The 253,200-nt window shown below is 38.4% G+C and overlaps 1 protein-coding gene across 2 annotated transcripts; it reads right to left on the bottom strand.

The window, feature by feature from the left end:
- Nucleotides 1–9,857: 9,857 nt before the first annotated feature.
- On the bottom strand, nt 9,858–138,494 carry TRIM24 (tripartite motif containing 24). Of its 2 annotated transcripts, none has more exons than XM_019452889.2 (19): nt 137,829–138,494; nt 72,195–72,313; nt 64,022–64,169; nt 60,912–61,044; nt 54,637–54,753; nt 51,530–51,644; nt 49,206–49,352; nt 40,986–41,103; nt 38,167–38,333; nt 32,885–33,058; nt 23,320–23,493; nt 20,753–20,888; nt 18,905–18,977; nt 17,651–17,819; nt 15,034–15,362; nt 13,582–13,714; nt 12,271–12,345; nt 11,475–11,624; nt 9,858–10,988 (listed from the first exon to the last, which is right to left on the bottom strand). In XM_019452889.2, the coding sequence occupies exons 1-19, from the start codon at nt 138,190–138,192 to the stop codon at nt 10,779–10,781; spliced, it is 3,051 nt and encodes a 1,016-aa protein (XP_019308434.2). In that variant the 5' UTR covers nt 138,193–138,494; the 3' UTR covers nt 9,858–10,778. The 2 variants fall into 2 exon arrangements, with proteins under 2 accessions (XP_019308434.2, XP_019308433.2); XM_019452888.2 differs by having other exon boundaries at nt 38,065–38,333; nt 137,829–138,492.
- Between the last annotated feature and the right edge of the window lie 114,706 nt (nt 138,495–253,200).

The following is a 253,200-nucleotide window of genomic DNA, read 5'->3' as shown; positions in this document are numbered from 1 at the left end:
CAGAGGGCAGTGCCAAAATTAATTTGCAAAGAGCTTTAAGTTGCTTAAAAACAAGTGTTTATATAAATCAAATATACTCTCTGAAATACAGAAACTAACCCAAATGTTTTTCAAGTTCAAGCGAACTAGGATAATCTTTTTTTTTTTTAAAAAGCTAATTTCGTTGTCTTAATTAAAACAGACAAGTCTTTAGAGTTACCAGTATTAAATATAATATAGACATAGGACTTGTATTCTATCTAGTTTACTCAAAGTCAAATAAGCTCATGTTTTCTGTTAGAGAATTTGTCAGCAAGAAAGATAAGGTGATGGTTAGCTGTTCAATGTCTCATGAGTAATCTAAAGAACAAGTACATCAACTGATGAGGGAGCATAAGGCAAGCTGAGAGCAAAGCAGAAGCTGGAATATCCCCACCTCCCACCCTGCCCTGGTGGGATATGTGTGATAATCCTCAGGCACTCCTGGCTGTCCAGGGAAAGGGGAAGCAAACACACAGGACAGGAGTCTCCATCAGTTTACAAATGGCTTAGTAAATTACAAGAAAAAAGGCAATCTTATCAATAGCCTGATCTCCAGAAACCTATGGACTCAGTTTCCTAGAGCCCTAATATCACTTTCCCCTCCATAGTGATGTGGGGAACAAAGGCAAGAAGAAAATGGAAGGTAAAATTTCTTTGTAACTTGCAACCCAGTGACAAATATTTGAGGCAGGCTGAGAAGAACATTTCTCTGGCAACTCCCTACTGTCTTAATGTTAGTGCTTTGCTAGGGAGAAAAACCACCTTAGCTTGAAAATAGCTAAGCCTCAGTTATCCTGTAAGGCTTCTTTAGCATATGAAAATCCCTTTGGAAACTTCCCCTTGGCTTATGCTCCCTCATCATTAACTAGATAGAAAAGTTTACAAATAAACTTTTCAACAATAATTATGGTTTATGGTATGTCTCCTTAAGCATTGTTTCCAGGGGCACCTGAGTGGCTCAGTTGGTTAAGTATCTGACTTTGGCTCAGGTCATGATCTCAGGGTTCATGGGCTTGAATGTGTCAGGCTCTGTGCTGACAGCTCAGAGCCTGGAGCCTGCTTTGGCTTCTATGACTCCCTCTCTCCCTGCCCCTCCCCAACTCTCTCAAAAATAAACATTAAAAAATTTAAAAAAAAAATTGTTTCCAAAATTTTTCTGTGACAGGAAACTTTAAAGTTATACTGAGGTAAATTAAATGGTGGATATTCACTGAATATCTAGATCATTTACAAGTAAGATAAAATACTGAGACCTTAACTACCGAACAGAGGTTTATCCACATATGGCTTCCTTTTACAAGCGAAATAAAACTATTTGGGTCTGTTAAACATGTTTTGTGCCACACTGAAAAATTTTCTGTGAGGAATATACTTCTAGAGATTATAGAATGTATCTACACATTTGACAATCCACAAAGTGCTAGCATAAGAGTCCACAAATGCTTACTGTTGAACAATTAATGACTCTGAGGGTGTTAATAATTCTAAACCATATATATGAATAAAGGAAACATCTCTGCATAAGAGTAAGATGTATTTGGGGTAAGAAAAGGCATCAGATATGAAGATGTGTTTTCACTAAAGGAAAAAGTATAACAATTTGTTCAAAGGGAAACAATGGATTGTGCCAGAATGAGAGGAAAAAAAGGGCAAAATCTGAATGAATGTTTAAAAAGTTTTTGAAGGGTTGTGGAAAAGGAAGTTTCTGTGTGGTTAAGCTAAGACTGGAATGGATTTCTTTGAAAAATGAGTTTTAATATAAAAAATACACTGGTACAAAATTAGAATTTGGTTTTCCGTTAAAAAGAGTTTTCTTAGATTGTGGGTCTGCTCTTAGTGTAAATAAAATATTTGCTTTCTAGGTATGTGGTAGAGTCTCCTCCCTAAAGAAAAAGACCTCAGGATAAGGGAAGCCACCTGGCTAGTGTGCATCCATGACTTCCCTCACAAGCCTGTAACATGAGGCCACCCAACCAAACTGTATGCTTATACATTACCCATACATGGGAGACAAAGAAGTAGAAAAATGTGTAAAAGCCTACGCCACGTGACATTCCAGGCTGTTTTTCGGGTACAAACCCAACTGAGCACGTGTGGGCACACATAAAGTGGCTTCCCGGAAAGAAAAGCCTCGGTGTCACTACTCTTTGTGTGAGAAACCTGCTCCAGGTGGATTACTTACCAGAATTTGTATCTTACCAAAATAACTTACTGTGCTTCATGTTGTCTTTAGCAGGTCTTCAATTATTTAACCCAGTCTTCTCAATACCAAAAGAGCTAAGGTTTTTAAAGTTTTTTCCTTTAGAGAGAGCACATACACACATGTGAGCCGGGGTTGGGAGGCAGAGGGAGAGGGAGAGAGAATCTCAAGCAGGCTCCAGGCTCAGCCTGGAGCCTGACATGGGGCTGGATCCCACAACCCTGGGATCACAACCTGAGCTGAAATCAAGAGTTGGGTGCTCAACCAACTGAGGCACCCGGGTGCGCCTAAAAGAGCTCAGGTTTTTAAAAAAGAACTATGCAAATTTCTGTATTTGCCTTTGAAGTCACTTTGGTTAATGGTTATCTTTGACAAAATTCCCTCAAATTCTAAACAAAGTCTTTTTGACTTTGAACTGATACCTTCTAAAGAAACATGTTAAATTACAGAGAAAGCACTGTCAAGTCATGTTTAAACTTCTTAGGCTCTCTCTGTATATGTTGTCAATGTAAATGTTCCAGAAATTACATTAAATTCCTGAAAATCTGATATGTACCGGTATGTTATTAGTCACAATTCCAGTTATTATCTTAAACTCTTCTATCACAGAAATACCATTTGCTGATCAATTCCATTATAATGAATAATCATTACATCTTTAACCATGGGCATTTTCAAGTCTTCCATCATTAACAGAGTGTTATGGTTTCACTCTGGTATTTTTGCAAAAGTGAGATTCACAGAAAGGGCCCTACCAAGTACTCTTGACCACAGACACTGCAACCAAATTTTAAGGTGTTAAACCCTGGGTACATATCTGTTCCCAAATATGGAAGGTTCCATCTGGCATCTGGCCCTATGTAAACACTGGAGACTCAAAATCAAATTGACTAGGAAGAGAAGCAGACAGTGAGATCAGGTATTTCCTCCCATGACAACACAGCAAGAATGATTCCTCCTTCCCTCTCTCCATCATTGTCCTAACTGTTAAACCATGAAGGGCTTTGATTCTTTTGTTCACCTTATGCTTTGCCCTGGCCTGCAAAGAAGATACTATTACACACATATCTCAGGTCATTACAAAGGATGATAATCAAACCTCCTATCAACTTGACTACTGGATCTCCTATGCTGCTGGATATTCTGTAGTTTTTTATACTTGTCACAAACTTCTCCCTGATGTCCAATGCCCCAGTTTCTCTGAATAAAGTGTACTGGATAAACACTTCTGGAGAAACAGACAAACAATTACGTGAACTACATAAGCAGGCCAACTGGCTTAAAGAAATATCCCTCTCTGAGAATTTCTTTTTCATATATATTTTTTAATTTTGAGAGAGAGCATGCATGCAAGCAGGGATGGGGCAGAGAGAAGAGAAAGAATCCCAAGCAAGCTGTGCGCCGTGAGCAGAGCCCAATGTGGGGTTCAATCACGACTTGAGCAGAAAGCATTTTTTTAAAATTTTAATTTATTTTTTAGAGAGAGGGAGACAAAATGTGAGCAGGGGAGGAACAGAGAGAGAGAGGGCACAGAATCCAAAGCAGGCTCCAGGCTCTGAGCCGTCAGCACAGAGCCCGACATGGGGCTCGAACTCATGAACCATGAGATCATGACCTCAGCCGAAGTCGGACGCTCAACTGACTGAGCCACCCAGGCACCCCAGAAAGCATTTTTTTGATTTCTATTTGGGTTGAGACATAGTGATGAGGGATAGAAGCAGAAGAATGTTCACCATTAGTGCAGAAGACGGACTGATAGCCTGCTGCATGGTTTTGAGAAAGATCAAATATGTACTGGTTGCTACCTTCTTAAAGGGTCTTATGTCTGCCTGCACATCTCACCCATAGTTAATACTGAGCGGGATGATAAACACCAGAAAAATCTTGTGAAAGCGGTTTTACAAGTAGAAAATCAGAGACATTTATGATGTAATACTCCCTGCATGTCCCCTCCCCCTTGAGCACAAAGCATATAACCCCAGCTTCATACAGCAAAAGAGCAGCCTTTTGTGCCCATGTGTCCTGTCCCTGTGCCATAACAAAGCACCTTTTTTTCACCAAAAACGTCTCAAGAATTCTTTCTGGACCGTTTGCTCACCACCCCACATCAATAGGAACCCTGACCCAGGAGCATTCTCCAAACCACAGGCATTATTTTGATGCTAAGAATGTGTCTCCCTAATATGCTGCATTCTCTCAGAAGTTTTAAATGCATGTGGGCAACCACTGACTAGCTAGCAGATCATCTGTCCAACTGGAAAACAAAAGAGAATGGAAGTACATAACCAGCCCCAAGAAGATGTGCCAGACATCTTTTGTGAATACTACACTGAGAGCTCAAGAGCCAATGATAACTGAGTCACATTATTTTTGATCAAATATTTTTCATCAAACTTCTTGGTCAAGAGGATGATCAAAAGGAGGACTACTGAAAGAAATTTCTAGGTCCAAGATGGAACCACTCTGCCCAGGGTGCCGCAGCAGCAAACCAAAACTTAAATAACTTCCATGTCCCTGTAAATGTCCCACTTGGCCAGAAACACAATATACTCAGTCAACCAATCCCCAAATGCCAAGCCAATTCTAGACTCTACACTTACCTTCCTTGTCCCTTATTCTTTATCCTATGAAAGCTTCTGCCTTCCACCTCATTTTGTAGTTCTCTTGACCCTTGAGAATGGAGACTGCCCACTTCATAAAGTGTTTGTTTGAACCACCTAAATTGCTTTCTTTAATCATTTTTAAAAGTTTGCAAGCCCACCTTCGTCTAGTTATCAAAAATTTTAGGCCCAAATATTTTTGATGTAAAGACATCTAGGCTACACGTGTAAGGTTAGCTCAAAAACCTACCACCAATCACAACTGAAAGTCCTGAAGCTGATGTTAGCAGCAATTTATAATTAACACCAAAGGACAGTAGTGGTTCACAACCACAGTCAACTATGACACAGCTGATGATCAAGCACCTTCCCTAGAATTTCAGGAACTCTCAGTACCCCTGGAGGTATCAAAGCTTCAGGAACATTACAATGCTGCCCACACTGTCTAGTACCCAGGCTTCCTAGAAGACACTAAATTAGTCAACAGCAAATTTTATTAACATGATTTTAATTGAATACAAAATTTGAGAAATCCTTCATAAACTCATGTGTACTGCTTACCCTCCTTACTAGTATTAGTCATTAGTAGAAATGGAAGTCAACAAGTATCAAGTCACTTACCTGTAACGAGTTTTTTGGTTTCACAACTCGCTAAAAGGTAATCAGTCACGTAACTGCAATCTCTGTACAAAGAATATTTTACTTGATGCGATACGATAGGGGTTGAATTTGTTTGAACCTAATAGTTGTTGTTGTTGTTGTTTTTTAAAGATTTTAAGTAATCTCAACACCCAACATGGGGCTCAAACTCACAGCCTCGAGATCAAGAGTCTGCTGCATGCTCCACGGACTAAGCCAGCCAGGTGCCTGAACCTAATAGTTTTACATATAGAAGAGAATGTGATTTGAGTCTCTTTAAGCATAGTCTACAATGGCAAAAAATCATTCCGTAACATGAATGCCAAAACCTTTAGACTTTCTGTACGTTGGGCTTTCTTAACATACACCCTCCTCATCAATAAACCCCTAAAATCAATTGGATTAGAGAACCAGCATTATTGTCAAAACATGGTGCCGCTTCTTGTTGCCATTCTTCCTCTTTGCTCTTTAAGAACACTTGATTTTCTTTGGAAAAATGCCACTTCTCAGGTCCACACATTCCCATTCCGAGGGTGAGAAGCGCTTAACCCTGATTGATCTGTATATTCTATTCCCTCCCCGTAAACAATAGCTGTGCTTTAATCATCAATAATGGAAAGATTCCTGGGGCACCTGGGTGACTTGGTTGAGCGTCCGAATTCACCTCAGGTCATGGTCTCACGGTGAGTTCGAGCCCCACATTGGGCTCTGTGCTGACAGCTCAGGGCCTGGAGCCTACTTCGGATTCTGTGTCTCCCTCTCTCTCTCTGCTCCTCCCCTGCTCACACTCTGTCTCTCTCTCAAAAATAAAGATTAAAAAAAATAAATAAATAATGGAAAGATTCCTGACTGGATTTTCTGGCTCACTTGTCTTAGGTTTAAATAAAAGGCACTAGAGAGCATGGGTAAGGAATTCACTCCAGTATCCTGATAAATGGCAGAGTACATTAAAGTTGCCTGTTTTCCACATCACATTTGAAAATATGGGAAAGACAATTTTACAGAATGTTTAACTTGTAATTTTTAGGTAAGGGCTTTTTTTTTAGGACTCAAATTAGGACTTAATTATTCTACTTAAAAACTCAAGAATCAGATAGAAGTTTATTCCTCTACCCCTACCAAAAAGTAAGTTCTATTTAATATCCAATAGTGAGTTTTAAAAACAGTTGTAATTTTAGAGACTCAAAACTTGTTTACAGGTGAAATTAACCTAGGTAAACTTTCAAAGTGACCCATCAAAGTCCCCACTCTGTCTTCCCTTCCTCTTCCAACAGGCTTTAGATAAGAATTTTTCATGGCATCTTTGGTTTTCCTACTTTGAGGGGAGTGACAATCAGTGATTAAAGTTCCCATACCCTTCCTGTTTGTAAAATTACTTTTTGCTTATTTTTTAAGGCTGGTGAAATGCATGTGTCAGAATTTTTTAAAAAGTTGTCCTATTATTTATAGACTAGTGGCTCATCCCTATATGTATCAGTTTTTTTTTTTAAATTTTTTTTTTTAACGTTTATTTATTTTTGAGACAGAGAGAGACAGAGCATGAACAGGGGAGGGGCAGAGAGAGAGGGAGACACAGAATCTGAAACAGGCTCCAGGCTCTGAGCTGTCAGCACAGAGCCCGACACGGGGCTCGAACTCACGGACCTTGAGATCATGACCTGAGCCAAAGTCGGACGCTTAACCGACCAAGCCACCCAGGCGCCCCTACATGTATCAGTTTTATAGAGGAACACACAAAGGTAGTAATGAAGCGAGACTCAAACTAGGTAAAATTCTACTGAATGACATAGTAATTTTTCTATTAAAATTCCTTGTGGTAAAACATTCACAGTAAAAATCCATCGAAGCTAATTTTTATTAAAAAATCAAAGCACCAGATGCCTCCCGCCCCAAATTAAAAAAAAAAACGAAGACCAAACAACAACAAAGACTATTGCCTCAGATGTGCTTCACAAAAAGCAAATCTTTGTGAGGAAAGAAATCAGTGGTCTGATTGGCTAGCATTTTTCTCACTCAAGAACATGAACTACCACCATGTGAATTATGACTTACTAAATACACACCCAAGAGGAAAGGGAAATATATGTAAAAAGATATCAATTGTTAATTTACATGAGGTTATAAAATATTTTAAAAACTATGTACATGTTATTTAAAAGGAGGACCTCTGTAAGAAACTAGATGGTTGAACTCATTGTCATGTCCATAATAATACCAATCAGATCACTCAATTTCTCTCATTCATAACAGAAAATAAGCACATCTTCTATTTACATCTAAAAACATTTTGCTCATAGGTAGCAACTTTAGGGATTCACGTTAATTTATGGATCAGGTTTCACCAAAGGAGGAATTCTTCCTTTCAGTGTCTAACTAGTCTGTCCATGGAACCCAAATTTACAAGTTAAGCACTGTCACAACATAGGAATTTGAAATGCAAATTCATAAGTGGAGCAATCAGCTGAACTCACCCTTTTGATTGTGGAGCGAATCTTCCTGAAAGCATTGCTAAATTATACTGCATTTATATTATGGTGTAGGTGTAAAACATGGTGCCTATTCTTTAGCTTGGAAAAGCAAGTGAAACTACCAAGGGAAGAGGACATTTTCCTTTTAGCACATCCAGCATCCTACCCCTCCATCCAGAAAGGACAAGTGAGGCCTGTTAATTCAAAGGGCAAAATAACTGCATTGCCTGATGCTCATGTACAAATGTATTCTATATATGTTAGAATTGCCTTATGCCAAAAAGATCAGATGCTTGATGCATGGGAAAGCTCTTGATGAGCCGGACTTCGGTAAATCCCAGCTCCCACAAGATTTGTTCATTCACAAGCCTTGGCCAAAGGTGTGGTCATGTGATCACATTAGAGGGTCTTGTAGCTAAGACACTGGGCACTGGTTCTAAATTCAGAGGGAAATCACCTGGAGTTTTTGATCAGAGGTAAACACTGTAGTGTTTTAAGTTTAGGTCAAGGCTGCTTGAATCACACTGAACTTTTGGGAGATGGCTCTCTAAATGAGCACAGTTATTTAGGCTCACCTTATACCTTACTTCTATTAGAATTTCAGGACTATTTTGCTGGGATCCACCTGGGCACACAGGCACTTGTTAATTTAAGGTCACAGAACTTTAATCGTAAAGAGCATTACAAAAAGGCTGTTTGGAGAGACAAACACCTAGTTTTAATGTAATTTATATTATGTATGACTACAGGAAAGATGGTTCTTAATTGCCTTTCAATCAGCAAAAAAAATGGTAAAGGTGAATACTGTTTTTAAAAGATTAATATGACTGAATGTAACAGTGCAAGTTTTGGGCACATTAGTAGAAATTCTAGCTCAGATGCTAGAATTTAAGAAATTATATATATTTTTTCCCTTAAGAGCTACTTCTCTTTGTGATCCTCCTCAAAATTTGTCTGTATTGCTCTGTTTTACCTCAGGAAACAAGTATGGAAGAACAAACAGTCAAGAACAGTATTCTAAGTGCCAACAATAAACTTATTTGCAAAACCTCCGGAGTTGCTGTGCTAAAAATGCTGGAGAAAGAAAAACAAAACAAAACAAAACAAAAAAACACAGCAAAAAACCAGACAATTAAAAGGTATATGCACTGTTATCAAAATTTGTTCAGCCTTTAGAGAATAAATGTCAAATGCATTTTCACAACAATACAACAACTATTCTGAAACACACATTTGGAGAAGTGATTAAGACTTTTTAAGTGACATATTATGGACAAGACCTATCTTGAGAAGCTAATGTAACTAAATTATTTTCTCATATTTTATCTTTAGCAACACGTGAAAACCCAATGAATTAGCCACAGAATATTTTCAAATTGTCCATTTTAAGAAGTATTGCCTTGTGGAAAAAGCAAGTCCTCTAGGTCCAATCCGTGGGAGATGATACCATTCACAGCCTAAGATTCTTTCAGTTCAGCTATATTTTTATTCTGTCAGCCCAAAGAGAAAGATTTCCTCAATTAATGTTTTATAAAGGTTACTTTGAAAAAATTCATGTGTAAATATTTTGTCAAAGGTTAGAAGAGAAATACTGTGCCATTTGCCAGTCTATCTTAACTTAGCTTCCTTCTTTGACGCTGAACAAGCAAAAGGAATAAATGGATTATCAGTTCAACTAGTCAGGTCTGGCCCATTAGGAATATGCTTGCTCTCAGAAGATTAGACTTCTGAATCTCTATCAGGAGAATGAAAATGAAATTCAGAATGAAGTCAGACATAAGATTCAATTTCAGGTTCTTTTTAAAAATAGGAAATATAAGCTTCAGAAAACATTACATTTTCCTTATAGTTCCCTCGAACTGCCCGCTCCTAAATTCCACAACACATTTTATTCCAAATTATAAAGATGAAAACCACCAAACTAGTCCCTTTCGGCGGAACTTCTATTTAATGCTCAATAGGGTATACGTTGAAAAAGCCTCACATCAAATATGGCGCACACTGCGGTATTTCATGTCCAGGGTAGTTCCACTAACAGCCGTACTGCTAACAACGAGTCTTGTTATAAAAGGATCACCTGCACAGTTAAAAAGCAAACAACAAACTACACAGAGACACACAGCAAACCAAACATGTGTACACTTACTTCCTCAGTGGAAGAAGTTATATTTAGAAATGTACGAAAAATGGCTTTGAACACCTGCTATACCAAACACTTCTACAGACAAGAAAAAAAAACAAAACAAAAATCAAACATTTGTTTTCCTGCTTTTTCTTTAATACAGTTGCCATCTTACATTATATACTGTTAGGTGCCTTCTTAATAGCATCTAATCTACTTTTTCGTTGCACCAGTCAGCATCCTAGGATAGAACTCTTATTACCACTCATGTTCACGGAGTACTGTTCGTAAGTACTAATTCATGGTTGGGCCATAATTAATGGATAGTGGTATTTTCTAAAAATGGATTAACGCACACATCCAAACCACATTAAATTTCCACTTAAGAGTTCATACATAGTCTATTTCCTTTCTATAGTTGCTATCACTCCAAATTATAGTTTTGAAATCCAAGAAGTGGGAAGAACGTCTTTTTGTTGTTGATGCTTCTTTCTTCTTTCCTTCCTTGCTCCCTCACTTTCATTCCTTTCCTTCTTTTTCTTTCTTTCTTAATAAGAAGATTAAAAGAAATGGTTTATTAGGGAAATCAAAATCTAGTAAACATCAAAAACTTACAGATCAGAGTGGTCACAAACTCATTTTGTAATGATGTTAAAATTACTGACAAAATGTTTTTTAAAAACAAAAACAAAAAAATCTAAAAACCAGCACACGCCAATGGTGTTGCTTTATTTAAGCAACTGGCGTTCCTCTATGCTTTTGAGGCGTTTCTTCCGGGGCTGTACAAAGTCATCATCTGAGTCATCACTAAATTTATTATCTTCTGATTCATTCCTGAATTCTAGTTTAGGAAACTTTTTTTCTGGATAAAGGTTCTTTAGAAGTTCTTCAAAATAGCTTTCAAGTTTTATACCAGCATTGGCTACTTCTGAATCAGGCTGTTGGATAAAAATAAAAACATGAATTAAAAACAAACATCAATATTTTAACAGTCAACAGTCAATAAAATAAGTAAATTTCTCACATTTTTGTTCCCTTTTAACTCAAGTTTTGGAAAAGTATTTATGCATCATCAATGATGTAAAGTAAAATAATAGCCTGGGGCTAGACAAAGTCTAGAGAAGGTCAGATAAGAAGTAAATAAAAGGCTTAGACTCATCTGGATTATTCTATAAGGGAGTGGTAACTACTTATTTTCTAAATTGTTTTCAAGTTGTCAGCTATAATTTGCATTTCCACTTACCATATAATAAACCTTGGATAGTAATGTGGATAAAGTTTTCCTAATTACCTTTCATTCTCTGACAAACTTGAACTTTCAGAAATTTATACTATCATTGGTAGATACTCATCTCTTTTGTTGATGAAGTGTTTGATTTAATATTACTTTCGCATTGCTATTGTTTTTTGTTTTTTCCTCTTACCTCATTGAATTCGGCACAGTTTTGAAAGATCAATCTAAAATCAGCTACAAAATCTTCTGGCTTTGTATACATGGAATAATCTTCTTGTAGTCTCTTCTTGATGGTTGACAAGTCCATTGGATTTTTAATTATTCTATAATAATCAGGCACCTTTCAAAATAAATGAGATGCTGTAATAAAAATGACTAAATTCTACCTGTCCTAAATTAATTCTACAAGCAGGAACCTTTTACAAGCAATAGTACACACACCCACACCCACGCATGCACATATCCCTTCCTGTCTTGTTAAAGTCTACTTAGTACTTGCAATCTGGGTCTGTATAAATCAAAATATGTACAAAGAATTTTGGGGGTCTTTATCTCAAATGAACAGTTTTTTCCCAACAGCTTAGGATATAGGACTAAGCCTCTTGAGAAACAACAGAAATCAGTCCGGAGGGGTGCCTGGCTGGGTCAGTTGGGAGAACATGCAACTCTTGATCTCAGGGTGATAAGTTCGAGCCCCATGTTGGGTGTAGAGATTACTTTAAAAAAATAAAATCTTAAAAAAAAAAATCATTCCAGAGAATAGTAGGTAAGATGTATGAGACGAGAATATATGAGAAATGAATACAAGTTTTGGACCAGTGTGTGAACATTAAAGTGTATTCAAGATCAAAGCATTCTGTTTGTATTAATAAAACTATAAGATATGCATCAGATATAGGAAACGGACTATACATTCTCATAAATCAAGTTTCAAAAAAAAAATCACCCTACTGTGTAAAAATGCACAAAATGATATTAATACTTACAGTTAGAGGAACTGGATCTTGAAAAGCCAGGCTCATTTCATGGCAATAAAGAAATAAAAGTAGGCGTTCACACTTCTAAGCAAAAAAATAAAATTAAAAAATGTAATAAAATAATGAAATCACAACTTATTTTTAACAACGTCATGGGTTTCAAAATACTAGAATAAAAATTAAAGCCAGATAAATACAGGAAAAACATTGATAGAATTTTCATCTCTTCAGTCATTTACTGAACTATATACTGTTTAATAGTTTGGGGTGTATGTGATATAGGAGAGTCATTCTTACAATTATAGGAACAACAAGTGTCATGAGCAACCTATTTGAACCTCTTTAAAAATAAGTTTCCACTTAACTCTCCAAATTGTCTATTGGATTATTATAATTATTTTACATTTTATTTTATATTATTTATTTACTTATTTTTTTTAATACAATTTGTTGTCAAATTGGCTAACATACAGTGTGTATGGTATGTTCTTGGTTTTGGGGGTAGATTCCCATGATTCATTGCTTACATACAACACTGTATATTGGATTATAATTAATAATCAACAAGAAGAGCATATGTATGTAATAGATCCAGAGGTGGAACCTTTCCTATGGTGTGTCCAGTCCCAAGGCTGCCTGTCTGAATGCAGAAGGTCCCATCGGCTAGTTTTCCCTGCGTAGGGGTTTATCCCAGTAAACACAGTGTCGTGCTGGTAGTGTGTGTTTGGGCCCCTTCTTGCACAGTAACTTTCATATTGATTGTTTTACTTAATAATTTAGCAAAGGAACTTCTTTAGCACTAAAGAAGTGTTGATGTAGTAGCTTTTAATGTTAATTACAGTTAACTATATTAGGTGGCTTTGAGTTATAAACCCAGTACCACTGGGTAAAAGAATGGAATTATTTCCAGAAAGAATACGAAAACCCGTCTGTGGTGCCAATTCTCAACACATTAGGAAGAAAACTTATCTATAGTAAAAATAAAACAAAACAAATTTACTGAAGGTACACTAAATTTAAAACTCTGGACCACATAGAGAATACATGTTTTACCTTGTTCAAGTACAGTCTTTTAAGCTTCTAAAAAAATGTATAGACAGTACTGTGATTTTTTTTTTTTCATTTTAACCAGGAAAAGTCATAGGTTGTATCACTTAAGATTCTTATGCTCTTGTGAAAAAACTAAAGAAAAAAGAGGTCAGCATAAAATTTTGAATATACACTTCTTTGACGAAAGGCACACCTGCATTACAATAAGCCATCTAAACAAAAAAACTGTTTAGCTAACAGTCTAGGTTAGAAATGTTTTAAAAAACTTACCCTTTTATCTATTGGTGTTAATTTAACAAGGACTTCACTTTTCTTTTTCTCTGAGTTGTGACTGGGAGCATCACAATCATATTCAACTTCTGGTTTAGATAAGTCCCGGCAGAAAGTACAAATCCACTCTCCACTGTTGGGGGATAGAGTATTTCTGAATTCCTTTTCTTTTTTTTTTAAAGTTTACTTTTATTTATTTTGAGAGAGATATAGAGAGCAAGCAGGGGAGGGACAGAGAGAGAGGGAGAAAATACCAAGCAAGCTTTGTGCTATCAATGCAGAGCCTGATGCAGGGCTTGAACTCAGGAACTATGAGGTCATGACCTGAGCCAAAATCAAGAGTCAGATGCTTAACTGACTGAGCCACCCGGGAGCCCCAGGAATTTCTGAATTCCTAATGCATCATTTCTCCCATCACCATCTCACTTTCCCACATCCTCCATACCATCTATGATACAGATTTATTTATTTGGCATGAATTTTTATCACTGAGAATTTACTGCATATCTACTATGTACACAGCACCATGCTGAGAGAGCTTAAGAGCAGAAATATAATACAAGGGCCTAAGTGGTAAATGTTAGGCAAGGAGGCATGAAACACTTACATGAAAGAAACACTTAAAAAAATAAACACACACATTAATTTATGGCTGATGTGAGGCACAACTGTTATTTTCCCCAAAATGATTCATGGAAAAGAAATGTTCTTGGTACTATTCTTGCAACTTTATTATTTAAAAAAATTTTTTTAATGTTTACTTTTGAGAGAGAGAGACAGAGACAACGAGAGAGCAAGCGAGAGCGAAAGAGAGCAAGAGAGAGTGAGTGACCAGGGGAGGAGCAGAGAGAGAGGGAGACACAGACTCTGAAGCAGGCTCCAGGCTCTGAGCTGTCAGCACAGAGCCCAACGAGGGACTCGAACCCACGAACTGTGAGATCATGCATGACCTGAGCCGAAGTGGGATGCTTAACCGACTGAGCCACGCAGGCGCCCCCATTCTTTCAACTTTAAATGTGGAATTAAATTTTAAAAAGTACAGTGTTCCAAGAACTAAAGAGATCAACGCAGTGGCCACTCTTCCCCATCATCATCAGCAGGAGCAGCATCTCAGAGTTGGTTGGAAAAGGTACTTGAGATATTTATAAATGATACAGCTCAATGCTTGGCAAAAACATGCAGTAACTGTGGCCATTGCTATGCGTAAGGATCACCGTTTTCTAGGGTAACCATCTGTAGTAATTCAAAGGACCGTTTTTTTTCCCTTCTTCTTTACAGAGTAGATTTTTGAGAGAAGCGCACGAAATGGGAAGCAGAGTATCAAAGCCCCTATGCTGAAGAATCCATTTGTGTGAAGTGGGTTTTCACTGAAGTTTTTTACAAAGTTACAACGAGCATCAATTATTATTTCTAGTGAAAGAATGTGGGAAAGGGAAGTAAGTACCATCTTACCTTGGAAAATTTGCCAAGGTGGGCACATGACAAGAAAGATGAAACACTTTGGGACACTTCTCACAGCACAGGAGCTCCCCTCCATTCTGACAAACTGCACACCAGTCCTCATTGGGGTCGTCCTCTTTCCTGGTCTCTCCGACATGAACAGGTGACTTCTGGGAGGCATCCGGCCACTCCGACTTTCCATTGGAGGAATTTTCCTGGTGAAGTCCAGGTTGATCTCCTGTGCTATCAGGAGCATCTGACCTTAGCACAGACTCCTCAGAGGTAGAGCTCTGACTACTATTTAAGAGCAGGGAGGTGAGTATGCTCCTTGGATAGTTGGTCTGCAATGGAAAGAAGTTAAGAGTATGTGTTTATTTCTCAAAATTGGCATTCTTCATTAGCACTGCTGCAATTCGGGACAGTAGACTGCTCTCTCATAGGCACCTGGTTACTTCAAAAGAGCCTGTGAATATGTATGAGAACAGAAGAGGTTTACTCTAATAGAGTCCCCAAAGGTAAAGAGGACCTGAATCTCTACCAAAAACTATCATCAAAATAGAAGATCAGCAGGGGTGCCTGAGCAGCTCGGTTGGTTAAGTGTCAGACTCAAGGTTTAGTTCATGAGATCAAGCCCCACGTTGGGCTCTGGGCTAACAGTGCAGATCCTGCTTGGGATTTTCTCTCTCCCTCTCTTTCTGCCCCTCCCCTGCTCTTTCTCTCTCTCTCAAAATAAATAAATATTAAAAAAATTATATCCAGACTCAAAATATGTCTACTGTTGGTTTTTCATTCATAGAAAAGTATTGTGCTTGAATTCTTATAATTAATTTCACTTCTGCAAGAGCTATTAATAACTTTAAGATGAATCTAAATTTTATGTTGGGGCCTGGGATGGTAAAATTTTTAATAACAAAATCTATGATTTCCTTTAAACTTTTAATATTTAAAGTAATAAATGCAAATTTAGTTAAAAGCATCATTACATAATCTCATTCCTCAGAGGCAATTATTTTTAAATTATTTAGCTTTTCTTTTGCTATTTATTTTTAAATAATTTGCTTGTATTGTAATTTCTCAGATTTTCAATTTTAAACATATTTTCAGTCTTAAACGTGGGTATGTATATTCTTTATGATGGAAGATTAGATTTTTCCTTCCTGCCTCTCTACCCACTCCTTACACACATACACACCACTCATGCCACTTTCTTAACGCTTTATGAAGTAAGTATGTATGTATGTATTTATTTGGTACCAGTATAACTTTATGGCCAACATCTATTCCAATTGGTCAGTATCATTGCTGCACTGGGTAAGTGTCCTGAAAAATCAATTTCTGGTTAAATTCATGTTCAGGTTATATCCTGATTATATCTAGTTTTTAGTTAAATTTGTATAATACAGGTGTTTGTTTATACCACTGTAAGTATAAATATTGTTCATCACATAACCACAGAATGTACTATGACTACACTTCCTTTTTTTGTCTTTTTGTTTTTACTGTGATTCAATTCTTCCTTCCTTCCTTCCTTCGTTCCTCTCTCTCCCTCTCCCACCCTTTTCTTTCATCTGCTTACTTTTCTAAATACTATATCTCTAAGTCATTCTCACAGCCTCCAGTAGGGTTATAAAATGCTTCCCAATACTGCCGAACATTTTTTTTTTTGCTCTTACATATATCCCTACGGAGTCTCCCATCCTCCCTGCTACAGGATGCACCAGGGGAGCTGTTGTACTGGGAAGTACTCTTTGTCTCTCTTCTGGGATCTTATGCCTCCTTTCTTGGTTCATTCCATTTTTGATGAAGCATACTTTCAATTATCTTCTGGAGAATGAGTACATGAGAATTAAAATTTCTCAAACCTTGCATTTATGTCTAAAAATCTTTAATCTTTATGCATGATTGAGAATCTGCCTGGGTGTAGAGTTCTGGCTATGAAATACTTTTGCTCACAATTTTGGTATTTCTCTTTTGTTTCAGATTCAAACATCCATTTTGAGGACTCACTGCCATTATGTCTGATCCTTTGCATAAGGTGTTTTTTCCATCTAGAAGCTTCTAGAATCCTGGTATCCTGAAATTGATGATAATATGAGTCCTGGTTTCATTTAATGTTCTGTTATTTGGGCCCTTTCAATTCAGATGTGCATGCTTTTCAGTTACAGTAAATTTCCTTGTTTTTTTTTTTTTTTTTTTTTGCCAATTACCTTCCATGTGTTTTACTCAAATGCCCAACCCCAAATGCCCCTGATTTTTCGAACTCTTCTCCCTATTTTCCATCCACCTTTTTCTTTTAATTTACTGAGAGAGGTCCTCAAACTTTTCAACCTTTAAGTTGACTATTTCCCTGTTTTTAAACATAACATTTTTTTAAAGTTGATTTATTTATTTTGAGAGAGCATGAGTAGGGGAGGGGCAGAGACAGAGAATCCCAACCAGTCGCCAGGCTCAGCACAGAGCCCAACATGGGGCTCAATCCCACGAACCATGAGATTATGAGTGAGCCAAAACCAAGGGTCAGACGCTTAAGTGACTGAACCACCCAGGCGCCCCTCAACATAACATTTTTAACCTCCTATCTGCTAGTTACAAGTTTCTTTCATCCTATCCCCCAAATTGATATAATTACATTTTGAGGCCTAGATTCTTCATCGGATTCTTGTTTCACTATGACCACAGGAAAATCATAATTTTCAGGCGGTCCACTGTTTTCCTGTTTTATTCGGATTGGCTCCAACATGACCACCGGGACTTTGTGTGTGGAATCAGCTCCTGCTGGTTTGCTGGAAGAGCCAGAGCTGTAAGAGAGAGAGAGAGAGAAAACAAAAACATCAAAGAATGCTACCTGAAGTGTCTCAAAACAAAGCATAGCGATAGCTTTTAGAAGTAATTCCGTATAACTTCACAGCAACGGTCACTATGTTCCATTATCACAATCCATGATAAATGACAGTGAGATGCAACCGCTGCCTGCACACAGATGCCTGCACACAGCTTCCTGTATAAAAAACCTTTTACATACTAACCTATGTCATTAGTCGCACTATACTTCTGGAAAGATATCTGAAAAGATTTAAATAAAACCCGACTCATAAGAAAACAGACTTGAATACTCTGAGGCTCTTCAATTGGGCAGTCAGATTTTAATATCTTAGAACTATCTTTCCCACTTCCTTCTCTAGTCAGTGACAAAGAGCACTCTGGGCCCACATTAACGATTTACTGTCACAAAGTGTGAAGACAATTAACTAGAGATATAAACTGTTGGTGTTTGGCTATTTTAAAAAATGTACTGGGACAAAAACCCTTTACGGATACCCACAATGTTCTCATGGGATTAAAGGCAACATTTTTCTCTTGAGAGAATGTATCTTCCATATGATTAGCAAATAAGAACTGGGTTCACTAGGAGAAATCTGTAAGCATAAATAGATGAGCAAAGCAGTAAGCTGGGAGAGAATTTCAACAACTATGAATTTATTTATTTTAAAGCAGACCTAATGTTTGGGCATTAAAAAAGTCAGAGAACATTGAAGTTAGTATAAAGTTATTGTTTCTCTTCCCCCTAAGTTTGTATTTGTACATATCCTATATAGTGCAGTCTGTTATACCTACTTCGTTTCAATTTCTTCCTTGCTATTAGGCTCAAGACAAACATATCATCCCCCCCAATTTTTGTATCTCTAAAGACACAATTATACTTTATTTACTTAACCCATTAATTAGTTTGTTAAATTATAACAATCATTGAAATTTTAATTTAAAAGTTAAAAATAAAGGAAGTCGTTCAAGATGTATTGAGTACCAAGAGCATGTTGAGCCCTGGCAAGATAAATCTAATCAGAGATTTTATACACTAGAGGATAAGGTTAAGTCAGTTTACCTTCCTCGGCTCCCAACACTGGAGGCACTAGGTGAACGTATTGGTGGGTGAACACTAGTCATAGTAACAGGTCCTGGAGAAGAGGAAATCATTCACGTTCATAACATGAGTTAATGATTATGTGTGTCATTTCCTACTGAATATGCTCACTTAGCACTGGAACAAAATGGAATTATATAAAACAATAACCAGTTGTTGGACTCCCAGCCAAGTCTAACCCGGTTAGACTAGCGGAATTAAACCTCAGTACTCCTGGCATTTTGGGCCAGATAATTCTTTGTAGGGGATCTCCGAGCACTGTGGATATTTAGCAGTATCTCTGGCCTCTACTAGTTATTAGATGCCAGTAGTATCTCTCCACATTTCCTACCCAGGGGTGTGACGATCAAAAATGTCTCCAGGGCCGCCTGGGTGGCTCAGGTGGTTAAGCATCTGACTTTGGCTCAGGTCATGATCTCATGGTTCATGAGTTGGAGCCCCACATAGGATTTTCTACTGTCAGCACGGAGCCCACTTTGGATCCTCTGTCCCCCTCTCTGCCCCTCCTCCACTTGTTCTCTCTCTCTCCCCCCTCTCTCAAAAACAAAAAACAAAAAACAAAAACAAACAAAACAAACCTTAAAAAAAAAAAAAAAGTCTCCAAACAGAGTCAAATGTAAAGCAGGGCAAAATCTCAGTGAGGACGCTAGTACTAGTGAAAGCTACAGACGACAACGAAAAGCAGTAGGTGCTGATGTAAAAGCAGTCCAAGACAGAAAGCCACACAGAGACCAATCAATGGAGACACCGAAACAACTATTCTACTAGGCAACGCATTAAGATACTTTGTCCAATGCCTAGCATACATTCAGTTATGCGTAAATGTTAGTCTTAGTAATATTGCCAAAATGGTATCCAGAAATGTTCTGTCAAGTTATACTCCCGCCAGCTATGTATCAGAGTACTTCTCTTATCACATTCTTAGCAATGAGTATTTTCACTATTTAAGTCTTTGCTAATTTAACAGTTAGAAATTATATCTTATTTTGATATTTATAATGACTACTAGTGACATTGAAACCCCCCAAGTTACTGGCTATTTGTATTTCCTCTTTAGGGAATTATCTAGTCAAGTCCTTTGGCAATTCTGAGTATTTTCCTTAATCATTTATACAAACTTGTTATATAATTAAACAGTTTCTATGCCATATTTGTCAACAGTGTTCTTCCATTTTGTTTGTATGTGTTTTAAATAAGCATCTCCTTTTAAACTGTGTAACTGTCTTATGTTTGTGTGACTGGTGAACCTTCAGAAATTCTCCTCTCTCCATATTTTGTTCTAAGGCACCTATTTTGCCAACCTCTGTGAGTAGTATTAGGTAGTATTAGGTAAACAGGATTAGGGAGAGTGCTTCTCTCTTAAAGGAAATGAGTAGGTATGTTAAAAATTCTTAAACATCAATTACACGCACACACACACACACACACACACACACACACACACACCCCACCAAAGAAGAGACTGACACTGATAAATTTTGACCCTAGGCAACTTACATCCAAAAAGATACCATGTCACAGGAAAACTTATCAAAAAGAGTAAGTATAATACTAATTTCCTCCTAGGAATGCTCTAATGCCTATAAGTTTTGTTGAAATTAAAAAGGTACAGAGGTTTAAACTTTGCTTCCCACCTTGAAAGTAGACTAAATTTAAACAGTGCCCAAAACTCAGACTCATTTTAATCATCCGAGAAAAGGGTGGAGGGCAGAGGTGAGGGATGAGGGTAATTACTAGTAAAAAAAAAAAAAAAAAAAAAAAAAAAAAAAAAAGGGAAAACACCCCAAAGTCAAAGGAAGCTCACTTTACCTGCAAGGCCTGGAGATGGCACGGATGAGTTTGGTGACTGGACGGTTCTGTTTGAGGGCGGTCTTGGCTGGCCATGATCTATACTGGTATCTTTCCTCACAATATTGTCCAGCATAATAGTACTTGAACAGTCAATCTTATAAGAAACGAAATTATTTCACCAAATCCCGACTTTGCAAGTTAAAAGCTACTTTAAATTTAAAAGAAAACTTTAATAGTTTAATTCCTATCAAGTAATGAAGTATATAAATATCATATTTAAGAAGTTCTGATGTATATTTTCCCTATAAACAATCTTGAAAAAAGCTTTTATTCATCTTAATGGTCCATCTTAGTAAATATACTGAAGACATACTATTTCAGAAGCTATGAGGAAAGAGAAAGGAGTATCATGTATCATTCACACCCTTAAAAACTCAAACAAAAAAATATATAACTTATTTAAAAATAACAAAAAGTACCCCCCCCCCCAAAAAAATAGCGCAGTTTTACATTTTTGCAAGTTTCTTTAGTGTCTGGCTTAATTAAGAGCCAAAAGGATTCTTTTATGTGCATAAGAACATAAGCACATTGTGATGTGTGGTTCTGAAGAATATGAAGAAAATCTGGCCTTACACAGGAAGGACCTTGTGTAGTATCCTCTGAAAGGGTGGTCACTGATTCACACTGCTGAGAACTCGTCTCTGGTATGCACTACGTAGATGAAATAAGCCCACACATAGCATATTTCTAGAACACTAATCTCACCTAAGTACATTACTATTATTTCATAGGGGAAAATGGGTCCTTTAAAGATTCTTGCTTTAATGTAACAGGTATACAGGTAACACTTCTTTTCCAACTGATCACTCAGCTAAAATAATGCTACACTTCTACTAAATAAGACTTTAATTCTTTATTTTATTTTTAATGTAATTTATTGTCAAATTGGCTTATATACAACACCCAGTGCTCATCCCAACCAGTGCTCTCCTCAATGCCCATCACCCATTTTCCCTCCCATGCCGTAACCCCTGTCCACCCTCAGTTTGTTCTCTGTATTTAAGAGTCTCTTGTGGTTTGCCTCCATCCCCCTCTGTTTCTATTTTCTCCCTCCCTTCTCCCATGGTCTTCTGTTAAGTGCCAAGTAGTATTCCATGGTATATATAAACCACATCTTCTTTATGGAAAGACTTTAATTCTTTAGATGCAAATACTTTTCATGCTTAAATAGACCATTTATTTCTCGAAAATGTCTTTGTGATTAAAATCAAGTTCAATTCTCTAACATAGTTCCAGCCTTTCTGAACTAGGATTCTATAAGAGACTTAATTCCTACTGTCCTAGGGCACAGATTGTTTATGATGAATCTACTTTTCCTTCTCCATCTAGAATGGTGCTACTTATGAACCATCTTTGGGGGGACTGAGAAAACGGTCACTCAAATCAGCTTCTTTATTCTATGGTTCAGCTGAAGAATTTCAGTTGAGCAAGGCTGGTAGACAAAGGTTCACCTGTATCTGAGGACTGCAGAGAAAAGGCCAGAAGGACGATTTGTGCTTTCTGTGGGTCCTCTTCAGGGGAGGGGTACACAGGGTCATTTATGTTTAATAACCTTTTGGCAATACCTTGGCCAATACTTTTCAGAGTGTAAAATGTACTGGAATGTGAGTGGATCTATTGAATCTTAACGTAAGGAAAGTTATTTACACTGTGAGTTAATCCTAAAAGCTAAAGTAAAATTATAGGAATGAGACAAAATTAGTTTTCCCATATATTACCTACGAATGAAAAATACATGTCCTTTACCCATTTAAAGTATATGCAATTATTTAAAAAAATGAAATAACTCTGGTAAGGTTAATGATGCAACTAAATAATTGATCTCAGTAACCTGAAAAACCAACTAAATAATGAAAATAAAAAATTTATTTTACCATCTGACCAGATGTTTCTTAAAAGTTTTAATGTTTGTGTCACAATTCTATAACCTTGTAGGATAAGGAAAGGTAAAACAAATATCAACTTATATGGAGATCTATCTATAGGATATTTTACTTTCTGCCTTTGGAAAAGATTTTTTAGAAAGTCATATTGGTAAAGTTAGTGAGTAAATGTATTTAATTTAAATATAAAATAAACCAGAGCTAATCTTGCACTGGCCAGTATAATCTGGGAGAAAATGTTTTCATTTCCATTGTTAAACTTGTCTCTATCTCTTCTGATGTTTTAAATCCCAGCCTCCCCAGCCCGCCGTATCCTTATTCTAATACAGCACATTCCAACATTCACCTTTCCAGTACCTCTTTCCCAGGTCCTTACTTCCCAGCTTTCCCAGCTTAGATTCCAGAGTCCATCACTATAATCATTAATTTATAACATGTTTAACATCAGTGCCATGAAAGATGTCCTCTATATACGTTTAAGGGCTTATCTTTTTATTTTTCCTGCTGTTTTATTTCTAAAGAAGAAAAATAATTTCTAAAACCCAACACACAACCTATCATCTGACTAACTCAAGCCTTTTACCAGGTAAATTCACTTGAAATTTTCGAAACATTCTTAGTATAAATGTTATGTATACTTACATCTGGAAGAGAAGGAAGATTATAAGAGCCTCCCACTGGTGAGCTCAAATCAATCATAGGTGAGCCGAAAGCCTTTGCATCATATCCTGCTGCACTCGTAATGGTAGGACTAGAAGGAGTAGAGGATGTGCTGCTGGCGGTTGATGGGGCAGCCTGCCCGCTGCTGATCTGCCACTGTAGTAGCAACAAAGGAGGAAGGGGGTCTATTAGCAGGCCAAAGCATAACATGTCCTACTAATCTCTGTTCCTTTGTTACAAAACAAAGTAGAAGACACATTCTGCTATCTGAATTCAACTATAATTTGAATGGAAAGCAAGGAGGGACAGGTATGTATAATTTTCATTAATCCTGTCCAAAAATAAAAAATAAAAAGCAGATATATATCTATATATCTATATCTATATCTATATCTATATATCTATATCTATATCTATATCTATATCTATATCTATATCTATATCTATATCTATCTAACCAGAAAACAGTTGGCATGTATCAGAAAACCACAACATCCAATCCTGAAAAGCTAACACATAGGGGGTGGGCGGGAACATAAGCACATAGCAACTTCAAGGTAAAGATGGAGGGCTAAAAAGATATATTTTCTTCTGTCCCCACCTGAGACACTTGAAACTAAATAACAGTTTGCACATATTGCAGAACCCCTAAGAGCTTGGAAATTAAAAGCATGAGAGGTAAAGCTGGGGCTGAAAACAGGATGATCTGCTGAGAGTTTGTTTGAAAAGCACCGAGGCTCATGTTCCTTTCCCACTTTACTGTAGTTACCCCAAGATAATACAGACTTCCTGCATTTCCACAGATGAAGGCTGGGAGTTTATTCCCTAAAATAGAGAAAACTGTGTTTTTGGATTGAAGGGCACCAGGTTCACCTGAAGGCAGAGACGTACTGCCCTGAAAATGAAGATTATGAAGCCACACTGACACTGAATGCTGAGCTTCCCTCCCCCACCCCCAACTCTGCCACTGGCCCCCACCAATCTGCTTACCCAAGCTGGCTTCAAGGTGCAGCCAGGCCCTGAATTTTAGGCAGACGACAGAAAGATGCTTTGGGAACTGGACCAGTCTAAGAAGTACAACTTAAAGATTGTGATACTAAGAATTCTCCCAATAAATCTACCTCGTAGCCTTAAAACTAGAGTGAAACCTCAAACATCAAACATTAGCTCTAGACCCAGGCTTGCGGGATTTTTTTTTAACACTCATTTCTTATATACGAATAGGTAATTAAACATAAACAACTGAGGAAACTCTTATCATTTATGTTAAAGGCTGAGATAAACACACTAAGATAATACCAAAATACTAGGAATGAGAAGAGATGAACCATGCTGCTCTCCACAATTTACTTCAAAGCCTATGAAAAAATAAGACTTGACTGATATATGGAAGAATAAATGGCTATATGATTAGTAAGTGAGAAGGCAAATGGAACAATTAGTCCCCAACACAACTCTTGAAGCTGTTGTGTTTGAAAATTTTTGTAATAAAATATAGGGGAAAAGGAAAGCAACTGAGGTATCTCAGGACTATACAAGGGAGAAAATATCCCCAAATACAACAATATATGGACTACATTATACAGAGTGATAGTGTGACAGGCATTCCAATTTTGAAAAATCTAATTTGTATTCCTCACTGAAAACACTGTATAAAGAAACCTGTGAATGTCATCTTTACCACCTACCTACCCCTCACGTCCATCCATCTCTCCCTGTGCCCTCTGCCAACTTCCCTCCTCCAGAATAATCATAGTTATGGACGATGTATATCTTTCCAGGGTTTATTTTTTTTAAAAAACCCCTCCCCACCCCCCACCCCCCACACAACCAGAAAAATGAGATAATACCCTACAAAAATTCTATGTTTTTTTTTCCATATAACATCATCTATAGATTACTGCATTTTCTCAATTGCGGAACATATTCCCCTGTGCAAGTGTACTATAATTTGTTAATTTAATCTGTTGATTAAATTTATTATCTATATTATCTCCTAGTTTATTCATTTATTCATTCATGTTTAGATTTTTGACCAGGAAACATTTTAAATATATATATTTTTAATGTTTATTTTTGAGACAGAGACAGAGTGTGAGCGGGGTAGGGGCAGAGAGACACACACAGAATTTGAAGCAGGCTCCAGGCTCTGAGCTGTCAGTACAGAGCCCTATGTGGGGCTCAAACTCACAAGCAAGGAGATCATGCCCCCGAGGCGAAGTCAGAAGCTCAACCAATTGAGACACCCAGGCGCCTGGGACCAGGAAACATTTTTTTTTTTCCAATATATGAAATTTATTGTCAAATTGGTTTCCACACAACACCCAGTGCTCATCCTAAAAGGTGCCCTCCTCAATACCCATCACCCACCCTCTCCTCCCTCCCACCGCCCATCAACCCTCAGTTTGTTCTCAGTTTTTAAGAGTCTCTTATGCCTTTGGCTCCCTCCCTCTCTAACCTCTTTTTTTTTTTCCTTCCCCTCCCCCATGGGTTTCTGTTAAGTTTCTCAGGATCCACATAAGAGTGAAAACATATGGTATCTGTCTTTCTCTGTATGGCTTATTTCACATAGCATAACACTCTCCAGTTCCATCCACGTTGCTACAAAGAGCCATATTTCATTCTTTCTCATTGCCACATAGTATTCCATTGTGTATATAAACCACATCTTCTTTATCCATTCGTCAGTTGATGGACATTTAGGCTCTTTCCATAATTTGGCTATTGTTGAGAGTGCTGCTATAAACATTGGGGTACAAGTGCCCCTATGCATCAGTATTCCTGTATCCCTTGGGTAAATTCCTAGCAGTGCTCCTGCTGGGTCATAGGGTAGGTCTATTTTTAATTTTTTGAGGAACCTCCACACTGTTTTCCAGAGCAGCTGCACCAGTTTGCATTCCCACCAGCAGTGCAAGAGGGTTCCTGTTTCTCCACATCCTCTCCAGCATCTATAGTCTCCTGATTTGTTCATTTTGGCCACTCTGACTGGCGTGAGATCTGAGTGTGGTTTTGATTTGTATTTCCCTGATGAGGAGCGACGTTGAGCATCTTTTCATGTGCCTGTTGGCCATCCGGATGTCTTCTTTAGAGAAGTGTCTATTCATGTTTTCTGCCCATTTCTTCATGGATTGTTTTTCGGGTGTGGAGTTTGGCGAGCTCTTTATAGATTTTGGATACTAGCCCTTTGTATGATATGTCATTTGCAAATACCTTTTCCCATTCTGTTGGTTGCCTTTTAGTTTTGGTGACTGTTTCCTTTGCTGTGCAGAAGCTTTTTATCTTCATAAGGTCCCAGTGGTTCATTTTTGCTTTTAATTCCCTTGCCTTTGGGGATGTGTCAAGTAAGAAATTGCTACGGCTGAGGTCAAAGAGGTCTTTTCCTGCTTTCTCCTCTAGGGTTTTGATGGTTTCCTGTCTCACATTCAGGTCCTTTATCCATTTTGAGTTTATTTTTGTGAATGGTGTGAGAAAGTGGTCTAGTTTCAACCTTCTGCATGTTGCTGTCCAGTTCTCCCAGCACCATTTGTTAAAGAGACTGTCTTTTTTCCATTGGATGTTCTTTCCTGCTTTGTCAAAGATTAGTTGGCCACACGTTTGTGGCTCTAGTTCTGGGGTTTCTATTCTATTCCATTGGTCTATGTGTCTGTTTTTGTGCCAATACCATGCTGTCTTGATGATGACAGCTTTGTAGTAGAGGCTAAAGTCTGGGATTGTGATGCCTCCTGCTTTGGTCTTCTTCAAAATTACTTTGGCTATTCGGGGCCTTTTGTGTTCCACATGCATTTTAGGATTGCTTGTTCTAGCTTTGAGAAGAATGCTGGTGCAATTTTGATTGATATTGCATTGAATATGTAGATAGCTTTGGGTAGTATTGACATTTTGACAATATTTATTCTTCCAACCCATGAGCATGGAATGTTTTTCCATTTCTTTATGTCTTCTTCAACTTCCTTCATAAGCTTTCTATAGTTTTCAGCATACAGATCTTTTACATCTTTGGTTAGATTTATTCCTAGGTATTTTATGCTTCTTGGTGCAATTGTGAATGGGATCAGTTTCTTTATTTGTCTTTCTGTTGCTTCATTATTAGTGTATAAGAATGCAACTGATTTCTGTACATTGATTTTGTATCCTGCGACTTTGCTGAATTCATGTTTCAGTTCTAGCAGACTTTTGGTGGAGTCTATCGGGTTTTCCATGTATAATATCATGTCATCTTCAAAAAGTGAAAGCTTGACTTCCTCTTTGCCAATTTTGATGCCTTTGATTTCCTTTTGTTGTCTGATTGCTGATGCTAGAACTTCCAACACTATGTTAAACAACAGCGGTGAGAGTGGACATCCCTGTCGTGTTCCTGATCTTAGGGAAAAAGCTCTCAGTTTTTCCCCATTGAGGATGATGTTAGCTGTGGGCTTTTCATAAATGGCTTTTATGATGTTTAAGTATGTTCCTTCTATCCCGACTTTCTCAAGGGTTTTTATTAAAAAGGATGCTGAATTTTGTCAAAGGCCTTTTCTGCATCGATTGACAGGATCATACGGTTCTTTTCTTTTCTTTTCTTTTATTAATGTGATGTATCATGTTGATTGATTTGTGAATGTTGAACCAGCCCTGCATCCCAGGGATGAATCCCGCTTGATCATGGTGAATAATTTTTTTTATATGCTGTTGAATTTGATTTGCTAGTATCTTGTTGAGAATTTTTGCATCCATATTCATCAGGGATATTGGCCTGTAGTTCTCTTTTTTTACTGGGTCTCTGTCTGGTTTAGGAATCAAAGTAATACTGGCTTCATTGAATGAGTCTGGAAGTTTTCCTTCCCTTTCTATTTTTTGGAATGGCTTGAGAAGGATAGGTATTATCTCTGCTTTAAACGTCTGGTAGAACTCCCCTGGGAAGCCATCTGGTCCTGGACTCTTATTTGTTGGGAGATTTTTGATAACTGATTCAATTTCCTCGCTGCTTATAGGTCTGTTCAAGCTTTCTATTTCCTCTTGATTGAGTTTTGGAAGTGTGTGGTTGTTTAGGAATTTGTCCATTTCTTCCAAGTTTTCCAGTTTGTTGGCATATAATTTATCATAGTATTCCCTGATAATTGCTTGTATTTCTGAGGGATTGGTTGTAATAATTCCATTTTCATTCATGATTTTATCTATTTGGGTCATCTCTCTTTTGTTTTTGAGAAGCCTGGCTAGGGGTTTATCAATTTTGTTTGTATTTTCAAAAAACCAACTCTTGGTTTCATTGATCTGCTCTAATGTTTTTTTTTTTTTTTTTTTTTTTTTTTTTTTTTAGATCCTATATTGTTTATTTCTGCTCTGATCTTTATTATTTCTCTTCTTCTGCTGGGTTTAGGCTGTCTTTGCTGTTCTGCTTCTATTTCCTTTAGGTGTGCTGTTAGAGTTTGTATTTGGGATTTTTCTTGTTTCTTGAGATAGGCCTGGATTGCAATGTATTTTCCTCTCAGAACTGCCTTCGCTGCATCCCAAAGCGTTTGGATTGTTGTATTTTCATTTTCGTTTGTTTCTACATATTTTTTAATTTCTTCCCTAATTGCCTGGTTGACCCATTCATTCTTTAGTAGGGTGTTCTTTAACCTCCATGCCTTTGGAGGTTTTCCAGACTTTTTCCTGTGGTTGATTTCAAGCTTCATAGCATTGTGGTCTGAAAGTATGCATGGTATGATCTCAATTCTTGTATACTTATGACGGGCTGTTTTGTGACCTAGTATGTGATCTATCTTGGAGAATGTTCCATGTGTACTCAAGAAGAAAGTATATTCTGTTGCTTTGGGATGCAGAGTTCTAAATATATCTGTCAAGTCCATCTGATCCAACGTATCATTCAGGGCCCTTGTTTCTTATTGACCGTGTGTCTAGATGATCTATCCATTGTTCTAAGTGGGGTATTAAAGTCCCCTGCAATTACCACATTCTTATCAATAAGGTTGCTTATGTTTGTGAGTAATTGTTTTATATATTTGGGGGCTTCTGTATTCGATGCATAGACATTTATTATTGTTAGCTCTTCCTGATGGATAGACCCTGTAATTATTATATAATGCCCTTCTTCATCTCTTGTTACAGCCTTTAATTTAACGTCTAGTTTGTCTGATATAAGTATGGCTACTCCAGCTCTCTTTTGACTTCCAGTAGCATGATAAATAGTTCTCCATCCCCTCACTTTCAATCTGAAGGTGTCCTCAGATCTAAAATGAGTCTCTTGTAGTCAGCAAATAGATGGGTCTTGTTTTTTTTTTATCCATTCTGATACCTATGTCTTTTTGTTGGCGCATTTAGTCCGTTTATGTTCAGTGTTATTATAGAAAGATATGGGTTTAGAGTCATTGTCATGTCTGTAGGTTTCATGCTTGTAGCGGTGTCTCTGGTACTTTGTCTCACAGGATCCCCCTGAGGATCTCTTGTAGGCCTGGTTTAGTGGTGATGAATTCCTTCAGTTTTTGTTTGTTTGGGAAGACCTTTATCTCTCCTTCTATTCTAAATGACAGATTTGCTGGATAAAGGACTCTCGGCTGCCTATTTTTTTTTCTGTTCATCACATTGAAGATTTCTTGCCATTCCTTTCCAGCCTGCCAAGTTTCAGTAGAGAGATCAGTCACGAGTCTTATAGGTCTCCCTTTATATGTGAGGGCACGTTTATCTCTAGCTGCTTTCAGAATTTTCTCTCTATCCTTGTATTTTGCCAGTTTCACTATGATAACGTTGTGCAGAAGATCGATTCAAGTTATGTCTGAAGGGAGTTCTCTGTGCCTCTTGGATTTCAATGCCTTTTTCCTTCCCCAGATCAGGGAAGTTCTCAGCTATTATTTCTTCAAGTACACCTTCAGCACCTTTCCCTCTCTCTTCCTCCTCTGGAATACCAATTATGCATATATTATTTCTCTTTAGTGCATCACTTAGTTCTCTAATTTTCCCCTCATACTCCTGGATTTTTTTATCTCTCTTTTTCACAGCTTCTTCTTTTTCCATAATTTTATCTCCTAGTTCACCGATTCTCTCCTCTGCCTCTTCAATCCGAGCTGTGGTCGTCTCCATTTTATTTTGCAGCTCATTTATAGCATTTTTTAGCTCCTCCAGGCTGTTCCTTAGTCCCTTGATCTCTGTAGCAATAGAGTCTCTGCTGTCCTCTATACTGTTTTCAAGCCCAGCGATTAATTTTACGACTATTATTCTAAATTCACTTTCCGTTATATTGTTTAAATCGTTTTTGATCAGTTCGTTAGCTGTTGCTATTTCCTGGAGATTCTTTTTGAGGGGAATTCTTCCATTTTGTCATTTTGGATAGTCCCTGGAATGGTGCGGGACTGCAGGGCACTTCCCCTGTGCTGTCTTGAATAACATGCGTTGGTGGGTGGGGCCACAGTCAGACCTGATGTCTGCCCCCAGCCCACCGCTGGGGCCACAGTCAGACTGGTGTGTACCTCCTCTTCCCCTCTCCTAGGGGCAGGATTCACTATGGGGTGGCGTGGCCCATCTGGGCTACTTGCACACTGCCAGGCTTGTGGTGCTGGGGGTCTGGCGTATTAGCTGGGGTGGGTAGGCAAGGTGCACAGGGCGGGAGGGGCAGGCTCAGTTTGCTTTTCCTTTGGTGATCCGATTCAGGAGGGGCCCTGCAGCATCGGGAGTGAGTCAGACCCGCTGCTGGAGGGACGGATCCACAGAAGCACAGCCTTGGGTGTTTGCGCAGTGCAAGCAAGTTCCCTGACAGGAACTGCTTCCCTTTGGGATTTTGGCTGGGGGATGGGCAAGGGAGATGGCGTTGGCGAGCGCCTTTGTTCCCCGCCAAGCTGAGCTCTGTCATCTGGGGTTCAACAACTCTCCCTCCTGTTGTCCTCCAGCCCTCCTGCTCTCCGAGCAGAGCTGTTAGCTTATAACCTTCCAGATGTTAAGTCCCGCTTGCTGTCAGAACACACTCCGTCCGGCCCCTCTGCTTTTGCAAGCCAGACTTGGGGGCTCTGCTTTGCCGGCGGGCTGCCCCTGGCTCCCTCCCGCTGGTCCGTGTAGCACACACTGCCTCTCCACCTTTCCTACCCTCTTCCGTGGGCCTCTTGTCTGCACTTGGCTCCAGAGAATCCGTTCTGCTAGTCTTCTGGTGGTTTCCTGGGTTATTCAGGCAGGTGTAGGTGGAATCTAAGTGATCAGCAGGAGGTGGTGAGCCCAGCGTCCTCCTACAGCATCATCTTCCCTAACCTCTTCTCCAGGAAACATTTTAAAAACATCCTTAGAGTGTATATCTACACATTAAAAATGACAACTGGAGAAGAGGGGCAGGGCGCCTGGTAGCTCAGTTGGTTAAGCGTCCGACTTCGGCTCAGGTCATGATCTCATGGTTCGTGGGTCAAGCCCCACATCAGGGTCTGTGCTGACAGCTCAGAGCCTGGAGCCTGCTTCAGATTCTGTGTCTCCCTCTCTCTCTGCCCCTCCCCTCCTTGCTCTCTGTCCATCTCTCTTTCAAGAATAAAAAAACATTAAAAAAAAAAAAAAAACAAACAACTGGGGAAGAGGGAAGGTACACGTTTGTGCACACAGAATGTGCTAGGTGCTTCTGTACACATTAGCAGTCTCAGCACAACTCTGCAAGGGATTCAATATATAGCTGGGGCAAATGACATTTAAAAGATTAAACTTGCACAAGGTCACAAAACTCTTAGGAAAGTAAACAGGACTTAAGGCTACAATGCAGCTTGGGTCCTTTTCACCTCTCTCTACCAATGAAGCAGAGAAAGAAATGACTTATTTAAAAGCGTTTTTATTAAAATATTATGAAAATTCTGTGCTATTAAAGCAAAGCTAAACTAATTATAACCACACACAAACACACAGCACATGTACTTTTTGAATAGAATTTTCACATCATTTGATTAAACGAATGTCAGAGAATTATAGAAACCACATCATATTCCTTATTTTGGTCTTGGCAAAAATATGAAACTGAAATCAGCCTACAAGTATTAAGCTGGAAACAGTGTTGACACAAGTGCTTGAAGACAGAGAACTTTGATAAATATAACAAAAGAGTGTCTTATCTAGAAAATATTTTAACCTGAAGACCTTAAGAATATAAATATTAAATCCTATTGGATTTAATATAGAACCTTAAAACATTCAATTTCATCAGATGTATAGGTACTCCATATTAAAACTATCAGTTTCTTTCTAAGTCTCCTTCAAACAATTTAAAGATTTCTCTTTTGCAGAATATAACCTGTATTTGTTAGAATTCTTCTGTCTTAGTAAATGTAATGAACTCAGCTAAAAGCTGCACCTATGAGTATTGCCAAAAGTCATACCTACGACTCACTGATTATTCTGGGCCTTTAATCCAACTTAAGTGGATTTCTCTTGTTAATTATAAATCAGGACCCATTCTCTTAGCTTTGTCTCTATGTCTGTAATAAACTTGGTAACTCACATTTATTAAAAACAAAAAAACTTGCTCTTCATAACCATTGCTTTATTTATAAATTCAACATGATCTGAAAGCAGAGAAGCAGAACAAGAAGCTGAAGAGAGTAAATATATATACCTGTTTTATAGCTTGTTGAGCCAAAAAAGCCATCTGTAGCGGGTTGGGCTTTATTGCTTGTCGCGGCATGTTCTGGTTCGGTGGGTATCTCAGCTGTTGAGGATGTGGAGGAAGAACTGGTCCATTGGGTTTGGGGCTGTGATTTTGGAAATTTATCAAACGTGGAGGGGGTTGCTGGAAAAAAGAAATTAAACCATTTTAGTGACGGTCATCTCCTGAAAGACAAATTACAGAGAAGTCTGTAACTTTCAAAGAAAGACAGCAACTCTGTCACAGACGAACAACTTATTAATACTACAACAAGGGTGTGGGGGAAGGAGGCAGCCTTCCAGAATGTGTAAAGCTATGTGAAAAGGGGTTTCATTAGGAAAGAGCCGTGGGACAGGGGTTTCCAACTTTAAGTAGGTTATAATAGGACTGGATGTAGGCCATGTTAGGAAGTAGGGAAAATTTGTGTTAAGTATCCTTCTAAGTCCCTGATTTGCCCTCTTCAGACATCCTAAAATAATATGGTGGTTGAATACTAATCGCTAACATTTACTGAGCAGTCGTTACATGCCAGGCACTGCTTTCAGAGATTTCTGTGAGAGAACTCATTTAATCTTCACAACACTCTTATGAGGTAGGGACTCTTTATTTTACAGAAAAGGAAATCAGGGTATAGAGAATTTAAATAACCTATCCAAGATTAACAAAGTTAGTAAAAGATGAAGCTGGAACTTGAACTTAAGCACTCTAGCTCCAAACTCTTAACTGACAAATCATGAATAGTGAAAACTGTTAATATTTGAAAACTGGGACACCTGGGTGGCTCAGTCAGTTAAGGGTCCAACTTTGGCTCAGGTCATGATCTCACGTTTTGTGGGTGCGAGCCCCGTGTCGGGCTCTGTGCTGACCGCTCAGAGCCTAGAGCCTGCTTCAGATTCTATGTCTCTCTCTCTCTCTCTCTCTCTCTCTCTCACTCTCTCTCTCTCTGTCTCCCTGCCCCTCCCTTGCTCACACTCTGTCTCTCTCTAAAATAAACATTAAAAAAAAAAAAAAAAAGGAATTAGTGAGTTTTAGATCTGAGGTCAAACCATATGCCATGCATTGTGATTACCATTTTACATGTGTTACTTCATTATGTCATTTGTAAAATGAGGACACCGAACATTAGAAAGCTTACGTAGCTTGAAAAAGGTCACATGGCTAGTGAAAGGTGGTGCTAGAGCTTTGATCCAAATCTAGTCTGCCTCATCATTACCAAAATGCGTTCTGGTATTTAGCTGGGGGTTGATTAAGGTACAGATGAGAGGATGAAATTTCCCTAAAAGAAAATAGATTTCAAGTGGAAACCCTCCAAGGACAACACTAGTTGGTTACAGGACAGGGCAAGGGCTGGGAAGACAAGCCTACTTTGTGCATAAATGCTAGCCTTGGAAATTGAGATCTGTGTTCTAGAAAAAGGTAACCTTATATGCCAGTCTTTGTTTCATCATGAACCAATCCTACAGTTGGCAACTTATTGCGAAGCAAATACTTATTTTTTAGGCGCTCTAAACTGTGAAGGAAGACAGCTATAAAGTGTAGCCCTGCCTTCTTTTTTAGCTTTTACTCTCTCATTTTTTTGAATTTACTCTCCTTGTATGGGTAAACTGCTTCTCTCTCCCCTGTCTTACAAATTAGTTGGCACTGGGTTCACCCTCAGTAACTCTCAAGAGTAGCCAGCAATTACACACCCAAGAAAAACAGATTTAGATACTGTTTCAACACCAAGGGAAATTCTGTGGGTGAAGAAGAGAAAAATATTAGAGAAAATATCAGAACTGTACAGAAGCATACGCCTGAAGCCATAGCAATTCTTTCTAATTCTTAAAGTTTTGTAGGGGCGCCTGGGTGGCTCAGTCGGTTAAGCGGCCGACTTCGGCTCAGGTCATGATCTCGTGGTCCGTGAGTTTGAGCCCCGTGTCGGGCTCTGGGCTGGCAGCTCAGAGCCTGGAGCCTGTTTCAGATTCTGTGTCTCCCTCTCTCTCTGCCCCTCCCCTGTTCATGCTCTGTCTCTCTCTGTCTCAAAAATAAATAAACGTTAAAAAAAAATTAAAAAAAAAAAAATGTTTTGTGACTTGAAGGGTTTTATCTCAGAGAATCGCAAACAGAAAACAGTTGGGCGATTACAGTGGAAATAGTACAAAACTTCTAAATTTAACTAAGAGATAATTTTTTATAAAGTGGAAAAGCACCTAAAATGGTCCTTAAGGAGAATAAAGGTAATCCTCGAAGTCCTTTGCTGCCCTACTCTCACAGTCCCAGCAAGAATGAGGTTTATATATTGATACAGTCAAGAAATGACACTTGATGTCAGAGTAATGTACCCTGTGAGAAATCAGTGTGGGAATGGATGTCGACCGTACCATCAAGGAGCTCACAGTTTGGTAAGACGTGAGGGGTTTTTCCCCCCTCTCCTAAACAGTTACAGTTGACTGCATTAGACAGGGAAGGCAACTTCGAAGAATAAGATTAGGAACTAGTTCTGAGCATAAAAGAAAAAGCAAAACCAGTGGTACTTTAATTAAATGGGATCACCTAATTTGCAAGAAAGATACAGAAGGAAAAAACAGAACAGAGAAATAATTGAGCACTTTAGCAAACTAACGTATAATCATCGTTAGCCTCATCTGCACTCTAAGTACCTTCATTATTATAGGGTTTGACTGTATTCTAGGTCAGTAGTTCCCAACTGTGCATAACCATGAAGGATAGCAGATGTCCTTCTAACTCTTCAGGAAAATGAATGTTTACATATGAATGAGAGCATCTCCACAGCAATAAATCTGACTCAGGAGTAAGAGCCATTGCTGTGAATTATGTATTCAATAACATACGTGACCATACTCAACAAACTGTGATCTGTCCACTGGAGTATAAAAAGATATACTGTATATTGCTAAATAAACAGAGATACACAGTCTATCAAGTTTGTACCACTTGGTCATAGAAGTGTGTATCCTATGTCTGTATCACCCAACTCTTTAACCACACAGATTATGTGGTTAATATTCAGAGGAAGAAGAAATAAGGAACTCTCATGCAAGCAATTTTTTAGAAGTAGTCCTTCAAATTTACCTGGGTCCTACAGACAGATGCAGAGTACGATCTGAACATGTCCACAAAGCCAGAGGCACACACGCACCTCCTCTTAGGCAGACATTTCCCTACGCTTTACATGTAAATAAACTGGTAGAAAACGAAGTCTACAGCTGAGCAGGGCAAGCTTATGGAGGAGGAGAAACTGATGACTGAAAAATATATGAGTATTTGACAGAGAACACATAAAAATGAGGGGTGAGAAGACAGAAAAACAACAGTGTGTGAGGTAATGACCAAAAGATACGAAGGTTATCTTATTTCTAAGTGGGAAAATTAGGTCACATAATAGAGATTGTGCATTATATAGATTATACAGCAGTAAATCCTAGAGAGGAAAAATAAGATCAAATGCAAATTTGAGATACGTAGGCTAAATAAAGGCTCAGAGGTCACTTCTGTTTTGTCGCTGCTTAAATAATGAGTGACCAAGTCACACAGTATCTACTAACTGCTCAGTTCCTCACTTCTTAGTGAAAAGATAATTAACACAAATAATGGATTTATCCTTTTTTTTTTCCTTTAATAAACTATTAAATAAAAATCACTTTTCTATCTCCCACTTAAGATAAATATTAATCATGCAAATGCTTAGCACTAAGCGCTCAACCCTCTTCTCTTCACATTTATCTTTAGAAATATTTTGGTACTCTTTGAAGTCTACCTGCAATATGTCGCTCTGCAGAGATAATGACAAAATTACTCCGTTTTCTTAAAATTCCAACTCTACCAGTTGAAACTCTTGGTATCTACAGTGCACAACTCTCTTCTCACAGAGCACTCACCAAAGACTTCTTAAATTCTTTGTTAATTACTTCTGTGAACATGTGGGTTAAAGTAAAGTTCTAGAGGAATAATCAATTTGGCATATTAAGTTAGGCATTTTAATATACCCCTGGATTTGACAAGCCTTCTTAATCAAATTATTAGAAAGCCATAAACCTCAAATAAATCAACTCAGGCCTTCACAGAAGCAATTTAACAAAATCACGATCTACATATGCCTACAACTTTCTTCAGGGTTGAAATAAGAGCCCTATGAAGACCAATTTTATGTTTTGCAAAATTGCTACAAAAAAATTATCATGCCATTTAAAATTGCCTTTTCATGAAGAACCACATTATATATTCCTCTTAGTGCTTGTAAAATACTAGTAAAAAGTTTTTTCTCTGATTAACTGGCATTTTTCCTTTTTACCAAATAATATAGATATTATGCCTGTTTCTCATTTTCTTGGGTTGAGAAAAAATTCTGAGCTAAGTCTTGTTCTCAAGTAGTTCTTCACACTTTGATACTTATTAAACCATGTTCTACTTCATTTGTGTCATTACTGTTTCATTACTTCAAATGCTTCTCAGAAATAGGAAGAGTACATATTAATAAATGTAACTGTCAATAACAATTTGTATGATTTGATTAGACCTTATATTCCTTAGTAAACTTATTACGTATGCCCAGATCTAACTTGAGCAGGACGGTTACACTACTTAACAGAGTGCATAAACTTCTTATCTTGAAAAACTGACTTAAAAGTAAATGGAATACTTCATATCTAGTAAGAATAAGAATGGTTCATGGAGTATCTGCTCAGAAATAAAGTTTGAAAAAGGTAGTTTTCTAAGGAACCATTCCACCCCAGTTTTCTATTTGACCCTAGTTTCTAGGATGCAGTGTGGTTTTTCTAAAACACTGCATCCCCACAAAGAACAGAAAACTGAAGTATTAGTCATTCTGAAGCACTAATACAGGAATTATGAGTTACAGATTTATAAATTTCCTCATCAGTCATAGGCATGGGTTATTTAGGAATGCAATCATTTATCCTGTTATAATTTGAAGAGTAGATGAAAACAGATGTACCAGCTAAATAAACCATTAATTCCTTTTTGAGAAGGACTAAAAACTAGAAGCTAAATCAAGGATACTTAATGTGATAAATTTTTAACAATTCATATATGTAAATCACAAATGACAGATGTCTTGGTTATTTTAAGAGATGTTGAATACAATTGTACTATCATTATCTAAGTTAGGACAGGCCTGCTTCCAAATTTACCTGATGAGAGATGGAAGGTTGCTGGATGGGCCCCTGCATTCTAGGGTTTGGTAAACCCACAGGTGCTGGCCTCCGTTGCACCTGTTGCCTCTGAGCCATTACCTGTTGCTGCATATGCTGGAGTCGTAATTGAGCTAGGCTGATCTGTGTTGGAAACTTGGATAACTGGTTTGAAGATAAACCACCTGGTGGCTGTGAATTCTGTTCCACGACAGGATTCTGCTTAGGCATTTGTGGCTGACTCTCTTTATCTTCAATTACTAAAGAACCTAATTAAAGAGAAAAAGTTAAGTTCTAAAGTTTTTCTGAAAGTGAAATAGCATATTTCATAAGGCTCTTTTTGCTGAACTTCAAATTGCCAAGAAACTTTTTCATCTCAGGAACGCTTTACACTCTTAGAAATCAAAGGTCACAAAGAGCTTTTGTTTACGTAAGTTCTATCTATCAAATTTTCACATTTTAGAAACTATTAAAAACATTTTTTAGTTATTAACTCATTTAAAAATAACAAGCCCACAGTAACACATTTTTATGAAAAAATAACTTCACAAAAATTAATGAAGATTTACATTGTTTTAAGTTTTAAAAATCTTCACGTCTGGCCTAAGAGCTGAACTCTCCAATTTGTTTCTGTATTGTCTGTCATTATATGTTGTTTGGGTTGAAATTTATGAAGAAAATCCAGCCACACATAGACATGTAGTTGGGAAAAGTCCCATAAAGGAGTCTCATACAATATTTTGAGAACTGCTCTTGTATATCAAAATAAAACAAGTCAATCTGACGTTGGTTCTAAAAATCCCACAATGTATTTGATTCTTTAGAATGAACAATTTGTAATCTCTCAAGTTCCTTATACCTTCACGGCTCATACTACGTCAGCTCTCTGACAGAGAATACTGTGGCTCACAACTACACTTTTAGAATTTAAAGGTGCCTCTAGTAGGTCTGATTACAGCATAAGGCAAAGCTTGACTTCTTCAACAGACTCAATTTCTGATTTATTAAGCATAAACATCCTAAAAAAATATGGTCATCATTCATTAAATACTCACTGCATGTTAGGTAATGTGATAGTAGGTCTATGTATATTCTTGATGAAGTCCTTTTTATAGATAAGGGATCTAAGGCTCAGAGAGATTGAGTAAATTACCCAAACTCACCGAGACATTAATTGAATGTTGACATAGATCAATATTTTCCCTATGTACTCTTCTAGAAGACATTTCTCAGAAGCCACGGATAACACCAAGTCTGGGAAACTTGAATCCTTCTTAGAATATTTAAAATGTAAATCTCATTGTAAATGGTAATTTACACAGCTGTAAGTGATGGCTCTGACAAGTCTTACCGTAAAGGATATTGTTTAACCTTATTATAGGAATTTCACAAATAGGAGATGCTGTTTTTATTTTGTTTTTGCTGATGCAGACATACCTAAAACTATATACATTTATGTATATAGTTACACATTTTACTTATGTCTACATCACGAGGTTTATGCTGTAAGTTATATGCTTGTAATTACATGTATTTCTATACTTGTGTAGATATATAACTTGTGATTCATAACTTCTGTATAGCTGAATCTGTGGTGGTTTGGTGAGGTAGGTAAGAGATAGTTACTTAGAAACACACTTTGTATTAAGATGCTTTTTAGTAAGACAGGTCAGAGTGTGTGTGATTCCAGCTGCCTGCTACCTATCAATAAATACATTGCTGCATGCACTTCAAAACTGAGCTACAGGGGTTAACTTATCACTATCCTTTTTGTTCTTTTGTATGGATGCGATCTGTGTAAGCTTATTGCTTCCTTTCTTGATGTGTTAAGAGAGCACTGGCTCTCTCCAGCCATTTCTTCCTTTCCTACCTAGAATCGAGCTGAGGGTATGAGAGACCAAACATCTTTGACGATTTTGAAACATAGTCTGTGAGCCCAAAAAACTGTCATCAAAGGGAATATACTGATGGCTGATAAAGAATGTACAGGGAATTCTTAAATTTCTGTTTCTATAGTTTCCATGTGAGAAATTAAGAAGAAAGGCAAAAAGTGAAGACTTTTTCTACTATTTGAGTTCCTAATCTTACCAAAATGACAGTCTCCCTCTGTGATAATTTGGTGGGCTCTAATACTAAAAACTGGGGCACTTTTCTGTGTGCATGTTACGTTTCAATTAGGAAGTTTAAAAATACAGTTATTGCAGGGCGCCTGGGTGGCTCAGTGAGTTGAGCGACTGACTTCGGTTCAGGTCATGATCTCACAGCTCATGAGTTCGAGCCCCGTGTCGGGCTCTGTGCTGACAGCTCGGAGCCTGGAGCCTGCTTCGGCTTCTGTGTCTCCCTCTCTCTCTCTGCCCCTCCCCCCCTCGCGTTCTGTCTCTGTCTCTCTCAAAAATAAATAAACATTAAAAAACAACGTAAAAAAAATATACAGTTATTATATAAAAGGTGGAATAAAAGATGAGAAGTCTTCCCTAGCAAGATCAAGCAAATGAACCTTTAGGTGCTCCATGACTGGGTATAAGAAGTAAACCAATATGAGAAATACTATTTTAACAGAACACATTCCACATAACAAAAATCCTGTATCAATGGCAGTTATGAGTCAAAAGTTTTATTACCCCATTGTGATAAATCTATAGTTAACAGTAAAAGCAATATTCTATGGAAAAAAGAACTTCTAAATTCCCAAGTCTAGACATCCTGTGAGTCAATATTAAGGATGTTTCATATTATCCATTTATTTACATATGTGTATTTATACTCAGGCATGTGTTACACAGATACACACGTTAATAAAATACTGGCAAAAATTCCATGTCTTTAAAATAAGGTAATAAAAACACTTTGATAGCATTATCATAATCATTAAGAGCTCCAGAAACAAATGGCACTTTGAGGAAACGGACATAATGGCCTACCTAAATTGATAATATTTTGAGCCCAGAAACTAGGATCACAGTGAAACTGGATGGTATTGTTGGTCACTGGGGAAGCATCACACCTTGCTCGAAGGAGGTGCCGTAACCGGTATGTAATCTAGGAGAAAGGAGAGACAACTAAACATCAGTATCTTTCATCAGGCAAATAATTTATTAAGTTCCCAGGGAATACACAAAAAAAGTCATTTCTGGTATGTATGCTGATACAAAACAGCTAATCATACAGAAGCTATAAAATATGGATACACAACATGGTTTTCTTTTTAAAACGTTAAGTTTTGAGGTATAATTTAGTTACCTATACTGTTGAATACAAAACTGAAAAGTATCTTCAAGTGATACGTTAAAGTGAGTTTTTTCGAATTAATAAAAGGTTAGAGAAGCACCAACTAAATATCTGTAAAATAAACCTTAACATATTTTGCTCTTTTATTATACTTATGCTTTTAAAGAAAGTTTCAGGATTTGGATTAAGGGGCTAATGAGTTATGGAAAATACAGATTAATCTCTGCTCAGGAGATGTAAGTACAGCTCACATCTAGGCTGCTAGTGGGATGGCTCCCCTTGCTCCTATGTTTTGAATCTCATGTCATTACACCACACCACCCACCTCCTTCCACCCTGTAGTCCTCCGTGAACACTTGGACCTTCTCTCTCAGCCCTTGAAGAATTTAGCTCCTGGCTCACTATTACCATCTCCAACATTACTCATCATAATTCTTAATGATTTTAATATCCAACCAGCTGATCCTTCTTTCTAGCTCACTTCCTCTGGTGCCCAGGTACCCATTATCCTATAAACCTTAAAGGCCCTATAAGCCTTTGCTCTTATAATTTTTCCATGTCCTTCAATCTCACATTACCATTATCCTTACCCAGCTTAAACCCCAGGGTCAAGCACCATAATCATCTCCTTGCATATACCCTCAATACCTGTTTTTCTCACATACTCCATCAAATATACTCCCATCTCTCTCCTCAACCTTTGTCACCAAACAAAACAAAACAAGCAACCCTGGTTAAGTCCAGCTTTTGCCTAAATATAGCTGGACTAATAAAGGGAATGATCACTTCAAACACATGACAATTTACTTCCGGTTATGCCCCTAAGGGTGACTGGCTAGCATGTGACATTCTTCTGGTACTTTACTTCCCTACTCTCCTAAGTAACTGTTCAACTTTTCTTCTCAAATCTCTAGCACCCTTCCTCCCCCATTGTCAATCTCAGCTGATGATTTTGCTTACAATTTTACTGAGAAAGCAGGAACAATCAGGGACCTTCTACAAATTCCCACCACTTGTGAGTATTAGTGCTCCCTCCAGTTGCAATGCTTCTAGAGCAGTCCTTCCACTTGTGCAACAGCACCCAACCCTTCTTGCCTACTCACAGACACTGCTCAGCAACTTTCTTCCCTCTCCTGTATCACCTAGGCTTCCCTTTTACTGGATCACTCCCATCGACAGAGAAATGTTTTAACTTTTCCCAGCTAAAAACAAAACTCTTGGCTCTTTTTCTCTTGCCATCACTGCCCCGTTTTCCTGCTTTTTACAGCACACTCTTAAAAAACTCATCTATTTTTACTGTGCCCTGTTCCTCTCCTCCCATTCTTTTCTGAAACCACTCCTTCACTTGGCTTTCAGCATACTATACCCTCATGGTTTTATCTTTATTTTACCAGCTGCTACTTTTGGGGGCCACTGAGAACAGGTTTGGGCTCCAACGCACCATCGAAGCCTCTACTGTTGGTTCTTTCAACTGAGCCCCAGGGCTCAGTCTTTCAACTGTTCTCATTTCTCCTCTACCCACAGTTTCAGTGATCTCATATGGTTTCATAGTTTAAATGACTTCTTAATTTATATCTCAAGTCTAGATCTCTCTTTTGAACTTGCATTTCCAACTAGTTACTCAACATCTCCACCTGGTTGTCTAATAGGCACCTCAAATTTAATCTGCTTAAAAGGGAATTTGTGATCTTTCTACACAAGTCTACTTGTCCTATAATCTTAGCCTTGTCCATTACTGTCAACACTATTTTTCCTACAGCTTAGTCCTTGGTTCCTTTCTTTTTCTCATGCCCTACATTCAACCTGTTAGCAAAATCCTACTGGTTCTAGCCTTAAGATATGGATAACCCTACCCATTTTCCCATCAACTCTATTATTTATTATTATTATTATTATTATTATTATTATTTTAGTTTATTTATTTTGAGAGGGAGAGACAAGAGGAGAGGCGAGGCAGAAAGAAAGAGAGAGAGAGAGAGACAGAGAGAATATGAATCCTAAGCAGACTCCACACTGTCAGTGCAGAACCGGATGCGGGGCTCAAACCCAAGAACCGTGAGATAATGACCTGAGCTGAAATCAAGAGTCGGATGCTTAAGTGACTGAGCCACCCAGGCACCCCTCTCATCACCTCTATTAATTCTCCTGCTATCACTTTGCAAAAGTTATCTTACTGCAGTAAGTAAGGCTCTAACTGGTCTCCCTTATATCTCCCTTGCCCTCAACTACCTATAGTCTGCTCTCAATAGCTACAGTGATTGTTAAAATATAAATCATATTCTGTCTTCCTTCTCAAGTCCCTCTCTCCAGCAGTTCCTCATCTGAGATTAAAAACCAAAGTCCTCATAATGAACTACAAGGCTTGTGCTATCTGACTGCACTGCTTCTCTGACCTTACTCATACTACTTTCTGATCCTTCACTCTGTTCCAGCCCCTCACGCCTCTTTGTGTCCATATCACAAAAACCACCACCTCCATCTTTGTATCTGCTGTGTGCTTCGCCAGAACAGACTTCCCCCAAATATCTGCAGGAATTGCTTCTTCGCTTTTCTTTAGTATTTGCTCAAATATCACCCTCTTTAAATAGACCAACTTATCTTACACTACCACCTGCACTCCAGTGTTCCCAGACTCCCTTCCTTAATTTAATATTCTCTAGAGCACTTAATATATACCAGGTAATAGTTATATATTTTACTTATGTTGGTGCTGTCTCTCTCCACTAAATGTGACTCTTAAAGGGCAAAGATTTTATTTTGTTCTCTGTTCTGCTGCCTGATATATATAGCAGGTATTCAGTAAATAATTGTTGAATACATAATTTGCTTTAGTTGCTAAATTATTTTCAATAGCTCTAATAAATTGTGAGTAAAAAACCATCAAACTATTTTGGGACTAAGTAGAATACATGGCACAGTGTGTAGCTAACAGCACTCAACACAATGCTCTTCTCCCTAAGTTTTTGTCTTAATTTTTTGTGTCCTCTAACAGTTCTCACCGTAAAAGATGTTCCTACAAAGCCGACCAAAACAATCATTCCAAGAACTTTCCTTTGTAAATATACTCCTATTTTATCATTTCCAAAAATTTGTTCATTTTGAAATAATTTTTAAATTGTAGAAAAGTGAAAAGAACCCTTCACCCAGATTTCCCAACGGCTGCTGTATTAACACACTTCTTCCAGTGCCTCCCCAACTGCTTTTGCACATACACTATTGCTACTAGTCTTTTTCTGAACCTTTGACAGCAAGTTGCAGACATGAGGTTCTGTCTACCCTAAACACTCTGGCGAGTGCACCTTAAAACAAAGATTGTCTAACATAAAGAGCAAATTCCAAATTCCGAAACCAAGTCTGACAACACTGCCATCCAATCCAAAGACCTCATTCAAATGTCAACTCTGCCCACAGTGTCGCTTGCTAGGATACTGTCAAGGAATGCAGGTTGCATTTGGATGCCATGTCCCTTCAGTTCCTTAGGCTTTCCCTGTCATTTATGTCCTTGATGGCTTTCAAGAGTTCAAGAACTTATATTCTAGAAGAGCGCCTTCAACCTGGGTCTGAGTGCAGTTCCTCTTGATCAGACTTAGTAAAAGCATCCTTGTCAGGAATCCCACACTAATGATAATATAATGTGCACTTCTTAGCACATGAGATCAGGAAGCTCAGGATGGCAGCCTGTCCCACCACAAGTGCTGATATGAATCTTCGTCGCCTGACAATTTTGCTCCCCAGTTTCCCCACCTTGAATTCACTCGATTTCCCCCTTTGTAAACACTTAGTATTTTGCAAAGAGGTATTGTAGCATTACACTGAAATCCTGTTCTATCAATTCTCTACCCAGCAGATTAGCATACACTGATGACTCCTTCTTAATTACCACTACGACAGTGACCATATGTACTATCCTTTCTACGTTTATTGATTTACACTGTGACATAAAATTTTCTTTATCATTTAGATAAAATGGTTAAATCAGAAATGCGAACACTTTCTTAAAAGAAAATCAGCTCTAATAAAAGGGAACTGTGAGGTCAATACTTGGATATACTTTTTTCTCCCCTTGAGATACTATGCTGTAGATGAGAAGCCAGAAGACGCAATTTATTTACAACTCAGATAGCTAGTATCTATTTACTATTAATTTGTACCAAGGTCTAAAAGTAGTATCAAACTTGGCCAAACTCTGTTCCTTAAGTAACATTTTTTCCTGATGTATTTTACTGTCATTCAATGTAAAATACAAGAGCTCTTTCACTGTCAAATTATTTTATTACCCATCTAAAATGTAAACCTTGTCAAAACTCCTGACGCATGTTTTAGTTATTTCTGAGAAGTGATAAGGCATGACTGGTATAGAGGGTAATGGTTCATTAAATATACACACTTGTTAATCTCTTCAGATGTATCTGAACTTAAATGAACTCAGGTTTTACACTGAAACCTTAGCTACTGTTCAAAAAGCAACAGACAAAACATTTTTTTTAAATATGAAAGGTATCAAAACAGCTTTCAAGATAGCAATACTATATACTGTCTCCTTTCTAATGAAGTTAAAATAAACTTAAAGAAGAAATTTAGTATTTGATTTTCCAATCCTATAAAAATGAACAGGCGGTTTTGTCTATACTTAGAGCTTCTGAAAGAAGACATTATCTTGTACCTGATTTTTTTTACCATCAATCTTTCGTTGAATTCCTATGCATCAAGCACTGAGTAACACAAAATTCCTACTTTAAGAAGTGTAGAGTCTAATGAGATTCATAGAAACATATGCAAATATAATAGCAGATAAAAATCAGTAATAGTATGATGGACATATGCACAAAGGGTGTGTAAACACAAGAAAGAGAAACCCAATCCAGTCTTGGTCATGAAAGGCTGACAAGTGGAAAGGAAGACCAATCTAATCTGAAGTAGGTAGTCTTTAAAAAGATGGACATTATTCAGGAGCAAGAAGAGGCAGGAAAGGGTACCAGTACTCAGGCAAGAAAGAATCATATCCTGTGAGCACCAAAGATTAGAAATAAGGAGATGGCAATGAGGCATTCAGGAATACACAAAGAAGGTCACTGAAGATTAATTAGATGGGAGAAGGGAAAAAAGGAGAAAAGAATTCCTTTTTACTACTTATAACTTAATAGTTTCCTAATTGCTAGTATTATAGAAATATTTACGGAGAGTAAAAAGAATGATCGTGTTTTACTCTCCTGGCCTTTCTTCTGTCAACGTTGCTTGCCTTCCTTCTAAATAATAAAGGATAAATTCAGTGTTAGCAGGTTGACAGAAGAGTTCTGAGGAAATACTGTGAAACTGTTTCAAAATATGTTTAATACTAGACTTCTGGAAAGATTTTGCTCTTCCATTGATTTTTGTCTTTTCTTGACCACAGTTCCTATAGCAAAAAGTGAACTAAGAATTGCAAGCCAAGCTTGAAATTTCAGGCCTGCAAGGCATTTCTTCTTATTTTTTTAAGCACATGAAAGCCATCATTTAAAGGATAACTTGAGTAAACACGGCTACATGTACCATGCAGAAAAACTATGAGGAACGGAGTTATAGTATATAGTAATTTTCAAATTTTTTGAGGTTGGAGATCCTTATAAGTGTTTACAAATAAGTATAAGCCTCAGCTCAGTGTGCATTGCAGGCCAATTATTTTATTAGCTACATACATTTGCGACTCAAGGGCCACTTGGGTTCCACAGACTTTTAAAAATCAGAAAAGAAATGATTTGGCAAATCTAGTAATACTGGTTCCTTGTAATTTGCTGTACCCATTTTCTCCTATATAATGTCAACAACATTCTTCCTTTCTCCTATGTCACGAGATCATTGTGCTGAGTAAGTAATCCCATCTGTTTTTATTGTTTTCTCTTATTATAATTGCAAATAAAATCATAAAATAAAATCAGAGAAATTTTTAGACAGAGATTTACTAAGTATCTGACTGTATGAATAATATGCTTTCTTACACAATACCGTAATATTCAATATCCATAACTTTTCACTCATAATTGAAAAAAGAATTGTCTCATTTTCTATTTTTATTCTCTTTCTGTTGGACATTCAGAAGAATATCCAGGAAAACAGAAAAGATACGTACTATCTAGAAGCTATTTTTCAAAAGACCAATAAAGCAATTGGAAGAAAGAAAGAAAAAAAGAAAGAAGTCAAGAAAAAATGTATCATTGAAATATTAAGAAAGAAAAAAAGTCCAAGAGTTGAATACAATTCATGATTAGGAATAGTTTTAGAAATAGTTATAAATCAATTTTTTTTAACAAGTCTTCAACTCAATATTTGAACCTAGTTTATAAAAGTTTATCCAGAAGTACATTTCCTTATTTCAAAACGGTCAGAGAAAAATTTTGCTACTTGACTCTAAGAACAGGTGAACAGAAAACTGATTTGGATGTCCTAATTTGATTTCAAAGGGTAACTCTCTGAGTAATCTTTTTGTTTAAAAAAAAAAAAATTTTTTTATGTTTATTCATTTCCTGTGAGAGATAGAGTGCAAGCGGGGGAGGGGCACAGAGACAGGCTCTAGGCTCCGAGCTGTTGGCACAAAGCCCCACATGGGGCTCGAACTCACCAAAATGGGAGATCGTGACTTGAGCTGAAGTTGGACGCTTAACTGACTGCACCACCCAGGTGCCCCGAATATATTTTTTAAGTGTCTTTTTAATTTTTTTTATGTTTTATTTTTTCTTATTTTTGAGAGAGAGAGAGACAGAGTACGAGTGGGGGAGAGAGAGTTAGAGACAGAGGGAGACAAACAATCTGAGGCAGGCTCCAGGCTCTGAGCTGTCAGCACAGAGCCTGACGGGGGCCTTGAACCCACAAACTGTGAGACGGCGACTTGAGCTCAAGTTGTAGATGTTTAATTCACTGAGCCACCCAGGCGCCCCATTTTTTTTAATGTTTATTTATTTTTGAGAGAGAGAAACAGAGAGTGCGTGCACAGGGGAGAGACAGAGGGAGGGGGAGAGAGGATCCAAAGTGGGCTCTGTGCTGATGGCAACAAGTCCAATGCAAGGCTTGAACTCATGAACCTCAAGATTATGACCTGAGCCCAAGTCAGATGCTCAACCTACTGAGCCACCCATGCGCCCCATTGTGAAATCTTTAATAAAATGAAGGTAAGGCAGCAATTTTTAAGAATGCAGACCAGTGGCACCAGCATCTCCTGGGAGCTTGTAAGAAATACAGAATCTAGCTCTACTCCACAACCATTAATCCAGAATCCTCAGGTGATTACTAGTGTGCAGTGATGAAATATTTTCAGTAGCAAGGTTCTAGACTACTACCACAATTGTTCATCATGACACAGCCACTTTCTTTACCAAATGGGGTTGAGATATCCAGCACCATTTATGGCCGCCAGAGTGATCAACGTGCTGCCGACGAGAGGAACACAGCTTCTAAGCTCAGTGTCCAAGACGGAATTCTGGTTGATACCTCTGTGTGACCTTACAAATGTCACTTAACTTTGTGCCTTCATCATCCATACAAAAAAGATGGATAGGTATACCTATCTTATAAAAATGATGCCTAAGCTTAAGTGAACTATTACATAGAAAATTCTTAGAATTAGCGCCTGGCACACTATAGGTGAGCAGGAAATATTTATTATTATCATTACTGTTAGTGTTAAGTTCGACTGCCACTGAGAGAAAACCTGGCAAAGAACCAGACAGGAAGGACAGTGGTGGATTAGAATACACCTAAACCATGGCAGTTAAATATACTTTTCAAAACCAAAATATTCTGATCACTTAAAATTAGAGATAGGTAAGGGCACTTAAGTACAAATAGACTAATGAACATTTCTGAATTTTAAGTATTCCAGTGACGCCCATCATTTCTCTGCTTTTTGATGGTATGTTCCATGCCATACTTAGCTATCTTACCAGTCGCTTGCTATAAAGTAATGCTGTGCTGCTGCCACTGGAAACTGCCCATTTAGAAAAATGCATGACATGTTCCAATTGTTTAGAAAGTCCGGCCACTTCCTGTTGTTGTTGCATAAGTTTCATGCGATGGTCCTTTGCAAGGCTCTGAAAAGAAGAAAATTCAAAATTAGTCCCGCATATAACATATTTTAATGGTCATTTTCAGATTACCAAATTAGAATAACTGTCACCTCTGAGAAGCCAAGTGATAGAAACTTGAATTTTCATAAGAAATATTCTTAGTGTTTTTCCTCTTAATATAAAAGGATCAGTCTCGCTGCCACAAAAACTGTGCCCCCAACAACGCAGCTTCTGCTGTTGCCACCACCGTCTCTGCACCCTCTACCCTCCACACCAGGCCCTTGGTCTAGTTTTACATACTCTGGAATTTAGGTTGGTGTTCATGCATCTTCCAATATTCAAAAAGGGGTGAAAACCATGGATTGGCTATGATACAGTCAGTCAATGCCTATTAAATTCAACACTCATAAATAAAATTCAATACTTATAAATAAAATTCAATACCCAAAATTAAAACTCAATACCCACAAATACAATACAATAAAAATAAAAAACAATCTAATAAAGTTATCAGATCACATGTTGTGCAATCACATGATTTCACGTTTTAGGCATTCTAGTGCTGATTGCAACCAGTTTTGTGCCCAGTCACACCATGTGGTAGACAACACTTAAACTTTTTGTGTGTGTTGTTTTTTGAGAGAGAGACAGAGGTGGGCAGGGGGAGAGGGGGAGAGAGAGGGAGAGAGGGACGAAGGGTGCACACACACAAGGGAGGGGCAGAGAGACAGAAAGAATCCCAAGCAGACTCCATGTGCAGCACAGAGCTGATGTAGGGCTCGATCTCACAAACCGGGACATCATGACCTGAGTGGAAATCAAGAGGTGGACCCTTAACTGACTGAGCCACCCAGGCACTACTTTATCTTCATTTTTTGAAAAACTCTCCAAGAGATTCTGATTTACAGCGGAGTCTGGCAAGAGCCACAGCCATGCACGCACTAGTAATTTCTGAGAAAGCCAATCTAAGTGATGCTTGATTTTAAACAGAGCTTGGAAAATGTTTTAAATTCTTTAAGTGTTTCTATTAAAAAAAAAAAAAAAAAAAAAAAAAAGAGGGGTGCCTGGGTGGTTCAGTCAGTTGAGCATCTGACTTCAGCTCCCGTCATGATCTCACGGTTCCTGAGTTTGAGCCCTGCAAGGGGCTCTAGGCTGACAGCTCGGAGCCTGGGCTGTGTCTCCTCTCCGCCCCTCCCTCGCTCACACTCTGTCTCTTTCTCTCAAAAATAAACAAACATTAAAAAATTAAAAAAAAAAAAAAAAAGAAATCACAGAATCTTGAAAAAATACTATAAATGAGGTCTCCTGGACAGAATACTTCTTCACTAAATAAGACAAGTCTTTAGTCTTTGTTTCCTGTATGGTTGATGAACCATGGGAATGACCATGCTTTCCCAGGAGGGCAGGACTCTCTGAGAAAGACCTTACAATTTTGTCAACTACAAAATAAAGAGGTTAAACCAAATTATTCTAGGAGTTTTTATTTTTTTTAAATCCTTAAACATCAGAATTCTTGCATTCTCTTCTCATTCTAAATTGCTTCTTTACTGTGAATTCTTTTTGCACCATTAAAAGAATACTAAAATACCATGCAATTAATATTATGTTACTATACCATGGAGAAGTTGTAATCTATTATTATCTGGAGGCAAACACTGACTTTGGATCTAGACCTTCATGAGTATAAAAAAACTCAGAAAGAGCCCAATATTTTTCTCACCGTGGTGAGAAACAACTATCCTAAGTGCCCTGGGTATCCCTCCCTACATACTACTTTTACAGAGGATTAAGACTAAAATGTTGAGAGTGGAAGGCATATCCTTTTACTTAATTTCTCATAGGGTTAAACCTTTATGTTTGAAAACAAAATATAGCTTAGTTATCTTTCTAAATCTTTTTTGCTCGAGTGCACCCCTTTGGTGGCCCCAAGTTGTCACTTGAATGAATCTAAAATGGTTAATCTCTTCAACATTTACAGAGCTCCTTCAAGCAAGGCACTGTGCTTTGTGCTATCGAGGAAACACTAAGCCATAAACTGTCAGCTACAATGTAGAATATGGTAAAAGAAAACTTAGGAATGGAGACGCAATATTATTCAATCATAAATGGATGAAAAAGTCTGTGATTTCAAAGTCACAAATACATGAGAAACTACTATATTAAATCGCTACAAACATACTGTCCCATCAACAGTAACTTACCTCAAGCTGATGCAGTAGGGCTTTTCCTTTTTTATTTATTTCTACCATCAATGTAAATATAGCAACTTTAATATCCTGCTCCACCTGCTTTTGATTTTGATTTACTTCAATTATCCTGAAAATTAAATGAAAGGGGGAAAAATCTAAACTCTAAGGCAGAAGATTTGTTTTATAATATTTAAAATTGATTTTCTAATGTCTAAATTAGGCCAAAATGTTTTCAACTCTTAAAAGCTCAGCTGTTTCTAAGGGTCCTTCAGTGTAAATTGACTTTCTCGAAGATGACATAGCAGAAATGTAATTCTTCTGAAAAACACAGTCACTTAATTCAATCTTAAAATCAAAATGTATAAAATTGCAAGAGAACGAACACATTTTAAGAAAATATGACTTGGAAAGATCATGATGAAAATCATTCAAGAAAATCAATACTTGATCTAAAAGGGTAGACCAAAAAAAGGTTTATGAGCAAGAAAACCAGGACTCCAAACATGTTCGATTGTATCCACTCTAACTACCAAGTAGGAAAGTGTAAGCATGTCATTCTTAGTGATCTGAACTGCTGCAGTATTCATTATGCCCGCACAGAAGCAAAGAGAACAACAGTAGAGAGCTACTGTAAGAACACATCTGTCTTCAAATAAGCAGCTCAATACCACTTTATGTTTCATCAGCTATCATGTACAGTTTTTCCCTTCGTTAGAGAAGACGGGAAGGCCATTGTCATGGAGATCGAGATAGACAGATAAGAAATACACAGCATCATACCAGAATATCTTACAAAAGCAGAAGAGAATAACGGGACACCCACTAAACATTTTGAGAGAAATTGGAAGTTTGATTTCTCCAGTCTGCTTCTCCAATAGTTACCCTCCAAGACTTAAAACCAATAGGGCAGAGATTTTATTTTCCGTTGCAACTTAAGATAATCACTTGACACCAATATTGGCTATGAAAATCAAGAAACCCAGATAGATATGGGAAGAAAACAACCCTCTGAAACAAAACAAAACAAAAACTAATTTAGAATTCACATCTTCATGATGGTTAAACAGGATGAAAAAAGGACAGGCCGTGCCATTGTCTGCACACACGTGAAAACGAATTAAAACCAAAGTAAGTCCGTGCTGTAAATGTAATCCTTTCATGACAGTCTATTCAGATATGAGCAATTAGCACCTAATCCAAAGATTCTTTAATTCTTACAATTCAAAACCCCAAATCCTTTCATGCGATAATGTATGACGTTGTAAAAACAGCATAAGGAAGCCGCTAACAGAAAGGTAAAAGAACAAATTTGGAGAATTCACACTATCTGGTTTGAAGACTAACTATAAAAAGCTACAGTCATGAAGAAAGTGGGGTACTGTCAAAAAAGAAAAATACAATGGAACAGAATACAGAGTTTAGAAAGAACCTTACACATACATGGTCAACCGATTCCCTACAAAGGTGACAAGGCAATTAAATAACAATAATTTAGTCTTTTAAACAAATGGTGTTGGAACAAATGGACATCCATAGGTTACAAAAAAGTGAACTTTGATCCACAGCTCATACCATATACATAATGAAAGAGTAAGAAGAAAGACTAAATTTCATCAAGGGTGGAGCTTTCACATAAAATTAGTTACTTTACAATTGCTACCATTTGCCACTTACACAGTAGAATCACCTGTAACTATCTCCATCATTCTGTGAATATCCCTTACAAATTTTCAACTACTCAGATAAACTTTTAAGCCCACCACTTTATTTGGCAAAAATAGTATGGTTAGAATATGGTAAATGAAACAGTATTTGGTTAATATAGTTGTTATGTAAAAGAGAAAGGTAAAATGCAATGAGAGCTGATTAAGGAAGACTAACAAAAACAAAAGACACACGATAGAACTGTTATTATCACAAAGAATAAAAATGGTCATAGGGGCGCCTGGGTGGCTCCGTCGGTTGAGCGTCTGGCTTCAGCTCAGGTCATGATCTCGCGGTTCGTGGGTTCGAGCCCCGCGTGGGGCTCTGTGCTGACAGCTCAGAGCCTGGAGCCTGCTTTTGATTCTGTGTCTCCCTCTCTCTCTGCCCCTCCCCACTCATGCTCTTTCTCAGCCTCTCAAAAATAAAGAAACGTAAAAAAAAAAAAAAAATTAAAAAAAAATGGTCATAGTAATTACTGAAAAAGGTTAATGACAAAAATTACACATTATAATGATTGGTCTTAAGGAAGATAAACCACAAGACTTTCTCTTAATGAATCCCCTGTGAGGCCTCTCTTACTCAGGCTCTTTTTAAAAAGGATTTCTTGATTTATCTGGACAGTGATATGTTACTTTTGTATGCAAAACAACAAAAGAAGGGAAAATGGGATTTCATAGCTGTTGTAAAGGTTGTACTATGTCAGTGCGGGTTCCAAACAGGATGAAAAAAGGGGGGTAAGCTAAACAAACTCACTCTTCCATGTGGAGGTGAGTGGTTTGCTCTCCTAATCACTGACTTGTGAGATGTGAGACTTTGGACAGTTGAGGATTCCTCCTTCGGAAAACAAAAAGCGTAACAGGTAATATATAGAAACCGTGCAAGTATTGTTATCTGATAAGAAATTAAAGGTGCGTGAAACCGTTTAACAATCCCTGCCTCCTGGTGTCCTAAGACCTCCACCCTATTGTAGTTAAAAGGTGACAGCCCAGAGAAGGCATCTCAAAGTTGACCAATGCTTAAAAAAGCAGTTATATATGTATAATAAAGTGTTAAAATATTTTATAATAGTGGCAAAAAGTAGTTGATTTTGTTTTTAAATCCTGGCATTTCTTTAAAATTTGAAACATCAGATAATTATAAATTATCAATACCTGCCAGATAAATGATCCATTACTCAGTGCAATTTATTACCATAACAGTTTTGAAATTTCATGGCTGAAAAGAATGCTTTCCAGTTCAGTTTCCAGAAACCCAAAGTTTCTAGAAAAGTCTTACAAACTACGTTATTAGAGGCATCTGACAGCTTACTTAGATCTACTTCACCATGAGCTAAGTAAAATACCTGTTCTAAAAGAGAGTATTCTTAATATGTTATATAAATATGATTTATCATAACACCACAAATGTAAATTTACCTGTTTTGGATCTGATTTCCTGTGAATTTTATATATTTTGTTTTTTCCATCAGTTTTGTGATTAGTGTATCTATGATCACTTTCTGATTCTGAAAAGCTTCTTCTATAAATTGGTATCTGAAAAGACAAGTAAACAAGCCAATTATTTCATGCTAATAAAAAATGAGGAAAAGCATCCCCCCAAAAGCTAAGATAAAGAGAGTTTAAAAGATATAAATAATACTAAATATATCCCTGGAAGGCAGGTTTTCTGCACTCTCCAAAGTGTCTCTAAGAAAAGGAGGAATCTTTACAGATATTACTCATGGATACTCTAAATTATTTTGGAAATTTGGGGAAGATACATATCTATCACTCATAGTTTAAGAGGCTTAAAGAACTCACCTGGCAGACCTGGCAAAAAGTAACCACAGATATTTAAGTAGATTTCCTTACTACTTTGTAATTTCCTAATTGTTAAAGTTTGATGCTGTAAATATTTTGATGATCACTTTTTTTTAACGTTTGAGAGCACATGCGCACGTGTGCACGCGCGCGCTGCGCGCGCACGCACACACACACACACACACACACACACACACACACACACACACACACAGAGAAAGAGAGAGGAAGAGAAAGGATCCCAAGCAGACTCCATACTGTCAGTGCAGAGCCCGACACAAAGCTCGATCTCATGAACTGTGAGATCATGACCTGAGCCAAAATCAAGAGTTGGATGGTTAACCGACTGAGCCACCAGGCACCGCTTGAAGATTACTTTTGAACATTAGGTAGTTGTGTCATAAAGGTCACAAATATATGCCTTTGGGGAAAATGGTGGGATGAGGAAAAACTCTTGATGCTATGCCTTGCATGTAACAAAGCTTCAAGCAACATAAAATACAGCACTTTAAAAACGTTAACTTGTAAATGGACATGATAATCTCTGACAAAGTACGTATGATGACTCAAGAGTAGCTCCAGGGACACAGTAATATAGAAGACAACCAGTTTTATTAATTTTTCGTAAAATGCATAAAACACAGTATTTTACATAATGTGATTTAAAAGTGCAAAATACTTAAATCAGTATTATAGTGTTGCCAGCATTAGAAAAAAAGGGGAACATAGTTAATATTAATTCTGTTGGATTTTCTCTGTATAGAATGCGGTCTTTGAGACCCTAGTAATGTGTAATGTTAGATGAAATGGTCAAAATGTTTGTTATCTGGTTCTTAAACTCAATTTTAAAACTTTCAATATTCTGTTATGATGTTTTCTGGTTCATTTTACAGAAAACCTTTCTCAGGTTTAGGAAATTTCCTTTTATTCTTAGTTTGCGAAGTCTTTATATCATAGGTGCATATTTTTGACAGAATGTTTCTCCTGTCTCTATTGAAATGATTATGTAATTTTTCCTTTATTCTTTTAATATGAATTACATAACTGATTTTCAAATGTTACATGAACTCTGTATGCCTAAAACAAGGCCAACTTGGTTGTAATTATATTGTCCAAAAATCACATTACTACTGGATTTGGTTTCCTATTTCTTAGAATTTTCACATTCATTTCATGGGTGAGACTAGTCCGTGATTTTCTATTTTTATTCCTCATAAAACAAGTTGGAGAGAATTCATCCTTTTATTGTCCTCTGGATGAGATTGTGTGTATTTAAAAGGTGTTATTTTTATCTATTTTGTTGATTCATCAATGAAGTCATCTGGGCCTGTAGTTTCCCTTGTGAGAAAGTTAAAAATTATGGATATAAATCTAAGGGCTATTCTGATTTTCTATCTTACCTTGTGCTAGCTTTGGTAAGCTGTATTTTCTTTTCTTTTTTTATTTATTTTTTGAGATAGAGTGAGTGAGCAGGGGAGGGGCAGACAGAAAGAGAGACAGAGAATCCCAAGCAGGCCCAGCGCAGTCTCACAAACTGTGAGATCATGACCGAGGCTGAAATCAAGTTGGATGCTTAACTGAGCCACCCAGGCGCCCCTGGGAAGCTGTATTTTCTAAGAATTATCCTATTTCATGCAAAAATTTCCAAACCCATTGACAGATAATCATCTCATAATTTTGAATGCCTTTAGAAAATGTTGTGATGCCCCCTTTTCACTCCTGGCATTGGTTTTTTGGGCCTGCTCTCTAAATCACTCATTAAAGGAATTTGTCAATTTACTAATATTTTGAAAGATTTGATATTTGGCTTTACTTACTTCATTAATGTCTGTACTTATCCTCATCGTGTCCTTTTCCTCACTTAGTTTAGGCTTAATTTACTAATTTTCTGAACTTGAGATGTTTAGTGTATTTTTTTATCTACCTAATATATACATTTAATGATATCTATTTCCCTTTTATCATGGCCTTAACAGTGTATTTCAAGGATATTATTTCCACGATCATTCAGATAAAAATATTTTCCTATATCCATTGGGATTTCTTCTTTGATGTTTTATTTAAATTTAGTTCGAACTGTTTATTTTGAAACAATTTCAGTTAAATCTGCAATGGTACAGAGACCTCCTATACCTTTACACGGCTTAGTTTTTCAAGTATTAATTCATCATAGCTCTTTAATGCCTTAATAATCAGAATGCATTTCTTAGGAGTAAGGATATTGCTATGTAACCAGAGTGTGATGATTAAATATAAAACTGACACTGGGGTGCCTGGGTGGCTCAGTGGGTTAAGCATCCAACCTCGACTCAGGTCGTGATCTCATCGTTTTTGGGTTCGAGCTCCGCATCGGGTTCTGTGCTGACAGCTTGGAGCCTGGAGCCTGCTTCCAATACTGTGTCTCTGTCTCTCTCTGTCCCATCCCACTTACGCTGTCTCTCAAAAATAGGGAGTGAAAAAAAAAAATTAAAAAAAAAAAAAAAAAGAAAACTGACTTTAAGGTAATACTCTTATCTAAACTACAGACCATATTCCAATAATGCCATTTGTTTCAATAATGTCCTCTAAGGGGGGCCTGGTGGCTCAGTAGGTTAAGCGTATCATGATCAGCTCAAGTCATGATCTCACAGTTTGTGGGCTAGAGCTCCACATGGAGCTGGGTGTTGGCAGAGCCTGCTTGGGATTCTCTCTCCCTCTCTCTCTGCCCTCCCCCTACTCACAGTCTCTCTTTCTCTCTCAAAATAAGTTAAAAATAATGTCCTCTAAATAATTTTTCCCCTTCTAGTCCAGGATACAGCACAGGATCATGCATCACTGCATTTCATTTTCATATGAATTTCATTTCTTCATTTTCAAATATATGGAGATTTTTATCATCTATCATTATTTTCTACATTAACAGCATTGAGTTTTTACACAAAAACTTTTTATGATTTTAACCCTCTGAAATTTAAGATTGCCCTGACATATGGTCAATTAAATGTTTTCTTTTTATGTTTATAAAGAATGTGTATTATTGGGTGCAGTGTTTCTTAATGTCCACAAGGTCATTTGCTATTTAGGTTATTTGAATCTTACAAAAATATACTGTTCTAATTTGCTTGTCAATTATTGAGAAAAGTATGTTGAAATTTCCCACTCTAGATATGTCTATATGTTCTGTCATTTTTTGTTATGCATTTTAAAGCTATGGGCATATAGATTTAGAACTGCTACATCTTTTAAATAAAGAGAGCCTTTTATCGTATAAAGTTTCCCTCTGTATCTCAAACAATACACTTTCACATAACAGCATGCCTTTGGTTAATGTTTGTATAACGCATCTTTTCCCATCATTCTTTCTATATACTTAGGCTTTAGTTGCTTCTTGTCTAAAAAGCAAATAGCAGATTTTCAATTTTTTTATTAAGCTTGCAATCTTTTAATTTGGGACATTTTATCCATTTACATTTATTATAATTACAAATCTATTTATAGATTTACACTTACCAAGTCCTTATTAAATCCCCTCTGTTCTTTGTTTTTCTTCTTTGGCCTGTCTTTAGCCTAATTATTCCATTTCCCCTCTATGTTACTTTGATAATCAGATACACTTCTATATTCTTTTAGTGATTACTCTAGACATTTCAAAATGCAGATCTGGAGTTATCTAATACTGATTTATATTTTTTTACCGTCTTCCTAAACTGTACATAAGCCTTAGAACACAGACTCCATATCCCCCTGTCTGTTGTGTACTATACAGAACACACATGACATATACCAGTAAGACATTTTTATTGTTTCATAAATTGATATTTATTTAGATTTACTCGTACTTCCAATTTTAAATGATTTTCACTCTGTCATGCATTGACCACCATTTCTCTTTTGCCTAAGGTATACTTTAGTGAGGGTTTACTGGGGATATATTATCCCAGTTTATTTGGTCTGAAATGTCTTTCATTAATCTTCATTTTAAAGAATATGTTCACTGGCTATATAATTTTAGCTCTGTAATTATTTTCTTTTTGTACTTAAAAACATACTGCCTTTTTTTTTTTTTTTTTAAGCAGCCTCCTGGGCATTTATAGGGCTTCCTAAATATGGGCTAGATATCTTTCTTCAGTATTACCACATTCCAAACCATTATATTCTGTCCTTACATGTTGTTTCCTTCTCATTCCTCTCTCTTCTCTCCTTATGGGACCCCAGTTGCACCCTGTATTACTTCTTCTCTACTTTCCATCCTGGGTATTTTCTTACTTTTCTTCTAGTTCATCAATTCTCATTTCCTGCTATGTCAAATCTGTTATAGCCTCTAAGAGTTAATTTCAGTTATGGTAATTTTTAGTTCTGGATTTCCTATCTCATTCTTTTTTATAGTTTTCAGTTCTCTACTCAAAATTTCCATTTTGTCCCCGATCTTCAATATGGTAAGATATAGCCTTAAGGGTCTTTTTATCTTATTTGTTGTATCTGGTAGGTTTTGTTCACATTGTCTCATCACCTAGCATACGTGATTACTTCTAATTATGTGTTGGACCATTTTGCAAAATTCATTACTGCATCAACTTGAGGCATAGGATGATGTTTTCTCTCTTCAGGGAGCATTTACATTTGAATCTACCAGGCACCCTGGGGCACCAGCAATAGGATTTCAATTTATTCCAACTTTGGGTAATGAAAAAATTTGATGCTGAGGCTTCAGTCCCAGTCAGGAACTATTTACTAGCTAGTTCATCTTTACTATGATAGCATAGACTTTCAGGGTTCCAAATTAAGGCAAGGAGAAACCTTCAAGCCCTGTAACCCCTGAACTCCAATTGCTGTCCTTCCAGCCCTGTGGCCTATTAAAAGTGCTCCTTGATTTCCTGGTAAAATGCCATGAAGGGTAAAAACGCTCCTCTCATTCCCTGTTCCCCTCCAACCTGGTCCAGTAAATCTTTACTACTAAGACTTTTTATCAATGACTTCTGTATTTTACCCAGGTTTTCTAGTTATCCTCCCTGGTATGGTTTGGTCCAAATTGCCTAGCCTGCCATTATTGGGAGCCTAGACATTTTTTTTTTCTTTTCTTTTCCTTGTTATTGTTTTATTTAAATTCCAGTTAGATAACAATACAGTATAATATTAGTTTCAGGTGTATAATTTAAGGATTCAACACTTACACACAATATTTGAAGCTCATAAGTGCTCTCCTCAATCCCTATCACCTTTTCAACCCCACCCCACCTCCCCTCTGGTAACCACCAGTTTTTGAGCCTTGACCATTTTAACCAATTTTATTTGTACTAATCAGAATCTTACTATTTAAATAAATTAGTGGTTGCTAACTGAAATGCCTATGGACATCAGATTTAGAAATAATCTTCAGTAGGAACTATGATGAATTGTTAAAGGCGTGCCTCATTCTACACAACACTAAAGTGAATTCCATCCAAATGCTAATCAAAGTGTACGAGGCCCATGCTATAACAGGTTCTGTTCTCTCAAAAACCCAAAGATGTAGATTTTTTTTTTTAAAATGTAAAATCTCATTTTACAACACTGGAAATTAATTCCATTTAGTTTTAAATAGTGTGTAAGCCAGTGGTTCTCAACTCAGGGTGATTTTGTTCTGTAGAGCATTTGGCAACATCTGGAGACATTTCTGGTCCTCACAACCAGAAGGATGCCACTGGCATCTATTGAATACAGGTCAAAGATGCCGCTGAACACCATACAATGAACCAGACAGGACCCCCACAAGTATCTGTAGTGACCAAGTTGAAAAATCCTGGAACAGGCCAACATACTGTTGGCTGAACAAAACTTCATTTGCCGACTGCCATCTGGCTGGGGTGCCAGCAGCCCTCCACTCCTCATAAAGCTTACCATACATGTGTGCACATAATTAAAGATGACAGTACCTATGCTCTTTATGTTCTAATAACTGGCAGTCCCGGCATGTCAGTTTGTCACATGTTTCACAGTAAAGCTTCAGCTGCTCCTTCTTATGAAAAGGACAAAACACTGGCCGCTGACTGGTCACACCTACTGCCTCTGTACAAACAACAGGAGGCAAAAAGAAGAAAATTAACATAAGTGAATACTACATAATTATTAGATTGTTCATTTACATTTCAATCCGTTGAAATATAAAAGAGCTATAAGCAGTTTCACTGACACCATCACTACTACTAGGTTTGTGGTACAGGGACACATGGTAGTGTGGTGAGCACAGCATAATGCGCAGACTTGTCCACTCACTATGTTGTACACCTGAAATTAACTTGACGTTGTGTGTCAACTAGACTTCAATTAACATCAAGAAAAAAGACACAGAATGTTAGGTATTCTCAGCATTTTAGAAGGAAAAGATAAATAAGCTTTTCATTCCAGAACTTCAAACTAACTCAGGAGAAAAATAAAGTATGTAGCTTAAAATGTGCTTTATGGAATTAAAAAGTCTTAAGAAAATAAGCAGATAAGTGACTGTGACCCAACTCGATGTTTTCCACTCCAATATGGCAGAAGACTGTTTTAAATGGAATTCAGAAAATCTAATAAAAATGTATAAAGAACATGATTAAAAAAGTTATTTACCCACTTTTGCAAAAATCCTTAGAGGGTACCCACTAACACAGAAATAATCATAACGTTTTCACTATATACTGTAGTCCTCCATGTAACTTAATAGTTATCCAGAGTGAGGATAATATTGAGCCATGCTTATGTATAATGTTAAATTTAAAAAAAATCAGAATACAAATAAGTATAATAATTGACTCAACAGTAAGCAGTTATTTCACTAATAATTAAGGGTAAAATCCAAACATTTCAGAAATAATCCCACTTCTAGAAATAACCACTATTAATAACCTAGTATGTGTTCTTATGGTTGTTTTTCTTTGTATATAACTACATACACTAGCAGGTATTTTGTTTTACAATATTGTCTACAGTAAGTACAGAGCTTCTGACTTAGATAATTAGAACATGTCATTCATTTATAGATTTCCTTTACTTATTGGAGAATTTAGATCCTGACTCAGTCATCTTCCTAGTCCTCAGTGTCACCATCACTCTGGATGAGTTAGAAGTTTACACAGATTGCCACATAAAAACAAGGCTCTCAGACTTTCTCATCTCCAGAGACCTGTACTCCATTTTAGCTCCTTACATCATGGTCCCACCCTAAACTTTGGATTGTGCTTAATTGGTTCATTTCTCTAATCACAGATTCAAACATCCACTCTAATAACGTCTACTTTTTAACCTTCCGGTTTTTAGTTAACCGCTCTCACTGTGCCTCCGTGATCTCTAGTTTCAACAATTTCTTTCATCGTATCAACTGACAGTACTATCAACTTCATCTCCTTTATAGAGTTAAAAAAAAAAAATCCTTCATTTCAATAAATGCCATTATTTGAACCCCTTCCTCTACTGAACTTCCAGAACACCTGTCCAGCTAAACCCCAATCCTAGAGAAGTTCAATTCTTCTCTATCTATACCAATCCCCACACTGCTGAAGCCTGATGGAGGAAGTTTTAAGGCCTATACATCAAATGTAACCTCAATGCTACCAAACAATCTCTGTTTCTGAAGTTGGAGCTCTCTTCCAACTAGAGTTCTTTCAAATATCCCTCACATTCCTTACCTTTAAATCCTATTTCCTCTCCTTTGTTTTTCAGTAGATGGCTGAATTCACAGAAAAAGAAGTCTGTCTAGCAGTAATCTGTTCAACGTGTCTGAACCTGTACCTGGCCTCTTTTGCCTTTTCCTCATCAGTACCTTCGGAAATCATACTCCCTTTTCCTGTGTCACCAGAATCCTAGCTTCATCTCGTTCTTCCTCCTCTTCTTGCATCTTACTCTCCAGGTACATCCAACAGTCTCCCTCTGTAAATGTGCACCTGTACTTCAGTTTTCCCCACCCTCCTCCTTCTATTCGTTTGTCAAGCCCTAGATGTGGCCTCCAACCTAAATCTCCAAATCTGAGTCTGATGCTCCTTTGATGTGCTCCCGTGGAACTTATGAGACCAAACTATGATTGCTAATTTGTTCTAGTCTTCATCATACTAATAACTCTTGTGGAGGTAAAAGTGTCTGTTTTATTTACTTTTTCATCTCTAATACCCAGCAAAATTCCTGGAATATAGAATAGACATATGAACACTGGTTGACTTGAATTAAAAGCAATAAACTAATTTTTAAACAAAAATATATTAATGAGCCATAAAAATTAATGAAGTTCTGATAAATGCCACAACATGGATAAACCCTGAAAATATTGTGGCGAGTGAAATAAGCCAGACACCAAAGGACAACTACTGTATGATCTTACTTGCAGAAATAAGCAAATTTGTAGAGGCAGATAGTAGATTAGGGGTTAGCAAGGGCGGAGGTAAGAGGAGAATGAGCATTATTACTTATTGGGCACCGTTTCTTTCTGGGATGATGAAAAAACTGTGGAAACAGACAGTGGTGATGGTTGCCTAACACTGTAAATGCAATTAATGCGACTGAATTGTACTTGTAAAAGTGGTTTGAATGGCAAGTTTTAAGTTACATATATTTTAGTACAATAAAATATTAGTAATCTTTATAAGCGATACAATAAAAACTGAGAAGCCATAAATTACATAAAAAGCAGAGCTTCTTCAGTTATCTACATATCAAATATCACAAAACTGGTTTACCACAACAATATCAGAGGGAAAAGAGTTGTAAAACTTTTGTTAAGCCCACCTCTTGTCACACCTTAGAAATAAGTGATGAGAGAAGTTTAAAAAGCAACTTTTTTTTCATTTGCTGTACATTCGCACCAAATTAAGCCATTTATAGGAAGAGGAGGGTTTATATTTGTCATTTATATATGTCTTCAAATTTCAATTACAATATACACCTCCTTTTTTTAAACAAAAAAAAAGAAAAAAACAGGAGTCTATTACAAGTGTATGAAAACAAAGTCAGTACAGGAAGGAAGATAAGAGTGGGAAGGATAGAGAAAAAGAGGTTAAAAGAACTAATTCATTACCTGGAGATACTTCCTCCTTCTGTCTCACAGTATGGTCTTTTGTGAACTTCACTCTTTGATGAGCTCTGATGCATGTCTTGCAGAGCCACTCAACACACTCTACACAAAACCCATTAGCTTCTGCATTGTCCTCACAGCTTGTACACACCTAGTAAGAGAAATATGTCATGTCAATTTTTAAGAAAAATGAAAAGGTGGTCAAACAACTCGTCATATAAAAATGATATACCAACCATACTTGGTCTCTATCGGTTATCTTAAGAGTGCTTATAAATTTAAATTTATAAACTTATGAAGCGGATATATAATACTGTCCTTCATTCAATATACAAATATTCCAGGCACTGTGCTAAGTGCTGAGGATAGAACAATGCGGAAAAGCAAACATGGTTCCTGCCCTATGATCCTGAGTGTCCTAGATGAGAGTGTGGGTTCATATCCCAGTTCCCCACTCGTCAGCTGAGTAGTCTTGGGCAGGTTACTTAGAATGCTCTCTAAAATGAAGTTAATAACAGATTTTATTGAGTCGTGGTGAAGACTAAATGTGAAGCACACAAACATTACTGTAAGGCTCACACCAATACACAATTACACACTGAGAAGTGCCATAAAGTATGAGGAGTTATAAGAGCATTATGATAGGGGAAACGATCTCATTTTAGTGGGGCTGGGGTACTGCAGAAAGTGAGAGATTACCCAGGCAAGGCTTTCTCTAAGGAGATCATATTAACATTAAGGTATGGAAGTTGAGTCATCAGTTATTAATGAAAAACCTTCTAGGCAGAGAGAAGAGCATGTACAATAGCCTCCAGGCAAAAGGAGCACAGCAGGTTCAAAGAACTGGCACAAAGTAGGATCAAGGGGAAAGACTGGCAAGAGAAGAAGTGAGGGGCAAGGCAGGCAGGGGTCAGATCAAGGAGGATCATATGACAATTTTGGTCCTTGTCTGATGAAGTCTCCTAAAAGCTTTTAAGTAAGTGACATGGCCAGATTTGCAATTTTAAAAATCACTGTCACTGCAATATAGAGAATAGATTAGAAAAGGGGGAAGTGTTTCCTGCAGAGACAAGTAAGAGGGTTTTTTCAATGTTTTAGGTGAGAGTGGGTGGAAGTGGGAATAAATGAGGGAGATTGGGAGTGAAACTGACTGGTTCAGAAGATGCACTGGATACGGGAGGTGAAGAAGGGAAAGCTTTGTTTCCAGCTTGTGTAACTGTACATGGTGTCACTATTCTCTGGGAACAGTTATTAAAGTTATAGAGAAGCAGTCCTTATGTTATCTTCTGTGATGGGGAAAAGAAATTCCGCCCCCTTCCCCCTCAGTTAGTGCTTTACCTTAGCTAAATTCCAAATACGTGGATAACATTTTCATTCATCGAACCTGTCTTTTCTTCAGCTCTTATCTTTAACCTTTCTAACATCATTAAAGCCCCTGGCTCCTACTTCCTAGAAACCATTTGGATTCCTTGGTATCTCCAGATCCTCTTATCTCCCTGATGCCCTCTGGATATAACCCTCCACTCTTCCTCCTCCCTCTGTAGATTTTTGTTAGAATCGGGAATTGTCTCATCCTTACTGCCTTAGCTTCAATTTTGACGTCTTTAAAGATATAACCTAAAATTTAACCTCTAGGCTGCACTATGCTACAAAAAAGAATGAGGACAGGGCCGCCTGGGTGGCTCAGTCGGTTAACCGTCCAACTTCAGCTCAGGTCCTAATCTCACAGTTCGTGGGTTCGAGCCCTGCGTCGGGCTCTGTGCTGATAGCTCAAAGCCTGGAGTCTGCTTCAGATTCTGTCTCCCCTTCTCTCTCTGCCCCTCCCATGTTCATGCTCTGTCTCTCTCTCAATAATAAATAAAGGTTAAAAAAAAAAAAAAAGAATGAGAGATCTCAGTATATGAAGTAAAATAAAAAAGCAAAGTAGAAAAGTAAATCATGCTAGTGCTTATCTAAGAAAGATGGGGATGGGTGAAATGACATTTGCTAATATTTTTTAAACATAAAATTACTTAAAATTACATATGAAATAATATTTTAAACAGAAGAATAAAGGAAATTAAATGGCTACCTATAGGGTAGATTAAACAGTGAGAGTCTAAATTTCTCTCAATATACTGTATTTAATAAGTTAAATTAAATACATTAAATGCCTGGGGCACCTGGGTGGCTCAGTTGGTTGAGAGTCCAACTTCGGCTCAGGTCATGATCTTGCAGTTCATGAGTTTGAGCCCCACCATCAGGCTTTGTGCTGACAGCTTGGAGCCTGGAGCCTCCTTCAGATTTTGGGTCTCCCTCTCTCTACGCCCCTTCCCCAATCATGCTCTGTCACTCTCTCCCTCTCTCTCTCTCTCAAAAATAAATAAATGTTAAAAAAAATTAAATGCCTAAAAATCAAAAGCAAATTAAACTATCAAGTGGGTGGCTTAACCACACAAAGAATTACTGATTTCAAGTAAACTTTAAAATATTACACTGTATGGTAACTCATGTTTAAATAAAAACTTAAAAGAAAGTATGATTTGATTGACCATCGCCAGTGCATGCATGTAGTAATTGCTGTGTTCCTTGCTTTCTATTTTGACGGAAACAACTCTATAATTTCTACTTTCAGCACCATCTCTATTCTTCTATACTCTTACTCTGCAAACTGTATTTATGCTTTATGAGCTGGGTCCACATTGGATTCTAACGAGATGGTGCTGGAGGGAGACTGCAGTGCCAGAGGAAGAAGTACTTGATCATCTTAGCTGTCTTTTTATTTGCTTGCATTCTCCGTGAACATCAGACCCATCAATACTGCCTCACCCTGGCAGCAGCCGTTCCCTCCCCCAGCAGCCCTTAGCACCAGACTACAGTTTTTCCAGTCCTCATGGAACCAGCTTTGGAGATACTGACACCGTAGGCCGACGCCTGCTCCTCTGAGGTCTGCAATCCCAAGGCTGAGACGCCAACATGAAACATCGCCTCTTCAGAGGTCTGAACTGACGTTCCACAAGACCCTTCCTCTAATTTTGACTAGTTTCTCCTTTTTCCCTCAGCCGCTTCCTTATGGTTGCTATCTCTAGGATACTTTAAGTATTTCTTATTTACCTTTCAGTAAACAAGTTTATATCTAGTTAATTTTCAGGATTAAGATGGTTTCTGATTTTACCAAAACTGATACAGTATACCCTATAATATAATGTATAACATATATATTTGGAGAAAATAAATGATTTTGTCACTGTAATTAAGAACCAAGATTTCCAATACTGGATAAATGAGATAAATGTAAAATCAAAAAAGTAAAACCTACAAATCTAAATTGGACTTACAAATATCAATATATACTTGTGGTGTATATTGATGTGGTGTATATACACCACAAGTATATATTGATATTTGTAAGTCCAATTTAGATTTGTAGGTTTTACTTTTTTGATTTTACATTTATCTCATCTTTTTTTTTTTCCTAGACAGTTGCTCCTTGTATATTTTCAAATACTAGGCACCCATTACCTCATAAGGAAGCACACTTTATTTTTGGAGAGTGCACTACTGAGCCAGATGAAATGCCTCCTCTTCTTAAGGTCTTCCAGATACAAGAATCTCAGAGATAGACGTTATGTCCTCCCTCAGTAACTTCTCATGAGCCTCAAATCAGGCTGTTTGCTTAGCAGTGGAATACATTCATATTTGGTAATCACAGACTTTACTCCCTCCGCTGAATGTGAATTTTCAGCAGATCCACGACTCTCCTGATAAATAAGCAGTCTTCTTGGTGCTGTTCACATGACCCTTCCATGGCAGTGAGGGTAGGGAAGGGAAACAGGGAGCCTTCTGTGACCCTCAACAGGGTCAAAGTAGAACCTCAAAGAATGGCTGCACTAGAGATGATCCTGACTCTGGTTATCCTAAGGGACAGCCCAGAAGCCAAGGCTACAACCATTATTTCTCATATACTCTGCATGACACCAGGTTAAACTACTAGCCAGCTCTGCAGAAAACTAACAGCAACAAAAACGTCACAGTTGGACATTTGGTATCATAAAGAACAAATACTTGTACACCAAATTTTTATATTATTATCTACCGGTTTGGGTATCAAGGGGATGAAGATTTAGTTTTTTTGATGTAGAGAACAGACACTTGCTGTTTGAACTCTTGAAGTTATTTCTCACATTTTTGCTCCAGAAATTTGTTCGTTTGGTAAGTATATTCTGACCACTAGGCTAAGCTTTTCTGTTAAAAAATTTGCACCTATGACTTTTCTAAAATCTCAGCCTTCTTAAAAATGCTAGTTTCCTTACTAAGGTTTACAGTTTTCTATCATCTAATACTCACTTTGTATTCTGTTTATCCTTTTCCCTGTCACTTAATAAACATTTCAGAAACTCTAACACGGTTCTTTCCAAAATTCCATGTGTTTGAAGATCCTCTGACTGTGCCCCAGGAGATACTATGTGGCCTAAATTCAAAACCAAGCCAGATGGACTTGTTTATTCTTTTTTACTGACATATAATTAACACAGTTATATTAGCTTCAGGTGTACAATTTTAGGATTCAATAATTCTATATATCCCTCAGTGCTCAACACTGTAAGTGTAGTCACTTCTCTTTTTTAAAGTGAATACCCCTAGCACCCATACTGTGGTCTCCAGATACCACGTGTGACTAAAAGAAACCAAAGATCCTAACAAAATCTCGTCAAAACACAAAGTAGGGAAGACAGCAAGGACTACTGCGATTCTATCAGAATGACTCAGGAATCAATGTGAGGCTCCTATTGGCAAGATGGCACAATTTGATCATCAATTAAGAACAACTAACTACTACAACACCTTTTATATTAAAAATCCATGAGTTCATAAAGATACAAACACACCACTCATTAGTTATCTCTGAAGAACGCTAAGAAACTAAGTCACTATTCTAAAAATTAGCAACTAAAGGAAATGAACCAAGTACTTAACCTACCTTTGCTATGTATGTAACCAAAGAATAAATGAAGGAAGGCTTCTGTTTCTCTTCCAGATAAGAAATATAGGGGAATGACAGAATGAGAATGTCACAATTTTTCAAAGCCCTAATTTAATATGAAATCATGGCTGTGATCATTAATGGTCACTGACGTTAGAAAAAAGACAGATAAAACTCACATGCCTCCTGATTGAAGTACACACAGACATATGGATGAAAGTATTCTTATGCCCCCTAACCCAAAAGGACCTGAAATGAAATTAGCTTCTACCTATTTACTGTCAGTATACACAAAATACAGGAAACAGAGAAGCATGTTAAATGACTTTATGAAGATGGTCAGCAAAATGTAGAATAAGGCTAACTCCACAGGACTAACACCCAGTTTATCTAACAAATATGTTTAAAGGGAGGAAAAAGAAAACTAGTGAAGTAAAGGGGTATTTTGAGATTAATTAAAAGACAGATTTGAGACAAATCAACCAAATGCACTGTGTAGGCCTTAATGGATCCTTATAGAAACAAACCACTGTTTAAAAAAAGAAACCATAAGAATTAGAGACACATATCACTGGATGTTTGATGATATTAAGGTTTAACTGTAAAATTTTTTACATGTGAAATTAATATGCTGGTTAGGTTTATAAAAAATTATTTTTCCAAAGAAGTACTGAAAGATTTATGGATTAGATGATATAATGCCTGGGATTACCCTCAACATAATATAGTATGTGGAAGGGTGTCAGGATAAACATAAAACAAGAGTTGATGGCTACTAAGCTAGGTATGTGTACATGGGAGTTTGTTATGTGAAACTGTCCCTTCTCTTGGTAATGCTTAAAATTATCTGTAACAAACATTTTTTAAGCTTTATCTTTGTTCAGCTATGAACTATCCTCAGAGCTCCAGTTTGACCACAGATGACATCACCTTAGTCTCAGAGGCAAACTCAATCACATTCAAAACCAATCCTCTATCTACTTCCCTTACCTCTTAATCTCTGTGAAAAGCACCACCATCTTGGCAGTGAGGTCCCTCTCACCTCCACATCCAATCAGGTACATCAAACCTTGTGTGAGCTGTAACTTATCCCCTTCCTTCTCGTATTGCCACTAGGCTAGCTCAGCTCTCAATACCTTTTGCCTAGGCCTTTCTACCTCCAATTCATCCCACATTATTACCTCTCTAGTCTTCATTCCCAAAATATCCCTAACAAGTACCCTATTCCTGAACCAGGTTTAACACTCTCCTAGCCTCACTTACCTACACTGAAGAGGTCAATTTGAACTCTATTTCTAGTTTAACTGATTATAACTTCTTCCTATTATGTTTCTGTGACCAAAATAGGGTCAATAAACTTACTAAAAACTAATTGATATACAGAGGAAAAAAGCAGCCTCTTAGATTTGTCCTTTAGATTAGAATCCCTTCAGTTCTCATCTCTTATCATTGTCAATTCATATCAGATCATTACTCCATCCTGTTGATTATTTATGCTGCTTTGCTTTTGAATTTTCTGGATTGAGCATGCACATGTACTACTAGAGTTCAAGTGATATGACTAACAAAGTTTATGTAGTATAAATATAATCATATATGAAAGTGAATGACACTCTAGAAGACAAAAAAATCAGTAGTATTCACAGGGAAACTTTCAGAAGAGCTAAGTAATTGACACTGTAGTTCACATAAATAACTACATTTCTATTTTTTAAAACCGGTTTCACAACAATTGGCAAATTTATTCTCTGCATTAAGCCCTGGTTTGGCCTTTGATGAACTGTGGATACTTTATTATTATTATTTTTTACTTTTTTTTTTTTTAACATTTATTTATTTTTGAGAGAGATAGAGACTGAGCGTGAGCTAGAGAGGGGCAGAGAGAGGGGGAGACACAGAATCTGGAGCAGGCTCCAGGCTCCACAGAGCCCGCTGTGGGGCTCGAATTCACGAACTATGAGATCATGACCTGAGTTGAAGTCAGACGCCACCCAGGTGCCCCTGAACTGTGGACACTTTTGAAACAAAAGGGGTATTTTTGTTAGTAACAGATGTATTTAAGATGAGCCCTAAATTCCCACAGTTCCCCCAAGAAACCAACGAGAAAAGCTGAAAGTGAAAAGTACAGAAACTTAGCTATGTGATTAGTAAAGTATCTTAAAGATAACTTTTTAGATTTTTACATTTTAGATTAATAATCATTTTCTTCTCATAGATTCAGTTCCTTCACAGATCTAGTGCTCTAAATTAAAGGAACTGCCTAGAGAAATCATCAATCAATCCTAATTCAAAAGTAGACTAATATGCTACGCTTAGTGTACACTACAGAATCAATCCCAGCTCACCTCCACTAGAGCCACTACAGTTCATCTTCCAGGGACTGGACATCTAGATAGATCTAAGGGGCCAATAGAAATGTTCTACATGTGGGATATGGAAGTGGGGAAAAGAGAAAAACACCAGTGGGCCTCTAAGTGCAATACCCGGACACTGTTACCAAATGAGGCTTTCAAAGAAATACCATGCAGAAAAGAAAGTTTTCTTAAAATGTGAAACCATACTAATCAAAGACATGCAATTTTTCATATGTATCATTATAGAGTTCATCATTAAAACAGAAAAAAATGAAAAAACGGGTCTTAAAATTTAGAAAATCTGTCAATATATAGTAAAATTGCAAAAAAAAATGAAATACATAGAGTAAAATTACAAAAAAATGAAATACTATCAAATACAGAATAATGGTTTCCTCTGAAGGGAAAGGGAAGGTGGGGGTACAAGCAAGGCTTCTGTATTGGCACTGTTTTAATCCTTAAGATGAATTACTCATTATTCTTTATATTCCTTTTAAAATATTACATAATTTGATAGACATAATGGTCAAAAGGGGGTCAGACACCTTTTATTTTAGCGTCCTTCAGTAACTTAGGCTGCTTCATTAAGAGAAGGCAATATAGGGGCGTCTGGGTGGCTCAGTCAGCTAGGCGTCCGAATTCAGCTCAGGTCATGATCTCGCAGTTCATTCGTTCAAGCCCCGCGCTGGGCCCTGTGCTGACAGCTTGGAGCCTGGAGCCTGCTTTGATTTTGTGTCTCCCTCTCTCTCTGCCCCTAACCACTTGCATTCTGTCTCTCTCTCAAAAAATAAACAAACATTAAAAAAAAAAAAAAAAAAAAAAAGAGGAGGCAAAACATTTTAAGGCTTAATACACTTACCTGATTAGACTTTTCTACTGTACTGCTGGGAACCTCAGTAGTGTCCTTCACAAAAAAATTATCTATGATGTGTCTCTCTGCACATTCTTGGCTGCAAACTGGACATCGAATGACTCCAACTGGGAAAGACAAAATTGCGTTCTAAGTTTTTTTGGTTTGTACAGCATAATGATTTGACTGTTTGTATTTAAATGCAAAATGATCACTGCGATAAGTTCAGTTAACATCTGTCACCATGCAGAGTTACAAAAGTTTTTGTGAGAAGAATTTTCAAAACACTCTCCAAGCTACTTTCACATACGCAATACAGTACTGTTAACTACAGTCACCATGCTATATATTACATCCCTATGACTTATTCCTTTTATGAATGGGAACTTGTACCTTTTGACCCCTTTCATTCATTCCACCCACCCATGATCCCCTACATCTCAGGCAACCACCAATCTGCTCTCTATATCCATGAGCTCTCATTCTAAGTTTTAATACAAAGCACTTAAATGAGCACATCTCACTTAAACTGTAACTGGTTTCTTTTACAATGTCCACTCTCTTCAAACTCATACCTGTCACTACTTAACACAAAGCAATTCAGTTTATATACATATATGGATTATAAGTATGCGTGTGTGCACCATAAATAAAGTAGGTGTGGGATATACCTAATAATGACTAAAACTTCATTATTCTAAATGAGATCCCACCCGCCCCCCCCCCCCCCCCAATAAGCATCCCTATGGGCTGCTCTTTTTATCGTTTAGCAACTTCTCCTAGCAGTGGTTTTCAAATATACATGTGTAGAACCACAGGGGAGATGTTTAAAAGAAAAGAGTTCTAGGGGAAACTGAGTGGCTCTGTCAGTTGAGTGCCAGACTCTTAATTTTGGCTGAGGTCATGATCTCACAATTTGTGGGACTGAGCCCCGAGTGGGGCTCATGCTGAGAGCACAGAGTCTGCTTGGTATTCTCTCTCTGCCCCTCCCTCGTTCACAATCTCTCTCCCTGAATGAATGAATGAATGAATGAATGAATGAATACAGAGTTCTGATTTTCTCTGGACCTATTGAACCAGGATTTCTGAAAGGGGAGCACAAAGATACTTGTTTTGCTTAAAATCTCCATGGGAAATTATTAAGAAACACTAGTTTCCTTTAACAAGTGCAAACAGTGTTCCTTTGGGGGAGGAGAGAAATCATCTTCCATAGTACTTGGTAAATCAATAAATAATTATGAATTGATTAAGAGCTAAATTTTTGACTAAAATTTTAAAAATCTAACATTCATTTGATGCTGTAATTTGTACCAAGGAGACTGCAATAATGTTCCCGGGTACATTTTTTTGGAAAATGAAATGCATATGAATGAATACAAAGCAACCCAAAGGCCATTTTCATTTGTATACACAAGCACTATTTTTTTTAATTAAAAAGAACCTATTTTACTTTACAATAGCAACAAAAATATACTAACTACTCAGAAATAATTGTTTTAAATATATAAGGTCATTGTGGAGAAAAATGGTAAGCTAAATTTAGAAACCTTTAAAAATACCTAAGAAAAATCATGTTCGTGATGGTAAAGATACTAATTCTCTCCAAACATCTATACATTCAATGCAGTTTTAATAATCCCAATAGGAATTTCAATAGAATTTTGATAAGCTGGGAGACATTGTCTACCAAATAACAAGACTTACTCTAAAGCTATAGTAAATAAAATGGTGTGAAATTTATGTAAGGATAAAAAAATGGAAAAGAATACACATAAAAGGGTCACATATAAGTACATTTTATACATGACAGATGTGGCACTAGAAATCAATGGGAAAAGGGATGAACTTTTCATGGTGCTATAGTTCTCTAACATGGGAGGGGGATGAATTAGATCACTACTCAGTTAAAAACAATAATTCTTTTAAAAGATTAAGAACTTTAAAACTTTCGCAAGGAAATGTAAGAAAACATCTCTGTAACCTTAGGGCAGGAATAAAATTCTCAATCAAGAAACAAAAAGCAAGAGATTAAGGGAAATATTAATGAATTCAATTTCACTCAAGAACTACAGCTAGTCTAAAGATACACCGAACACGTGCTGACAAAGAATAATAAAAATCCACAAATTAGGTGACCGTGCATTTCAAAAAAGAGAAAGACTGAGTAAACATATTTTTCCTTATTCCTCCAGATAAGTACAGCTAAAAACTCTAGGCCTTCTATATGAAACAATCGTAAGAACACTGAAAGGTAGAGAGAAGGCGGCAGACTAGCTACAGATCTCAGAACCCAAGGAACGACAGAGATAAGTTCACTGAATTTTCTTTTAGCCCCATGTATTCCAAAGTGGATGTTCATGAAGTCACCATCCTAGGAACATCAACAGGTGTAAACAAAAAACTATCCCACAGTACCCTTCTGTGGAAGGACGGTCCAGGAAAGGGGGAGCCTACCAAGACCCAACTTTTAGACAATAACTGCTCTACTCCAGCCAAACACCACAGATAAAACTGTGCTCCCTTTCCCACCAGCGCAGGTCCAGTGGGAAGCCTAGACTTTGACTAGCAGAAATCAAGTACCCCTACTACGCACTGCTGTGTGTGTCAGAGAAGCCTGGTGGGGACCTGGGGCTTTCATCCTTACTGGGCACTAATGGAGCTTTCATCCTGCAGTGTCAGTGGAGACCACATGAAGAGCCTGATTTTACACTTCCAGGACATAATGAGGTACTCCTCTATCTCTACGCTGGGATGGAGTTAGAAAAGGCCTATTGGGGGGGCGCCTGGGTGGCTCAGTTGGTTGGGCGACCAACTTCGGCTCAGGTCATGATCTCACAGTTTGTGAGTTCGAGCCCTGCATCGGGCTCTGTGCTGACAGCTCAGAGCCTGGAGCCTATTTCAGATTCTGTTGTCTCCCCTTCTCTCTGCCCCTCCCCTGCTCACGCTCTGTGTCTCTCTCTCAATAATAAATAAACGTTAAAAAAAAATTAAAAAGAAAAGAAAAAAGAAAAGGCCTATTGGACATTCAGAACTTTTACCACTGCCTACCAGTAACCTCCTGTCCCTCTGTCCCCACTCCTTAGATGTGTCAATAAAGAACACATGAGCAGCAGTTAATAGACATCCATTTGCCCTAACAACCAGGGAGGTATCAAGAAGTACCAAGAGACTTCCACATCATCTACTGGTAAGGAGGAGGCCCTCCTCTTCCAGATGTCAAGGGAGGCAGAGTAAGGAACACAGACTTCAATTTCTACCTCATAAGAGGCAGAAAATAATAAATATAAGGGCAGAGACCAATGGAATTGAAAACTGAAAAGTCATTGAAAGAAAAAGCTGGTTATTTGAAAAGGCCAATAAAATTAACAAACTTTCACCAAGACTGAAGATGACAAAGGAGAAGATATAATTTAGCAAACATAAAGAATGAAAAAGGGGTTCCGGAAGATGGCGGCGTAGGAGGACGCGGGGCTCACAGCGCGTCCTGCCGATCACTTAGATTCCACCTACACCTGCCTAAAGAACCCAGAAAACCGCCAGAGGATTAGCAGAAGGGAGTCTCCGGAGTCAAGCGCAGACTAGAGGCCCACGGAAGAGGGTAGGAAGGGCGGCGAGGCGGTGCGCGCTCCACGGACTGGCGGGAGGGAGCCGGGGCGGAGGGGCGGCTCGCCGGCCAAGCAGAGCCCCCGAGTCTGGCTGGCAAAAGCGGAGGGGCCGGACAGACTGTGTTCCGACAGCAAGCGCGACTTAGCGTCTGGGAGGTCATAAGTTAACAGCTCTGCTCGGAAAGCGGGAAGGCTGGAGGACAAAGGGAGGGAGAGCTGCTGAGCCCCCGGACGGCAGAGCTCAGCTTGGCGGGGAACAAAGGCGCCAGCGCCATCTCCCCCGCCCATCCCCCAGCCAAAATCCCAAAGGGAACCAGTTCCTGCCAGGGAACTTGCTCGCTCCGCGCAAACACCCAACTCTGTGCTTCTGCGGAGCCAAACCTCCGGCAGCGGATCTGACTCCCTCCCGCTGCCACAGGGCTCCTCCTGAAGTGGATCACCTAAGGAGAAGCGAGCTAAGCCTGCCCCTCCAGCCCCCGTGCACCTTGCCCACCCACCCCAGCTAATACGCCAGATCCCCAGCAACACAAGCCTGGCAGTGTGCAAGTAGCCCAGACGGGACACGCCACCCCACAGTGAATCCCGCCCCTAGGAGAGGGGAAGAGAAGGCACACACCAGTCTGACTGTGGCCCCAGCAGTGGGCTGGGGGCAGACATCGGGTCGGACTGCGGCCCCGCCCACTAACTCCAGTTATACACCACAGCACAGGGGAAGTGCACTGCAGGTCCTCACCACGCCAGGGACTCTCCAAAATGACCAAACGGAAGAATTCCCCTCAGAAGAATCTCCAGGAAATAACAACAGCTAATGAACTGATCAAAAAGGATTTAAATAATATAACAGAAAGTGAATTTAGAATAATAGTCATAAAATTAATCGCTGGGCTTGAAAACAGTATACAGGACAGCAGAGAATCTCTTGCCACAAAGATCGAGGGACTAAGGAACAGTCACGAGGAGTTGAAAAACGCTTTAAACGAATTGCAAAACAAAATGGAATCCACGATGGCTCGGCTTGAAGAGGCAGAGGAGAGAATAGGTGAACTAGAAGATAAAGTTATGGAGAAAGAGGAAGCTGAAAGAAAGAGAGATAAAAAAATCCAGGAGTATGAGGGGAAAATTAGAGAACTAAGTGATACACTAAAAAAAAATAATATACGCATAATTGGTATCCCAGAGGAGGAAGAGAGAGGGAAGGGTGCTGAAGGGGTACTTGAACAAATTATAGCTGAGAACTTCCCTGAACTGGGGAAGGAAAAAGGCATTGAAATCCAAGAGGCACAGAGAACTCCCTTCAGACGTAACTTGAATCGATCTTCTGCACGACATATCATAGTGAAACTGGCAAAATACAAGGATAAAGAGAAAATTCTGAAAGCAGCAAGGGATAAACGTGCCCTCACATATAAAGGGAGACCTATAAGACTCGTGACTGATCTCTCCTTTGAAACTTGGCAGGCCAGAAAGGCTTGGCACGATATCTACAGTGTGCTAAACAGAAAAAATATGCAGCCGAGAATCCTTTATCCAGCAAGTCTGTCATTTAGAATAGAAGGAGAGATAAAGGTCTTCCCAAACAAACAAAAACTGAAGGAATTTGTCACCACGAAACCAGCCCTACAAGAGATCCTAAGGGGGATCCTGTGAGACAAAGTACCAGAGACATCACAACAAGCATAAAACATACAGACATCACAATGACTCTAAACCCATATCTTTCTATAATAACACTGAATGTAAATGGATTAAATGCGCCAACTAAAAGACATAGGGTATCAGAATGGATAAAAAAACAAGACCCATCTATTTGCTGTCTACAAGAGACTCATTTTAGATCTGAGGACACCTTTAGATTGAGAGTGAGGGGATGGAGAACTATTTATCATGCTCCTGGAAGCCAAAAGAAAGCTGGAGTAGCCATACTTCTATCAGACAAACTAGACTTTAAATTAAAGGCTGTAACAAGAGATGAAGAAGGGCATTATATAATAATCACAGGGTCTACCCACCAGGAAGAGCTAACTATTATAAATGTCTATGCGCCAAATACCCGAGCCCCCAGATATATAAAACAATTACTCATAAACATAAGCAACCTTATTGATAAGAATGTGGTCATTGCAGGGGACTTTAACACCCCACTTACAGAAATGGATAGATCATCTAGACACACAGTCAATAAAGAAACAAGGGCCCTGAATGATACATTGGATCAGATGGACTTGACAGATATATTTAGAACTCTGCATCCCAAAGCAACAGAATATACTTTCTTCTCGAGTGCACATGGAACATTCTCCAAGATAGATCATATACTGGGTCACAAAACAGCCCTTCATAAGTTTACAAGAATTGAAATTATACCATGCATACTTTCAGACCACAATGCTATGAAGCTTGAAATCAACCACAGGAAAAAGTCTGGAAAACCTCCAAAAGCATGGAGGTTAAAGAACACCCTACTAACGAATGAGTGGGTCAACCAGGCAATTAGAGAAGAAATTAAAACATATATGGAAACAAACAAAAATGAAAATACAACAATCCAGACGCTTTGGGATGCAGCGAAGGCAGTCCTGAGAGGAAAATACATTGCAATCCAGGCCTATCTCAAGAAACAAGAAAAATCCCAAATACAAAATCTAACAGCACACCTAAAGGAAATAGAAGCAGAACAGCAAAGGCAGCCTAAACCCAGCAGAAGAAGAGAAATAATAAAGATCAGAGCAGAAATAAACAATATAGAATCTAAAAAAACTGTAGAGCAGATCAACGAAACCAAGAGTTGGTTTTTTGAAAAAAAAAACAAAATTGACATAAACCTCTAGCCAGGCTTCTCAAAAAGAAAAGGGAGATGACCCAAATAGATAAAATCATGAATGAAAATGGAATGATTACAACCAATCCCTCAGAGATACAAACAATTATCAGGGAATACTATGAAAAATTATATGCCAGCAAATTGGACAACCTGGAAGAAATGGACAAATTTCTAAACACCCACACTCTTCCAAAACTCGATCAGGAGGAAATAGAAAGCTTGAACAGACCCATAACCAGCGAAGAAATTGAATCGGTTATCAAAAATCTCCCAACAAATAAGAGTCCAGGACCAGATGGCTTCCCAGGGGAGTTCTACCAGACATTTAAAGCAGAGATAATACCTATCCTTCTCAAGCTATTCCAAGAAATAGAAAGGGAAGGAAAACTTCCAGACTCATTCTATGAAGCCAGTATTACTTTGATTCCTAAACCAGACAGAGACCCAGTAAAAAAAGAGAACTACAGGCCAATATCCCTGATGAATATGGATGCAAAAATTCTTAATAAGATACTAGCAAATCGAATTCAACAGCATATAAAAAGAATTATTCACCATGATCAAGTGGGATTCATTCCTGGGATGCAGGGCTGGTTCAACATTCGCAAATCGATCAACGTGATACATCACATTAACAAAAAAAAAAAAAGAACCATATGATCCTGTCAATCGATGCAGAAAAGGCCTTTGACAAAATCCAGCACCCTTTCTTAATAAACACCCTTGAGAAAGTCGGGATAGAAGGAACATACTTAAAGATCATAAAGGCCATTTATGAAAAGCCCACAGCTAACATCATCCTCAACGGGGAAAAACTGAGAGCTTTTTCCCTGAGATCAGGAACACGACAGGGATGCCCACTGTCACCGCTGCTGTTTAATATAGTGCTGGAAGTTCTAGCATCAGCAATCAGACAACAAAAGGAAATCAAAGGCATCAAAATTGGCAAAGATGAAGTCAAGCTTTCGCTTTTTGCAGATGACATGATATTATACATGGAAAATCCGATAGACTCCACCAAAAGTCTGCTAGAACTGATACATGAATTCAGCAAAGTTGCAGGATACAAAATCAATGTGCAGAAATCAGTTGCATTCTTATACACTAACAATGAAGCAACAGAAAGACAAATGAAGAAACTGATCCCATTCACAATTGCACCAAGAAGCATAAAATACCTAGGAATAATTCTAACCAAAGATGTAAAAGATCTGTATGCTGAAAACTATAGAAAGCTTATGAAGGAAGTTGAAGAAGATATAAAGAAATGGAAAGACATTCCCTGCTCATGGATTGGAAGAATAAATATTGTCAAAATGTCAATACTACCCAAAGCTATCTACACATTCAATGCAATCCCAATCAAAATTGCACCAGCATTCTTCTCGAAACTAGAACAAGCAATCCTAAAATGCATATGGAACCACAAAAGGCCCCGAATAGCCAAAGTAATTTTGAAGAAGAAGACCAAAGCAGGAGGCATCACAATCCCAGACTTTAGCCTCTACTACAAAGCTGTCATCATCAAGACAGCATGGTATTGGCATAAAAACAGACACATAGACCAATGGAATAGAATAGAAACCCCAGAACTAGACCCACAAACGTATGGCCAACTCATCTTTGACAAAGCAGGAAAGAACATCCAATGGAAAAAAGACAGTCTCTTTAACAAATGGTGCTGGGAGAACTGGACAGCAACATGCAGAAGGTTGAAACTAGACCACTTTCTCACACCATTCACAAAAATAAACTCAAAATGGATAAAGGACCTGAATGTGAGACAGGAAACCATCAAAACCTTAGAGGAGAAAGCAGGAAAAGACCTCTCTGACCTCAGCCGTAGCAATCTCTTACTCGGCACATCCCCAAAGGCAAGGGAATTAAAAGCAAAAGTGAATTACTGGGACCTTATGAAGATAAAAAGCTTCTGCACAGCAAAGGAAACAACCAACAAAACTAAAAGGCAACCAACGGAATGGGAAAAGATATTTGCAAATGACACATCGGACAAAGGGCTAGTATCCAAAATCTATAAAGAGCTCATCAAACTCCACACCCGAAAAACAAATAACCCAGTGAAGAAATGGGCAGAAAACATGAATAGACACTTCTCTAAAGAAGACATCCGGATGGCCAACAGGCACATGAAAAGATGTTCAACGTCGCTCCTTATCAGGGAAATACAAATCAAAACCACACTCAGATACCACCTCACGCCAGTCAGAGTGGCCAAAATGAAGAAATCAGGAGACTATAGATGCTGGAGAGGATGTGGAGAAACGGGAACCCTCTTGCACTGTTGGTGGGAATGCAAATTGGTGCAGCCGCTCTGGAAAGCAGTGTGGAGGTTCCTCAGAAAATTAAAAATAGACCTACCCTATGACCCAGCAATAGCACTGCTAGGAATTTATCCAAGGGATACAGGAGTACTGATGCATAGGGGCACCTGTACCCCAATGTTTATAGCGGCACTCTCAACAATAGCCAAATTATGGAAAGAGCCTAAATGTCCATCAACTGATGAATGGATAAAGAAATTGTGGTTTATATACACAATGGAATACTACGTGGCAATGAGAAAAAATGAAATATGGCCTTTTGTAGCAACATGGATGGAACTGGAGAGTGTGATGCTAAGTGAAATAAGCCATACAGAGAAAGACAGATACCATATGGTTTCACTCTTATGTGGATCCTGAGAAACATAACAGAAACCCATGGGGGAGGGGAAGGAAAAAAAAAAAAAAAAAAAAGAGGTTAGAGTGGGAGAGAGCCAAAGCATTAGAGACTGTTAAAAACTGAGAACAAACTGAGGGTTGATGGGGGGGGGAGGGAGGGCAGGGGGGGAGGGAGGGCAGGGGGGGTGATGGGTATTGAGGAGGGCACCTTTTGGGATGAGCACTGGGTGTTGTATGGAAACCAATTTGACAGTAAATTTCATATATTAAAAAAAAAAAAAAAAAAAAAAGAATGAAAAAGGGAGTATCACTACAGACCACATGGACATCTAAAAGGTAACAGAGGAATACTAACACTAGTCAGAGAAATTTAATGATGTAAGTGAAACAAACTCCTCAAAGAGTGCAACCTACTATAACTTACCCAATATGAAATAATTTCAATAGCACCCTAACTATTTGGAAATTGGCTCTAAACAAACGAAAGTACTTAGGTGTAAACCAAACAAAACATGTATTGGACTTATATGCTGAAAACTACAAAACTCTAAGGAGAGAAATCAAAGAAGATCCAGATAAATGGAGAGACATAAAGTGTTCATGGACAGGGATAATCAGTGTAATAAAGATGTCAATTCTTTTTAATGTGAGCTGTGGGTTTAACACAATTCCTAATATGCTGGCAACATTTTATTTGTAGATGCAGACAAGATTAGTTTAAAATTTATATAGAAAGGCAAATGTACAATAATAGCTAAATCAATATTGGAAACAAGAATAGAGGAACTGTTCTATCCAATTTCAAGACTGTAATCAAGAATGTCTGTTACTGACTAAAGGATAGACACCGATGAATAAAACAGAACAGAGAACTGAAATAGATCCACACCAGTAGGGTCAACTCATTTTTGACAAATGCGTAAAAGCATCTTAATGCTGAAGGTACAAAATGCTGATGAGAGATATACTGTGTTCACAGATTGGAGGACTCATTTCAGTAAAGATGTTGATTCTCCCCAAATTGATCTACAGATCAATATACTATCAAAATCCTAAGCAAGATTTTTTTAGAAGTATAGACAAGGTTAATCCAAGATTTATGTGGATAAGGAAAAGAACTAAAATAGCTAAAGCAGTTTTGAAAAAAAGAAAGTGAGAGGAACCACTAACCAATTTTAAGACTTATATAGATAGAGTAGTTGAGACAGGGTGGTATTGGCAGGATAGACACATAGATGAAAGGAACAGAATAGAGCATCCAGAAATACACCCACACAAGCCCAACTGATTTTTGACAAAAGTGTGAAAATAATTCAGTGGAAGGAAATACTTTTCAACAAATTACACTGGAGTAACTGGGTATTCATAGGCAAGAAATTGAGCCTCAACCTAAACTTTACATTTTATATAAGATTAACTCAAAGTGGATCAGATTTTAATACCAAACATAAATCTATAAAAACTTTAGAAGTGAACAGGAGAAAATCTTAAGGGCGTAGCACTTGAAGAGTTCTTAGACATATCAACAACACAACCCATCACTAAAGAACATGGATGAATTTGATTTCATCAAAATTAAAAACTTCGCTCTGCGAAATACTTGTGAAGATGGAAAAAAAAAACACTACACAATGGGCGAAAATATTTGCAAACCAGAGGTCTGACAAAGGATACATATCTATAATATATAAACAACTCTCAAAACTCAATAAAGGAACAAACATCCCAATTAGAAAATAAGCTAAACACATGAAGAGATATTTCACCAGTGGGGATATATACATGTCAAATAAGCACACGATAGGATGTTTCACGTCACCAGCCATCAGGTAAATACAAATTAAGATTATGACAAGATACTAATACATAGGTATTATCGCTATTTTTTATTTTGGATCTCTCATACATTCCCAGCGGGAATGTATAATGGTACAGTCACTCTGTAAAATAGTTTGGCAGTTTCTTAAAAATTAGGCATAACATTAATCATATGAATTGACAATCTCACTCCTGGACATTTATTTGGTGTTCTCCTTGTATGTACTGCTTTATATTCCTAAAGATGAATAAACAGAGATCAGTAAATCTTGTTAACCTGATCAAGGTCACAGAGCAGTGGAGCTATGATCTAAATTCATTGCTGACTGACCCAAGCCCAGGCTCTGTACTACTACACTTTACAAAAATATTTTAGAAAACATGGGTTAATAGATCACATCATTTTGACAGATAAGATATTAGTCCATGAATTAAGAATCCTATTTGGCTCTCTTTTCCTCCCTGGCTGCTTGAAGCTCAGCTGCCATCATGAACAACATAGTAACTATCCAGACCAGGAAGTTCATGACCAACTCGTTACGTCAGCAGAAACACATGGTCACTGATTTTCTTCACCTCAGAAACCCAACAGTACCTAAGCCAGAAATTCGGAGAAAACTAGCCAAAGTGTACAAGACCAAGGAGATGTCTTCTTTGTATTTAGATTCAGAATCCACTTGCTGGTGGCAAGACAATTGGCTTTGGTATGATTTGTGATTCCTTGGATTATGCAAAGGAAAATGAATCCAAACATAGATGTGCAAGGCATGTCCTAAACGAGAAGAAAAAGATGTCAAGAACACTGCGAAAAAACTCAAGAACAGAAAGAAGAAAGTCAAGGGGACTGCAAAAGCCAATGTTGGTGCTGACAAAAAGAAGGGGTAAAGATCCTGCAGTGACTTGATCTGTGGTGATCATGCAGATTTTTCATGAGAGGATTAATAAACTAAAAACTTAAAAAAAATAATCTCATTTGTGTAAGGTGCTGAATTTGACCTAAATCAATTTAAAATCCAAATAAATGCTAACTTAACAGTATCTTTTTAACCATAGAGTTAATGGGGAAATTTAATTTAAAAAAAATTTTTTAATGTTTATTTTTGAGAGAGACAGAGTGCAAGTTGGGGAGGGGCAGAGAGAGGGAGACACAGAATCCAAAGCAGTCTCCAGGCTCTGAGCTATCAGCACAGAGCCCGACATGGGGCTCGGACCCACAAACGGTGAGATCATGACCTGAACCTAAGTCGGATGCTTACCCAACTGAACCACCCAGGAGCCCCTAATTTTTGTTAAGATTTTATTTTATTTTTTTAAAGTAATCTGTACATCCAATGTGGGGCTCAAACTCACAACCCCAAGATCAAGAGTCCCATGCTCTACCAACTGAGCCAGCCAGGTGTCCCAGAAAATGTAATTTCTATTTGACCAAGTGTGAGTACATTTATAGTTCCTCTGCATATATTGGTAGAGATTAGCATCCAGAATATATCCTTCCAGAAACTGGAGGGATTAAAATCTGATTAACTAAAGAAAAATAATTCTCTAAGAAGTGTTGAGATTTTTACTTTTATCACTCATCACTAGGAGTGTTTAATGGCCATGGTTGTTTCTTTTTGTTATTTAATTAGGTTGAAAAAACATTTTTTTTTCTTTTTTTTTTTTTGAAAAAACATTTTTTAATGTTTATTTACTTTTCAGAGAGAGACAGAGAGAGCGAGTGAGCAAGCAGGGGAAGGGCAGAGAGAGAAAGACACAGAATCTGAAGCAGGCTCCAGGCTCTGAGCTGTCAGTCCAGAGCCCAATGCAGGGCTTGAACTCAAGAACTGTGAGATCATGACCTGAGCCAAAACTGGACACTTAACCGACTGAGCCACCCAGGCGCCCCTAGGTTAAAAATCTTTTAAGTGGTATGTACCTTCCATTAAGTCTGTTTTCTAACGTTACCTTTGATGACGCCTGCAACCCCACCTACCTTCCTGTACAAATAATCCCATCTTGTTCTAATTCTTCCCCCCTCCCCCACATTTATCCTTTTATTTATTTATGTTTATTGTCTAGCAATCCCAAATAGAACATAAATCCCACGAGGGCAGATTTTAGTCTGTTTAGTTCACTGGTATTCCAAGACAATTAAAAATGTACCTGGCACAGCGCTCAATAAATATTTGGTGAATGATGAATAAACTCCCTTAGTAATATATATACCTTATGATTCACAATTCCAACATTGAGAAACTCTTATACTGTAGCATCAGGAGACATGCTCAAGAATGTTCATCACAGCATTTTTCATAAAAAGCCATAACTAGAAACAATCCAAATGTCCATCAACAGTAGAAATAAAATCCTAAGGTATATTTAATAAACTACTTCATAGCAATGAAATCAATGTACTTGTGTTATCAACATGACTAAATCCCCAAAATTATTTTGAGTAAAGAAAGGAAGTCCTAGCAGAATATATACACCATTTAAGTTCAAAAACCCAAATAAAATATTTTATGTAAAGTATACCTAGCTGATGAACTATAAAGAAAAGCATTTATTTAAATATGTTAATTCACTCACTAGAGCTGCGTTGCTCTGAGGGTTATTAGTCCCCTAGTGACTAGTCTAGAGTTAGAAGAGAGCTCTGACAAAAGCCAGCAGATCTCTGACTGGGTCTGAGGTCTCATTTGCACCATCCATCTCCTTGACTTGGGTGCTAATGATTAGCACACAAGTCTGGACAATGGCTAGGCCTAGCAAAGAGGAAAGAAGCAGCACTTCCTCTCTAGTACTAACTTCAACCCATCTACTGTTCCTGAACTAGACTCCTTCCTAGGCCTAGGAAGATGGATGGATGGTGCAAATGAGACCTCAGACCCAGTCAGAGATCTGCTGGCATTTGTCAGAGCTCTCTTCTAGGCTAGTCAGTAGGGGACTAATAACCCTCAGAGCAGCCCAGCTCTAGTGAGTGAATTAATTAAGTATAATCCCCATTTTGCAGATCAAAAAACTCATCACCATCACTTGTCCATGGTCATACTACTACTAAGCAGCAAATCTGGGATTTCAATCCTGCCTAATGACACATCTTCTATACATTCTACATGGAACATATTTAAATAAAAAAGATAAAATATGAACCTTAAAACCATATACACCTAGGTTATTCCTTTTCATTGATTTCTCTATAACCCCTAAATCTTTCGAGCCTGTATTTCCTCTTCTGTAAAACAACAGTAAATGATCATCATGCTAATGGTTACCATATTGAGAGCTTACTGTGTGCCAGTTATCATGCTAAATGTTTCACATTCGTTAGAACAAATTTGAGGCAGGATTTTTATAAGGATTATACGAATAAATGTATAAAAAAAGCCTAACAATGTCAGGCTAGTACCTGGTAAACCTGTGCATTATGAACTTTGTGCCTTCCAATTAAAATTAGGCTAACGGTTGACTCCTGAAAGGACCAGCATGAACTTATCTACCTGATTCCCTCAAAGTATGATCTACTAACATTACAAATGAATTTGGAGTCACAGATGCACTTCTACCTAGATGTAACAAAATGTTGGTGTATCTTAAATTTGTGTCTCTTCTCAAACTTCATTCCAAGTCTAAGATTTGTCAACATAAGAAAAATCAGACACTGCAGTTAATACACTAAATAACTGAATGTTTGTATGAAGAAAGTGATTTTTTTGACACACTATCCTGGGAAGGCCGAGAATACTCTGGAGACATAACTCTCATTTTTGAAAAGGGAAAAGCTGAAGTACAAAAGGAAAGTAGGGAGTCAACTTTAATTAAAGAGAAACAGTAAAGCAAATGGATCTCACAAATGCTATAAACTGCTTCTGTTAGCTGATAGCAAAGGTAAGAAGACTACAGAGTATGTGGTGGGAAGTAGCTAAACAAGGAAACCACTATTTATTGAAACAAGTAACACTTCAGTATTATATTTTTCTGCATGTTATTTTTATTTTATGTTTGTTTATTTTTGAGAGAGAGAGACAGAGTGAGAGTCGGGGTGGGAGACAGGGTGGGCAGGGCGACAGAGAGAGGGAGACACAGAATCAGAAGCAGGCTCCAGGCTCTGAGCTGTCAGCACAGAGCCTGACATGGGGCTGGAACACACAAACCATAAGATCATGACCTGAGCCAAAGTCAGATGTCTAAATGACTGAGCCACCCGGGTGCCCCTATTTTTCTGCATTTTATTTTATATTTTAAAAAAATTTTTTAATGTTTAGTTTGAGAGAGAGAGAGAGAGAGAGAGAGAGAGAGAGAGAGAAAGAGAGGGAGAGGGAGAGGGAGAGGGAGACAGAGTGTGAGCAGGGGAGGGGCAGAGAGAGAGAGAGAGGGAGACGCAGAATCCGAAGCAGGCTCTAGTCTCTGAGCTGTGAGCACAGAGCCCGATGCAGGGCTTGACCTCACAAGCAGTGAGATCATGACCTGAGCCGCAGTCAGACGCTTAACTCACTGAGGCACCCAGGCAGCCCTATTTTCTGCATTTTAAAGGAAAAGGACTTATGGAGTTATAAATTCATTACCCATCTAAATGTAAGTTTCTGTGTTGGTGAAGTGAAATCATGAAACATGTTTAGACAACTGTAAGGTCACATGACTGATGTAGGAAATTAATGACACATTATAAATTATACACTTATAAAAGCAAATGGACTTAAAATGAACTTACTAGGATTTGGTTTTACTCTTTTTTCTACAAATTAAATGTTTACAGCTTTTTGTGAAGTCTTAGTTTCTAAACCTAAGCATAATGCACGGCTTATGCTTTGACATTAAGTGCCAGGAATGACTGGCAACTCTTTGACTACTCATCTCCACAAGAAAGACATATGTGGATTTAAAGCCTCTTATTAAATGCTGTGGATCACAGACCCAAGTGAGTTCAATGATAGGACCATGAGATGGATCACAACCAGTCAGGAAACTATATTCCAACATCCAGGGGACTTTTTTAAAAACTAGAGGATCTACACTGTGCAAAATAATGCTCTGTCCATGGTCCCATCAATACCAGGATGGCTTCCTCTTTAAAGATGCATACATGTGTATATAACAAAAGACCTAATTAACATTTTTTAATGTTTATTTATTTTTGAGAGAGACAGCACGAGTGGGAGAGGGGCAGAGAGAGCAGTATAGACAGACTCCAAAGCAGGCTCCAGGTTCTGAGGTGTCAGCACAGAACCTGACACAGGGCTTAAACTTGTGAATTGTGAGATCATGACCTGAGCTGAATGAAGTCAGTTGCTTAACTGACTGAGCCACCCAGGTGCCCCTCAGAAGACTTAATTAAATACTACCTATAAGAAACCCAATTAAATACAAACACAGGTTAAAAAAAAATAAAAGAATGCAAACAGATACACAGTCAACAATAAGCCTATAAAAACCTGGTCAATTTTATAATGATATCAGACAGAGGAGACAACAGAACAAGAACTTTTACCAGATATAAATTGGGACAATGTATAAAGATAAAGGGGTCAATTCCTTACAAAGATATATAATCCTAAATGGAAATGCACTTAACAGAGCTTCATAACACAATGTAAAAATTGGTACAGCTGAGAAGAGAACAAAGTGGTAATCATCAAGACAGCATGGTATTGGCACAAAAACAGACACATAGACCAATGGAATAGACTCCAGAATTGGACCCACAAAAGTATGGCCAACTACTCTTTGACAAAGCAGGAAAGAATACCCAATGGAAAAAAGACCGTCTCTTTAACAAATGGTGCTGGGAAAACTGGACAGCAACATGCAGAAGAATGAACCTAGACCACTGTCTTAAACCATTTGCAAAAATAAACTCAACATGCATGAAGGACCTAAATGTGAGACAGAAAACCATCAAAATCCTAGAGGAGAAAGCAGGACAAAACGTCTCTGACCTCAGCCGCAGCAATTTCTTACTTGACACATCCCCAAAGGCAAGGGAATTAAAAGCAAAAATGAACTATTGGGACCTCATGAAGATAAAAAGCTTCTGCACTGCAAAGGAAACAATCAACAAAACTAAAAGGCAACCAACAGAATGGGAAAAGGTATTTGCAAATGACATATCATACAAAGGGCTAGTATCCAAAATCTATAAAGAACTCACCAAACTCCACACCCAAAAAACAAATAATCCAGTGAAGAAGTGGGCAGAAGACATGAATAGACACTTCTCTAAAGAAGACATCCAGAGGGCCAACAGGTACATGAAAGGATGCTCAACGTCGCTCCTCATCAGGGAAATACAAATCAAAACCACACTGAGATACCACCTCACACCTGTCAGAGTGGCTAAAATGAACAAATCAGGAGGCTACAGATGCTGGCGAGGATGTGGAGAAATGGGAAACCTCTTGCACTGTTGGTGGGAATGCAAACTGGTGCAGCCTCTCTGGAAAACAGTGTGGAGGTTCCTCAAAAAATCAAAAATAGATCTACCCTATGACCCAGCAATAGCACTGCCAGGAATTTCCCCTAGGGATACAGGAGTGCTGATGCATAGGGGCACTTGTACCCCAATGTTTATAGCAGTACTTTCAACAATAGCCAAATTATGGAAAGAGCCTAAATGTCCATCAACTGATGAATGGATAAAGAAACTGTGGTTTATATACACAATGGAATACTACTTGGCAATGAGAAAGAATGAAATATGGCCTTTTGTAGCAACGTGGATGGAAATGGAGAGTGTTATGCTAAGTGAAATAAGTCCTACAGAGAAAGACAGATACCATATGTTTTCACTCTTATGTGGATCCTGAGAAACTTAACAGAAGACCATGGGGGAGGGGAAGGGAAAAAAAAAAGAGAGAGAGAGAGAGAGAGAGAGAGAGGGAGAGAGCCAAAGCATAAGAGACTCTTAAACACTGAGAATAAACTGAGGGCTGATGAGGGTGGGTGATGGGCATTGAGGAGGGCACCTGTTGGGAGGAGCACTGGGTGTTGTATGGAAACCAATTTGACAATAAATTTCATATTAAAAAAAAAAAAGAATTTCACCAAAATAAGAACGTTTTGCTTTCCAAAAAAAAAAAAAGAGAGAGAGAGAGAGAGAACAAATCCATATAACAGATTTTAACTTTTCTCTTAGTAATCAATAGAGTAGAATATAAAAGTAAGTAATGATATAAAAGACTTGAACAAAAGAATCAAATAACTTGCTGCAATAGATGTTTAAAGAATACCCAAAGTTAGGGGTACTGGAGTGACTCAGTTAAGCATGTGACTTCAGCTAAGGTCATGATCTTGCAGTCTGTGATTTCGAGCTCTGCGTCAGGCTCTGTGCTGACAGCTCAGAGCCTGGAGCCTGCTTTGGATTCTGTGTCTCCTTCTCTCTCTGCCCCTCCCCACTCATGCTCTGTCTCTCAAAAAAGAAAAAAATGTTAAAAAAAAAAATACCCAAAGTTAGCAGAATACATATTCTTTAAGTGTGCATAGAATATTTACCAAGATATACCATATGCTGGGCAACAAAACAAGTATGAATAAATTAAAAGAACTAAAAACACACAAAATATGTTCCATGACCACAATGAGATAAACTTAGAAATTAGAAACAGGAAGAAATGGAAAACTCCCACATATGTGGAAATTGAAGAAAGGCATAAAAAAAAATCAATGATCTAGGAAGCTTCCACATCAAGAAGCTGGAAAAAGAATTGCAAATTAATCCCAAGGAAAGTAGAAGGAAGGAAATAATGAGCAGAAACTACTTAATAAAAACAAAGAAAATGAGAATAAAGAGGGGAAAAAAGGAATGTAACCGAAGCCAGTTCAGGAGGGGGGTAGGGTGATTGTTAAAATTAATACTTTAGCTAGACTAATCAAAAAATTATTAATGAAAAAATTAGAAATAAAAATAGAGGTCATTCTACAGATTTTGTGGACCTTATAAAAACTAGTATGGGAATATTTTGATCAGCATGATTAAATGTATTGATTCTTTGAAAGACACAATTCTCAAAATCTTCAAAAAAACAGAAAACCTGGGAGGCTCACTCAGTTAAGCATCTGATTCTTGATTTCAGTTCAGGTCATGATCTCACAGTTGATGAGATCGAGCACCATGCTAGACTCCATACTGACAGTAAGGCACCTACTTGGGATTCTCTCTCTCCCCCATTCTCTCTTTGTCCCTCCCCTGCCTGCACACACTGTCTCTGTCTCAAAATAAACTTAAAAAAAAAAAAAAAAAAAAAAGAAGAAGAAGAAAATGCGAATAGCCCTTTATCGATTAAAGAAACTCAATTTGTATTTAAAAGCCTTCTCACCAAGAAAAGTGAAGATGTAGAAGGAACTGGTGGTGAATTCCCTCAAACATTTAAATATAATACCAACTTTTCTAAACAACTCTTAGAAGACAGAAAAGGAAGGGACACTTCTCATGTCATTTTATAAAATCAATAATGCCCTGATACTAGAATCAGATGCAATCATTACAAGGACAGAAAAGTACAGATCAATACCTCTCACAAAGATTAACAAAAACCATTAACAAAATATCAGATGGTCAAATGCAGAAAAAGATACAAAGGAAACTACAAAAATGCAAGGTTGGTTGAGCTTTCAAATAAAGTAATTCACTACATTAATAAAAAAAAGGAGAAAAGCCATATGACCATCCTTGAAAAATTCAACACCCATGCAAGATAAACTTTCAACACCCTAGGAATAGAAGGAACCTTCCTCAACCTAATAAAATCCATGTGTGAAAATCTTACACCTAACTTAGTTAATGATGAAATACTAAATGCTTTCTGGTGTGACTGGGAAGAAAGCAAGGATTTCCATTCACAACTTCTATTCCAAGCTATTTTAGTTCATATAAAGAGGCAAGATAAACATAAAAGGTTAACATATTGGAAAGGGAGAAGTAAAACTGATGTCACAGGAAACATAATCGCCTATGTAAACAATTGTAAAGCATACATACATACACACACAAAAGCCACATGAAATAGTTACCAATACTTTAACAAGTTATGTGCAAGAACTGTATAATAAAAACTAAGAAACAAAAATTAAAGATGACCCTTAAAAGAGATATTAAACATGTTCCTGGATTGGAACACTCAACATGGTTAGGTTTTTCCTTCTTCCCCAAACTAAGCTAAAGATTCATTGCAATCCCAATTAAAATCCCAGCAGACTTTTTTGTAGAAACTGACAAACATGCTAAAATTTATGTGAAAATGCAAAGGACCAAGAATAGCAACAACAAGTTGAAAAATTAACAAATTCGGAAGACTTATGCTATCTGATTTCAAGACTTACTATAGAGCTACAGTAATCAAGACAGGATGGTATTTATATAAGGAAAGAAATACAAACAAACAGAACAGACTCAGGAAATAGACTTATACGTATAAAATATAAAACAAGTATTTAATCGTTGTTGCAAAAAGGATGGATTGAAAGCAAATATAACTAAGAATTTTATAGAAGTGAAGTGATAAATCCTACAAAGAGAAAAATCTGAAAAGCAAAAGAAAAAAGATCAACAAAAGTAAGACTGATCACCTACTTCTCATGAGCAACAATGGAAATCAGAGGACAGTGGAAAGACATCTTCCAAGTGATAAAATACAATAACTGCCTAGCCAGACCTCTAAACCCAGTAGAATTATCTTTAAAGATCAATTGAGATGTACTACTTGAAAGTTCAACAACTTTATAATATATGATCTGGCCAGTCAACCTCAATATACTATTCTATAAGCAAATCTGACATTATTTTCTTCCTGATGTGATGCAATCTAAACACTATAGCATCTTCTATGAAGTATTATTACCCAACAAGGTTCAACCTGAATTTAATCACCTAAAACTTCCAGTTGAGAGGAATGACTTAAAGAGCCTATGAGGAAACATCACAGAAACCCAGAATGCAAAATACTTTACAATCCAACTGACTTGTTCTCTCCACCAAGTCCAAATCATAGAAACAGGAATAGGAGAAGCAACTATTCTAGATTAAGAAAGATTTAAGAAAGAAAATACCAAATGTAGCTAATCCTTGACTGGATTCTGGTTTGAACAATACAACTGTAAAGGACATTTTGAGAACAAGATGTGAAAATGTGTACTAACCTTAGAATATTAGAAAATAATAGCTACTTTAGTTACCCACAATAATGATATGGGATTATTAAGGTGACTGTTGTTATTTCTGGGAGATGCAAGTGAAGGTATTTAAGGATCAAATGCCAAATCTATGATTTACTTTAAAAAAGCAGTAAAAGTGGCAACAAAGGATGTCAAAAACAATTGCAGCTTCAGGAGTTGGTCTCTCGACCAAAACAAACATTAACCTAGAAAAAACAACAACAACAACAACAAAACAAAACAAACTATCAGAATCCACAATTTCAAAACTCTGGAGCTTATTCACACATTTATAGCAACCAGAGAAGTGCTTAATGGAGAGTCTGCTGACCTTTGGTAAAAAGAGTTGCTTGGGTGCACCACCCACAATGCCTCCTTCCTTTATCCTGTTGCAATGTGGGGAGAGCAGCCTACATTCCTCAAATGGCTGGTGGTTCCAGGGTGGACAGTAAGGATCTCGTGATCGAAAATTCTGGAGTTTTGTGATTTGAGTAGTATGAGGTTTCTGCAGGCTATAGCAGCTTCTTTGGTAGCATCTATCAGAAAATCTACAGAGGTTCGGGGCACCTGGGTGGCTCAGTAGGTTGAGCGTCCGACTTCAGCTCAGGTCATGATCTTGAGGTCTGTGAGTTTGAGCCCTGCATCAGGCTCTGTGCTGACAGCTCGGAGCCTGCTTTGGATTCTTTGTCTCCCTCTCTCTCGGCCCCTCCCCTGCTCGTGCTCTGTCTCTCTCTCTCTCTCTCTCCGTCAAAAATAAATAAACATTAAAAAAAAAAAAAATCTACAGAGGTTGGGGTGCCTGGATGGCTCAGTTGGTTAAGCATCCAACTCTTGATTTCAGCTCAGGTCATGATCTCATGGTTTGTAAGTTCGTGCCCCATGTGGGGCTCTGCACTGACAGTGTGGAGCCTGCTTGGGATTCTCTCTGCCCCTTGCCCACTAGTGCTCACTCTCTCTCTCTCTCTCTCTCTCTCTCTCTCTCTCAAAATAAACAAATAAATAAACTTTAAAAAAAAATCTAAAGAGGCATATACACTAAAAAAAAAATCCACATATTAAAAATATTCTCTAAGATGTCACAGGCTGAGTACCAAGATTACGGGTCAATACACATAAGAAAGGCTTTGCAAAAACAGTTTAGAAAAGTCATTATACAAATAGGCCACTGAAGACCTCAACAAGCAATAAAATCAAATCCTGAAGAGGAGAAGAACCTGATTTCCAGAGTTATCATAATATACTACTCAAAATGTCCAGTTTTCAACAAAAAATTACAAAGCATTCAAAGAAACCAGGAAAGATAATTCATTCATAAGAAACAGGAATTTGGCAGAACTGGCAGATTTGAAAAGGCAGAAAGAAAAAGAAAAGAACCAGCAAAAGAAATAAGTCAGCAAACCTGAAGGTAAGTCAGCTGAAATTATGCAGACTAAGAAGTAGAGTAAAAAGATGATGAAGAAAATTGAATAGAACCTGAGGGACCTGTGGGATAATTTGAAAAAATAACAGTTGAAAACCTCCTAAATTTGATGAAAGACATGAATCTATATACTTAAGAAGGGGAGTGGGGTAGAGGGAGGGGAAGGAGTAGAGATTGGGACACTTCAAACAAATTAAACACAAAGGGATTTAATTATGGTAACTCTGGAATTCTAATTGTCTCACTCCTCATAGACTGCTGATTTTTGCTTGTTGATGGAGGTAATATCCCATTTGAGACTTTTCCAAACTATTTTGCAAAGTATGTATGTATTCTTTGTTGAGTGTACTCACTGAAGTTTCTGTTCCATGCTGTCTGGTGGCCAGCCAGTAACCTGAAAAAGATTTCCTTAAATATCTGGCTCCAAAAGGGGAAGGAGATACCATCACTTTAAATTGCAGCAAACATCAATGTCCAGTCCTCAGGTATCTGTCAAACCAATGAAAATACACAACCCCAAATTTTTGGAGCCCTCTGCCGAAGGGCACCAGCCTCTCCCTTCATCAAGCACTCTCCTGCTTCTTTTAAGAGTCTGTCCAAGGTCCAGAGTCTGAAATAGCAGATTCTAGTCATTTTCTCCAGTCTATTGGTTGTTTCAGTGAAGAGACTGACCCCTACCAAGTCCCACTCTGTGATTATGCATGATTGTCACTTTGACTTAATCAGAATGTAAAACTACTGTACATCAAATAGCACTATTAGGGTGAAAAGACAACACACAGGGAGAAAAATATTTGCAAATCACATCTAATAAGGTTTTAATATCTAGAATCTATACAGAATCCCTACAACTCAACAAAAATTCAGAACCAGGCAAAGGACTTAAATAGACATATCTCCAAAAAAGATACACCAACAGCAAACAAGCATATGAAATATTCTCATCATTAATCATTAGGGAAATGTAAAAAACAACAGTAAGATACCACTTCAAACTCCTAAGAATGGCTATTATCCAAGCGGGGATGGAGGGGGGGTGGGGGGAGGAGAAAACAAGGAATATAAGAGTTGTGCAAAGGATGTGGAGAAATTAGACCCTCACACATGGCTAAAGGGATACAGCAGATCAAATGGTACAGCCAATGCAGAAAACAGTTTAGTGATTCCTCAAAGAGTTAACCACAGAATATACCATATGATCTAGCATTTCCACTCCTACTAGATACATGCTCCACAGAACTGAAAACAAGACCCATACATCATACAGCAGCATTATTCACAACAGGGAAATTGTGTCTGTGTCCATCATAGATGAATGAATAAATAAAATGTGCTGTATCTATAAAATAGAGTATTATTCAGTCATTAAAAGGAATGAAATTCTGATACATGCTACAACATTGATAATCCTTGAAAATACTAAACGAAATAAAGCAGACAAAAAAAGGACAAATGCTATGTAATTCTACTTATATGAGGTATCTATAAGGCAAATTCAGAAGGACAGAAAGTGAAAGAGAGGTTACAAGGAGCAGGGAGGAGGAAACGAGTTATTGTTTAGTGAGTACAGAATGTCTATTTAGGATGAGGAAAAATGTTCTGGAAATAGTGGTGATGGTTACACAACATTATATTTGTACTTAATGCCATGAAATTTTATGCCTAAAAATGGTTACATTGGTAAATTATACATCATGTATATTTTACCACAATTTAAAAAATATTCAAAGCATTGGTAAGGCATAGTAAACCCAAATGAATTACAAGAAAATCAATTGAACTGTCATACTTTCTCAAGTGAAACAGAAAACCTGAAAAGTCTTATTATAGATAAAACTTTAAGAAAACTGATTCAAAAGTCAAAAATCTTCCCACAAAGAAAAGCACAAAGCACTGATTACTATTATATATTCGAGAAAGAAAGAATTCCAATCTTACACAAATTCTTTCAGAGAACTGAAAAGGGTGGCACTCTCCATCTTATAAAGCTCACATAACTCTACAGGAAACCTCATAAGAGTAGAATAAAAAAAGGAAAATCACAAATGAGCAAAAGGAAGATGGTAGTGGAGCAGGAGGACCCTGGGCTCACCTCAACCCATGAATACAACTAGGTAACCATCAAATCATCCTGAATAACCTAGAAATTGACCTGAAACTGACAGAACAAACTCTACAACTAAAGGTGCGAGAAGAGGCCATGTTGCAGAAGGTAGGAAGGGCTGAGATGTAGTTTAGGGGAGAAATAGATCATGGCTGCTGTGGAGAGGAGGGAGCTGTGGTCACAAATAAAGGTGAGAGAGAGACAGAGAGAGAAGCACACAGGGGAATACAAATGAGAACATTTCTGCCAAACCACTGGCTTAGAAAACAAGGATGGAGTTTCATGAGTTTTTGTGACCAGTGGGGCTTAAAGCCTGGAGTTTTAAAGGTCAGCAGGCTTGGCTGTGATAGAGCGCCAATGGCACTTCACTGCTTCTGGAGAGAAGACAGGCAAACAGCCTAGAAGCATACAGTATGGAAACAGCAATCTATCTGAAGAGTGCCTGGGGCACAGAGTGGGCAGATTTAATTCACTCTTTTCAGAGAGCATCCCTGAAAGGCAGTGTACAGAGACACCTTTCAGGGAGCAAAGGAGCTGGATGGTGCTATTTCCCTCCCCCATCTGTCAGCAGAAACACAGAGCCACCTGTGGGGAAACAGCACAGTACCAACAATGGGTGCCTAACTTGTTTACACCAAGCACCACTCCCCTGCACTCTTGTGGAAGTGCCCTTCTCAGTCATACCTGATTTAGTCCCAAAGCACAGAACCAGCACAGACCCTGGCCTACATCACTTCTCCTGACCAGAGAGTTTTGCAGGGTCTCAGTTCAGGTGGAGGTAGTGAAAGTCTCATTTCACAAGCAGACCAAAGCACACCTAGTTAAAACTTGCCACACTCAGACCAGGAACCAAACACTGACCATAGCAGGCCCAAACACTGACCAATGGGCCTGAAGGATAGAGCAGCCACAACACAACAGCAGAGTGCATGCAGCACACACCAGAGACACTCCCTGAAGCACCAGATCCTGGGCACTACATGATCTCTTCTTCATAAGGCCATTACTTTAAGGACCAGAAGACATAACTGACCTTCTTTAACACAGAGAAGGAGGTAGAGACTTAGACAAAGTATGAAGACAGAGGAATTTATCCCAAATGAAAGAACAAGATAAAGCCAAAGGCAGAGATCTAAGTGAAATAGATATAAGTAACATGCCTGATGGAGAATTTAAAGCAATAATCCTAAGGATACTCACTGGGGTTGAGAAAGAATGGAAGACATCAATGAGAACCTTACAACAGAGATAAAACAGTTACAAAAGAATTAGAGATGAAGAGTGTAATAAATGAGATTAGAAACACACTTGATGCAATGAACAGTAGGCTGGAGGAAGAAGCAGAGGAATGAATTAATAGCCTCGGAAACAAAGCAATGGAAATTAATCAAGCTAAGCAAAAGAGAGAATTATGGAACACAAGAATGGACTTAGGGAACTCTGTGACTCCATCAAATTTAATAACATTCTTCTTATAGGAGTCCCAGAAGAAGAGAGAAAAAAGGAGGCAGAAAATGTATTTGAAGAAATAAAATTTATTTGGAGGAGAGGAGAAAAGAATCGACTAAAATATGAACAATCATCAACTTAATACAGACAGCTATCGCAGAAGAGATTATATACAAACCTAATGGCAATCATACATCAAAACCTACTAATAAACGTGCAAAAAAAAATGCCAAATTTATTACTAAAGAAAATCAGCAAAACACAAAAGACAAGAAAGATCAGAGAAAATTTCCAGAAACCACTAAACAAGTAATAAAATGACACTAAATCCATAGGTATCAATAATTACTTGAATGTCAATGTACTAAACACTCCAATCAAAACACACAGAGTGACAGAGTGGATAAAACAAACAAACAAACATAAGACCCATCTACATACTACCTACAAGAGGTTCATTTTAGACCTAAAGACACCTGCAGATTGAAAGTGAGGGGATGGGGAAACATTTATCATGCAAATTAGTGTCAAAAGAAAGCCAGAGTAGCAATATTTATATTGGACAAACTAGAGTTTAAAACAAAGACTCTAACAAGAGACAAAGAAGGGCACTATATAATAATAAAGGGAACAATCCAACAAGACTGTGTAACAAATATTTATGCACCCAACATGGGACACCCAAATATATAAAATAACAAACATCAAAGAATTCACTAATTATACAGCAATAATAGGGCACTTTAACACCCCACCTACATCAATGGACACATCGTCTAAACAGAAAACAAATAAGGAAACCGTGGCTTTTAATGAATGACACACTGGGCCAGATGGACTTAACAGATATATTTAGAACATTTTTTCCTAAAACAGCAGAATACACGTTTTTTTCCCAGGTGCACGTGGGACATTCTCCAAACAGATCACATCTTACGTCAGAAAACAGGCCTCAAGAAACACACAAGACTGGATCTTGCTTGTTCACCTACCTCCTTAGTACCTGTCTGTTCCTAGCAAGGATTCTTTGGGCTGGTGTCTCCCTTCTCCACCTCCCCATACAACAATGACCACTTCTCAGCCCTTAAAGATCTGGGGGTCCCTCAGCGATGAATGAGGGTTCCTGTTACTCCACATCCTCGCCAGCATTTGATGTTGTCAGTGTCCCAGATTTTGGACATTCTAACAGGAATCCTGGGAAGATGGCGATGTAGGAGGACGCTGGGTTCACCGCGCATCCTGCTGATCACTTAGATTCCACCTACACCTGCCTAAATAACCCAGAAAACCGCCTGAAGACTAGCAGAACGGAGTCTCCAGAGCCAAGTGCAGGCGAGAGACCCACGGAAGAGGGTAGGAAGGGCAGCAAGGCAGTGTGCGCTCCACGGACTGGCGGGAGGGAGCCAGGGCGGAAGGGCGGCCCGCCAGCCAAGCAGAGCCCCCAAGTCTGGCTTGCAAAAGTGGAGGGGCCAGACGGAGTGTGTTCCAACAGCAAGCGGGACTTGACATCTAGAAGGTTATAAGCTAACAGCTCTGCTCGGAGAACGGGAGGGCTGGAGGACAACGGGAGGGAGAGTTGTTGAGCCCCTGACGACAGAGCTCAGCTTGGCGGGGAACAAAGGCGCTCACCAGCGCCATCTCCCTCGCCCATCCCGCAGACAAAATCCCAAAGGGAACTGGTTCCTGCCAAGGAACTTGCTTGCACCGTGCAAACACCCAACGCTGGGGATCCATCCCTCCAGCAGGTCTGACTCCCTCCCGGTGCCTCAGGGCCCCTCCCAAAGCGGATCTCCGAAGGAAAAGCGAACTGAGCCTGCCCCTCCCGCCCCCGTGCACCTTGCTGATCCACCCCAGCTAATACGCCAGATCCCCAGCACCACAAGCCTGGCAGTGTGCAAGTAGCCCAGATGGGCCACGCCACCCCACAGTGAATCCCGCCCCTAGGAGAGGGGAAGAGAAGGCACACACCAGTCTGACTGTGGCCCCAGCGGTGGGCTGGGGGCAGACATCAGGTCTGATGCGGCCCCACCCACCAATGCAAGTTATTCAAGACAGCACGGGGGAAGTGCCCCGCAGTCCCGCACCATTCCAGGGACTATCCAAAATGACCAAACGGAAGAATTCCCCTCAGAAAAACGTCCAGGAAATAACAACAGCTAACGAACTGATCAAAAATGATTTTAAAAAAATAACAGAAAGTGAATTTAGAATAATAGTCATAAAATTAATCGCTGGGCTTGAAAACAGTATAAAGGACAGCAGAGAATCTCTTGCTACAGAGATCAAGGGACTCAGGAACAGCCAGGAGGAGCTAAAAAATGCTATCAGTGAGTTGCAAAATAAAATGGAGAAAACAATGGCTCACACTGAAGAGGCAGAGGAGAGAATAGGTGAACTAGAAGATAAAATTATGGAAAAAGAAGAAGCTGCTGAGAAAAAGAGAGATAAAAAAATCCAGGAGTATGAGGGGAAAATTAGAGAACTAAGTGATGCACTAAAGAGAAATAATCTACGCATAATTGGTATTCCAGAGGAGGAAGAGAGAGGGAAAGGTGCTGAAGGTGTACTTGAAGAAATAATAGCTGAGAACTTCCCGGATCTGGGGAAGGAAAAAGGCATTGAAATCCAAGAGGCACAGAGAACTCCCTTCAGATGTAACTTGAATTGATCTTCTGCACAACATATCAGAGTGAAACTGGCAAAATACAAGGATAAAGAGAAAATTCTGAAAGCAGCTAGAGATAAACGTGCTCTAACATATAAAGGGAGACCTATAAGACTCGTGACTGATCTCCCTACTGAAACTTGGCAGGCCAGAAAGGAATGGCAGATCTTCAATGTGATGAACAGAAAAAATATGCAGCCAAGAATCCTTTATCCAGCAAGTCTGTCATTCAGAATAGAAGGAGAGATAAAGGTCTTCCCAAATAAACAAAAACTGAAGGAATTCGTCACCACTAAACCAGCCCTACAAAAGATCCTAAGGGGGATCCTGTGAGACAAAGTACCAGAGACATCGCTACAAGCATGAAACCTATGGACATCACAATGACTCTAAACCCATATCTTTCTATAACACTGAATGTAAATGGACTAAATGCGCCAACCAAAAGACATAGGGTATCAGAATGGGTAAAAAAAAAAACAAGACCCATCTATTTGCTGTCTACAAGAGACTCATTTTAGACCTGAGGACACCTTCAGATTGAGAGTGAGGGGATGGAGAACTATTTATCATGCTACTGGAAGCCAAAAGAAAGCTGGAGTAGCCATACTTATATCAGACAAACTAGACTTTAAATTAAAGGCTGTAACAAGAGATGAAGAAGGGCATTATATAATAATTACAGGGTCTATCCATCAGGAAGAGCTAACAATTATAAATGTCTATGCATCAAATACGGGAGCCCCCAAATATATAAAACAATTACTCACAAACATAAGCAAGCTTATTGATAAGAATGTGGTAATTGCAGGGGACTTTAACACTCCACTTACAGAAATGGATAGATCATCTAGACAACACGGTCAATAAAGAAACAAGGGCCCTGAATGATACATTGGATCAGATAGACTTGACAGATATATTTAGAACTCTGCACCCCAAAGCAACAGAATATACTTTCTTCTCGAGTACACATGGAACATTCTCCAAGATAGATCACATACTAGGTCACAAAACAGCCCTTCATAAGTATACAATAATTGAAATCATACCATGCATACTTTCAGACCACAATGCTATGAACCTTGAAATCAACCACAGGAAAAAGTCTGGAAAACCTCCAAAAGCATGGAGGTTAAAGAATACCCTACTAAAGAATGAGTGGGTCAACCAGGCAATTAGAGAAGAAATTAAAAAATATATGAAACAAACGAAAATGAAAATACAACAATCCAGACACTTTGGGAGGCAGCGAAGGCAGTCCTGAGAGGAAAATACATTGCAATCCAGGCCTATCTCAAGAAACAAGAAAAATCCCAAATACAAAATCTAACAGCACACCTAAAGGAAATAGAAGCAGAACAGCAAAGACATCCTAAATCCAGCAGAAGAAGAGAAATAATAAACATCAGAGCAGAAATAAACAACATAGAATCTAAAAAAACTGTAGAGCAGATCAATGAAACCAAGAGTTGGTTTTTTGAAAAAAAAAACAAAATTGATATAAACCTCTAGCCAGGCTAATCAAAAAGAAAAGGGAGATGACCCAAATAGATAAAATCATGAATGAAAATGGAATTATTACAACCAATCCCTCAGAAATACAAGCAATTATCAGGGAATACTATGAAAAATTATATGCCAACAAACTGGACAACCTGGAAGAAATGGACAAATTCCTAAACACCCACACGTTTCCAAAACTCAATCAGGAGGAAATAGCTTGAACAGACCCATAACCAGCGAAGAAATTCAATCAGTCATCAAAAATCTCCCAACAAATAAGAGTCCAGGACCAGATGGCTTCCCAGGGGAGTTCTACCAGACGTTTAAAGCAGAGATAATACCTATCCTTCTCAAGCTATTCCAAAAAATAGAAAGGGAAGGAAAACTTCCAGACTCATTCTATGAAGCCAGTATTACTTTGATTCCTAAACCAGACAGAGACCCAGTAAAAAAAGAGAACTACAGGCCAATATCCCTGATGAATATGGATGCAAAAATTCTCAATAAGATACTAGCAAATCGAATTCAATAGCATATAAAAAGAATTATTCACCATGATCAAGTGGGATTCATTCCTGGGCTGCAGGGCTGGTTCAACATTTGCAAATCAATCAATGTGATACAACACATTAATAAAAGAAAAGAACCATATGATCCTGTCAATCGATGCAGAAAAGGCCTTTGACAAAATTCAGCAACCTTTCTTAATAAAAACCCTCGAGAAAGTTGGGATAGAAGGAACATACTTAAACATCATAAAAGCCATTTATGAAAACCCCACAGCTAACATCATCCTCAATGGGGAAAAACTGAGCGCTTTTTCCCTAAGATCAGGAACACGACAGGGATGTCCACTCTCACCGCTGTTGTTTAACATAGTGTTGGAAGTTCTAGCATCAGCAATCAGACAACAAAAGGAAATCAAAGGCATCAAAATTGGCAAAGAGGAAGTCAAGCTTTCACTTTTTGAAGATGACATGATATTATACATGGAAAACCCGATAGACTCCACCAAAAGTCTGCTGGAACTGATACATGAATTCAGCAAAGTCGCAGGATACAAAATCAATGTACAGAAATCAGTTGCATTCTTATACACTAACAATGAAGCAACAGAAAGACAAATAAAGAAACTGATCCCATTCACAATTGCACCAAGAAGCATAAAATACCTAGGAATAAATCTAACCAAAGATGTAAAAGATCTGTATGCTGAAAACTATAGAAAGCTTATGAAGGAAATTGAAGAACACATAAAGAAATGGAAAAACATTCCATGCTCATGGGTTGGAAGCATAAATACTGTCAAAATGTCAATACTACCCAAAGCTATCTACACATTCAATGCAATCCCAAGCAAAATTGCACCAGCATTCTTCTCGAAACTAGAACAAGCAATCCTAAAATGCATATGGAACCACAAAAGGCCCCGAATAGCCCAAGTAATTTTGAAGAAGAAGACCAAAGCAGGAGGCATCACAATCCCAGACTTTAGCCTCTACTACAAAGCTGTCATCATCAAGACAGCATGGTATTGGCACAAAAACAGACACATAGACCAATGGAATAGAATAGAAACCCCAGAACTAGAGCCACAAACGTATGGCCAACTAATCTTTGACAAGCAGGAAAGAACATCCAACTGAAAAAAGACAGTCTCTTTAACAAATGGTGCTGGGAGAACTGGACAGCAACATGCAGAAGATTGAAACTAGACCACTTTCTCACACCATTCACAAAAATAAACTCAAAGTGGATAAAGGACCTGAATGTGAGACAGGAAACCATCAAAACCCTAGAGGAGAAAGCAGGAAAAGACCTCTCTGACCTCAGCCGTAGCAATCTCTTACTTGACACATCCCCAAAGGCAAGGGAATTAAAAGCAAAAATGAACCACTGGGACCTTATGAAGATAAAAAGCTTCTGCACAGCAAAGGAAACAACCAACAAAACTAAAAGGCAACCAACGGAATGGGAAAAGATATTTGCAAATGACATATCGGACAAAGGGCTAGTATCCAAAATCTATAAAGAACTCACCAAACTCCGTGCCCAGAAAACAAATAATCCATGAAGAAATGGGCAGAAGACATGAATAGACACTTCTCTAAAGAAGACATCCAGATGGCCAACAGGCACTTGAAAAGATGCTCAATGTAACTCCTCATCAGGGAAATACAAATCAAAACCACACTCAGATATCACCTCACGCCAGTCACAGTGGCTAAAATGAACAAATCAGGAGACTATAGATGCTGGAGAGGATGTAGAGAAAGGGGAACCCTCTTGCACTGTTGGTGGGAATGCAAATTGGTGCAGCCGCTCTGGAAAACAGTGTGGAGGTTCCTCAAAAAATTAAAAATAGACCTACCCTATGACCCAGCAATAGCACTGCCAGGAATTTACCCAAGGGATACAGGAGTACTGATGTATAGGGGCACTTGTACCCCAATGTTTATAGCAGCACTCTCAACAATAGCCAAATTATGGAAAGAGCCTAAATGTCCATCAACTGATGAATGGATAAAGAAATTGTGGTTTATATACACAATGGAGTACTACGTGGCAATAAGAATGAAATATGGCCCTTTGTAGCAACATGGATGGAACTGGAGAGTGTGATGCTAAGTGAAATAAGCCATACAGAGAAAGACAGATACCACATGTTTTCACTCTTACGTGGATCCTGAGAAACTTAATAGAAACCCATGGGGGAGGGGAAGGAAAAAAAAAAAAAAAGAGGTTAGAGTGGGAGAGAGCCAAAGCATAAGAGACTCTTAAAAACTGAGAACAAACTGAGGGTTGATGGGGGGTGGGAGGGAGGGGAGGGTGGGTGATGGGTATTAAGGAGGGCACCTTTTGGGATGAGCACTGGGTGTTGTATGGAAACCAATTTGACAATAAACTTCATATATTGAAAAGAAAAACAAACAACCTAAAAAGAAATACACAAGACTGAAGTCATACTGTGCACCTTTTCTGGCCACAATACTATGAAACTGCAAGTCAACTACAAGAAAAAAATCTGCAAAGACCACAAATGCATGGACATTAAACAACATGCCAAAAAAAAAAAAAAAAAAAAAAAACATGGAAATGAATGAAAATGAAAACACAATGGTCTAAAATCTTTGGGATGCAGCAAAAGTGGTCCTAAAAGGGAAGTATAGGGCAATACAAGTGTACCTCAAGAAGAAAGAAAAATCTCAAACCACTGAACCTTACATCTTAAAGGAACTAGAACAAGAACAACAAATGAAGCCTAAAGTCAGCAGATGGAAGGCTATAATAAAGATTAAAGCAGAAATAAATAACAGAAACTAAAAAACAATAGAACAGGTCAAAGATACCCACAGCTGGTTCTTTGAAAAAACTGATTAAATTGATCAACCTCTAGCCAGACTTATGAAAAAGAAGAGAAAGGACCCAAATAAATAATATCACAAATGAAAGAAGAGAAGTAATAACCAACAGCACAGAAATACAAACAATTATAAGAGAATATTATGAAAAATTATATGCCAACAAACTCAACAACATAGAAAAAATGGATCAATTCCCAGAAACATACATTAGCAAAAGTGAAACAGGAAGAAAGAGGAAACCTGAACAGACAGATAACCACCAAAAATTTAATCAAAAATCTAAAAACTCCCAAAAAATAAAAACTCCAGGATCAGATAGTTTCACAGGTGAATTCTACCAAACATTTAAAAAGTTAACACCTACTCTTCTCAACCTATTCCAAAAAACAGAAAAAGAAGTAGAAAAGGAACATCAGACTACATAACCCATAACCATAGAAACAAAAATCACAAAATATAGGCAAACCAAATTCTGCAACATGTAAAAAGGATAAAATACCATCACTAAATAGTCCTCTGACCTAGAAATGCAAGATTATTTTATGAGAAAATCAATTCTTAGAATCCACCACCCAATAGATAAAAGGGAAAAATTAGATACTAGATACATAAAAGGTGTCTGACTTTTTAAAAAATCTATTCAAGATTAAAAAAAAAAAAAAGAAGGCCTACAATTAAGGCTTAATATTATGTGCTGCCTCAATTCTAGTAAACTTGGAACATCCTTGAAAACTCATAAAGATAAGGCCCCCTACCCAAATGTGTCTCCTGTATCACAGGGACCAGGAACAATTCCTGCTTATCCTTGAATAGTGGGTTTCAATTCCCTGCCAGCTTGCAGAATTATTCAAACAAGCCAATCACATCCTCCCTGGGGAACCAGCAGACACCCCAATTTTCTAACAGTATACATATAGCCTGTCTCCCATAGTACCTGGCTTTTCACCCTGCCCTCAAGTACAATGCTGTGTGGCCTTGCAAGGTCTGCAGTGTCTTCCCCCAAAGCTGTGAGTATATGTGACTAATAAACTGCTGTCAATCTCATCTGTCCAGTGTTGTATGGTGAGCCATTCGTATAACCTTAGGGCAGGAATCTCTCACACCAGTAAGGTGAATAGTATGCTATTAAAAGAATATATTATACGTTGTATATATTAAAACAGCACCTATAATTTTATAGAAGATATAACATACTAGAGATTTTAGGCAACACAGTAAAGCAAGAAAGAGGAAATGTTTAAGGATTAGAAATGCAAGAAAAAATGTTGTTATTCACAGATGATATGATTACATGTAGATGATACGACTATAAATGTTGAAAAGCCCAACACGCTAAAGAAAATTACTTGCACTATTAAGATTCAACAAAGCTACTTTAAAGAAAAACTTTAAAGAAAAACTACATATTTGTAGTTTTATTTACCAGGAACAAAAAGGTAAAAATGAAGTTAAAACAGAATGCCATTTATAAGAGCATCAAAAACTATCAAGTTCCCAGGAAAAGTCCTAAGAGAGTATGTGCAAATTTCCCATGGGAATAATTATACTTGTTTAATAAGTCACTAAAGAAAACATAATAAGAGATCGCATAGCTGTGGATTAGAAAACTCACTATTACAAACATACAAATTCTACCGAAATTAATCTAACAATTTCCCACAATCCTATCAGGTTCTTTGTGGAATTTGAAAATGGATTCCAAAATTTATGTGATAACTCAAACAGCTAAAAATAATCAAAAGACACTTCTGAAGAGTAATAACAAGTGGTGGCCAGAGTTTACGTAAGGACCTGTTTTACCAGTTATCAAAATCTATGGTAAAGACACAGTGATTAAGAGAGAGTGGCACTGGTTCAGGGAGTGATAAATAAACGAACAGAGGAGAACTGGCTGAGAAATAGATCAAGTGCTGAGAAACAAACTCACTCATACATAAATACCCAATAACTGATAAGGATAGCAGTGTATTAGGAAAAGAATGGTATTTTCAGTAATGGTGTTAGGACAGCTAGTAAAAGATGAAGGTTGATTTCAACCTCTTGGTACACACACACACACACACACCTATCAAATGCAGTTGAAACAAAAATTTAAAGGTAAAGGGCAAAACTATAGAGCTTTTGAAAGAGAACAGAGAAAGATAATTTCGTTACTTTAGGGTATGAAAAGATTCTTGAAGCTAATGCACTAACCACATAGTATGATTCATAAATTTAACTAATTCAAAGACTATAAAAAAAAAGAACAGAACGAGATAAGATACCTACAATATTAAAGAACTCCTATTAAAATGAAAGTAAACCCAATAAGTAGATGGAAAAGACTTGAGTAAGCACTTCATGATAGCTGAAATCCAAATGGTCAATATGCATATGAAAGATGCTCAACCTAACTGGTACTTGGCAAAAGCATATGAGATTCAAAGACATTAACAAGAAACTCAGCCCATCAGACTGATAAATAAAAAGATGAATAACACCAAATGTTGTGAGCATCCCCAGCTTAGTCAACAGGAATGCATGTTAACTGCTGATAGGTATAGGAGAGTTGAGTTGAAGATTTTAGTTTTCAGTCCAAAATTCAGTACTCATATACATGAACAGCAGGATACATCAACAAGAATGTTAATAGCTGCACTATTTTTAAAAGCCAAAAGCAAGCAATATTTCAAATACCCAGCAACAAGAAAAATTGACATATTTGTACAATGTACTATTGTACAGTATTAAAAATCAATGAACTATAGCTATATGCAGTAACATGGATGATCCCTTGATCCCTTCAGTTAAATGAAAACACCAAGAAATCAAATGAAACATACCCAGTATTATTCCTTTTACATTAAGTCCCCAAAGAGGCAAGACTAAATTATATTATTTACCATAGCTAAGTGAGAGAATTAACATAGTTATTGGACAAATGGTTATCATCTATGGAGAGGGAAGTGGTGATGAAAAAGAAACACACAAGGAACTTCTGGGGTACTGGCAATATTCATTTCTTGACCTAGGTGGTGGTGGTTACAAGTGTTCACTTAAACTGTAAACTGTATATGTATTTCCTTCATAAATTTTACAAAATTTGAAGGTCCTAGTTTTTGAGGAGGAAAACACTCTTCAACAAAACTGAGAAAGCAAGAACAGATAGGAAGTAGCTACAATGACACTAAGAAGTAAAAAACGGCCTGAACTAAGAAGGTAACAAAAAGGGAACAGATTTCTGACAAAGGTAGAAAGGAGAAGTGACAGAATTTGTTTAGGACAGTTGCTTTACAAAATCAAGGATTAAGTTTTAACTTTTGCTTAGTACTTTTATTTTTTTAAATTATTTTTTAATGTTTATTTATTTTTGAAGGAGAAAGAGACAGAGTGTTAGCAGGGAAGGGGCAAGAGAGAGGGAGACACAGAATCTGAAGTAGGCTGCAGGCTCTGAGCTATCAGCACAGAGCCCGATGCGGGGCTCAAACCCACAAACCCTAAGATCATGACCTGAGCCAAAATCAGACACTTAACCACCTGAGCCACCAAGGCGCCCCAATGCTTAGTACTTTTAAACCTATGTTGATTACATAGGAAAAGACAGCATACAAATAATGAATTTCTTCACAGTTAAACATTAAACAGGCTGAGATTTACCAAAATACTACCACTTATGATTTTAAGAAATTTTTTCTACTTTCAAAATAATTTTCTCTAATATTAGTCAACATACTTCACAGTTTTCTTTTTTAATTTTACTAATACACATACTTTCTTTTTAAATTGTAGTATTATTAGAGTTGTCATAAAACCAGCAGTCCCTTGTCCCACTATAAATGGAAGATGGTGCTATACTAAATATTTCCCTCTTCATCCTAACATTTCTATTAGTGTTCTATGAAATCAAACCATTTATGAACATCTAATAATATTCACAACGGAGTCACAGAGCATATTACAATTATATTTCCTTTCTCAATTGTGTTGTTAGTAATGAATAACTCCTGCATTTTTTTAATTTGCTATGTTTCATAGTAATCACTAAATTTTTCTGTTGGAAAAAAATTTCAAACAGAACTGCAAATCCCTTTCAATATGTTCAACTATATCAAGTAATCTATGAAGTTTACTTTTGTTCCTTCAGATGTATCCTTCTCGAAATCTGAAGTCATTCCTCCAGCTCCAATCTTTCCCAAGCCTGTTGCAAGATGCCATCCTGGGACTTTTCTTTCATCATTATCCTGGGAATTCTTTTGCCTAATGACATGAACATAATTACCTATTTGCTTTATGCCGCATGAAATCTAAATAGTTTCAAAGTAATCATACCAATATAACCACTAAAAATAGGCCACTTAATGAAAATACAAGGTTTTTTGTGTTTAGAATAGAGCATATCTAAAGATGCACAATTAATATTGTGATTTAAAATCAGATGAAAACATTCTTCACTGTTAGTAAAACTAACCTGGTTAGTTTTACCTGTTGAATACATGTAATGTTCATTTGTTTCAGATAGGGCTTTTCTTTTGGACGGGGCAGTGAGAAGGATTAATACTTTAGTTTTTACTTGTTATATAACACATTTATATTGTTCCAAAATCAATAGTGCAATACAAGTGACATTTACAAGTCTAGTTTTCATCCCTAATCCCTTCCCTGTTGTCTCTTGCCTCCCTCAGTAGCCATTTTTAGTTTTTTATTACTTCTTTTTAGAATATATGCATTATGTTCTTATTTTTTTGTTACTGAGATATTGTTGCTTTGAGGCCCTTATAGTGGACAGAGCTAAGAAACACCCACACACGCACAATATCACCCCATGTTCCACAAAAACTGGCACTTAATACATACTTTTCTGCACCATTCTATTTTTTACTCAATAGTACATCTTGGAGCCAACAGACACATGAAAAGATGCTCAACATTGCTCATCATCAGGAAAATACCAATCAAGTATTAGAGACACCACCTCACCCTGGTCAGAGTGGCTAAAATAACTCAGGAAACAGCAGATGTTGGTGAGGATGTGGAGAAACGGGAACCCTCTTACACTGTTGGTGGGGATGTAAACTGGTGCAGCTGCTCTGGAAAACAGTGTGGAGGTTCCTCAAAAAATTTAATTAAAAATTTAACTAAAAATAGACCCAGCAACAGCACTACTAGGAATTTATCCAAAGGATACAGGGGTGCTGATTCATAGGAGCACATGCACCCCAGTGTTTATAGCAGCACTATCAACAATAGCCAAATTATGGAAAGAGCCCAAATGTGCATCAACTGATGAATGAATAAAGATGATATGGTTTATACATACAATGGAATACTACTTGGCAATGAGAAAGAATGAAATCTTGCCATTTGCAACAACATTGATGGAAATGGAGGGTATTATGCTAAGTGAAGTAAGTCAGTCAGAGAAAGACTTATGTTTTCACTCATATGTGGAATTTGTGAAACTTAAGACCACGGGGGAAGGGAAAGGGGAAAAAATAGTTTCAAGCAGAGAGGGAGGCAAACCATAAGAGACTCTTAAATACAGAAAAATGAGGGTTCATGGCGGGTGGGGGACGGGGAGAGGGAAAAATGGGTGATGGGCACTGAGGAGGGCACTTGTTGGGATGAGCCCTGGGTGTTGTATGTAAGTGATGAATCATGGGAATCTACTCCCGAAGCCAAGAGCACACTATATACATTGTATGTTAGCTAACTTGACAATAAATTATATTAAAAAAGAAATAGTACATCTTGGAATTCACACCTTAGCAGTCTATAGAGAACTTCCTCATCCTTCTTCTCCATCTGTACAGTAATACACCATAGATTATTCTCCTAATTATCTATTGCTAGTCATTCCAATCCTTCATTATTGCGAGCAATGCTGCAACAAGCCTGTATATACCTCATTTTATACTTTCGTAATTCTATCTTCAGGATATATTTCTAAAAGTGAAGATTGCTGGGTCAATAAGGAATGCATTTATAATCTACCTAGATGTTGCCAAATTCCATTCCACCAGAGTTTTAACATTCTACCTCCCCACTGACAATATTGCTGAATGCCTTACTTTCCCCACAGTTTCATGCAGAAAGTATAATGCCAAACTTACTTTTTTGGTTTGTTTTTGCAATTCTGGTAGGTGAAAATAGGGCTTTTCATCATAGTTTTAATTTGTAGTTCTCCTACAACCTTTTCTATGAGGTTGTGATTTTTTTCCTTCATAATTTTTAGAAACAATTTTTTTATTGGGAGGATAAGCACTCTGGATAGAAGTTGGGAATATTTCTCTTAGTTTACCATTTGCCTTTTGCTTATGGCGTTTATTATACTGTACTTGTTTTCTAATTCAAATGTTCAAATTTGTCAAATTTTCCCTCGTGGTTTCCAGACTTGAGAGGATGGTTGGGAAAATTTCCCCCATTCCCAGGAATCCATTGTTTTCTTCCAGTATTTCATTTTCTACATCTTAAACCTCTGATAAAATTGGAATTTATCCTGGTACTCTGCAGAGTTGGATCAAATATTATTTTTCCAGATGACTAAGCAATTGTCTCAGTAACAGTCATTAAAAGTATTTTTCTCCCAGGGACTTGAAATACCACTTTTATTATATACTAAATTTTCATATACCTGAAGTCTGCTTTTGGATTTTCTCTCATGCTCCTTACATCTGTCTACTCACACACCAGTACTGTGCTATTTTCATTATATACCCTTTATATACTTTAATATATCATCCTTATTAAAAACAAGGAATACCTTTGCATTTGGCTTAACTCTGCTTCTAAGCTTTTCACAAGTGTTTGTTTTCATCATGTGGATTATACACAGGTTAGATTTCCTGACACTACTTAAATTCTTACAATTACAGTGCAATCTTCTCTTCCATTATATCGTCTAACTGCTTACTCTTTATATATGTGAAGGCTACTGATGTGTCTAGGATTTCATATCCTGCAACTTTATTCTACCCTTGATTTTACAGGTAAAGACTCTGAAGTTTCTCCCATTAAAATGCTGGCTTTTGAGATAAACTAAATTTGATTAAAAAAAATTCTTTTTCAAGTTTTTTTTTTTTTTTTTGAGAGAGGGAAAGAGACAGTTCAAGTGGGGGAGGAGCAAATAGAGGAGGAGACAGATCCAAAGCAGGCTCCAGACTATGAGCTGTCAGCACAGAGCCTGATGTGGAGCTTGGAACTGTGAGATCATGTTCTGAGCTGAAGTCAGCTGTTTAACCAAGCCACCCAGGTGCCCCTATATTTGATTTTTTTAAGTATCTATCAATTCTTATTTTATTATTCGTAACATGAAGGAGAGCTGAATTTTGCCAAATGATTTTTTTTTTTTTTTAACTATGGAGACAATCATATGATTTTTCTCCTTGGCTCTAACATCCAAATACCAACTCCTACATTCCTAGAACAAATCTTTGTCGAGATGAAACTGGTTAAAATGTTCCTCTCTTCTGGGGCGCCTGGGTGGCTCAGTTGGTTGGGAGTCCGACTTCAGCTCAGGTCATGATCTTGCAGTTTGTGAGTTCAAGCCCCATGTTGGACTCTGTGCTGACAGCTCAGAGCCTGGAGCCTGCTTTGGATTCTGTGTCTCCCTCTATCTCTCTCTCTCTGCCCCTCCCCTGCTCATGCTCCTTCTCTCTCTCTCTCAAAAATACATTTAAAAGAAACATTTTAAAAAATGCTTCTCTCTTCTGATGTCAATTGGGATAAATTGTTTTCCTATAAAATCCTTTTCACCAATAATTTTCAAATCTATTTGCATAATTTTCATAAAGTTATCTTCATGAATATTTAAACTTCATGTTTTGATGCTTCTTTTCCCACTTAAAGTTTCTTCTCCTTTTCAAAAATTTAGTTGGCTGGTAAGTTGTCTATTTGACAAGCAAAAAAAAATTTCAAAGAACCAAATTTTGATGTTATCAGTTCTATTATTCCATTATCTAAAACTATTACTTTTATCAGTATTACATCTTTCCTTCTCCATTCTTTTTATTTATTTTGTTGCTTTCTACCTTTTTGAGTATTTCATGTATTTTTGTTTTCATTGATGTAAGCACTTGACACTAAGAATTTTCTTACAGTAATTGCTTTGGCTCTAACACAGAGGTTGGCAATATGGTCCATGAACCACATCTGGCCTTCCACCTCTTTTCCATCCCTCTAAACCCTGGCTGCAACCTATTGACTCTGATGTGTCATGTCATGAAACCTAGCAATTTTGTTTGCATTTTCACTTTAAGCCAAGAGTTGTTTGGCAGTGTGTTATTTGATAGTTTCTAGGTAGAGGCAGTTTTTGACTTTTTTAAAAACCGGATTTTAGTAATAAAAAAAAAAAAAAAAAACCTATATATTTTGGACAGAAATTTGAAGTTTTCTTCATATGTCAACAAATACAGTAGTCCCCCCCCCCCCATTCCTTATCCATGGGGGATATGTTCCAAGACTCCCACTGGATTCCTAAAACAATGGACAGTACTGAACCCCCTATATGTTTTTTCTTATACACACATACCTATGATAAAATTTGGCTTATAAATTAGACACTAAGAGATTAACAATAGCTAATAATAAAATAGAACAATTACAACAATATAATAAATGTTATGTGATTGTGGTCTCTCTCAAAGTATCTTATTGTACTGTACTCACCTTTCTTCTGATGATGTGAGATGATAAAATGCCTATGTGAGGAAATGAAGTGAGGTGAATGAGGCAGGCACTGTGCCACAGTGTTAGGCTACCACTGACCTTCTGACAATATGTCAAAAGGTGGGTCATCTGCTTGTGGATGCACTGGATTGTGGGTAACTGAAACCATGGAAAGCCAAAGCGCATATGAAGGGGAATTACCACAATCATTTTTAATCAGAGTTTTGTATGCATTTGCAAAGAAGGCACATGTAATAGGAGGCAACCATGACACTCATTTATATCTTTAATGGCCTTATAAAAATTTTGTCTGCTTGATCTATCTACAATTAAAAGAGATTTTAAGTCTTCTATTATTAATATGTTTCTAATTCTTATGGACTCTTCTGAAATCTTGTAAAAATCAACTTGTCATTAATTATCTGTGTATGTAACAATCCATCTTCATTGAGACCTGGAGCTCGTAGCCCTGTAATGTGTCCCACCTCTTGAATGATTTCTGGCCCGAGTTCTACCTTGTGCAACATCACAATAGTGACCTCTGTTTCCTTTTTATTTGATTTGTATGGTACATCTTTGCCTAAATTCTTAGTTTTAACATTTCCGAGTCTTTTGGTTTTGTGGTTATATGCATAGAAGACAGAAGTGGATTTTGCTATGTTAGTTAACCTGAAAATTTTTTTTCTCTTAAGAAACCAATTAAGCCCAATGACTGATATGGTTTCAATTCTCTTAGAGAAAATATATAAATTATTTGACTGTGCGTGTTTTGTTTTTTCTCCTTCAAGTTTCCTTTGACATCTAAAGAGGTTTGAGTGTGTATCCTAATGGTTATCTTTGTGCCTTTATAATAACCTTAGTCCTCTCTTTATTAGCTTCTATTGATTCCCTGGCATGAGCAATATTGAAATTAGCTCTTTTTTCCCCTTCTATCATCTCTGTACTACATCCCCCACATCTATTTAAAGTAATAATATTCTTTGATGCACTGGTGAATTTCTATAAGACAAAACCAATGAACCTATTAAACCACTCCTTCGTTGTCTGAAATTTAGTATGTAATAGCTTCCTCAGGAAAGATTCATGTGAACTATATTCTGTAAGTTCTTTAATAACTGCATTGGATCTTCATTGTCAAAGCATATAACAAATACATGCTACTTTTTCACTCCCTATCCCCATCACTGAATTAAGTTCTACAGTTACGTGTAAGAATTCCCTGCAGAGGACGCAGGGAAGATGGCAGAGTAGAAGGACCCTAAGTTCGCCTCGCTCCGCAGATACAACTGGCCAACACTCACATCAGCATAAATAACCCAGAAGACAACATGAAGACTGACACAACAAACTCCGTAACTAAAGGTAGAAAAAAGGCCACGTCAAAAAAGGTAAGAAGGGCGAAGACATGGTTTGGGAGTGAAATGGACCGTGGCCAACCCTGTAGGGAGGATGCTGTGGCATGGAAAAGGGCAAAAAATAGCCTATCACACCAAGGAGCCCGCACTCGGAAAATGTATCCCTGTATTTGACTTCAAAAGTGACAGGGACTGAGTCTCATGAGTTCTTACAACCAGAAGGACTTAAAGCCTGGAAATTTAAATATTGGTGATGGTCTCTGCTCTAGAAGAGTCCAGAGGGTGTTAAAAAGTGGATTTCCTGCATTTAAAAAGACAGCACAACAAAGAGCCAGCACTGATATAGTGTGGAAGCAGCAGTTTGAAAAACACCAGGGGAAGATGGAGGGGAGAGTATTTATTCATCTCAGAGCATGGCCTGGAGAAGTGGGGACTCGGGGGAGACCCTTCCAGGAACAAAGGAGCTGGCAGGTGCCACTTATCTCACCCACACCCAAACATAAACACGTGGCCACCTGCAGGAACCTGCAGGGCACCAACACTTGCTACCTAAGTTGCTTACACCAAGTCATCTCTCCCACCCCTGAACCTTGGTAGATCTGCTCTTCACAGTGATGCTTGCCTCTGTCCTGGGCCTGCAGGCCACCTCCCCCCACAAAACTGCTGCCAACTTCACCAACACCTTGTCTCCTGACCTGAGCATTTTGCCAGACCTCAGTTCCCGTAGCAGCAAGTCTCATTTCCCAAGCAGAGCAGTGCACACCAGTGCACACTTATTAAAACATGTCCCACTCAGCCAGGGACCAAAGACTGCCCACAACAGGCAAAGAGAGCCTCTGCAGACAATTGAATTGAATTAAAAATCAACCGAGACTCAACAGGAGGACATATACAACTCACAAAAGAGACACTGTCTGAAGTGCAAGGTCCTGGGGAACAGGGCACACTGCAGTACAGGGCACCAGAGGATGTCTTCTTCAAAAAGCCATTACTTTCCAGAGCAGATGACACAGCTGACATTCCTAACACATAGTAACAGATATACAGAGTTAGATAAAATGTTGAGACAGAGGAAAATGTCTCAAATGGAAAGACAAAACCATAGCAAGGGACTGAAGTAAAATGGATATAAGTACTATGCCAGATACAGAATTTAAGTAATGATCATAAAGACACCCACTGGACTCTGAAAAGAAGACATCAGCAACACCCTAAACAAAGGGGCAAAAAAAAAAAAAAAAAAAAAAAAAAAAATGTATATGAGATGAAGAACACAAAAAAGGAAATTAAAAGTTCATGGATGAATATGAAGTTAGAGGAATCAGAGGAACAAATTAATGACCTAGAAGACAGAGTAATGGAAATTAATCAAGCTGAGCAAAAGAAAGGAGAATTATGGAACACAAGAACAGACTTAGGGAAATCTGTGACTCCATTTAACATAACAGCATTCCTACCATAGGAGTTCTAGAGGAAGAGGAGAGAGAAAAGGAGGCAGAAAATTTATTTGAAGAAATAATAGCTGCAAACTTCCTTAATCAGGGAAAGGAAATAGACATCTATATCCCAAAGACACAGAAAACGCCCATGAAAACCAACAACAGCAGGCCAACACCAAGACGTATGGTAATTGAATTTGCAAAATACAGTGACAGAGAAAAATCTTAAAAGCAGCAAGACAAAAGAAGGACTTAACTTACAAGAAAAGACCCATAAGGCTAGCTGGGGATTTCTCAACAGAAACTTGGCAAGCCAGAAGGGAGTGGCATGGTATATACAAAGTGCTGAATGGGAAAATTCTGCAGCCAAGAACATTCTATGCAGCAAGACTATCATTCAGAAGAGAAGGAGAGATAAAGCATTTGTCAGACAAACAAAAACTAAGAGTTTGTGACCACGAAAGCAGCCCTGCAAGAAATATTAAAGAGGACTCTGTGAGTGGAAAGGAAAAGACCAAAAGTGACAGTATGAAAGCAGGAAACACAAAAGCAGGAACAATGAATATTTCTGTAAAAATCAGTCAAGGAACTCACACCAAAAAAAGGGCATAAAATATAGTAACATATACCTAAATCATCGGGGGAGAGGAGAAAAGAATGGGCTCAAATTTGAAGGACCATCAACATAAATTAGAGAACGCAATTTGCAGAAGAGGTTATATACAAACCTAATGGCAACCATATATCAAAATCCATTAATAAACATGAGAAGAATAAAGGGAAAAAAAATGACAAATAGGTGCTTGGGTGGTTCAGTAGGTTAAGCAACTGACTCTTGATTTTGGTTCAGGTAATAATCTCACAGTTTTGAGATTGAGCCCTGTATGGGGCTCTGTTGAATTAAGATTCTCTCTTTCTCCTGTTTAATATTCTGTCTCTCCCTTGCCTTCTGCCCCTCCTCCACTCATGTGTTCTTTGGGGGGTGGGGTGGGGTGGAGGATGTCAAATACATCACTAAAGAAAATTAGCAAAACACAAAAGAGACAAGAAAGGCTCAGAGAAAATCTCCAGAAACAACTACAGAACGAGTAATCAAATGACACTATAAATTCATATTTATCAATAATTACATTGAATGTCAATGGACTAAACACTCCAATCAAAACACACAGGGTGACAGAGTGGATTAAAAAAAAAAAAAAAAAAAAGACCCATCTACATACTACCTATAAGAGGCTCATTTTGGACCTAAAGACACCTGCAGATTGAAAGTGAGGGGATGGGGAAACATTTATCATGGAAATGAGTGTCAAAAGAAAGCCAGAGTAGCAATACTTATATTGGACAAACTAGACTAAAACAAAGACTCTAAGAAGAGACAAAGAAGGGCACTATGTAATAATAAAGGGAACAATCCAACAAGACGGTGTAACAAATATTTATGCACCCAACATGGAACCCCCAAATATATAAAACTAGTAACAAACATCAAAGAATTCACTGATAATAATACAACAAGAGTAGGGCACTTTAACACCCCACCTACATCAATGGACACATCGTCTAAACAGAAAACAAATAAGGAAGCAGTGGCTTTTAATGACACACTGGGTCAGATGGACTAAACATATATTTAGAACGTTCTATCCTAAACAGCAGAACCCAACAGCAGAATACACATTTTTTTCCCAGGTGCACATGGGACATTCTCCAGAACAGATCACATCTTAGGTCAGAAAACAGGCCTCAAGAAATACACAAGACTGAAGTCATACCATGCACCTTTTCTGGCCACAATACTATCAAACTGGAAGTCAACCACAAGAAAAAAATCCGCAAAGACCACAAATACATGGATGTTAAACAACATGCTACTAAACAATGAATGGGTCCACCAGGAAATCAAAGAAAAAAAAATACATGGAAATGAATGAAAATGAAAACACACAATGGTCCAAAATCTTTAGGATGCAGCAAAAGTGGTCCTAAAAGGGAAGTATACAGCAATACTGGTGGTACCTTAAGAACCAAGAAAAATCTCAAACAACCTAACCTTACATCTAAAGGGACTAGAACAAGAACAACAAATGAAGACTATGGTCAGCAGAAGGAAGGGTATAATAAAGATTAAAGCAGAAATAACAAAAACTAAAAAAACAATAGAAAAGATCAATGATGCCAAGAGCTGGTTCTTTGAAAAAATTGATCAACCTCTAGCCAGACTTATGAAAAAGAAATGACCCAAATAAATAATATCACAAATGAAAGAAGTAACAACCAATAGCACAGAAATGCAAACAATTATGAGAATATTATGAAAACTTATATGCCAACAAACTGGACAACCTGAAAGAAATGGATCAATTCCTAGAAACATAAATTACCAAAAGTGAAACAGAAAGAAATAGAATACTTGAACAAACTGGTAAGTACCAAAGAAGTTTATCAGTGATCAAAAAACTCCCAACAAACCAAAGTCCAGGACCAGATGGCTTTGCAGGTGATTTCTGCCCATCATTTAAAGAGTTAGTACATATTCTTCTCCAACTATTCCAAAAAATAGAAGAGGATGGAAAACTTTGAAATTATTCTATGAAGACAGCATTATCCTGATAGTAAAACCAGACAAAGACACTACACAAAAAAGAGAACTACAGGGCAGTATCTATGATGGATATAAATGCAAAAATCCTCAACAAAATATTAGCAGAGTCCAACAATACTTGAAAATCATTCACCTCAATCGAGATTTATTCCTAGATGCAAGGACGATTCAATATTTGCAAAATCAGTCAACATGATACATCACATCACTAGGAGAAAGGATAAAAACCATATAATCATTTTAATAGATGCAAAAAAAAGCATTTGACAAAGTACAACATCCATTCATGATAAAAACCCTCAACAAACTAAGTCTAGAGGGAATATACCTCAACATAATAAAAGCCATATAGGAAAAACTATTATCAGCCTCAATGGGGAAAAACTTTTCCTCTATGATGAGGAACAAGACAGGGATGTCCACTCTCACCACTGTTATTTAACAGAGTACTGGAAGTTCTAGCCTCAGCAATCCGACAACAAAAAGGAATGCAAGTTGGTGAGGAAGAAGTCAAACTTTCACTATTTGCAGATGACCTGATACTGTATTGAGAAAACCTGTAAGAATCCACCAAAAAAACTACTAGAACTGAGAAATGAAATCAATGAAGTTACAGGATACAAATCTAATGTAGAGAAATTTGTTGCATTTCTACACACTAATAATGAAGCAGAAGTGAAATTAAGAAAACAATCCCATTTACAACTGCACCACAAGCAATACCTAGGAATAAACTTAACCAATGAGGTGAAAGACCAGTACTCTGAAAACTATAAAACACTGATGAAAGAAACTGATTATGACACAAAGAAATGGGAAGACATTCTATGCTCATGGATTGGAAGAATACATACTGGTAAATACCCATACTATCAAAAGCAATCTAGAGACTTAATGCAATCCCTATCAAAATAAAAAAAAAAAAAAATGAGCATAACAATTAAAAAATTTGTATGGAATCAGAAAAGACCCTCAACAGAAAAAGCAATCCTTAAAAAGTAATAACTGGAGGTATCACAATTCCAGACTGCAAGTTATATTACAAAGCTATAGTCATCAAAACAGTATGGTCCTGGCACAAAAACAGACACATAGATCCATGGAACAGAAGAAAACAGCCAGAAATAAACCCACATCTGTATGGCCAATTAATCTTCAACAAAACAGGAATGAATATCCAATAGAAAAAGACAGTCTTTCCAACAAATGGTGCTGGGAAAAGTAGATAGTTACTTGCAAAAGAATGAATCTGGCCCACTTTGTTATACCATACACAAAAATAAACTCAAAATGAATTTAAGACTTAAATGAGAGACCTGAAACCATGAAAATCCTACAAGAGGGCACAGGCAAGAATTTTTCTGACCTAGGCAGCACTTTTCTAGATATGTCTCCTGAGGTAAGGGAAACAAAAGCAAAAATAAACTATTAGAACTAGATCAAAATAAAAAGCTTCTGCACAGCAAAGGGATCAACAAAACTGAAAGGCAACCTATGGAATGGGAGAAGATATTTGTAAATGACATATCTAATATAGGGTTAGTATCCAAAATAAAGAACTTATAAAACTCAATGCCTAAAAACCAAATAATCAGTTTAAAAACAGGCACACAACATGAACAGACATTTCTCCAAAGAAGACCTACATACAGCCAACAGACATGTGAAGATGTTCAACATCACTTACCATTAGGAAAATGCAAATCAAACCCACAATGAGATATCACTTCATATATGTCAGAATAGCTAAAATAAAAAACACAAGTGTTGTCAAGAAAAAGGAACACTCATGCTCTGTTGGTGGGAATGAGACCTGGGGCAGCCACTGTAGAACACAGTATGGAGTTTCCTGGAAAATTTAAAAATCGAATTACCCTATGATCTAGTAGTTCTACTGGATATTTACCCAAAGAATACAAAAACACTGATTTGAAAAGATACATGCAACCCTATGTTTATTGCAGCATTATTTACAATAGCCAAATTATGGAAGCAGCCCAGGTATCCATCGGCAGATGAATGAATAAAGAAGTAGCACACATGTGCACGCACACACACGCGCACACACACACACACACACACACACACACACACACACACACACAGGAATATTATTTATCCATAAAAAAGAATGAATTCTTGCCATGTGCAACAACATGGATGAATCTGGAGAGTATAATGCTAAGTGAAAGCAGTCAAAGACAAATACCATATGCTGTCACTCATGTGAAATTTAAAAAATAAAACAAGAAAAAAAGAGACAAACCAAAAAACAGACTCTTAACTATAGAGATCAACTCATGGTTACCAGAAGGGAGGTTGCTGAGGGATGGGTAAAACAGGGGATGGGGATTAAAGAGTATACTTATCATGATCAACAATGAGTAACGTATAGAAATGTTGAATCACTTACTATATTGTACACCTGAAACTAACATAACATAGTATGTAAACTGTACTGGAATTAAAATAAAAAGTTTATTTTTTTGAGACATAACATGTCGCATGTGAGCAACATGGGAGGTGGGAGAGGGAGACAGAGAATTCTAAGTAGGCCTCATGCCCAGTGTACTCCTCAGGATTTGATCTCATGAAATCTCATGACCATGAGATCATGATCTGAACCAAAATGAAGAGTCCGATGCTTCAGTAAGCCATCCAGGCACCCCTCAAAAATGTAATTTAAAAAACAAAAAGAATTTCCTGCAGCACATCTTGCCTATTGTTTTCCGGCCAAAAGATTTCTTGACAGTAAAGACTCAACAGCATGGTATTGATGTAAAATCAAATTGACTGATGGAACAGTGAGCCCAAAAATAAATCAAGACATGCATGAATAACCGATACTTGACCATGACAGCACAGTAAAAGATTGCTTTTTCAACAGCAGTGGTGGAATAATTAAATATCCACATGTAAAACGAACTTGGATCCATACCTTATATCACATATAAACATGAAGTCAAAATGGACCAAAGATGTAAATGTAAAACTTAAAACTATGAAACTTCAAGGGTAAAACATTTATGTTAGATAAAGTTTTCTTGATACAAGGGGCTCCTCAGAGAAACAACCAAGCTGGTATAGAAAAAGTACAGGATGAAGCGAGAAACTCTTTGGTTTGCCAGAACGTAAGACGTGCTCAAAAACCGATAGGGGCATGTCAAAGGGTAAGATTTCAACTTGAAGGGGTTTCTACTGCCCAAATTCAAACAGTTTGGTTATCAAAATAAATAATGAAAGGAAAGGTTTATAGCGTATTAACTTAAAAAATTTCACAAGCCACAGTGATGAGTAAATGGAAAAGGAAAATCTCATCCATACAGAATATCAACTAGTAAGCAGAGGATGAGAGAAAAATCACCATTCTGCAACATCACAGTAGTAACTGATGAAGGCAAGAAATCATTCGTGGATGCTCATCTATGGTTTTTTAGAAACAGAACACTCACACTGACCCCAAAGTATCTCACAGGAGGTTACTTATTAATTACAAAGGGGGAAAAAGATATTTGTAAAGTGGAGAAATCTGGCCGTTTAAAGTAGCGATCTAAGCCAAACACGAATATTAATGAGACAGAATGGTTTCCTAATGTAAAGCACTGAAGAACCTATCACTTTAGCCAAAATGATGCATTAGGCTGGATACAGTAAGGAGAGAGAAATCAAACATTAAGTTTGAAAAAAAAGAAGTTTGACATAAGTAATTACTAACTACACCAAGGAACTGGGATAACAGGACTGGATAGTAAGAAGTTGAGACAATGCTAGGGCACCTGGGTGGCTCAGTCAGTTAAGCATCAGACGTGAGCTCAGGTCATGATCTCACGGTTCGTGGGTTTGAGCCCCGCATCAGGCTTCAGATTCTGTCTTTCCCTCTCTCTCTGCCCCTCCCGCACTTTATCTCTCTCTCTCAAAAATAAATATACAATTTAAAAATGTTTTTTAATAAAAAAAATTTTTAAAAGAAGTTGAGACAAGGCTAAAAATATAATTATTAGAGCAGATATAATAAATATATGATATATAATAGCCACTACCTCTAAGGCTGGGACAGATTGTGAGAAAAGATACAGCCATCGCTCACTTTGGTGCTGCATCAGTGGGATTTGTTGGAAATTCACCCTCTGGAACTTGTTCACAAATCTTCTTACTCTATGGTACATACTGGCAATCTGTGTCCTGGATTTCTCCCACCACCAAATGAAAAAAAAAAAAAAAAAAAAGCTGTTGTGAAGGACATTATTATAACAACTGACAAAATTTAATATAGATTATCAGATAATGTTGTTGTATTAATGTCAAATTTCCTGAATCTGGTAATTATACTGTGGTTATACGAGATTATCCTTGCTTATATCAAAACTCATCAACTTGTAGATTTTAAATTTGTGCAGCTTACTGTAAATCTTATCTCAGTAAAACTAAAAACACTTAAAGAGACTATACTTCAGAGACACATAGACATGTTTGGAGCTCAAGGGTCATGTCTACAACTTACTCCCATATAAGTAAAAAAAAAAAATTAAATTAAAAAATAACCCTAAGTATACCAAAGCAAGAAATAAGGAAAATGCAGCAAAATTCAGCATCCTTAGGAAGGGCTCATAGGGCTTAATGCTAAGTTCTCACATGTGGGCTTTACGCTGAAACATCAGTTGGCTGGATATGTGTCTCAATTCAATTTTTTTTCTGTGAAAACCTTAGAAATCTTTACTCCAGGTTCTTCTGGAGTCAAGTCCAATGATAATCTGACATTCTTTCCATTGTAAGTGATGCACTCTTTTTGTGCAGATGCCCAAAGTATTATTTTCTTTTTCTTTCAGAGCCCTACAACAAGTTTCAATTGATGGCTGTTGTCTCCATTTTCCTAGGCACTTGGTGAACCTTTTCAATACAAATGTTCATCTTTGTTTTAACAATATTTTGTTTTTGTTTTGTTTCTTTGTTCAAGTAGTCTTCAGGTACTATTATTAATGTTCATATATTTATGTGCATATGTATGTAAAATCTTTTCACTTTATGAATTTCTTATGATCTCTTTACTTGATTTGTAAAATCATTTATTTCTTTTATGGTACTTTCTGGAGTGTTTAGTCATTCAAGAATTTTCTGGTTCATCTTCATTTCTGAAATCTTTCTAATTCATTCCTCATTCTGTCAATTTTTCTTTTCATGACCTCCTACAGAATAGGAGCTCATTTCTAAACTTTTCTAAATCTAATTTATACTGTTTTTTTCATAGCATAGTTTTATTTTCCCAGCTCATTTTATAGAAGTAGGTTTCATTATCTCTCTGCTTTAAGACCAAGGTATACTGCTATCTTCACTTCTTTAGATCTGTTAATTCAGAGGACTTCTGTCATCTTTTCTTCTTATACTACCTTTCAATCATATAAAACTATAGTACTTTCTATAGACCAATTTACAGTAGCATGTGTTTTCTTATACTTTTAAAGTTTCCTAGGTAGGATTCATAAACAAATGGTACCTTAGTGTAAACACTTCCCTAATACTTTGAGATTTGCCTTCTCGAATGCCCCCTCCCACATGTATCTGAGGCTTTTCTCTTCTTTGCCCCCAAATTCCTACCCTGGTCAACTTGTGTTTATTTGCAGCAGTTTCTTCTCAGCGTGGGGCTCTGTTCTTTCACTGACTATTTCCAAGAATCTCAGGAACCAGGCTGTCCCAGCTCCCTTGCACTTTCCAGTGGCAAACTGTATCTCATTTCAGACCCTATTAACAATTTGTGGACCACACTTTGAGTAGCACTAAACTGAGATACTCTCTTCTTCAGAGAAATGCTGGGTGGCTTTCTAAGAAGGCAGACAGGTACCACTATAAATGTATATGATGTCTAGCAGCAAGTGGACCTCAACATGATCCGCAATCCTACTACGTTTTACTGGAAAATTCAATCCTCTCTGAGGGCACACAGACAAACCTTCTATTTATTCCTGCCTTCTCTCCTGTTCATAACAAAATATCTCTCCTTCTATCCAAAGTCATCAATCTCTCCACCTATGCCTTGGATTAATCCTATCCTGCCTTGTCAAAACCCTCACACACTCACTTAGAAATCTCTTTGGTACATCCAATAGCTCACTTGATTGAACTCTTCCACTTTCATATAAACATGCTTAAAGCCTTTCCTATTTACAAAAAAAAAGCAATAAACAAGAAACCCTTAACTCCATTTTTTTCCTCCCCAAGTATTGCCTTATCCCTTTAAACTTCTCTACAGAGTTGTCTAAACTTTCCATCTATATCTCTTTACTTCCCATCCACTGTATAACCCACCCCAATATGGTTTCCCCTTCTACTTCACCAAAATATGCTTTTGCACGACTGCCATATTTCTAACGCTAAAAATGTTCTTGGCCTCTCTTACCTGATCTTGCAGAAATATGACACTATGAAACACCACTGCTTTGTTAATTCTTTCTTTCCTTGGCTTCCATGACACTACATATTTCTGGTTTTCTCCTACCTCTTTCTCAGTCTCCTTTGTATATTTCCATCCTTATCTAGTAGCCATTACATACCTGACTTCCTGAAGCCTTGTCCTAGGTGATCTCCTCACTTTCACCTCCAGAGGAGACGGGAAAGAGCAAAGGAAGGACAACAGGAGACCAAAAAGGATGGGTCAGAGAAGTGGGAGGAAACCTTAATACCAAAAGATGGGTGGGAAAGTGAGCTGAGAAGATTAGTAAAAGCAAGTTAAGGCACATGACACACAAGTATAGAAGACTGATGAAGACTGGAAGAAACATAAATCAACATGCACCAGTACAAAGAGACAGACACTAGGAATCTCATGTGCTATAGGTTCTCTTCCTGGTTATCCTTAATGCTTAATATAGACAGCCAATAGAGCCCAGAAAGAGTATTCATTCACAATCAAGGTAAAATAAAGACCTTCTGGTAGCTTTGAATCCTAATTACTATACATGACATTTTTCTTTTAAATTTATTGTATCATGACAAGAGTACCTATGGACTATGTATATTAGAAGAAATCAGAACAAATTTCTTTGAGGAACAGTGTATTTTTACAACTTAGAAGAGATATGAAAACCATTTTGAAAGAAGAGATAAACATGGAAAAATACTGAGGCAATTCAGCTGATAGTTATATTCACATGTTGTTTTAAACAAATATTTGAACATGAACCCTACATATATTATGTACATATAGTATAGCACTAGTAGATCTTGTACACAATAAATCACATGAACATAAAACAATTTTTAAATACACAATTTTACTTTTCTGAAAGTGAAAGAGAGCACAAACACATGAGTGGGGGAGAGGCAGAGAGAGAGGGAGACAGAGAATCCCAAGCAGGCTCCATGCTGTCAGTGCACAGCCTGACTCAGGGCTCAAATCCACAAACCCTGAGATCATGACCTGAGCTGAAATCAAGAGTTGAATGCTTAACTGACTGAGCCACCCAGGTGCCCAAAACATTAAAAAAAAAAAAAGTTTTTTAATGTTTATTTATTTTAGAGAGAGAAAGTGTACATGTGCACGAGCAGGGGAGGGGCAGAGAGAGAGGGAGACAGACTCCAGACTCTGAGGCGAACCCACATACTGAGAGATAATGACCTGAGCCAAAGTCGTAAGCTTAACCAACTAAGCCACCCAGGCGCCCGCCACCCCCTCAGAAAAAAACATTTTTAAAGAATAAAATCAGGGTCAAATATTTTTAAATGTATTGCTAATCATGATAGCTATGAAGCTATTATCCTCTCATTGTCCAAGATGTGATATACACTTAAGGCATAGTTCATCGTTAATATAGAGGATGTCCATCAATTTCAGAGTCTTCTTGGTAACTTTGAAACTTTTAGGTCTAATTGTTAGATATGGTTAGAAAATTACTTATGTTCATCTCACAGTAAGACTAATTAAGGTCCTATAAAATATCAGCTCTGTCACTATAATGCTGTTATACTTACAAATTAATATTATTTTTCATCAGAGCTAAAAATGAGACTTCAAAGATTCAAATAATTTAGGGCTGGTGGAAAATCACAAATCCATCAACTCCATACACCTGGTAATATGGAAAACAAAATGGAACAGCAACAATTACAGCTTTCTACAAAATACAGATCTCCTGGCCAGCTAATCCACCACTGACTGACTGCATATTCAGGTGCCAGGAAATGACAAGTATCTATCCCTCTATGTAACACTAAGTCATCAAAGGTGAGAAACCCTGAGGAACCTTCTGTATTTTCCTTAACTGGGGAAGAGCCAAGCTATCAGCATCCAACCTTGATTACAGACTTAAAATGTAACACTCTAGGCTATTAATATTGGCACTGGGGATCACTTTTTATGGCTATAGCACATGTGCCCTACATGCTACAACTTAGGAATTTCTCCAGGCTGCTGAAACTGAGGGGTTTTTATGAAAGTCCATATGGGACTTTCCTAGTAACTGAGATTACAGGATTTTATGTCAGGGTCCTGATAATGACCTACCATGATCATCAATTTTTGACAGTCATTTTGGTTAAAAACAAAGGTTATAATCCATAAGCCAAGTTCTCCCAAAACATGTAAATTGTATAATTTGTGTATGTGCACTAGGGGTAGAATGAGGGGACACAACAGGGTCTGCAGTATAGAAATCCTATCAGTTCCAGGGTAGCTGTGTACAGTTTGATAGACTGCACAGCACAAGGGACTTCTCAATTTAAGAGAGCTCTTATGTCTAATTAATGCAAAGGTACCTTTTGGCCTGCAGCAGCCCTGATTCCTTCCCTCAGGATACTTTGTATACTTTATGTGAAATGTAGCCATTTAACAGGCTTATTCATGTGACCATGACAATCTACTTATCAAGTACTTTAAAGGTTAATTTATGCATAGAAGTTCTAATGTTTTCCCTCAACTCAATAAATTATATGTTACCTCATAATGTGACATACATCCCATTTTAGAGACTACTGGTCTAGAATGTACTTGCAAATGCAGGAGTCAATTTGAGAAAGGGGTCAAGGTTATAGGGAGAAATGCAAGACTTGTGCAACTAGGTTGATAACTTAATTTGGTGACATCTCTAAGAAAAATTAAAAAGACAAAAAAATCTAGAGATGTAAGAACCAAAGTTAGCAAATTACTCACATCTAGGTTTATTTAAAAGGTGCAATGCAATTTAAAAATGGTAATTTGGGGTACCTGGATGGCTCAGTCAGTTAAGCATCCTGCTCTTGATTTTGGTTCAGGTCATAATCTCACAGTCATGAGACTGAGCCCGGCATTGGGCTCCGGGCTAAGCATGGACCCTGCTTGGGATTTTCTCTCTCCCTCTCTTTGCCCCTCCACCACTTGCACATGTACACGCTCTCTCAAAAATAAACATTTTTTCTAATGGTATTTTGGGGCACCTGGGTGGTTCAGTTGTTAAGCATCCCACTTCAGCTCAGGTTATGATCTCAAGGTTCCTGAGTTCGAGCCTGGCATTGGGCTCTCTGCAGTCAGCACAGAGCCCACTTTGACCGGTCCTCTGTCCCCCTTTCTGTCCCTCCCCTACTCACACTCTCTCTCAAAAATAAACATTAAAAAAAAAGTAAAAAATGGTGTTTTGACATCCACTTTCCACCAGGACAGAGTAACCAATACCAAGACAAGTTTGCCTGCTAGGAAAAAATGTATGTAACTGGGAAGAATATAGGAAGCAACTGTCTTCAGGCATTAGACAATAAGCAAGTAAAGACTGTGATCCCTGAAAAAAAGGAAATTCAGGAGGTGAGCCTCGAAAATGTCTTGATTCTCTGCCTGGAGACTCTTTACCAACCACAGTACAGGGAGCTAGAGTCTAAGTAGAACACAGCTAAGAGCCAGAGGAGAATGTGGGGCTGTGGAACAAATTAAACACTGGAGGAAGAGAGCTGCAAAAAGTAAGGATGCCAGGAGTCTCTGTAGGGTTTCTCCCAAGTCCTTGGCTGAAGGCTACCAGGCATGTGCACAACAAGACTTTGGGAAACTTACCAGAGAGTAGTTGCTAAGGGATTGAGAAAAGCAAAGATACTAGAGACCCAACAAGATCAAAGAGAAAACCAATTTTTAAAAAGTAGTCTTAACTCAGCCATACTAATAATTACTTAAAATGTAAATGGTCAAATTAAAAGCAAAAATTTACAGGTTGGATTAAGAAAAAAAAAAAAAAAAAGACACAGCTATATACTATCTACAAGAGACATAATTTAAATATAAAGGTTAAAAGTAAAAGAATGGGAAAATATACTACGCAAATAGAGATTAAAAAACTGGTGCAACTGTATTAATATAAGACAATGCAAACTTCACCAAAAAGTAGTGTGAGATAACATTTCAGTGTTAAAAAAGGGCAAGCCATTCATCAGTAAGAAAAAGATTCAAAATACCTGTAGCAAAAACCAACCAGGATTAAAGGAATAAAAAGATAAATCAACAATTATGAGATTTTAACATTCTTCTCTCCATAACTGATGATCAAGTAGACAACAAAAAACCACGCCCAATACAAATATAGATTTTTACAACACTATCAACCAACTTGACCTAACTGACATTTACTGAACACTACACCCAACAACTGTAGATAGAATTTAAGTTTTTTTCAAATACGCATGGAACATTCACCAAGACAGAGAATACGTTAGGACATAAAAGGTCTCAATAACTTCAAAAGATTTAAGTCTTAACAGAGAATTTTTTTTTTTTTACTACAATGGAATAAGCTACCCAGAAAATCCCATTTACCTTTAAATTAACACATTTTTCTTTTTTTTTTTTTTTAACACATTTATTTTTGAGAGAAGGAGACAGAGCATAAGTAGGGGAGGGGCAGAGAGAGAGGGAGACACAAAATCCCAAGCAGGGTCCAATCTCTGACCTGTCAGGTCCTGATATGTAGGACCCAAACTGAACCCAAACCAAAGAACCGAGAGATCATGACCTGGGCCTAGGTCGGACGCTTAACCAACTGAGCCACCCAGGAGCCCCAAATTAATACATTTCTAAGCAACCCATCAGTCACAGAAGAAATCACAAGAGAAATTAAAAAAAATGTTTTTAATGTTTATTTTGAGAGAGACACAGTGCAAGCAGGGGAAGACAGAGAGACCCACAGAATCTTAAACAGGCTCCAGGCTCAAAGCTGTCAGCAAAGAGCCCCACGCCGGGCTCAAACTCACAAACCGCGACATCATGACCTGAGCTGAAGTCAGATGCTCAACCAACTGAGCCACCCAGGGGCCCCCACAAGAGACATTTTAAAATATTTTAATAGAATGTTAATAAAAACACAGTGCAAACTTTGTTTGAGGTGGCTAACGCATAGAAAATAATGCCTTTAAAGCAGAGACAAACAAGAAATAAAATTAAAGCCAAAAGTTAGGTGATAAGCCCTTAGTGAATAGCAAGCAAGAAAAAGAGTAAATATTACTAATAGAAGCAAAATAGGAGGCAGCACTCAGCCTCTGAAAACATTAAAATGATAAGGGAATACTGTGACCAAATATATGCCAAAAATGTAGCAATTAGATGAAACAGAAAATTTTCTTCAATTTACCAAAATGGATTCATGAAGAAATATAAAATCTGAATAGCCCTGTATCAAAGACACTGAATTCCTAATCAAAAACCTTCTCATGAAGAAAACTCCAAGCCCATATGGATTCACTGAATTCTGTCAAATATTTAAATACTAATTTTACAAAACCTCTTTCAGAAAATGAGATGGAACACTTTATACATTGAGGTCAGTATTACCTTGATACCCAAATCAGATAAAGATACAAGAAAGCTTCCTCACCAACATAAAAATGTCCTTAAAATATTAGCAAACCAAATCCAGAAGTACACCAAAAGGATAATACATCATGACCAAGCAGTGCATATCTCAACAATACAAGATATGTTTAACATCTGAAAATCAACACAATTCACCACATTAACAGGAAAAAGAAAACCCACACTATCATTTTGATACAGAAAATTCAATTGACAAAATTCATCATCCACTCATGATTAAAATCCTCAGCACTCTAGGAACAGAAGGAATCTTCTGAATTTTGATAATGAGTATCTGTAGAAAGCTAATAGATCTAACATATTAATTGTGAACAACTAATGTTATCCTCCTAAGATCAGGAATAAGGCAAGGATGTTATCTCTCATTTAATAGTGAAATTAAACTTCTATTCAATATTGCAATAAGGGAAGAAAATGACCAATTATTAGGAATGGAAAGAAAGAAGTAAAACTATCTACCTGTAAACAAAGGCAGTCTACACAGAAAATCTTAAGGAATTTACAAAGAAACTACTAGATTTAATTGAAGTTAGCTAGATAATGGGATACAATCAATATACAAAAGTCAATTATATTTCGACTAGCAACCATTAGAAATAATATTAAAAAAAATTTTTTTTAATGTTTATTTTTTGAGAGAGGACAGAGAACGTGAGCAGCCGAGGGGTAGAGAGAGGGAGACAGAGGATCTGAAGTGGGCTCTGTGCACAAAGAGCCTGACTCGGGGCTCAAACCCACATGCCATGAAATCATGACCTGAGCTTAACCAACTGACCCACCCAGGCACCCCTAGAAATGATATTTTCAAAAACACCATTATCATTAAACAACATTATCATAAAATTTTTTGGAATAACCTTCACAAATATTGTGCAAGCCTACTATGAGACAATAGTACTCAGAGAAACTAAAGATCTAAATAAATGGGAGATAAAACATGTTTATAGATAGGAACTGTCAATATTGTTAGATCATTCTCCCCAAAGTAGTATCTGGACTTAATGCAATTCTAATCAAAATCATAGCAGGCTTTCATGTAGAAATTAACAAGCTGCCTCTAAAATTTATGAAGAAATGCAAATTACTTCAAAGAGCCAAACAATTTTGAAAAGGAACAAAACTGCCCAATTCCAAATTTGCTTTGAAAGCTACAGTAATAATCAGGGCGCCTGAGTGGCTCAGTCCGTTAAGCGTTCGACTTCAGCTCAGGTCACGATCTCATGGTTTGTGAGTTCGGGCCTCATCAGGTTCTGTGCTGATGGCTTGGAGCCTGGAGACTGCTTCAGATTCTTTGTCTCCCTCTCTCTCTGCCCCTCCCCTGCTCACGATCTGTCTCTCTCTGTCTCAAAAATAAACATTAAAAAAAAATTTTAAAGCTACAGTAATAAAAAAAACACTGTTAGTACCGAATGGATAGATCAATAGAACAGAAAAGAATATAGAAATAGAACCATACTATGTTCAACTGATTTTTTACAAAAATGCCCAAGTGACATACTGGGAAAAGTACTCTTTTCAGTAAATGGTGCTTTAACATATGGTTGAAAACATGAACCTCAACCCTTACCTCATACAAAAATTGCTCAAAATAGATTATAGCTCTAAATATAAAAACTAAAACTACCGAAAGACGGGATAAAATCTTAGTAAATTTAGGGTAGGCACAGAAGTATTAGAACACAAAAATCACTAATCATAAAAGAAAAAAATTGATAAATCATACTTAAATCAAAATTTCAAACTTCAGCTCTTCAAAAGATACCATTAAGAAAATGAACAGGCAAGCTATAGGCGTGAAAGAAAATACGTACAATACACATATTTAACAAAGGACCAGGATACAGAATAAAGAATAGTTTTCTGGGGCACCTGAGTGGCTCAGTCAGTTAAGTGTTTGACTCTTGATTTTGGCTCAGGTCATGATCTCAGGGTCATAAGATCAAGCCTTGCATTGGGCTCAGCGCTGAGCATAGAGCCTGCTTGAGAACGTCTCTCCCCTCCTCTCTGTCCATCACCCCAACCTCCCCCCACACTCCCCTCCAGGAAAAAATAAACATTAAACAAAGAATATATACTTTCCAATAATATATCCAATTACCTAATTTTAAAAATCTGCAAAAGACAAACTGAAATTTTACCAAAAAGTTGTAATAATCAATAAGCATAGGAAAGACACTCATCATTATTCATTGGGGAAATGAAAATTAAAACCATGAGACAACCCTTCGCACATACTAAAATGACTAAAATTAAAGACTAACAACACTCAAATTGGCAACGATGTGAACCAACTGGAACTCTTATACGTTGCTGGAGGGAATGCAAAACAGTACAACCAGTGTAAATATACGTTTATGATGCAAACAAGAAATTCCAATTATAAGTATTTACCCAAGGAAATGAAAACATATCCACATAAAGACTTGTCTACAGATATTTATAACAATTTTATTCATAATAGCCCCAAATTGAAACCAATAGTATAATTTCCATTAATAGGTGAATATTGAATATAATATTGTATAATAAAACTGGTGGACAATATGGATCAGTGTTAAATACTATTAATTCTTTGTCATTGTATCTTGTACTCACAAGGTGATTTATACTTCTCTCACCAAGAACCCAAAGAAACCAGATCCCAGAATTGACAGTTACATATCTCTTAGACCACCTATTAGAAAAGAAGTCTAGGAAAACTGATGGATTCTTTTATTTTACTCTCCTTGGTCAAATAATGTGATCCCTTTCAAAAGTATGCTCAGTATTCTTGTAAAAATAGCTTAGAGTTTGCTACGCTTGCTGACTACATCACCACCACAAAATATCACACCATGTTGTAACATCTCTCCAGGATTAGTTTGTCTTCTGACTTCACGTACCTGTAATGTACCTAAAGAAAAACTGTTTTCTAAGCTCTTCCCTCTTTCCTGGATATAACTGCACACTAAGAAAATGACAGTCACACCTGAGGTAGTCATCCAGCTTTAGCATGTGGCCACTCATCCTCATTCCTTCCAACTGGCAGCCTTACAAAAGGCCAGTTTTGACCCATGTTCTCAACGGCGGCTTGGTAGCTAGTTTAATTGTGTCTGAACATTTATAAATACTTTTTGTTGTTATAAATTAGCTTTATTTCTTTTTCATAAAAAATATCTTAGGATTTATTTTCCATGAATCTCATTTAGGATAACGGGGAGCACCAAAAAGTATTTAATAGAAAAATTAGGTCTGATAATGTTGAAATCTATCACTCTATACCTTGAACTTTAGTCTTAATTTCCTTAAGCATCCTCTTATGATCAATTTTATTTCAGAATATAATACTGCTTGAGCTAAAGAAGCACTAGGGTTTAATATTATACTCTAGAATTCTAAAACTATGCCAAATTGGGCACTCTGGGGGGATGGGCCTAGAAATCTAAATTTTTAATGTAAATTTTTAACCAGTGAGGGGCGCCTGGGTGGCTCAGTGGGTTGACCTTCCAACTTTGGCCTACGTCATGATCTTGTGGTTCATGAGTTCAAGCCACACATTAAGGCTAGATGCTGTTGGCGCTTCAGATCCTCCACCCCTCTTTCTGCCCCTTCCCCACTTGCATTCTCTCAAAAATAAATAAAACATTTAAAATTTTATTTAAAAAAGTAAAAAATAAAATTGTACTCAGCGATTCTAGTAGAGCTAAAATTTGAAAACCACTATCTAAATCTAAAAGGGAAGAGTTTAACTGCAACATAATTGTGGCCTCAACAAAACTTGTTTTATTTGGCCTACACAATGGGCTTGTGTGCAATATATATTTTATTCACTTGCCAATATCTAATACTAGCGAAAGGTTACACAAAAATCCAGGCTTCAGACTTCTCATTAAAATATATACATAAATGTCCTTCAATACTGGCCCTGCCCTCTCTTACATGACCATCCGCTGAGGCTGAGTTTGTTCACCTTCTCTTTCGCTCTCCACCATTCCCTATTATTTTACCCAGATACCTGGCTTAGCTCCTGTACGTATTACAGTTTGACCCTCAAGACTGTACCGACACGTTCATTAGGAGAATGAAGAACAGAGATGATCAAATGAACCCTATTTATTTAGTTATGAAACGTACTGGCTAAAGTTTTACTTCAGCTAGTATTAAAATAAGTTTGCAATGAGAAAGAAAGGGAGAACATAAGTCATTAAGATTCAGGATAGACAGTATTTTTAATTTACTGAAGATAACCCTCTTTTTTTAGAGTGTATTTAAAAGTGTCATTTGATAGAGACTTTTTCTTTCTTGGTATAAAAACAGAAACATTACCTTCCAATCTTAAATGCTTTCTTGAACTATTGCTCACAAACACCAAGATAAAATATATTTAGAGATTAGAATTAAAAAGAACATTTTAAGAAATCTGGAATTGCAAATTTGTCTCAGAGTTGATTTTCAGAGCTTGTCTTATCCATGTTCTCATTCATTCTGACCTAAATGTCACTGCCAGGCACATGATAAATCTTAATTCTAGAATTATGCAAAATTCAGATCCTGACTACTAGCCTGTTTAACCGCTTAAAATATAAATAAAAGAAACTATAAGATGTATCTAAAAATGAAGACTTAAGTTTCACCTGTACTAAATTTCCAACAGGTGAGCCACATCAGAGAAAACAAGTGTGAAAGATCTCAGACTTTTGCAAGCTAGCTTACCAGGGTAGAAGACAAAAAGACTCAGGGGTGAGAGATAAGGGGCAGTCTGTTAGTTACAATAACTTAAGGCAAAGCACCAACACTTTTGCACTGGTTCCCAGAACCCCAGTTCCCACCAGGCAAGGCGAAAATGGCCAGCTGACACCTGCACAGGCAATGGGTTGTGTTACACAAGAGGAAACCTAAGCTTAGAGAACACCAGTCTTTTATCACAGGCAATAAGCACGCCTGCCTTTTACCCCAGTAGACATTTATTATACTGGACCATACGCATGCCTGCCTGCTCTTTGCTCTGATGGAAGACACTATCTCTATCTTCCAAGGCTGTTCCTGATACAAACATCTTTTAAAAAACAGAAACAAAGGGCAGTCAGTACCTTCCTGGCGAGACCGGCAGAAACTTAGAGACCCGTGGAAAATTGTCTCCCTCAACTGGATACTGTTCCTAACATATATTCAAATGAGGAGTCTAAGACTACAATTTATGGCATCAATTTCATATACCCCTTGACCGGCTCAATTACTTCATCACCAATTTATCTCAAATTAAATCAACTAGAGCCTCTAAAAAGGAAGTATATATTAAAAAGGAATGACTCCCCTTTTCCAGTTACTTTCTATTTTTAAAAAGAAGATGCTCCAATATTTGCAATATTAAAATTTAAGATCCTCAAGCATTCCACTAGAAATAATTACTATGCTTACTTTAACTAAGTTTAAATGTTTCAAACCTGTTAACGCTAGCGATAGGAACTACCTGTCAAAAGTCTCATTATACAGTAACAAACACCACAAAGAGAACAGTAACTTCAACATTTCCAGCTGCTGTCTACAAAATACGAGAAAATTCTGCACCCCAAATCACTCTGTTCTATTTCTCCTTACCCTTTACCGTCTCAAAATAAAATCTTCGAATGAGAAAGACAACAAAATACCGTCTCTTTGGGTTCCTTTGTCCCTAGCTGAAGGTAGAAAATCGGGGACTCGTTAAGGTAAAGAACCTGAAACATGCAAGATAGGAAATAGACGGCATCCGATCTGTAATCAATCACCGGAGAAAGTCCCCATCACTTCATCTTCATCCCTCCCTTCCCCCCTCCAGCTCAAATAACGTGAGTATATAGGAGATGATTAGGATCATATGGACCCGGACAAAGCTCCGGGGAGGCAGAGGGTAGCAGTTAACTAGATGCAGTCGGCAAAGAATCCGAGATACACGCTACAGCCGACTCCAACGGAGGTTTTCAAAAGTGCGGGTCGCACGGGCCACCCAACCCTGGAGGAGAATGCTGAGCAGCAGGAGGAGCAGCGGCGGCGCCGCCAAGTCCTCAGCGCCCGTGGAAGTTGCTCGCGGGGCGCGCGGCACGCCGCAGAGCGCGCGGGCCCTCCATGTCACCGCCGCCAACACAGACCCTCCTCCTCGCCCCTCCCCCGCCGCGCACCCCGGGCGGCGGCGACATGACAGCGGGTCGCGCCGCACAAGGGCGCTCGCCTCCCGGAGCCCCTCCCCAGGCTCCCCGGCGTCCCCGGCCGGCTCTCACCTTGGGTGGCGAACGGCGAGGAGCCGCTGACCGGCGAACCGGGGGCGGGGACGGGCGGCGGGGTCTCGGCCGAGCCCAGCATGGGCGCGGGCAGCATGAGGTAGCGCTGGGGCGCGGGTAGGCAGCGCTGGCAGAAGGAGTGCAGGCAGGGCAGCAGCTTGGGCGCCCGGCTCTGGATGTTCTGGTGGCACACGGCGCAAGTGTCCAACAGGTTGAGCCGGGCCGCCTCGCCTCCGCGCTCCGAGTCGGGGCCCTGCCGACTCTCGGCCTCATTCTCCCCGCTTGGCGCCGCCGAGGGCCCCCCGGCGGCCGCCGCCGAAGCCGCCGCGGCCGCCGTCGCCGCCTTCTCCACAGCCACCTCCATTGTCCTGCCCCCGCCGCCGCTGCCGGGGAAGGGGGAGCGCGGTCTCCGCCGGCCGCCGCCCCCGACGACCTCCTCCTCCTCCTCCTCACAGGCCGTTCGGGTGACCCGCGGGAGAGGGAGGGAAAGCGGGCCGGGCCGAGGAAGCCTCCTCAGGCCCCGGGGATCCGCCTCCCGGGTGGCGCGGCCGGAAGAAGGGGATCTGTCAGCGGGAACCGTTCCTCGCACCGGGAAGGCTGCGCCCCGTCCGCTTCGCCAACCGCCGCGGCGCTCGTCGAAACCGCCCAGCCCGCCCTCGTCTCCCCGCCTTTCTCTCTGGGCCCCTGGCCCATCTCAGGCCCCGCCCCCGCCCTCCCTCTCCCAGCAACTGAGGCGACAGCGAGGAAGGCGCCGCCCAATAGCCGCAGCGCCTGGCCGGGGGGCGGGGCCTGCCCAAGCCCGCGAGGCTCCGACGGCCTCGGCGGGAGGCTGGGAGGTGGGAGGGCGCTTGCCCAGCCCCGCCCCCCGAGCTCCTAGAGCCGCGGCTTCTGATTGGGCCTTTGTGTGTGTTTCGCTCCCCTGGAAAGATTAAGGGATCGTTTGTGAAAGACAGACCGACTAATTCGGTCCGCCTGTGATAGCTCCTCCTATGGGGCGGAGCTCCACCGTGTGTACTCAACGCCGTTAATTAAGTAACTGCTTCGGAGGAAACTCTCGTTTTACTGCTGAAGACGGGGGTCCTGTGGGAGGAGTAAATATGGTGGGAGGGTCAAAGGATGACGAAGTACAGATGGTGAGGAGCTAACAAGGTAAGAATTTTACAAAAGCAGAAATGTTGTGTAAAAAAGATATGAGGAGGCAGCATGGATTTGCCACCTGAATTTACTCTTCTCTATGATGAATGATGGAGCCTGAAGAATAAGGGGGTGGGGGGGAGGTTCTCTTGCAAGTCAGAAATTTTTTTTAAGGATTTCGCCAGTGAAAACGATGAAAGGTGAAATCAATTTTCAAAGTAAGTGATTTGCTTTTCAAATGAATAAAAATGGTTCTTCAAGGACTTAATATATAAAGATGGTCTGAAAATGTCTTTATTGTATACGGTTGGCACCAACTCAAAAAATAAAAATAAATGTCCGTACTGACGTCCAAATAACGCCTTCAATATTTTTTCCATTCTGACCCCCAAAACACAGGCTTACGTCAGAAGGTACACACGTTTTCCCTCAAAATATAGCCAAGCTTCCGGGCACCCGGCTGGCTCAATGCATAGAGCATGCGGCTCTTGATCTCAGGGTTGTGAGTTCAAGCCCCATGTTGGGCGTGGGACATAATTAAAAAAATGACCAAGCTTTTAAGGAACTGGAAGTATAGAAACGGAGTGAGGAGAACAAAACTTCTGCACACACATGTAAAAAGATTGTATGGAAGTGTAAATGGAGTAGTGTTGGACCTTTGAAGAAAGTGGGATGGGGTCAGAAAAGGCCTTGTTAAAACTGAAACGATCCCGGGGCGCCTGGGTGGCTCAGTCGGTTAAGCGTCCGACTTCGGCTCAGGTTACGATCTCGCGGCTCGTGAGTTCGAGCCCCGCCGTCCGGCTCTGTGCTGACAGCCCAGAGCCTGGAACCTGTTTCAGATTCCGCGCCTCCCCTATTCACGCTCTGTCTTTCTCTGTCTCAAAATAAATAAACGTTAAAAACAAAAAATTTAAAAACCGAAATGATCCTGGAAGAACAAATGGCAGCGAGAGAGGGCAGGCTCTAGGCGTCCTGGCCCTCCCTTACCTTTCCCAAGTTATCCCCCTCCTACCAGCCTCTTTTCCAAACAGATCGTGAATCCAATCACTATAGGCCTCCAAGAGTGAAGTTCTCCTTCTTAATGGCTTTCGAGAGCTCACTATTTGTTTTGTATGGTGGTAGTTTCTTAAACCTTAGTTTGCATCAGAATCACCTGGCAAGCTTACTTAAAAGCTGGTTCTTGGGCTCATCCCCATATTCAATTTTAAAAGCCTCTGGTGGTTGTGATTAAAGCTCCCTGCACTCTCATACTTTATGCTCTAGCAATTTTCATACCTCCTGCTTTGCACATTCTGTTCCCTTTGTTTTAGAATGCTTTTCCCTCAAAGTTCAGGCTTACCTAGTGTCCCCCTAAATGACCCCATGTGAAGTTCATCACTCTTTCCCCCGTACTCATTCTGTACTCCATCTTTTGGTAGCTGCACCCTGAAGATCTTCATATACTAGGAAAGCAAATTATAAATTAATGACTTCATATGCTAATAATTCATTACAAAGATGGTAAACAGGATTCAAGCAGACTAAAGACAAGCGCCTTTTATTCCCTTGGATGATGGTAGTGAAGGAAAGAAAAAGCAGTATATCCTGGAGGCTTGTTTTTGGAGAATTCCATGCAATTTGATAACAATCCACTAGTTTAGTTTCTCAAATCATCATGGATAATCAGTTCTACAGAAAATTATCTTCCATATTCTTAGGCTTCCTAGTCTCATATACTTAAAACAATCATATGTTTCACTTTGTTCAAATATATATGGCTTCTGATTTTATTAAATTCCAGAAAGCAAATTTATTGTTTTAGGGGTTTTTTGATCATGCGATTTTCTTATCTAGATATTGTCGTCTCAAGTGTGTTGCAAAAATAGTTCACAGAGATTCATACTATGATAGCTGATTTGTCCTTAATTACAGCTCTCATGTATCTCCCTCTCTTACTCTATAATGTCTACGACTCCCGAATTCATCCAAGGCTCTCCATATTTTCATCCCTATCTGATCTCCCTGCCTGATCCTACTGCTTTCCCACATCCATTCTATGCTTCACCCTAATTGGATGGCTTGCCATTGTCTAACTGTACCAACATCACCTCTACATCCCTCTGAGAGAGGGGGTAATATTTGTCTATGCTGGAATAGAAGGCAGTCTGCAAGGACAGCAAGAGCATTCGGTGCTAGTGAGTATTTCTCAGGGCCACCTCTCACGTGGTAGTAATGGATGGAAATTCTAGATCTTCCAGGAAAGTGTAACGAAACCATTTTTGTTTAGAGCTCTTAGAAATTATAATACATGTCTACGCAAGGAACGTGTGAGATAACCCCTTTAATGCAATCTTATATCTTTAGAGAAAAGATAAGGAAAAGATTCATACCTTCAGAAGTAGCTGAGAGATTTGGGTAACTTTCAACCTCATTGTTAGAGCAAGGAGAATGCAGTGTGCAGGGGCCAAAGACTGTCTTGTTATCTCAGTGGCTTCCTCAGATATGCCCACAGTCAAGAACCGATGGAAGCAAGGCACATTCTGTGGACTCCATCATGAAGCGATGTCCCGGGACCCAGTATCTCTCTCACATATGCCATGGCCCTATTAAATCCTTGGATCTTCAAACTGGCCCTAGATAGAAAGGAGAGTGAATATGGTATTGATGGTTTTAAAACCCCAAATGATGACCAAAACCAAAATGGAAACAGAACCTAAAATAACTGAGAATATAACTAGATTAAGTTGTCTGCCCTCAGGAAGATAAAAAGTTAAGTTATTTAAAAAAAAAAGTGTATATACTACTTGGGGTACAGTAAAGGATTAAGTCAGTGAACATGGGTTATTCAAACCCTGCATGGTCCAGACAAAACACCAGTCTTTAACTCGCTATTGGGAGATGACCTCTGAACCTTTGCCCTACTTGATAAGAGGATTGCTATATGCCTGAGGCTTTGGCCTCACACCCATCAGTGACCAGATAGTTTACTCTATGACTTATGGCTCACACAGTTTTTTGTATACCTGAGGCTCTGTGCCACAGTGTCAGTCCGTCCTCTGGAAGGCAGGAGACTGTGTAGCTAAGGTCAGTTACCTGAGGACTTACTCCATGCTCTGTGACTGACCCCTAATTGGATCCTGGATACCGAGGCTTGGGTGAATTTCCCGCACTGGCAACACTTTGCACATGTTGTTACGCATTGTTGCTAGAGGAATAAGCGTGTTGGGGGGACTCCACTGGCCAAGAACTGGAAGCTCTCTCCTGGTTTCTCCTGGGTTTTGCCTACGTGCCTTTTTCCTTTACTGATTTTAATCTGTATCCTTTTGCCGTAATGAATTGTAACTGGGATATAGAAGCTTTTTCTGAATCTTATGAATCCTTCTGGAAAATCATTGAAACTGAGGGTGGTCTTGGGGATAGCCAATACAAAGGGCATGCCATTTTTCCTACTAGTAATTCTACTTGTAATTCCTTGAGGCTAAGGAACATCTCTTCCATATTCCTTTAATACCGCACAAACTGCATGGAAGCAAAAAACCTAAAGCTTGCTTCCTCCTGCTTTATTCCTTTAATCCTTTGCTTCATTCTAAGTATTTGCTTCAATTACAGCTCATTTCCCCAATTATCTATCTTCTATCTACCTATCTATCTATCTATCTATCTATCTATCTATCATTTTTGCTTCTTGTGAGCCATTTGCTGAAGAGAAAAGTCCAGGAGAGATCATTGCAATGATTTCCCTTTTCCCTCATCACCTCCCCTATACAGTCATTCTTTTCTTCTAGGTAAACATTTTTAGAAGATGAAGTGTGGAGGGAAAGAAGTCACGAAAGGGCCGGAGAGTGACAGGAGAAGGGGCATATTTATTGCCTTGTCTGAAGGACAGGAATAATGAAGAGAGTTGTAAACTGAATATTGACTCATGAGGCTTTATGCACAACGATTTTTATGGACGGTTGGAGCCAAGTCAACTTAAGTATTGGGAGCAATACCTGTACAGACTGTTCTGGGAATATCCAAAGGCAGAGAGAATCCCCTCAGTGCTGTGGAAGCACTTTTATTGGGCTTTATTATGAGAGGAGGTACAGAGGAGAGAAAGCAGAAGCAATGGAAAACCTGAGGATCAAGAGTAAGTCCATCAGGAGACTAAGAAGAAGAAGAAAAAAAAGAGGATGAGAACAGTGAAGATAATAAGGGACCAAGTGAAAGCACACAAATGGAAGAAAAGGAAAAAGGAATAATGCTTGCAGATAACATAACAGGAGAAGAAAAGGTGGGGTAGCTAGGAGCTAGAAGGAGAAGGAGGAGTTTCATGACACTCTGTGATGAAGGAGGTGAGTGAGAAACGAGTAGATGAACCAAAGTGGAACTTTGAAAGGACTCTGAAAATGGTGACGTGGTTTATGTTGAGACATAACTTGTAAAAATTTATCCAGTCCCAACTCAACATAAAACACAGCCAGAGCAGAAGCCATTTCTACTTTCCAAGAGATATTTCACTTGATAGTAGAATTCCTTGTACACATTTGTGCTTTTGAAAAGTGTCATTCTTTCAGGGTTCCCCCCCCCCAACATTTATGATACATGAAACAAATATTCATTTGTTTTATAGCTTCTGTTTGTTTTCATGATGGTGATATATATCAAGCACTACTTTTAGCTATGCCTGCTCTTCTGTTCTATAACTTGTTCTTAATTTAGCCCAAAGATGCCTGACATAGCCTCCCTGAACTCCATGTACAGAGTTTATTGCTTCTGGGGAGCATGTTTTCAGAATCTATGTAAACATGTTCTATACGTAAACACCCACACATATATAATTTGACATAGCTAGAATCACAATAGCACAGTTTTAGTACTTTTTTGAAATTAATGCTGGGAACTGAATTGTGTCCTCCTTCAAATTCACATGTTGAAACCCCAATCCTATATGTAACTGTATTTGAAGATGGGGTCTTTAGGAGTTAATTAAGATTAAATGAGGTCATAAGAGTAGAGACCTAGTCTGATAGGATTGGTGTCATTATAAGAGTAGGGAGAGAGATGAGAATACACTCTTTCTCCCCCTAGCCCTCAAACCCCCTCACTCTTCTCTCTCCTAAAGCACATGCACGAGGGAAAGGCCATGTGAAGACCTAGAAAGATGGCCATCTGTAAGCCAGGAAGACAGCTTTCACCAGAAACTGAATTGGCTACAGCCTTGACCTTGGACTTCCTACCTCTTGAAATATGGGAAGTAAGTTTCTGCTGTTTAAACCCTCCAGTCTCTGTGGCATTTTGTTACAGCAACTCAAGAAGACTAAAACACCCAACAATACATGTAGATACCTACAGATTTATGAAATCACTTTTAATGATTGCTTATGATTCTATTATAACAAAATTTATGCTTAAAAAACTATATTGACAGACATTTAAACCTATATTAATCAAGTTATGGGCTAAGCTGGTTTGATAATTCCAGTGGCTCAAACCATATCAAGTTTATTTTTCTTTTACATAACACATCCCAGTGTGGGTCCACAGCTCTGTTTCGCAATCATACAAGGCAACAGTGCCTTCTAGCTTGTCATTCTGTCATCCCTTAAAATGTTGTCTTTGGTGACAAGGCCAGATGGGGCCATAAGCACTATGTTTTCACTTGAGAAGAGAGAGGAATTGGCAATTTACATCAAGTAACACAAACGTTGGGCATTAACTTCCACTCACATTATGTTGTCACAGGGCCACACCAAGCTTCAAGGTAAGCTGGAAACTGTCCTTGTCAGTGGCGTAGTCATGAATCCTAAAACTCAGCAGAAGTGGACATTCTGTTAGTAAAGGGATAAGGGAACATTGGATGGGGCAGATGGGGGCAGAAATTAGTAATCTCATATACAATTACTTTCAGCATTTCACTTATCTCTGACCTTACATTGAATTTCTAGAAGTGAAATTCTTAGAACAAGGGTTGCACAATTAATATTTTTATATTTATTGCCACACTACACTTCAGAAAGAATTTAATTACACTCCCCCCAATGTTGTATGTAAATATGAATTTCCCTACCTCTTTGCCATTATTCTACTTAATCTTTGCTAATCTGAATACTTAAAGAAGGTAACTCAGTATTGATTTTATTTTCATTTCTTTGATTAATGCTGGGACAGAACATATCTTCGTATATTTAGGGACATTTGTATCTTTTTTCATTTGTGATTATCTGATCATGGCCTTGGCCTCTTGTTCCATTGGGTACTCATCTTTTTTTTTTTTGAAAAAATTTTTAATGTTTATTCATTTTTGAGAGACAGAGAGAACAGAGTGTGAGCTGGGGAGGGGCAGAGAGAGGGAGACAGAATCCAAAGCAGGCTCCAGGCCCTGAGCTGTCAACACAGAGCCCGACATGGGGCTTGAACTCACTGACCTGAAGATAATGACCTGAGCTGAAGTCAGATTCTTAACCGACTGAGCCACCCAGGCACGCCTCATCTTTTTTCTTATTCATGTGAAAGGGATTGTTGTTTTTTACACACCGTATCTTGCAAAAGATTTTTTTCTATGTGTCATTGGTCTTTTAATCTTACACATTTCTTTTTCTGCTAGGCAAAACTGTTAACTTTTTATGTAGTCAAATTTATCATTTTTTTGTTTTCTGGCTTTCAGTTTTGTAGCATATTCAGAAATGCCTTTCATCAAGAGATTATACAAGTATTCACTCATATTACCTTCTAAGAAATACATTTTCTTTTCTGTTTTTTTAAGTTTATTTGTTTATTTTGAGAGAAAAAGAGAAAGAACGAGTTGGGGAAGGGTAAAGAGAGGGAGAGAGAGAATCCCAAGAAGGCTTCTCATTGTCAGCACAGAGCCCCATGTGGGGCTCCATCCAAAGAAGCCATAAGATCATAACCTGAGCTGAGATCGAAAGTTGTACACTTAACCAACTGAGCCACCCAGGCGCCCCCTAAGAAATACATTTTAATTTTCACTGTGTGGCTTACCACCTACTTATTGCAGATGGTTGTTCCCTTTTCTACATCTTACTGATATTTCAGGCAGAGGGAAGTGGAACTGTACATTCTGCACTCTTCCAAAGAATATTCCCAGAAGCCCTATCCCTTTTACTTCCCTCTCGTTGGCCAGAACTGTGTCGAATAGCCACTCAAATCTCAAGGCACCTTGGAAATACTGTCTTTTATGTGAGCACATATTTATCGAGAATAGAATGGACTTCCATTATAAGGAAGGGGAGATTGTTGGGGATTTGGTAAGAAACGTATGTGTGTGCATGTCTGGATGTCTGTGTGTGTGTGTGTGTGTGTGTGTCCATATGCACTCACACTCACGTGCATGCACACTTATCTATGCAGTGGATATGTGTGAGGAGGAATAAGAAGAAGATGGTTTTAGTTTCCTCTTAGGAGGAAAACCAAAAATTATAAATAAGAGTAAAGATTTCCTTTTTACTGTATAATGATTTTCCTTTTACTGTATAATGTTTTACAACTTTTGAATTTTGTACCTCATACATATTATTTATTAGGAAAATATTTTAATAAGAAATTAAACTTCCTTTAAAAAAATACATTTTAATAGGTAACATATTTGTATGTTTTTCTTTCTTTTCCAATTTTTATTTAAATTCTAGTTAGTTAACATACAGTGCAATTTTGGATTCAGGAATAGAATTCAGTGATTCATCACTTACATACAACAGCCAGTGTTCATCATAACAAGTGCCTTCTTAATACCCATCACTTATCTAGCCCATCCCCCACCCACCTCCCTCCATCTACCCTCAGTTTGTTCTCTATCTTTAAGAGTCTTTTATGGTTTGTTTCCCTCTCTATTTTTTCCCCTTCCATATGTCCATCTCTTTTGTTTCTTAAATTCCACATAGGAGTAAAATCATATGGTATTTGTCTTTCTCTGACTAACTTATTTTGCTTAGCATAATACCCTCTGGTTCCATCCACATCATTGCAAATGGCAAGATTCATTCTTTTTGATAGCTGAGTAACATTCCATTGTGTGTGTGTGTGTGTGTGTGTGTGTGTGTGTGTGTCTGTACATATATATATGTATATGTACATATGTATATACATACACATATATATACACACATATATACATACGTATATATACATAATATACATATATACAGTTGATGCATATATACACATATACACATATACATATACATATGTGTATGTGTGTGTGTGTGTATACACACACACACACCACATCTTCTTTATTCATTTATTGATGGATATTTGGGCTCTCTCCGTGGTTTGGCTATTGTTGATAATGCCGCTATAAACATTGGGGTGTATGTGCCCCTTCGAATCAGTATTTTTGTATCCTTTGGGTAAACACCTAGTAGTGCAATTGCTGGATTGTAAGGTAGATCTATTTTTAACTTTTTGAGGAACCTCCATACTGTTTTCCAAAGTAGCTGCACCAGTTTGTATTCCCACCAGCAGTGCAAGAGGATTCCCCTTTCTCTGCCTCCTCGCCAACACCTGTTGTTTCTTGTGTTGTTAATTTTAGCCATTCTGACAGGTGTGGGGTGGTATCTCATCATGGTTTTGATTTGTATTTCCCTGATGATGAGCGATGTTGAGCATCTTTCCATGCATTATATGGTTTAAAAATAAAAATATAAAACTACACAGTGAAAATTCTTGCTGCTACCTCCGTTCTCTTTGATTCCATTAACCACCTGACCCCTCCTCCTCCTCTGGCAAATCCACTGTAAACTGATGAGAGCAAAAAAGGAAAATAATATATTAGTATTGTTTTTTTAAATAATTTTGATCTCCTAGATCCCATGAAAGGGCATCAGAAACTTTCGGGAGCTCTCATACCACATTCAAAAACCACGGAGCCAACCCATTACTAGCAAGTAGAAGACTTCATAAAAGCTAGCTGAACAGATTCATTTATTAAATAATTACATACTTCCTGATTTATAATTTTTACAGCCCTTCCCACATGACTTTTTCACAGTATTATTTCTTTTTGAAATAAGTTATTATGGAAGTTTGGAAAAAAGATTGATATACTCCCAGGGTGCCTGGGTGGCTCAGTTGGTTAAGCGTCTGAGTGTTCACTGCATCTCAGGTCATGATTTCACAGTTTGTGGGTTAAAGCCCCTCATAGGGCTCTGCGCTGGCAGCATGGAGCCTGCTTGGGATTCTTTCTCCCTCTCTCTGCCTGTACCCCACTCTCTCTCTCTCCTTGAAAATAAATAAACAACAAAAAAAGACTAATATACTTCCACATATACCCTACTCCACTTTGACACTCGTCCTCACGGTCCCCATGGTAGTAGTTTGTTGTATATACTTCCAGACCCTTTTTTCTGTATGTGTGTATTCATACATGTGTGTATTGGGAGCTTCAGGTTTGTCACACACACACACACACACACACACACACACACAAACACATGTAAATAAGATTGTGCTATATGTACTGTTTCTGTAACTTGCTCTTTTTACTTTATAGTCTGAAGATCATTTCATATTTTTACACATAAATGTATTTCATTCTTTTCAACAACCACATAATATAGCAACAGCTCTGTGACATGAACGTTTGTTATTTAGAAAGAGAAAGGAAGAGAGAACCAAATTTATTCTTATTTCCATATGGAGGACGAGTGGTACCCACTACATTCATTAAATGGTTCGTCCATTGCTTCCTAATTTGAAATGCTACCTATCGCTGATACCAGATTTCCATATACGCATGGGTCTGCTTCAGATACTATTTCATTGATTGATTTGTCTATTCCTGAATAGTTTTTAAAAAATGTTTATTTTTGAGACAGAGAGAGAGAGGGAGGGACAGAGAGAAAATCCCAAGTGGGCTCTGTACTGTCAGCTGTGGGGCTCAATGTCATGAATGGACGCTTAACTTATATCTCTATAATATGTATTGCTATTTAAGAGAGTAAGTCCACCTTTCCTTTGATTTGCTTTGCAAATTATTTAGACTGTTCTTGTATGTTTACTACTACATATATATTTTTTCCCACAAGAAAACAAAGTATCTTTATTACCTTCCACGATATATTTAGTTTTGCTTCTCAGAAGAAATTTAATAGGAATATAAATACGTTTTTTTATATAATCATATATATTCTAGTCAAGGTGTATAATGTAAACTTCAAGCAATCAGGGAAATACCACATCACTATCCATATACATTTTACAATCAGGTTATCAAGTTCTATAAAAAATGTAATTGTGATTTTTTAATGAAATTTTGTATTTTGAATAGGAAATACATGGGTCTGATGCAAAATTCAGAGTGTATAAGAGTGTATGTGTGCACACGGAAAAGCAGTCAAAGCAGATAGCACATAGATGCTAATGGCTAGTAGAAAAGTGCTTTATGATCCTTATGTTCTTAGTCTATGTCACAAGCATTAATTCTGTCTTTGGTTTGTACCCTATTTTTCTCTTATTTTTATTATAGTTAATGGTATATATAATTGTATCTCTCTCCCCAACAGAAATGTGAACTTCCCAGGGACAGTGTTTATTTTCACTTCTCTTTGCAGTCTAGCACCAAGAATACAGCCCAAGGTTCTGGGATACCATTAAGGAGAGAGAAAAATTTGATTTTGATATATAGGAAGGTGAACTATATTAAGGCTGGGATCCAGCAGGAGTAGACACTGAAAGCTAAAAACAATCATCATCTAAAATATATAAACAAGGGCGCCTGGGTGATTCAGTCTGTTAAGCGTCTGATTTCAGCTCAGGTCATGATCTCGTGGTCTGTGAGTTCGAGCCCTGCATAGGGCTCTGTGCTGCCAGCTCAGAGCCTGAAGCCTGCTTTGGATTCTGTGTCTCCTCTCTCTGCCCTTCCCTCACTCACACATACTCTCTCTCTGTCAAAAGTAAATAAACATTAAGAAAAATAATAATAAAATAAAATATATAAACATATCTGCCTGCTAGGAGAGACTTGATATACATTGAGGCAAACCATCCCTGAGTTCCAGGGAAACCTTCATAATTTTCTTTTAGTTGTGCAAATGCAAAGTAAAGAGCTTTTTGGAACGCAGCTGTGGTCTAGGAGCTAAAGTGCTCTTCATAATTCTATGACATTTGTCTTCATACTGCAAAGAATTGTGTATCTGAATACCATGTTTCCTTTAGATTCTCATTTAGAAATATTTGCTTCCTGGATTCCAATTGTCCTATGTAATTACTTCTGCATATTCTTGGGCCATATCTGTAGTTATACTATGCGTACTATTAGTTACCCACAGGAAATCAAAAAGACCCTAAAGACTGCTGAAATAATATGCAAGCCTGGTCATCCCTTCAAGCTGTAGGAAAATTGATCAGGGCACTATGCTGATCTTGGGGCTATTTTGATATAGACTGGATTGTTGATAGCACATGGTTTTATTCAAGATGGAATCCTGGACTCCAATAACACCACTGGTATTGAGTTACTGTATTCTTATATACCTAGCATACTGAAAACACATGAAATATTTCTTGAGTAGATTAAATAAAGTATGTTTAGAGGGATAAAAAAGCAAGACCACATCTGTGGCTGAGGATGGGGATTCCTTTGAATGTAATATGATTTCTAGTCTGCTGGGAAGAAATCTATCCAGGGAGAAGAAATCAGAACATTTGAAATAGGAATGTAGATAAAGGGAAGCTGAATTCTCCTCTGAACTGCAAATAATTTAATGTCTACACTCCAGGCGTCAGTTACGAGAGCTGGATTGTTGTGTTGTGCTGGTTCTCAGCTGGCAAAAACTGATTGCCAAGTTTTTGAGAATCTTGCAAGTTGGTTGTTAGACTGTTTAGAAGCTTAAAATTGGCCCTGGTGGGAGTATTTACACTATGGAAATCTACCAGATAGAAGCAAACATCGAAATGGGCTTCCCTACCCCTAAAGAGCCAGTTGTTAAACATCTACTGGCACGTTACTGATTCCAAGTAAAAGAGACGGACTCAAAGTACACTGGCCACACATCCCTCCTTTGCCTGGGACAATCTCATTGTGCTGCAATTTTCCTGATGTAAGTGTTAATAACTCCCCTTTAACTGCTGGAAGTTTCTAGTGTGCACAATAAATATTTGGTGATTCTAGCTGAAGGGAACTCCTCTTATGTAGCAGTAAGCTGACCCTGCAGTCTGGCTTGTGTCCGGGCTTTGTGACTCCTAGTATAAGACGCTAGTTGGGACCTGGTGTATAAGTTTGAGAAACACCAAATACAACTCTCCTCTTGTTTAACAACTTTAATTCATTCCCTTAAACACTGTTGCTAATTCAATTACATTTAAAAATTTTTAAGTTATTTATTTATTTATTTATTTATTTATTTATTTATTTATTTTTATTTTAGAGAGAAAGAGAGAGCACATGTGGGTAGGGGGTAGGGGCAGAGAGAGAGAAGGAGGATCCCAAGCAGGCTCCACGCTCAGCTCAGAGCCAGATGTGGGGCTTGACCCCACGATCCTGAGATGAAATCAAGAGTCGGATGCTCAACCAACGGAGCCACCCAGGACCCCCTAATTTTCATTAATTTTAATGGAAAAAAAATTATGTCTTAAGTCCCAGCCCAAGATCCTATATAATTTTTGCAGAAACATGTACAACTAAATACTACAAACAAATTTGCATAGGTAATAAACAATTTGGAAAAAAAGAACATGATTTGTATATCAAGCATAATGTAACAAAGGTTTAGTGTACTTGCCAAAAGATGAATTAAAAACCTGGTGTTAGGTTGAGGCAGAGGAAGCGAGGGAATCTAAGGACTTTCTGCCAGATATTCAAGATCAGAGTGAGGCGCACTTGATAATAATTTTCTCTTTCTTGAGACAACAGCTAGAAACAGCTTCTTTTGTGGTCACAATCAATTTCCCAGAATATATGACTGATTCAGAATTTTTCTTCATCTTCTCATAATTTGCAAAAATTCTATACCCAATGCGGTGAGCTCTCCTTTAAAAATATTCAAAGCATTTGATTCTTTCTCCCTTTTTATTCTGCTTATCACACCCACCTTTTTTCAATGGTTAGGTTTCTCATTCTTTTGTTCATCTTTCTGTACCATTTCATTTCCACCAATAAATTTGAACACTTTGGAGGCTCATACTGCTTTGTACTCGAGATGCTCTTAAAGATAAAGTTATAAGACAAAACAACCCTTTAGGACAAAATGAAGACCAAACAGAAAAGCACTTCAAAACAGACTGAAGAATCCCTCTCACTTAATGCACATGAAAAACATACACAAGTCTTACACAGTACACAATTCAGATCTGTTCCACATGATACTCTTTAACTAGAAATTGTTGTGTCAAGTGAATTGGTGAGTGGGTCTTTGTTTGAGACGATAATGTCAAAATACTGCTGCTTATAGATATTTGCCTAATGTGTTTGTGTGAAAATATGCCATACTAGAAAAATGGGTTGTTGGAAAAGTGGCATTATGGCTACTGTGGTGAAAAGGTGTATGGACACTATGGGCCAAGATGATAAATACAAAAAATGTAGCCTGATGTGTTGAAATCCCGTTCTGAAATCTTTAAGCATTTAGGAAAGTCTTGTTAAATGTTCCAGTCAAGTCTTGGCTATCACCACTAGGAATGGAAGGGAATGTGCATGCCCACGCTTAAAAGGGAAAAACAAGAGAGAAGGAGACTACTTAGAAAACAAGGGAACTAGACATCCTAAAATCTTTTAAAGAGAAGACAGAATGGGTCATATATAAAGGAGTAAGAGTCAGATGGAATCGAACTCCTCAGCAGCCACACAGGAAGCTGGAAGACAACGAGGAAAAGCCTTTAGACTTATACCAAGTCTGAAATTTTTTCTAGATATTCACTTGAATTTTAAAAAAGATAACATCAGTTCATAGCTTTATGATTATATGTATTCCTAATCCCCTCACAAGCCTGAAAAGTAATCTCATAGCATAACGTCTCTGACCTGTTTTTAATGTTATAGTCATAGTAAAGTGTTGCCTGTTACAGACTTTATGACTGGATGCCCTAGAAAGTTGTGAGATCTGCCCCCTTTCATACTTGCCTTTCAAGGAGAATTCATTCTCCTTTTCAGAACTCCAATGTCACTTATTTTGTATTATGATGAATTATCTCCTCATTAGATTGTGAGGGTCAGAAGCTCAGCTTAATCATCTTACCACACCTACTTGTCTAGCAAAGGACCTTGAACATGGTAGGTGCTCGAGAGTTAAGAGTTGAATGCTCCTACACCTGGCGTAATTTTTTATCTTGGAAACCTGTTTAAAAACTTTTCTGTTATTTCAGACTTCCTCCCAATACCACTCCTACCTTACAGAAAAAAGAGAAAAATTTCTCTCAAAACCATGATTTCCTACTGTTTGTTGCATAGGAAAAAAAAATTCATGTTGAAATCCTGATATCCAATCACACTTTGTCCCCTGATGATATTTTCCTTCTTTCACGTTAAATATCAATCTTTAAGAGAAATAACTATTTATTATATTCAATTCATTATTCATCGCTCATAAATATTTAAATTGAATCACTCCAGATGAGATTCGGTAATAAAATATTCAATTTGAAATGTTGCTTTCTATTGGAATAGTTGATTTCAGTACTTTTTAGAGCTTCAAGTGAACTTTTTCCCTAAATCGTACAATGAATGAATCCAGCTTGACCCTCACCTGGTGAGCACCGATTGCTTGGAAATGAAATGGTATATCTATTTAGCTTTTCTTTTCTTTTTTGTTTTTTTAAAGAATTGTTTATTTTGAGAGAGAGAGAGAGAGAGAGAGCACAAGCAAGGGAGGGGCAGAGAGAGAGGGAGCGAGAGAATCTGAAGCTGGCTCCACACTGTCAGCACAGAGCCCAATGTGGGGTTCGAACTCACAAACCATGAGATCATGACCTGAGCCGAAGTTAAGAGTTGGACCCTTAACCAACTGAGCCACCCAGGCACCCCTCCATTTAGCTTTTCTAGACCAAATGACCAAAAGGTGCTATCTGCCATTTTTTTTAATAAAAGCATATACTATAATAGTATGAGTGCATTAGTGGGAATATAAATCAGTTCAACTTGAAATATATAGCAAAATTCTTAATTGCATTTATACATTTGATCCCCAAATTCTACTCTTAAGGCTTTATTTTATGGAAAAGTATGCATAATTTCAAATAATAGTATATGTGCAGTTTTTATTTTTTTATTTATTTATTTTTTATTTTTTTTTATTTTTTAATATATGAAATTTACTGTCAAATTGGTTTCCATACAACACCCAGTGCTCATCCCAAAAGGTGTCCTCCTCAATACCCATCACCCACCCTCCCCTCCCTCCCACCCCCCATCAACCCTCAGTTTGTTCTCAGTTTTTAACAGTCTCTTATGCTTTGGCTCTCTCCCACTCTAACCTCCTTTTTTTTTTTTTTTTCCTTCCCCTCCAGCATGGGTTTCTGTTACGTTTCTCAGGATCCACATAAGAGTGAAACCATATGGTATCTGTCTTTCTCTGTATGGCTTATTTCACTTAGCATCACACTCTCCAGTTCCATCCACGTTGCTACAAAAGGCCATAATTCATTTTTTCTCATTGCCACGTAGTATTCCATTGTGTATATAAACCACAATTTCTTTATCCATTCATCAGTTGATGGACATTTAGGCTCTTTCCATAATTTGGCTATTGTTGAGAGTGCTGCTATAAACATTGGGGTACAAGTGCCCCTATGCATCAGTACTCCTGTATCCCTTGGATAAATTCCTAGCAGTGCTATTGCTGGGTCATAGGGTAGGTCTATTTTTAATTTTCTGAGGAACCTCCACACTGCTTTCCAGAGCGGCTATATGTGCAGTTTTTAAAAATCATAGCAGTAGTGGGGTGCCTGGGTGGCTCAGTTGGCTAAGTGTCCCACTTCAACTCAGGTCATGATCTTGCACTTCACGAGTTTGAGCCCCATGTTGTTCTCTGCCGACAGCTCAGAGCCTGGAGCTTGCTTCAGATTCTGAGTCTCAGTCTCTTTCTGCCCCACCCTCACCCTGCTCCCTGCCTCCATGCTCTGTCTCTCTCAAAAATAAATAAACATTTGGGGCGCCTGGGTGGCTCAGTCGGTTGAGCGGCCAACTTCGGCTCAGGTCATGATCTCGCGGTCTGTGGGTTCGAGCCCCATGTCGGGCTGTGTGCTGACAGCTCGGAGCCTCGAGCCTGTTTCGGATTCTGTGTCTCCCTCTCTCTCTGCCCCTCCCCTGTTCGTGCTCTGTCTCTCTCTGTCTCAAAAATAAATAAATGTTAAAAAAATTTTTTTAAATAAATAAATAAATAAACATTAAAAAATAAAGATAAAAATAAAAATCATAGCAGTACTTATGATAGCCAAAAAAGTAGAAATAACCCATAAACCAGTACTAAGTTTGCTTAAATAAATTGTATTATAATCCTGTAATGAAATGCTGTGTAGTCTTTAAAGATTCTTTTGTCAACAGGTGAAAAACTCAGTTTCAAAAGACAGAAAGAAAAAGAGGAAGGAGGAAAGAAGGAAGGAAAGACCTGGAAGTCTATACACCAGAGGTCTATATTTCAGTGGTCGTTTCCTGGGTGAAAGTACAGATGATTTTTATTTTCTTCTAGGCGTTTTTCTGCTTTTCCAAAATTTTAGACACTAATAGTTTTTTTTAGGTTTATTTTTTATTTTTTGAGAGACAGAATGAGAGAGAGAGAGTGCATGCAAGCAGGGAGGGGCAGAAAGAGAGGGGGACAGAGATCTGAAGTGGGCTCTGCGTTGACAGCAAAGAGCCCCATGTGGGTCTTGAACTCAGAAACTACGAGATCATGACCCGGGCCAAAGTTGGACGCATAACCAACTAAGCCACCCAGGCACCCCCACCCCCTTTTTTTTTTACATTGGACCACGGGGTGCCTGGCTGGCTCAGTTGGAAGAGCATGTGACTCTTGATCTCAGGGTCATGAGGTCAGGCCCCACATGGGGTGTAGACATTACTTAAATAAATAAAATTTTAAAAAATCAAGCAACAGATTTTCATAAATAAAAATTCAATACAATCAAGACCATACCCTAATGTAAACTGTGGGCTTTGGGTGATAATGCTATGTCATTGTAGGTTCATCAGTTGTAACAAATGTACCACTCTGGTAGGGAATGTTGATAGTAGGGGAACCTATGCATATGTGAAAGTAGGGGGCACATGGGAAATCTCTGTACCTCCCACCCAATTTTGCTGTGAACTTAAGACTGCTCTAAAAATGAAAGTTTATTAGAATAAATAAAAACAGGTGTGTCTCAGTGGCTCAGTTGGTTAAGCATCCAACTCTTGATTTCGGCTCAGGTCATGATCTCATGGTTCATGGGATCAAGACCTGATATTGGTTCTGTGCTGGCAGTGTGGAACTTACTTGGGATTCTGTCTCTCCCTCTCTCCCTCTGCCCCTCCCCTGCTCACAAGCAAGCGTGCTCTCTCTCTCTCAAAATAAATAAATAAAACATTTACAAATAAATAAGTAAGTAAAAATAAACAAATAGGAAATAACAGGGGATGAAGTCAAAGCATTAGTACTGGCGTTGGGTAAACTAATGGATTCGGTAATCTCCCAATTTCGTTAACAATCTCTATCCTGCTTCTCTCTTCTTACTCTGAAAGTTACATCTTCTTTCAAACATTGGAACCATGCATAATTATAAGTTTATATTTTATATAGCTCTTTAAATAATTTATGAAACATCTTATTATTTGAGAGAAATAAAATTGTCTTAAATTTCAGAAAAAGTGATTTAAAGTAGAATTTGGTTGTATGTAAAAATTAAACCACCTTCTGGGAAGTATCTAGCATTTCTGAGAAAATGTTTTAAGCAATTTTCTGATACACTTTGATTAGGTTGTTTAAGCCAGGAGTCCTCACAGAGATGACTGATCTCAGATTTGGAGCAGGAAATGTATAAAATGATCCTAGAACCTCTTGTCCTAACCGAAAAGCAAAGAAACTATGAAAGACTACTGTGGTCACATCACAAGGATACAAAAACCAACTTGAAGAGGCTTGCATTGACCAAAGTGATAATTTGAACATTAAAAAGAAGAGTAATACGGGGCACCTGGGTGGCTCAGTCGGTTGAGCGTCCGACTTCGCTCAGGTCATGATCTTACAGTTTGTGGATTCGAGCCCTGGATTGGGCTCTGTGCTGACAGCTCAGAGCCTGGAGCCTGCTTCAGTTTCTGTGTCTCCCTCTCTCTCTGCTCCTCCCCCACTCACTCTCTGTCTTTCTCTGTCTCTCAAAGATGAATAAATGTTTAAAAAAAATTTTTTTTATATAAATAAATAAATAAATAAGTAAATAAATAAATAAAAAGAAGAGTAATAACCACAACGAATTCTCATCATGGGTGAAAATTCAAGCACTCATAAATAGTCAACATTAAACCACATTGATCATCTTTGGAAGATGCCAGAGAAGCAACTGATTTGCCCACTAACAAAAGTTATCCTACCTTTCCATAAGAACTGTACCTCAGGGAAATCTTGTAGGAAAATTATTCCTTATAGAGGAATTCTAGATTATAAATATAGAAGAATTAATAAAATTACAACATCACTACACATCCCTTAATGAAATAGCACATCTAGGAATGACCATCAATGGCTGTGAAAATCATTAGGTGAAAAGTTGGTGGGAAGCTTAAAATGAAGGGGTCAGACCAACAGCACCAGAAACCAAAGATCAATCTTGACATCACAAAAAGAGAGCATTAAGTATATTACATTCCTCCAGATGTAATAGAGAGTATATATTACCACCAATAAAGTATTAAAAAAACTTTTAATGTTTATTTATTTTTAAGAGAGAGAGTGCAAACAAGGGAGGGGCAGAGAGAGAGAGGGAGATACAGAGTCTGAAGCAGGTTCCAGGCTCCAGGCTCTGAGCTGTCATCACAGAGCCCGAGACGGGGCTCAAGCTCACAAACCATGAGATCATGGCCTGGGCTGAAGTTGGACACTTAACCGACTGAACCACCAAAAGCACCCCAAACTATTTTTGTAAAAAAAATTCATATATGAGTACGATCAAGCCCCTATATCTAACTACCACTTTATGGGAAATTCAGAGAATTGAAGAACATTGTGGGGTGGAGGGGAAAAGGAGATGTGACTGGCAAAATTCAGAAAATGGGAAATTCTATACAAACACAAATAACCTGGGTTCTTCAACACCAGCAACAAAATGACCGAGAAAGAGACAGGGAGACTATAGGTTTAACAAGACCTAAGAAATTTATCAACGGTGAGCAATGGGAAGGCCTTGTTTGTATCCTACAGAACAAAACAATTATAAAAACCAAAAGTTTATGAGATGATAGAGGAAGTTTGAACACTGGGTGGGTATTATATTATTCGATGATATTAAGGAAGTATTGTAAATGTTTCTTAGTGATGTTAAAGTGGGGGGAGAGAGAAGAGATCTTAGAAATACAAACTCAAGTTTCTGTAGGAGTAGAAAATTTCCCTCTATTTCCTTAGGTTCTTCAGTTGGATCTGCAAAATAAACTGACAATAGACAGATAAACAGAACAAAAGGCACATGAATGTATTTGATTAAAATTTTGCACTTTTGAATGAGAGGGCTTCACAGAGAAGAGAAAACCCCAGAGGAAATGGAGGCATTTATACGATTCTGGTAAAAGAGGATAGGTTAAAAGAGAAGTGACAAGGCAAAGCAAAGAGACTTGGAGCTTCAAGAGGTAGAAAATTGTAGCAGGGCAGGTGTATGAGGGAACTACTGGTAAATAGGGCCTAGTTAGCAAGGTTTGTTTGCGTAGACTCTTTCTTGGTGCCCTCTCCTCTCGAGTCCTAAGATTGTTATTCTCTTCCTGGTATGAAAGAGGGAAAACGAGATTTATGGTGTTTTCGGGAAGATAGGGGGGTGGCAGAAAGCTCATCCTGTGTCTGCTTTTACTCCATTGCCTTCAGCTCAAAATAATCATTATGCCAAAAGTGGCATATTGTGGGTGGCATATTCTGATCTCCTGCATATCCACTGGTGAAATCTGGAATTCACTTTATTTTTTGTTAAATGTTTATTTCTTTATTTTGAGAGAGAGGGAGAGAGAGCATGCATGGGGGAGGGGCAAAAGGAGAGAGAGGCAGAGAATCCCAAGCAGGCTCCATGCTGTCAGTGCAGAGCCTGATATAGGGCTGAACCCTGTGAACCCTGAGTTCATGACCTGAGCTGAAATCGAGTTGGCATTTAACTGACTGAGCCACCCAGGCGCCCCTGGAATTCACTTTAAAATAATCCAGTTTGATAGATAGAAAATAAATAAATAAATAAAAATCAATACAGTTTGGGAAAGGGAGTATACAGGAGTATATATAAATGAGCTGGGTTATGCGTCGATACCCTTTGAATCAAGGTGACAGGTACCAGGTAATTACACAAACTCTCTTATTCTGTACAATGAAATGTTTTAAAGTAGAGAGTCTTTCTAAATATTAAATTTTCCCATACAGTTTTGTGGAGAATAACTTGCACATGAGAAGCATAACTTGTGCCTAGACATTTTCCTTCCACTTCGACTAAAAATGTTATCTAGCTACTATTCTTGTTCAAAGAAGTGTCTATGAAAGAAATCTATGAACTGCCTTTCTTCAAATTCCCTTGAACAAGATAGAAACTAACTTTGACCATGCTGGCAATGAATTGTTGCCTTGGCAATCATTTGAACAACCCTGAGAGATAGGTAAAGTATTAGCTTGACCATTTTTTAGATAAGGAAACTGAGATTCAGAAAAGTTGACTTCCCCAGGGAGAATGAATTCTACTTGAATAATTGGAAGAATGCCTAGTAGAATCCAGGTAATGTAATACTTAGGTGAGTGGTGTTCCTTCTGTATCAACTGCTTCCCCCTACCCTCCCTTCTGTATAAGGCAGAGGAAGGTGTCCATGATTTCAGTCCCCAGAAACCAGAGTCTCTGAACTGTCCTATGTTAGACTCTCTTTTTCTTACCTTGATGCTGTGCATCTGACTTGAGTTACGCCCAGTGAAAGAACAATCTTCCTCTTACTCATTGTGGGGCATTCTGGTATATGGTTGTTGTGGTATCACATATTGTAATATCACATTACTAGAGCTTTAGTGTGGGTGAGATCACTTCATGCAGGAGAGGCTGTTCTAAGGTCACTCAGTGCTATTCATTTAGGGGAAAATAAATCTTTCAGACAGGAGGTAAAGTGAATATAAAAAACTGTGGTTTGCAAAATATGACATTTCTTCTTTGCCAGACCTCTGATCTTTCTTGAACTCTATGTTTATTTCCTTTGTGTAAGACATTTAGAAAATTTCAATCTGTTTCAACTCTATCTGAGGCTAACCAGAAAAGGCTTTGGTCTACCCTTGCCCCAGAAGGTTAACATGGAAGCAGGGTAATTTTGTCAGGATTAGGGTAATTTTAAGTAAAGTCATATGTAAGTTACAACCTAGGAGCACCTGTGTGGCTCAGTCAGTTGAGGTGTTTTTGTTTTGTTTTTTAATGTTTTATTCGTTTTTTGAGAGAGAGAAAGAGACAGAGACAGACAGAGAGACGGAGACAGAGTGCAAGCAGGGGAGGGGCAGAGAGAGAGGGAGACACAGAATCCAAAGCAGGCTCCAGGCACTGAGCTGTCAGCACAGAGTCCCAGTGCCAGGCTCATACTCACCAACCCTAAGACCATGACCTAAGCCAAAGTCAGATGCTTAACCGACTGAGCCATCTTGGTGCCCTACAGTCAGTCAGTTGAGTCCTGACTCTTGATTTCAACTTGGGTCATAATCCCAGGGTTGTAGAATCAAGCCCCCTGTTGGGCTCTGTGCTGTGCATGGAGCCTGCTTAAGATTCTCTCTCTCCCTCTCTGTCCCTCTACCCATCTTCCCTGCTTGCGCTCTTTCTCTAAAAAGAGGAAGAAGAAGAAGAAGAAGAAGAAGAAGAAGAAGAAGAAGAAGAAGAAGAAGAAGAAGAGGAAACATTACAACTCAAGAGAAAGTTGACACATCATTTAAATTAGCAGCACCAAATTCATTAAGTAGCATATAGGAGAATGAGATGATAAGTGGATTGTGAGTAGATTTTCTCCATGAACTCTATTCTAACTTGTTAAGACTAAGATATGTCATTATTGTAGAAATAACAATAAAAGAACTTTCAGTCCACCAACGAATATTTATTTTCTATTGAAGTCTGACATATGATATCTTATTAGTTTCAGGTGTGCATCATAGTGATTGGATAGCTTTATACATTTTCAAATGATCCCCACAAGAAGCCTGGTTACCACACGGCACCATACAAAGTTATTACAGTATTTTTGACTCTATTTCCTATGTAACAAATATTTATTGTTGCTGGTATCATGTAGGTCAGCACTCTGAAACTAGATCTCTAGAAACTGAAGGGAAACAGAAGCACAGTAATAGACTCGTTCGATGTACAAAAGAAAAGGCCAAGAAAGAGTGAGCTTCAGCGAGAAATTGAAAACCACTTCTGCACAAAGCAACCAGATTCTCTTCCAAATTTTAGCACAGTAATTCTGACAAGAGCCTGTTAGACACTGGCAAGTTTGAAGCTGAAGCAATGGGAGAATTAAAACAACTTGGAAGACCTTCAAACGGAGTTAATCAGCAGTTGAAAAGATTAAGCAATTGAGACAAGGAGAGAGAGGAGAGGGGTGGTATAAGAGCCGTAAATCCTCATTTATCACTGCTGAAGTCAATAAGTAATGTCTAAAATTGATCAATGACAAAACAATGGTATAATGGAAATACTAATAGCCACCCTGTATTAAGTATTCATGTGCCAAGCTTAGTCCTAAGTTCTTGACACATAATAATTCACTTACTCTCAATAAGGCTATGAGCTAGAAATTATTATATCTCCTTAAGCATGTTATTTAAATCAAGAAAGGTAGGTAGTAAGAGAAAGAACTAACAGTTAAAATGTGGTTCCCTCTGGAAATGAAACTAAAAGGTAGAGAAGGGTGGGGCAAGGTTCAAGTGTTTCTCATTAAAACTTTTCTGACGAAGGGTTGATGGAGGGGTGGGGGCGAGGGGAAAATGATGGGCATTGAGGAGGGCACTTGTTGGGGTGAGCACTGGGTGTTGTATGCATGCGATGAATCACAGGAATCTACCCCCCAAAACCAAGAGCACACTGTATACACTGTTTGTTAGCCAACTTGACAGTAAATTATATTTTTAAAAAACCCAAAAGCTTTTCTGTACTAGGGGCACCTGGCTGACTCAGTTCATAGAGCATGTGACTCTTGATCTCAGGGTTGTGAGTTCAAGTCCCACGTGGGTTTTAAGGCTTACTTTAAAAAAAAAAAAACCCAAACCCCCAGCTTTTTAAAAATTACCCCAGTAGTACATTTTCTTGAAAAAATGTGAACATTTCAGATAAGGCTGAAGGCTAAAATCTGCTATGAATGCCCACCACCAGCTACAGTAACTATTTTAGCAGTTTGGTGTGTACTTATCTAAATATTTTCTTCTGTGTTTAGGTATTTACATATGAACTCGTGAAAGTGTATGGTATTGTTCTTTGTATACCTGAGTCCATATATGATATGTATATATTCATACGTATTTTATGGATTGATTGCATCCCCCCAAAAAGATAAGTTGAACTCCTAGGGGTGCCTGGGTGTCTCAGTCAGCTGAGCATCTGACCCTTGATTTCTGCTCAGGTCATGATCTCCTGGTTTGCGAGTTCGAGCCCACTGTGGGGCTCCATAATGACAGCGCTGAAGCCTGCTTGGGATTCTCTCTCTCCTCCTCTGCCCCTCCCACCCTCAAAATAAATTAATTAATTAAAAAAAAAAAAGATAAATTCAACTCCTAGCTCCCACTACCTCAGAATGTGAACTTATTTGGAAATAGGATCTTTATAGGTAGGTAATCACAGTCGTTAGGGTGTATCCTAATCCGATATGACTGGTGTCCCTAATAAAAAGGGAAATTTGGACATAGAGACAGATACATACAGAGGGGAAGTGATGTGAAGAGTCAGAGAGGATGTCACGTGAAGACGGAGGGTAGGAGTCATGCTGCCATAGGCAAAAGAACACCTGGGCCACCAAAAGCTGGGGAGAGTATTCCTCTAGGAAGAGAAAGGATTCCCTTATAGTTTTCAAAAGGAGCATGGCTCTGCTGACTCTGATTTTGAACTTTTAGCCCACAGAACCATGAGACAATACCTTTCTGCTATTTTAAGCCACCCAGTTTGTTGTGAAACTGATACACCACTCTGTGTGTCTTTAGGTTTCCTGCTTTTTTACACGCCCCGCCCCCCCGTCCAAAAATAGGTTGGAGATCTATCCAATGGGGGTATTTTTGAGTATGAAGGAGAACAAGTATAAACTGAGACTATCCTGGGTAAACTGGGATGAATGTCACCTAGTATATATAAAACTACCTACTATTTATCTATCTAGTTATTTATTAAATTATTATTTTCTTCCACGATTTTAGTTAAATTCAAGTAAGTTAACATATAGGATATAGTGTAGTATTGTTTTCAGGAGTAGAATTTAGTGATTCATCACTTACATAAAACACCCAGTGCTCCTCCCAACAAGTGCCCTCCTTAATGCCCATCACGCATTTAGCCCATCGCCCCCCACCCCCTGCCCACCTCCCCTGCAGCAACCCTCAGTTTGTTCTCTATAGTTAAGAGTCTCTCATGGATTTCCTCCCTCTCTGTTTTTATCTTATTTTATTTTTCTTTCCCTTCCCCTATGTTCATCTGTTTTGTTTCTTAAATTCCACATGAGTGAAGTCACATGATATTTGTCTTTCTCCAACTGACTTCTTTCGCTCAGCATAATACACTCTAGTTCCATCCACATCATTGCAAATGGCAAGAGTCATTCTTTTTGATTACTGAGTAATATTCCATTGTATGTATATACCACATCGTCTTTATCCATTCATCAGTCTATGGACATTTGGACTCTTTCCATAATTTGGTTATTGTTGGTAGTGTTGCTATAAACACTGGGGTGCATGTGCCACTTTGAATCAGTATTTTTGTATCCTTTGGATAAATAACTAGTAGTGAAATTGCTGGGTTGTAGGGTGGTTCTATGTTTAATTTTGTGAGGAAACTTAATACTGTTTTCCCGAGTAGCTGCAGCAGTTTGCATTCCCACCAACAGTGTAAGAGGGTTCCCCTTTCTCTGTATCCTCACCAAACATCTGTTGTTGTTTGAGTTGTTAATTTTAACCATTCTGACCGGTATGAGGTGGTATCTCATTGTGGTTTTGATTTCTGTTTCCCTGATGATGAGTGATATTCAGCTTTTTTCCCTATGTCTGTTAGCCATTTGTATGTCTTCTTTGGAGAAATGTCTGTACATGTCGTCTGCCCATTTCTTAACTGGATTATTTATTTTTTGGGTGTTGACTTTGATAAGTTCTTTCTGTATTTGGGATACTAGGCCTTTATCTGATGTGTTATTTATAAATATCTCCTCCCATTCCGTAGGTTGTCTTTTTAGTTTTGTTGATTGTTTCCTTGGCTGTGCAGAAGCTTTTTATCTTGATGAAGTCCCAATAGTTCAGTTTTGCTTTTGTTTCCCTTGCCTCTGGAGATGTGTCTAGTAAGAAGTTGCTCTAGGGGTGCTTGGGTGGCTCACTTGGGTGAGTGTCTGACTTCAGCTCAGGTCATGATTTCCCAGCCCGTGGGTTCAAGCCCCGTGTCAGGCTCTGTGCTGACAGCTCAGAGCCTGGAGCTTAATTCAGATTCTGTGTCTCTCTCTCAAAAATAAACATTTAAAAAAATGAAAAAAAAAAAAAAAGGAGTTGCTCCAGCCAAGGTCAAAGAGGTTGCTGCCTGTGTTCATCTCTAGGATTTTAATGGTTTCCTGTCTCACATTTAGGTCTTTCATCCATTTTGAATTTGTTTTTGTGCGTGGCATAAGAAAGTCACCCAGTTTCACTCTTCTGTATATTGCTGCCCAGTTTTCCTAATACCATTTGTTGCAGAGACTGTCTTTTTCCATTGGATATTTTTTCCTGCTTTTTTGCAGATTAGTTCGCCATATAGTTGTGGGTCCATTTCTGGCTTCTCTATTCTGTTCTTTTGATCTGTGTGTCTGTTTCTGTGCCAGTACCATATTGTCATGATGATTACAGCTTTGTAATACAGCTTGAAGTTTGAAATTGTTATATTTCGCACTTCGCTTTTCTTTCTCAACATTACATTGGCTATTTGGGGTCTTTTCTGGTTCAAAACCACCTCCTTTTTAAAAGCTGAGTAATATTGCATAATCTAGCTATGGTTTATTTGGTCATTCTTCATCCGGTGGACAAGTTACTTGCTTCTAACGCTTCATTGTAAAAATGATGCAATGTAGGGGCACCTGGGTGGCTCAGTTGGTTAAGCAGCCGACTTCGGCTCAGGTCATGATCTTGCGGTTCGCAAATTTGAGCCCCACGTCAGGCTGACAGCTCAGAGCCTGGAGCCTGCTTCAGATTCTGTGTTTCTGTCTCTCTCTGCCCCTCCCCTGCTCACGCTCTGTCTCTCTCTCAAAAATAAATATTTAAAAAATTAAAAAATAAATAAATAAAAATGATGCAATGTTGCCTTTTTATGGGCTTTCCTGCATATGTGTGTTAACCCTTCTCTAGCATGGATACATAGAAGTGGAACTACTGGGTCTTAAGGTAGATGGATTTTCAAATTGCCCTCAAAGTTATTTGACCAGTTTAGTTTTTACTAGCAATGTGGGAGAACATCCATTTTCCTATAACTTCACCAAACCTGATATGGCTATATGGTCAACTTTGTTCTTTTTCTTTTTAAAATTTTTTAAAATGTTTATTTATTTTTGAGAGAGAGAGACACGGCGTGAGTGGGGAAGGGGCAGAGAGGAGACACAGAATCTGAAGCCCAGGCTCCAGGCTGTGAGCTGTCAGTACAGAGCCAGACATGGGGCTCAAACTCACAAACCACGAGATCATGACCGGAGCCAAAGTCAGACCCTTAACCAACTGAGCCACCCAGGTGCCCCCATATGGTCAACTTTGTAATGTTTCAACATTTATTTCCCTGATTACCACTGTGGTTTATCTTCTCATATGTTTATTGAATATTTGTATTTTGTCTCCTATGAATTGTTTGTTCATACCATTTGCTTATTTTCTATTAAGTTGTTTGTCTTTTTCCTTTTGATATAAAGGAATATATATATTCATGTGAACATATTTATATATATACACATATATGAATTTATATATTCTAGCTTATAAACTTTTGTTGGTTATATACAGTGCAAATATTTTCTATCAGTCTATCAATTTCTTTAACTTTGTTTATGGTATTATTTTTTATTGTCCAGAAATTTAAAAATTTCGGTGTAGTCCAATTTATCATTATATCACCTTTTTGTCCTTAGATTTTTGTATCTTAGTTAAGAAGAACATCTTTCTTACTTTAAGGCTATCAACAAATTATTCTGTATATTTCCTCCATTATTTTTACCATTTTGGTTCCTATTTGATTTTTCAACTGTGAGACTGCATTACATTAATACAGATTTTAAACTTATACACATACAAGTTAAAAAAAAAAAATAGGGTTTTGAACTAGTCAGAAAGATGTGGGCTGCAACCAAATTCCACAACTTTCCAGTCACATGACCTTGGGTAGATGAGATAAGCTCATTGGGGTTTTGAAAAATGAATGAAATAAGTATATATGGAAGGAGTTCAATAAATGTTATCACTATTTTTTATTAAAGCTAATCAGTGATGGTTTCGCAACATTGTGAATGTACTTATTGTCCCTGAATTGTATACTTAAAAATGAATGAAATGGTAAATCTTATGTGTGTTTTACCACATTACCAAAATTAACTCAAAGTTAATCAAAGACTATGTATTTAGATATGACTTTTAAAAAGAAAATTGAGTGATTTTAAAAAGAGAAAATAGCATGTGATCTTAGCATTTGAAAGCCTGTGATAATGAATATTTGGAAAGAGAAAAGGAGGGAAAATGTGTAAATATTTAATGAGAACCAACTGATACAAAATTTTAACTAGCTTAAAGAAAATCTTATCAATAGTAAATGGCTTTGGAGAGAAAGATCATTTAAAAATAATATCAATATTAAATTCCACAGCTTACTTTAGGGCCATTATGACAAGAGTTTTTAGTCTTCATTAGATAAAAAGCTAATGGAAGACAACTGGACCCTTCCTTATCTTACAACTTACAGAAAAAATCAACTCAAAATGGATTAAAGACTTAAACATAAAACTCCTAAGAGAAAACACAGAGAAAACACTTCTTGACAACTGTGACCACGATTTCTGGATATGCCACCAATAGCACAGGCAACAAAAGCAAAAACAAATTAAGTAGAATGACATAAAAAAAAAAAAAAAAAAAAGATTCTGCATGGCCAAGGAAACTACACAAAGAAAAAGAAACTTACAGAACAGGAGAAAATATGTGCAAACCATATATCTGGTAAAGGATTAATATCCAAAATATAGCAAAACAAAACAAAATAATTTTTTAAGTGGACAAAGGAATTGAATAGATATTCCTCTGAAGAAGACATACAGATAGCCAAACATTCTCACATCTCTAATTATCAGGGAAATGCAAATCAAAACCACAATGAGATAGATATAACCTATCTCATCTTGGGATGACTGTTAGCAAAAATAAAAAAGATAACAGGTGTTTTTGCGAATGTGGAGAAAAGGGAATCCTTGTACAATGTTGGTAGGAATGTCAGTGGGTGCACCCTCTATGGAAAAGAGTTTAGAATTTCCTCATAACAAAACAAAAACAAAAACCAGTGATGGAAGATAGACCCAGTTGCACTCTATACTGGCTATAGGAGCACACGATAGTATTTGAAGGTATGTATAGCAGAACCCTTAGGGAAAAGGCCTCACATTGAAAGGGGCAACAAAGCCTGGTTTGGCAACAAAGCTGCCAATATGGAAGAGCAGAGACTTTCCTCCATTAGAATTCCTTCTACATAAAGAAGTTTCATTTGCAAAAGATTACACAAAAAGATTTATGATCCTGAAAACAACAACAACAAAACCACAGTAAGGTATCCAAGGCACTTAATTTAACAAGAATAATGAAAAGAGGAAAATAGGATAAAACATAGCCAGATGGACGTTTCTTTCTTTCTTTCTTTCTTTCTTTCTTTCTTTCTTTCTTTCTTTCTTTCTTTCTTTCTTCTTTCTTTCTTTCTTTCTTTCTTCCTTCCTTCCTTCCTCCCTCCCTCCCTCCCTCCCTCCCTCCCTTTCTTTCTTTCTTTCTTTCTTTCTTTCTTTCTTTCTTTCTTTCTTTCTTTCTTAAGGATTTAAATATAATTTGTTGTCAAATTACCTAACATATAGTGTATACAGTGTGCTCTTGGCTTCAGGAGTAGATTCCCATGATTCATCACTTACATACAACACCTAGTACTCAAGAAAAATCCCAAATACAGAACCTAACCTCACACCTAAAGGAACTAGAAGCAGAGCAGCAAAGAAACCCCAAAGCCAGCAGAAGAAGAGAAATAATAAAGATTAGAGCAGAAATAAACAATATAGAATCCAAAAACAAACAAACAAAACCAGTAGAACAGATCAATGAATCTAAGAGCTAGCTTTTTGAAAGAATAAACAAAATTGATAAACCCTTGGAAAGGAGAGAGAATCCAAATAGATAAAATCATGAATGAAAGAGGAGAGATCACAACCAACACCACAGAAATACAATTATTAGAGAATACTATGAAAAATTATATACCAACAAACTGGACAATATGGAAGAAATGGACAAATTCCTGGATACCCACACACTACCAAAACTCAAAAGGGAAGAAAGAGAAAATTTGAACAGACCCATAACCAGTGAAGAAATTGAATTGGTTACCAAAAATCTCCCAACAAATAAGAGTCCTGGGCCAGATGGCTTCCCAGAGGGACTCTACCAGACATTTAAAGCGCAGTTAATACCTATTCTTCTCAAGCTGTTCCAAAAAATAGAAACAGAAGGAAAGCTTCCAGACTCATTCTATGAAGCATTACCTTGATTCCCAAACTAGACAAAGACCCCACTAAAAAGGAGAATTACAGGCCAATATCCCTGATGAACATGAATGCAAAAATTCTCAACAAGATACTAGCAAATTGAATTCAACAGTATATTAAAAGAATTATTCACCATGATCAAGTGGGATCCATTCCTGGGCTGTAGGGCTGGTTCAATATTCACAAATCAATCAATGTGATATATCACATTAATAAAAGAAAGCATGAGAACCATATGATCCTGTCCATAGATGCAGAAAAAACATTTGACAAAATACAGCATCCGTTCTTAATAAAAACCCTCAAGAAAGTCAGGCTAGAAGGAACATACCTTAACCTCATAAAAGCCATATATGAAAGGCCCAGCTAATATCTCCTCAATGGGAAAACTGAGAGCTTTCCTCCTGAGATCAGGAACACAACAGGGATGTTCACTCTCACCACTGTTGTTTAACATAGGGTTGGAAGTCCTAGCCTCAGCAATCAGACAACAAAATGAGGTAAAAGGCATTCAAATTGGCAAAGAAGAAGTCAAACTTTCACTTTTCACAGATGATGTGATACTCTACATGGAAAACCTGAAAGACTCCACCAGTTGGACATTTCTAAGTATTTCAGGTCCATGAACATTCCAGAAACACCCTAAGTTAAAGACATTATAATGATAAATAATAAAATTCATTCACTTTGAAGTTTTTTTTCCTCCAACCTCTATGAAGACTCTGAAAAACCATCAAGGGTTTTTGACCATATAACAAGGTAAAATTTAAGTTTTAAGTTATGTTTGATTTGGAGCTTCAGCTTCCCACATTTTGACTTGAAAAATAGACTTACCACAAAGAAAAGCATACCTTTTGTATTGAGAATGATTGAAGGATTTAAAAATATTCATCTGAAGTAGTAATACAGAATGAAACCCTAGAATAACTAAATGTAATACACCCCCCCACACACACACACATACACAAAATAGGATATTATTCAACCATAAAAAAAGAAATCTTGCCATTTGTGACAACATGGAGGAATTTTGAGGGCATTATCCTAAGTGAGTTAATCAGACAGAGAAAGACAAATACCATACGATCTTACTTGTATGTAAAATCTAAACAAACAAACTGGAAAACAAAACTAAGGTCATAGGTATGGAGAACAGATTTGTGGCTGCCAGAGGTGGGGGGTGGGGGGTAAGGGGTGGGTGAAATGGGTGAAGAGGGTCAAAAGTTAAAAAAAATAAGTCATGGGTCTGTAGTGTGCTATACGGTGACTATAGTTAATAATGTTGTATTGCATATTTGAAAGATGTTAACAGAGTAGATCTTAAAAGTTGTCATTATAAGAAAAAAAATTTGTAGCTATCTATGGTGGTGGTTGTTAACTAAACTTATTGTGGTGATCACTTTGCAATATACACAAATGTCAAATAAAAAATTGTCAAATAAGAAAGAACTGACTTAAAAAGAGATGTCCGCTGGTCAGGTGACAAGAGGTACACAAAAAGATGTCCAGGCACTGTTAATAGAATGAATTTAGAACTAACTCCCTATCCCCAGGATCATGGGATCAAGCCCAACATTGGGCTCCTCAATGACTGTGGAGCCTGCTTGAGATTCTCTCACTCTTCCTCTGCCCCTCTCCCTGGCTCACACTCTTTCTCTTTAAAAAAATAAAAAAAAAATACTGCATTTGATATTTAACTTAGAGTATGAAAGAAAGGGTTGCTCTTTGTTGAAGCAATTAGATGACTAAACTATTAAAATTAAGAGTTATTTTATGCACCCAAAAGCCTCGAAATATTGAGCAGTTATAAAGTTTTTATAGCTGATGAATAATTAGTGAGGGCTTTATTTCAGTAAGAAATTTTAAAAAATGGCTAACTCTTTTCATTTGTAGCTCTGAAGGAATGCAGAGTACAGAGCATATAATTTATTATACATAATAATCTTATGGACAGCTGGGAAACACAAAACTCATCTAAAAGGGATTGCATTTTTATTCACGTACATGCAATTTACTCAAGAGTGGATTATTTTTTAATTGTATGTGTTTGAAGGAATTTCATTATATCAAAAGAGATGAAACAATAACATATGCCTCGCTCGGCAAGCTTCTAAAAAATACAGCAGACAATAAGATACTGCATTGTCGGCTTACCAGTTCTTTTTTTTTAATGCCCCACAACCATCTGTCCCATATTTTCTAGGACAGACCTGGTTTCAATATCCTTTACAATCATCTCCATAAACTTGTACAACTCTCTGGGAATTCAAATATTTTGAATATTTTGGCAAGTGGGAAATGAATAAATCAAGTTAGTATCCATTAAAACAAAGCATACGTATAACAACAACAAGAAAAGGCAGGAAGTCACAAGTGACAGAGAATGACAGGCTTAAGAAACACCTTGATTGTTTACAGGAGCTCATGCATGCCTGTTAAGTATCTACATATGGTATCATCATAGATCGAGGGGCTATGGCGAATGAGCACAGATCCTATTCAGCACCCCAAATCTCAGGACACACTTTCTCAAATAAACATGGCTCCACCTCTGTTAGTTGCTCCATTTCCGCCCATCTGTTCTGGTTAATTGCTTTTCCTTCCTCATTGTAATTTCCAGTGTCTGGACAGGCTTATCCTGTTTCCTCCGGATGGTGTTTTTGTTTGTAGTCAGTTCCTGACTCTTCTTCCTGTTCCCTTTTATTCACTCTCGTTTCACCTCTCATGGGCACTGTAGACTACTTACACAGAACATGCTAAGCATGATTCCAACAACCATCCTGACATTTTGGTATGATGGCTGGAATATTCTGGTACTTGACTTTAATATCATAGTTGTTTTTGTACCATTACACACACACACCCCGCCCCCCCCCCCAACCCTCTACCTTCAGGAAATTGAGAAGAACACGATGGATGGGAGGAGTGGCTAAATGCTTTAAACATATTATGGTACTTAGGTTGTGTGGCTATATACAGATAACAACCGACGAAATTCTTCTTAAAAAGCTATAATACAGGAGAGAGCATTTAGTTCTGTGTTGGTGTTGGGGCGATAGGATAGGTAGGGTATATTTCTTTGAAATGCCAGCTCTAAAGCTGTGAACTAGAAGAGAAGGAATCAAAGCTGGAGGAGGTCGTTAGCAAAAATCCAATTCACTCACAGGAAAAGGGGGACTCATTTATAGCTATGGGGATGAATGGGAGGAATCACCATAAAAGATCAAGTCCAAATAGGGGATGTTGAAAGACAATTCTCCAAGAGTTTCTGCATTTCTGTACAACCTGCAACGAGGTCACTGATTGCCTTTTGTTCTGAACTGTGTTTTCAGTGATGTTTATTTAGCAATCTACCTTGGAAGATAGAGATAGTGTCCCCTTCAGAGCAAAGGACAAGTTCGCTTGTTGTCTAGTGTAGTAAAAATAATGTTTGCTACTAGAGCAAAGGACACATGTGCTTACAATCTTATAGTGCGTTGTAAAAAAAAAAAAAAAAAAAAAATTCTTGTTTCCTAGTCTCAAGGCATTTTTCCTATAAAAGAACCTACTGCATGCACAGGTGTAAACTGACCCTTGTGTCACTCTATGGGAATTGGAACATGGGGAAATGGTACAAAAATGCTATTATTGTGGCTACTGCACTAGCCATAAGTAGTAAGCTGTCCTTCATTTCCTATCCAGGAGTCTCATATCTTATACCAGCATCCATGAAACTGTGGCTAGCTAGATATCATGTAGGGTAGAATCTCAGATCCTTTAAAGTTCTTGACAGGAACTCAAGCCTAAGTATTAAGATTATGTGGGCATCTGATCCAAGGGAATTGAGGTGTGGGATGGAAATGCCAGATATGAAGCCAGAGGATTTCAGAGTTTTCATTGCCAGCCAAAGAAGAACAGTCCTTAAGTCCAATCCCTCATGGAATGGAACCACGAGACTCTAGGCAAGTGCCAGTTTTCTAACTGGAAATTGACAGTGGCATGTGGTCTTATGGTAACTATGTTGAGAAATCCTAGGTACCCAAGAAATCTGGGTAAGAAGGGGTCAGGTAGCTTTTCAGGCTCCCTCATGGAGAATTCATGGGTTCGCTGTTGTACAGTGCCATAGAAATTCTTGGTATTTCAGTTTGCGAATCCTTCTGATTTACAGCTAAAGACTCTACATGAGTCCTCCATGGTTTCATAGGAGGAGAGTGGAGCAAACTGTAGATTGTTGAGTGCTCATTTTGAATAGCAAGTATGAAACAAGAGCTTATCATCGGACACTAGAGTGGGAGTTGGCAAACTTTTTCTTAAAGGGCCAGATAGTAAATATTTTAGTCTTTGTGAGCCATATGATCTCTGTAGCGCGAATAGAATTCTGCTATTGTAGAGCAGAAGCAGTCATAAACAATACCACTGGGCGTGGCTATATTCTAACACAACTTCACTTGCAGAAATAGAGAGCCGCTGGATTCAGGCTGTGGGTAATAGTTTAACGACTCTTACACTGGAGGACTGTTATATATAGGATGACCTCATTATTGTGTGACCTTAGTAGTGGCTCAGGACCCTGAGTTCAGAAGCGCCCTACACTTGGTATGATGCCCTGCTGTCACTGTCTGAAAATTCTTAATAAGTTTTAAACAAGGGTCTTCATATTTTCATTTTGCAGCGAGCCCAAAGATTATGTTACTGGTACTGGTTATATACAATCTTTTTGCTATCATATCACTATAGCCTGAACAAAATCAAATGAATCTGAAATTTGGAATGTACAATGATGAAATGAGGTCAGATGTAAGATATCAGATGTGTGCCAGAGGTGTCTTAGAGATAAAATGTTTCCCAGTGCGGAAGCAAGTAAAGTAAGAACATGTCTCTTCTCCTATCAATAATAATGGCATATATAAAGAAGGGATGGGTCTGTTTGAAGAATGGCTATTTAGTGATCCATTAGGCAATATAAGAATTCAATGTACATTAGGAGTCTGTTACTGAAACATCAAGCCTAATGCCAACAGGTACGAAAAACATACCACTTCTTGCCCTGATTCTAAGTGACGTAATTTCACTTATGATAGTTTCCTCACACATTTCTCTCTAAGAATTCAGCCTTGAGCTGGTCAGAATAGCCAGTCCTTTTGCTAGTTAAATTTCTCATTGTAGTTAAATACACTGGTACTGTTGTTCACATTTCTGTGTCACTTTAGTGAGCCTTGAACTTTGAGCAACTGGCAAAATTAATTCAAATGAAGCCCCACCATGGAAGTGATGACTGCAGCAAGGCAAATAGCATCTTGACAAGCCAGCTGCTAGTTCATATCTTCTTCTTCACCACATACCTTCTTTCAGTTTTCACAGTGGTCTTTATCCAGGCCCTGAGAGTCCATTAAAAACATTCACACAGACAAGTACTATGATTGACTCTTGATTTGGTGATAGTTTGAAAGAAGGGATAGATGGAGATCGACTGGTGGAGTGGGGTGACAAGGGAAAGTAAGAAGAGAAGTGAGAAAGAGATGATCAAAAACATTCCATTATATATATATAAATATATATATATATATATATATATATTTATATATATATAAGAGTTGCCCTTTCTACTCAGCCAAGTGATTGAGGGTAGAATTACCTCTCATGGACCCTCATCTCACCAAATGATCAGTGGGAAGGCAGAATGGAAGATAATCTTTTTCATATGTGGTGGGTTTGCCCAAGGACAGTTAAGAGTTAGAACAGCACATTTTAATTATGAGGAATGTTTGCTTAAGGATATTTGATTACTATTAAATACATTCCATAAGATCATTGTTTAACTTTAAAAAGAAAGTTTGCTTTCAGTTTTAATAGTTGTAAAATGCTGCTAAAGAAATCAGAAAAATCTACTCAAATCCAAGCTTGGGTAAATGAGATATGGAAAGATAAGATACAAGAAAGACATACCATAAATGAAAACACATTTGCAATTTGTGTGTCTTTTTTTTTTTTAGAATATAGGATGACTTTTATAAAAAATCAAAAATTCAAAGGCAATTTAAAATTAAGGTATAAAAACCAAATGGTGATTTATAAGCAGTGATATAGCATAGAGTGAAAGGAGCTATAAATATCTAGAACAAAATAGTTGGTAACGATATTTATGTAAAGCAACTTTCAATACATGCTTTTTTATTACTAAAAAATGTTTTATAGTAGAAGGGTCTAAAAATTGCATATTGATTACCTACACTGTGTAAAGGACTCTTTTAGAGAAATTAGAGCATCCATATTATTTTGTGACATAGTCTTTCCCTCAATCTTGGAATCTAGTTGAAGGAGAAAATGCACACATAAAAACGTAATGAATTTTATAGAATCCTAGACAAATAAAAGTCATTAAAAACCAGTGTGGATGAAATTTTCTTTCTTAAAACATTTTTATGCAAATAAAACTAAATGTAAACAAATTTGAGAAAAACACAAGAAACTGCCTGAAAAGAAAAACTTTTCTTCTACCCTCTTATTTTTGGAACCCTGCAAATTAAGTTAACAAAAGACAGATTAATAGGTCTAAAAGTCCGCAATTTTTATTAATATTTACATGCACAGGAGTTCACAGGAAAGAAACGAAACTCAAAGAAGTGGTCAGACTCAGCAACTCATATACCCTTTTGACAAAAGAAAGAGGTCTTGGGCTTCAAGGGATGACAAGTGGTGGGAAAAGGACTAGTAAATGAATGGTGGAATTAATGGAATATAAGGACTATTTAGTAAGGTCTGTTGATGCAAACCCATCGTGATATTTACTTCCTGTCTTCAATACTAAGAGTCTTCTAGGTGAAGGTTGGGGCCAACCCTCCCTCCCTCAAAGAGAAATTTATGTACTGCTTTCAGGCAGATAAGGGGAAGGTAGAGAACTCTTCCTGCACCTGTTGATTCTCACTTGCCCTCAGTTCAAAATAATCCTCAGGGCAAAGCAGCTTTTATTTTGAGGTGACTCCTTCAGATCAAGACAGCCCATGCTAATGGCCATGTTTAATATTGTGATAGGAATATGGAGAGGACAGATTGCTCTCTGGGCTTCCTAGATACAGAAGACTTCCTTGGGAAGCCATGACGAATTCTATCTCTACTATTACGAAATTGTGAAATAACTTAAATGTTTTTACTGATTACAAAATAATACATGCTGCTCTAAATGGAAAATCAGGAAAATTTAGAAAGAACAACTCCATCATCCAGAAGATACCATCACTATGAACATTTCCCCACATTACTTTCTTTTTTTAAGTTATTTATTTTTGAGAGAGAGAGAGAGAGAGACAGATCACAAACGGGGGAGGGGCAGAGAGAGGGAGACAGAATCTGAAGCAGGCTCCAGGCTCAGAGCTGTCAGCACAGAGCCTGACATGGGGATTGAATCCATGAACTGCCAGATCATGACTAGAGCCGAAGTCAGATGCTTAACTGACAGAACCACCTAGGCACCCCTCCCATGCTACGTTATGACCATTTTTAAAAGTGTATTAAAGAACATGTAGCTGGGACAGCAAAAAAACAAAACAAAACAAAACAAAACAAAAACCACTCCTGTTAAAAGTCAAGTCAAATTAGTAAGTATTGGAACATGGAATGGAGAAGGCTACTAAAGCTCGGTCCAGTCTGTGCTTCTTCATGACAAAAAAAAAATGCATAAAATTCATTAATTGTCAAGTCCCTGTTTTAAATAATTGCTGAGAGGAGATTGGCAATTTCTTCTACTCTTTGTTAGAAATGTCTCGTTTATATTTTAAACAGCTTTATTCAGATATAATTCACACACTATACAATTGACCCATGTAAAATATACCAATTCAGTGGTTTTTAGTGCATTTATAGAGTTGTGGAGCCATCACCACAGTCTATAGGTATAGAGCAGTTTTACGAAGCAAAAAAGAAACCTGGTATGTTGGAACAGCCATCAGCCGTTTGCTCCCAATCCTACCAGACCTATGCAGTTACGAATCCACTTTTTGTCTCTCCGGGCTTGTCTATTCTGGACCTTTCATATAAATGGAATTATACATTACATGGTCTCTTATGATGGACTTTTTTTACTTAGCATGATGTTTTCAAAGTTCATCCATATTGTAGCTGTACTTCTTTTCTTCTTATTGATGAATGATATTCCATTGTATGGATGTACCATATTTTCCTTATCCTTTCATCAACTAATACGAATTTGGGTGGTTTTCATTTTTTTTTTGGCTATTAAGAATCATGCTGATATGAATACTTGTGGATAAGTTTTTGTGTGAACATATATTTTTCATTTCTCTTGTAGATACCTAAGAGTGAAATTGCTGGGTCATGTGGTAACTCTGTGTATCTCTCATTTCTGTTATAGCCATCCTAGTGGATATGTATGGTTTGATTTGCACTTCCCTGATAGGTAATGATGCTGAGCATCTTTTCAGGTGCTTATTGACCATTTGTATATGTCCTTTGGAAAAAAATGTCTCTAAGATATTTTGCCTATCTTTAATTAGATTGTCTTTTTTATTATTGAGTCATGAAAGTTTTCTTATATATTCTGGATACAAGGTCTTATCTCATATATGATTTACAAATATATTTTCCCATTCTGTGAGTTATCTTTTCCCTTTCTTGATGTGTCCATTGTAACACAAATATTTTTAGTTTTTTAAAAATTTTTTTTAATGTTTTTATTTATTTTTGAAGGAGAGACAGAGCATGAGCAGGGGAGGAGCAGAGAGAGAGGGAAACATAGAATTTGAAGCAGGCTCCAGGCTCTAAGCTGTCAGCACAGAGCCTGATGCCGGGCTCGAACTCATGAACTGTGAGATCATGACCTGAGCTGAAGTCGGTCGCTTAACCGACTGAGCCACCCAAGCGCCCCGCAAATATTTTTACATTTAGTTTTAAAAAAAAAAATTTACCTATTTTGTTGTTGTTGCTGCTGGAAATTTTGGTGTCATATCTAAAAAGGCTTTGCCAAATCCAAGATCACAAAAATTTATTCCTAGGTTTTCTTCTAACAGTTTTATACTTCTAGCTCTTATATTTAGGCTAACAATCAAGACAGTGTGGTACTGACATAAGGATAGACACGTAGATAAATGGAACGGAACTGAGACTCCAGAAATCAATTTATAAATTGATGATCAGTTAATTTTCAAAAAGGGTATTAAAATAATCCATTTAGAAAACATAGATTTTTCAATAAATGGTGCTGGGACAACTGGACATTCACACACACTAGAATGAACTTGAACTTCTTTCTCATACCATATAAAAAACTAACACAAAATGAATTATACGCTATTAAAAAATCTTCTATTTTTGTATATGGAAGTGTGTTACAATCCCTTATCATAGACACATTTTTACAACAATAAGTAGAAAGTATACATTTTTGCTACAATAAGTAAAGAGCTTTTTATATAAACCTTTGTTTCACATTTATTCTAATTATTTCTTTGAGGTATATTTCTCAAAATAGGATTGTTGGGTGAAGCAATTTATTTGTTTTTAATACATATTGATAAATTACTAAATCAATTTCAGTGATTGCATAATAGGTTCAATCATTTATCATAATGCATTTACTTGATTAGTTCCCTACACAGCATTTCCTAATACACAATAAATACTAAAGAAATATTTATTGATGAAAAAATGAATTCCACTCCTGTGGAACATTTCAGTTGCTTCCAATTTTTCCCTATGTTTTATAAATAGTATTGAAATGCATATTCTTGTGCACTAATCTTTTTGACACCTCTCATTTTTTTTTTTTTTTTAAGGATAGATTTCTAGCACTGGAATTTTTTTGTAAAAGAGCACATGAGTCTCTTCCTATGTAATCCTTTCTGAATGAGTTCTATTTTAACTAAAGAATTCTGGAGAAGTTAGGTTTAATATTTTTCCTTTTTTCTCCAAATTATAAGCTTTTGGATTTATCAACTTTATTGTTACCTTAATTTTTTTATTCTTAATTTTATTCTTTTTATTTTTGATCCTTTTGACCTGCTTTAGGTTTGCTTTTGCTATTTTTTTCTGATATTTCAGTTATATGTAGCTCTTAAACTTTTATTTACATTTGCCTTAAAAGAAGTGACCTAAATATATCAAAGATTTACTCTTAGTAGTGAGTCCTATAAGAAAAGAGAATGGTTAAACAGCCATCATCATCATCCTTAGATTAGAAAAGAGAAAAAAAGAATGTTTAGATAAAGATCATCTGAATAATAATTGATAGTCAACTTATTGGATGAATATTTAGTTTCTCAGAAGATATGTTTAATTCCATTAGGTTTATTAGACTTAAACCTAATTTCTTCCTAGAAGATTTATAGAATAGATCTGGCCCGGACAGCTTTGGGAAATTTTTTCTTCATCTTTTTACACTAATAACAAAGTAGCAGAAAGAGAAATTAAGAAAACAATCCCATTTGCAGTTGCATTAACAAGAGTAAGATACCTAGAAATAAACTTAACTAAGGAGGAAGAAGACCTCTACTCTGAAAACTATAAGACATTGATTGAAGAGATTAAAGACAACAAAAACAAATGGAAAGATATACCATGCTCATGGATTGAAAGAATTAATAATCTTAAAATGTCCATGCTACTCAAAGCAATTTAAAGACTCAATGCAATCCCTATTAAAAATACCAATAGTATTTTTCACAGAACTAGAACAAACAATCCTAAAATTTTGTATAGCACCACAAAAGACCCTGAATAGCCCAAGCAATCTTGAGGAAGAACAAAGCTGGACTTACTGTTTTTTTCTATCTTCCCAATGAAATTACTCAAAAGAGGAAAAAAATTCTACATGTAACCAAGCAGAAGAAGTCACCTTATAAGAAAATCCATCAGACTGGACTGAGATTTTTCAAGTAACATTTGAAAACATAAAAAATTTCAGAAAATGATTTCCTTTCTGCTCAGTAATTATTTATTGTAAAAGCAATAGGAAGACATACTCTTATGTGGAAGTCCTCTGGAAAGGTCCTCTAGAACCTTTCCTAAAGAAACAAGCAACAGGGGCGCCTGGGTGGCGCAGTCGGTTAAGCATCCGACTTCAGCCAGGTCACGATCTCGCGGTCCGTGAGTTCGAGCCCCGCGTCAGGCTCTGGGCTGATGGCTCAGAGCCTGGAGCCTGTTTCCGATTCTGTGTCTCCCTCTCTCTCTGCCCCTCCCCCGTTCATGCTCTGTCTCTCTCTGTCCCAAAAATAAATTAAAAACGTTGAAAAAAAAAAAAATTTAAAAAAAAAGAAACAAGCAACATAAGCCCAAACATGTTGTAGAATTCACATTCTAAGGGAATGCTATTCTATGCTGTAGGGAAATAAAATTAAATTATATATATAATATATATATATAATACATATGTATATATAATTATATATATATAATATATATGTATATATAATTATATATATATAATATATATATTTGTTTATATTTATTATATAAATAATTTAAAATAATTATGAGTTCTTGGCAGAGAACTCCTGTAATAAAAGATAGATTAACAAGAAAAAAAGTGAATAGAAGTTTAATAACATATATACTTTACACGATTGATACCCAAAAAAACTGAATAACTCCCCAAGAAGGCCCCAAGACACTACCTTAAATACAATCTCCAAATAAAAAACAAAAGAAAGGTGTTGGGGAAGGCTGGAGGACAGTTCTAGGAAGTTATGAGAAAGGTTGGCTGTGGGGATTTAAGTAGTTCCTTCCCTATTCACAACATTCTTTTGTGATTTAGAGTAGACTTCCTCCTCCTAGGAGAGTGGGAAACACTTACAAATGGAGATTTCATTTATAAATGTATGTCTCCTTTACAAAAGAGTAACTTCTACTCTCTTTTCAGAGTTCCTCTGTGCCTGCATTTTCTCAAAATATTCAGCTCAAAATAATCCTTATGCTAAAGAAGCACATTTTGGAGTGGCTTATCTTGCTAGTATTCAATACAAACCAACTAAATGACATAACCCCAAAATTGGGTGAAGAATCAAAAAGAAAAACGACAGCACATGAATGAGGAAACAGTTATAGGAAATGAGGGGCTGTGTGTAATTAAGGCACTTATCTATAGAACTGGTCTAAATAACTATGAAACAGAAAGTCTTATGATTTTGAAAGAAATGTAAAATGGATGAGGCAGGGATTCTCATAGGTTTCGTCTACTGTTGTAGCCTAAAAACATAGTAAATGCCCAGTAACATTTGTTGAATCAATGAAAAAATGCTACACTGTATGGTGTAATGGTATCTTATTATAATGAACTGGAAAAAAATTTCAAAGCATACTAGCCAAGAAAATAGGAGTGATAAGCATATGTGTATTACTTTTATTATAGATAATTGATAGAGTATTTTCTGTAGTTGGTTCATTGAAGTGGGCTTTTTCCTTCAACAGTGGGGAAGAGTTGTCTCCCCTGATAAAAGATTAGGAGGCACCTGGGTGGCTTAGTTGAGCATCCAACTCTTGATTTCAGCTCAGGTCATGATCCCAGGGTTGTGGGATCAAGCCCCATCAGTGCTTGATCTCTGCTTGAGGTTCTCTCTCTCTCCCTCTGCCTTTTCCCCCTGCTTGCGCATGCTCTCTCTCTCTCTAAAATAAAATTTTTAAAAAGTTAAAAGAGATTAGAATTCTGGTATTAAAAAAATTTCCAGCCTCATCCATATATGCCCAAATGCCCCAATTTCTTAACTCAGGATCTACCTCATTCCCCATCAATGCCCTTGATGAGTGGAAAGATCCAGAGGTATAATTTTTTTTTTAATTTTTTTAACGTTTATTTATTTTTGAGACAGGGAGAGATAGCATGAACGGGGGAGGGTCAGAGAGAGAGGGAAACACAGAATCTGAAACAGGCCCCAGGCTCTGAGCTGTCAGCACAGAGCCTGACGCAGGGCTCGAACTCACGGACTGCAAGATCATGACCTGAGCCGAAGTCGGATGCTTAACCGACTGAGCCACCCAGGCGCCCCCAGAGGTGTAATTATTATAGTTAGATCCTGGCCTTGGTCCTTTGGGAGTGACTTCTGAAGGAGAAGAAGAACTCCTCAAAGCTGTCTTGGAGGCGTTTTAGTTCTCTGTATGTGTTCTTTGTTGCCGATACATAGCTTTTCATTTCTCTATTTTCTGGCATCAAAAGATGCCAAGCGACTAGCTGTGTCAGCACTGAGCCTGCTTCGGATCCTCTGTCCTCCTCTCTCTCTCTGCTTCTTCCCCCATCATGCTCTCTCTGCCATAAAAACAAATAAAAACATTAAAAAAAACAAAGATGCCAAGAGACTCCACTATCTTTATGATCATTATTGTCATCATAATGACTTAAGTACCCAAGCCACTAGATTTCCCAATACCTTCCCCTTCACCTGGAATCATCTTGTTACAAGATAAACCTGAACATATTAAGATTTTTAAACAATGTATTTAACAAAATTGATTAGAAGCCAGCAATTCCAAAGCAGAGGTAGTTAATAGCTCTCCACCCACAGGCAGCAGAGAAGAAAGACTCAGATAGAGAAAATGTGGAAGTAAAGAAAGGAAATTGTTTGATTGGTCATGGCTTAAAGCCTACTTGACTGTTTGTGATTGGTTGGCCTTAGTGTTTTGATTTCACAGCGTTAAGGTATTTACGGGTTTAGATTTTGATTTGCTTATGAAGGCCGGTATGGCATTAGAACCACCTCAGTCTAATGTCTTTCTTGTTCAATTAACCCCAAACTTCCACTGATGATAATTTGAGTCATTTTGATACCATAGCATGCAATGAATTACTTGGGTTTTATGCCTGCCACCCCCCACTCTTTTCCATGATAGGGGTGGGACTAGGGGGGAAGCACAGGAGACATTTAGGGTGAGTCACAATCAGCCTGGTCCTAAAAGTGAGCGTCTCCTTAAGTTTTATGCTCCTGGTGCTCCATTCTAGTCCTGGCCCTGCCTCCAACACCGCAGCAAGAAAGTTATCCTTAAATACACAAGTGAATGTCATCTGGAATTCTATTTTGAGGTTATGTTTTGTGGGGTCACTCCCAGCACCAATTAATTCTGTCACTCAGAGTCCCAGGAGGAAACAGATGTCACAGTCAAATTAGGATAATTTGAGAAGGATTTATAAATGGACTCCGCAAATGTGAGGACAAAGTAGAGAGAAACCACAACACCCTGGGAGTCCATTGAGACCTAACCCTGGTGAAGGGAGGGAGTGGTTACTAGGACCTAAAGATAGTCAGGGAGAGTGGAGTGGAGAGGACACCTGACAGGATCTTGAGCTCTGATCAGGTTTTTAGTGACCTTGTGGGGAGGGGCCCACGGCAATAAATGCTCTGACCACTTTTTCTATGTACTGATTTACTGGCAGTTTCCCCACTGGCTGCTCAGTATTGCTCAGCTTCCTGAAGCAGGTGTAGAAAGGGGAAGAGTAGGTGAGCACTGGCAGCTAACTCTATAAGAAGTAAAAAAAAAAAAAAAAAAAAAAAATACGAAGTGACATAAGGAACAGTGGGGTTGTTATATTCGTATCAAATAAAGTTTATAACTCACAAAAAGCCCCACATAACCTTCGTGAACACTTTTTTTTGCATCTAATAACATAGCTACAAAACTATGAAAACACATAGTTGCAAGAAATCTAAGGAGAATTCACAGATGGCATATAGTGAGAAGCTTTAATGTTTGGTTTAGAAAAATAAAGTGGGAGGGCTTGATGCAATAGTAACAAGAAAAGCTGAGAAACTTCTCTCTGATTAACTCTAAAACTGGAAAACATATCCCAGAACAGGAGTTGGAGATATCCATAGAAGAGATACAATAAAAATGTAATCACATGTATAAACTGAAATCCAGGCATTGGTCTGGAGAAGTTATGGTATTGCAGTTTTAAATTGAGATATTTTTAAATTAGGATTCATGTAACAGGTAAACTCCAGGTAACAGAAAAATCCCAAAACAACACTGACTTAAAATTAAGGTTATATTTTTCTTTCTTTTTCTTTGTTTGAGTACAGTTGACACACAACATTACATAAGTTTCAGGGATACAACATAGTGATTTGACATGATGCTTTGCTCACCACAGTGGAGCCACCATCTGTCACCATACAATGCCATTGTGACATCATTGACTGTATTCCGTATGCTGTATCTTTTATTTCCATGATGTGTTCATTCCAATACTGGAAACTTGTATCTCCCTCTTCCCTTCACCAGTTCTGCCCATCCCATCACCCTTGTTCCGTCTGGCAACCATCCATTTGTTCTCTGTATGTAGTGGCCTGATTTTGCTTCTGATTGTTTTTTTCATTTGTTTTTAAAAAAAATTTTTTTTAACGTTTATTTATTTTTGAGACAGAGAGAGACAGAGCATGAACGGGGGAAGGTCAGAGAGAGGGAGACACAGAATCTGAAACAGGCTCCAGGCTCTTAGCTGTTAGCACAGAGCCCTACGTGGGGCTCGAACTCACGGACTGTGAGATCATGACCTGAGCCGAAGTCGGCTGCTTAACCGACTGAGCCACCCAGGCGCCCCTCATTTGTTTTTTAGATTCCACGTATGAAATCATATGGCATTTGGCTCTCTCAGTCTGACTTGTTTCCCTGAGCATGATACTCTCTAGGTCCATCCATGTTGTCACAAATGGAAGACCTCATACTTTTTCATGGCTATGTAATATTCCAGTGTGTGTGTATGTGTGTGTGTGTGTGTATCACATCTTTGTGTATGTGTGTGTGTATTTAAATTCCAGTTAGTTAACATACAGTGTAATTCTGTCTCCCTCTCTCTCTGTCCCTCTGCCACTTGCCCTCTGTCTCTCTCTCTAAAATATAAATATTAAAAAATTAAAAAAATAATTTTTAATCCCATTTTCAGGTGTACAATTTAGCGATTCAACATTTATATGCAACACCTGGTTCTCATCACAACAAATCCCCTCCTTAATCCTCATTACTTATTTCACCCATCCCTCCACCCACCTCCCCTCTGGTAATCATCATTTTGTTTTGTTCTCTATAGTCAAGAATCTGTTTCTTGGTTTGTCTCTCTCTTTTTTCCTCTATGATCATTTGCTTTGTTTCTTAAATTCCACATATGAGTGAACTCATATGGTATTGGTCATTCTCTGACTTATTTTGCTTAGCATAATACTCTAGCTCCATTCATGTCATTGCAATGGCAAGATTTCATTCTTTTTGATGGCTGAGTAATATTCTATTGTATGTATGCCACATCTTCTTTATCCATTCATCAGTGGATGGACATTTGGGCTCTTTCCATAATTTGGCTATTGCAGATAACGCTAGTATAAATATCCAGGTGCATGTATCCTTTTGAATTAGGATTTTTGTATCCTTTGGGTAAATACCTGGTAATGCAATTGCTGGGGAGTAGGGTGGTTCTATTTTTAACTTTGTGAGGAACCTCCATGCTGTTTTCTAGAGTGGCTGCACCAGTTTGCATTCTCACCAACAGTGTAACAGAGTTCCCCTTTCTCTACATCCTCACCAACACCTGTTATTTACTATGTTGTTAATTTTAGTCATTCTGACTGGTGTGAAGTGATATATCTTTGATTTGTATTTCCCTGATGATGGTGATGTTGAGCGTCTTTTCATGTGTGTGTGGGCATCTGTATGTCTTCTTTGGAAAAATGTCTATTTGTGGCATGTCCATTTTGTTAAAGTAGGCTTCATGCCCAGTGTGGAGACCAACGTGGGGCTCAAACTCACAACCCTGAGATCCAGACCTGAGCTGAGATCAAGAGTCAGATGCTCAACCAACTGAGGCACCCAGGCACGCCTCTTCTGTCCATTTTTAAACTGGATTATTTGTATTTAAGATGATGAGTTTTAGGGGCACCTGGATGGCTCAGTCAGTTAAGCATCTGACTTTGGCTCAGGTCATGATCTCATGGTTTGTGAGTTCAAGCTCCGTGTCGGGCTCTGTGCTGACAGCTCAGAGACTGGAGCCTGCTTCAAATTCTGTCTCCCTCTCTCTCTGTCTCTCTGCCACTTGCCCTCTCTCTCTCTCTCTCTAAAATATAAATATTAAAAAATTTAAAAAATAAAAGGTGGTGAGTTTTATAAGTTCTTTATATATTGGATACTAACTCTGTATCAGATACATCATTTGTAAATATCTTCTCCTGTTCCATAGGTCACCTTTTAGTTTTGCTGATTGTTTCCTTTGCTGTGCAGAAGGTTTTTATTTTGATGAAGTCCCAATAGTTTATTTTTGCTTTTGTTTCCCTTGCCTCTGGGGTTATATCTAGTAAGATGTTGCTATGGTCAATGTCAAAGAGGTAGCTATCAGTGTACTCCTCTAGGATTTTGATGGTTTCCAGCCTCACATTTAGGTCTTTCATCCATTTTGAATTTATTTTTGTGTATCGTATAAGAAAATGGTCCAGTTTCATTCTTTTACATGTAGCTGCCCAGTTTTCCCAAAACCTTTTATTGAAGGGACTATCTTTTTTTCTGTTGTAAAGTTTTTACTGCTTTGTTGTAGATAAATTGATTATATAGTTGTGGGTCCATTTCTGGGATATCTGTTATGTTCTATTGAAGCATGTGTCTGTTTTTGTACCAGTACCATACTGTCTTTTTTTTAAAGTTTTGTTTATTTACTTATTTTGACAGAGAGAGAGAGAGAGAGAGAGAGAGAGGAGGAGCAGAGAGACAGGGAGAGAGAGAGAGAATCCCAAGCAGTCTCCATACTGCCATTGTGGAGCCCCAAATGAGGCTTGCCCCCATGAACCTTGAGATCATGCCCTGAGTTGAAATCAAGAATCTGATGCTTAACCGATTGAGCTGCCCAGGGCCTCAATACCATACTGTCTTCATCTTTGCTTTTCTTTTTCAAGGTTACTTTGACTATTTGGGGTCTTTTGTGCTTCCATACAAATTTAAAGATTGTTCTAGCTCTGTGAAAACTTCTGGTGATATTTTGACAGGAATTGCATTAAATGTGTAGATTGCTTTGGATAATATAGACATTTTAACAATATTTGTTTTTCCAATCCATGAACATGGAATGTTATTCTATTTCTTTGTTTCTTTAATCAGTATTTTAAAGTTTTCAGAGGACAAATTTTTTACCTCTTCGGTTTCTTTCATCAGTATTTTAAAGATTTCAGAGGACAAATCTTTTACCTCTTTGGTTAGGGTTATTCCTAGGTATGTTATAGTTTTTGGTGCAATTGTAAGTGTGGTTAATTCCTTGATTTCTCTTTGTGCTGCTTCATTATTGGTACATAGAAATGCAACAGATTTCTGTACATTAATTTTATATCCTGCCACTTCACTGAATTTGGGTATCAGTTCTAGCAATTTTTTGGTAGAGTCTTCTGGATTTTCTATATAATATCATGTCATCTGCAAATAGTGAATTTGACTTTTTCCTTGCTGATTTGGATGGCTTTTATTTCTTTTTATTGTTATGATCGCTGAAGCTAGGACTTCCAATCCTATGTTAACTAATAGCAGTGAAGTGGACATCCCTGTCATGTTCCTGTCCATAGAGGAAAAGCTCTCAATTTTTCCCCATTAAGGATCATACTAGCTGTGGGTTTTTCATATATGGACTTTATGATGTTGAGGTATGTTCCCACTATCCCTGCTGCACTGAGAGGGTTTTTATTAAGAATGGTGATGGGTATTGAGGAGAGCACCTGTTGGGATGAGCACTGGGTGTTGTATGGAAACCAATTTGACAATAAATTTCATAATAAATAAATATAAATAAATTAAATAAATAAATAAATAACATCTTTAAATTCCAGTTAGTTAACATATGGTGTAATATTAGTTTCAGGTGTACAAATAAATTAAAATAAAAAATCCCAGATAAAAAAAAAGTATGTTGTACTTTGTCAAATGCTTTTCTGCATCTATTGAGAGGATCATATGATTCTTATCCTTTCTTTTATTAATATGGTGTATCACGTTGATTGATTTGCAAATATTGAACCACCCTTGCAGCCCTGGAATAAATCCCACCTGATCGTGATGAATAATTCTTTTAACGATGTTCATAAATTTTTGAAGTGTTCCTGCTACTGGCCCAACCACTGATCCCAGGCTTGACCCATTTTCTATCTTCAAAAATGTCTTTTATTTCTATTATTTAAGTTCTTTGACTTTTCTCTCACTGAAAAAGAAATGAAGGACATTGTGGCCTTAAATAAAAACGTCCACTTTGTGAAAATGCTCATGTGAGTTCAGTGGGACCATCTATCAAGTACTGCTCAGTGGTTTGGATTGTCCGAGGTTCATATAAATCACAAGGGTAGAAGCGCCTGGTTGGCTGAGTCAGTGAAGCCACCGACACTTAGTTTGGCTCAGGTCATGATCTCACGGTTCGTGGGATTGGGTCCCGCATCGGACTCCACACTGACTCACTGACTCTGGAGCCTGCTTGGGATTCTCTCTCCCTCTTTCTCTGCCCCTCCCCAGCTTGTGTGCATGCTCTCTTTCTCTAAAAAAAAAAACAAAAAAAAAAAAAAAAAAAAAAAAAACCCAAAAAACAACAACAATAACAACAAAAAAAAAAAAAGAAAAAGAAAAAGAAAAAAAGGAAAAGGAAAAAAAAACAAATCAAGGATAAAGGCCAGTTTTTCCACATTGAGGCTGCTATTAGTTGCAAGCTTTTCTCATGGCCTTTATTATGTTGAGGTATGTTCCCTCTATTCCTACTTTTTGAGTGTTTTTTTCATGAATGGATGTTAAATTCTGACAAATGCTTTTTCTCCATCTACTGAAAGGGTCATATGGTTTTTATCCTTTCTTTTATTAATGTGATATATCATGTTGATTGATTTGCAAATATTGAACCACACTTGCAGCCCAAGAATAAATCCCACTTGATCATGGCAAATAATTCTTTTAATGTACTATTGGATTTGATTTGCTAGTATTTTATTGAGAATTTTTGCATCCATGTTCATTAGGGATGCTGGCCTGCAGTTGTGCTTGTGTGTGTGTGTGTGTGTGTGTGTGTGTGTGTGTGTGTGGTTTTTTTTTTAGTGGAGTCTTTATCTGGTTTTGCAATCAGAGTAATGCTGGCCTCATAGAATGAATTTGGAAGTTTTCCTTCCATTTCTGTTTTTTGGAATTGTTTGAGAAGAAGAGGTATTAACTCTTCTTTAAATATTTTGTAGAATTCCCCTGTGAAGCCATCTGGCCCTGGACTTTTGTTTGTTGGGAGATTTTTGATTACTGATTCAATTTCTTTGCTGTTGAGAAATCTCCAGCTAAATTATGGGTCTTCCCTTATAGATTAAGGACTTCTTTTGTCTTGCTTCTTTTAAGATATTTTTCTTTATCACTACATTTTACAAATTTAATTACAATATGTCTTGGTATTGGCTTGCTGTGGTTGATTTTGATTGGTGTTCTCTGTGCCTCCTGGATGTAGATGTCTGTTCCCTTCCCCAGATCAAGGAAGTTTTCAGTTATTATTTCTTCAAATAAATTTTCTTCCCCCTTTTCTCTCTCTTCTTCTAGGACTCCTATAATATGAATGTTATTACATTTGGTGGAGTCACCGAGTTTCCTAGTCTATCTTCATGTTCCATAATTCTTTTTTCTCTCTTTTGTTTGACTTAATTATTTACCATTATTTTGTCCTCTATATAACTTATTCATTCCTCTGCTTCTTCCAGTCTTGCATCCATTGCATCAAGTCTGTTTCCAATTTTAGTAATTGTATTTTTCATTTTGACTGTCTCTTTAACTCTTTTATCTCTATAGTATGGGCCTCCCTGAAGTCTTCCCTTCTTTTCTCAAACCCAGTGAGTATCCTTAGATTATTGCTTTAAAATCTCCATCAGACATTTTTCACTTACATCTCTGGCCATGACCTTATCTTGTTCTTTCGTTTGGGATGAATTCCTCCATCCTGGCATTTTGTATATGTCTCTGTGTGTTAGAAAATCCTGTTATGTTTCCTGCTCCTGATAGTAATGGCTTTATGAAGCAGAGGTCATAAAGTGTCCAGGGTCTGGCACATCAGGGAGTGTCTCTGATGTGTGCTGTGTGCAGTCTGCTGTTGTGTTTTAGCTGCTCTATCCCTCAGGCCAGTTATCTGCAGAAGCATTCCTTGCCTGTAGTGTTTGGTCCTTGGCCAGAATGTATATCACTACATCTTGATCAATTTGTCTATCAATGGACATTTATGTTGCTACTAAATCTTGGCTATTATAAATAACACTGCAATAAACAGAGGTGCACATATTTCAACTGGTGTTTTCATTTTATTTGAGTAAATACCAAGTAGTAGAATTGTTGGATTATATAGTATTACATTTTGAATTTTTGAGGAGCTTCCATACTGTTTTCCATAGTAGCTGTACCAAGTTTATATATATATCATTATCCAAAGGAAGACAGTCTAATGCTGGTACAGTGGCTCTACATAAAACCTTCTGGAATCCAAGTTACTTCCATCTTTCTGCCCCACTGTATCTAAATGGTGGCTTTAAACTCATGGTCAAGGAAATGGAGGCTGCCAATCCATTCATATTCTGGGCAGCAGGATAGAAGAGAGGAAGAATGGACAAAGCAGAACTGTTAATTATATTTTAAGGAAAGCTTTTGTGAGTTGCCATGCAATACTTCTGCTTAAATCCCAGTAGCTAAAACTTAGCCACATTGCCAACATCTAGTTGGGGGGGGGGGGGTAGGGGGGTAGGGGAAACAAGAAAAATGCACAGTTCTTTTTCATGTTCTAGTTGGTTATTTGACCAGGTGAAAATCTGAAGAAAAGAACATGAGAGCAGATACTGAAAGACAACCTGCTCTCAGTCTCAGCCATAGCTGGCATGCTTCCTGGGACACAGTGGAGCCTCACTTGGAAAGAAATGTTGATGTTTTTTATGGGTGCATAGACACAAAAAGTTCAAAATGAGAAATTTGGAGTTATATATTCAAGTTCCATTTTCAATTTGACCCATCAACTTGGAAAAGCACGTGGTTAAGATAGTCTAAGACCAAGCCTACATTCTCTTTTTCTCTTGTTGAAGTGACTGTCCCTCACATAGTAACATCAGATAATGTATGTGAGAGTGATTATGCAGTGGGTAACCCAGCTAAAGACTGAGTGTTTTGTTTTTGTTCCTCTTCTTTATTGGGATTGTGCCAGAAACCACTTTGGACTCACTGGAGAGAACCTCTTTTAACTATCAGTGAGCCTTCCTTATCATTTGCCTAAACAATAAGACATAATTTTATTTGAAATAAGAATAACTCATGGCTCCAGTTTACTAGTCAAGAAACCAGTGATTCTTAAGCTTATGTGTGCCTAAGAATCAGCCAGAACCCTTGTTAAAATTTCTTTTTCCTGGTCTCCGCTGCCCAGACATTCTTATTCTATAGATATGGGATTAGACCTGGAATCTACATTTTAGCAAGTTTTCAGATAAGTTTGATGTATATGTTTAGAATAGCACTATCCAACAGAAATGTGTTATGAGCTATATGTAATTTAAAATTTTCTAGTATTCACTTAAAAAAAAGTGAAAAGAACTTGGTAAAATGAACTCTGATGATACATATAATTTAACCCATTATATTAAAAAAATTACCATTTCAACATACAATCAATATAAAAATTATTATCAGATGTTTTACATTTTTTTGGTGCAAAGTCCTCAGGGTCCAGTGTGTATTTTACACTATGGTACACCTCACTTTGGACCTGCCACATTTCAAATGCTTGATCACCATATCTGGCCATGGTTATTGTATTGGATAGGGCAGGTTTAGAGGATTAGACAGTACTAGATTAAAACCACAGACGTCAGAGACTGCATTTCACTCATAGTAGAGCCTAGCATAATGCCCAGAATATAGGAAGTGTTCAAGAAATTCTGGTTGGTTGGTTAATCATGTTAAAGTTTGGGCTGTAATTACATGAAGCCACGTGCTGTGACTGTGGCTTGGAAAGGAGCTCCAGGGTTTTCTGGGGCGTTCAGAAATCTGCAAGGGGCAGTTAATAGATAATCTTTAGTTTTCTATTCAGAATAACTTCAAAGGCTGATGGGAGAAGAAATTATCTTCAAAGGCTTTAAGAGAGAAAAACAGAACAAGTTAGTAAAACTGGTTGCTAGGACAACCTTCTCAGGATTCAAAGAGGAGAGTCATACATTGTAGACCTGAGCTTAGTACGACTATGATCTCTTCTTTTGTAATATACTCTCCATTTGCTTGGCTCTAAGAAAGAACAATTTTTAAATGGCTATTTAAGAGTATAATTTGGAACCAGAGGGCCATGTAGCTCTAAAAGCGTGTAAGTGCTACACCTGTCAGAAAGGCTAACATTAACAACTCAGGCAACAACAGATGTTGGCAAGGATGAGGAGAAAGAGGATCTCATTTACATTGTTGGTGGGAATGCAAGCTGGTGCAGCCACTCTGGAAAACAGTACGGAGGTTCCTCAAAAAAATAAAAATAGAACTACCCTACAGCCCAACAATTGCACTACTAGGCATTTATTCATGGAATACAGGTGTTTCTAGGGGGCACATGCACCCCTGTGTTTATAGCAGCACTATCAACAATAGCCAAAGTATGGGAAGAGTCCAAATGGCCATGAATGGATAAAGAAGATGTGGTATATATATACAATGGAGTATTACTCGGCAATCAAAAAGAATGAAATCTTGTCATTTGCAACTACGTGGATGGAACTGGAGGGTATTATGCTTAGTGAAATTAATCAGTCAGAGAAAGACAAAAATCATATGAATTCACTCATATGAGGAATTTAAGAGACAAAACAGATGAACATAAGAGAAGGGAAACAAAATAATATAAAAACAGGGAGGGGGACAAAACAGAAGAGACTCATAAATATGGAGAACAAACTGAGGGTTACTGGAGGAGTTGTGGGAGGAGGGATGTGCTAAATGGATAAGGGGCATTAAGGAATCTACTCCTGAAATCATTGTTGCACTATATGCTAACTAATTTGGATGTAATTTTTTTTTCCAATATGAAGTTTATTGTCAAATTGGCTTCCATACAACACCCAGTGCTCATCCCAACAGGTGCCCTCCTCAATACCCATCACCCACCTTCCCCTCCCTCCCACCCCCCATCAACCCTCAGTTTGTTCTCAGTTTTTTTTAAATTTTTAATTAAAAAACATTTTTTTAACGTTTATTTATTTTTGAAACAGAGAGAGACAGAGCATGAACGGGGGAGGGTCAGAGAGAGAGGGAGGCACAGAATCTGAAACAGGTTCCAGGCTCTGAGCAGTCAGCACAGAGCCGACGCGGGGCTCGAACTCACAGACCGCGGGATCGTGACCTGAGCCGAAGTCAGACGCTTAACTGACTGAGCCACCCAGGCGCCCCTGTTCTCAGTTTTTAAGAATCTCTTATGCTTTGGCTCTCTCCCACTCTAACCTCTTTTTTTTTTCCTTCCCCTCCCCCATGGGTTTCTGTTAAGTTTCTCAGGATCCACATAAGAGTGAAACCATATGGTATCTGTCTTTCTCTGTATGGCTTATTTCACTTAGCATCACACTCTCCAGTTCCATCCATGTTGCTACAAAGGGCCATATTTCATTCTTTCTCATTGCCACGTAGTACTCCATTGTGGATATAAACCACTATTTCTTTATCCATTCATCAGTTGATGGACATTTAGGCTCTTTCCATAACTTGGCTATTGTTGAGGGTGCTGCTATAAACATTGGGGTACAAGTGCCCCTATGCATCAGTACTCCTGTATCCCTTGGGTAAATTCCTAGCAGTGCTACTGCTGGGTCATAGGGGAGATCTATTTTTAATTTTCTGAGGAACCTCCACACTGTTTTCCAGAGTGGCTGCACCAATTTGCATTCCTACCAAGAGGGTTCCCCTTTCTCCACATCCTCTCCAGCATCTATAGTCTCCTGATTTGTTCATTTTGGCCACTCTGACTGGCGTGAGGTGAGATCTGAGTGTGGTTTTGATTTGTATTTCCCTGATGAGGAGCGACGTTGAGCATCTTTTCATGTGCCTGTTGGCCATCTGGATGTCTTCTTTAGAGAAGTGTCTATTCATGTTTTCTGCCCATTTCTTCACTGGGTTATTTGTTTTTTGGGTGTGGAGTTTGGTGAGCTCTTTATAGATTTTGGATACTAGCCCTTTGTCCGATATGTCATTTGCAAATATCTTTTCCCATTCCGTTGGTTGCCTTTTAGTTTTGTTGGTTGTTTCCTTTGCTGTGCAGAAGCTTTTTATCTTCATGAAGTCCCAGTAGTTCATTTTTGCTTTTAATTCCCTTGCCTTTGGGGATGTGTCAAGTAAGAGATTGCTACGGCTGAGGTCAGAGAGGTCTTTTCCTGCTTTCTCCTCTAGGGTTTTGATGGTTTCCTGTCTCACATTCAGGTCCTTTATCCATTTTGAGTTTATTTTTGTGAATGGTGTGAGAAAATGGTCTAGTTTCAATCTTCTGCATGTTGCTATCCTGTTCTCCCAGCACCATTTGTTAAAGAGACTGTCTTTTTTCCATTGGATAGTCTTTCCTGCTTTGTCAAAGATTAGTTGGCCATACGTTTGTGGATCTGGTTCTGGGGTTTCTATTCTATTCCATTGGTCTATGTGTCTGTTTTTGTGCCAATACCATGCTGTCTTGATGATGACAGCTTTGTAGTAGAGGCTAAAGTCTGGGATTGTGATGCCTCCTGCTTTGGTCTTCTTCTTCAAAATTACTTTGGCTATTCGGGGCCTTTTGTGGTTCCATATGCATTTTAGGATTGCTTGTTCTAGTTTCAAGAAGAATGCTGGTGCAATTTTGCTTGGGATTGCATTGAATGTGTAGATAGCTTTGGGTAGTATTGACATTTTGACAATATTTATTCTTCCAACCCATGAGCATGGAATGTTTTTCCATTTCTTTATGTCTTCTTCAATTTCCTTCATAAGCTTTCTATAGTTTTCAGCATACAGATCTTTTACATCTTTGGTTAGATTTATTCCTAGGTATTTTATGCTTCTTGGTGCAATTGTGAATGGGATCAGTTTCTTTATTTGTCTTTTTGTTGCTTCGTTATTAGTGTATAAGAATGTAAGTGATTTCTGTACATTGATTTTGTATCCTGCAACTTTGCTGAATTCATGTATCAGTTCTAGCAGACTTCTGGTGGAGTCTATCGGATTTTCCATGTATAATATCATGTCATCTGCAAAAAGTGAAAGCTTGACTTCATCTTTGCCAATTTTGATGCCTTTGATTTCCTTTTGTTGTCTGATTGCTGATGCTAGAACTTCCAACACTATGTTAAACAACAGTGGTGAGAGTGGACATCCCTGTCGTGTTCCTGATCTCAGGGAAAAAGCTCTCAGTTTTCCCCCATTGAGGATGATGTTAGCTGTGGGCTTTTCATAAATGGCTTTCATGATGTTTAAGTATGTTCCTTCTATCCCGACTTTCTCGAGGGTTTTTATTAAGAAAGTTTGCTGAATTTGTCAAAGGCCTTTTCTGCATCGATTGACAGGATCATATGGTTCTTATCTTTTCTTTTATTAATGTGATGTATCACATTGATTGATTTGCGAATGTTGAACCAGCCCTGCATCCCAGCAATGAATCCCACTTGATCATGGTGAATAATTCTTTTTATATGCTGTTGAATTCGATTTGCTAGTATCTTATTGAGAATTTTTGCATCCATATTCATCAGGGATATTGGCCTGTAGTTCTCTGGATGTAAATTTAAAAAAATAAAAAATTAAATTAAAACAGAAAAAATTAAAAAAATTAAAAAATAAAAGTGTGTAAGTGCAAGCAGCAAGAATATGGGCTGAATGTTGTTTGGAAAGGGCCACCTGAAGTGAGGCACAATCACTTATAAGACTCCTGTTAAACTATTGGAATGTGCAGTTCAAGAAGAACTTTTAACTCCCAGCTGCAGACAGATCTCACTCATGGGAACCAAGAATGGGGGTCAAAGAAGTTTTTTTCCTTGGGCCTGGACTATCATTAGATTAAGCAGTTTAAGTTTGTCAAGAACGTAATTATTGGTACTTAAGAGATTTTATTTTATACTTATACAGATATTAGTTGGTAATTAATCTTTAAAAAAAAACTTTATGTTTATTTTATATTTGAGAGAGAGAGAGACAGAGCATGAGTGGGGGGTGGGGGGTGGGGCAGAGAGACAGAGACAGAATCTGAAGCAGGTTCCAGGCTCCAAGCTGTGAGCTGTCAGCACAGAGCCTGACATGGGGCTTGAACCCACAAGCTGTAGATCAGGACCTGAGCTGAAGTCGGGGCTTAACTGACTGAGCCTCCCAGGTGCCTCTAATTGAGAATGAATCTTTAAGTTTTTTAATAAATTCTAAATAGCAAACTTTTGTTGAACAATTACTGTATTTGTGGCACTCTGCTAAAGGTTTTCCATGTTTTTAATTCCCAGGGAAAAACATTTTGATCTACATGTTACAGATTTTTTTAAAAAATGAAATTTAGAGATATAAATAACTTGTTCAAGAATTTCTTCTGTAGGAACAGTGTAACTAAGAATCACTTTTATATTGTACTTTGCATTTTTAGAAAAGATTGTGAATATTTTTCCTCATCGTAGCCTTAATTAAGTGGCAAAATTCAAATTTATAACATGATGGTGGGGTGCCTGAGTGGCTCAGTCTGTTAAGTGTCCAACTCTTGAATGTGGCTCAGGTCATGATCCCAGCATTGTGGGATTGAGCCCCACGTTGGGCTCTGTGCTAAGCGTGGACCCTGCTTAAGATTTTCTCTCTTTCTCTCTTTCTCTTTCTCTGCCCCTCCCCCAATCATGCTCCCTCTCTAAAATTAAAAAAAAGAGAAGAGAAAGAAACATGGTGGTAAATGCATAGGGCCTTTAAAGGTCTAAAGATAACAATGGTAGCTTCATGTAATGAAAGTGACATTTGAGGCACAAATTGCCCTAATGATATTAGGAGAAATTGAAATAAGTAGACATTGAAGGCAAATGCAGTGACTAGAAATAAGCTGTCAGAATCCCAGCAGGAGGGAATAGAAAGGCATTTCTACACTAACAAAGGAAGGCAGTGATGGTAATCTTTGGTAACTAGTCTTACTTATCTGATCTCTTTTATTTCCTATAGGCTTTCTATTCTAGGAGAATAATGACTGACTCTTCTACTCCATTCGTTGCCACCTTGGCATTAAATACTGATTCTTTTCCAGCTGGATATGCCTTCCTTGAACTCTGTTGAGAAGGAATAACTGGGCAAAGAACAGACTGATTTTACTCCCTTTTCCTAAACATGAAAGTAATTGACTCATTTTATAAGATAGTGCAGAAAACATTCAGAATTCAGGGAGGTAGATAAAAGTCACAAGGATTTTTCAAAAGAATACTTTTTAACCTAATATTAAGCCACAAACAGAAGTTACCTGTACTTGTTCCACAACTCTCTTTGGTAAGGGCTTGTTTTTATTTTTTAATTAAAAAAGTCTAATAGTGAAGACAACTTTCATTACCTCTCCTGCCCCCACACCCCTGCTCCCTTTGAAGGAAAGACAGGTAAATAGTCAAATTACATATTTAAGACACTGCATACTCTGACTACCTTTGTTGGATTAATGACAGTGATACCCTTTGTGATAGTCAGCTATTCCTGCCATAGTGAAAGGGAATGGAAAGTCCAGAAATTTGGGTATTTGCAGGATTGGAAGCCCCAATCTGCAACATAAAATTCAGAGAACCTTTGTGTGACCAATGCCAATAAAAATTTGTCCTCTTGGCAAGGATTAAATCAACAGGGTGACATCACATCATATCCCTCCCTAAAACCTTTTAATGGATTAAGTTAAAGGCAAGTAAATCCTTTTAGTTAGACAAATGGCCTGGAATGGTAGTTGGTGTGTGTGTGGGGGGGGGGAGCAGGGAGTAAGGGTAGGGATATTAAGAGTGTGGTTCTCCCAGTGGAGCTTGATAAACTTAAGAATGCTCACTTAAGCCCAGCAAAATCATGGGACAAGAAAGCCGAAAAATATAGAAAACCCCAAAAAGTACAGCTAGAAGTATGGGATGGGATTATTTGGTTTTTGTTTGTTTGTTTGTTTGTTTGTTTTCATTTAATTGGAACCAAATAGCTAAGAAATTGACTAGAGCTGGTGCCAAAAGACCCACCATCTTAGACTAAAAGATAAGATTGATCAAGTTATAAAATTGTACTTAGCCTCCAACCTTCTATCAGCAGGAAACAGGTTAAGAAAGCAACTTAGTCTCCAAGGAAGTCATATTCTCCAATGATCTTTTCAAATATAGCTGAGGAGCAAAATAGAAAATGAAGGAAATTCTAAAGGGTGGAACCAAGGGTCACAGTAAACCATAGACTATAGAACCTTCTCATGGAGATACTTGATTCTAAAATGGACCAGTGTGCTTAGTGTATCTCCTGCTCATTCCCTTTTTAAATGGGAATATTTTGTGTGTATCCTGTACCTGTTCACCATTGTATATTGTGTTTATAAGTGAGAGGCATTTTATACTTTTAACTCACAAGTGTGATGAATTAGATTATTATTCATCAAATAATTGTTCTTCTCCACCTTTCCCTTGTGGGAGTGTATATTTTCCTGTCCCAATGACTTTGAACAAGGCCTTGCTTTGTGACTTGTGAACGTGTGAACATGTGACTTGCTTTGGCCAATGGAATGTAAATGTATGTAATACATGTAAAGGCTTAAAATGTGCATTTGGCTTGTGCTCCTCTGCTCCTATAAACTCACAGAATGAGCTTGTCTCTTGGACCAAGAAAATGTGGAGACACCTGGAACAGAACCGAGTGAAACTTGAGTGAAAACAGAAATGTTTGTTGCTTTAAGCCACTGAGTGTAGGAGTGATTTGTTACACATCATTATTACATTAATAGGTGACTAATTCACCATTTCTTTAGATGAAGAGAAGCTACATCTGGATATGATGTAGAGAAGCCAGATATCATTATAGATATAGGGTCTATCATGATTTGAGCTTGATAATATAATTAGATGAGACTTTTGGGTTGCTAATTTGGGGATGTGGTCAATGTGCTAGAGGAAGAGAGAATTAAGTACTTAGTATACAATGGTAGTCACAAGTGCTATTTGCTCCATGTTGTTTCCTCCCTTCCAGGCATGGAGTATAATTGTATTTTCTGGCCCCTTGTGATTGTGTGGGGTCAAGTAATTAGTACTGACAAATGAATTGTGAGCATGTAATTGCTAATAGGAGAACCTTAAGAGCTTTCTTTTCATTTTTGCACAGGGATTGGTATTCCATGTAATGGCTGCTCTATTGGCCTGTGTCCTGAGTGAGGACATTGTTGACATCAAGCAGAGCCTACAAACACTCAATGGAAGTGTAGATAAATATCAATGATTGCTGTGTTAAGTTCACTAGAATTCTGTAGTGGTATGGGGGTGGTAAAATCATCTTTCCCATCTATTTTTGGATTAAGTGTCTGGATGTGGGATAGATGGGTTGATATTTTCCTAATATACTCAAACTGGTTTTATGACAGCCTATTCACATTCTGCTTGTTCAGTGCCCATGCTCTATTTGTTACTAAATTTTGAATATCATCCTTGTGGCTGGCCAAAAATAATGGAAAGTGCACAGTGCACTAGTCATTTAAATTTTTTTTTAATTCTTGGATTACATTGTTGGTATAGAACCCCAAGAGAAGGCACATGATCTCACATTACCATAATACGAAGTAGAGTAGATAAAACCTGGGCTGAGACTAAGTAAGCTCTACCCTAAAAGCCTATCAAATCAGGAATATTTGATGTGAAGATTCAAATCCAAGTGTTTCCCTATCCCTTTGGAAAACAGTACTGGGAGAAAACATACTTTTCATGCCCAAGTTAAACAGTTCTGGGACTCAATACCCTTTCTGTCCCCAAGCTGAACGGTTCTAGGATAAGGAATACACTCATCTCTTTGCTAACTAATGCTGAAGACAAATAAGAACAACTTAGCCGCTTGCTCCAGGACATACCTTATGAATCAACAAATAAGTATTTCTTAAGATTGAAATATGCAAATCAAGGCTCCCTTGCCTCACTGTACTCACCAGTCCAAAGTTATGCAATAAACTATGCCCAGTCCTCAACAGTTCCCCATCTTGTAAGACCTACATTACACATCACCCAAGTCAGGCACTAAAACCCTAGAAATAGAATTCTGAGACACTGTTGAGATTTTGGCAAGGTCATGTTCTGCCTCATTGCAGTAAGTCTAATAAAATTATTTCCCCTCGATCCAGTAGGGTTTTCTGACAGTTTTTTTAAGGAGTCAACGGACCAAACTGCTTTCGTAAGTGCAAAGTTTCACTAGCATGCGTGAGTATGATGAAATTCTTTTATCAGGGCTAGTGTTAAATATTATTATATGGGGAAATCTTTGCTTATTTGAGAGGGAAAAGTTTGAACACATTTCAAGTTTTAAGTATTCCATCTATCTAATGTGGACCTAAAATTAGGGTCTAGCATCATGTGCTGCCTTGAAATCTAGTGAAATCAGGAGGGCTTTTCACGGACAAAGTGCAAGTTCCTCCAGTCCATTCTGCTCTCAAGGTTAAAGTCGTCTAGCTGAACAACCCTCCTTATCAGAGGGACTGGGTATAATTCCTGCATATCCCCGAGTAGTGGGCTTTAGTTTCCTGACAGTGAGTGGAATTATTCAGAGAAGCCAATCACATCCTTCCACAAGGGAGGCATGTCACCCTCTTGATACCACAAATCCCGACTTCCTCAGCATCTGGTTGTTCACTGTTCCCAAGTACAAGCCCCATTTGTTCCCTGGTGTGTCTTCCTTCTCCATGCTGTGATTACATGACATTAGGAAACTGCTGTCAATTTCACCTATCCAGGGGCAGGAGTTATGTCTTCAGCCATCTTCATGATCCTGGGGGCAGGAATCTCTCCCTCACCAACTGGGTGAAGAGGATGTGATTAATACGTCAACATTAATTGTGTTCCTACAATGTGTCAAGCAGTATGTCAGCCGTGAGGTCACCATAGTGAACAAAACAGACTTACTCTGCCTTCACAGACCTGATAGATCTGTAAGACAGACACTAAACAAATAGTTGCACAATAATATATAATTAAAATTGTGCTAAATACTATGAAAGAAAACGTAAGGGTGCTTTTGGGAATTGTTTATGTCTTTTGAGCGTTTACCTGTTGGGTTCTTAGTGTTTGTCATGTTGATTTATTTGAGCTAATAGTATAGTTAAGATATAAACCTTTGTCAAATTTCTTGTATGCAGTTTTCTTTGTTTGCAACGTAATTTTTATATTTTAAAATGTAGATGATTTTACTTTTCTGTTGTCAGATTGGTCAATCTTTTTCCTCCTGATTGTTTTTTGTTGCCTTTACTCTTAGAGTTCTTCCCTTCCAGAAATTTGGTGACTATGTATTTATTTAATTTTGTATGTAAGTATTTTTTATTTGAAAAGAAATACATGCATATACGTCATGCAAGAAAAATGTCAAATAATACCAAAGAGCATAGAATGAAAAGTAAGGTTCCTTCCCAACCCAGATCTCCAGACACATCAATGGGTCTCAAGTACTCTTTTAGAATTTTCTATGCACATATGGGCACATACCTTTTAAGCCATGCTAGCTTATTACAAACTGTCTTCTGCCCTTGTTTCTTTTACTTAATAATATACTTAGGACATTTCTAGATTAGGTATGTATGTATACTTGTAGTCCATTTTTAAAAATAGATGCAGTTTTCCACTGAACATCTCAGAATGAACGACTATGCTTCAGTCTATGTTACATATAAGGCTACAGGGAACAGTTTTATAAATATGTCTTTGTATATGTATGTAAGAACATAAATGGTTAAATTTTCAAAACCTAGTTTGCTGGTTGAAGCAGTTGTTTATTAAGAACCCTCTCTATATTAAGAAAATCAGTACTTCGCCAAATAATGTCATAATTATTGCTTCCTGGTTTGTCATTAAAGTTCTTTTGTGTTACTTTGGCCGTACTGAAAATATAAGTGTTTATATAGTCAAATTTAATCAGTCTTTTCCTTTATAGTGTCTGGGATTTGTATCTTGTGTAGATATATATCAAGATTAATTAATTTTTTTTCTACTACTTTTAGGATTTCATTTTTACATTTAAAGTTTTGATTCATGTAAAGCTTATTTTGGCTAAAAGAATGAGATAAGGAGCCAAGTTAATTTTTTTTCCAGATGGCTTCTCAGCATCTCAACACCATTTATTACAAATCAATTTTACCCTACTATTTGATATGTTGCCTTTATCCTATACTAAATTCCCACATACATTTAGATCTATTTCTATAGCTTATATTTTGTTCTATTGATCTGTTTGTTTATTCATGCATTGGGACCAAATCTTTTAAATTGCTGTTCTTTATAAAACATCCTATACATTACTTTCTATTCCATCTGGAATCAATTTTGGTAATGATGTCATGTGAGACTCTAAATGCCAAATAAAGTCACGCTGCAGACAGAAAGAAAGAAAGTTAAATAAAATGGAGGCAGTGGGTATATATCTCTCAGCTTGTCTGTAAAATTAGTGCGTGAAAGGTGGGAAAGAGAAAGAATAGCTTGTGACTGTAGCATTTTTGTCATTTTATTGTGAAAAATATATTATGATATTTATTATTATTAACAATATGGTAAATGAATATTTTTACAATATGGTCATTTTGATCACTTTTTCTGTCCCTATAGTCCTTTGAAATTGTTAATACTAAATTTTGCTATCTGAATAAATTATGGAAGACTATCCTTTTATTGCACTACACTACCCTTCTCCCTTTATACTTTTGCCTTTCCTGTTTTTATGATTTTTGTTTAAAAAAAAGATTTAAATGCAAGACAAAATGTTTGAATTTTGCCACAGAGCTCCAAAGAGAAGCAGTACCATGATATAACAAAAATACGTGGAGCTGAGCCCAGAATATTTGACCAATAGATTCAACTCGGCTATAATTATAAGCATTAGCTTCCTTTTAGTGAAGTACAAAATGAACTAGAGCTCTAAAGTAAACAGAAGCATTAAGCCTTGGTAGAGGTTTAAAAGTCAGACTACAAAAGAGATCGAATCCTCAATGGGATGGTATTAGGAGATGTTGGTGAGGTGATTAGGTCATGAGGGTGCACTCCCGTGAATGAGATTAGTGCCTTTATAAAAGAGACCACAGAGAGCAATATTGTTCCTTTTGTCCTGTGAAGACATAATAAGAAGACAGTCATCCACAGGGGACTCTCAGCAGACACCAAATCTGCCAGTGCCATGACTGCTTTCCCAGGCTCCTCAACTGTAAGAAGTAAATGTTAAAGCCATTGTATGACATTTCCACTATAACAGCCCGAGCAGACTAAGGGAGAGATGTGGCTGAAACCCCGTTGGAGGCTGGGTGCAGGGATGCAAGAACGTCTGCCTCCGGGGTTCCCAGACAGGCCAGGTTTGGCCACTCACAGCTGACAAAATCCAAAGGCAGAGAGACTAGCGGTGGTGACACAAGACGGGAATTCATCTCAGTGAGCCATCATCTGGAAGACAGCGGACTAGCATCTCAAAGACTGTCTCCAAAATGCCAGAAATACTTCCAAGTGTATATAAGGAAAATGTGGGGCAAAAGTTGGTGAGTGTGTGCAGGTGGGCAGTGAAGATCAAGTCGATTATTGTCTTGGGGTCTGACGTGCGGGGTCTTGCAGACTCAGGGCTGTCCTTGTTGCTTAAGAGAGTAGTTTCAGTTACCATTGCAGGATGTTTCGCCCACAGGGTCTTTTGCCTGAGTTAAGAGGCAAGCTAGAAAGAAGAACCCAGCTAGAAAGAAGAACCCAGCTAGAAAGTCTGAGGTCCACATGTAGGCAGCTGAAGTCCTCTTTCACCAAGACTTCAGTATGAAGACTCTTGTTGCCTGATATAGCTGATCAGTTCTCTTTAAATTATCCGAGGAAAAGTGAAGAAGATTCACAGAGCTGAAATACAATTTCAAGAAATGCTCTATTCTTGCTACTCATTTTCTATCAGATGGAGAATGAAACAAAATTCTTTTGAGTGTTTTTTTTTTTAACTGTTTCAAGTTTAAAAAGCTCTTCATCCAAATTATACTAGATGTTTGCCTGACTTTTTTTTTCATGTTATAGTATTATCGGGTATGTTTTTTTGTTTCACGTTTTAATCTGACCAGAATTAACTTTTGATTATAGTGTTATGAGGTGAGAGAGAGAGATCAAACTTTGTTACTCCAATAGAAAGACATTGTCCCCAACTGTAGATCGAATAATTTATCTTTTCTCCATTTATTTGAGCTGTCACCATTTATCACCCAATTATCATATACATGAGTATTTACATATGCATGGATATGTATCTACTCATTTATATACTCAGTTATCATACAAAGGAGGCTGTTTCTGGATTTTCACTGTGTTGCCATAACACAACTATACATTTCTGTGCCTGTATGATACTGTGTTAGCCACAGCACCTTTGACCTAAGTTTTCAGAAGTTATTGTCTTGTGCCTATTTCTTTCACGTGGGATTTGCCCAGCTTCTTTCAGCTGTAGGCTTATGTCTTTTGCCAAACTTGGGAAGTTTTTGACGGCTATTTCTTTGGCTATTTTTTCAGCCCCTCATTATCTCTCTTTTTCTGGGGATCCATCAGGTAGATCTTTTGTTACTGGCCCATAAGTCCCTCAGGCTCTGTTAATCCCCCCCTCCTGGTCTTTTTTCTTTTTTCTTTTTTTTTCTGTTGCTCAGTAAGTAAATTCTATGAGCTGGTCTTCTGATTCTGTCTTCTGTCATTTCCCCTCTTCTACTGAGCCCACTCACTGAGTTTTCATGTCAGTCATTGCATTTTTTAGTTTTAGAATTTCCTTTTTTATTTATTTTTGTAATTTCCATTTTTTAAAACCTATTTCTTTGTTGATATTTTCTATTGTGTGTGTGTGTGTCTTTTGTTTTTTGTTGTTTTTTTTTTTCCATGAAAATTTGTAATTGCCTCTAGGAGCATTTTTTATTATGGCTGCTTTAAAATCTTTGTCAGATAATTCCAATATTTGATTCATCTCAGTATTGGCAGTTGATTGTCTTTTCTCATCCAATTTGTGATTTTCCTGGTTCTTGGTATGATGAATGCTTTCTGTTGCATCCCAGGCATTTGGGGTATTGTTAGGAGGCTCTGAAGCCTATTTAAATCTTATATTTTAGCAGGCAATTAAGATGCAGGTCTTGGCTTACTTTTGTGGGCTGTGGTTCCAATGATAATTTAATTTCTAGAGCTCTTACAATGCTATTCTAGTCTGCTTAGTTCACCTGAGGCTGCTGGGGCTCCTGTTGTACCCACTGGTACCTCCTGCTGGGGCCGAATACCCTTCTCTGGTCCTGGTGCTTCTAGGTGGTCAGGAGAGACACCAGCTGGCCCCCAGAGGGAGAACAGTCCCTGGGCTGTCTGGTGCTGGCAGGATCTCCCTCAGGCCCTGCTGGTGCCTTGTACGGGGGTGAGAGATGCCTCCCTGGGCATGCCAGTGCTTCTAGCCTGGAGGTGGAGGATGCTGGGGGCCCATAGAAGGGAGAGTGTTTTCCTACTTCTGCTCTCTGGGCTGCTGGCTTTTGGTAGGTTTCCCGCCTGATCTCTATTGGTGCCTAGGGCAAGGAAGAGCCTACCTCATTTACCTCATGCTCCAGGGGTAGAGGGGAGGCAAAAGTACCCCTACCCATCTTAGTTTTTACTGGGACTCTTCAACCAAAAGACAGATCGGGGTGGCGGGGTGGCTCAGTGGGTGAAGTGTCCAGCTCTTGGTTTCAGCTCAGGTCATGATTTCATGGTTTGTAGGATGGAGCCCTGCGTCAGGCTCCACGCTGACAGTGCAGAGCCTGCTTGGGATTCTCTCTCTCCCTCTCTCTCTCTGCCCCTCTCTGCCCTGCACTCTCTGTCTCTCTCAAATAAATAAACATTAAAAAAAAGGATTAACCAGAGAAAAATGGCTTATTAACACATGTATTGCACATCAAGGTGGGAAAAACCTAAACCAAAAGTGAGTTAAAATGGCAGTTAAGAATTTCAGCTTCTATAGCATCTTCAACAAAGCATACATTTGTAGAGAAGGGATACATTTGTAGCATACATACATTTGAAAGCATACATTTGTAGAGAAAGGGGAGCAGCTGTAGTGTTCCAAGGGTGACAAGCTGTGGAAAGGTAAACCTATGGGAGGAAACTAGTGGAGTAAGGTTTGTTTGCAGATTCTTCTGGTTCATCTCTGGGCTGACAGGAGTCTGTCTTCAGTGAAAGAATTAAATCTCCTTTAGGCAGAAAAAGGGGAGCCTTCACTGCCTTTGCTGCTTTTTTAGAGCCTTCAGTTCCAAATAATTTTTATGTCAAAAATGTATATTGTGCAGTGACATATTGCAGCTTCCTTCAGGGGTACAGGGGTTGTGAAATACACACTTGGGTTGTCTTCTGCCCAAAGTGGGGGAGCAGGGAGGTGCTGGACTGCTTTGCCGTCTCCCTGACAGCCAGCTGCTGCCAGGTGGTCTTGAACGATGGGCAAGATCCCTGCCAAGTGTCTGCCAGGCTGCCCCTTCTCAGATGCTTGGGCCACAGGGAGTGACACAGGTAGACTGAGGGACCTTATGACAAAAAGCTGTCTAGTTCTTTGCCCTTATTCCTATCTCTGTTCTTACTAGGACCTGTACCCCTGCCTTACTGTAGGTCCCCCTTGTAAAGGTCAAGGAGTTAATGTTTTATTTGGAGTCTTCTGGCGTAAGAGATAACATCTAAGGAGTGTCTAGGTGAGGTCTCGTGAATGTTTTTCAAGACCAATGACTCCAAATACCTGGATGCCGAGACCACTGGCTCCAGGGCACAAGTGAGTTATGGAGCACTCATCCTTGTACCACCAGTTCTTGGATGACTGGGAGGACACGTGCACCAGACCAGAATCGCGAATAAAAATCCCAGACCCCAAGCAAGGGGTCTCCTATCCCTGCAGTTTCCCAGATGCTCCATTTGTATCTCTCAGTGTATCTATACATATCGTCAATAAAACTCTGCATTCACCTTCTGCTGGCTCACATTTGATTTACATCTTTCGTGAAGCCAACGACCCTCTCAACTCATCCCATGGGATCCCCTCCAGGTCCTTGGACCTGGCCTGCCTGCATCAGAAGCATGGTGTTCTTGGGGGTTCTTTTTGGTCAATGCCTGTTGGCAATTCCAGATTGTGGTTTCTTCCCTGTGCTCAGTTTGAGATGTATGGAAGACAATCAGAAAACTCAGGGAACTCATGGCCTTGTGGTTCTTTCAGTTCTGAGGTCTGTCGGTAGTTTGCCTTCTTTTCTTCATCTTTCAGAATCCACACTAACAGACTTGACCAAGCTCTGCATGGCTTCCAGCAGACTAAAGCCTTGTCCTTGGGACCACACAGCCTACCTCCACCCCCACCCCCCTTAAGTTCCAGCCTGGAAAAGCTCAAGGCTGCCAAAAGAATGCACTGTTTTTCCTAGCCAAATCCTGGTGCTAGGAACCTGTTTTTCCTCTCCATAGAGCATTTGCCTTAGAAAACTCACTATTATAAATTTTTTCTCTGTCTCTTTGTGATGTATATGTACCTTCTACAACGCAGCAATTTCTTTCTCAAGGACTTGGGAGAAATTATTTTGTTTTATTTCTTGAAATGTAATCATCGAAAAGGGTAGGGCCAGTTAGCAGAGTGAGATGTCCTAATCACACCCCTTGACATCCTTCAGGACTTTTTCTTTGGTGTGTACGTGGTTTTTGAGGGTGAGGAATACAGGAAGGCTCCCTGGGCAGGTCTGGATTGGGGTCCCTCATGAGGTTCCCATCAGACAATGGCTGGAGTTGGGACAAGCAGAGGGCTAGAGCAGCTGGGGACTGGCCAGGCAACCCTCTCACTTCCGGTTGTCTTGGGGGTCTGAGTCTGTGATCTCTCCCTGGGGCTGGTCTTGGCCCCAAGACAGTTGGACTCTTTACATGGCAGCTGCAGGCTTCAAGGACAAGTATTCCAGGGACCAGGGCAGAGGCCACAATGCCTTTTCTGATCTAGCCTTGAAAGTCAAGTGGCATCCCTTCCATCAAATTCTAAATATAATGTTACAAATGTTCCAAGTGAGTCACACGTCTGCCCAGACTTAGGGGGAGGAAAAGCAGACCCATTTCATAATGGGAAGAGTGTCAAGGTCACATTGTAGATGAGTCTGAGGAATGGGAGATAATGCTGTGACCATTTTTGGGAAATGCAATTTGCCACAATTATCTACTTTTCAAGCATTCTGATTTAATATGCTATAGTCTTTTCTATCTACAAATAGAAATGCTTCTTTGCCCCTACATTTTCTATGGGAACTTCAGATTCCCTCCCTTTTTTGTGAGAGTTTACAAAATGGTAGGCATTTCTCCAGGGCCTATAAAGCTAGGAGAAATAGGCTTTATAAACACTGCTAGAAATCTTTGAGTCTGAGACCTTTTTTTTTATCCAATTCATACTGTGGGCGATGGCCAGAGCACCTTTATTATTAGTTCTCCATTCAAACCCAGGGACTCCAGCCTCCTGAATTTTGTTTCCATTTTAAAAATAAAGCAATAAAAATTGGTAGTGAGATACAAAAATTAATAACATTAATTTTCCTGTCCTTGAAAGTAATTACATGCTCACTGAAGAAAGTTGAGAAAATAGAGATAAGTTAAAAAGAAGAAAATAAAATCAGTGGGACTGAGTTTGAACTTCAAAAAACCTTAATTAAGAATCACAATTTCTTGATAACAGAAAGCATTTTCCCCCCTCTGTAAGGCTATTTAGGGAAAGACAATAATATGCAAAGGTGAGGGGTTTTGTTTTGTTTTGTTTTTAAGGTTTTAAAAATCCGCACCTTCTCCTGCCTTTAATTATCCAGAGAATATCAACAAAGGGAGATGAAGATATTTCCCCCCACAGAGATAAATCACAAGTCCAAGTCTGGATGACTTTCAGGGACTCCTAAGTAGTCTGAGCCTACCTGGAAGGGTGTTAGCATGGAAAATGAGGAAAACGTAGTTTGTGAAGCAGCTCTACTTTGTAGGGAGCCGATTGTTGAGATGCTTGAATTTTTTCCCCCTTCTTAACTGGGTTTGCTTTACGTCTGATGTGATGGACAGACGCCGAGGCTACAGGGCACAGCTGTTGGATCCTCACATAGGATGGAAATCCTGTCTTTGCCCATCTCCTTCTGTTTGTGCCGTTCCCCGGACTCCTTTTATTTTTTAAACTTGGCACTGCAGTTAGTTTTCTCTTCCAGTACTTACTTCTAGACTCAGGTTTAAATTTTTGGCAAGCATATTTTTTTCCAAATCATTTTAGTGTCGTCTGTGACAGAGCTAAATTTATACTGTATGTAATCTCCGTATTTTGACTGACGCAATTTTCTTCATTGATTTTAACACCCAATAGCACAAATTTATAAACAGTCTTTGTACAGTTACTTCTTACCCAGAGATGCAGTAGAATCCTGAGGATACAAGATTTGAGGCCTTCAGAGATTAAAGAACTTTTCCCCAAATAATTTTCTACTACAATACTCAACTCCATCTACAAATATAACCACTATTGACTTTGGGGTCTATATTTTTTCAATCATTTATTTTTCTGCAATGTTCTTTTTAGATATAAATGGGATTATGTCAAAAATACTACTTTGTAACCTGCACTTTTCCATGTTTTTCAAGTCCATATATATAGACTTCTATAATTTTTAATGGCTCAATAGTAATCCATTATGAGAGTTGATTATGTCATTAATCAACTTACTATCAGACGTTTTGGTAATGTCCAGTTTCTCCCTTTTAGCAAAAATAATGAGAGGAACATATTTTTTAAAAAAGTTTTTACACAGGGACGCCTGGGTAGCTCAGTTGGTTAAACGTCCAACTTTGGCTCAGGTCATGATTTCACGGTTCGTGAGTTCGAGCCTCACGCTAGGCTCTGTGCTGACAGCTCAGAGCCTGGAGCCTGCTTCAGATTCTGTCTCCATCTCTCTCTGTCCCTCCCCCACTCACTCTCTTTCTCTGTCTCTCTCAAAAATAAATAAATATTTTTTTAAATAAAGGTTTTGCACAGCCATTAGGCTTTCCTAAAATAATGTAGAATTTCTGGGTCAAAGCACATGCAAAAATTTAAATTTAAATTTGATTTGTATAGCCAAATGGCCGTCTAAAAAGCTTACAATCTTTGATTTCTCCCATTGGGTTCCCCATGTGTCAACATTATTGCATATTAGTTAAAAAAAAACAAAAAACAAAAGACTTGTGAGTTTGATAGAGAAAAAGGCACCCCAAATAAAATCCAGTTCTTACAGGGTTACAGGAACTTGCAAGGTTCTGTGTCTTGCATGTTCAAACAGTCTTGCATGTCTATGTCTACCTCTTCCATTCCATCTTATACCCTTTGCCACCCTGCTCACTGTGCACCAGCTCTTTCCCACTTTAGGGCCTCCCACATCTTTGCTTCTTCTACATTGAATGTTGAACGCTCATGTCCCATCTTTGAAGTCTCAGTTTTACATTCCTCTGATCTCTTTAAGTTCGATGGGAAGGATGGGTTGGATGGGGGTTAATCTTCATCTATTATAGCAAGGAATCAATAAAGTGTAATTAAAAGTAAATCAAGAAATTTGGCTCCTGTCTGCTCCACATGGACTGCCTTTTCCAAAAGTCTAGTCTGAGTCCACCCTGTAGACTCGGGATTCTGAAAAGTTGCAAGAGAGGACAAGCCCCAAAGCACATGTGCTTTCCAAATCTCTGCTTGCATCCTATTGGTAATGGCCCATTGACCAACCACCAACATGGCCAAGCCTAGATTCAAGGATGGAAATATAGCCTCTACCTCTCAATGGGAAGACCCCCAAAGTCATATTGCAAAGAAGAGTGAAAACAGGGATATGAGAACTTATCGTGGCTGATTTGCAAAACATTTTGCCAACATTGCCATTTTGTAAACAATCTCACACACTACTTTCCTCCCTCTCCTCTTCTTCCTTTTATCCTCCTTGCCTTTCTCTTCTTCCTTTCCCTCCTTCTTTCATTTGCTTCTGGGTATTTCTTTTTAAAATTAAGAGCTTAGAGGGGCACTTGGGTGGCTCAGTCGGTTGGGTGTCTGGCCTCGGCTCAGGTCATGATCTCGCAGTTTGTGGGTTCAAGCCCTGCATCGGGCTCTGTACTGACAGCTCAGAGCCTGGAGCCTGCTTTGGATTCTGTGTCTCATTCTCTCTCTGCCCCTCCCCCACTTGTGCTCTGTCTCTCACTGTCTCTCAAAAATAAATAAACATAAAAAAAATAAAAAGAAAATAAAATTAAGAGTTAGAAAGTTTTGTCTTAATGTGAAATAGTCAGGAGTAGTTTGTCCATTCCCTGTCGGTAGGAATTATGGGAAACACTTATTAGAGCTACTTGAAACAAAACATCAGAAGTTCTTTAGGAGACTGAAAGACTATCATAAATTTACAGAGCCGCCCCTTCTGCCATTTCTGTCTGTTTGGTGGCTAAAATTAAACTTCGAGTAGGGTTGAAGTTGAAGTGGTCACTTTCTGTGAAGACCTCAGATATTCGTTTAAATTATGAGAGTAACAAAGGGGTAACCATCAAGCAACACTGATCTTTAACTAGAAAACATAAAAATTTCCATTATGACTTGTTCTGAAGTCATCATTCACAACATTAGTAGGTTCTGGTGGGTTATGTTATGGATATATTTGCCTAGGAAGTTTTCCATTTTGATGTAGTCAGCTATTTCTAAATTAGCATTTCTTAAAACATATTCAGGTCAAAACTAAATATACAATCTTTTTTTGTTGCTTTTGGTAAAAGTCAGTAAGTCTTGGAAAGTCCATATAGAACACTCCCCATTTGAAGATTCATGAGTCTTCTTTAATATTCCACATTAAATTTTGAGATGTCTTGGTATAAATATACCTATTTAACTCTGCTTAACTCAGTGTCTCCCGGACTTATCTGACCATGGAAATCTTTATTTTTCAAGTCACACGTGACAATATTTTTCAGAATACAATTTAGCACTTACTTCCATAAAAGAATGGCCCTTAGACACACAGTATTCCTTCTGCAATGATTGAGAATAGAGACTTAATAATGTCATTACTTATCTGAGGATTGACATCTTTAGAAATATTAGTCATCAGAGTTTGGAACACCTACAAATGAAGAAAAGAATATCTTAATCAGTGTACTGCTTGACAAGAAGTATTTATTTAATGGGGTATTACCATATCCTTTACTAACAAACCAAATAAAGATGTAAAGGAACCAGGTCTTATTGATGAAGCATGGGAAAATAAAATTTCCCCTGAACTAAAAGAGAAAAACATATCTGATTCTTGTTTTCTTCTAAAAATATTTTTTCTCCATAGAGTTGGAAAAATGAAAGAACTAAAGATTTGGAAATAAATGAATTGATATTCTAGAAACCTAGGTCCCTTAAAGCAGATATCCTCATGGCTCATGAGGGTGAGCTCTTTTCATTTAGAATCCCATCCTGTCACATACCAGAAAAGGAATTCTAATCTGGAAAAGTGTAACTGTATGCATTATGTAGTTCATTGCCATATGCTACTTGGGTGATACCATGATTGAATGGGGTTGGTTCATCAGAGTTAGATAGTCTGCAGCATAACAGCAGCTTCTAACATGTTCTTTGGGGATGAAATTGAGGGAGGAAGATGGAACAGTCATGGGAGACTTTAGTTCATCCAAAGAGGCTTTCTTCAAGGGAGAAGATGAGGAGGGGCCAGGGTAGCAGGCAATAGGTAGCTCTCATAAGATAAGATAAAAAGTAAATAAGATAAAAAGTAAATTAAAAAAATAAGAACAATTTTTATCCATTTAAGGAGAGACTTAAAAATTTATTTCCTAGTGGTTCAGGTAATGAATTCATTCTTCTTGGCCTTGTGTACTTTTTGCAGTCTTTGGATATTAATTGTCTTCCAGATCCTTCTTTTTGTTTATTCTCTTACGACATTTAGATTCATGACTTCAGTGACTATATTCTGAACTACTTATTGTATCAGCAAGAGCTGTTGGCATATTCCTCCTCCAGTATATGAATGATGTCAAAACAAACATCAATTTTTAATTTCCTTAGCATATTTAATATCCATTGATTGCCAAGTATGGGACCCATCAATTTCAGATGATGTATTTCTCATAGAATGACTGAATGGTTCATGATGTGAACATCATTCTATAGTAAAGCTACACAGTCACTGCAGAAGTCTTATTGTTCTAATAGTTGTCTCCTTTGGCCACTTCTGTGTGTGTGTGTGTGTGTGTGTGTGTGTGTGTGTGTGTGTGTTTGTGTGAAATGAAGTCCTGTTGATAATAAAAGGATATTGTTCCTCTGAGTCCTTCCTTATTTGCAGAATACTAAGAACTATTTCAAATTCTCTACAACTGTTCAGGAAATCTCCAGGGGGTGCCTAGTGTGTACTGTGAATGCAGTCATCCAAGGTGCCATTTCCTGCAATATGTCCTCAGAGACAGATTCTCTGAGTTCTAATATGGTACCCTCCATTTGGTATCCTCTTTCTTTGCTTTCTAGCTGCTGTGGTGATATTCCCTGTTGGTGTTTCTTAATTCAAAACTTAGACTCTTCTGGCTCATTGTTCACATAAAAGTTATGTTCTACACTCCAATATGTTTACAGTACTGAATAGGAGTGTTGTCAGTTAAAGATGGTCTCACATTTCTTTGTTTCTCTTCCCAATGAGTGCTAGAGTCTAATTCTCCTACCCTTGAATCTCGGTCGGCTCTGGTAGTGAGTTGCTAGACCAATAAACGTGACAGAAAGGACATTCTGGGATTTCTGAGTGTACATAAGAAGTTTTGCAATTCCCCAGTGGACATCTTGAAATAATTACTCTGAGGTAAGCCCGCTACTGCAGAAGTCCATCCTAACTGTAACTACCATGCTTTGTGATAGCCCAAGCCAGTCATATGAAGAGGTTCATGGAAAGAGATATTGCTATGCCCCTATTGTCCCATCCATACCAGCCCAGTCACTAGACATGAATGAAGAAGCCATCCTGGTCACTCATCTCCAGCAGACATAACATGAAGAGGAACTGAGGAATCAACTGAGTCAAAACAGAAGCCCCAGACATGTGACCCCATCCCAACTCTCCCTGGCCATTTGAGTCCCCTATTGACTCAGTTACTGTGGAGCAGAGGCAGGCTATTCCCACTTGCTCTGTTCGATTCCCGATCTACAACATCACGAGCATGATAAAAATGATTGTTGCTGTATGTCACTAAGTTTTGGGCAGTTTATTTCTATCTTGGTCCATTCAGTCTGCTCAAACAAAATGCCATAAAATGGGTGGGTGGGTGGGTGGATTATGAACAATGGAAATTTCTTCCTGGCAATTCTGGAAACTGGGAAGTCCAAGATCATAGCGTGAGCAGATTTAGTGTCTGGTGAGAGCCCACTTCCTGGCTCATACACAGCATCTTTTCAATGTAACCACACATGGTGGAAGCAGGAAAAGGAGCTTCCTCTGTCTTTTATAAAGGTGCTATTCCCATACATGAGGGAACTAAATCTCATGACAAGTACCTCTCAAAGGCCTAACTTCCTGATACCATCACCCTGAGGGTTAGAATTTCAACACGTAAATTTTGGGGGAGACACAAACATTCAATCTATAGCAGTTACACAGCAAAAGATGACTGGAACAGGGAGAACATTCGCTTGCCTCCACTTATGCCATCTGATGTTACCAGGGTAATAAGCAGGTTCCCTGTACTCTCATTGCTGTTTAAAGATTTTAGGGGAAACAGCTGTCCCCTGACCTCTGGCATGAGTCACTGGACGGAAGACCAAGAGAAATTTGAGAAGGTATGAGCAGCACACATCCTGTTATATTCAAAATTGTTCAACTAGAAAATCAACCTAAATAATGAGAACAAGGAACAGAAACTCTAAAGAGAAAAAAAAAATCACTTACAAAGAAATGGGAATTAGAATGTCATCAGACTTTTCAGCACCACCATTGAAAGCTTAAGGAAAATAGAATAGCTACAAAATTCTGAAGGAAAATAATTTTCAATCTAGAATTTTACTAGAAACTATCAGAATATCAAAATTTTCTATCGAAATAGAAAAAAAAGTATCTCCTATGTCAACTTTTCTAAGAAAGTACTGAAAGATGCTCTTTAAACACCAAGGAAAAACCAAGATGCAAGAGTCAGGGCAGAAGAGACAAGGGGAAGTCTTAAGATTCTAGCTATGATGCACACCTAAACAATGCCAATCTAGATTTGAGCTCTAGCTCTGGGCTTTAAAAAAAAAGGGGGGGGGGGCTGGTTAACCACATAAAAAATGTACTGAACGTATTTTACAGAACTATAGGAAATTTTAAGAAGATTTTGACAAAGAAAATTAGCAAATTAATTCCAGATGAAATAGAAAATTGTAGAAGACAGAAAATAAACTTTTAATATACCTCTGACTCACCAGGGAGCAGTATACATATAGTCACAGTCATAAGAGGGAAAAAATGAAAATGGGGATAAAAATTATAAAGGGAGGGTCCTTGGGTGGGTCAGTCAGTTGGTTAAGCATCTGACTTCGGCTCAGGTCATGATCTCACGGTTGGTGAGTTTGAGTCCTGCATCTGGTGAGCTCGTGCCCCACTTCTGCTTCCATTGGCAGGCCACTACAGCCTGGCCTCACATTGGGTGAGCTGGAGACCCGCTTCTGGTGAGGTCGAGCCCCACTTCAGGTGAGCCCCACTTCTCTGTCTCTCCCTCTCTCTCTCTGCCCCTCGTTCACTTGCACCCTCTCCCTCTAAAAAAAAAAAATTATAAAGGAAGGAGGTGGAGGAGGAAAGGGAAGTTGGGAGTGAGTTAAATCTTTATTAAAACATAAGGTCATAGATATTGCTTTAAATGGATAACACAAGAGGTGATATGTCTTTTGTTTAGAAATATGGACATAAATATCAGAAGAAACAGTCAATTGAGTTGAAAGCTTGTTCTATGGAATGGGATGAAGGGAGGAAAACAGAGGGGAACAAGGAAATGCTGAGTTATATATAAACCTTTTAGTAACATTTGAATTTTTAAATTACTTACATGTAATACTTTTATAAATGTGAAAAAATATTTGCCCTAGACCCATGTCTAGATATTAAAAATAAGATAAGAGGTTCTTTTTTTTATGTTTATTTGTTTATTTTGAGAGAGAGAGAGAGAGAGTGCATGCAAGCAAGGGGAGGGGCAGAGAGTGAGAGAGAATTCCAAGTAGGCTCTGCACTGTCAGTTTGGAGCCTAATGTGGGGCTCAACAGGGGGCTCAGTCTCACAAACCAAAAGATCATGACCTGAGCTGAAATCAAGAATCAGACACTTAACTAACTGAGACATCCAGGCACCCCCAGATTAGAGGTTTTTAGGAATGAAAATATATACTTTTTTTCTCTCATTAGAAAAGTAGTACGTTTGTTAACAAAATAAAAAATGCAAAAATGCTCAATGAAGAAAATGATTATCATACAGAGATGATCACTATTAATGTCTCATTGTATTCTCTGATATTTTCTGTTTATGTAACATTTAAGGAACCAATTTATTGAATAGGATGAATCTCTTGGAGTCAAAATCCTGCCTATACTATGTTGAGACCTTTTATTTCCTCTGTCCCTTAGTAATACCATGAAAGGCCCTATAACTTTCCTTTCAATTTCAGTTATTAAATTAATTCTAGTGCCAGTAGAAACTTTCATATCATCTTATCATCATTTAAAACAGTATCTTCTTCAGCCTGATTTGGTTTGAGGCTTCAGGCTTTGGTTTGAGGGATGTAGAGAGTGGAGGCAGCATGATCCTCTTTCCCTCTTTTTCTCCTTCCATATTTCAGTACTTTTTCCTCCCCCATTGGCATTGGGAGGAACTCAGGGGAAAGCACACAGGGCAGGGTGTCCAACTGGGTGTGGATTGCAGTGCTTTTTCTCTTCACTTCACTGTACCTTAGTCAACAGCTGACAGCAGAACGCTTGGCTCTCCTGTGGCCAAAAAAAAAAAAAAAAAAAAAAAAAAATCCTACATGCTTTATATACTGGTATTTTGAGCTAGAACATTTACATTACCTTTTAAAAATTGCATATCCAGGGCAAGAGCCTGGGTGGCTCAGTCAGTTGAGTGTCCGACTTCAGCTCAGGTCATAATCTCACGGCTCGTGAGGTTGAGCCCTGAATGTGGGTCTGTGATGACAGCTCAGAGCCAGGAGGCTGCTTCAGATTCTGTCTCCATCTGTCTCTGCCCCTCCCCCACTCGTGCACACACACGCGCGCGCACACACACACACACATACACACACTCTCAAATATAAATAAACATGAAAAAAAATTTAATTGAATATCCAAGAAAATATAAACACCTTTTGCAATTTGATGTACTATATCATTCATTTAAAAAATACAGAACCAAACATTTCTTTAACAATGAAATACGTTAAATCATTCCTTTTTTCCTCCATGGACTCTTATTGTCATTCTATGCCTGAATAGAAACAACAATATCCATGGAATTTAGAGTAATGTAATATATTTTCTCTGTAAAGCCTTTTATTGATACTTATTACATATACATAGTCTTTTTTTTTTCCCCAAAAACTTTGGACAATTTGGCTCTGAATGTTAAAAAAATTTCTCCTTGGGGTGCATGAGTGGCTCAGTCCATTGAGCTTCTCTGACTCTCGATTTTGGTTCAGGTCATGATCTCATGGTTTGTCAGATTGAGCGCTGCTTCGGGCTCGGTGCTGACAGGGCAAAGCCTGTTTGGGATTCTCTCTCTCTCTCCCTCTCTTTCTGCCCCTCCCCTGCTCATGTGCATACACACTGTCTCTCAAAACAAATAAATAAACATCTAAAAAAATTTCTTCTTGATTGGGTTATTTCAACAACCGTAAATTCACAATTAATCAAAGCAACACAAATATTTTACATTTTGATGAATAATAATGAAATATAAAAAATAAAATATTAATGGGAAGGCATCTCTTAATATGATGGATGGTGCTTCTTCCCCAATTACTTCATTTATCAATTGCTACTTATTGCTAGAATGAGAGAAGGTTCGGCATGCACCCTATTCCTATTTTTCATCTTTCTGGAAATAAACACTGAGAAAATGTGATTACATACATATGTAGATGAAATGGAAGGAGTTTTGTTATAGCAATGCCAATCAACTCTTTGGATGCTTTCTGAGTTGTTTTTGAAAAATCATATAGTTATCTTTGCTGAAAATTATTTTTGATAAGGTATCAGCTGGCAAGTCAATTAAATCTCCAATTTTGTTAACGAATAACGAATAATTTTGTTAACGAATAAGAAATCATCTGACTTGCAAAAAGATTGATCTACTTATTGAAGGCATTTATTCCATTACTAGAAAGCTTATCAAAAACACCTTCTTGAGAGTTATCAGTGACTACCTATCTCATGTTACTAACTTAGAGATGCTTAGCTTTGCTGAGTTAAAAGGAAGGGAAACTATGGTAAAAATAAGCCTATGATACTGAAAAATGTGCATTTAAGGATTTTTTTCCTCATAGGCTGTTAATAAATCCAGGTCAAATTAAATAATTTTTTGGTTGTCTAAAATGGTTTCCTTCTACAAAATGAATCTACTGCTGGACACTTGAAAATTATATTACTATCTATAATAAACATTCATATACCGATCACGGATTTAATAATTATTAATTTTTGGCCACATTTGCTTAATTTTTTTAAGTATTTTATGGTAAAATAGAGACATCAAATTATTTCTCCTCCGTGTATTTCATTAGATGTCTCTAAAAATAGAACATTTCCTGCATAATCACAATAACACTGTCACGCCTACAAACTAACAATAACTTCTTAATATATTATAGATAGTGCACAGAGTCCTATCGTGAGTTGATGCCCATATTAAACAATACACCATTGCCTTCACTATTTCTTACTGCATTGTCTTTGTTCTCAGCGTCCTCTGTCTGGGAAATGACACATTTGACAAAATCATAGTTGGAGGAAGGAAAAGGCAAGGTCATTAAATAAATATCGAAGTTATTCCTAGCATTCGGTTTTGCAATATATCTGATGTCAAAGTACAGGGGAAGGAAAAATCTCTTCCTCTACCCATCGTGGGTCCTCCAGCTGGTGCCCTGTACATTGGACTGACAAAGAGAAAAACACACAGAAGTTTGTACACAAGTGTGTCACATATGTAAAACATGGGAGTCCCTGTTTGGTTATAACTTCAGTTTATATTGCTTCTTAGCAAAGGAACAATCAATGTCTACAGAAGTGACAAGAACAAAAGAAAAGGGCCTTGAGTCTCTGAGGACAAACTGTGAAGGCAAATATATGGGAGACTAAGAGTAGATTAAAGCTTGTTAGTAAAGTTTGTTAGGTAGATTCCTCTGGGGCCACTTCTAGATTGATAAGGGTCTAAAGCTGTCTCCTGGGATTAACTTATATCTTTCCTGCTAGATGGGGATGGGGGATGGGGCCACACATTTGTAAATGTATATCCTGCTTTTATTTAAATAAGGGAAGGCAGAGTGGTTTTCTTTTTTTTTTAATATGTGAAATTTATTGTCAAATTGGTTTCCATACAACACCCAGTGCTCATCCCAACAGATGCCCTCCTCAATACCCATCACCCACCCTCCCCTACCTCCCACCCCCCATCAGCCCTCAGTTTGTTCTCAGTTTTTAACAGTCTCTTATGCTTTGGCTCTCTCCCACTCTAACCTCTTTTTTTTTTTCTTTTCCTTCCCCTCCCCCATGGGTTTCTGTTAAGTTTCTCAGGATCCACATAAGAGTGAACACATATGGTATCTGTCCTTCACTGTATGGCTTATTTCACTTAGCATCACACTCTCCAGTTCCATCCACGTTGCTACAAAGGGCCATATTTCATTCTTTCTCATTGCCATGTAGTATTCCATTGTGGATATAAACCACTATTTCTTTATCCATTCATCAGTTGATAGACATTTAGGCTCTTTCCATAATTTGGCTATTGTTGAGAGTGCTGCTATAAACATTGGGGTACAAGTGCCCCTATGCATCAGTACTCCTGTATCCCTTGGGTAAATTCCTAGCAGTGCTATTGCTGGGTCATGGGGTAGGTCTATTTTTAATTTTCTGAGGAACCTCCACACTGTTTTCCAGAGCGGCTGCACCAGTTTGCATTCCCACCAACAGTGCAAGAGGGTTCCCCTTTCTCCACATCCTCTCTAACATCTATAGTCTCCTGATTTGTTCATTTTGGCCACTCTGACTGGTGTGAGGTGATATCTGAGTGTGGTTTTGATTTGTATTTCCCTGATGAGGAGCGACGTTGAGCATCTTTTCATGTGCCTGTTGGCCATAGGGATGTCTTCTTTACAGAAGAGTCTATTTATGTTTTCTGCCCATTTCTTCACTGGATTATTTGTTTTTCAGGTGTGGAGTTTGGTGAGCTCTTTATAGATTTTGGATACTAGCCCTTTGTCCGATATGTCATTTGCAAATATCTTTTCCCATTCCGTCAGTTGCCTTTTAGTTTTGTTGATTGTTTCCTTTGCTGTGCAGAAGCTTTTTATCTTCACAAGGTCCCAGTAGTTCATTTTTGCTTTTAATTCCCTTGCCTTTGGGGATGTGTCAAGTAAGAGATTGCTACGGCTGAGGTCAGAGAGGTCTTTTCCTGCTTTCTCCTCTAGGGTTTTGATGGTTTCCTGTCTCACATTCCGGTCCTTTATCCACTTTGAGTTTATTTTTGTGAATGGTGTGAGAAAGTGGTCTAGTTTCAACCTTCTGCATGTTGCTGTCCAGTTCTCCCAGCACCATTTGTTAAAGAGACTGTCTTTTTTCCATTGGATGTTCTTTCTTGCTTTGTCAAAGATTAGTTGGCCATACTTTTGTGGCTCTAGTTCTAGGGTTTCTATTCTATACCATTGTCTATGTGTCTGTTTTTGTGCCAATACCATGCTGTCTTGATGATTACAGCCTTGTAGTAGAGGCTAAAGTCTGGGATTGTGATGCCTCCTGCTTTGGTCTTCTTCTTCAAAATTACTTGGGCTATTCGGGGCCTTTTGTGGTTCCATATGCATTTTAGGATTGCTTGTTCTAGTTTCGAGAAGAATGCTGGTGCAATTTTGCTTGGGATTGCATTGAATGTGTAGATAACTTTGGGTAGTATTGACATTTTGACAATATTTATTCTTCCAACCCATGAGCACGGAATGTTTTTCCATTTCATTATATCTTCTTCAATTTTCTTCATAGGCTTTCTATAGTTTTCAGCATACCGATCTTTTACATCTTTGGTTAGATTTATTCCTAGGTATTTTATGCTTCTTGGTGCAATTGTGAATGGGATCAGTTTCTGTATTTGTCTTTCTGTTGCTTCATTATTAGTGTATAAGAATGCAACTGATTTCTGTACATTGATTTTGTATCCTGCAACTTTGCTGAATTCATGTATCAGTTCTAGCAGACTTCTGGTGGAGTCTATCGGATTTTCCATGTATAATATCATGTCATCTGCAAAAAGTGAAAGCTTGACTTCCTCTTTGCCAATTTTGATGCCTTTGATTTCCTTTTGTTGTCTGATTGCTGATGCTAGAACTTCCAACACTATGTTAAACAACAGCGGTGAGAGTGGACATCCCTGTCGTGTTCCTGATCTCAGGGGAAAAGCTCTCAGTTTTCCCCCATTGAGGATGATGTTAGCTGTGGGCTTTTCATAAATGGCTTTCATGATGTTTAAGTATGTTCCTTCTATCCTGACTTTCTCGAGGGTTTTTATTAAGAAAGATGCTGAATTTTGTCAAATGCTTTTTCTGCATCAATTGACAGGATCGTATGGTTCTTATCTTTTCGTTTATTAATGTGATGTATCACATTGATTGATTTGCGAATGTTGAACCAGCCCTGCATCCCAGGAATGAATCCCACTTGATCATGGTGAATAATTCTTTTTATATGCTGTTGAATTCGATTTGCTAGTATCTTATTGAGAATTTTTGCATCCATATTCATCAGGGATGTTGCCCTGTAGTTCTCTTTTTTTACTGGGTCTCTGTCTGGTTTAGGAATCAAAGTAATACTGGCTTCATAGAATGAGCCTGGAAGTTTTCCTTCCCCTTTGATTTTTTGGAATAGCTTGAGAAGGATAGGTATTATCTCTGCTTTAAACGTCTGGTAGAACTCCCCTGGGAAGCCATCTGGTCCTGGACTCTTATTTGTTGGGAGATTTTTGATAACCAATTCAATTTCTTCACTGGTTATGGGTCTGTTCAAGCTTTCTATTTCCTCTTAATTGAGTTTTAGAAGTGTGTGGATGTTTAGGAATTTGTCCATTTCTTCCAGGCTGTCCAGTTTGTTGGCATATAGTTTTTCATAGTATTCTCTGATAATTGCTTGTATCTCTGAGGGATTGGTTGTAACAATTCCATTTTCATTCATGATTTTATCTATTTGGGTCATCTCCCTTTTCTTTTTGAGAAGCCTGGCTAGAGGTTTATCATTTTGTTTATTTTTTCAAAAACAACTCTTGGTTTCATTGATCTACTCTAGTTTTTTTAGATTCTATATTGTTTATTTCTGTTCTAATCTTTATTATTTCTTTTCTTCTGCTGGGTTTAGGGTGTCTTTGCTATTCTGCTTCTATTTCCTTTAGGTGTGCTGTTAGATTTTGTATTTGGGATTTTTCTTGTTTCTTGAGATAGGCCTGGATTGCAATGTATTTTCCTCTCAGGACTGCCTTCGCTGCATCCCAAAGCGTTTGGGTTGTTGTATTTTCATTTTCGTTTGTTTCCATATATTTTTAAATATCTTCCCTAATTGCCTGGTTGACCCATTCATTCTTTAGTAGGGTGTTCTCTAACCTCCATGCCTTTGGAGGTTTTCCAGACTTTTTCCTGTGGTTGATTTCAAGCTTCATAGCATTGTGGTCTGAAAGTATGCATGGTATGATCTTAATTCTTGTATACTTATGAAGGGCTGTTTTGTGACCCAGTATGTGATCTATCTTGGAGAATGTTCCATGTGCACTCAAGAAGAAAATATATTCTGTTGCTTTGGGATGCAGAGTTCAAAATATATCTGTCAAGTCCATCTGATCCAATGTATCATTCAGGGCCCTTGTTTCTTTATTGACCGTGTGTCTAGATGATCTATCCATTTCTGTAAGTGGGGTGTTAAAGTCCCCTGCAATTACCACATTCTTATCAGTGAGATTACTTATGTTTGTGAGTAATTGTTTTATATATTTGGGGGCTCCTGTATTTGATGCATAGACATTTATAATTGTTAGCTCTTCCTGATGGATAGACCCTGTAATTATTATATAATGCCCTTCTTCATCTCTTGTTACAGCCTTTAATTTAAAGTCTAGTTTGTCTGATATAAGTATGGCTACTCCAGCTCTCTTTTGACTTCCAATAACATGATAAATAGTTCTCCATCCCCTCACTTTCAATCTGAAGGTGTCCTCAGGTCTAAAATGTCTCTTGTAGACAGCAAATAGATGGGTCTTGTTTTTTTTTTTTTTATCCATTCTGATACCCTATGTCTTTTGGTTGGTGCTTTTAATTCATTTACGTTCAGTGTTATTATAGAAAGATATGGGTTTAGAGTCATTGTCATGTCTGTAGGTTTCATGCTTGTAGCGGTGTCTCTGGTACTTTGTCTCACAGGATCCCCTTAGGATCTCTTGTAGGCCTGGTTTAGTGGTGATGAATTCCTTCAGTTTTTGTTTGTTTGGGAAGACCTTTATCTCTCCTTCTATTATAAATGACAGATTTGCTGGATAGAGGATTCTCAGCTGGATAGAGGATTTTTTTTTCTGTTCATCACATTGAAGATTTCCTGCCATTCCTTTCTGGCCTACCAAGTTTCAGTAGAGAGATCCATCACGTGTCTTACTGGTCTCCCTTTATATGTTAGAGCACGTTTATCCCTAGCTGCTTTCAGAATTTTCTCTTTATCCTTGTATTTTGCCAGTTTCACTATGATATGTCATGCAGAAGATCGATTCAAGTTACGTCTGAAGGGAGTTCTCTGTGCCTCTTGGATTTCAATGCCTTTTTCCTTCCCCAGATCAGGGAAGTTCTCAGCTATTATTTCTTCACGTACACCTTCAGCACCTTTCCCTCTCTCTTCCTCCTCTGGAATACCAATTATGCATAGACTATTTCTCTTTAGTGCATCACTTAGTTCTCTAATTTTCCCCTCATACTCCTGGATTTTTTTATCTCTCTTTTTCTCAGCAGCTTCTTCTTTTTCCATAATTTTATCTTCTAGTTCACCTATTCTCTCCTCTGCCTCTTCAATCTGAGCTGTGGTCGTTTCCATTTTATTTTGCAGCTCATTTATAGCATTTTTTAGCTCCTCCTGGCTGTTCCTTAGTCCCTTGATCTCTGTAGCAATAGATTCTCTGCTCTCCTCTATACTGTTTTCAAGCCCAGCGATTAATTTTATGACTATTATTCTACATTCACTTTCTGTTATATTGTTTAAATCCTTTTTGATCAGTTCGTTAGCTGTTGTTATTTCCTGGAGATTCTTTTGAGGGGAATTCTTCTGTTTTGTCATTTTGGATAGTCCCTAGAGTGGTGCAGAACTGCAGGGCACTTCCCCTGTGCTGTCTTGAATAACTTGCATTGGTGGGCGGGGCCGCAGTCAGACCTGATGTCTGCCCCCAGCCCACCGCTGGGGCCACAGTCAGACTGGTGTGTGCCTTCTCTTCCCCTCTCCTAGGGGCGGGATTCACTGTGGGGTGGCATGGCCCATCTGGACTACTTGCACACTGCCAGGCTTGTGGTGCTGGGGATCTGGCATATTAGCTGGGGTGGATCAGCAAGGTGCACAGGGGTGGGAGGGGCAGGCTCAGTTCGTTTTTCCTTTGGTGATCCGATTCGGGAGGGGCCCTGCAGCACCGGGAGTTAGTCAGACCCGCTACTGGAGGGATGGATCTGCAGAAGCACAGCCTTGGGTGTTTGCACAGTGCAAGCAAGTTCCCTGACAGGAACTGGTTCCCTTTGGGATTTTGGCTGGGGGATGGGCAAGGGAGATGGTGCTGGCGAGCGCCTTTGTTCCCCGCCAAGCTGAGCTCTGTCATCTGGGGCTCAACAACTCTCCCTCCCGTTGTCCTCCAGCCCTCCTGCTCTCCTAGCAGAGCTGTTAGCTTATAACCTTCCAGATGTTAAGTCCCACTTGCTGTCCGAACACACTCCGTCCAGCCCCTCCGCTTTTGCCAGCCAGACTTGGGGGCTCTGCTTTGACGGTGGGCTGCCCCTCCACCCCAGCTCCCTCCTGCCGGTCCTTGTAGCACGCACCGCCTCTGAGCCCTCCGACCCTCTTCCGTATGCCTCTCGTCTACATTTGGCTTCGGAGAATCCGTTCTGCTAGTCTTCTGGCAGTTTTGTGGGTTATTTAGGCAGGTGTGGGTGGAATCTAAGTGATCAGCAGGACTCGGTGAGCCCAGCGTCCTCCTACACCGCCATCTTCCTCCCAGAGTGCCTTTCTTACATTTACTACTTCTTAATTGCCTTTAGCTCAAAATAATTCTTAAGTCAAGGAGGTGTATTTTCAGGAGGCATGTTCTGGTGTCTTCAAAAGCATCCCAACATGGGTCAAAAAAAACCCCATTTCTAACACCATTTTTCTGCCTTACCAGATATATCTATAAGACCAGAAAAGATTTGAAGCCCTACCATGGATTCATCATGCCATTATTTGTTTATTTTTTAACATTTTTTATTTTTGAGAGAAGGCGTGTGAGCACATGAGGGTGGGAAAGAAGCAGAGAGAGAGTAGGATAGAGGATCCAAAGTGGGATCTGTGCTGACCATGGATGTGGGGCTCGAATTCAGGAACCACAAGAACATGATCTGAGCCAAAGCTGGACGCCTAACCAAATGAGCCAGCCAGGTGCCCCCATCATGCCTTTATTTAAGGAGGCTATACCTACACCAGTATTACAAATTGTGCTTTTGCTAGGTGTTCCATAGGTTTCTAAGCTGCAGCATATTACACCAGCGTGAGATTCAGGTAAGCCTTTCTTTTTGTAAAGTTGGAGAAGGCAGATGGTGAAAAGGAAAGCAGACTGACCTTGCCTGTGGGTGCTTTCTCAGGTATATAGCAGTTTTAGGAAGTAGTACCCAGGGAAACTGAGGATTTGGAGGCCAATTCTGTAGGAGTTTACTAAATGCTCAACAATATATTTGTCTCCTCTAAAGATGAGTTCTGTAGGAAGGTAACTGCCAATGTCTGTTGGGACTACCAAATGTCTGCCTGCTTTAGGTTGATGTTTCTCCTTTATGATGTGTGTGAATCACCATTTGTAAGGCAGAAAGCCACACACACTTGTGGCTCCCTCATAATTCTGGAAAGTAGTTTTGTATGAGCTATCACCTCCTTTCAGTATTTGTGTGTGTGTGTGTGTGTGTGTGTGTGTGTGTGTGTGTAAATATACCTGATAGAAAAAACAAACAAACAAACAAACAAAACACATAGTTTCATCTAGGTGGTCTCTTCACAGACCCAAAGCCCTGTCAATTTCCAGAATGCATGTTTCCTATTTACAATGTTTATTTTCTACATTCCAATTGTTACATTCACTGTAACACATATATTTTTCACAATAAAATTAATTTTGGCAACATTTCAGTTAAACTCTTTCTAATTTGAAATACTTGATTCATACCTTGCCACTATAATTTTTCATGTCATTTTTAAGATGGAAACTTATCCATTCCTCTCCAAATTATTGGCCTCATTAAATTGTAGAAATATCTTTAAAATATCATACGAATCTTTCTCAATAAGTCATGAAATTTAGCCTCAAAATCATACATTTAGGATGAAACCAAGAAATTATACTGTATTGGAGCTAAGAACAGGTACTGTGAGAGACAGATGTTTATTTAAATACCGCGTCCACCACTAAATAGCTCTGTGAATGCAGGTAAGTGATATGACCTTTTTGAATATTAGTTTCATCCATAGTGTGTAGTTTCAGCCATAGTGTGTAGCTAACCACACACATTAGTTTCAGCCATAGTGTGTAGCCAATCACACATACATCACTTGTTTGTTTGGAGGGTCAAATGAGTACTTAGCATGTAAAGTGCCTAGCACTGTACCTGATGAATACTAAGCACTCTTTTTAGATGGTAGATAATAATTATATAACATTGCAGATTCTTGCTCTACCCTACTTTATCTCACTAATAAAATGGTTAAGAACAGGTCATTTCATGACATTCTTGGATCTCTTTTTACTATTTGTTTCCAGTAATAGGAACTCCCTGTTGAATGAAGTTGTACAGCATAAAATTAAATCTGTTAATATCTGAATACTTTTGCCAGAATAAAAGTGTGTTTCTAACAGGTTTTCAGTAGACATTCACATTCTTAGTTGTGGAAACGGATTGTGTTCTTTCCATCGTGATAGCAGAGTCATTCTAGAACTTAATTCTCTTCATTTCTGTTCTATTCTCATTCTGCTATGCTTCAATATCTTTCAGAATGGACAAGATGAAATACTTACCATAAAGGCAATGCATTAAAAAATAAAGTTGCAAAGACCCAAAGAGAAAAGTAGGGTGAATTGTCCTTCCTGCCCGTGGCTACCATTTCATCTTACAGCTCTGTTTTCACAGATATTTTCCTAAAATACCAATTTGACCACTTTCCTGTTTTAAAGCCTTTGATGACCCTTCTGTGCCTGCAGGAGAAAGTCAACTCCCTGGGAAGACTCCAAGGCCTTTCACATGCCAACCTTCTTTTTCAGACTCTACCCAACATCCGAGGTACTGCTTCCGAGAATTCTGGACCTCATGAAAGTATACGTATTCAAAATTGGGGATTGGCACCCGACTTAATATGCCCAACCCTCCTGCTTTTCAGGCATCAGATCCCTTTCTGTCTATCCTGAGATTCTCTCAGCCTTTAGGTAATTTGATACATGATTGTGTAAGATGTGAAGGAGACAAACCTATTTCAGAATCTGACCTGAGCATGAAAACTTTCTCCTGAAATTTAGACCTATCATTGCCTCTCTTTCTAATTACTAAATCTGAAGATGCTTACATAGTTTTCTTGCAATTAATCTTTTATTATCCCTATACCTAATAAAAGGGAAGTGATGAAGGTGAATGGGACAGATATGTGAAGTTTTTCTGGTTTGGTAAATAAAAAATTGAATCTTACAGATTTAGGAAACATACCCTCAAATGTCTTTGCCCTCTCATGGAGCCTGTGCATTTGCTCATGCAGTATTATTTTCCTGGAAAGACTTCTCCCCTCTTTTCCTGTAGAAACCCTGACAATCTTTCAAATCCTATTCAAGTATAATCTCTTTCACAATAATATCTTGATAATAGTCATCTTCTACCTGTGTGCAATTAATCACAACTTCTTCTGTTTTCTCATAGTATTTTGATGATACCTCTGTTATATAGCACATAACTTGTGGAATTCACTTTCTAGCTCTGTTCTCATCCATTGCACTAAACAGGAGCTTCTTGAGGGCAAGGACAGAGTTTTTTTTCATCTCTATCCCTAAGAGAATTGTTTTTCAGTGCAAGCCAATGGGCAACAATGGAGGTTGTGAAGAGGTTACTTATAGAGGCTGTGGAAGAAAACTGCACACTTAGCTCATGTTACATTGTCTGACACTTAAGAAGGATATGTCAGGAAAGTACACAAAGCCATATTGTGCATGTGCCAAGGCTGTTCACTGGATGAACTGCTAAAGCAAGAAAGCCAGGTTTATCCAGAGATGAGCTATAATCTATACTATAACATCAGCTATGGAACAAATAACCTTCAGCCATCTGCAACCACTGGGACAGCCTGGCCTACCCATATCTCTCCCCAAGAGCTCACTGATCCCCAGAAGAGAGCTCAGAGTCTAGGCAAATGACTGTATGAGGCAGAAAGAGACAGTGAAGACTTCGCAGACAGAGTGGATTCCTTTCTCCCTGGACTCTGCCAACATTTGCATCTGTGAGATCGGGTGTGTGGTCACTCTTTTGCTCAAAGAACTGGGATAGTTTGCAGTGCTTGGCAGAATGATTGCTTTATTCTAAGCATTACCACTGGACACACCTGCTTATAAGTCCTCTCTCATCACTATCACATTCATTTTTCTAACCCTTCATAATATAAATTTGTGTACCACAGGAGAATTTTTTTTCTAATACTGGAGGAAAGAAAATGAAACATACCTGTTGTGTGTTAAGGTTCTCCAGAGAAATAGAAACAATAGGATGTGTATACATGAGAGAGAGATTTATTATAAGGAATTGGCTCACATGATTATGGAGGCTGGCAAGTCCAACTGCAGTGTGGGCCAGCAGCCCAGAGGTTGAAAAGAGCTGACGGTACAGTTCTGGTCTGAAGGAATTCTGCTGAAGAATTCCCTCTTCCTTGGAAAGGCTGGCCTTATTTGCTTTATTTAGGCCTTCAACTGATTGGATGAGGTCCATCCACATTATGGAGAATAAGATACCTCCTCAAAGTTCATTGATTTAAATGTTAATCTCATCCAAAAGTACCCTCCAAGTTGACATAAAATTGATCACCCCATGCTGAGTACTTATGTGAAAGACCCCTCTAGACTTTTTGTCATTTCATTTGATTTTCTTGACAACACTATGAAATATGTATTTTACTCTCATTTCATCAGTGAGAAATGGAGGCTTACATGGCTTAACTCTCTTACTAAAGAAATAACTACAAGTGTATTGTAGGCTCCATTTATCTGCTTAAAGGTCTGTATTTTCCCCCACAGTGATAATAAGTACAATATATTGAGAGAAATCTTACTATCCTGACACTTTTTACTGTAGGAAAAATATCCTCATTCTTTTATTTTTTGTGGGGAGGAGGGCATTCCCTGTTATTTGTTTTTTCTCTCTAGAAACCAGGTTGTGGGAAGCAGCAGATATGCAATCTCCCAGCCTCACCATTATATACTGGATTAAATATTGGGACTATTGTGTTATTTAGCTGGTAATTATCCTAAAGTGGCGTATAAGATAGAACGCTTTGTGGGCAATCCTTTCTTTTCTGCTTGGGTAGGATTCACTGAGCAATTATCCAAAGGAGTGAGGTCCACAAGCTAGAGATGGGGCAAGTCCTGGAAATCACAGCAATTAGGTATAATCTACATTTCACGTGAATCCATTGTATAATTGCTTGGTTAAACCTTGGCCTTTAGTTTTATATAAAATCTTCCATTACCTTAGGGTGCCTGGGTGGCTCAGTGAACTGTTTGAGTTCAGTTCAGGTCATGATCTCATGGTCTGTGGGTTGGAGCCTCGCCCTGGGCTCTGTGCTGACAGCTCAGAGCCTGGAGCCTGCTTAGGACTCTGTGTCTCCCTATCTCTCTGCCCCTCCACTCCCTTGCTCATGTGTTGTTTTTTCTCCCCCTCTCAAAAATAAATAAATGTAAAAAAAAAAACCTTCATTACCTTTAGTTTGTTGTAAGCTATTTAGGCCAATGCCGTGTATTCCAAATGGATCAGTGTTAGAACTACAGCTGCTTGATATTGGCAGCTCAAACTAATGAAAGATTGCCAAGGAGAGGGTAAATCTCAGAGGCTGAGTAGACGTTCATAGCATAATTACACCAAACCACATTGAGGATCAACTTTCACTACCCTATTTGGAAGGTTTTCATTTTCTTTTAAAAAGATGGAAGCTTTCTTATATCTTTTATATTACTACACACCTGTTTCACTGTAGCTTGGGAAATAAAAATCCTACCTTTCTGTTCTCATATCATATTGTTGGTCTCAAAAAAATGATCAATGATAGACTTCCAGGGAAGATGACAGAATAGGAGAATCTTAAGGTCATCTCATCCCATGTATACACCTAGATAACACCTACATCAGTATAAATACCCCAGAAAATGACCTGAAGACTGGTAGAACAGACTCCACAGCTAAATGTAGAGATGAAGCCATATTGAAGAGGGTAGGAAGGGTGGAGACGAGGTTGGGAACTAAATGGACATGCAGGGGTGTCCATGGGAGGAAAGGATGTTGGGGGCACAGGGAGAGGAAAGAAACACACTGACTTTGAAAACCAGAAGGGTGTAATTTTGTGAGTTGTTACAATTGGTGGGATGTAACACTTGGAAATTTAAAACTCAGTGGTATCAGTTTTGGGAACCAGAGGGTGATAAGAAACTGAATCCCTGCCTTAAAGAGACAACATAATAAACAGTCCTGCTGAGATACAGTATAGAAGCAGCAGTTTGAAAAATACCTGGAGTATGCTGGAGGGAGATTTGTTTGCTAATCTCAGCAAGTGCTGGAGGGGAAGAGATCACTGGAAGACTTCTCCATGAACAAAGATGCTGGTGGGCATCATTTCCCATCCCACCCTCCAGCCTAGGTAGGGGACAACTATGGGAAATAGGACAGTGCCAGTAGGCAATATTTGCTCCCTAACTTGCTAACAGTATGCGCCACTCACACATTCTCCTTTAGATGCATCTCCTCCAGCCAAGCCTCAACTCCAGGTCTCCTCCCACAGCAGACTATGTAAACCTTGCAAACACCATGAATTCTGTCCCCATACTCTTCTGTGGATCCATCCCCTACAACACGCATCCTTGTCAGGAGTGTTGGGTGGCTGCAGGCCCCATCTTGCAGCAGACTGGCCCAGACCTTGCTGTCACCATACACCTCACCCCATGTTCTCCTGTGTACACAGCTCCTCTAACACATCCTTGGCTGGATCCCATCCAAAGTGGTGTGACAAGCCTGGCAGGGTGCAAGAAGCCCCAACAGGGTCTAGCACCACTCCAAAGTCATTCTTGCCCCGGGGACATAGAAGATATCCACACACACCAGTTTGACTGTGGCCCCAGCAGTGGGCTGAGGGCAGACATCTCATCTGACTGTAGGCACCAGCCACCAATGAAACATTTTCAGGGGACAACACAGGGAAGGTGCGATGCAGTTTGGTGTTACTGCAACTCTGGGAAATGCCTGGTCTAGCCCACCTCAAGACCAAGGTAGCTCCAAACTGGCCCACTAACAACACAGGAACCAAACTGTCCACAACAGGCAAAGACAGCCATCACAGATGAATAGACTGAAGGCAAAAATGGCTTAGCTGCAGCAGTAGGGTGCATGCAACACACATAGGAGGCACCCTTGAAGTGCCAGGTACTGATGAACAGAGGACGTTAGGCACTACAGGACCTCTTCTTCATAAGGACACTACTTTTAAGAGTGCAATATGTAGCTGACTTTCCTAACACATAGAAACAGACACAGAGAGTTAGACAAAATGAGGAGACAGAGGAATATGTCTCAGATGAAAGAATAGGACAAAAATCACAGTGAGAGAGCTAAACAAAATGGAGATAAGTAATATGCCTGGTAGAGAACTTAAAGTGATGGTCATAGAGATGCTCACTAGATTTGAGAAGTGAGTAGAGGACATCAGTGAGACACTAAACAAAGATAGAAGACATAAAGAGTTAATCAGAGGTGAAGAACTCAACCACTGCAATTAAAAATAAACAAGAGGGAATAAATAGCAGACTAGAATAAGCAGAACAATCAATGACCTGGAGGAGAAAGTAATGAAAAATATCAAGATGAACAGAAGAGGAAAACATAATAATAATAAATGAAAACAGACTTAGGGAACTCAGCAACACCACCAAGCGTGATAACATTCACATTACAGGGAGTGAGCCCAAGGAGGTCCACATCAAGATACATAGTCATTAAAATGACAAAAAGCAATGATAAAGAGAATGTTAAAAGCAGCAAGTAGAAAGAAAACGGTTACATACAAAGGAAACCTCATAAGGCTACCAGCAAATTTTTCAGTAGAAACTTTGCAGGCCTGAAGGGAGTGGTATGATATAAGTGCTGAAAGGGAAAGATCTGCAGCCAAGAATACTCTATCCAGCAAGGCTGTCATTTAAAATAGAAGGAGAGATAAAGAATTTCCCCAAACAAAATTTAAAGGAATTCATCACAACCAAACCAGCCCTACAAGAAATGCTAAAGATGACACTTTGAGTGGAATGGAAAGATTACAATAAGTAAGAGTAAGAAATGAAGGAAACACAAAGGCAGTAAAATTAAGTATATCTGTAAAAATGGTCAATAATAACTTGTCTCTGCCTTGTAATTTCCCAGGACTCATAGGAATAATAGCATAGACAGCAATAATTTCTACCTCAAATGTGGCTTTTAACTTGTCTATTTTCTTCTTCCTTATACAATTCTGACTGCTAAGCATAGCCTTATAGTCATTTTTAATTCGTGTCATTAGAATATCATTAGATTTGTGAAAACAAAGTCATGCATAGACATAAGAAATTTGTATCATCATTCCAATGTCTTTTAAATACCTAAAAATGTTCTCTTATCAGATGAAATGACATGGAAAATCATTCAGAATGGAATAAAATATTAGACTAGGTTAGTTGAATCCAAGCAAGTTTACATTAGCAATGTTGGTGAAAGCTACAGACAAATCTGACCTTGTGATTAGGTAATGTAAGTAAGTGAATCTTGGGGCCAGGGCTGTAGATTACCCCATCCAAATGACATATGTCTAAGTGTCTGTTGACTTAGATGGGGTGTCTGGGTAGCTCAGTTGGTTGGGTGTCTGACTCTTGATTTTGGCTTAGGTCATGATCCCAGGGTCATGGGATTGATTTCCGTGTCAGGCTCCATACTCAGCATGGAGTCTGCTTAAGATTCTCTCTTTCCCCCTCTGCCCTTCACCCTGACATGTTTGTATGCAGTCTCTCTCTCTCTCTCTCTAAAAAATAAAAATTAAATTAAAAAAAGTTTCTGTTGATTTAGAGACTGTAGGAAGGAATTCAAAATGCAATCTAGAATGTGGGCAAATTTGCCCAATATTTGCAGCTTTGCATCTCCTGTTCCAATTAAATATCTGGTTGATATACAATCTCAGCCAGGCATGATGATAATACCAATGGTATATCTCATTAGTGTGTACAGAGTTGCCCATTTATATTTAGAATTAAATACAGAGGGAGTAAAGTAAATTAAACCAGTACTATCAATATTTTTGTTTTAAGTTTAGAAACTATCTGTACATATGCAGCATTATTTATTTGGTATTTTAGAGAGTAATTTGGTATACTAGCCTTGGGATTACACTTTAAAATGTGTAAATGAAAAAAAAAAGAGAGAGAGACAAACCAGAAAACTCTATAGTTAAGAGTTAAAAACTATAACTTATAGTTTAACTATATAGTTTGTTCTCTGTTAACTATAGAGAACAAACATGATTGCTGGAGGGGAGGTGGGTGGGGGGATGGGTGAAATAGCTGATAGGGATTAAGGAGGGCACTTGTGATGAGCACTGAATGTTGTATGTAAGTGATGAAGCACTAAATTCTACACCTGAAACTAGTATTACATTGTATGTTAACTAAATGGAACTTAAATAAAAACTTGAAGAAAAAAAAAGAAAGAATAAAGAAACTGTGTTAAATGAGCAATTTCTTAGTATATTTAATATAACTTAAAGATTCACATTTCAAATATATAAAAATTTACAATATTGAATTTATAGATTATAGGTATGCTTTGAAAGCTTGTTTTTATTAGATGCTTAAAACACTTAAAATGGAAATGGAATATATTGAATGTATGAAAACAGCTTAAATGATTACAATATTAACTAAGTACTTAAAAAATCCTTAATTGTTGAACTTTGTGGATTTATAAATAGTATAATAAGGTTTAAAAACTTAAGTCTATGAAAGAGGTAAGTTTTGAATTTGCAAATGTAATAAAAAAAATACTGAACTAAAAGCCAAATTGACCCCTGGAATAATTTTTTCACAAAAAGCTACCTTCAAAGACTTCAAAGCTACCTTCATACTGACTTTTTATTAAAGATATTAGTCTCATCTTTTCATAGAACACAGTTTCCCTAACATGTTGTTAGGATGATGAACATTAAGATTATCTTTTTCTCACTCCTTTATTTTGAAACCTGACCTTTGGCTTCCTTCAAAATCTCTATTTCTGGGCTTTGGGTATGAACATGGCTATTTAAGTCACATACTCACCCTTTTAATACTAAAAATAATACAAAAGCAATGGGAGAATAAAACCAACCCTGCAAATTCCATTTTTAGTGAAACTCTGAGACATAAAAAATCTGCATACTCCAAAATACAAGTAAAGCTTTCAAAATCAATTGAGTTTGGCAGTAGCCTCAGGAAAGAAAATGAAGAAGTGGAATGAATTTCAAAACAGCCCAGTGGGGGCAGACCTTAGAATGTTCCAGCAATAACACTGTCTTGATGCTGAGAGGCCTGCTCAGAAGTACAAATACTGCAAACTTCTTTAGTAATGAGTGAAACAGCTGGGGGCAATAGGCCTGTTGGTAGAAGGCTTCCTGGAACCAGGTTCATTAGGGAGCAGAACAACTGAGAGTCAATAGCCACCATATTTATATGAAGCAATGGTCTCTGAGGTGACAGTGGAATGGTGAATTGGGTTATCAATAATCGACACAGTAAGTTATTGGGGTGGTATCTTCAAGGTAACATGGCAGGAAAGCATGTAAACCAAAGATTTTATATCCAATCATATTGTTTTTCAAACCTAAAAGAAGATGGTTTAACATGCAATACTTCAAGAAATACTATGGCTGTCGAATTTTCTTAGGGAAACTTACAGAGGATAAATTTTAACCATCCAACATGTGATTGAGGAAAATGTAAAAAATGAACTTGCAAGGAACATTGAATATATTCAACTCTAGAACTGAAGCTAAAAGAAATATGAAGGGTAGAATTATAGATAAGAATGTAAATAGTATACACCCTGAAAATACAGTTATAAAAAAATAGGTGGGGAAGGGAATGGGGTAGAATAAATTCTGAGGTAGAGTAAGTTCAGTAATTACCTTATATATGTTCACTAGGAGTCAGTGCATATATTGGGACACCTTGGTGGCTAGTTGGCTAAACGTCCGACTTTGGCTCAGGTCATGATCTCGTGGTTCATGGGTTCAAGCCCCATGTTGGACTCTGTGCTGACAGCTCAGAGCCTGAAGCCTGCTTCGGATTGTGTGTGTGTCTCTCTCTCTCTGACCCTCCCCCACTCACTCTCTGTCTCTCTCTCTCTTTCAAAATAAATAACATTAAAAAAAAAGAAATCAGGACATATAATTTAAGACTGACAAATCAAATAATATAATTATAAGCATTTTAAATAGCAGATATGCTAAAAAGATAACATTGACTAGTATTGGAAGTAGAGAAGAGATGGGAAAGAAAAAAGAAAAAAAACAGCAGTAAGTCATTATTTCTCATTTTAGTACACTAATTGAACAAGAAAAAGCAATTATGATGTATACTCAAAACTAAAAGGATAAGATAAATGTTTAAAGTGAGAATATAAATAGGTGGTCAACTTCATTACTTATGAGAGAAATGCAAATTTAAATCATTATGCAATGCAACTACATACTCACAAGAATGGTTAAAATGAACAAGGCAATGCCTATTTTAGGCAATACCTAAAATTGGTGAGGCTGGAGAGTGATTAGAACTCTCATCATTGTTGGTGGGAATGTAAACTGGCACAGCCACTTTGGCAAAACCTGCAGCATATACTAATGTGCACAGAAGCACCTCTGTGATTTAGCATTTGCACTCTTGGATACATATACCCAAGAGAAATGCATGGTCTGCTCCCCAGATGAAACCTATAAGGATGTTTATAGCAGCACGATTCAAGACCAAACCTGGAAACTACTCAAACATTCATGACCCATAGAACGGTTATATGGCATATTCTCTTCAACACCAAACTACACAGCAACTAGAATGAACAACTTACAAGTAGACACGACAATGACAAATCTTATAGGGATAAGTTTGAGCCAAGGAAGTCCCACATAAAAAAGTACAAACTGTATTTTTCTATTTATATGAAATATAAAATAAGATTAAAGGGATAATCTTGACAGAGTGGTAACTGCAAAAAGACAAATCAAGGACTCCTGGGGGGTCGCTCATGTTTGATTCTTGATAATTAAACGGGAGTGTGTTCACTTGAAAGTTCATCAGGCTTAGGATTTTGTACTTTTCCGGGTATGTATGTTACACTTCATTAACAAATATAACAACAAAATAGAAGGAATTTAATGCAGTAAATTGACTATGCAGGTGATAGAGGAGTTAAAAACTCATCAAACTCTGGCAACTCAGAGATCAGCAGCAACATAAAGCAACTACCCCTCCAAAGCTGGAGGAACAAAGGTGACGTTTTTGGAGTCCAGTTATGAACTTCAGTCCCCTTCCTGTGTCTGGCCAGCTGAGTCCAGTTTTATCAGGAATCCTATCAGGTCAGTTCAGTAAGACTCCCCTCACCCTTGATATCTGATCAAATTCCTCATGCCTCACCCTTGATATCTAAGTCCTTGGTCTGACTTTAGCAAAAATCCTGTTAGTCCAGTTGAACAAGAATTCCCCCTACTCTTGATTCTAATCAAGTTCCTTTTAGTACTTTTCCATTCACTGACCCCTTCACTCTGCTTGTTGGCTCTAAATGTCCAGCTATCTTTGCTGTATTTGGAGTTGAGCTCAGTTTTTTACTGAAGTCTCTCTCCCCTACTGCAGTAGCTTGAATAAAATGTGTCCTGCTATTTTATACACATGTCTGGTGTATAGTTTTCTATACTATACTCTATGGACGGGGGTCTTCCTATAAAAGTAGAAACTGTAGCAGCCATGTTTGGAGACCCAGAAGAAATGAAGCCATGGCCAGAGCTGCCTGCAGTAGGTAGAGAGAGCTGTAGAAGAGGAACAAAAATCTTTCTCCTACCTATCTTAGGTCTTCCAGCTGTGCTCCCTCACCTTTTTAAGGATTTTATTTTTAAGTAATCTGTACACCCAACATGGGGCTTGAATTTGCAACTCCAAGATCAAGAGTCGCATGCTCTACAGACTTAGCCAGCAAGGCATCCCCAGTTGGGGCCTCTTAAATTAGACTGGCCAGGGGTGCCTGGGTGGCTCAGTTGGTTAAGCATCTGACTTTGGCTCAGGTCATGATCTCACAATTTGTGCCTTGTTTTAGGCTTTTCTTGTGTTTGCTGGTTTCTAATGGCCTTTAGCTCAACATAACTCATATGCCAAAGAGTCAGCATGTCTGGACTTCTCTGCTGCTGCTCTGGGCATATAGGTCTGCCTGCCTGTGCCCTAGTTGTGGACTGGGGGCTGGAACGGCCTGGGGCTTTAGTATGTTTGCTGCTACAGGCAAATCTGATTTTGTGGTGCTCAGATTGTGAAGGAGTGTGATTGCTGCTGCTGTTAACAGATTGGACCATCTGCTGGTGCCCGATTGTAGAGCAGGGGCTGGCATGGTTGGGACTTTGTTACTATTGGTCTGGGATGAGTGGACGACCCACCAGTATCTAGATGCTGGAGTAGGGGATGGGGCTCCCCACTAGGTCTCTGTTGGGCTTTGCCTTTCCTGGTCCTTTGGAGCTCTTTTGGGACAACACCCATTGGTGCTCCTGGGTTTTAGGTCTCTCTGATACTTAGTCTGGGGTATATATGAGATTAAAACAACAACACAGTGAATTTACTGTGTTGTCATTCCTCAAGTCCTGAGGTCCTCCTTGATGAGGTTTTAGGGTGATGGTGGGGTTCATGGGGTTCAGAGCTGATGGCCAAGGAAGAATTCTTGAAGATGTCTTTGGTGCAAAAAAAGGTGATTTATTAAAGCAGGGACAGGACCCATGGGCAGGAAGAGTTGCACTGCAAGTGTGGGGGGTGACAGTTTTATGGAGTCTGGGGAGATAAAATCAAGAGGGAGTTTCCAAAGAGACTTTCACATGCTAAAGACTTACTGAAGGCCTAGCTATTATCAAGCTAAGATTGTTTTTCCCTCTAGCAAAACATTAACAGTAAGACTGTAGGGAGTTCTCTGGTGCCTGGGTGGCTCAGTTGGTTAAGCCGCTGACTTCAGTTTAACCATTTGTTTCCTTTGTCCCCAGACAGCCAGGAGTGTCTGAGGAATGTCACATACACCCTACCTGGGTGTGGGGTGGGGTGTGGGGTGTGTGGTGTGTGTGTGTTAGCTTGTATTTTGCCCTCAGCCTGTCCCATGCTCTGCTCCCTCATCACTCCTTATCTGGTCTACCTTCTACAAAGTTTTCAGTGTTTTTATCATTGTATAATTTCTAGGTAATTAGATGTATTTAAAGAAGAGCAAAAGTGAATCTCTACCATTTTGTTCTGGAACCAGAAACACAATTCTTATTTTGAACTGTTATGCCCAGAATTCGTGATCCCCAAAGACCACCAGGGAGCCGAGTCCGATGCAAAAGCAAAAGAGCCTTTATTTGAGCTAGCTCGAGCTCAATCCCCTACCTGCACCGATGCAGCGGTGAGATACGAGGGAGAGAGAGTGAGTTTCAAAAGCACAAAGGTTTTATTGGGGCCTAGGGGCAGTTGGTGAGGTAATGGCTGTGGCCTCAGCCGATTGGCTGGGGAAGGGTCGGAGTCCTGTTACGCAGGTCACTGGGCATATTTTGATCAGGAAGTTTGAACCGGTGAGCGGGAGGTTACTCAAGGGGAGGAGGCGTGGTCTAGGTGAAGGACACAGAACAAGATGGAGTTGGCCGGCGTAGGCCCGCCCTTTCATTCCCCCCTTGTCATGTAGCTTACGGACCCAATCATGGGACCGGCTGCATTTATAGTGACAAGGGGAACAGAGTTTGGAGGTTTACGCAAAGTTCTGGGAACCAAGTGTCCCTGGGGTGGCTCTGGGAGGTCTGATTAAATATTGTCCCCAAGCTGGTGTCTGTGATCTGCCAGGTGATGTTTTGGGGGGCATGGGGACTCCCGGCAGCATGAGCAATGACATGCAGAGTTAACAGAGTTACCAATATTAGGTGGGTGAGCTTGAGTGGGTTGTGTTGGTCCTGATTGACGACTCATTGCTTGACAAAGTCCTTCCGGGTCGAGGAGGGGTCCGCTGGCCGAACGTGGGTGTGATGGACCCAGGTCGCGATGCCGTCTACTTTGAGAGCAGTGGGGGTTGTCAGAACCACGATGTAGGGTCCTTTCCAGAACGGCTCAAGGGTCTCTCGGTGGTGCCTCTAGACGTAGACCCAGTCTCCCGGCCTGTACTGATGAGGTGTCAGGGTCGGGCCAGCCTCGCAGATGACATGGAGGCACGGCCAAATGTCCTCGTGTGCCCTCTGGAGCCCTCTCAAGGAAAGAAAAAGTTCTTGATCTTTAAACTCAGCAATAAGTTCAGCTCAAAGGCTGGGAATAACAGGGGGTGGCCTGCCAAACATGATCTCGTAGGGAGTAAAACCCAGAGTGTAAGCAGTGTTTCTAACCCAGTAAAGGGCGTACGGTAGGAGAGTCACCCAGTCCCCGCCAGTCTCCATGGTTAATTTGGTAAGGGTCTCTTTTAGGGTTCTATTCATTCTTTCTACCTGTCCTGAGCTCTGGGGCCTATAAGCACAATGTAATTTCCAGTTTGCCCCCACCACCTTGGCTACTGCCTGTGTTACTTGTGAGATAAAAGCTGGTCCACTGTCTGATCCTACCATGGCAGGAAAACCATACCTGGGTAAGATGTCTTCTAGTAGTTTCTTAGCCACCGTTTGAGCCGTTTCATGCTTGGTTGGGTATGCCTCCACCCAGCCAGAGAAAGTGTCTGTAAATACTAAAAGATATTTATAACCATACTTTCCTGGTTTGACTTCAGTGAAGTCGACTTCCCATTGGGCTCCCAGTCTGGTGCCTCTGAGCCTGGTTCCTTTTTTATTTGATGTGGCTCTCGCGTTGGTGAGTTGGCAGGTCTTGCAGGCAGATACAACTTGCTCTATTTTGGTGTCCTGTTGGTGGATCTTGATTCTGGCATGTCGGATTAAGTCTTTTAATTTTCGGGCCCCCATGTGAGTAGACCGATGCATGTGCTCTAATATTGAGACTCTGAGCTGGTCTGGCAGCACGAGCTCCTTGTTAGGTGTATACCACCATCCCTTTATCTCCTGGGCCATGGGGAGTTTCTTGATCCGCTGTAACTCCTCCTGGGAGTATTTGGGCTGGTCTGGTAAAACTGGGTCTCCCGGGTCCGGTAGTTGTATGGTCATGGTGGGGACTGAAGTAAGGGCTACTGCCTTGGCTGCCTGGTCAGCCTTTCGATTACCTCTAGCTACTGGGTTATCAGCTTTTTGGTGCCCTTGGCAGTGGATAATGGCTAGCTTGGCAAGAAGCCATAAGGCCGTAAGCAGGTTAAGTGTCTCCTGCTTATTTTTTATAGTCCGTCTTTCTGCCATCAGTAACCCCCTCTCCTGATAGATTGCCCCATGAATATGAGCTGTGGCAAATGCATAACGGCTGTCTGTGTAGATGTTAAGCCGTTTTCCAGCTCCCAGCATCAGTGCCTTGGTGAGGGCTATGAGCTCTGCTCGCTGGGCTGACGTTCCGGAGGGTAGAGCCTCCGCCCATACGGTGTCCATTTCGGTGACCACCGCTGCACCCGCATACCTGTGTCCATCTCGCACAAAGCTGCTGCCATCAGTGAACCAAGTAGCCTCGGCATCGGGGAGGGGCCGGCCGGTCAGGTCCGTCCGGAATCCATGTACTTGTTCCAGGATTCCCACACCGTCATGTAGTGGAGCACCCAGGTCCTCGTGTAGTGCCTCGTCAAAGATGGTGGGTGAATTTTTGAATCCCTGAGGTAGCCGTGTCCAGGTGAGTTGCCCACTGTAGCCCTCCTTCGGATCATGCCACTCGAAGGTGAACAAGGGTTGGCTCTGGGGTGCCAGCGGCAGACTGAAGAAGGCATCCTTTAAATCTAGTACAGTATACCAGACCCTGGAGGGCGCCAAGGAGCTCAAGAGAGTATATGGGTTGGGAACAGTTGGGTGTATGTCTGCGACCCTCTTATTTACTTCCCGAAGGTCTTGTACCGGTCGGTAGTCATTTGTGTGAGGCTTTTGACCGGCAGTAGGCGGGGTGTTCCAGGTAGACTGACAAGGAACTAGTACCCCTAGGCTTCGTAGTCTCTGGATGTGTGGCTGGATCCCTTTCCGGGCCTCCTGAGACATGGGGTATTGTTTGATCCTTACCGGACTCTCTCCTGGCTTGAGCTCTACCAGGACCGGGGTCCTGTGAGCGGCTAGTCCTATCCCCCCCGTCTCTGCCCAAACCGCGGGGAATTCTTGAAGCCATCTGTCTATATTATCCTCTCTCGGGAGCACCTCCTAGTGGAGGCGGTATTCATCCTCCAGTTTCATGGTCAGGACCTGGATGGGGTGGCCCTTGCCATCTGTGACCTGAGGCCCCCCTTGTCTGAAAGTTATCTGAGCTCCAATCTTGGTCAGTAAGTCCCATCCTAACAGCGGGTAGGGGCATTCTGGTATTACCATAAAGGAGTGGGATACCCGGCCCCTTCCCAAATCTACTGTTCTTCAGGTAGTCCATGAATGCTGGCTCATACCAGTTGCCCCTTGTACCCAGGGCTTCTTGTGGCTAGTTTTCCTTGTGGGGTGTGGAGGACCGAATGTTGTGCTCCAGTGTCGACAAGGAAGTCAACAGGGGTCCCCTCCACTTTAAGAGTTACCCTGGGTTCGGGGAGAGGGTCTGAACCCCGACTCCCCCAATCACTTAGTTCATCTAGCTCTAGGACTTTTACTCGATCAGTCTTGCTTCCCTTCCCACCTGCCCTTTTTGGACAATCTCGGGCCCAATGTCCTATCTCCTTGCAGTATGTGCACTAATCCTTCTGCAGCCTCTGCTTCCCCCCCCCCCCCTTCGTGGTTCCTTAACCTTTTCTTGCGTCGTCTGCCAGCTGCTGGAGACGGCGGTCTCGTTCCTCGGGGGAGTCAGCAGTGGTAGCTAGTAGTATTCTGGCCAGGTCTCAAGTCTGCTTACTGCTGGTAGCCACCATGGCACGAGCCTGCTTGTCCTCAGGAGACTCCCTTTTCGGCTACCACCAGTAAGTCCTGCAGACTTTTTTTCTCCTAGTCTATCTATTTTCTGTAATTTTCTCCTAATGTCTATGGCTGATTGGTTTACAAAGGCCATGATAACAGCTGCCTTGCTTTCCGGAGCCTCTGGATCCATGGGGGTATAGGTACGGAATGCCTCCATGATCCGTTGTAAAAAGGCAGCCATCTTTTCCCTGTTGTACATTTCCTACCTTGGCCAAATTGGTTGGCTTTCTAGCAGCCATTCGGAGACCCCCCATTAGAGTCTGGCGGTAGACCCGGAGCCTCTCCTTACCTTCTGCCATGTTGAAATCCCACTGGGGCCGAGTTAAGGGGAAGGAAGCATCTATCTGAGCCTGGTTGGTGGTGGGATTCCCGTCTGCGCCCGGAACTAGTTTTCGGGCCCATTGAGGATTCTTTCTCTTTCTTCAGTCGTGAACAGGACCTGCAAAAGCCGCTGGCAATCGTCGCACGTGGGCTGATGGGTAAAAAGAACAGAGTCTAATAAATCAATAAGCCCTGCCGGTTTCTCAGAAAACTTAGGATTCTGAGCTTTCCAATTGTAGAGGTCACTAGTGGCGAAAGGCCAATAGTGATGGGGCTGATTCCCCTCCGCGTCTGGGGGTCCGGTGGCTCGCAGGGGCAGAATAGTGGAGTCGGTGGCGGAGGCGGATTGCTCCCTCTGAGCCCTTTGTCTGGTAAAGGGCGGACTTCCCACTGGAACGTTTCCACCTCCCGCTCTCGGAACAGCGTCTGCCTCCCCCGGAGGGGGAGGATGATGTTCTTCCGGCATCCTAGAGGGGTTATACGGGGGAGGGAAATTAATTCTTCTTCAGTACCACCCTGTAAGACAGGGTAGAGGGGTGCTAAAGGCTGGATAAGACTTTTCTTGTTTTCCTTCTTTGTCCCCTGCAAAGCAAGAATGGGTTTGGCTCCGGAGGGAGCGGGGCTAGGAAGGCCTTAAGCCAAGAGGGTGGGTAGAGGGGTAGTCTGAGTCTGTCCCATAACGTCTGTCCAATAAGTCCACAGAACAAAACAGAGAAACAAAAACAGACAAACAGAGGGCCCCTAGAAAGTCTTCCAACTCCATGGAAGCAAAACTGAAAGCTAGCTTAGACTTTTGAGGGGATTCCACGTCCCTCCAAAACAGATGAGGGGATTCCACGTCCCTCCAGAAGGGAGAATCGGAACGTCTTCCGAAACTCCCAGCCCGTGGTCCTCCTGTGTGTCCACTTAGACCACGTCGGGCACTACCAGAATTCCAGAAATGAGCTCACACAGAAAAGACAGAACAAACAGACAGACACTAACCGTGGCCAGTCAGGCTCTCCGGGTCGGGGGTCCCTTGGGTGTCTTGGGGATCCCGGATGAGCCCCCAAATGTTATGCCCAGAATTCGTGATCCCCAAAGACTACCAGGGAGCCGAGTCCGATGCAAAAGCAAAAGAGCCTTTATTCGAGCTAGCTCGAGCTCAATCCCCTACCTGCACCGATTCAGTGGTGAGATACCAGGGAGAGAGAGTGAGTTTCAAAAGCACAAAGGTTTTATTGGGGCCTAGGGGCAGTTGGTGAGGTAATGGCTGTGGCCTCAGCTGATTGGCTGGGGAAGGGTCGTGGCCTCGGCCGATTGGCTGGGGAATGGTTGGAGTCCTGTTACGCAGGTCGCTGGGCGTGTTTTGATCAGGAAGTTTGAACAGGTGAGCGGGAAGTTACTCAAGGGGAGGAGGCGTGGTCTAGGTGAAGGACACAGAACAAGATGGAGTTGGCCGGCATAGGCCCGCCCTTTCAGAACATATATGGAAGTATTTTAAACATTAGATCAAATCCGGCAATATATAAATTATATGTTAGGTATAATCCCAAGAATGTAGTGTTGTTAAAAAAAAATTTTTTTATTACGTTTCTTTATTTTTGAGAGGCAGAAAGAAACAGAGTGCGAGTAGGAGAGGGGCAGAGAGAGAGGGAGACACAGAATCCGAAGCAGGCTCCAGGCTCTGAGCTGTCCACACAAAGCCCAATGAGGGGCCCGAATTCACTTACCGTGAGATGGACGCTCAAACCGCTCAACTGACTGAGCCACCCAGACGCCCCAGTGTTGTTTTAATGTTAGAAAATCAACTGATGTAATTCACCTGCTAATAAATTCAAAGAGAAAAATCACAATCTTATCAATACAGACAGATTTGCTAAAATGTAACAATCCTTCAGTATACAAATAATTATCAAACTAGAATTTACTTATCCTGAAAAAACTCTATTAAAGAACCTAGAACAGTCGTATTTAATAAATACTGAAAAATTTCCCATCGAAGTCAAGACAAAACAAAGAGGCATACACTCAGTACTTTTATTAAATACTGACAGTTCTAGTCAGCAAAATGGGCAAGACAAAGAAGTAAGAGGCATAGGGATAAGAGATTAAGATAGAATATTATTCCTTGGAGGGGCGCCTGGGTGGCTCAGTCCGTTAAGCGTCCGACTTCGGCTCAGGTCATGATCTCGCGGTCCGTGAGTTCGAGCCCCATGTCCAGCTCTGTGCTGACCGCTCAGACCCTGGAGCCTGTTTCGGATTCTGTGTCTCCCTCTCTCTCTGACCCTCCCCCATTCATGCTCTGTCTCTCTCTGTCTCAAAAATAAATAAACATTAAAAAATTTAAAAAAAAAGAATATTATTCCTTGGAGACCATCTAATTGTATATATGGAAGTTTTTAAATCTACAAAGAAAATGTTAGGACTATTAATAGAATTTATCAATATTGCTGAATACAAAATCAATATCTAAAAATTAAGTATATTTCTGTATAATAAGAAAAATCAGAAAACAAATTTTGAAAAAGGATACCTTGTCATATAAAAGCATCACAATATATGATGAGCCTGGGAAAATAATCTAACAAAAGATGTGCAAGAACTCCATGGGTATGATTATAAAATTTTTTTGAAGGATTGAAGGACATTAAAGAAACCTATTTGAATGAAGTTATGTGTCATGTTCATGATTTAAAATACTTAATAATGCAAGACTATACTTTCAGGGATCATTCCGATAGTTTGTAAAATACTTAATATTGCAAAAAGTTCAATTTTTCCCAAATTGATCTGTAAATTCAATGTAATGAGTGTATATATTGACAGTATAAACATGGAAGGGATATGAACAGCTAGGGTTATTTTGAAGAAGAACTAAAATTAGAAGTCTTATTCTGTCATCAGATATCATTACTTATTAAAAAATTATGGTCATTGTGATAAGGTGGTGTTACTCCAATGGTAGAGAACTTGAAAAATGAGATAGAATTGAAAACACAGAAGCAAGAGTGCCTGGGTGGCTCAGTTGGTTAAGCATCCGACTTCGGCTCAGGTCATGATCTCACAGTTCGTGGGCCCGATCCCCACATCGGGCTCTGTGCTGATAACTCAGAGCCTGGAGCCTGCTTAGGATTCTGTGTCTCCCTCTCTCTCTGCCTCTCCCCCACTCGCACTCTGTCTCTGTCTTACTCTTTCTCAAAAATAAACATAAAAAAAAAAATAAACAAACCCAGAAGCAGATTCCTGCATATATAAACACTTGATTTATGAGAAACTTGGCACTGCAGAATTGGTCTGTTAAATAAATAGTACTGAAACAATTGGATATCCATAAAAAAATGAAATAAAATTGAATCCCTACATGGCACCATACCAAAATTTAATTGTAGGAGGATTATCGACCCAAATTTGACAAGCAAAACTGGAAAGCTTTTAGAAGGTAATGTAAAAGCAAATCTTCATGATCTCAGCATTGAGAAAGTTTTCTTAAACAGGAAACACTGACCATTAATGTTAAAATTGATAAATTAAGCTACATTAAAATGAAGACCTTCTGATAATCAAAAACACTATAAAGACAGTAAAAAGAAAAAAAAAGACAGAGAATTAGATAAAATATTTGAAGACTTATAACTGGCAAAAGAACTGTACCTTGAAGGTATAATGGCCTCCTATGAATTAACAAGGAAAAAACAAGTTAATTAAAAATGGGTTCATATTTGGACAATTCCTTTACAAAAAAGAAATGCAAATGATCAATGAACACATGAAAAGATGTCATCTCATTATTAGAAAAACACAAGTTAAAACCACAGAGAGATATTGTTGTATATACACTAGATTGCAAACAGAAAATCTGGCAATAATATGTTGACTGGAAAGTGGACCAATTAGAACCTTCATACACTATTGATGAGAATGTAATTTCAAATAACCACTTTGGAAAACCGATTTGCATTGCCTAGTCAAGTTTAAGGTGCACATATCCATTGACTCAGCAATTTCACTCTTCCATATATACCCTAGAGAAGTGTGTGCACATGTGTACTAGTATACATAAATAACAATGTTCATAATGGTAGAGAACATAATGGCCTGTAAACTGGAAACAACCCGAATGCTTATTCATTGTATACTCATACAATGAAAGTGAATTACAGCCACAGGAAAAGTGGGTGAATCTTATAAACATAATGCTGAGCAAAAGAAGCAAGACACTATTGAATACAAAGAGACTGTTTCCATTTAAGTAAAGTACAAAATCAGTTAACACTAAACTATGGATGTTGGGATGGTTACTGTGGTAGGCATAATAATGTCCCCTTCCCCCAAAGGTGTTCACAATCTAATCTCAGGATCTGTGAATATGTTACTTTATATGGAAAAGGGACTATGCAGAAGTTATTAAGATTATAGACCTTGAAACAGATGAAATGACCCTGAATTATTCTGGTGGACTCAGTGTAATCACAAGTGTCCTTTACAGCAAGAATTAAGAGTGAGAGAAGATGTGACATGGAAGAAGGGTCGGAGAGACACTACATTACTTATTTTGAAGATGGAGAAAGGGAGCCACAGCCAAGGAATTTGGGTAGCTTCTAGAAGCTGAAAAAAAAAAAAAAAAAAAAAAAAAAAAAAACCACAAGGAAATGAATTCTCCCTTAGAAACTCCAGAAAGAAACACAGCCCTGCTGACACCTTGATTTTAGCCTGGCAAGACTGGTGTTGAACTTATAACTTACAGAATGCTAAAATAATAAATGTGTATCGTTTCAAGCTCCCAAGTTTGAACAGTAGTAATAGGAAACAAATGCAGGTATATACGTGGTAAAATTATAAATAAAGATAAGAAAATGGCTGCCATAAGTCATGATAGAGATCACTTCTGAGAGGGTTGTTGAAAGGGTGATGTGAATAGGAAAGGGCCCATGGAAGATGAGGTGGGGGTGCTGGCAATGTTGTCTTTCTTAACCTGAGTTGTTAGTTGCCTGGGACTTTGCTTTCTAACTATTCTTTATACTTTATACATTTATATCTTGTGCCCTTTTACATCTTTGGGTTATGCATCACTTTTTTTTCTTTTCTTTTTTTTTTTTTTTTTTTTTTTGGAAAGGCAAAAATAGTTCTCTACCTTCACAGGTAAGAGATAAGCTTCTTTTAAAAAGAAAATGATTTCTGATGTGGAAAATATTGAGGACACTTCCCAGGGGACAACTGAGAAGCCAGACATTATTATCATTCTCTACACTTCTAGGGAAAAGGATAAGTGAAGGCCATCAATCAGTTTACCCAAATGGGCTTCTAGGCTTCTTGGATATCCATTGCTGCTCAGTGTTTCTTGTTCTGTAAGCCCTCTAGCTAGTATTTCAGCATATATAGGGTTGATGCCGCCATCTGGCTAAACAGAGCTCAGAACGGTCCTATTCCCACTTCTTTAAAAAAGGTTTTGGCTGGTCCTTGTGATTGCAACCCATTTTCACTTTAAACAGATTCCAGTTTGTGAGATGCTTAGTTTACATAATGGTCTGCATCAGTAGTTAAAATTCACTCATTCATTCCAATAATCTTTTCTTTGGTATCCTCTGGGTTCCAGGTACCATGCTAAGCTCTGGGATATAGAGACAAATAAATAATAGTACTTTGCTCATGGGAATTCTTTAGCCATAGGGAAAGGTGTAAATAGATAAATGTCCATGTGAAAATTACCCCATGAGCAAGATGCTATGGGGACACAGGAAGAAGTGACTAATGTTTCCAGGGAGATTAAGAAAGCCTTCCTGTAGGAGATAAACGGAGCTAAAAATCAGTGTGGGTTGAGTAAGAAGTCTTAGTAGGGAAGAAGTTGTCTCAGGCAAAGGGAGAGCTTGTGACAAATCAGTGATGTAAGAAGGATCATGGCCTATTCAGGGACCTGCTTTAATTCTGTTGGCCAGATGGGACTGAAAGAACTGGAGGAGACCACAGAATACAGGTACAGAGTCTGGGCATCATGTTAGAAATCAAGGTGTCAGTGACAAAACACTAGCCACTAGGGCATACTGGTTAGAAGGAAAAGCTGGGAGCATATGATCAGAATCTAAAGTCAACAGTAGGGATGTTGCCAAGCAAATATATATAAATATTAGAGTCATATAACCAGTTAGACACAGAGCCTTTTCCTCAGTGGTGATTTTCTAGCTATTTATGTAGCTCCCTTTACTTTTCCTTAGTTTATTCACTCAATAAATATTGATGGAATGCTTTGTATACATTAGGCAGTAGGCAGTGGGTATACAGTGGTGAATGAAGCATTGAAAGTATACTACGGGACCTCGCTATTCATTTTGTACAGCTGTGGGAGTTGCCACTCAGCAGAAAAAGCTAGTGATGGGTTTGAGCCCTGAGGATGGGATAGGTGTGCCACATCAGCTACTTCTCTGGTCCAGACCATACCATTTCTTGCTTGACTGCTATTCTCTCTGCTTCTCCTCTTGTCTGGCCCCCTAACAAGAGTAATTTTTTTTTTCCAGCCATTGAGTTAAGCCCCATTATTTCTCTGCTCAAAACCCTCTTTACAGTGCTCTCAGAAGGTCTTACATAAATTTAGAACCCCCTCACTTTTCTGACTTCATCAGTCACTTTGCTTCAGTGGTTAGCAACTTTCTAGGTGCAGATCAGATCCCATTATTTTCCTGCTTGCGGTTTTTGATCACTTACTATAACATACTATGAGTCAGCTTGGGCTGCCATAACAAAGTACCATAGACTGGGTGGCTGAAATGTATTTTCAGCAGAAATTTTATTTCTCACCATTCTGGAGGCTAGAATTCCCAGATCAAGGTGCTAGTTGATTCAGTTCCTGGTCAAAGCCCTCTTCCTGGCTTGCAGATAGCTGCTTTCTTGCGAAGTCTTCACATGGTCTTTCCTCTGTAGAGTGGAGAGGAAGAGGGAGAGATCTCTTTCTGGTCTTAGAAGACCATCAGTTCTATTGGATTATGGTCCCACCCTTAGACCTCATTTACCCTTACTTACCTTTAATGACTCTAGCTCCAAATACAGTCACATTGACGATTAGAGTTTTGACATATGAATTTGGAGGGGGACACAATTTAGTCCCTAGCATGTGCAGAATAAAATCGAGCCTTGAAGCCTGGGAGCCTTGCACTATCTGGTTCCTGCTTGATCTCCAATCCTATATCTTATCTCTCCCTCACTGTTATACAGGGGTATAACACTAGGTATACTGGAGAAATTCATGGCACACTCTAGAACTGTCACCAAGAAGACACTGTACCTGCATTTATTCAATTCAGATCTTCCTCTTAAGGAGTCCACTCACAGTGATAACATCTGATGCCTCAAATCACACTCTAAGGCCAACCTGTCCTCAGACACAGGCTGAATCTGTTATGGCATGGTGGTGCTTTCTGTCCTTGGCAGTTATTCCTGCTAAATGTACAAGTAAGCCAGTGAATGCCTGGCCAACAGAAGGGTCTCCCGGGAATGACAAATAATTTCAACAGTGCCCTATATTCCAGTAGGGATTACATACCAAGAGCCATAAAAATACTCATGCACTCTGACCCACTTTGGTAATTCCACAACTGGAGTTTTGTCTCAGAGGAGTGATTTAAAATAAGAAATAGAGCTATATGTATGAAGATGTTGATAGCACGTAATTTGAAACTGCCAAAAATGAAAGAGTGTTAAACTATAAATACCCTAATTTTAAGGAATAGAGAAATGCATATAAATTACAAAATATTAATATGTTGGAATATTTTAGTTATTAGAAACATGACTGTCATGAAATGCCTGGAAAACACTTTTGAAACAAGTTTAGGTAAATAAAAAAAAATAGAGCTCAAAATTAACCTACATTATAATTCAACTGTATATACATTCAAAATGACAATAATTGGTACTAGCTGCAATTTCTTGAGTGTTTCTTTACTAGATGCTATTCTAAGCACATTACCTCATCTTTTATCCTTCCAAAAATCTTTCAAAATAAACATTATTGTCTCTAAAAAACAAATAAGAGGCTCAGAGAACTGAGTTTAATTTAATAAGCAAGTAGGAGAATAGATTTTGAATCCTGATTTGTTTGACTTAAAATCATATGCATTCCCTTCCTTAAGGGTACTTTTCCAAATTTGGAAAGGACAAACAAGGAAAAAACAAGAACATGAAGAATCTCATTGTCACATAAAGGTAGCATGATTAAAAGACAAAATTTTATTTTTATATTTCATTATATTTTTATTACATTTTGAAATTTACTTAATTCTTTTTGTAAAAGGAACCCAATATGCAGTCTGGGTCCTCACTCAAAATAGTAAGAGTGATATGTACGAATTGCCTGAAACATGCCAGGTTCAATGCGTGTTCTCCTCAGCTCCATTTACATTTGAATTCACATAACAACCAGTGGCCAAGAGTAATAAGTTGTAGGCATTATTGTAGGAGTACAAACCTTCTTCTGAAGACAAACCAGACTATAGCTCTAAGTTCTGTCATGCAAGCTTTCAACAGAAACATTCTCTGAGGATTTTTTTCTACATATCAAGCCAGAAGAAGGAAGGATTACTCACTCCTCTTCAGACCAACAGAAGAGGGCTTCAGCAGGATTATTTGGAAACATTAGGGGTCTCTACAAGAACAGGAAAAGGACATTTCCCTCCTCTGCTGGATGACTAATGAGCTGCAAAAACTCCTGGACCCATCTTAGTGAGGCCTGGTGTACAGATTTGCGAGGAAGTTCTTAGGAGAGCTTGGTATGTGTGCCCTGGAATCTGGGAGCATCCATGAACCTAGAAACTGGTGCTTCTTTCTCTACTGGAGAACAGAAGGCAATGGGGAGCTGCCTACATATCTACCATCGTGCACTGCAAGTTTACATCTGTTTTCCTTAGGTTAAATGGACATCAAAGAACGCTAACTGGATTCTTGGTGATCTTATAAGTAGCCTGTCCCAGAGGGATGCCTGCTAAGGTGAAGGGACCCTGTGAGTCCCACCACTATGGGCAATTCCTGAGGGGGAGTGACATTATAAGAGTATAGGCAGACGGCATGTTGCCCATGTCAGGGTCTGAGCAGAGCCTCTTAAAGAATTCATGAATGCTGGCATCCCCAGAGCAAGAAAATCAAGGGAGAACATGTCAGAAGCCAAAATACCTTCTACAACCCAGCCTTGAAAGTCATATGTCATCATTTATACAATATCCTTATAAAAGTCAGCTGTATTTTATGTGGTAGGGGATTGCACATGTGTGTGAATACCAGGAGATGAGAATCATTGAAGGGAGAGATAGTGTTAAGACAGAGCTAAAATCCAAAGAGGAGAGAGGCTTTGAATAGGACATATGATTGAACATGTAATTTAGACCATAGTGGACTTTTTAATACCCTAAAGTGAGTATACGTATGAAAATGGACTTATAACTGGAAAAACTATGGGAATAATTGCAACTTGTGTTAGGTCATTTTCTAAGACTAGAAGTAGTAGCACTTTGACATTTGCCTCCTGAATATGTGTGGAATCTCCCCCAGGTATCACAGTAACTTTATCTAACGTATAAACGACCTGGTCATGCTCATGGTAATGGTATAATATTTGCTACTAAGTTATGCAATTACAGTGTTTCTAGGCTTCATATGGGATGAGGCTACAGTCTTCTAAAGTTCAGCACCAGTAAATAAAAAGAGAAAATGGAACTCCTCTTGTCTGGATTGGGACCTCTCTATTATGTGATGATTGCCCGGATGTGCAGCGTGGGGTATTCAGGACAAGAAGGCCTTATGAGCCCTGAGAACTAGTTTTAAAAAATAAATAATTAAAGGGAGGACCATCCCAAG

This window comes from Panthera pardus, unplaced genomic scaffold, assembly GCF_024362965.1.
Source record: "Panthera pardus isolate Hobbes unplaced genomic scaffold, ASM2436296v1 HiC_scaffold_8, whole genome shotgun sequence".
Taxonomy (NCBI): Eukaryota; Metazoa; Chordata; class Mammalia; order Carnivora; family Felidae; genus Panthera; species Panthera pardus.
This window is presented reverse-complemented; position numbering and strand designations above follow the sequence as displayed.

What these genes read in the sequence shown, in the direction of transcription:
- TRIM24 (XM_019452888.2), bottom strand. Translation starts at nt 138,192, where the DNA reads ATGGAGGTGGCTGTGGAGAAGGCGGCGACGGCGGCCGCGGCGGCTTCG. An exon ending in TCAAAATATTATCAATTTAG is followed by an intron (nt 38,334 to 40,985) that starts GTAGGCCATTAT and finishes CTCTTTAATTAG; the next exon opens with GTTCTTTAGTAATTGAAGAT. An exon ending in CTCAACAAGCTATAAAACAG is followed by an intron (nt 23,494 to 32,884) that starts GTATATATATTT and finishes TTGCTACTACAG; the next exon opens with TGGCAGATCAGCAGCGGGCA.